This window comes from Aythya marila, assembly GCF_965140915.1.
Source record: "Aythya marila genome assembly, chromosome: 3".
NCBI lineage: Eukaryota > Metazoa > Chordata > Aves > Anseriformes > Anatidae > Aythya > Aythya marila.
This window is the reverse complement of record NC_139044.1, coordinates 13,772,125-14,059,507: the sequence shown is the minus strand read 5'-3', so window position 1 is coordinate 14,059,507 and position 287,383 is coordinate 13,772,125. Positions and strand designations below refer to the sequence as shown.

The following is a 287,383-nucleotide window of genomic DNA, read 5'->3' as shown; positions in this document are numbered from 1 at the left end:
AATATAAGTGACAAGATATCAGAGCTCCCAGACATTAACAACATTCTTGGCCAAGTGGGAAGAATATCTTATTCTAAAGAGAGATATTTACAGCATAACTCACTCCACATGGATTTTGTTCTGGTTCATGTTTGTTTGACGGCATACAATTCCACCTGACTGTGCTGCATCATTTAACAGTTCCTTCTAGACCTGTTGTTCTATAGTTCTTTGACTGTCCAAGGCTCTCCCGAAGTAACACCTCCTACTTCTCAGCTAATATATATATGGTTGTACCTAATACGGTTTCATGAGAAAAAAATCCTGCTTAAATAACTTAATTTTCTTTTATGACAAGGTTACCCATTTAGTTGACCCATTTAGAAGCCAGTAGATGTGATCTTTTTGGATTTCATCAAAGCATTTGAAGCTGTCTCTCACAGTATCATACTGGACAAAATGTCCATCATACAGCTAGACAAGTACATAACGTGAAAGATGAACGACAGGCTGATGGACAGTACTCAAAGGGTTATAGTAAATGGGGTTATATCAGGCTGGCAGCCAGTCACTAGTGGGGTTCCCCAGGGCTCCATTTTAGGGCCAGTTCCCCTCAATGTTTTTATAAATGGTCTGGATGCAGGACTCAAATGCATACTAACTAAGTTTGCAGATGACATTAAATTGGGAGTGGCTGTTAGCTCCCTCAAGGATAGAGAGGCCTTGCAGAGAGATCTTGACAAATTAAAGAGCTGAGCAATCACCAACAATATGATAAGAGCAAGTGCAGATTCACAGAATGGTTGAGGTTGGAAGGGATTGTCCCTTCTCAGTGCTGGTGTGGCCTCACCTCAAGTACTGTGTGCAGTTTGGGGCACTACAATATCAGAAGGACATAAAACTACCAGAGAGTGCCCAAAGGAAGGCAATAGAGATGGTGAAAGATCTAGAGGGGAAGATGTAGAGGAGTGGCTAAGTCCCTTGGTGTGTTCAGCCCACACAGAGCAGGCTGAGGGGAGGCCTCATGGCGGCCTGCAGCTCCCTCACGAGGGGAGCAGAGGGGCAGGTGCTGAGCTCTGCTCTCTGGGGACAGCGACAGGACCCGAGGGAACAGCATGGAGCTGGGACAGGGGAGGGTCAGGCTGGGAGTTAGGGAAAGGTTCTGCACCCAGAGGTGGTCAGGCACTGGGACAGGCTCCCCAGGGAGCCACATCACTGAGCCTGTCACAGTTCCAGAAGCATTTGGACAAAGCTCTGAGATATACAGTTTGATTTTTGGGTGGTTCTGGGTGGAGCCAGGAGTTGGGCTTGATGATTCTTCTGTGTCTCTTTCAACTCAGGATATTCTGTGACTCTAAATATAAAGAAAGTGATTTGCTGACTGTTTGTCTGTGAATTAAATGTCAATACCTGGAGCTTAAGCTGCTATTCAACAGACCAAATTTCATGATAGATTAGAAGAGTGCTCTCTCTGACACCTATCAAATACAAGACACTAGTCACAAATAAAATTTCACTGTATGCCACATGTTTCTACTATCCTTTCATAGAAAGCAAACTGCAAGAAACCAAATTAGACTTTCTAAACTCTTAAGAGGTTACCACCCCTTACCAGAGATGTGGCAACTGGTGATGTGTACAATATTAATTATCTGCAAATATGAAGCTAAAAAGGTTAATTTAAATTCATTATTATTCTAAGACTTCAAATACCACATCATTTTTCCCATCTGTCAATAGGTATTCTTCTAATATTTCAAATATCACACTTACCCCAATCTGCCAATGGGCCGTGCAGGTGCTCCTATGCAGAAATCAGACTATTAAGAACAAAATCCCTCAATTAATTTCACTGACACCTAAAGTAACTTAATTTTCTTTTGAGTTTCTTATATTATGCCTTGTACTATCTTGTTCAGAACTTTATTTTCCTAAATCTTACTGATACAAACAGGATGCAGCCTGTAAACAGTACAGGCCTACTAATGCTACTGAAAATTTTTGCAGTCTTTGCGATGAAAAAGAAATAATCATATATAAAAATTTTCTTTCTTATAGCACTTGCATAAACTGCAAGCAACTGTGGCTGTGTGGCCAGGTGAAATGGAGTTAAATTCAGCTAGAAGCCAGTCATAGGTAGTGTTCAGTACTGGGGCCATTTCTCTTTTGTATCTTCATCAATGATGTGGATGAGGGGATTGAGCGCACCCACAGTAAGTGCAGATGACACCAAATTTGGCACAAGTGTTGATCTGCTTGAGGGTATGAAGGCTCTACAGAAGGATCTGGATAGGCTGGATAGATGGGAAGAGGCCAACTCTATGAAGTTCAGCAAAGCTAAATGTTGGGTACTTCACTTGGAGCACAACAACCCAATGCAGTGCTACAGGCTGAGGGAAGAGTGGCTGGAAAGCTGCCTGGCAGAAAGGGACCTGGAGGTATTGGTGGACAGTCGGCTGAATATGAGCCAGTGGTGGGCTCAGGTGGCCAAGAAGGCCAACAGCATGGAGGTCCTGGAGTGTGTCTAAAGAAGGGCAACGAAGCTGGTGAAGGGTCTAGAGAATAGGTCTTACAAGAAGCAGTTGAGGGAACTGGCATTATTTAGCCTAGAGAAAAGAAGGCTCAGGAGAGACCTTATCTCACTTGACAACTACTTCAAAGAAGGTTGTATCATGGTGGGGATCAGTCTCTTCTCCTAAGTACCAAGTGATAGGACAAGAGGAAATGGCCTCAAGTTGTACCATGGGAGGTTTAGGTTGGATATTAGGAAAAATTTCTTCACTGAAAGCATTGTAGGACATTGGAACAGGCTGCTCAAAGAATCAGTTGAGTCACCATTCCTGGAGGTATTCAAAAGACATATAGATGTGGTGCTTAGGGACATGGTTTAGCAGTAGCCCTGGCAGTACCAGGTAATAGTTGGACTTAATGGTCTTGGAGGTCTTTTCCAACCTAAATGATTTTATGATTCTATGATTCTGTACAGTGTGTGCAGTGAAATATGAAGCAGAGACTCCTCATTTTGAAAACATTAGCCCTCAGGATTATCTTGTATCAATAATTAATGTAATTAATGAGCAGCATACATGCCTGTACTGAGTTTCCATGGAAGATACTACTATGGTATTCATGTGTTGTGTTTTTTTTCTGTTGTGTGCTTCAAGAATAAACATAACCTTTGGGTGGAAAAGAGATATTGCAGTTATAATTTATTTATTACCTGTCTTAAAAAAAGGGAATATTTACAACTCCAACAATGTGAAGTAAACAATTAAGGAGGTGCTGCTGTTTGCTATTACTTTGGGGTGTTGGATAACACATTTCTTGTTGTGAGCAATTACTAGACCCCCCCAGGGAAAGTTTCTGTCCTGGCATACAAAAGTCTCTTCATTTGAAGCAACCATCCAGTTGTGAAGGTAAAAATAAAAAACTGTAAGAAATATAGTTGCCAAATCTAACAGAGCCCCAAGCTTAATTGGGTAATGCTTACCCAGGGGTACAAAACAGCCCAGCCAGCACTGAAGAGCTTTAAACACAAGTAGGAAAGACAATAGGCTCTTTTCTTTACTCTGAAGTGATATGAGAGACAGTATAAATACTGCAGCTGTGGTGTCTGTAAATGTAGGTACTCTCCATGTCTAGACACAAGAGGCATTTATTTTTTCCTTTCAAACACTTCTCTCAGCCTTAATTTCTATCTACCTGCTCTTCTGTTCTTTTCCAATGCTAACTCAAGTCACAAGAGAACAAACACTCAAAATCCCTCCTATTCTAATTAAAGAGGGCTTGTCTCATATTGTTATGGGGAAACCTTCTGCCCCCTCCCAGGAAGCTTGATGGTCTCTATTTTGAGAGATCATCGAACTTGAACAGGACAAATAAGCTTGAGTCATTCTTCCTCCTTCCGTCTCTGCAGTAATTAAAACTGGCAGAAAGAAAGAATGCTAAAGTTTGACTTTCTTCTATTAGGGTCAGCTAATTAAACCATGATATTTTGAAGGTAACTATCACTTTCATATCAGAGGATGTAATTCTTCAAAATATCTTCAGGAGCCAAGGCTTCAAGAAACAATGTTTAAAATTCAGATTTATTTAGAACCCTGAGTCCTAGTGACAAGGAACATGCCTCCAGCTCCAAAGTTATCTGGCATTTGTTTTTTTGACAATGCCAGCCTGAGTGCAAAGTTGCAATTTGCAGCCAGTAAAATAAAAGAAAGCTCATAGGCTGTTCTAAGGGCAAGTTTCCCCCTTTCTAGGGATGTGCAGTCCCCATGCCTGGCAGGGTAGATGATCGGCATCTCACCAAATCCTGCATGGCCCCCACAGAGAGCCTCTCCTCTTCTATCAGACCTGGGAACCCTCTTCTTAAGTCTGTCTTGATGAAAGGCAGTGACCCACTAGAGCTGTTTACAGACAGGGCTCAGTATTATTTTTTTTCTCACAATTTACAAACTAGATTTCAGATACTGCATAAAAGTATTTTTTTGATCAACAGAACTAGGCTGTGTTTACTCAAAACACTCAGGGAAGATCTTTTCCCCAGCAGACAACAGGTACAGCTCCACCGAACTTAATAGAGTTGGACTGGCTGATAGCAGTGAAAACTAACTCAGGATTTGACTGCTTTAACAGATTTCATTTGGACTCTTAATGTCAACACGCTGCACCTCCCCTCAGGCACTCATCTGATATCCTGCATGGCTAATTTATACTAAACATAAAATATGCATGTTTACTGTTGTCTATGGGGCTAAAATATCCAACCTACCAGTGCATACTAATGTCAGGTTCCCCGTACACTCCAGAGTCGTAAGAATATGCTATAAGAGTATACCAGTGAATTGGGAATGCATCTGAAATTTTATAAAAACGTTTACAACAGCTTATTGAGTCTTTAATTGCAGGCACTGATGCGTTTACTCTTCACACAATTGCACAACAATTAAAAGACCTATTTCCACACCTACAAATCCTGAATTTTAATACAATTCTAATTCTGGTAAGAACTCAAATCCCACTGGTGCAAAGCAGGACAAAGTCTTGCATAAGATTTAAGATTATTTTTTTTTCCTGGAGTGAGGAAAATTAGAAGTAAATAAAACCAAAGCTACTGAGCTGCACCTTTCTTTGCCATCATACCAGCAGAATACACTCTAAGCCCTGGGAATTATATTTGCGTCTAAGGCAGAGACGATGTTGAACAAAACAGCCAAGGAGCACTGCTGCCTTGCCAAGAGCTGCAGTATGCTGACTGTTGGGTTCTGTCTATGTGGTTGCTGCAAGGCAGAGACAAACAACCTGCTTCTCCCATTTCCAATTCATCTTGGTTACACTTTGTTTAAAGCAAGTTGGGTTACACATTGCCATCTGAAACAAAATGTACCGGTATCTGTGGGCCGCATTGGCAAGAGAGTAAAATTCAAACTTTTAATTAAGAATATGATTATTTTGCACCAAATTAATTTCCTTAATAATTCACTCTCAACAGAAGCCATAAAAATTCCATCTGAAAAAAAAAAAAAAATTAATTCACAGGTCAGGCTTCAAAATCCTAAGCTTTAAAGTGTGCTTAGCATATCCCAAACAAGATGAGCCACTCCAAAGCACAGCCCTCAGGTTGGATGTCTCAGGAGAAAAACAAGTCTAACACTGCCCAAAGGACCCAGATTTTGCCACTAGCTTTGCAATGGCCCTGAGTGAGTCATCTTAAGGGCAATCTCTGACTCTTTCTCTACTTTGTTGTCTTCTGTCAAATCTCACATAACATTAGTTTGGATCTGACAGTTTTCAAAAGCAGGAGCCATACTGCCTTTGGCTCAATTCCCTGTAATAAAAACATAGGTGAGATGTGACAGAGGGTGTTGTATTTATCCTGGCAATAACTGGAAACTGCTCCATGACTAAAATGTTAAGCCTGGCAAAATGAGGCAGCCAGAATAAAGACTCAGGAAGGATAAAATAAAGAGAGGAAGTTCTGAGCCTGAAAGGAAAGCCTGCAAAGGTTGAACAACATTTAGAAAAACATGACTGCCAGCTCCTGCTGTCTGAGAGCTCAAGGAGCAGCCATGGAGACAGAGAAATGTTGCAGTTTCAAGCTTAACCTATAGAGCCAGAGGTACAGATGTTAATGAGACATGTAGTTTATGATTAAATGAAGAGTGACATCAGTAATCTCATTTGTGCAAAGGAGAACCAGAGAGGAGTTTACCTTATAAAATGGAGCTATCACCAGGTTATGGGAGCTGTTGTGACCATTTTGCTCCTTGCAATATATACTATATGCAATCCAAACACACAATATAAACTTTCTTCCTACCAGGAGAAAAAAAATATTGCATGCAGTGAGGTATATACTCTTAGCTTTTAAGCTACAAAAAATCTTACATGATACCTAGGCTGGGGCAGTGATTTCAACTCACAATTACTAGACCGAAACCTAACAAAGACTCTGCACTGCCAGCTACCTGAACATCTTAGCAAGTCAACAGTATTAAGACGAACTGCTACTGCTGTACCCCACTCTATATTCAAGCCATAACCTTTACAATTTTCACTGTTAAGCAGTCTGGCTAGCAAGTGCACTCAGATCTTGTCAGTATGATCTATATTTATTTTTAAAAAACAAATGTTCTATGATTAATTTCTCTCTCCTAAAATAGCAGGATGATGAAATCTGTGATTTAATTCCTCTGCAGTTACATCTCTGACTACAGTCTAGCATTCAAAATACTCATCAACTATCATGGGTTCTACTGAGCATAGGTCTTTTGCTGCCAAAGATTTCATGTGAAGTTGAATTTTAAGTACCAGAAGTAGATTAGCTTGGCGAATGAAAGTACTATTAAGCATTCAACAACTGTTCTCACACAGCCTGGAACATAAAATGTGAGCTGATGAAACAGCTTGACAGAGAAAGAGAGCATGAACACATCACTCTCGTCACTTTTTTCCAGAGAGCTCTGAGATAGCAAACAAAGAAAATATATCACCCTCCAGACAAAAACAAAGAAAACAGGCTGGATTTAGATTTGGTTCAGAAACTGTGTAGGCTAACAATGCACCACCTCTGTGCAGGAAGAGATGATTCTGGGTGTGATCTGGGGGCTATGGCAGGGGTCCACGCTCACAACAGCTTTTGATCATTTTTCCCTTAAGACTTCACTTATAACTAAAAAGTGAAAATTCTGTAAAGAGATTTTGTTGTTGTCTAAATTCATAAAATTCTCACCTTGCATTAAATGTCCTTCATGTTCAAATCACTGAGACAGTGGTGGATTTTAAGGGTCTAGTATTCAAAAAAAAAAAAATGCATTGAGTCTGTTGTTCAAAAGAAACTCCTTTTGTGTGCATCCAGAACTGCCTCTGTATTTTTACGGAAATAGTACGACCATTAATTGATGCACATATATCTGCATCTAAATACAGATTTGTGGAGGAGCATAACTTCAGCATGTAGATCCACATCCATATCTTGGTCTACAGGAGAATCATCTCTAATGGCACTTTGCTAACCAAAAACCCAAACCGTCTTTTCGAATCATCTTAGTAACACCAGAAAGGCTTCTACATCTGAATAAACACTAGCACTTAAAAATAAGTGCATCATCCCACTATGAATACACAGTGCATTATCATCAAATATTTTTAGATGCATACAAACTTAGCAGATTTATTTTCAGCTGAAAACCATCCATCAAAAATTTTGGAGAAGCCAAAACATTTCCACACTTCAAAAATAGATATATAAATCTTTTCAGTTTTGTCTGTAAGCAACAATTTGTTACAATATATGGGGGATTCTTACTAATGCAGCATAATCCAAAATTAAATCCTGTGTTATTTTCGGCTCCAGGAAACACCTTTTTTTTTTTCCTTCTCAGAACCCAACTGTTCTGCTAAAAGTTTGGATTTTTTTGGTGGACGAAAGGAGCAAGAAAATACTAAAATCTTGCTGTTTTGGTGGATGTGTATTGTTTCTGACATAGGCCACAAACTTTTTGTTCTGTTCAGAAAATTTACAATGACAAGCTTTAATTTCAGCTGAGAAATGTTGACGATGAAGCCCACCTTTTCTATTCAACTTCACAGACAAAAACACTATGCTGACCATTAGAACCAGTCTCTATGTAATCATGGAACCATGAAACCAGTAAAGTTAAAACATGATTTAAAGAAATAGAGCAGATACAAATATGCCCAACAGAAGTGGAAGGCTACAGAGCAGGGATGAGGATAGGCTGGTTGCCAAAGCTAACTTGTAGAAGGAGAGAAGCATAGAGAAAAGTATTATATGATTGTAAAAGATCATCCCGAAGGAGGTGTATACACACAAGCTAAAGAGCATGGCAAAAGCTCTCCATAAGTCCACTAGTGATGCAGTCGCAGTAAAGGGTGAAGAAATTTGATGCCTTAAAGCAAAGCAAAGATTCAAGCCAAGGAGAACACACAAAACATCTTCTGCAATGCTTACAAAGAATGAGGTATTCATTTTTAGTCCATAACAGATTTAAATATCAGCATAAAAGGAAACTTAATGGAACTCCACACAATAGAAATAAATTATGCTCTGAAAGTCTCCATTTATCTGGCTGATTTTAGTTACATATTTCAAATGAAATGAATGATACCTGAAAATCAATTTATCTCTGTTGACTACACCTATAAGCCTAGTTTGTATGGCTTTCACAGATGTCTATACCCTACCCTTTCAATCTGAAAGAAAATAGTGATTGCAAGCAATAGTTTGGGATTACTCCCAAAAAAAAAATCCTTTGAAAGAGACAGAATTGTATTTCTCTACTAACTTTTGGAATTCAAATATTCTTTAACAGAGGATCCTTCAAAATGGAAATAGCACCATGCTGTCTGCATGCAAGGGTCTATTTGTCTACAGTAGATTAAAGCAGTCTACTAGCCATCAACATTTTACATGCAGCTTTTTAAAAAGAATTTACATTAAACATAACTAAAGAGGTCACAAAATAGAACAACACTGCCAAAACATGTTAATATCACCAGCATTTAATTTCTAAGTTGTGTTTATATTCAAAATACTTCCTCTGATTTTGTTCTGAAACTTAGGCTTTCAGAATAAGATTTGTGCATCTTATTCAACCTCACTCCTAAATACTGTTTAATCTTAAAATAATATTATATATATGTATATGTATTTATTTTGACAGGAAATGCACCTAAACTAATAACAATGAATACTGCAAATCTTTCTATTTAAAACAGGTGATGCACTAGCACCAAAAACGCAAATTTCTTCATTCTGCATGGGCAATAAGCAGCATTACTGTTCTCCAAAACACATCTTGAAGGGGTATTAGCTTCTAAACCCACATGTCTGGCTTCTGCCAAGATCAACACTAGCATCATAACCTCATTTGGTCTGCGAAGCTGGTATTTCTCTTCATGAAAACAACAAACCTTGAAACACAAAACCCATACTACAATGGCCAGGATTTAAAATATCAGCAGAGATTATGGTTATTTCTTAGTCCTTCCAACAATTTTTTGAGCCATACATTGCTTCACCCCCCTTAATTTCTGAGATATATCTAATATTGTCTCACATTCATGAAGAACGCAGTAATAACATTAACACAGGAGGCGTGATTAAGTAAAAGAGCAACCTCTGCCTGTACAAGTTCATTTTCAGAATGGATTAATTGATGTTCCTGACATGAACTATTTCTGGTCACCTGTTCAGTGCCTGCTGCCTTGGCAAAAGTCTGCAATAGGATGCCATAGTCTGTTTTAACAACACAGACATGGAATCATATTAGAAGGGTAAAGGAGAAAAGTAGGTATGTGTAATTTTTCTTCTTACAGAGATATGCATTAGAGCAAAAATGAATCATCACAAATCTCATAATTCAAAACCTGCCTGGATGCCATCCTGCACAGCCAACATGCTCTAGGTGATCCTGCTTGGCAGGGTGGTTGGACTAGATCTTCAGAGGTCCCTTCCAACCTCAATGGTTCTGTGATTCTGTGATTTCCAGAGAAGTCAGACATTTAAAAAAAAAAAAACAAAAAAAAAAAAACACAGATACCATGTTATGCTTAAAACTGCATTGCAAAACCATTGGTGTGACAATAATATATAAAATTTTAAATTATGGTACAAATTCTCTGCCACAGGCCTAGTGCCACTGATGTTCCAAGAATAACTTTTGCCTTTCTAGAACTCCCTTACTTGCCTAATTCTACCCCTTCTTACATTTTACTTTTCTATATGAAAAACATACTCATTTATGCTCCTTAAGCTCTCACTTTGATGCCTGAAAAGAGAATAAACAAGCCAAAATAACATGTCAGAAAACACTGGCTACCAAACTACTGTGCAGCAAAAATAAGGCAGATATTTCAAAACATGTTCTCAGTACATAGTCCTTCAGGCAAGATGCAATTTCTCAGTAGCTTTCCTTTAAAAAAAAAAAAAAGTCTAGCACCATTGTCAGAAAGTGAACAAATTCAGGCTATTTGAATTAGCGGGAATAATGTACTCCAAAGGAAAGAAGCCCTCCACAAGAACACTGTAATAGCAGCAACGTTTGGTTTATATTAATATATCTTGTATTAATATAAATATAAGGTATCTTTTTTTGTCTGTGGACCCTAGATGAGCCAGACTAGAGAAGATTACCACAGATAGAACAGTACATTTGTTCACAGGTATTAGCTCCCATGTACAAAACTGTCTCTCAAAGAAACCTTCAGGAGAGAGTAGCACGAAACTTAGGGTATCAGAATTAGAGCCTAAACTCAGATAACAGATCAAAGGACTGAAAAATTAACGATCCATAACTAAACCATAGCTACTGCTCTCAACACCCAGCAGCACGTGTTGTTCTAGCTGTGTATCAACAAACTTAGACTTGAATAAATGGCTTCTAAGCAGGCCTTGGTTAAGGTTATACTCAATTCTGCGAGAGAAAAGGGAGTTTCTACAACTGCAGTCTCAGAATAGTTAAGATTGTTTTGCTGTATAAAAGTGTTTGTGTTGTTTTTTAAATAAATCCTGGAGAAGCTGTTGTTCTTATGTCTGGAAGGAATGTTCTCTGTCTACAACAGGCATGATTTTTTTCATACAAAAAATAAAATAAAATCCCATAATAAGATTCATGTTATAAAATGCACATGAAAGTGATCAGATGAGGAAACAGATTCCCCTGGAATACCATAGTAAGAAATGCACGTTTTGCTCCATAAACATCTGCTTTAGAAATATGCTTGCATCAGCAAAACAATCAGACACCTTTTCCACTACCCCAGCTGTCAGCTGGGATTAGACACAGAAGGATGCTAACTCAATAGGAATTCAAAAGAGCTTAATACCTCCCAGCCAAAATGTGGCATGCTGTGGGGTCTGACCTGAAGCAATAAAAACCTGCCTATGTCTTGGATTTTTGCACGGAAACACACATATCCACCATGAATAACAGATATCTCTGTCTTGCTTCTAAGGCTAAACTCATGCTTTTCATGTATAAAAAATAACAGTGTGTTTCAGCAATGGCTGTTCCAGTGACCTCTGTGAGACTTTTAATCAAATCTAGCACATAGCTGGGGCTTCAGAGATTATTTGATTTCTTCTCTGGAAAGAGTGAAACAGCTCTTGTTTCAATTCATATTTCAATCTCTCAGAACACTGCATAATCAAAAAATGTAAGAGGCCTCAGCAACTTCAAAAAAAAAAAAATTGAACTCAGTAATTAAAATAAAGATTAAAAATATCATGCAATCCTTCTGTGGCCATAGCAATATAAATACACCTCCCGGTTCCATGGCAACACTTCCTTTTCATTATTAAATATATTAATTATCTTGCAGGTTTTAGCATCACTCACTGCAGATGGGTTTCAGGCATCAATCCATCGAGTATACTGCTCCCCTCCTCTTGAGCTCGTCGTATTGAAACACTAGAGGTCAGTCTCCCAAAGAAAACTAATCACTGCTCTGTTCTGAATTCACGAGGAGTTATGGGACCTGGACTTCACCGCATTAAAACTGGCTCTAGAGATCCATCGGTCAGCAGAATGCCAGGTTCTCACAAGAACCTCACAAGAGCATCAGTCTGGGGGAATGTTTTTTTGTTCTTAAGCCAGTCTTCCCTGGGTATGTGGCTGATGGAGACTGAACCAGCTAGGCAAGTAGGAATTCTGCATTATATTTCACAGACACCTGCATGAAGCCCAGAGAGCTCACAAGCACAGAGAGAAAATAAACAAAGGATTCTGCCATATTTTTCCCAGGGCAGAGAATACAGGATTCAGATTCTCCCCCAACATTCCTCTTTATTATTTATTTATTTATTTTGGCTGACTGGCTTCGGTTCACTGGGATTTTAAGAATCTAAAGAGGCTAGCAGCAAAAGAATTGTTTACTTGAGTTAAAAAAAAAAAAAATCTACTACTCCAACATAAAAAGAGAAAAGCTGTGTTTCTTGCACAAAGAGTAGAACTCTTTTGTTTCTTTGCTTGTTTTAATTAATGCTGTTGCATTTACGAGGAGTAAGTCATGAGTGAGCAACCTGAGCACCTCCTAGTGTAAAATGAATTGATTCTATGGACAGAGAGAGCAATGGATGGCATTTACCTCAACTTCAGCACAGCTTTTGACGCTCTCCCCCAAAGCAGCAACACGTTTAAGTTTATACATTGCATTATGCTGGATGCATAGACAGCTACATGGATGGAAAACCAGTGGGGTGGGCAGGCTGAGAGGGCAGGTCTTGGTGGGTCATGCTCTACCTGGAGGTAGCAAGCAGAATACATTCGGGGCCTGTCCTGGCTTCTGTCCTCCTTCACATCTTCATCAATGACCTGAAGGAAGCCACGGAGGCTACTCTCATCAAGCTTGTACATGACACCAAATTGGGGCAGTGCTGGGGGGAGCAGTCTGTCTACTGAAGGGCAAGGCTGCCATTCAGAGGGACCTGAATGGGCCTCCAATAGACCTCAGGTATGAATAAATTGGAACAAGTTCAGCAGAGTGCCACCAAGATAACAGGAGGCTGGAGCACTTGCCCTTTGAGGTTGGACCCAGGACCACCGATGTCCCTTTGAATCTAAATGATCCTGTGACTGTTCATTTCAGGATATCCCATTTAAAAACTTTGTAAAGTCTGTAAAAGTCTGATTGCCAAATCAGGGAATTATTAACTAAGAGATCTCAGTTCCAGTCTATTTCAGACTGAATGATATTACACAAAGGCAAAGACTTATTAGATAATGCTGACCCCATGCCTACCATCCCAGGGTCCAATCACAAACACTTTAAGGTTGCAGAAGCCACTTCACCTTCACAAAACATGCAACAGTAGTTCAAGAATCCACAGAAAAACTACACGCCACATCTGGGCAGGAGACAGGAGTTAAGACCAAGTAACAGATCCAGTAGAAAATGCCTTGGAAATATCAGCATGACATTAAGACAACTAACAGAAGCACACAGCCTGAAAACGGGCCAGAATTCAAAGTGAGAAATCCCTGTTTTGCCAAAAACAGCCATTAAGGTCTCTGATAACTAAGCACAGGATTGCACCTGCCTTGTTGTATCTCTCCTGAGAAGCAGCTCCCTGACAGAGCAGCAGTCAGCGGCAAGGCACAGGCTCAAACGGAAAGGCAAGCCCTGCTGAACCCCAGGATATGGATAAAACCCTCAGGTTTGCTTATTTTGTGCAGTCAAGCAGAATCACTGCCTGCAGCATTTCCTTTGTTTGCTTATCTGCTCACTTTGCTATACTGTTTTTTCATCTATGGCCATTTCACTCTCCCTCCTTCTCTCCCCCATTTGCCTTTTTCATCACTAGTTTCATGCTCAATTAGCTCTCCAGTCTCCTTCCCTTCTCCGTAGGCAGGCATCAGTGCACTCCTTGTTTGGCCATAATCGCCTCCAAATCTCTGTCATCTCCATCTCTTCCAGAGCTAATGACTAGAACAGATCACAAAACAATTCAGATGATATCCCACATTCACCTGTGAGCTGGTGAGACAAAAACCAGGGCTTCCTGACACCAATATTCTAGATCCCATATATCCTCTAGCTGCAAGATAACCATCGTAATGGCTAACCTCTAGTGACTGCTTTCCAGCACAACTTTTTAGTTATATAATTCAATGAAAATAAAGGCAAAAGAGAGCAGAGACAAGGCTAAATGGAACTATTTTCATATGCAACATAAGTATAACAGGATATCAGAGAAAAAGGATGAAGAATGAGTAAACAATGTTTTTACCCCCAAGTGGAAATAAAGATCACCGTGGCTTCTATCCAGAAGTAAAGAAATGTATTGTTGTGCTGGTATCCTCCAGATCTCAATGGAAAACAAAAAACACAAATACACCACAGACACAGTAGCCTACATCAGCTAAAGTACTGGATGTTTTATCACAAACAAACTGTAGTTTTAGGAAAGTCAGAAAATCTTAGTATTTTCCCCCCTTTTTAATACCTTCTTTGCTCATGCTGATAAAGTGCATTTTACAAAAGCTTATTATTTAAACTACGCATTTGGTAACAGAGACATAAAAGCACAACTTCTTTGAGGCTCCCATTCCTGAAATCCTCTGCAAAGCTGGGTCTCACCAATCCTGTCTGACACAAGGGACAAACACCATAAACGTATCTCAGGCTTGGCAAGAAACTGCCTCAATAATCAGGTCTAGCACACACAGTGGGATCATCTGAGAAAGAAGACTAAGAAACAGCTGTAGCAGTAGAAGGAAAACAAGATAAAGACAGACAGGAAAGTGCTACAAAGGACAACGCTTCCTCCCTCCCTGCATAATTTAAGCCGTGTATTTATAAAACATCGTGAAGGTCTAATTATGTTAGCTTGTAATGAACACTTAATTGTAATTAGCCACAGTTTCAAGCTGGAGGGAACAGTTATTTTCATTACTGCTAATTAATGTACAGGATGCTGTGTAAGATTTTTTTTCCTAATTCTAATGAAGTGACCTCACCCACTCCATTGCTTTCCCATCTTTTAATATAGCAGGTTGCAACTCTGCCTTTGCTGCTGCTCATCACAATCCCATTCCATTTATTCTTTTTCTTTCATTATTCCTTTCAGTGTTCTCAAGCTGTGTAATTTCTCTCCGCAAATCCAGCAAGACATTAAAGGAAGTAGAGGCTTTGTTAGCATAGGCATAGTCCCATTAGTTTCAATAGGTTTCTCAGAACAAAATTTAAAAGAACTTTGTTTTGGATACAGCAGATATTTTCCTGAAAATTGTTTGGTTTGGTAGGTTTGGTTGGTTTTTGTTTCCTTTCTGAGGCATGTAAAAGAAAAACAAATGCCCAGTTTTTGGCTGAAACATTTTGATTTTCAAAGTTAATGCTTAAAAATAAAATCTCAACCTCTTCCATATGTGAGGAAAGTGAAATTATGAGGTGAAATTATTCATATAGACTAAAGATAGTTAAGTATTGTAGTTCTTTCCATACATGGTTGTTGTTTGGCACTCAAAAGTACCATCACAAAAATTATTTACTTCATTTTTCCACTACTTTCAGTTTCTTACCTTCAAATTAATACTGATCTGCCATCCAAATTCTGTTAATTATCAACTCTTCTGCTGTCTTCTCCTGACAGTCAAGAACTGGAACTATAGAGTCAGGCTCAGGTTCACGTCTTTGATATTTTCTTGGTAGCATTTCAAAAACATTCTGCTATGCAATCATCCAGCAATTACCTTCTTATTCCTCTTTGTTTTCAGGATTGAGTAGGACCATTTTTAATTCTTGGAAAAGTTTATATGAATTTGGCTACCACATAATTCCCAACAGCTGTATCATTACAGCAGAAAATTATAGTCTTTTACCAAACCTAGCATATTCTGAACATTCAGAAAGCAGACAACCCTACTCAGCACATTTCAAGCTTGGCAATCCTTTCAAAAAAAAAAAATTTGCATTTAAAATTGCACTTTTCTGATTTGTGGCATAATAATAGGCCAATGGGGAAGAGCTTGCGCTCCTCTTGTGTTCTATCTAGATTGCATAAACAGAAAGATTACTTTGTCCAGAGAGTGTTTGTCAGAAATATTAAAATCCACTGAATCAGAACCAGTCACAGCTCACACACATGCTTGGTACCTTTTCAAAGCAAAAAGAATCCAGAATTTAAGCGTATATGCTACAGTCTTACATTTTACTCTATTTAATTCAGTCTATGAAGAAAGGACATCCTTCCTCCCCCCCCCAAAAAAAAAAAGTCAAACCAAAAAAACATAACAGATAAAGCATAAGCCAAACTCTATTGATTAAGAATTAAGATGACTTCAAAGGGGAGGGCATTACCTCTACTTATGTGTTCAGCTGAAGCAGCTGGTACTGCCTATTACTGTTAAATATGGACACCAGAGCAAACAAAACAGACTTCATGGTTAATCCCATGCCTTCCACTGGTCATTGCCACACAGGAGAAAATAATATTGGTCAATGTTCCCAAACACTGTCACTAAATCCAGGCCTTTGAGAATTCCCCCCCCCCCCCAAAAAAAAAAAAACAAACAAACAAACAAACAAAAAAAAAACTCACTAAAGTAAGCCTACAATAAACACCATCATATAATTGATGAACAGGAACAACGATCTCAGACATAATCCTGTAACTGTCTTTGCTATTCCATAACCTATAGATAAATGTTTTTCTATTTCTTCTAGACCTGTTCTTCTATTTGCAGTAAGACCTTTTGCAAATTAGCAAGGCTAACGTGGTTAAATGTGTTGGTGCACTTCTCAACTCAGGACAATGAATCGTTGAATACTGAGCTGTATGGATTGCCTGGGTTACCACTGTGAGGCACTGGGGTCAGAGAAAGCATTCTTCAGGAATGGTTCAGCTCACTCAGGTCAAGTACAGCTTACTGACCTACCCAAGGAGCACATTAGTTTTCACAGTGTAAGACCCACCACTTCACAGATAACCGCATTTCAGGACAGACAAAAAGCCCTTTGTGTGAAAACTTGGTTTATGTTTTTCCCCAGAGATTAAGTGTTATCCCATGTGATAAACACACAATAACCTACATTAATGTAAGACATAAATGCAATTTTACTATCTTGTATTTCTTTCTTACTGTATTTCCTTCCCTGGCTTATGTTTGTTTGGAGTGTTTTTTCAAACCAATTTTCCCACACTGCTGACAGCACTGAATAAAGAAGCTCCAAAGATGCTTGAAAGAGGTATTTGAAATCCTCCATGGCAATATGCAGGTACATTAAAATAGCTCACAGCACTTGGGCTATTACCAGGAGGCATGTTTTAATATGACAGATGCATAGCAGCCTATCTTCTCTGAAAGCACAGAAGGAAAAGAAAGAACACCAAGTTCTGTGAACATTTCACTACATGCCTCATTTATGTAATCCACAAGTTAATGAGAAAAAGAATAAGCAGATTCCCTCGGTGAAGTCCCAAACAGCTAATACGATATGTCCATTCTACCTATAGTTTTTTAATTAAAAGAAAAAAAGAGACTAGTCACTGAAGATGCCATTAGATTTCCCAGCTGTTTCTGAACCATTTTGTGATTTTGTCCTTGACAGCAGGTAAAGGAATAATGCAAACCTTGATGGCCAGCTTATTTCAAGGAAAGAGGCTTTTCCTGCAATGTTTTCACAGGTAATTCAGAAACCAGAATCTCTGAACTAAGGTCTGCAAATCAAGTCACACATAAAAGAAACTGCAATCATAAGCTGCGCTGCTGTAATTCCTGAACTGCAGTGCAACCAGAACTGCAACTCTTTGCCCTCAAAGCAATAACATCAATATGCAGAAACTGATCATGAATAGAAAGTAACTTTACACTTTGAATATCTGCTTGAGTGTTACTATGCTGAAATGCCATGGAATGTACAAAAAACACATTTACCATTGTATTTATTCACTGAGGTGATTAAAAGCTCCATGGTGGAATGGAAAGAGAGACTGACACATGGCCTGGAAAACAACATCTGTCCACTGTGAAACCATACAGGACCCTTCAGCTGCTGGAAGTCTGAAATGAAATCAATTCTGCAGTCCTGGACAGTAGAGTAGCTCTTCAGGAGCTTCTACACCCAGTACAAGTCTGGCCTCTAGCAGATGAGCACCAGGGGAACCTTGCTGTGGTAATTTAATACACTGCTACTCTTCCCCTCAGTGGGAGGGATATATCCAACAGCATCCATGCTCAAGCAGCCAGCATACAAGCCACAGCATCATAGCCTCTGCGCTGGAGACAAAAACAAACAAAACAAAACAAAACAACAAAAAAAAAGATTTGAACAGAAGTGACAGATTTTGAACAATAGTAGCAGCTGAGAACAGATTTATTTCAGTCTCAGTCTGCTGATCTGCATTGGTGGCAGCAACTCTGGCACAAGGAAAACCTAACAAGCAGAGGAGAAATTCATCCTGCTATTGCTGGATTCACAGCATCTGTAAGAGCCTTGAAGGTCTTCTGTGGCTCCCCTGACATACTGTCCTCCAAATTCACTACACACTGCTGTGACTCAATTAGCAATTTAACCCACGAGATTCCAGAGATCTAGCTACAGCATTACTGTGAAGGGCAATAGATCTGCTCTTTGCACTGACTCCAAGCAACAGGAACAAAATTATAATCTTGTTTTACTTTTCCCCTTTATTGTAGCATAGCCCAAAAATAAAGGATAAAGCAGCAATTTTAAATCAGCATCAGAGGGTACATTTGATCACTCAGCATCTGAGGAAGACAAAATGACAGCCAAGATGACAAGAATTCTCCAGCCTGTGCCACTTAGAGCCTTTTTATTATTTTCAGTTCTTCATGTTCATTTCCATGCATTCAAGCAATGCAGAGCTCTGCAGTTGACATGAATCTTAATTATGGATTTTTATTTTTTTTGAACAACACTGATGATATATGCCCATATAATGCACAGGGCTCAGGCACATAAAAGGAAACTGTACATGTCAGACATGTTAAAAAAAGAGGACTAGGGAAAAAAAAAAAAAAACTGTGATTTGCTTAAGAGGTTCTGGAAAGTTTAAGTACTAGCAAGCAGAAGGACCCTATCTGATTGGTGATCTCAAAATCACAGAATTTTGGCCCATATGTTTGTATACATACATATGTATACATATAAATACACAGATTTATGGAGTTAAGAAGTTATTGTTAGTTTTATTTATGTCTTACCAACCTAATTTAAAATTTTCCAGTTATGAATTAGTCCAATTGCAATAGTCCACAATACTGCAGAAAAGCATCGTACAGTTAAAATTGTTACACGCACTAAAAATTCCCTTAGAATTATCTATTATCCATCCCTTTTTACAGCATTACATGTATATTCACCCTTCATGTCCATCTGTTTGATGGCTTCCATTTTCCTCAAATAGAGTAGGAGTAAAGCTGATGACAAGTCTTCAGCATCCCGAGGTCCTCACCAGGAGGAGTTCAATGTTCACAGTGCCATTCCCTTCTTCCTCAAATCCACTAACAGTCATTCTTACATTTGCTTAACAGACCCTGCTTATATCATCTTTCATTCCTTTGTTTCCCAGTTGTTTGGGTTTGTTTGTTCTCAAGCATGTATAAACTAGCTTTACCCAATTGACAAGGCAGCTCTTCTGTAATGATTGCCAACTGACTGGGACTTCTGATATCACCTTGCCTTTTCACTCCACCGCATAATCTATTATTTTGGTTACTTGCTATTACTATAAAATAAAGCTAAACTAAAGCCAAATGATGCAATGATCATTTTAGTTTAAAACAATTACCCCTTGTCCTATCGCTATGTGCTCTTTTAAAAAAGTCTCTTGTCATCTTTCTTATAAGCCCCCTTTAAGTACTGAAAGGCCACAGTGAGGTCTTCCCAGAGCCTTCTCTTCTCCAGTCTAAACAACCCCAGCTCTCTCAGCCTTCTTTCATAGGAGAGGTGTTCCAGCCCTCTGATCATTTTTGTGGCCCTCCTCTGGAACCACTCTTAGAGGTAAATGTCCTTCCTGTGCTGGGTCTGTTTTGCCTGTGAAAATAATTGTTGAGTGATCTCCCTGTCCTTATCTCAACCCTTGAGCCCTTTTCATTGTATTTTCTCTCCCTTTCCCTTTGAGGAGTGGGAGTGAGGAAGCAGTTTTGGTGGAGCTCAGCTGCCCAGCTGGGTAAAACCACCACACTGGGTACTTCACCCAAGACTGCCATGACTTTCCAAACACGATGGAGAGTGGTTTGGTGACTACATCAGAACCCTGGCAACCATCTTATTGAGCCCCACAGACATGTTCAAGTTCCTCAGGTGTTCTCAAACCTGATCTTCTCTCACAGTGGCAGGGACTTCACTCCTCTTTAACATTTAGGGACTAGAGATTGAGAGTTGTAGGGAGGGTGATTACCAGCAAAGACTGAGGAAAAAAAAAAAAAAGAAAAAAAAAGTTGAGATACTCAACTTCCCCATCTGCTGTCACCAGTTCTCCTATCTTGTTTATCAGGAGGAGTACACTGTCTTTAGCTTTCCAGCCAACAAACATACATGTATCTGTAGAATCCCTTGGTGTTATCCTTTGCATCCCTTGCCAAGTTCAAAATCTCACTGAAAATGAAGCTATCAGAAAACTTACTGCAGGTTTACCTTCACTTTTAGCATCTACTCAGAGCAGCCGTAGGCCAGACATGTAACAGGATGAAAGTCTGGGGTAAGGTCATCTTTGTAACCCCATATTTCAGTCACATCCTTAAGTCTTCCCCTACACTGCCATTTCATGCTGATGGGGGAAGACACCAGCAATCCCTGTAAGGAAATAATTCTGCTTACTGCAAAGAATAAGGCTTTTTTTCTGGATCTGGAACAAATTGCTCATAGCACAAGGAATTAATAGCAGCTGGAGAGCAGAAGAGCCAACCTGGCTCCAGCAGTGAGAAGATGCAGTCAGTTCTGTTTAGTGGCACAGCTTGAGAGAGTACACCTTCATGTCCTAATCTTGAAAGCTTTTCTAAAATGATTGGAACTCCCTGCTCACAGACAGTAAGTGGGAAGCAGGGATTTAGATACTGTAAATTTGAGAACTGTGCTTTCAATAAGGATGTAGTGTGCTGTTGAATGAGTGCCCCATTTTGGTATCCCCATACTGCGTTTTTGTCTCCCATCTCTTTTAATTAGGCTGTAAAAGCTTGCTGAAACTTTAGTGCTAAGTGAATCATACTTTCCAAGGGGAACTCAGATTGAAAGATTCCCATTTGCCAGTAGGAAGACTGAGCAAAGCACTACAGATGAGAATGACTGCAACCCAACTTCTCACAGGTAATTTTGAGCCTTGACCAGATTATAAACCCTCCTGTTTTCCACCAGCTGTTCCAGATAATTCTAATGCCATGTTATGGTCACAACCTTTTTTTTTTTTTTTTTTAACATTACTCATCCATAAAACAGCACAAAGGAGAATTTTAAAAATGAATTTAAAAGTGTTCAACACAAAGATCTAAGCATGTGGCTAATTTAACAATGCCCTTCTATGCTCCCCCAATAATACATGACTGAAATCTAACAAAAAAAAAATTACTCTTAATTAAGGAAATGTCCCTTGCCCTTCACCACAGGATTAGGCCAATTCTTCTGTCTCCTCAGGATCTTACAGCAGACTCAAATACAGAGACCTTTTAACTTACTAGGCAGTATAAGATCTAAACCTCTTTCCTAGCAAACGGCCTAAATAATTCTATTCTGTAAGTCATGAAAGCCCAGCAGTCTCTCCTGATCTTGTCTGCCCACAGCTTTATAGCGTTTGATGTTAAGGGAGGTAAAGAGCAAAGAGCACGAATGCCTTCTGCAGCCACTCCAGCCCAGCACCACTCCAGTCCAGCCATTGCAGCCCAGCACTGCTCAGAGACCTGGGGTCTCTGCCCAGACTGGGGAACACGGCTGCTGCTTTGCCTTTTGCAGGTCCAGCTGTCAGCAAAGCTGAGCACCTGTTCCAGAGACAGGACGTTGATGTGACCGGCCACAAAGGCTGCTTCCAACAGCACTTACACACCGGACTCATGTAAAACAGACACAGACAGCCAAGAGCTCTACAGCTGGTAGAAACAGAAGCTCACTAGTGCAGGCACATGCACACATTTCTCCACGTTTACAAGCACACACACGTTCACAAACCCTTCAAGTGGCACAGTCCATTTGTATGCCCAGTAACCCCAGTCAGACCTGAGGCCTGCCTTGCTGTGTATGCACACTCACCCACCCCTCTATCCCATTCTTTGTTCCTCCTACTTCCCCTTTCTCCTGCACACCCACCATGGGTTTGCAGAACTCTACAGCATCTGCATAGTCCCAGGCTGGGACCCCTTGGTTCACAGTCTTATCAGCTGGAAGGTTTATCCTTAACTTTGGAGATAATATCAAATTCAGAGGAGACATTGACTCTGTCAAGGGTAGAGATGCCTTGCAGAGAGATCTTGACAAATAAAGAGAGCTGAGCAATCACCAACAATATGACAAGAGTGAGTACTGGATGCTGCACATGGGATGGGGCAATCCTGAATATACATACAGACTGGGGGAAAATAAAGCTGGAGAGCTGCCCTGTGGAAAGGGACCTGGGGGGTTCAGGTTGGCAGCAAGTTGAAAATGAGCCAGCAGCATGCCCTTGCAGTCAGAAGGGCCATCCATATGCTGGGGTGCATCAGGCACAGCACTGCTAGCCAGTCATGGGAAGGGATTGTCACGCTCTGCTCTGTGCTGCTGTGGCCTCACCTCAAGTACTGCATGCAGGTTTGGGTGCAGCAATGTAAGTGTCCAAAGGAAGGCAACAGAGATGGTAGAAGGTCTAGAGGGGAAGATGTACAAGGAGTGACTGAAGTCACTTGGTTTGTTCAGCCCAGAGAAAAGACTGAGGGGAGGCCTCATGGCGGCCTGCAGCTTCCTGCAGGGTAGTGAAGGAACAGGAGCTGATCTCTGCTCTCTGGTGACAGTGACAGGACCTGAGGGAATGGTATAAAGCTGTGATATGAGAGGTTCAGGTTCAATATTAGGAAGAGGTTCATCATTAGAGGGTGGTCAGGCACTGGAAAAGGCTCCTCAGGGAAGTGGCCATGGAACCAAGTGTGACAGAGTTCAAGAAGCATCTGGACAAAGCTCTCAGACATACAGCTTGATTTTTGCGTGGTCCTGAGTGGAACCAGTAGTTGGATTTGATGATAGGCATTAGGGTCATACAGCAGATCCAAAGGGGAAAAGAGAAGACAACAAGATCAAGGTTTAAGTGTGTTAATACAAGGCATTGAGAACTGTAGGTCTTGTTGAGGATTTTTTTTTTCTTTTTTGGACAGTGAAGGATTTAAAAAGAACACCAAAACAAATACAAATCTTGCTCTGGGACAATCTAGATCCCATCTGGTTCTAAAAAAAAAAAAAAAAATGAGGATCAAGCCTGTGTCATATCCCGGCTCCTCCAGAAAGATACTAAATACTAAATAAAAATACTTCTAGAAACATCAGTCTTCACCACCAAACTAAACTAAGACATCCTGTAACAAGAGAGTTAGTGGCAGGCGCATGATCACCCTGCAAAAACATGTTGGTTGAGAAGGGAAGTCCTGAGGAAAAAAATCTGTTCAAAATGTGATCCTTGCAGGTATTATCAGCTAAGACAGGACGGAACTCAAGTTAATTATTAGAATCAAGTCTGCACTGATATACCATGCTTGAACCCAGTTGGCCATTGTAGTCCTGCTGAGACGGTCTGCTCAGACCTTACTCTTCAGGACAGTCCAGCATCATAGAGACAGAAGCACTGGGTCAGCAGCGGTGTGGAGCTGCATTGCCTTTGAGAGAGCAGAAGGAGCCACACTGGGCCCTCTGGCCTGTATGGAAGTTGCTTGTAAATATTGTGGAGTATCCTGAGGTTGTACAGTTTTCTCCACCACCTGCACCAATCCTTATCAAGAAGGAGTGCAACAGACACACCCTTGTCTCTCCCAAATTTTCTTTAGGGCAACTTGTGTTCTGAAAGATGCAAAGAGGGTAACACTACTAACCTCAGCTCAGGCGTGAGCCATTTCTACTCAACTATTCCACTGTCCATTAGATTCAAAGCACGAATAAGATGTCCACCTGCCACGAGTAACTGCACCTTCATCGTGTACCACCACCAATGCATTGGAGGCTCTTATTATCTGCACTTTTCCTTGGGAAAACAACCACATAAGTTCCCCCTCCTCTGCATTAGACAAAATGCCAAGGCACCAGCCCAAACCCCTCAGACTGTTTGAAATAATTTAAAGGACTTGGCCTGCAGTGGATTAGCACAACATGATTGCTGGAGACAGTTGCCACTGAGGGAAGGATGGTTATAAAGAACTAGGGCACAAAAGCCAAAACTACTTTATTCACGCTTCAGAAGAGGCCCTTTGCCTCAAAGCTCTGAAGGGAGAGATGAATTTCACTTCTCATTGAAGTCTGATGTTATGCTTTATTGCAGCTAGAGATCTGTGAGCTATATTTTTATATATATATATATATATATATATATATATAAATGAAGAGTTGGGTGCTGGCTTGAAGTTAATGAAGTTAATTTGTCATAGATCCTGCTTCAAGTAAAAATAACAGGCTGTATCTCATGAAAGACTGGAATAATGGTTGTTCTGGCCCTGGTCAGTGTTTCTAGAGAGAACAGCAAAATTAGTGGTCAAGGAAATGAAATGTACATAGTGATTTATATACAGCCCTGGGTAATCTTAGAGAAATTAGCTCCAGATATTAATTCTGCTCCGTAGGTAAACCATTTGAAACAAATGTCTGACAAAGCCTAATTCTCATATTAATTGAAATTGGCCTGAGTGATAATGTATTTCCAGGGGGTTTAAACCTGGAAAAAAGAACAGAAAGGAGAGATTAATTTATCATGATGCAAAAGGTAGAGGAAAAGGTCTGAAAACTAAAAAAAAATCTCATCATTATGGGTGTGAAAGTGCTTACTGAATGTGTTAAATTAAACACCAGAGCCTGTTGAGGATAGTTTTGCTCTATCAAAGCCAGTGCAATATTCACTGATGCATTCTTACCCCAAACTTGCATTCTGAATGTTCATCCCCTTATTGTTATATGCTACAGAAAGAAGCCATATGTGCATTAAAGACAGAAAATCAAAACAGAGTAAAAATTAGGTGAGGCTCAAATGTTTCTTTGGTTGTGAATGTAACACCGGCAGTATGTGCTAAAATAGGTAAAATAACCATATATGTGTATGTAAAATAAATAAGTATGTGTGGTTTTTTGAATGTTCACTAGTTCATCTATATAATAAAGCAATGCCTAGAGGTGTAAGTAACCAACAAATGCTCTCACTTCCTTTCTTAGTCTAGCAGCACAATAAGAGCAAGGCTGGTAAGAGATCACACTGAGCCTGCAGAGAGATGTTATCTAATATTGACTGCTCAAAGAAACTAAGACCTGAAGGAAGAACATGGATTTTGGCATTTGGAACCTTGACTTTGAGGTAATATGAAACAACTGTGGAATTACGATTTTGCCTCACTGGTGTGTGGAGAAGCCCACTACAGGAAGAAAGAAAGAAAGATGAGATATATAAATGAAATTCATCCTGGTTAAGTTAAAGGACAGTAGAAGCTGATGCAGTTTAATAGGAATGTAAAAGCTATAAGCAAACAGCCTCTGAAAAATAAAACCAATCTCACAGGTAAGATTGAGAGATCTAAAATATTTATTAAAAAAAAAAAAAAAAAAAAAAAAAAAAAAAAAAAAGATGTATGAAAAGAAATAGTGAATCTCAAATTCCAGAGGCTGTTCCAACTAACTGCAGAGGTGTCTTAAGCACTAGTCACCTCAGAGAAAAAATAACAAAAAAGTCAGTCCCCAAAAGAAAGAGCATAACACTGAAGAGGAGCAAAGAGAAAAAAAAAAAAAATACAAAGATTGCATTTCCAGAGATGATGAAAACTAAGAATTGCTAAGACAGACAGGTGATTTGCAGGTGCCTTAAGGAAGTGGCTATATTGTTTTCCCTTCAAGTGGAAGAGTTTGTGAGCAGAATGTAAGTAATCAATGCATGGGCACTGGAAAGAAACCAGAGTGGGAAGAGTTAGCTGAATTAACTCCTTTCCCTTATTTTCCCATCCCAGCTTTTGTCTTTATCCTCATCCAGACGCTCTTCCAAATAATCATCCAAAATAATTTTTGCTAAGATGTGTAAGCATGAAAATCATAAGCATTTTCTACACTCCCCAGCTGTTTAATGAACAAACAGCACCATCCACAGGCTCCAGATAATGGGGGGCAGCTCAGACTGCAAATGCCAATCAAAAGCTATTTCACATTGACTGCACTGACACAGAGAATATGCTGTTGTTGTGCACACCATCTCATTGGTGATTCACTGTTAAATTTTTGCTCAGTTATATAAAAGTTTATATGACCTCTTTACCACATTATTCAAATTTCCAGCACAGGCTCTCTTTCTCCACCAAAAACTAATACATGTACAAGAATGAGTGCAGCTGAAGCAAGGCATGATTTGTTCACTGCCCCTCCATAGGAGCCGCATATCTTCAGCTCCACATGGAGTAGGTTCTGCATCCAGTCATTGCATAAGGGCTGAATTACTACATTTCATAAGCAATGACGATTTCCTGACCCTCACATCTCAGAAGTGCTGCTCTGTAACAACAGGAGTGTCCTCCTAACTCCAGGAGCATCTTGAAAATTATACTCTATTTGAGCCAGAAAAACACACTTAGAGGTTTTAACATTCAGAAGACAGAGGTTCTGACATAAGGACTTAGACCTTGTCTCACAGTCACCTAGGAGAAACTCCTCAGTTCCTCTTTCTGTGCCTTTCTCAAAGTACTCATCATTGTTACTCATCACGCAAAAGACCAGACAAAAATCTTGTATGCCAAGAAACATCACTACTAGTGTCAATGAAGAGTCTGCAGTAAAGAGCCAGTCCCTTCCCCATGGAGCTTATCCTGCACAGTAATCATTAGTCTGCTCTGTAGAAGTCTCTAGGAAGAATTCACATTTCACTTAGTAAGTACCAACCACAGCAAATGGCTGAGAGTAGAAGTAAATGCTATGTGTCCAAAGGAGCTGTTGTGATAGGTGAACAGAAAAATGCAGGTAGGTTCCCAGTGCTGTAGGAAAGATGAGGAAGAGTTACATTGTCATCGTACCCTCTAATTTCAACACCTATCGGCAGTTCTATACTTATTTTTCACTAGTTTGGCTAATAGCAGTGGTGATAAGAAAGAAACACCTGAGCGTAGCCAGGCAACCCTCACCCAGCATTGTCAGTGAGCTTTGCACAAATGCTCAGTACACTTTCATGTTAATTATCACCACTTCTACTAGGGGAAATGAGGGAGGAATAAAAAACAGATTTAAAAATAAAATAAAACTCTGGAACAAGAGAAACTGTGATTTAAGACCTACCAGAGGTCTTAAAGCTACTAGAATTGAGCATATATGTGCAAACACATCTTTCTGTGCTTTAAAATAAAACATCAGATGTGGGAACTGGATAGAGATTTATCACATACCACAATATCCATAACCATACTCATAATTGGATGTCACTAATTAAGGAGTGCTTTTTGAAACAAACACTTCATGACATTCCAAACAGATACGCATAAAGCAGACATAAGGCGTCCAGCTCGCTAGGAACAGACAGTGTGCTCAGCATTCCCAGCTGGTTTTGGAGTCATCAGGTTCGTGGCAGTCCTTTCAAATAAGGACTTGCTAAACAGTATCAGATCTTACTTGAGTGGCAGAGATGCTTATGCAGAGTCTGTCATGCAGCACAGCTCTCCACAGACTGATATCACTGACAGCAGGAGTGCATAGTGACTGTCAAGTGCTCCAGTCACACTGGGAAACAGAAGGTAAAAATTCAGGGGATCACAGTTCCAATGAGCTAAAACAGCCTCTTGTAACAAGTGTTGGCATGCACACCAGAGAACCACTTCCATGCCCTTTTCATCTACTTCATGTCTGTCAATAGGCTGGACAGAACAACACCAGTGGAAAAAGCAGATTTCACAAATGGTTAATTTAAAAAAAAAAAAAAAAAAAAAAAAAAAAAAAAAAAGCAAACCAAATTAAGGGACTGAATAGGAAGACAAAACTTGGTGCTTATTTTACCCAAATTATTACTTTATCACATGCTTCTTCGTTGTTCCTGTCATAACATTACCCACCAGGAAGCAGGTGGCTGAAAGATCAAGCAAGCAACTTGCAAAAAGGAGTCCAGGATAGTCAATGGTAGAGATGTAGCAAGCAGGTGGCAAGGAGGTCCTGAGGCTTTCAGTAAGCCTATTCACAGGAGAGGGCAAAGAATGAAAAAGGCTGGGGAAAGAGGGAGAGAATGGTAGTTCTGAAGTATAAAGTATGAAAAGGGGAAGCATGTTATTTTTTAGAGTTTAAAGGTGGGCTGTAAAATAAAAAGCCATGCATGTTTTTTTAAACAGCCAGAAAGCAAACTTCACTCTACAGAGATCTTAAGGCTGCAGTTCGAATACTCCTATTAACATCTACTCAGCCCATGCATCCAGCATTCTCGTCCTGTTGACACTTCCACAGCTCAAGCCCAATGCTGTGGCCTAATGATATTCCTGCTGCAGGAATATCTCTCACCAGCCATCAGTTTTCTGCTCATCATATTCCCACTGACTATCTCTGCATCTTCTCCTTTCTGCATTGTGGGCCTTGACCGCATGCCCTGCACTGGGTTCTCTCTTTTGAAGCCCTTCATAGATCCTGTTTTGCCACAGATGATCTACATTAATATTTCTTTCCCATTACCCCTCTGGAGAGTCTTACTCATTTTAAAAGATCACCATTTGAAAAGAGTTGAGTTATCTAGCTTACCTCTCCCACAAATGTATCATTGTTGTTGGAAGTATCCCTTTCAATACCCCTAAACCTTTCCTTTCTGTCTTATATCAGCAGATTCTAAAAGCCCTTAAACACTAATTCCCCTTATCCCATACTACAATAGCTGCTGTCTATAAATACACACAATATGACAAAAGAAGCTGTATTGGCACGTATTTATTCATATATTGCTGCAGAACAAACAATGACTGTGGCATCATTTGCAGTGCCAGGGATCTAATTTTTAGGTCAGAAAGACTTCAATTTAGTAGTGTAAGACTCCAGAATATGTGATCATTCTGCAGAATTGCAGCTTCAAACCGTTTCCTGCAGATATGGCAGAATCACTAATATTCAATGTCATTTGCTGAAAGTGTAAGGCAACCGAAGCATGGCCATCTGTAATTATAAAGATTGTCCTGTCAGTAGAAGAAAAACATGATTCATACATCACTATCATCTCACAAAAATTATTCCTCATTCATCCATGAATGAAATGGGAATTTCACCTCAGTGAAAGTCCCCAAATCATAAGCCAGAATGTACCTCCTGTCTTTCCATCATTAAAAAGTACATCTTTCAGGCTGTGCTGCATCCAATTCTTAAAATAAGCTTTTAGCTGTACATTTCAATATTACCATATGACTGTATCATAAGTGAATAACTACCTAATACCTACTTCTCCTGTCTCTGTCTGGAATGGAGCTTTCAGCTCAGTCATACCATGGAAACTTGTGGACTGCAGAATACCAAAGTCTTATTCCAAGCAGATAAGTTGTCTGAATTATGACTAGTAAATCCCTTTCTACAAGGCAAAAGATTATCTTCTAGAAACTTTTTATAACCATTCTCAGTTATCAACATACACAAGCAGACTTTTATGTGCTGTCTCCAAAAGAGCCTTATGCCACAGCCACCAGGGTAATTCTTATTTATCAAGGCACTGGAAAATACCCACACCCCTATAGCTCCTAATTTAAGATACTAACTGGTGTGAGATTTGTTGACACTTTTTCAAGTATGAGATTTTTAGGCAAAGCTTGTGTGGTACATCTCTAGGAAACTAATTATTAAGGTTGAGAGTCTTTTATGTGCAATGAGGTTATCAGCAAAGTAGCTGCACTCCACAGGAATAAGAGCTAAAAAAATATATAAATAAATAAAATTAAAATTTAAAAAAAAAAAAAAGCTTAAGGTCAAAGTCTGGACTATTCAGAGCAGGCACTACTCAACTTGTTACTCTAGATATTTCACCAAAATAAGTGAAATCATTTCCTCTCCAAAAATACCTCATGCTAATGTCCAGGGTTTTAAGCCATCTGGAAGGATGCAGCAACAGATGATACCTCAGTGTTCATGAAATGCTTCCTCCACTGGAGCACCTGGCCACCATCAGCGTGCAAGGAATAGTATTTCTGAGAAAATACAGAAGAGTGAAAAGCTAATATGGGAAAATAGGGATAGACCACTAAAAAGAAGCAGTTGCTAAATGTCTTGTATTTTGCATAAGCACTGGAGGAAATAATAACCAGTGGAAATTACCCAGAAGATATTTAGATATTTCCACAGTGCCTGTGATAGGCATAGATTCCTATTCAGATGTTTCAGATTTTGATAGAATGAACATTGTTTGCCTCTAAGTTTCTGATCTCCTTCAAGTCATTTCCATAGGGTATCAAACCAACAGTTCTACCCATGATCTAAATTTGTTACCCTGTGCTTTTGTGTTGCCCCCTGGAAGCTACCAAAGTGCTCAGGAGTTTCCATCTCTGTCTGCCCCAGTAATTGCAAAAGAAATCTCCGCTTCTCCCCACCTCTGGCACAGATTAAAGCCTGAACATCTGTTCCTGACATCTAACTGTAGCAAGAGACAGAGTTGGTTGAAAACTACTTCTTGCTTTAGTCCTGGATGACAAGCAAGATTTCAGAAGCATATGAGGAGCAGGTGTTCTGTGTACTCTGACACACCAAATACCAGCACATCATCAGCAGAGGGCATTGCAATGGGTAACTACAGTTCAGAGGAGAGGAAGGCCAGGAGAATACAGTGGAGCAAAATAGTTTAAACAAACTTCATATCCTAAATGAATGTCTTGCATCATCTCTGTCTGTTATGAAGTTAATATCTTTTTGTTGTTGCTGTTTAGTTAATATTTTTTAGGGAAAGGAAATGCCTGTTGGGACACTAATAAAAGCAATACAGTCATACTTCTGTATCTAGGGCATTTTCAGACATGCTAGCTCATTTGTTAATGAGCTGATAAGAATTCCTTGTACAGATGCTTTTCCAAATAGACAGCACCTCTGTGTTGAGCTTGGAAAGGCACTGGAACACTTTGCAATGTTAGTTAAAAAAAAAAAAAAAAAGGAGCTTCTGTTTGCTTTTTTAGAAAAACACCTCCATTGGAGTATCATTGTTACCTAAAGGCAATCGTGATTTTGGCTCCATTTTCAGCAACATAAAAGGGAATGTTGCAACAAATGGTTTGGGTATATTAAATCCCTCTTTCTGTCCTGAAGAATTTCAACCAATAATAGTATAATAAAACAGTATAATAGAACAATAAAAAAATAAGCTGATGTGTGCTGTGCAGTGAAGCATAAGAATAGCTCAGGACTCATCAGAATGTGATCTGACCTTCGAGATAACTTTAAAGCATTTCCACCAAGATATGTATTTTCTGTACATCACATTTTAACAGTTCAATGGGAAGATCTCAGATTAAATAGTATGCACTGTGACATAGGCTTCATTGTGCAAGGCACAGAATCCCAAACTAAAAAAGCAGCAATTCTTCAGTGGAGATCATAGCTTTTTGTTCTACTTTCATTGACAGAAATAGAAAATAAAGATGTTGTACTTTTATTACATCTACCAAAAGAATGCAACATCTTTGTGTCAACAGTCATAAAAGTCAGAGACTATCAGGGTTCTTCTACCCTGCAAAAAAATACAACCAGTAGTTTTTTGTTGTTGTTTTTTTTTTTTAAAGAAAAACTCATTTCTGTACAATGACTGACCATCCAAACCTTTTGACTTCTAATTTTCAAGCTTTTCAAAATCACAATTTTTGGTAAAATGACAGTCAGGTTCTGCCTTCTCCAAGATACTGGACTGTGTTTAACTTGTTTTGCTGCTGAACTCTTCAGTACTTTTATGGCATTTCAAAGGAACAATTCTTTACACATAGCTTTATCTTATACCCTGCTTGATGATTCACTAATACTTGCTATTTAACTCCATTTTTAGATCAGTCAGGACTGGATTAAGGCAAAACATTCTCAGATAAAGGTCCTGAGTGTGAAATTGGTGCTGAGAGCATAGTACATGGTCCCTGATAAAAAGCCCTTGTAGTCATTCTGCAAGTATTTTTGTCAGTTTATTCTTAATGGTTTTATGGAAGCTGTTCGCTCTTCTGTTGATTTCATTTTACAAGTTGTGTGTTTCTAATAGGGATCTTCTAGCCTTCTGTGACCCTTTGAAAATCCTTTGTTCTGATACTTTTCCTTAGTGCTAATTCTGGTTTGCTATAGCTCTTTATTGTGGGAATAGCTTATTCTGGAATTAGCACTTCATGTTTATGGCACTGAATGGCACAGTGACACCTATGAGCCAGGGGCATCCTGACCAAATAATATATATTAAGCAAGCACGATAGCAGGAAATAGGAAGCTGAAGATAGAAACACACTATATCAATATTGCATGACCTAACAGAACAGGCTGCACAAGTCAATATTAGTTTGACAAGAGGGAGAAGGAATGGTAGACTGTTCACTCCTCATTAGTAAACTTATACGTGTTAAAATCCAAAACTTTATGATATGGAGGTCTAAGGTTCATCTAGTAAAGTGAGATTACATAGACATGCATGAACACTCATATACAGATATCCCCGGAAATCCATTTTGACTTTAAACATAGATTTGATTTTAAACATAGATTTTTGGCTCAGAGGCTGGTGCCAGCACAGAAACCTTGTTTTTTTTTGACCATGGGGTGCTTTACTTGACACCCAGCCTGATGGCTGCTAGACAGGTCCCTATCTCTAAGGGGAAAAAGGATCCTGGGCCAGGAGCTGACAGGGCTTATTGAGAGGGCTTTAAACTAGGTAAGAAGGGGGATGGGGCTGAAACAAGGATTGTTGGAGCTGTGCCAGGGGGAACAATGGCAACGCCTGGGGATAAGGCAATGGCCCAGCTGAAGTGCATCTACACCAATGCACGCAGCATGGGTAACAAACAGGAGGAGCTGGAAGCCATCGTGCGGCAGGCAGGCTACGACTTGGTTGCCATCACGGAGACGTGGTGGGACCACTCTCATGACTGGAGTGCTGCAATGACTGGCTATAGGCTCTTCAGAAGAGACAGGCAGCACAGAAGGGGTGGTGGTGTGGCTCTCTATATTAGAGTCTTTCGAGGTTGTAGAACTCGAGGCTGGGAATGACAAGGTTGAGTCCCTTTGGGTTAGGATCGGCAGGAAGGCCAACAAGGCTAGCGTCCTGGTCGAGGTCTGTTATAGACCGCCGAACCAGGATGAGGAGACGGATGAGGAGTTCTACAGGCAGCTGACAGAAGTTGCAAAATCGTCGGTGCTTGTTCTCGTGGGGGACTTCAACTTCCCTGACATATCCTGGAAGCACAACACAGCTCAGAGAAAGCAGTCTAGGAGGTTTCTGGAGAGTGTGGAAGATAGCTTCCTGACGCAGCTGGTTAGTGAACCTACCAGGGGTGGCACCCCGCTAGACCTTCTCTTCACAAACAGAGAAGGACTGGTGGAGGATGTGATTGTCGGGAGCTGTCTTGGGCAGAGTGACCACGAAATGGTGGAGTTCACTATTCTTGGTGAGGCCAGGAAGGGGACCAGTAAAACCGCTGTATTGAACTTCCGGAGGGCTGACTTTGAGCTGCTCAGGACACTGGTTGGTGGAGTCCCTTGGGAGGCAGTTCTGAAGGGCAGAGGAGTCCAGGAAGGCTGGGCGCTCTTCAAGAAGGAAATCTTAATGGCACAGGAATGGTCTGTCCCCCCATGCCCAAAGACAAGCTGACGTGGAAGAAGACCAGGGTTGGTCTATTCTCCCACGTGCCTGGTGACAAGACAAGGGGGAATGGGCTAAAGTTGCACCAGGGGAGGTTTAGGATGGATGTTAGGAAGAACTTCTTTACTGAAAAGGTTGTTAGGCATTGGAACAGGCTGCCCAGGGAAGTGGTGGAGTCACCATCCCTGGAGGTCTTTAAAAGACGTTTAGATGTAGAGCTTAGGGGTATGGTTTAGTGGAGGACTGTTAGTATTAGGTCAGAGGTTGGACTCAATGATCTTGAGGTCTCTTCCAACCTAGAAATTCTGTGATTCTGTGATAGATGAAAATAGAAAAATGCTAGCATATATGCATGGCCTCTTGGTACACATGAATCTTACAGTGGAATAGGTACTCCTTTTAAATGCCTCCAGACAACTTGGAATCTGACCCCATATGGAGGTAGAAAGTGGATTTGTTTTAGTTATGAACAGAAATCTCAAGTTTGTCAGCTGCAATATGTTCTTTACCATGGAGAGAAGCATTCTGCTCAGTCCCTATTTTCCTGTCCCCTCATATCTTAGCTGAGCTCTTTTTCTTCAGCTGGTTGGGTAGAGCTTCTCTACAAATCAGTGCCCTTCTAGGATACATATGGAGTTTTTATGAAGAGGGAGAAAGTACAAGAGAAAGAACTATGCTTGGTTAATTTAAAAATATTTGGAAATATGACCTGCAATCTGAGAAGGTGAAAAAATATTTTCTCTCAACCCAATTGCTGACACAGATTTCGAGTCTACGCTGAAAGACAGTCAGCACACTTCCTTTTAAATTACACTAAGTCAGAGTTTTGCTAGGGAGGACACGGTTGTTTTCTCTCTTGCTATCCTAAAGTTCCTCCTCTTCTTCAGTCAGATTTTGGCCAAGCTTTTCTTTGTTTACACAGAACTAATTAGTTTCTTCTTTAAATTGCAGTTTCATGGAGAACTGTCATTGCTTTGTCACTATGGCAAAATGATTTAGAGAAGCACACACAGGTCTTTTGCCAACTGTAGAGAAGCATCTTTTGAAGCCGAGTCATTGTTCATATAGCTCAGGCACACAAAAGCATACTAAAACCTTTTATTTTGATTCCCAGTGCTCTGATGCCAGAAGCACCTGTGAACAGTAGTTGCCATTAACCAACTGTGTCTGATAAGTAGTAGGATAAGAAGCATTTAAAGTTTTGTTTTTTTTTTAATTTGCATTTATGCATAAACCAAGCTGCAGTGGTTACACTGCAATTTTTTGAAGTCATGCCTCATTTGTATGGCACAATAGAAATACATCATTATCCTTTAATATGTATTAGACATAAAGCTCATGTCTAGTCATTCATTTGATAAAATAGAAATTTAACCGCACACATAAGCCAACATCATGAGTAACTATTTTTCTATTATTTCTGACAATCAAAATTTCAAAAGAAGCATTACACTTGGGAAGACTAAAGAATATAGAATCTAAGTGATTCACTCAGCCACAGACTATATAACAGCCAGGCATGGGGGCCAGTTCAAATAAAGTCTAGCCAACGATCCCCACACTGTGTGTTGTCACATGATTTGCAACTCCTGTGCTAAGGGGAAAAAAAAAAAAAAAAAAGGTATTTTAGCTTTACAGCACCACTTAACAAGCTTCTCCTCTGTTGGTACTGTCTGGAAGTATACTGAATCTCTCACTCTCTTTTTTAATAAGTTATTCTTTTTCAACACTTTAACCTTGGAGATAATGTTTACAGAAAGATGGTTGAATTAGAGACATATAAATAAGATGCTTCTGGAAAATAAGAGAACCAAGTCTATGGTCTAGGGTAAGAGTATCTACAGTGGTAGTAAGACATGTCACAGAAGCACTGACCCAAAGATCATGTGCAAAAGGTCTCACTTTCCCATTCCAACCTCAGGGAAGGCCCAGTAGGTAAACGGAGGTTCCCCTCAAAGGAGATTCAAAAAGAAAAAAAAAAAAAAAAAAAAGATCTCTCTAAATAGATTATTTGCTTAGGAGAAATAAACATTTTGACCCTTTTACCAGAGCAATGTACGTGAAGAAAAAGGAAAAAAAAAAAAAAAAACATTTTGATGGAAATTATTAATTAAAAAAATAAAAGCATTTTGTACATATTGTCTAACTTGCTCACTCCAACCACTACACAGCTACCTGCAAATCATCTCATCATTTTCAGCAATGCCACAAAACTAGTATACAGCTATTTAAAAGGCATGGTAGCCAGAGGGCCATTCTAACAAGTTTCTCAGCCAGGACAAACATAGATATGAAATTCCCAGAAGAATTACAAGAAGAAAGATTAACCAAAATCTAGTTCCCTTTCTCTTGACTACGTGGTTTTAAAAAAAAAAAAAAAAAAATTGTTTTGCACTGCCATTGGGAGTCTGGAAAAAATATCTGATTCCTAGTTTTGATACATATTTGCTTCCCCATTCTTTGCTTTCAGTAATTCAGCTTTACAGAAAATGACAACCAAACTTCGAAATACAAAGGGTAAAAATAAAATAAAATAAAATAAAATAAAATAAAATAAAATAAAATAAAATAAAATAAAATAAAATAAAATAAAATAAAATAAAAACCCACCCAGAGCACAACACAACTTCCAAGATACAGTTAGGGAGATTTTATCAATATTTGAGCAAGAACAATTATAGCCACACTCAGAAGAGCTACAAAACTTTTGCCACAGAATTATCTATGCTCCTGAAATGAACTCAAGACGTGTTCACTTGAATCTTTCAAAACAGTGTCAAATATTGTTTCAGAATACATATAGGCACTGCAGTTCCTAAAGTTAAAATAATATTGTTGTGGAAAACACAATAGAAATAACGTACAAAGTATTTAAGTTTCAAAAGAGAATTCTTAATTGATCAAATGGCAACACTTTTGTGCAGTTTCCAAACTTTGAACTGAAGGACACGGGGCTTCAGATCTTACCAGCCTGTATCACACATCTGCAGAGCCTGTTCCTTCACTTACCAACTAAATTAATTTGTTTTAGTAGGACCTGGGGAAGTTTTACTGTCATTAAGCTCCCACACAGGGCAAAGATGCAATCAATTCTGCTTCAGCTCTCAACTTCAATCTGCCACCAAGCACAAAACTTCACAAGTCACACATTCCTTGACTTTGAAATGTAAAGATATTCAATGTCCATCTCATTTTTTGTTTTTCAGATAAATAACTCAAATTTTAGATCTGGGCTTTCAAGTCTAAGCACAGATCAGAAAGTCACCAAGGCATCATCCAAACCTTCCACTTACTGGTACAATTAGACAGTCAAAAATCTGACGAAGGAAAAAAAAAAAAAGTATCTGCTTCTGGGCATCCAAACTGTTCATCCTTGACCACAGGCTAGAATTTACTGACATTCCCATTCCTCAACTAAGATATTTGAAGATATTTTAAGTTTACTTCACTCAAAGCTGAGTTACACTCAGTCAGTGTAACTGCTGGTTAGGTTAAAGCAGCTGGTTTTACCCTGAAAAAGATGAGAGTCAGTAAGATCAGTCGGCTCTCATGGTAGGACCAGGATTAACTAGCAAGAGGTTTCACAATGTCCTCAAAACAATTGCATTTTAAACTATCTTAGGTGCTTGCAAAGATGATTAATTTCTACCCTCAAATCTGGGTTCAAATTAATAGAGCTTAATATGGTTTATCTGACACTGGCAATGGACATGTGTACAGGCACACTGACTCATTATTCCACAGTACCATGGCAAAGTGTACAAGACCTCAGCATTTTTCCAATGAAGTTTAATGCCTAAGTTTAATTAACATACCATGTAATTTAGAAAATGTAAAAGCAAGAGAACAGTTGCAACAGAAGAGAAAGTGGCAGAGGCATAAGCACATCCAAATGAAGTTCCAGGTGGGACAAGAACAGCTTATGAAATTCATGAGGATTGAAAAGGCTTGAATATGCAGGAGTGAAGGCCATAGAGAAAACTAGGAGAAAGATAGCATCTCCCATTAGACAGTGGTAGGAAGTCTTAGAATACCATCAAAGAAAGGAAAGGGGAAGCAGTTGAGAGGGGACCACAAGGACTGCCAGGAGCACAGTAGAAGCCCTCCACAAAATTTGGAATTCTCATTGTCCTGAAAATTCCAGTGTTTTGGCACAAAACAGAGTTTGTGTTCCAAACTGGAGCAACATTGAGAAATATTGATAATTCTCTCTGAATTTCTTCCCCACTTCTTTCCAGAGGAACAAAGAAAACAGATTAAAATTTTATTAAAAAAAAAAAAAAAAAAATCCACATTATCTTCAAACCTGGGTGATTTGTGCTAAATCTTCTCTCACCCCAGAGAAATTAATGTCAACCCAAGTTGCTCCCTGCCATGGACCATAAATCTAGGAGACATGAAAGCCACCATTTGAGCAAAGTATGTAATGCTTTAAGGAATTTTGGAGCTTTGAAGATTATGTTGGGTTCCACAGCTAAGAGGAGCTGCCCTGTATTCCTGTACCTCCACTGAACTGAGAAAGCAGGAATAAGCAAGGAATACTGCAGGAAACACCTTCCTCAAAGCACACACATACAGCAAAAAGGGTAGGATTTTTGCCTCATATAGATGAACCATTGCTGAAAAACAGCCCCCAAAAGTTCCTGGTCTTCTGGCAAGGAAAACAGCCAGCAGTGCCTCCTCTGTAACAGAAGGCTCAGTACGCTCTGGTGTACAACCCACAAATACTAGCAGGGTGCAAAAGACTCTCCTTTCCATTAACAAAAAAAAAAAAAAAAAAAAAAAAAAAAGCAAATCCTTGATGTATCCTTCCATATGCCACCCTGGCCTGCATCACTGAGATGGACTTTCTCAGCCACAGCTGGGGTCTCTGCACTCCTGCCATCAGCAAAGGGAGAACTGGCTTATCAGTGTTAGTGCTGCATGCCCCTTCTCCAGTCTCTGAGAATCACACACACAAAATCAGAGGACTGTAGTCAAAACCTGCCTTCTAAATATACATAAAGACATATCACACTGCTTCCAAATGCAACTGCTACCAATTTACTTAATTCCAGTATGTTACCTTGACATCAGAAAGCTCACGTATACAAGCACAATATTCCAAATGCTTCATTTAGTTTTATTATTTTTATTTTATTTTTTAAGAAAATGTACTTTATTTTGCCTTTGGGGTTCATTTCCTTCCCCCTTCTTCCTGCCTTTTTTCTTCCTTTTTGTTTTGCCACGTTCCTGAATATGCTGGATGAAGGTCACCACCAGTGGTACCATTTTGCATGCAAAGATTCATCTTCCTCCTGTTCGTTATTCATTAACAGCACACAGAGCTATGCCTTTGACTGCTACTTTTTGTGATGTTTTTTGTGTTTTTGTTTTTGTTTTTGTTTTTTAAGCCCTGTTTTGTGAAACAGAGTCTGGAGTGAAAAGGATTCATCAAAGTCATCATTATTCCACATTTATCTGCAGTGAACTATCTTTCTCATCTATTATCCCTTAAATGATCTAAAGCCTCCTATCTGCTGTGCTCCTCTTCATTATCTGCTGTTCCTCTCTCATCCGTTTCTCACCAGCACTGCCTTTGTTCTCTGCCTTTCATTTTTTTGCACCAAATATCAATACTGCTCACAGTGATCTAGAGGTTCACAACGAGAAGTCACACAAATGATTTGCTAAATATGATGCAGATCACAAAAAAGACTTTATGCTCCTTGTTTGGATAGTGTTATTATTCAAACTGAACTCTGCTCTGCAGTGAATGCCCTGACTGCTCCCTTACCTTCCAGTGTTTTTCTCCTGGAGCACTCAGGAAATGGCACTGCTATGCAATAACTAATGACAGAGAAAGATATGACTTTCATGTATTCCTATCTTCATCTCTCTCCTCCCTGTTTAATGCTACACACACTTTACTTTGTGACACTTTTTAATTTAATATGTTGAACAGCATATATACATTGCACTGACATTTATTTCTCTATAGCCCTGACATCATATATTAGCCATGGGTGAATTGCCCTTATCATTCATTTATTAGCCTTTTAGAAGATGCTTCTCTTTGAATTCATAAGCTAGTTGTAGTTTTTATCAGCATTCAGCAAAATTACCACTGTGGTAAAAGGCAAATGACTGAAGTAATCAAGTTTAGTATGCTCACAGCATTCTGCTGTTTCATAGCAAGGACTTCATGCAGTTGATCAGTCATCAGGTAGGCACTAGCTCTCACACACCTAATGGAGCTAACTTGCCTCTGAACATTGCTGGAATGGGAATTTCCAGTCCTCGGGTTGCTAATAAGATTGAAGGATTGCAGTGTTCCCTTCTACGCCTTTTCTGTAAAGCTACACGTGAAATATATGTATGAAATACAGCCCAACCCACCAGAGGAAAAGCATCAAGAATATGTTATAGGAAAGATCGTTCTAGGCAAAATAAAAAGCATATCAGTACCTGTAATACTGGCTTCAGAGACCATGGTTCCCATTCAGTCATAACCAAGACACAAGTATTTGGATTACAGCAAACAGACCTATACTGCAAACCCTTGACTGTTCTCAGGTGGTTTCACACTGATAGACAGCTAAGCTTCTCCACGCCACTTTCTCACCTCCCCTCCTCAACAGTCCAAGGGGAGAAAATATGATGAAAAAAAGCTCAAGGGTTGAGATAAGGACGGGGAGATCACTCAACAATTATCACCACTGGCAGAACAGAATCAGCATAGGGAGATGAATGCAATTCATTGCCTATTGATAACAGACCAGAGCAGTGAGAAAAAAAGCCCAGAGAAGTTGTAGACGCCCCAGCCATGGATCTGTTCAAGACCAAGTCAGATGGTGCCTTAGCCAACCTGATCTAGTGGGTGGCATCCCTGCCTATGGCAGGAGGATTAGAACTAGATGATCTTTAAGGACCCTTCCAACCCAAGCCATTATATGATAAATTAAAAACACCTTCCCCCCATCTACCCTCTTCTATGTCCTGTCCCCAAGAAGCACAGAGGAACAGGGAATGGTGGCTGTGGTCAGGCTCTGACTCTTTGTCTCTGCCGCCCCTTCACGGTCACTCCCTGCCCCTGCTCCACTGGGGTCCCTCCCACGGAATGCCATCATTCCTGAACTGAGCCTGCGGGTGCTGCCCACAGGCAGCAGCTCTTCAAGAACTGCTCCAACATGGTTCCACACCATGGGGTCCATCCCCCAGGAGCAAACTGCTCCAGCACAGGACCCCACGGGTACCAGCTCTCCCCAGAGCCCCTGCTCTTGCATGGGCTCCTCTCCACGGGCTACAGCTCTGCCCAGGGCCTGCTCCATGGGCCACGGCCTCCTCTAGGCCACATCCACCTGCTCCACCGGGGGCTCCATGCCTGGAGTACCTCCTGCCCTCCTTCTACCTTGGGGTCTGCAGGGCTTGTTCTCATTCCTCTCTCCCAGCTGCTGTTCTGCAGCAGTTTGTGTTTTTTTATTTTTTTCTTAAATCTGTTCTCTTGGAGGCCCAACCAACGTCGCTCACTTGTTCAGCTCTGGCCAGCAGTGGGTCCCTTTTGGATCCAGATAGATCTGGCTCTGATCTGACACGGGCAGCTGCACTCTGTTCACAGAGGCCATATCAGCAACTTCCACTGATACCAAAAACCTTGCCATGTAAGCCCGTTACAACTGGTTGCACTATCAGGGAAACAAATAACCACGTATCACTCCCTCTAGATTTTCAGACTAGAGCACTTGCTTTTTTTTTTTTTTTTTTTTTTTTACCTACTCTTATGTGTTTCATTCTCTGTTTTATGACTTTGGAATATTTCTGAAAACAAAACGTCAGTTACATCAGGAGAGTCTTAAAGTCATATAACAAACAAAGGAAATAGTTCTGCTTGAAAAAATTTTCCTGACCATTGGCACTTGGGTAATACCTGCTCATGACTCAAATCAACCAAAAAGGAAGAATTTTGTGTTCATTTTTGCCTTGCACCCAGTCCTTAGGATGTTTGCTAGACAGAGATGAAACACTCCTGCTGGTGCAAACAGCATTTTTCTGTCAGCCTTTTACTTACTGGTTGGACACAGTGACTGCAGTACAACTTCCCTAAAAAATCACAAAGAGCTTAGCTGGGCATCTACCTGCTGTCCTCTTTGATTTTAGAGATTATAGGGAAGGGGGACAGTAAAGAGAAGAACAGAAATGACACTACCGTATACTCACTGCAGAGCTACCTCAGAAAAAGGATGAAAATTACTAGATAGAATCGATCAGCTAACATACCTTACTTAAACTACTCTCACCTTAAAGTTCACCAGGACAAAAATTGAAGACAAGTTTAATGGAAAAAAAAAAATAGAGCATGTGCAGACACCTAGCTAGAAAACCTATTTTATCAGATAACTAAGTGTACGCACATCAATATCTTTAATTATCCAACTGAATCATCACAATGACATTCAAATACTGGGATACAAAGAAAGGAAACCCAAAAGGAAAGATCTAGCTGCATTAGTTACCCTATTTAAGTACTTTCACTATCTAGAAGGGCTTTCACATGGATTCAACTACTTGCACAGAAGTGTCATACTATCTTTTCCTGCCTGATAGTAGAGCTTATGATACTTTTACATCTTTCATTTGACCCTCTGGTCTTGCTGAAAATAGTAGGGGTGCTGTTCTCACCAGTGCCTGCTGAGTAGAGACAAACTGAGTCCCGTTTCTGTACAGGAAGAAAAGCAATAAAACCCAATAAAGCGTACTTCACTGTACATTTGTTCTCAAAATATTCCTGAGTACTGAATCCACCTCACCCATATGTCTACTGCTACCTATTTGCCAGTCAGAAACAACCAGAGGTAAAACTTCTTTCCACGTGTGCACATTTCATGGTACCAGAATGAGACATGCCTTGAAATACCAGCAGCAGAGGAAGCCAAGCACAACATAGGACATCAAGTTCCCTCTGCAAGAGGAAGAAGCCTGAAAACGTTGGACTTGCCAGCACGATTTTCACATACAGAAAGATGGCAGTTTTAAACATTTTGCAGGATTTTGAAAGGCAGGCAACATACGTTGTCATTGACATGCGAGTGAAACCATGTATTGGTTTTCAAAGGATAAGCTTTTGATTGGCATATCTCTTGACAATGGTTATCTAGTTAATATGAAGTCCAGATTTCAGCTGCCACATGGAGCACTAAAAGTTTACAAAATTTGCCCTAATGAATTTACAATGAATCAAAACATCACCATCCTCAACAACAAACTTAAAGCAGCTCATACTTGTCCAAAAAGGTCTCAATAGATGGAAGGGAACTACACTTCTACATGTCTTTTTTGAAAGTCTGGGGGACTGATAAGCAATGAGTGGAAATGAGGTGTGAAAACCAACCATAAACTTGACTACAAGATATATTGTATATATCTTATTAACTTCTATATGTAGAATCCTAGAATGGTTTCGGTTGGAAGAGACCTTCGAGGTCATCCAGTTCCAACTCCCCTGCCATGGAGATGGACACCTTCCACTGGATCAGATTACTCAAAGCCCCATCCAGCCCAGCCTTGAACACCTCCAGGGATGGGGCATCCACAGATTCTCTGGGCAACTTGTGCTAGTGCCTCACCACCCTCCAAGTGAAGAATTTCTTCCTTATATCTAATCTAAATCTACATAACAAAAGATAGAGTCTTATTCCTTAAAGGACCTAACAATTTCTCAGTTAGAGCTGACTTTTCTTGCAGGGAGAAAGTTGCATGGTTCTAGTCATTTTTTGATTTTTTTTTTATTTTTTTTTTTAAGTACTGTTACTAAATGAGAGGGGTTAGCACATATGAGAATATGTTAGATTGGTAAATCTTCCCTGAGAATCTGTCCCAGTTTAAAAGCTACAGCTATAGGTAACATTGGCAGGTAAACTGCTTGAGTTTATCTTCAAGGACAGGAACATTTACCTGTTCAGTTCGTTTATCTCTGTTCAGCTGGTCTTGAGACCAGTCTGGTTCCTCCAAACCTAGCTCTCAATATCCATTCAGAAGATATATAAATACTTATATTAATACATTTTGCACAATTTCCACACTCTTTTCTTAGCCTTGAAAATTTTATGCTATCTTTTTACAGTGCTTCCATGAACATTAAGGGATCTACCTTAACATTTCATACTTGGAGAAACAAACATGACATCAAGTTTTTTACCCCATTTTCACAGAAGAAATCTGCTATGAAAATAGGAAGCAAAAAATCTTTCTTCCCTCTCCTCTTCTTAGGAACAATTTTTTATTATTTTTTATGTTACTGTGAGAGTGCTCAAACACAGGAACACCTTGTCTGGAGAGGTTATAGCATCCACACGGGGAAATACTCAAAACATTACTGGACCCAGACCTGGGCAACCTGTTCAAGCTGACCCTTCCAACCTAAACAATTAAATGATTTTGAGATAGACAAGCACAGATTACTGAGATTTTTAGGGGGTGAGCAGTGAACCAGGCAAATGTTTGTTAGGTGCATTCAAGTTTCTGTATCCCTTTTGTACCTTAAATGCCCTACTCTCTCCCTGTGACATACTGTTTTAATATCTACACCTGGTAACCTGAGACAAATCATAGCAGGTACTGTAAATGAAACTAGTTTGTTTTTCAGTTCAAAGAAAGACTAGGTAAAGCCATGGCTGTTTTTACTTTGATCTGCCTGATAGGATGGAATTTCAAAATATATATATAATCACCTTAAGAAGTTACATCTATTGAAATCACAGCAGCACAGCACTATGGGGCTGTAGGCTCTAGATCTGTAGACTTAACAGCATGAACGCTTCCTGTGCTCAGCTAACATAGTTGCACATCAGAGGTAATAAAGGCTTGCTGACTTTAATACCTTTTGTTCGTCTAAGACTCTGTAAGGAATATTTGAAGGCAATATTTTATCTCAGCATTCATCTCTGACAAGACTTTTTTGGTTTACTGCAGGAATACCTCTATGAGCTTTTTTCACATCAGACATCATATACACATTGTATCATGAGGTAAGGTTTTTGTGAGGACAGACCTCAGTAACACTATTCAGAAACAACAACTTTCTTGATCCCTCTCACTTTTTATAAACTACTTCTTAGGCATTAATCATATCATTTAGACTTCCATTAAGAAATTCCATTAGAAACCAAATGAGATTTAATAAGAGCAAGTGTAGAGTCCTGCACCGGGGAAGGAAAAACACGAAGTATCAGTACAGGCTGGGGGATGACCTGCTGGAGAGGAGCTCTGAGGAGAAGGACCTGGGGGTCCTGGTGGATGACAGGTTGACCATGAGCCAGCACTGTGCCCTTGTGGCCAAGAGGGCCAATGGGATCCTGGCATGCATTAAAAGGAGCGTGGCCAGCAGATCAAGGGAGGTGATCCTCCCCCTCTACTCTGCCGTGGTCAGGCCTCACCTGGAGTACTGTGTCCAGTTCTGGGCTCCCTGGTACAAGAAAGACAGGGATCTCCTGTAAAGAGTCCAGCAGAGGGCCACAAAGATGAAAGGCTGAGAGACCTGGGTCTGTTCAGCCTGGAGAAGAGAAGACTGAGAGGGGATCTCCTCAGTGCATATAAATATCTGAGGGGTGGGGGACAGAAGGACAGAAGGATGTAGCCAACCTCTTCTCAGTGGTTTGTGGGGATAGGACAAGGGGCAATGGCTGCAAGTTAGAGCACAGGAAGTTCTGCACTGACATGCAAAAGAACTTCTTCACAGTGAGGGTGACGGAGCATTGGAACAGGCTGCCTAGGGAAGTTGTGGAGTCTCCTTCTCTGGAGATATTCAAGGCCTGTCCGGATGCCTACCTGGGCAGCCTGCTCTGAGGAACCTGCTTTGGCAGGGGGGTTGGACCCGATGATCTTTCAAGGTCCCTTCCAACCCCTACAGTTCTGTGATTCTGTGATTAAATTAAACATGAAAGAAAGAAGTTAGCACTATATAAATCCACTCTGAAGCTGTTCTTGTCATTCTCCCAATGACAGTTATCTGCCCGCATTTCCTGCTGCATTTATTCTTTTTCACCATCTCAGTTTGATTCTGGTAGGGTAGAGTTAGATTCTAACAGGTCATAGGCAGACAAGCCCAACAGCTGAACAAAGCTTGTGGCAAAAAATAAGGACGGTGGGGTGAGGGATGGGGAAGTTACAAACAAATTCCAGGATTCCATTCAGGGCATGAAAGGAAATAAAAGGGGGGGCGGGGGGGAAGAGGAAAAAAAAGTTTTGTCCAAAAATTTAGTGCTACCCATGAGCCAGAAATGTGCCACTGGGGCAAAGGTGGCCAACAGCATCCTGGGCTGCATCACCAGGAGTGTTGCCAGCAGGTCAAGGGAGGTGATCCTTCCCCTTTACTCAGAACTTGTGAGGACACACCCAAAGCACAGCTCCCCAATTCAAGAGAGACATGGAGCTCCTGGAGAATCCAACATAGGGCTACAAAGATGATGAAGCGACAGGAGCATCTCCCCTAGAACAAAAGGCTAAGAGAGCTGAGACTGTACAGATGGGTGCAGAGAAGGCTTAGGGGGGTTTAGGCAACATACAAAAATGCCTGAAATGAGCATGCAAAGAGGACAGAGAAGTTTTTCTCAATGCTGTTCAATGGATGGACAAGAGGGAATGGGGAAAAGTTAGCATATAAAGCCCATTCAGTTCACAAAAACACTGTACTGTGGGAGTGCTCAAACACTAGCACAGGTTGTCCACAGAGGTTGTAGTGTCCGTTCTTGCAGATATTTAAAACAGAATTAGATACAGCCCTTGGTAATTGATATTGCTGGCCCTGCTTGGGCAGGGGAGGCTGACCAGGTGATCTTGAGATGTACCTTCCATCATAAGCAATTGTATGACACTTGAACGAATGGACTTATTTCGAGATCTTCAACAACATATAACAGTTGGAGAGTCTGAGGCAGCAGATGAAGCAACAACTAGTAGGGGTGGAGGAGGAAGCATTGCCTTTATCCACATCTTATTTTCTTGCAGCAATCACCCATCCTTAGCTATTGGCCACAAGCTCTTTAAGATAACAATATGAACCAGAGCTGGCGATATAAAAACAGATTGTATGGCAAAATGCAACATGGATAGTTATCAACAAGATCAAACCTAATTTTAGTTGCATTTAAATGAAAGAGTAATCCCCTTTGTAAAAGAAAAGGAAGGGGAGAGAAAAATAATAATAATCCTTATCTACCAGGAACCATCCATGGCAATTCATCCCTAGCTTTGTTTTAAATTTACCTGTGCACATAAGGGGTCATTTCAGAGATGAGACAGATTCACAAAGCTAAAAAAAAAAAAAAAGTGATTTTACTGAGTATTTTCATTGTCTGCATCTATGTGCTATCTGGGGAAGGATGAGTTAAATGTCTGCAGCTTAGATTGAGGGAGCAAGAGAAGAAAAGTAGCATTTTATAGCCTGTAATTAATGAGTCACTCAGCTTGAGGACAAACATTTTGAATACTGATTGCAGCAACCATCATTCCTTCACCCATCATTTACATCACCGATAGAGGAGCAGCAGCAAGAGCTCTGTGATCCCCCAAAGCCTGAACTCTTAGGTTTTCAGAGTCAGCTTACAATTACTAGAGACGGGAGAGTATAAAAGGACATAGTCATCACTTATGGGGGGAGGAAAGGATATTAAGGGGTCACCTACTGCACACCTTCTGCCTCAAGCATATTAATTGTTTAGTACAATAGCAAGGTTATCCCAAATGATTACAGTGACCTGCATTAGAGCTGTTCAGATCGGGGCTGACAAAGAAGAACAACAAAGTGCTTAATTCAACAGGAAACAAGTATTTTCACTGATAGCAAGCAGGATTTAGATTTATACAGGTTAATTTTAGGCTTCATCATTTTCCCTGTAATCAGGGCTATGTCTGCTTTTAATTTACATGCAGAATCTGGTGTGTAAAAGGAGTGTACTATGTCACAGGTTCTGAAGAACGCTTATTCTGAACCAGGAGACAAGTATGTATTCTTCTAGCTGTTTATAATTGTTTAGTACCAAGTAACTGTTTTTCCTCAGGGCAATGTTTCACTGCTTTGCCCTCCTCTTTGTCACCTTACAGTAAAAATCTGCTAGTGGGTATATGACAAACAGCTGGTTGTCACTACAGGGGTGTACTGTACTAATCATCTAATGACAAATTATGCCCTTAACATGTAATAGCTAGAACTTCCATACACAAGCTGCGGCATCTCCATAAAGCTGTTGTATGTTTTTCAGAACCACTTCCCTGTAATGAGAAAAATCTCATGCATTAAAACAAAGGCCAACAGCCAAATGTTCTTTAGCACCTGCTTGAAAGAGTTTATTTTACTTTATTTTATTAAGTACCAGATGTTGTGAGAAGACCATAAGCTTGTTTTATTAAGCATAATTTTTAAAGCTTCTCATCATGTCATAGCCCTTCTATACAATCTTGTAAACACTGCTTGTGCCGATTAAAAATGTTGTGTTATTTGCCTGATTTGACCACTTGTCTCTTATCTGAATTTCCCACCTCATTAGGTGAATTTACTGGTTAAAACATGCTGATCTACTCAAGAACAGCAACCATCAAGGATTCAGCATGAAACAGTGATGTCTGGATGAAACATGACCTAAATCTAATACATCTTAACATATATTGATCCTGTTGTTTTTCTGCTTTTAATTAAAAATTGACTTTTTCCAGTCATTTTACATTAGTAACAGATGGGGATGAAGTAAGCAAAAACTTGCTTCTACTACCTAGAAGACCTAATATTGCATCAGTTTAGAGAAATGTGCTTGAAGTAATCCTGCACGTATGCCTGCCAGCAGCCTTCCATAGCACAATAGCACACAAAGTGACAGCATCAGCCACAGGGAGGGAGAGAGAACTGGTTCAATTCAAATTCACAGTAGCCCAAGTGATGGGATTTCTGACAAATCCTGGTATATTCTAAACCCAAAGGAATGCACGTGGAAAACTAATAATAGCAGCAGTATATCTTATATCACAAGTCTCCACTTATATCACAAGTCTCATATTTTACATCTTCCTTAGAGACCAATTGTCAGTGATTTTTTTTTAAGTAGATTTCTAGGCCTCATTGTAGAAGAACGGTTAAAAATTCAAACTAATCACTCATTATGAGACAGCTCTTTGGGGGAAAAAAAAGTAGAATACAAATGCATTGATTTTAAGCTAGTCCTGTGATTTGGGAAAGCCTGATGCTGGCAGTACTGTACTGACATATAGGTAATTTATTTGGTTTCCTTTAGCACACTTTTAATGCAACCAAGCATATGAGGAAGTAATACATTAACTTCTTACATATACATCCTTCATGTCCAAATGTAATATTCTTCTTTGATAGGTAGCATTTTTGGCAACCCAACATTAACCCCAGATTAGAAGCAATAGTACTGAACAGTACTGCCTCCCTCATCTGCATTCAGTGGAGTCAAATCAAGCATGGTATACTTACACAAATTTATTACAGGAATAGCCCATTATGCGTGCACATTACCCATATTGCATAACCTGGCTATGGAAGCCACACCAGATGTTATCTATTCAAATATATTACACAGCGTGGTGCAATTAGAGAAGGGAAATAAATACAGAGTTCAATACTTAAGCCTCCACTTCCAAAGGATCAGCTGGAAGTCAGAAAATCAGCAGGGGAGCTTCAGGTAGACAGAGCCCTCATGTGCACATGCACTCGACCACCAGCACTCAGCCATAGTGCAGCTTGCCAAGACGCAGTATAAAGAGGTCTCATCGGGTCTCATCATGATGAGACATCCATACTTCAAGTGGAAACACTGTTTGGTTGCAGTCCTCAAAAGCAAAAAAGGAGCAATACAAAACAAATATAAACCTATTTGCAATGTTATGGACTCTATACAAGAGTCCAGTTCAGAACCCATGAGATTGTCTTTAATTATGAGGAATGCTCATCTCAGTTCCTACATTACACCTATTTGTGGTTTTTAAGTTGTCCTCTGCATTGATAGTAGATAGAAGCTCATACAAGCTTTTTATTTCAGTTTTAAGAAAGAGACAGATATTAAAACACATAGTATAATCACACTGTGGGTAACAATGGCTGGACTTGATTTTCAGTCTGTGCACGTATCCCTATCTCCCTAATTAAATATATCAGAATTCAAAGAGGCCTATATTTCTGGATTAAAACCATTGGCAGCATTGAAAAACCCTAGGTAGTGCTCTGCTCCAGCTATGCCCACTCAGTACTAATATCATCCATAGTGCCACGATGCCACAGCAATGAATGCAGCATTCAAGGGAGATACAGCACAGCAAGTCTCACCTCAGCCAACTGCATACAAATGTAAGTGCTTCTGGGAGCATCAATAATGTAAGGTAGGCAAAGCACAACTCTTGGCACAGCCTCGTGTGTGCATTAGCTGAGGCAACCAGGACAAACAAAGTTAAATGTGGCTGGATGAGTCGACAGCCTGTGTGGATTCCTGGCACCCTTTTCCATCACCCTCAAGGGCTTCATGAATAAAGATAAGCTAGACAAACACTCTCCATCTATTTCTACCTGCCCCCCACCCTCCATCATCATTGTATGTGCTCACTTAATAAACTTTCTTATCTCTTTTGGTAGCAATGACCTGAAAGATTCAACAAAGCCAAGTCTGAATAATTTAAAAATAACCAAACAAATAGCTGAGAAAAATGATAAGGAAATGTTTAGCTGACAATGTTGGATGAACAAAAACTTATCTTTAGCAGACAATGCAGTCAGGGTATGATGTCAACACAACAAAAATTGCATCAAGTAAACAACAAACAAAAGTTACCTTGACCTTTCTGATCAGCATTCAGTGATTTTAAAAGTCTGCAACTACAAAAGACCAAAAAAAAAAAAAAAAAAAAAAAAAAAAAAGAGGGGAAAAACATTCAAGTTTATTATGGCTTTCTACTATAAAGTTCAGATTTTGAAAACCAATGGATTTAGTATTAGAGTCAATGCAGAGTCCTAAGCTGCTTCTATTCTGGTTTCAGGGCTTGTGAGCAATTTCTGCACACCTCCCACTCTGCAGGGAGACAACATACCACTCTTCATCAGAAAAGGAAAAGATACTATGCTTTTCTACACAGTTGCCTCAAAACATTTGTCTTTGATAGTCTTATTTGCAAAGTTGCTTAGATTTCACAAAGCTTACTAAAATTAATGCAACCTAAAAATATTCAGTGTCACTGAGCACTAAGCAGTGAGCATCTGAGACTCAGCTCAAACTATACAGACCTGCCTCTGTGTCAAAACCAAGTTCTCACCTTGGCTGGCATTAGCAGTCAGAAAAACCTTTGTACCAGGGAGACAGCTATATCAGGAAAAAGGTGATTCCATTTTTTCTTGATAAATACTGTATTCATAACTCTACCATCAGCAAAATCTATTCTTGGTAAGGTTCAAGTCAGACTAGAAACAGGGGCTTTGCAAAAAGCAAATACATCATTCTATAATACTGAATACATACACTTTTGGGATGAAGAAATTCCAGTTTAAAGCATCATGGATGAATATGAAAAGTGTCATCAAGGCTTTTTTCTTGTTTCACAACTCAAATACCCTGATCTTTACTCATTCTGAGCCACCTTTTATAAAAACACTACATACTTTTAACTCACTGAAAGCTCTCAGATGGTTGAAAGAGTCATCAGTTACTGAGAAGTGTCACTTTAGTAGCTTTGAAAACGTGTGGTCCAAACTGGTTCCTGTCTCCAAGACAATTGCATTACAGGTAGGCCGTTTCCTCACTTTGGTTGTTTTCTTTGTACTGGCTGGAGGAGCCACGAGACTGGAAAGGCAGTGCAACTTTCCCTGAAGCACACAAGTCTGTTGAAGCACAATGCTTTCAAATATTTTTATTTACTTCCTGTCCCATCTGACAGACACCGTTTCTTCTCTTTTCACATTGTTTAGGGCTGGGATAGCAGATTTCACTTGTAGGAACCAAGTTTCTTCCAGAACCCAAGGTCTCTGACTACAACCATTCCTTCACCTCTCCGTGTACATCAACCCTGAAGGATATATGCCTGTCCTCCCAAGCTACACACTGAAGGAAACTTGCCCTTTTCTTCCTTGACCAAAGCCAGTTGTGATATTGGCCGACATCCTTCTTATGCCATTGCTGTCACTAGTTCATTAATGCAGTATTGTCATCTGATTCACCTGGGTTGGTACTAAGCAGTGGAAAGCCCCAGTAGAGATGCACTCCTTGCTTCCACTGACAAGGTGCAGATATCCATGGCAGTTTGTGGATTTGAGGGGAAGGGGCATGCAAGGCTGAAGGGTGGGTTTGGCAGATGAGTGAATGGAAACAGTCTATAGTTAAACCTTCTCAACCCCATTCATTGCTCAAAATAGATTTGGCAAAAATCCAGCTATTGAGGTACTGGACAAATAAGGCAGAAAAAGTACATTAAGGAGGTCATCTAGCCTGTCAGAGGAAGAATTAAGCTTTTGGAATGAAGCAAGAACAGCTGTGGAGATCCAAGGTCACTGCAGAGCCAACCTGAGATGAAAACTGTCAATTAGCTGAATCCAGATCCAGGATCACAAGGTATGCAAAGGTAGCACGGTTCCGAGTGAGGAACTTAGAAACCAATTGACTAAACCAGATCAAAGACGTACAGCTGGAGAGACATTACAAGGTGAAAGGAGGATACGTGATTCACAGTGAAACAGACTGCTTGGTTTGTTCTATTCTGGAATGTGCTTCCCCTTTCCAAAGGAGATACTGATTCTTCACTAGAAGAATGTAAGCCCAGTATAAGCCCAGTAGGTTTGCCTCCTTTCCATGGACTTCACAGATGTAGTCAAGGACAGGCCAGGGTTGCTGGACAAGAAATGCTGTATGAACATAAACAGGTACTTTTCTAGTTCATTGGGCTGACCCCTAACAAACATCAGTGCCCATTTTCTGCTTTGTTATTAAGCAAAAGCACAGGAAGACAACTCAGAGATTTTCAGAAGCATCATAACCACTTTTTTTCTGAAAAGCAGATGGGGAATTCCTAGAAAGTGAATATGGGAATTCAGAGAAAACAGATGAGGGTTTCCAAGATGTATAACAAAGTATACTAGATGGCAGTAGGGAATTCATAGCAAGCAGAGCAGGAGGGGAAAAGAACTGCAAAGACAAATGAGATGGGAAAATCCTAGAAAGCAATTTGTAAATCCTAGGAAGAACATCGGAAATTTCTTTAAAGCACTAGGGAACAGCTAGAATGAAAAAAAAAAAAAAAAAAAAAAAAAGAAAATCCTTAAGATCTTAAGATCAAGTAGGATTTCAGGAAGAAATTCCCCCCCCCCCCCCCCCCCCAAAGAAGAGAGGAATATCAAAAAAAAAAAAAAAAAAAAAAAAGGATGGGAAGGACTATTTTGTATGTGGTAAACTCCCAGAAAACAGTAAAGGAGGTATTCATAGAAAGTATTGTGTGCTTCTAATAAATAGGGGGATTCAATAAATCCTTTACGAGGGTATTCCTATGAAATGTATGTGCCACAAAAAGTGGTGACCCCTAGGAAGGGAACTGGAAGATTCCTAGAAAACATTTGGGAAGCAACTGCAAAAAAATCCTAGGATCCTAGTGGAAAATTCTCAAAAGCAAAATAGGTGTCTCCTAGAAAAGTAATCAAGTGAGTTCATAGAAACCATGGAACATTCCTAGAAAGCAAGAGAGGTGGGATCTTAGAAACTGAACAGGCAAGTCCTAAAAAGTCTTTGCAGTTCCTACAGACAAATCATAGGAGTCCTAGAAAGCATGCAGTATTTCTACAAAGGATTTCTAGGAAGCAAAAAGGAACACATTTCTTCAAATTGTGAAAAATTCCTTGGCATTAGAAGCGGTAGGATTCTAGAGAACAAGAGAAGAGTCCTATAAAGTATTGAACAGTGAGTCCAAAAATAAACAACCTTTGCATACAAACAGAACATACCATCAAAAAACAAAGTTCCTAGAAAGCAAACAGGAAAACAAGTCACAGGTAGCAGATTTTGGAACTAGGTATTTACGATCCCTTCCGACTCAAACTATTCTATGATTTTAACTTCAGAATACATTTTACCTTCACCAACAATGTTTTCCTGAACAGTTTTATGGTCTTATCTCCAGAAAATGCCAGTCTTCCTGTGAACACTGGGGAAATTAAAAGAGAACAGATTTGTATAGGAAGGTCAGAATGTATACACTGAGGGTTGCCCGTGTTATTTTATAAGTCTTATCTCTATGCCTGTAAGGGATTACTCAGCAGCCTTATATGTTAACCTGTGGGGTGATTTCTGTTAAGAACTTTATCTATCTATTAATCTGTACACTTTATGTAAACTACAGCTCCAAGCTGAAACAAAACAAAGTAGTTACCCACCACTTTTAGTGTTAAATGAAAAACACATGAGAAAAGCAAGCTTTCACTGTCTGTGGGGACTCGGTTAATCAAGTTTTTAGTTCCTTAAGCCAGAAGGTATACTTCTCATGGAAGGTAACATCCCTAGTCACCAAAACCACTCAAGACACAAGGTTTCTGTGCTGGATTCAGTAGGCTGACCCACATGCTACTGACATTACCTAGAGTTTTGCTATGAAACCTTCAAGGGAGCTGGATTAAAGCGTCCGGTTTTGTTTCATTGCTTGCCTCTGCCTCTTTTTACATTCTGACTGGCTCCTTTCCAAAGCAATGAACTCCTCTGAGCATGGATTTGACTCACCTATCTTCCCCCTCCCACACTTCTGTTTTATTTAAGGAATTTCTTCCACACTTTATATTCAAAGGAGGCTACGTGCAAGGACCATATGCTTATTCATCACCATATCCCATCAATCTTTACAGACATGACAGACTGACAAGGCAAAACCTGCATTTCTGAATACTACCTGAATGCTTCTGCCTCAGATGGCATATGGGGAATAGGATACAGCAGGAGGACATCAGGAATGGAAACGAAAAAAATGCCTTTTTCACTTTCATCTTAGATTTGCAGCACAGAAAAGCAAATAAGAATGTTAACAAGGGTAATTTCAGATGGGATTTAGCAAGTAGATATGGTATCACAGCATAGGATCACTTTACTATCTCAGTCTCAGAAATCTAGGAAGCAAGTCTTAAGATGAGGTTAGTGCTAGTGAATATGAAACAACAGAAACAGTCTACCTCAGGCAGGACAGACCTGACAGGAATCCTGAGCAAGCCACATTAACTGCTAGGTGCAGTATGTTACTCCACATTGGAGCAGCATTTCAAAAGACAGCAATAGCTGCAAAAAAGCTAACTAAGAAGTCGTGCCATTTATAGCACTGAATCTCTGAAAATCCTAAAATGAAGTGAAAACAAAAAGAGTGGGCAAAAGGATAAAGTCTTGTGTGGTAGCACTGGATATTAAAGATCATCTTGAACAAGTAGTGTTCCCAGCCCTACTGCTGCTCCTCCCCACACTGAAGCTCAGCAAGCAATGCCTTCTTGCCCATCTTCCACCTCATCCAGGCAAGGTTACCAAAACACAGAGGACCCCAGTCCCTCCTGGGTTGGTATTTTATCTGGGAACTTCTCTGTATGTTGTCTTACACATGGTCTTTTGATTTATACCTTGCTCAGGGGCTGGGTGCTAATGAGGTGAAATAAAACTGTTGTTAAGCTAATACCTTGATGCAGAGGTGGAGCACTTGTGGAGGTGGTCCTTGCTGTAGGCAATAGGAGAGCATATCCAAGGAATAAGGGCTCAGCAACCACATAATCCCAATCCTATTCAACTGTCAAGATGTACATGTAGCATACGTATATATCAATCCCAAGGCACAGAGGGACCTGCCCAATACTAGCACAGTCCTACTTCAAAGGAAACAGAGGTGTTCATATCAAAGGACATACAACATCACCCTGTCTCAAATTTAAACTCCAGATTGGCCCCTAATCCAACCCACATTCTCCATTTCTGCTTTCACCCATCCCCATTTCTAAAAAGTTTGTATTAGGGGTTGAATTCAGATGCCACTTGAAAAACATTTGCCTAAAAGCAGCTACCCAGAAACAAGCTCAAGTTCCACTTCGAGACATCAAAACAAATCCATAAACTACTGTCTCTCCAGGAAGTGGAACTTTTAAATAATTTCATTGGGTGTTTTGATGTTTTTGTTGCTGCTGCTGTTTCATGGTTTTGTTGTGCTGTGCCTGTTTTGTAGTGTTTTTTGTTTGCTTTTTGTTTTGCTGCTGCTGCTGCTTTTGGTTAGACCCTGCTGTTACTGCCTCCTCTTGAGCAGAATCTCCTCACAAGAGCAAGTTAATGCTTCATGATACAATTCCTCTTAGGTATAGCCACTTTGTTAAATTAACACCTCAGTCCTTACCCTCATGGTCTCTGGGGAACCTACACCCTGAAAAAATTGGTGGGCTGGAAGCTCTTGGTGGTTCACTCCTGAGCTCTCAGCAGCATTCATTACCTTCTGGAAAAGTGGTGTAAGAAAGCCAGGAAAGAGAAGGAGGGGTCAAAGGAAACATCACAGCCTTGCAAGCTTTAGTATTTTAAATCAAAAACCATCTCTAACCAACTTCCCCCAGAATCAGATACTGACATCCAATGAGAGTTTCTTCCTGGAAGAAAACTTACAACCTTTCTTCTTTCCTCCCCTCCAAAATGGTAACAAAGAATGCTCTGTATAAAAGATAGCAGTAGCAAACAATTTAAAGGAAAGTCATATAAAATATTCAACTTGAAAGTAACTTCAGATCTCTTCCCTTTCAACTATTTTTTTTTGATGGAGGCAAAAAATATCTGTTTTCCTTCAGCCACATTCCCATAATCATTCTGACATTTACACCTTATGGGGGGCACAATCAATTTCAAAGAGGGAAGGGAAGATAATTCTAAGGTAGCGAAGGCATGAGCAGGGTGATGAGAAGTTCTACCAGTATATAGGAACAGCAAGAGCTCTGAAGAAACAGATCTTCACTCTAACTACGCTAAATTCAAAATTAAAAAAAAAAAAAAAAAAATACACCAAAAAGTTTTCAGAGTCAACACCCCCTGTAGTCTTAATGTGGGTGCCATTCCTTTCTAACCAAGCAAACAGAGCTACCTGGGCAGTAGTCAGCACACATAGGTATTGGTGCTAGGAAGTGCTGACAGGTTCAGATTCATCTTAACTGACAACAAGAAAACCAAATTTTGTTTTCTCCAAGTTAAACCTTTAATCCTAGTTAAAGATTCAGTGATATCACATAGCTTAAATGAGAGCTGTCTTAATCTTGTTTAATAACTGGCATAACTGCACAACATGAGCAATAAATTGAGTATAGCATGACAGCACATGACATGAAGTGGGCATGTCTTCATGCTTTTGACAGACTTCATGCTGATATCTGGTTGGAGTGGTCGTGCTCATCCACGCCAGTCTGTTTAGGAGAACTCAGAGTTAAAGGAACTTCCAGCATTTAGAGTGAGAATTTCCACTGAAATACAGTCATATCCACAAATAAAACCAATCTATGCCTGGCTAAGTAAGGCCTGTAACAACAAAATTGATGTTATCTTTTAGTAACAATCACAGGAATCACAGGTCCTATGCTAATTAAATTACAATATTGTCACCACTGAGGCAAGTACAGAAGAAATGTCATGAGAAAGTGCTCATATTTAAAATACACAGCCAAATGTATAAATGAAGAGATCTGATTAAATTGTTCACTGAGCTGCAATGTCACTAGCTCACTTTAACGCGAACACCTAAACTGTGGTGGTTAATCAGTTTGTCGTTAGAGGTACCTGAAAGGGTTTCAGGTAAGCCTCTCTAAAGAGGATGCCTCTCCTGCCCCACTGCCTTGGCAGCTCTCTAAGTCCACCAGCAGGTTTTCCAAGTTCTTAGTTAAAGACCTTTTCCAAGGCACCAAGGGATAACAGGAAAGGGAGGTAGTGTTGGGAATCAAGTCTGTTCACTCACACTAATTTGTGAGAGTAAGGGAGAGTGTAGGACTTCTTCCACCTTCTAAGGTGGGAGACAATCACAAGAAACAGACCTCCCAGACACCAATTGGGCTAACCAGCTACAGGCACCACTTCCAAGAAGGATGAACCTTGCAGCTGATAAGACTGTGAATCAAGGGGCCCTGCACTGGGAGGGGGCAGAAACTGGAAACCAACAGAAAATGCTACCAGCTGAACCTGCAGCAGCCATGTTCCCCAGCCTGGGCAGAGACCCTGGGTCCCTGGGACAGGTTCCATCAGTCCTGGGCTGGAGACAGCTACAATTGCATTGCTTTTCACTCTCCTTAACATTTTTTACTTTAAGGCATTCTATACAATACTGCCGAAGTCTTGACGCAATAAAGCAGTCATTTAGGCAAAGATAAAATAAATCTGTTGTAAAAAAAAAAAAAATAGAAGAGAATCAGGCAAGAAGATTTTTATTCTCATCAGGATATCCACAGTTTATCTTAAAAGCCTCCATTAACACAACAGAAAATAATCTCTTCGGTCAGCATTCATCTTTAGGCATTGTGCACTTTTCATTAAAGAAGGTTTCTGCAGCTTTTGTTTACTTCTTCACTCACTCTAATAAATTACTTTCTGACAGCCTGAGCTTGACTGCCTATTCTGTTTATTTGTGTAGCCTCTCCACCTTGAAGATATGGCTGATGTATTCTCTTTCGGAATAGTCAATACCAAATACCTTCAGTGCTACTCTGTGAGAGGTGCTGATTATATTCCACTTTTAATTTCAAAGCAGATACCACAAATGGCTACATAATTCTGAAGTGGTGTTTCAAGCTAGTAAACAACTGGTGTATTGAAATGTTTACACTATATCATGCTTTTTTTTCCTCACAGATAAACTAGTGGTGCAGAATACACTACTGAAATTATAATTGGCTTAATAGTTATCAAGGCAAAGCAAAATCATACAGTTGTGCTGCAGACTGCCAGATCAGTACAGTATCACTTACCAAACAGGGTACAGATGAGCATGTAACTGTCCTTTGTCAAATTAGGTGATTTGACAAAATGGAAAGACTGCACACTTCAGCAGTTAACAAGTTGATCTGTAACCATCCAGGAAGACTCACGCCATTGCAAATGGTACAGTGATTAAACATCATCTTAACTTCAGAAAATATCTTACCTCTGTGGGTGTCCCCTCTCCACAGCTGAGTTTTAAAGAACACAACAGAAATAGTTGTCTACAATAGATAATCTATCACCCAATATCTCCTCTGCAGTAGCTAACAGATTTGAGTTTTATCAAACAGGAGATAAGGCCTTGTTTATAAGAGAAGAATCAAGTCCTATAATGCTCATATAAACTCAAAGCAAGTGTACTGAAAACTACATAAGATTATTACATGTAGCAGAGAGAAATGGGTTTTTATCTGGGAAAAAAAAATCCCATGATTTATTTATTTTTTTCAGTAAAATAGTCATTGAACTCCACTTCTACTTCAGCAAGAGCAGAAATACAGGAATATTCTCATAAAAGAGATCATCTTTCCAACAGTAAACAAGAGAAACCTGCACATGATTTCTCATGGCTATTACAGAAAGTGGATTATGAGTTATGATGCTGGTTTCTGCAGCTATAGAATTAATGTCTTAAAGGAAAAAAAAATCAGCTGCCATGTTTCTTCAAAGCCACAAACCATTCATAAAGCATTCATCCTTAAGTATGTTATAGGTACAAATTTCAAAAAGAATAAACCAAATAACTATGAACCAAAAAGACAAGCTATTAGCAAGTTGAATATCTCAAACGAACTTGATAGATCAAAAGATACAAGAACTATTTTAAGAAAGTAATTAGCTCTAGCACATCACCTTGAACAGATCTCTACAAAAAAATTACAGCAAGAGATGCTGAAAATTGAAAATTATCATATGGTAATTTATCACTGGTAAGTCATCCTGAAAGAAATGCAGTTCCCCTTGAATAAGAACCCTGTCAGCTTCAGACAAAGATCCACAGCTTTTCAGTTGTATGCGGTCATGGACAATGGTGGCAAGGACACAAGCAGCAGGATGAAAACAGGCAGCCGTCTCAAAGTTTGTAGGCTACCTGAGCTCTGAGGGGTTCACGGTGCCCAACTCTTCAGGTGGATATATCACTATAGTTTCAATTCTTGAGAACTTTCTAAGTCAGGAAATGAGAAACTTGAGAAAAAACAGGAAAATGTTTAAATTTGTTTTTCCTTCTACAACTACACCTAAAACTAAAAGGTAGATTTAGGAAAACAAAATGAGTTAGCAGAAAGCAATGAGTAACTGACATTGTCTGCTTTTTCCAACAATTGTTCTTTGAAAACATCAGATATAGTCAATGAATTGAATATTGAATATATTCAATATTGAAACAGAATAGTAGTTTTAAGAGTCAAGAGCCACTCCAAAGACCCTTAAAATACAACTGCTGCTCAAATGCAATAAAGCAAATTGAATACCAATGACCATCTAATAGATGCAGGCTTCCAGGTTAGCCTAGGAGTGGTCTACTCGTTTTTATGCTTAAAAGACAAAACACACTGCAGGGGGAGGAATCTGAGAACAAATGCTTTCAAAGTGTAAATATGGAGAAACAAAGATGACCAGATTATTTTTTTTCCTAGTAATGTGTGACAAATTATAGCCCATGAAACAAACTTATTTTCAGGGAAAAAAGCCTTCTGTCCCTGCCATACAGAACAGTATGCTCTGTCCCTAAGAACTTAGTAAAGCTGACATGGAACAGAGAGTAAAACATCCTGAAGTGCTACTCCTTACTTTATTACATTCTAACTGTAAGACAGTATACTGAACATGAAGATGTACAAACAGTAAGTACATTATTAAGTATCTATTTAAGAGGTTCCCCCCGTTGATCTCCACCTAAGCTATACCACAGGTGCATTGCAGCCATCCCCATGCCTGAGCAGGTGCCCTATTGATCTGTGCTCCGTCCTGCAGGGTGTTTCTCCACTCACCCTCAGGCTTGCCTCTTCAGAGACCTCCATCATGATCTGGGCTCTTGGCTGAACCTGGTGGTCACCACCAGGCCTGCCCTGCTTTCTTTGCAGGCTCCCAGGTCACCTTTCCTTGTGGAAGGGCTGTTCCCCAGCACAAGGCACTGCTGAGACACTGAAAAATAATCTTTCCCTGCTTACGCTGGGGTTTGGGAAGCTGTGGCTGAACAGACCACTCCCCACAGTGACCAAAACCAAAGTAGCTTCAATATTCTAACTGCAGCCCTGCCAGCATCCTACTCCATACATTAGCTACGGAAAGAAACTGAAGAAGCAAACAGCTTGTTCCAACAGAAGAGCATCCTCCTTTTGTGTGGAGATAGTGAGAAGGAGTGAGATGACAACATCTCTATTTCCCCAGATTAGGCAGAATCGGGTCCTAAGTCTGCTAAAATCAAATAACTAAATGCATGCTCCACAGATAAGCCTATTACACCCTTCCACAGCAGCTGACAGAGTTAACCTCAGTCTGAAATCACCTTTAGAACCTTGATACAGCAGTGACATCAGTGGACAGGCTATCACAAGCTTTGTAATAGCAGGAGTGTTGGATATGAAGGGAGGGCATTTCTAAGTTAAATAGGTTTGCAGTAAGCCATTACTGCCCAACTGCAAATGTACAGTGCCTCTGGCATCACTTAAAATTCCCTTCCCTGCAGCTCTTCCAGGCTCTATTCTTGTATATCAGTACTTCTTCCCTCCCATATTCATTTCCTAGTGCAGATGAAGGTCAGGAGGAGAGCAATTCTAACCAGAAGTTCAGAGTTCACCTTGTTACAGATATAAGGCACTGGACCCAAAGGACAGCATCCACTTTCCACTTGGAATATGCATCAGACCCCAAAAAAAAACAAAACAGATTGTAATCTACTCCTTTCTGAACACATTTTACTCATCATAAAGTCTATTTCAAGCAACACTGTATGTCACCTGTCAGGGTGAACACAGCTGAGTCTTCCCAGATTTCAAATTCAAATTGATTCACATTTGCTAAACAGAAAGATTATAAATGTAGTTGCATTTTTTAGTCATTCTCCAACCAAAATGCAACACATGACCACCTCAGGGAACTGGAGCTAATCAAGCTGTCAGACTGCCTCTAAGGCACAGGTATCCACATAAACCCATGCAGAACTTCACACAGCAGCAGCCTACCAAGGACGGACAAGTAAGTAATCCCTATATCTCCCTGCCTCTCATCTAACCATCCACCTTCTGCCCACCTCTTCCATGATTGTGGCAGCTCTTTGGTCCATCACTGTCTACGAGTCATTTCCTCTCCTTATAAATACTCAAGCAGAGGGAGAGCTGTGAGGGGCTCTTGGTGGGAAGGGAGACAGAAGGCGTAGCTGGTTTTGGCAGAAAAACCCTTCCAACAGAGCCTGCACCAGCTGGCAGAGGTGCTGCTCTTCAGGCACCCCACATCTCCTGCCAGGGTTTACCCTTGCTTAGCACCTAGCACACACCAAGCTAACCTGAGGCTTCCTGCTGAGCTCAACCAGCTCATACTTACTAATTCCTATCCCCGTAAGCCTCCAAAGAGAACAGGCCAAGTGACTCATCATAAGAAACAGCCCAAAGCAATTCACTACCAGAATATTAGAGTAATACTGTTTTAGAGTAATACTGTTAAAAAAAAAAATGCATGTTTGAAGACCAACCTAAACAAGCTGAAGCACTATAGCCCAGCATCACAGCCTTTAAGGACTTTATTTTCCACAGAAGGCCTTGTACCTTGAAGTGATCAGTGAAAGTCGACATAGCCCTAGCAGGCATTTGTTTTAATTTCCCAGTGAAGACTTATTATTTAATTTACAGACTACAGCTAAGGTTCCCAGATGAAAGAAAAACCTATCTCCACCTGCTCTACAATGCCCTGAAGGTGCCAGTTGTTCACTTGAAATGTGCACCTCGTAACCAGACAATCCTAGCAGCCTAGGTGCACACTCCACATGCCATAGATCTCCAAGGGAGGCATCACACTGAAGGCAGACAATGCGTTTAGAAGTGACATTCCTGTCAGCTGCTATTGTGAATATTTCTTAGAAATTCATGCCATTTATTTAACTGTTCTTCTGCGACAGGTAGAGATAAAAGCAGCTCAAATATTGATCCACCTGGGACAGATGTGTCATCTTATTCAACACCATCACAAGCCTCTGCTAGATGGGATGGAGTTTAAAAACCTTTTTACAGGAGGGTGTCCAGGAAGAAGCTGCATTCCCTGCTACCTGTAGGAGTCATAAAAGAAGAAAGCCAGGAAAGTGAAGAGCTTGGCAGAGCCTGCTTGCATGCATGGGGCTGCAATGCTGTTTGAAACCAGTATCTCAATACAGTGCACTTACAAGCTGGTTTGGTCTGAGAAGCTGACACCTCTCCCAGCACACAGTACACAGGCACTGGGACCAGTGAAATTATCAAAAGGTGTTCTCCAAAATCAGCCAAATGACTGCTTCTTATTGCTTGTTCTCAGTATTTAGTTCACATATCCTGGCTTTTAAGAAGTTTCCCAGGAGCCCCAGCCTATTCTGCAAGAATAGCATACATGTGCTCACCACACATGGCACTTTCCAGCACCTCTGTTAAACCAGTCTGGAATTTGGTTTGCTCTGCTATGGTGCTTCAACATCTAGCTTAAACCAAAATCTGGACATCATCTATACTCCTGACAGACTCCCAACACTATTCTCATCTTGTGACTCTAATCCTTCACCATCCATTTCACAGCTTTTCCACACCAGTCCCCAAAGACCAGTTAAACAAAGCATAAAGAAACAAGACCCACTATCTTCACAAGCTGTTTCTATGCAACCCCCCACAGCTCTGCCCTACTTGGTCTCTCACTTCCATCTTGTTTGGCCTAAACCCCTCACCCTGGAGGCCACTACATCCTACCTCCAGTCACACTCCGGAACCTTTAGCCATCTCCCACCTTTTGGCCTCAGCTGGTACTGAGCAATTGTTTGACCAGAACAAAGGGTGTCTCACCCAAGTAACAGCTGTCACAAGCCAGACCTCCACCTTGCCCCCATCAATTTATCTAAAATTCTGTACACCTGCAATTTCAGATCATGCTTCTCCTTTTGTAAGGCCTCCTTCAAACTCACAGGAAGAATCCCACAAAAATATTGGTAGCAGTGAAACAAGAAGTATGATGTTAGTACACAAGAAGTAAACAAAGAATCACAGAAGTGTGCTGTGCTGTTCTACATACTCCACACTATCTGAAAAACTACCTTCTTCTGTCAGGTCACCACAAGGGGAAAGACTGGTATCTCTAATACAATCCATGTATAAATGAGATACAGAACAGTCTGTCCCTTGAGATCATTTCAAACCTTACATTTAGATCTCTAACAACCACCAACTTCCCAGTCATTCACATCAGCATGGCCTCCCTCCCCTACCCCCATCTTCCTCTCCCAAAAAAAGTCTTGAGGGTTCAGAGCCCTCAAGATTTGACTATCTAATCCTGAAAAATACCTGAATTGCTCTAAGTAGTCCATGTTTTTGAGGACATTAAAACATCAAAATAGCTATAAAGTTTCTGAGTACAGTTTCCCCACCATTTTCCTCAGACAAATACACTTGTTTTGAAAGCCCAATTCACAGTAGTTTCACTTAGCTTTCAATAGGGACAATAAAGGAAAGACTGAGGTATATCAAGAGCAGTATATGTACATCTTTACAGCACAATTTTTATGCTAAAGATACCTTTAGTTAATCTATTTCTCTGCAAAGAAACTTGATTTATTGCCTGACTTCCTTTAAGAAGAAATTGTAATTGTCAGTATTATACAAATGACAAACTGAGTCACTAATCAGAGCTCACATAAGAAAGCATAAAACAGCAGTTAGAAGCCCAGGTTAAGGTTAAAGAAAACTTGTAATTAAATAAATTACAAATTTCACACATGACAGACAGGCAGTTAGCTCCATTTTGGGAGGTTGATAGTATCAGCCATATATGTAGACAAACCATACTAAATTAATTAAAATACAGAGCTATCATTATCTATGCTATTAACAAGAACAGATTTAGAAATGAAGCTTGAGTCAGAGTGAGTGTGAAATTCAGGACATTTCCACCTCCATATTTGTTTCTACATAATCTGATTTACAAATTAAGGAGTGGCTTAAAAGACAAAGTGTAGGTCTGCTGTGTACATGCTATGATATGAAGCAATAAGATTACATAGTACCACAAGCAGTTTTGCTCCCCTCACTCCCATTTAAAGAGTATGCATATGCATATATAATTTGCTGTTAAGTTTCCAGAAAGAATGCAAAGAAAATCAAGTTTTCCCTTGGAAGATGTTCCAAGAATACCTGACTCCGTACTTTAAGGACATTACAACTGAGGAGAAAAAAAAAAAAAAAAAAAAAAAACATTCTAAACAAAAAAAAAGAAAGGCAAATATCACCAAGTGCATTCAGCAGTTCTGCAGCTTCAGAAGTTTCCATGGAGAGTTTGAGATAATAGGAAACATGGTGGGTAATGTGGGAGAAGCAAAGCAGAGCAAGCCTAACCCACAAAGCATGGAGATAGGCAACCCCCACGTGCAGGTTGAAATAAGTAAATCTACAAGGAAAAAAAGACTTCATTCAAGTAAAATTGACAGTATCTAGCATCTCGATCCCATTATATGGTTAAAAATCTAGTAAGGGCAATCTTCAGCCCAATGCTTCTCCTGGAAAGACTATGGATCAAATGATTAACATGGGTATCTTAAAAGCAGCATTGTTGGAGCTTCAGAGTTAAAATAAAAAGGACTTCTCAAATGCATTTCAGCCTGACTGAAGTACTAGAAGTTGGATAGTGCACTGTTTCACATTTCAATCAGAAGAGCTAGAGGTAATTTTTAAGAAAAAAACATTCAGATCCAGGGGTGCCATAAGTAACAAGGCAGTCATATAACATGCAGAGTCTTGACCAAGCAATGTAGCCTTTAAAAATGAGAATTAAAGAAGCTATTCCACCATCCATGTCTTCCTCAAAGCTGGGTTTCAAAAGGAACATGGCACACCTGCAGCCATGCATACCATAGAAATACAGCTGTGGCATCTGACTGACAGTCCACAGCAAGGAGTATCACATCCACTGTGTGCTCTTCCCCTCATTAGCCAGCATGAGGTATCAGATGTGTTACCAGCTTCATGGTTCAGTGCAGCAAATGCCTAACCACCTCAGCACATGCTATGACTCATCCCCTCTGCTGAGGTTCAGAAAACCTCAGAATTATTTTGGTAGCTATTTAGTACATCACTCGACAGCTACATAGTTAAGCAACTGTTTTTGTTGTCTCAAGAAAAAGAGCTGTCAGGGTGAGATCTGTCCTGTTGTTTAACTGACTCCAACCTTTTCCTGTTTGGGGATTCTTATTTATGCCTTTACAGGGGTTTCAAATCCCACATAGGCACTGTCAGCACTGAGCATGAAGGCATATCAATCATCAGAAAAGTGTGTTCCAAGATCTCAGCATGGTGCTAGGCATCTCAGGATGTCCTGGTTTGTGAAAGTCTGCCATTACACCTCTCACATATGAAAAAAAACACTTATAGTGCTATGCACCAAGAAACCAGAGTTCCAGCTGCTGTGTCAACAACATCACTCATTAAGAGGAAACTGATGGTTATTTTTAATATAATTGCATCCTGGAAGAGACAGTGCCTTTGGAGTCTCATCACTGGATGTTGACACAGCCTAAAGCAAGAACAGTAAGAGCCACTGGGATTTGCCTGATCATCCTGATAGAGGGAATAAGCAAAGAAATGACTGCCTAAAATGGTAGAAATTAGTACTTGCTAATTACGGTAGATAAATGTTTGTTGATTCCTTACATGTCATCAACTGCTAATAGTGGAGGATTTAGTGACTATACCTCTTCCTTTTGAGCTGATTTATTCTCTTTGCAAGCTGAGCATTGAAACAGTACATAGAAAAATTTATTTATATCTTTCACATACACAACACTTAAAGAGAAATAAACTATACATAGAGTCATTCAGTGGAATGGTTCTATGGCACTGCATAGCAGGCCTCCTTTTTGCCCCATTGCAAATCAGTCCAAAATGAGTTTGGCCAAAGAGAAGAAGCAGTAGACAAAAAAAAAAAAAATGGGACTAGCTGAAAGGGACAAGGAAAAGCAAGCTATGAAATCAGTAGATGAAAGAAGTCATTGTCAAGGATGGTGGGCTGAAAGGAAATATTTTATTTCAACCAAAAGTTGCTAAGTATTTCCCAGGCAATTTCTTGCAGAACCAAGAAGGAAAAAAAAAAAAAAAAGAAAAAAAAAAAGAAAAAAAAAAAAACTTTCCAAAATTATTTGGAAGAAAAATGAATGCTCTTTTCTATAGAGAAGTCAGATGAGAAGTCATATAGACTGAAGGACCAGATAGTTGAGTATTGTCATATCCTTCTTCCTCTGATCCACTGGTGTTCATGTACACACACTCCACAAAATAAAGTTGTTGATGCATCTTTACAGACGCAACAATAGAGAAATACCCTTGATAACTTTTGACAGAGTAGAACATTAAATGTAAATAATTCTGAAAGGAGTTCTGTTTTTATTTGTCATTAGAGTTGATTATCCCTTTTACTGTTGATGAGCTCTACCTTGATCATTACTGAAAGCTTCATGAACACCTGGACAAAGCAAAGCTTTAGAATCCAAACAGGGAAGCATTTTGACTTTCCAGGTACATTGCAGTCTGCCTTTCACATCAAAGGCAATGCCAAAGAAAGCATGAAGATGCATAAAAGAAGAGAACATACCAAGAGATGATGAAGGTCAGTCATTTTTTCCATAATACCGTTTCCTTCATCTTTTTACAAACTCAACATATACAGTTTACTTCCTGTGCATGGAAGGGGAAAAAAAGATGGAGAGGAAATTAAACAAACTGTATTTCTCTATTATCTCCTTTCTGACCTGAAATTAATAATCTAAGTCATATTCATAGGTGGCTTGTCAAGATTTTCTTGCTGGACAGATGACTCCAATAAGTTTTGCATTGTCAGGAATATTTATTGGATATTAAATGCTACTCCTGACTCTCGGTAGTCTCTCTAAGGACCACCACTAGGATATTTGCTTCCAGGAAAATGGAGGCTTACAGCAAAATAGTGGCACAGGGTTCTTATTATCTATGAGGGGAAATACCACAAGCACATATCCAAGTAAGGGTCCACTGTGATGTGCATGGACACTTCAACTTTTCAAAAGTCGAAAGACAAGAACCTTATTTCTTACATCATTACTAAGGATCATGTTTTGCACACTTTGATTCTGTCCTTCAGGTTTCTAATATTAGCTGTTCCTTCAACCAATTATCCTTCCATTCATTAACTCACTGCACCATTTCTTCCCTTCTCATTCCAACCACAGATCCACTCCTATCTTCTGAATCATCCTCTTGAAAATCTGGGCCCTGGCTGAGAAAAACAGTTGTTAGCAATCACATCACCAAACAGACATACAACTGCTTCGTGCCCAGTCTGTAAGGCCCATAACTGGCTTCTTCTTTCTTCTCTGGGGCAGTGCATGTGCCTCACTTACCTTTTAAGAGCTCTCTTTAAATTATAACCCTAATTACAGTGGTCCCATGGAACAAATAGCATCTTTTAGAAGAAAGAAACCACTATCACATGCATATTTACTTATCTCCTTCAGCAGAAAGTCTAACCCAATGGATTCTTAACATCTTAGGAACCTCTCCTGTAACACTCTTCTGACTCTATGAAGAAATAGGTCAGGCAATAATATGACACTCAAAATTACTCAGATTATTTCAATCTATTATCATTGTCTACCTTAAACCTGAGTCAGAGATCAAGTCAAAAATATACTCTATCCTGTAGCCCAGAATATCTTGAAAGTATTAGAGAGGTACTGTTTAAGTAAACAGTATGAAAATTGATCAAATACAGACAGAGTAGGCACCAAAATAAAGCACATATTAACCTGTGTAAATAGTTCTTTTGTCAAAATAACTTCTACAAATTTACACTAGTCTACATGGTGTTTATCCAAGAGTCCAAAATATCTCCCAAGTTACCACAGTATTCTACACTTTCCAAATTAATTTAAATTAGAGCATGTACAACTGTCAATCCATTGGGCATTACCATTTCCAAACAAAATCCTCCTTTACTAGGGAGATATTGCTGGGTTCTTGGGGAATGCTTGCTCTGCATGTCAAGCGTGGATGAGATCACTGAATCTGAGTACCACGTGTGGATACTTATTCCCTGCATCCTGAAACCCCCAGCAGAACCACACTGCTGAGAGTTTCAGCACAACATCAGCTACTTAAGGCTAGTCTATTTTACAGTATACTCTTCCTTGGGTCATTGCTGCTTCTACAAATTTACTCTGCTCCCCTGCTTTTGCAGCATACATTGTCCCTCTGACAGCAAAGCTTGGTGCTTATTTCCTGCTTCATAAATTGCCAATGCCCCTGTAAAGTTTTTTAGGATGTTAAAGCTCAGCAGGTATTTATTGGAGAGCTAAAAATAAGCAGTAACCTGTCTTCAAGTAACTATGCAGGAGGACAGCAAGAAGCAACAGTATGTGTTGATGGAAGTGGCTGACAAACCAAAAAGAAAAATAGCAATAAACTGCAAGTCATTCATCTGAGAATTGACCAAAACCTCTCATGTCAAGTGTTCATGGCAACATAATCCCCAAATTCCTTCTTTTCCTTTTCTTTGAGTTTTCTTGCTATACCTTCCTTGCAGAACCAGCTGTATAAGCACTAGCCTTTGAACTCAGTCTGCAGACTGTTAACACAGCAATTAGTTTAAGCCCCAGGAGAGGCAGGTGAAAACCAGTAATTATTTGTAGGAGGGATTACACTGCACTAGTGATAACCAAACTGGCTTTGTTCCTTCCTTGCTATTACATTGTTCTTTGTAATATAGGTGACCCAAGTAATTACATATTCTATCAGACTCCACAAAGGAGGCACCATTGCTCTGGTTCAAATAATGCATGCAGAATAACCTAGAATTGCTAACTGAAGCTTGCAATTGCAAACAATAAATCAAAGAGCAAGAATCAGTACAAAAACCCCCACTGTAATTACAAACCAAATGAATATTTCTGCACTGATCACACCCCTTCTCTTTCCACCTGACCTCAAAAACTATTTTCTGTCCTACCCATACCCCTAGATTCAGTGTTCCCCTATATTTCACTCAGAATACTATTTCACCCACCTTCATGCTGGGTCTGGCCCCAGCACTGACATTGTTGATGCTGTGCCAGCCAGGGTGTTCAGTGGCTTCAGTCAGCAGCTGACCCAGGGGAGGTGGGTGAGGCAGTTCCTGAGAGCTGGCCAGCAAGACCTGCTCATCCTCTGTTCTCAAAGAAAGGCTATTCAGCTCATTTTAAAAGGAGTTATCTTTTCTTAAATGAAATAAAAAAAATCAGTCACAAATAATCAACCGAAAACATTTCTCTACATGTACACATATAAATACACACAATGTAAGTCAGTGCCAAAGCCCCAAGCGCACAGGCCTTTAATCATCCCAAACAACCTCACCCAGCAGGAGATCCACAACCAAACCTTTGCCCATGGGTACAGAAACTGTGGTTAAGCTCACTCTCCGGAAACTTAGTCTATTTGCAGAAGAAAACACCCCCAGATTTCACAGCTGCTACAGGGATTATACACCTGCTCCAGAAATCTTAGCTCAACACTTTTAAATACTCAAGACGATTTACCTGCACTTGAACCGTAAGCTTAACTTTAAAATGTAACTTCAGTCCATAGCAAAGATAGGAAGTACCTTTTGTCTCCAACAGGATGTAAATAGATGCCTGACCAGCATGAGGGCATCCACTACATTACCATTCTGCTCTGCTAGGAAATATGTACATAAGAACAAAAACAGCAATATCTATGGCCATGTCTCATAGTCAATGACAGACCTAGTCCCACCTGGATTTAATTTTCTATGTGGTGTGAACATAAACAAAGCTTAAAATGAGAACTGGAAGGCTGGTGATATTTGCATAGGCACTAGTTCAGTCTTAGTTGGGTTGCTGCAATTTTGATGGCAAAGCTAATTATGATAGGCAGGATTAAAAGGCAAAAGTGGATTGACCTTGCATTGTAGGCAACACTACATCTGCTTTCCCCAGAAACTACAAGGGGGTAGCACAGCTTTAAATATAAGCCTTACCACCCATTTTCCAGCTATGCCCTATCCCTACTTCTCAGACCAGAATCAGTTCTTAGCCCCCAGTTTCAAAACATTCCCTTTCAAAGAGAATACTAAGTATTAAGGCTTTTTTATTTTTAATATAGAAGTTACTACAACAACAGACAAGTTTAATTCAGATTATTTGGGTTACAAATAAGACATTTCACAGTGAGGGCAATTATCCACTGGGAAAAGCTTATCTCAAGAAACAGTCCAAATTAAGGCCAGCACCAGAAAGCTGCATGCTTTCTGAATGACACGTTTTAGCTAAATTAAATTACTGAGTTCCAGATGCAACAGGGAGAAACTGATGGAAGTGAAGAGTAAATGAGGTGATCAACAGTTACATTTAAACAAAACCCATTCCTCCGTTGCAAAACTAAGACGTAGCATCTGTAGCACTGAAAGCAGAAGTTACATTAAAGTATCACAGATGATTGTAACAAACAAGCACCACAGAACTTACATAAAGAAGATTAGATTATTAAATTAGCACAGACAAAAGGTTTACTGCTACATTACTATTGCCCCTGGAAACACGAAACATGAGCAAAAATTCAGAGACTACAGTTTGCCCATCAGATATTAGACATCATTGCTAACCACAAACAAATCCTGTGCCCATCCCACTTTTTCAGGGGTCCTAAACAAAATGAAAGAAGCTTGGAGAAAAAGAAGGTTCAGACCAAATGATTCATGAGGTTAGATTAAATTGTTGAAGCAGTTTTCAAATTGCTGTCTGCTACCCCATTACTCACTAAAAATCGAAGATTTACTATGATATCTTTTCATCCCATCCAATACAGATGCAAAGATGCCCCATGACAGCCAGGCCAGAGAATGACTCCTCGGAGATGCTGTCACACCAGCCTTTCAGGGAAAGTTTTCTTCCTTGCTTCATTCCTTGCTGTTCTGGGGTTTGGGTTTTATTTGTTTGTTTCATCCTTCCCCACGCACCCACAAATTTCCCTCTTTCAAACTTTGCCTAGCTGACCCAGATTTTCTCTTCACTCTGGCTGGGAAAGCCCATGATCAGAGGGTCTCGTGGAGCCTGGCCAGAGCACCAGCTGGGCTGGCCTTTCTCCCGCAGTCAGGGTATGGCAAAGCATCAACGCCTAAGACAGAAACTGCACTTTCTGCCTTTGGCTTATCCTTTCACTCTTTCACCTGTTTCTTCATTTGGCTCTTAAAAGAAAAAAAGGATCTTAAGTAGACAGCTTATGTTCAGCCTACTTTTTTACTTTTTCTTCTGAACTCCTTCACAAACAAAGGTTTCCCATAACAATCTCTAATACCAGAACTTCAAAAACCTGTCAAACATTTCCCCTCTTATCCCCTATAAAAGTTCTCAAGAGCTATGGGGTTATTGGAAATTCTGCAAAGCATTACTTAATACTTCTGCTTCCAAGCACTTGAATTTGTTTTTCCCTTTTTTTTTTAAGCAACTAATAAAAAGACTAACAAGTATTTTCATGTGGGCAGAAGCCATGGGGCCAGGCAAACATACACACTCACTGTACCTTACTGTCACACAATGACACGTCTGCACCCAGCCACAATTGCTGCAGACTTCAAACTCCTCCCAGGCACTGAGAGTTAGACACTGACATGCACCTACCCAATTCTTGAAGCAGCTCATCTACATAATTGCTCCCTAACAGGCCAGTCATTTACTAGTGTTCCTCTATTTTAGCCTCAGGTTACTAATAAAATAAATAAATAAATAAATAAAACACTTAAGTTTTAAAGTCTTTGAAAGATACTTAGTAGAGCTAAGCGAAGTTAAACATACAGGAATAACTGTCCATGATCAGAAGCACACTATTCTGTCACTCAACTCTTAATGTCTTTTCATTAAGCATTGTACTAAGTGTGAATATCAACAACAAATGCATTTTTCAGCTTGTTTTGTTTTTTAAAACAAAAGCCAGTTTGATGTTGCTTAAAGTTCACAGCTCACACAGCACCTAAGTCATTCAGTGATCAAAACTCTTCCTTTTCCCCAAAAAAAAAAAAAAGTCTCAGCCAGTCAGTATGAATTTCAGACTCAAAGTGCAAACAGCTGATTTCTCAAGCAACTGAGAAAGCTGGATCTACTCTGAAGAGGTCAAGAGCACTTTCAAACCCATCCAAGAGAGGGACATCAAAAGAGCTTTGGAGCAGAAATAAAAACATGGTTATTTTGAACACACTAATAAAAAAAAACACATCTGAGCTTTAAGGTAGCAACTTCAGCACCTAATTTAAAACCTATTTCAGAGGCCTGAGTTTCAGCAAGTTATTGCTGGCCACCCCCTGGAAATCCAGATCTCTCCAAAGCATGCTCCTACTACCTTAGGACTTCATCAAACCAATGAAAGTCCCTCCTGCAAGACCTTGACATAAACAGCAAAGCCTTTTGCATCTATCTCCCCAGGCTACACATCAACTTGGCATTGCATACTAGGAGATGAAACCACATTTTACATTCATAGCCCTGTTTCTAAAAATTACACTACGAATGATCTCAAATGCACATTGCAAGTCCTTTCAGAGAATGATGTAGAAGTGATCCATCAGCTATGTGCCTGTACTAAAGCAAAAGCTTTTGTGTTTTAGGCTTATACAGCTTGTGACATTGGAAAAGGGAGCTCTGACAGCATCGTGTTACTAATTTGCTGTCACTGGCAGTGAGTCAGCACTGCTCCAAAACATACATTGCACTGTCACCTATGGCAGACTTGCAGCTGGAGATTGCTGTACTCAGTCTGCAAGCCCACCTATACATAGAACATTTTTTTCTTCCTTTTATAGAGGAACATAAGTCTTTTAGACTTTTTCATGTAAATATTATCACAACCAATTCATTTATTACCTGCAACAGATGCTGCACCTGACAAAACCAAACCTGTATTTTCAATGGAGGGGCAAAGCTCACAGAAAACACATTTATTTTTAAGTTTGCAGCTTGTAGATGTGAAAAGCCTTTTAAAACAAATCAACTTTTGTACAATAGTCTATAAAGTTGGTGTGATCTAAGGAGAGGAAGAGAGCTGCAAGACAAAGCAGATGGCAGGTGTAGAGGAATAACACTCCCAGGACTCCAAGAGAAAACGAAAGGATCATCTTCAGAGGATGCTTATATCTCCATCCTCGACCGCCAACAGGGGCAACAACCAGAAGCAACTTGATATGGAGGGGAGTATAGAAGAAGCTGCCTCTTAAGTCCATTACACTAAGCGTGGATATTTTAAAAAGCTTTCAAGTTTCATTAACCCTCCAACTTCCAGGGACTGGAACAGGGACTGGTAGGGAGCTGCCTCTACAACTCCCATCGGCATTTCTTTTTCACTATTCAATATTGGACTGAAAGCACCACCTAGCGTTTGCAGCATCTCAGCTGGTTTCTAAACGGATTGCAAATGTGTGATCTCTGGGGACAGAGGCACAGGCAGCACAAACAATTCCAGAGCAAAAGGAAGTGTTCAAGGTCCAGCTCTCTGTTGTAACTGAAGTTACTTACTACACTGCAAGACTCCCATCATTTGCACAGAGTGTAGCTTTCCTATTCCAAAAATCAAAGCAGTGAAATTCAGATCCCAGGGAGTACACAGTCAGACTCCATGTGTTTAATTAATGATAGATTCAAAGGTTGCCCCCAAGCTACAAAGCAAGAATTTTAGCACTATTGTATACTATAACTTTAATAATCTAATTAAAACTGTTTGGAGCTCAGCAGAAATAAACGAAAGTGATTAGAGAATATAAGACTCTTCTTATCTTGTTATGTAAGCTTACATACTTCTGTGCTTTATTTTCAAAGAAAAGTTATAAATACTATAGCTTTCTGGTAAGGGCTGCACCTATTATATGTTTTTTTAGCCTATATGGAGCTCAATCCTACTCAAAAAAAAAATGTAGAAGTACATAATTTTAGAAATCACTTTCAAGTTGCTTCTGATTTACTGACAACAGCTAATGTTCTTGCCATGAAATATTCTTCAACCTGAATATGGAATTAAAAAAAGGTTTAAGTAGGTGATATGTTACATACCTAAGCAGCAACCACAAGCTGGTTCAGTCACTTCATCTTATTGTGAAACATATATCCTTGTCTAACTTTATGTCATTGCCATTTAGCTGTGGAAATGCACTGAACCATACTAGAGCTCTACTTCTTTAAAACCCATAGCTTTCTTGACCTCCCATTGTCATTGTTTTCCTGCAAAGGAATGTCAAAATGGCATCTCTGACATTTCAAAGTGACAACTAGCAGTCTAAGTACATCCCCTAGAGGGAAAAAAAAAAAAATCAATAACAAAAAAGACATTTGCTTACAGTGAATTCTCAGAGCTGGGCTGAGCAGACGCATTATCATGATTAGAATCAGAGCTCGCGCTTCCACATTTTGGCTTCCAAGCAGCAATAGAGGGATCCCCATAAGATTATTTGGTAAAAAGGAAAGAAGGGGTGGGAAGAGGAACTATAAAAGTCCACCTAGGAAGTGTATCTATTTCTTATTTTAAATATTACTTTCAGGTTTTCCACTTAAGACTGGAATGCATTTGCCATAAAAGTGAGCTATCAAAAGCCAGCTAGATAGATGAAAAGTGCAGGAAGGAAAGCATTTCTGCACCAAAACTTCCCAGATGCTAAAAACATACAGAACTCATCAGGTCAAACCCAAAATAATTTCCCACATCCTGATGCCTCATTTCAATAGGACACACAGTATTGATAACAAGGAAATATGTTAAGCATGAGAATGAGTTTCTCCTGCACAGCAGAACTGATTGAAGTTCTTGAAGGAGAGGAACAGCTTTCAGTCTACTACTTAGATACAGTGGGCAACATAGTTTTACTTTGTGTCATATCAGTGATTTCTTGGCTTACAAAAAAAATCAGTGTAAGGTTGATTTCTACAGCAATCCACACATGTTAAAGTGAAATGAATGTAATGGATTTCATAGTGAGAACAGAGCACAGCACCACAGAACCATACGTAACCCCATGTAAGGCCCACATGAAAAGACACTGTTAAACAGAGCACTTGAGCAGTCCTCATTTTAAAGAGAATAGATATACAATTCCATAACTATTTGGGAAAGTCACCCACCTCCTCTCAGCTGATAAGAGACTTTTTTTTGAGTTGACAAGCTGACAGCGAGTGGAGGCAGTGGGAACCAGCGTTCACCTTGAATACTTGGATAAGAACCTGTTCTGCACTTCCCCTGACACAAATGAGGGACAAGTCCACTGAAAACAAACAGAAGCAAGAAAATATGAGGGAAGATGACTTTGTTTCCAGTTAATTTCAAAAGCGTTGTGTGTGCCAGGCCCACTGCACAGATTCATTTCACCCCACTAGAGCTCTGGAGGGTGGAGGTGTTGAGATATTGCAGTTCTTATAGTTTGCTTTTTCATAATAGAACATCACGCCTCAGCTCTCCTCCTGAATCTCCATCTAGGATTGCATCAACAAACAGAGGTTTACAGAAAGATCTCAAGATCTGACTATAGAGACACCTGGGAGCAATGCAAATGCCATACTAACAGCATGCTTCTTTCAAATGGGCCTTAGGCATGAAAGCTGCAATATTCACAAAATTTTTCATACAATCTACAGCAGAAAAACACCAGTTCCCACTGAGACAATCTGTAAGAACATACAATTGAAAAAGTAGCTCTTCTCTGGAGGCCTTGAATGAGTTGGGTCGATCACAGGATCTCTATTTACTTTTTGACAGAGATCCAGGTTAATAACCCCAGGAACATTTCACGCAGCAGTTAATACCTGAGGATGATAGTGTTGAATCATGATGAGAAAGGCACCATAACGGTTGGTTTTCTAGAAAGTTAGAAAACAATAACAGTCCAAAGAAATAAGTCTTAAAATATACCAGGTATATCTGCGTCCTTTCCTAGGATTAGATCAAGATGAGGTATGAAATTATGAAGCCCGTCTCCAGGATCTCTGTCCTTTCTGCATCTCCAGTCAAAAAATTCCCCTTCTAATTTAACTGTCTGGTATTTGCAAGATTACAAAGGGAGCACTGGCAAGCTTATTTAGCAATGACATTTCACAGGTGAAGAGATTTGCAGAAATGCTGACTCCTTGCTTGAGTTTATCTTTCCCTCCTCAGTATAAATAGCAGCCTCACGTCAGCACACTGACTGTATCTACTTGGACATACCTTTAATTCAGGTTGAGCTCTCAATCAAGCACTATGAATTTGTTTCCAAGCTTTATATTTTATATTGCATAAATCCTATCAGGTGGCAGGTACTGAATACTCTCGTGTTATAGATGCCCCTTCCTTTCCACTCACATCTTCATCACTATAAGCTGCTGACAAGGACTTATCTTTTAGAAGTTGAAAACGTAAAACAAAAATAGAGAAAGAATTTTAGAGCTAAAAGGTCCCTACAGGAGGGTTAAAAAAATTTTTTTTTTTGAATTTGTTCCACTGATTTACTTTCTGAAACACAGATCCAATCATGCTTCCGTAGTCACACTCATTGGCTGTGCTTGCCCTGGGCTCCTGGCCAACAGTGGAAAGCAGCATTTGCCCACGGGAAGCAGAGCATCACTAGCACTCTGCCTTAGTGATTTCCACACAAACACAGCATAGATCAGGGATATTCCTGCTCAGGAACTTCCATCCTGGCTACATTTTACACGCACAGGGAGCTCCATGGAGCACAGCTCTACATGCTCAACGTTGTGTTCATAGTCAGGTAGAGCAGATACAGTGGAATAAAACTTTCAGAGATCAAGGGATTGCCCTGTGTGTTCACCAGGCATTTTAAGTGTCTTCAAGTTCAGGACCAGCCTAGACTATCATGTAGACATAACCATTGACACTTTTTATAAATAGCATGTCATAAAAGGATGTTTAAGCAGCTTAGGCTATTGTTTTCTTTTGCAGGCTTTTTCCCCAGAAATCAAACTCACTGGGTGTTACAACCAGGAGCAACTTCCCCTTGTGGTCAGTAGTGGCAAATCCGTGTTAATTTCCTAATTCCAACAATATTTTGTATGTTGCTTGGCCAAAGATCTTCAAGCCAAACAATGCCTGTGCTGGTCCAACACTGGAATCCAAGTCTGCAATAGCTATGAGACTATGCTTTCTTAAAGTAATGGATACATTCTTGGATGCATTAGAAGTTATTCATCTGTGTCATTAAATCCATGCTATTACTGTTCTAAGCTTATTTTTATATGCTAAGAAACAATTCTACACCAATAATGGAAGCTATCAACAAGAGAAAAAAATCACATAACATAAGGGTGAAAAACAGTTATTTGCAAAGCATTATAAGTTACAGGGACAGACTGTTTTTGTATTGTTAGCTTTTATAGTTACTTTTTATATGCATCTTTTTCAGCTCATTTTTAAAATGCACATATTCTCTGACAAATGTTTGACTTCATACTCAAAGAAATGACCAGCGTAGATGTTTCCTTTTTTCAGACCAATAGTATAGGCTTGAAAATGATGCAATATTTAGATTTTATAAGTTATTAATCCTAAACATGGCTCTAAAACCTAAGTTAACATTGGTTGAATATGCATTAGCTGAGATATAGAAGAACTAGAATGGATTGCATCTTTTGATTCCACTAGAGTCTTGTAAAAGGAACAAACTATATTACAGAAATAAAACTGGCAGAGAAAAACACCATGACAAAATGAAAACATGGTGTTACATTTTTATCTCCCCAAAACATTTCCCTATAATTATTTTCTAAAGAGGTTTAAGGTTAAGGAAGTGCCTGGTTTTAAAATAATTGATGCTAAATTTGCAGTGAGTTATAAATTGGCCATTCACAAGGAAGTCATCCCTCCAGATAAATTATGTAGTAAGTCCCAGGAAGTGCTTGGGAATTCACATCACTAGTAGCAGATGACATATGGCAACCCTCAGAGAAGCCAAAATTCCTTACACTGTAATGGCCAACAAGCCTGGCTTGAAACTTAGGATCATAAGTGGCATTCATATCGCAGAAGAACTTTTTGCAGCCAGCCATAAGCAGTTTGTGCAGAAATCTGGATCAGAATCTCTGTAGTAAAAATGGAGAACTTTAACATTTTTACTCTCTTCAGATGTTGGCTCAGAACCTGAAGAGTCAGTAAGATCAAACAAGGTTGATATGTTCCCAAATTGCATTAATTTCCCTTCTCTCATTCTCCTCATTCCTGTCCCATTCCTCAGCATCACCTTCCTATAGTAACCTCCAAATCCTTCTTCACATAGACTTCACCGCATACTAACTGTTAAAACATCAACTTAAAATAACAAGTAACATAACAACTGTTGGCAGGAGATAGAGGGGGCACAATAGTCCCAGTTCTCAGCAGTGAAACAAATTATTCCCCACTCCTAACAGGAACAAAAACACTAAGGTCAAGATAGGACAAGCCATGATATAACTAACTCCAGGCTGCTGAGGAGAAAGACTGTTATATATATCCTACAGCTCAGAAATCACTGCTTCCAAAAGGAAGCAGTAGAAATTGATGTAAATCAGGTCTTCTGAGTTCTTCAGCATGAAAAACATCCTCAAAAAAAGGCAGATGGAGGGGTCACTATCAAGCTTTGAATAGCAGTCAGCTATGAAAAGGAGAGCTAACTTCCTCAGTAATAAAAAACATGAGGAGATATTATTCAATTTTCAGTTGCACAGATAAGGTGGCTGTGGAAAGAAGTTGGAAAAACCTTTAAGATAGTGATTAGATGATGAAACCACTAACCTTTACCCCAACTTGGGATCGGGTCCCTTGTTTAGGGAGAACAAAGAAGAAAGGTACATTGCCACAAATTAGTTTCAGTATTGGATATCCAAATCCAACAGATCTATCAATCACCTTCTAGGATTTTTCTTCAGTGAAAGATATTACAGGATTCAAGGTTGTACCAGAAAGGCTCTTAAGCATCTGCACCACTATGGAGATGTGAAGGACCCATCTGATTCCAACAGAAGCAAAGCTGAAATAGTCATAGGTCCTTCTGCTCTCTCAATATCTACCTCTTCTCATGGGTAACAGACAAAAGCAACAGCTCAAGAAAAAGACTGCATAACAAGACATTCGAGACTGCATAACTGGTTGTAGAATCCTATGTCAGGGATTTCCAAATCCCAACTTCTACAAGCATACATTAACACATTTGAGTAATTTTATTTGTGCAGTCACTCATTACTGTATTGTATGTATAAATACTTCTCTGAGAAAAGACTGGCCAGAAGAGTTACTCCACAGCAACCCCCTGTTGACATTTTATTCCAATATAGACTTTCTCTATACAGAACTGGCCTGGGTCAGCCCACCCTATGACAGTCAGCATCCTGTCACTTGTGAGGTTTTAACTATTTACTGGGTTGGAAACCATATGGGCAGAAACCATAGCCTCTTAGGTCTGGTTTATAAATTGCCTTGCACAAAAAAGAACCCCAAATCAGGTTATATTATAATGCAGCTAGCAGCAGCCACATGAAATTTTAATCCAAGGAAGCCAAATCTTATATTTTAAAAGTTAGTCCCCAAACAAATAATCATGAAACGAGTTTTGATGATGACACAGTTACTCAATAGCTCAAGCTGCAAGTGGAGTAAAAACATCAGCACATTTTGGAAGTTATTTTAAATACAGCATAATTCAACTGTATAAGATGGTAGGCTAGTCATAAATGTGTCTGTTTGGATTTATTGTGGTATGCCTAACAATGCCAAATGCACAACAGCAGGGAAACAACTGTTAAACACAAAGTAAAGCACAAGTGAAGGCAGAACATCCACCACTGACTTGAAGAAACTAAGCCAATTAAAATTATGCTGATTTTCACAGGAATAGTCTGATGTGATGGAACCCACAGAACACCTAAAATGGAAATATTAATAACAAGTATTTTATGGTATTGTTAGAATGAGTGTTGCAATTTAAAGCATCTATAAATAGTGCAGAGGTAAGTAATGCAAATCTAACTCAAGGCAGGAAAGGGAATCTGTCATGTAGAAAACAGGTTTTCCACAACAACTTGAACTGGATTGTTTTTAGTCAAAGTGTTATTTGATATAAATGTGTATGGAATAGTAGCTGGAGGTGGTTTATTGAGACTAAACCTATATCCACATTTTAAGAGATGGTTCAGTGCTAAGGAAACTTCCAGGGTGAAATGTGGCAGATATGCAAGGAGTCTGTTCCATGATAGTTCCCTTGGCAACACAAACTTCAACCTTAGGTATTGGCAACACCAGGGGAGCCTGGTGTTATGACTCTAGAGAAATAGCACTGAGGGTGGACAGGAGTGAAGACACCATGGCCAGGCTATGTGGGAACGGGGAACCCAATGGTACTATGGACCTGACAAGACTGCATGGCCAGCCCTGAGACAACCTGATAACAAAATCACATCCTCTGGGTGAGTGTTGCTCATTATAATCCAAGGTGCAACCACTGCTCACTGAGCATGCACTCTGAATTCCTCTGAGCCTATTCCCTTAAAACAAAATTGAGAAAATTTTATACCAATTGTAACAAAAGTACATATGACTAGAGTCACTCAAGCTCCACCTTAAAACAAGAAAATAGTATAAAATTGCTCAAGAGAGGGAAAATGTTAGGGAAGATACCATCTCAGACAAGCCAGAAAGGCATTGCTGACATCAGGGATCAGTCAACAGGCCATACCTCTCTTCCCTCATAGGGGCATCTACTAGGTGAGATCCAAACCCTCAGATATACCAAGTGCTTCCCTGGGAAACCTGGCATTCTCTCTATAGAGACATTTCATAAAGTAATGTATACATAGTTGGTTGTTTTAGTTATATTCTTGGTACTTGCACGTGCTTTGCAGACAGTGTATTACAGAAGCATGTAGCACACTTTGCACCTCCTCTGGGCAGTACCCTTGTAAGCTAAAACTAAAATGCTTAAATAACACAATATCAGAATACCATCATCACATCACTTCAATCTCTGCCTTATTTCTGGAAAAGATTTAATAAAATAGAACCCATCTTCCCATGAAAAGGCATATAGCAGAGATATGTAGCATGTTAGTCCCATACTTGAAAAGAATTAACATCAGTATGTGACTGCCAAAACCCTACAAGAGAATAATGTTTATCCTGCTTCACTCATAAGAGTTGAGGTGTTAGAGTTCAGAAGGAAAAAATTCACGTAACACATATCCTCCCCCTGAAGCCACCATCTCTTTCTTCCTTCGTGCTCTTTGAGTATGTGCTACAGTTCCAGAACGAGATGGTGGCAGAAACTCACAGGTAACAAGTGACTGTAACACCAGATAAACTTGCCTAGATGCTCTGAAAACTTTTGAGGCTCCCAGGTCTATTGTTTGAGACAGTGCAGAGAAGCTCCCTAGTTAACAAGAAATCCAGTAATGTTCCTCCTGGTCCTCTCTGAGCAATCCCAACTTGCAATTTTCATTTAGATTTTTAATAGAACAAACAGTATAACAGCATGTTCCATAATATGAAACAAAGCTTTGTATAGACTACCTCTATCAAAAGGCTTTAGTTCTAAATCCAGAACAAATAAAATGAAGTAAACAGAATTGCTTTAACCTCCTACATCTAACACGCAATAATTTTATTTGGAAGTGACTTAAATGAAGATATAGATAGAAAACGTAATAGAAAAAAAAAAAAAAAAAAAAAAAACCTCGCAAGGGGGAAAATTAAAAACAAATGTTTAAGCTCAACTCTTTCCTTTTGTTATAAAACAGTTCTTTTTCCAATCAACTGCACTTATCACCTAATCTACAAAAGATATCATGCACAGATTTTTCATGTTTGTTTGAAAAGATGCACTGGGTGCCAATTTAAAAACAACGGCTTTTTCTTCACTAGCAATATAGAGCTCCTAAATAGCAGTTAGGAATGTTCCTAGAGTCCGGATGCAGGAATATTTACACCCACCCCAGCTTGATATCCAGGTTCTGTGGTCATAATTTCAGAAGAACCAAGGAAGAAGGCAGGTTACAGAGACAGACACCATATGGCCCTGGACTGTAGTCATCATTCCCTGGGATGGTCGTGATGACTAGAGAGCCCGTGGAGCTGGGATGGGTCATTTTGTAGCTGGGGACTTTGGTGACTTGAGACAGTCAACCACAACATGGTTCCAGGCCATTCGGAGCTGGGGCATGCCATCTGAGGCAGGCAGCTTCACAGACACCCTGCTTATCTGCAGCCAGGCTAATCCTCCAGCCCCATTTCAAGAAAGCGCCGCCCCACCATTCTCTTCCCTAGTCTCTACGTTTTCTTTCTGCTACCAGTTTCCAAACTACTTCTTTAAGCCTTCATACAGGTACAGATGTCCTAGGAGTACATTTTGGTGACTCAAACATGAGGCTGCTGTACAGTGTTCCAAAGATCAGGAAAAATGTGTGTTTTTTTCCATGCTGAAAACTCCTTAATATGACAATGACATTATCTGTCTCCCATTAACCTTTAGAAAGAGTGATGTCCTTGTTTCTACATTCTTTATGTTTCAACAGAAGGCCTTCTTTTCCCCTCTCTCATACTTAAATGCACACTGATAGATTTAACTGGTGGGTTTATTTACTCAGCAGGCAGCCTATACAGCCGAGATTGTTTGCCAAACAGCACTTCCAAACTCTTCCCCTTTACTGTAACAGTCAACCACTTGGAGATGCATAACAGGCTACAAAACATTAATGGAATTGAATTTCACATTAGCAGAAACCAAGGGAGAGGGAAAACAAGCAACAACTTTGAAGGTCAGTGCTTTCCACCTTCCAAACTGTGCAATAGTAATAACATATCCTAGGCTGCAGAAACATGCTACTGCTAGGAGAAGAGGAGGAAAAAACCCGCAGCATGCTGTAATTAGAGAAGAAAAATGCTCCTCAGAAGAAATACCCAACTGGCACCAGAGGGGACTGTGGGTGTAAAACTCATAAGCGTTTGAACACCATCTGCCAAGATATTAAAAATGCAATTTCAGGCTCAAAGAGAAGCATAGCAATTTCAAGAACCTGCCAAGCACAAGGGTTCTGGAATCCTAGCTCCAAGAGGCCAGGAAGAAAGGAGTTACAAGATGAGAAACATGCTTCTTACTATGTATGGCTGATCACCGCTGTAAATGTATACAGTTCTGGAAAGAATAAAAAAGCTAGCATGAACAAGTAGGCATATTCTTCTGAGAATCAGTAAAATAGCTGGGTTTTAAGTACTTACTGACAGAAGTTATTTAGTGCGCACTCTTTTTCATTATAGAGTCATTATACAGTAAATATCTCAGTCCAGAAATGCGCCCTAGCATTTATTCATGGCTGCTGCTGGCCTCCCTCTCATAAAGAAATTTTCCTCAGGGGCATCTATGCATTGCACTGCACAAACGGTCAGTGCTCTGCAGCACAAGCTTTCCTGATTTATATGCATTTAAAATTCAGACAGCAAGCACTGGGATCCAGGAAGCAAAAGTGGCCTTGATACAGCTTTCTGTTCCTTTCAGTTCCTATTATCAAGGATTTAGAAAATATCTGGTTAGAGTTATCTTGTAAGCACTCAAGTCACAATAAAATGTAAGCTCTACAACCATTTTCAGAAACAGTTTACTTCTGAAAGACACAAGCCAGAAAAACAACAGGATGTCTCACTAGCGCTGAGGCTACTCTGAACTGGAGGTTAGCTACAAAGCAGTTTCTGAAGCAATCACAGCTAAGCAAAAATAAACTCAAAGCAAACTGTTCCAAAGCAGCAGCAAAATGCCCCCAGGAGTGTGTTTTGAGCCCTGCCAGTCTTCTGCCTATGCCACAGGACCGGCCTCTTGGACAGACAGCCTGCAATGGAGGAGGAAGTGATGGCTCAAGGTAAGTTCTCCCTGTTCCCATCTATGCTAGGGCACATTGCAGCATCCACATCCCCAGATTGCATGCTTCAATCCTTTAATGCTACTAGACATAGTGAGCACAACCCATACAGTTTCTGTACTTCAGTCAAATTGGTAGAGTCATCACATTCAGCATGTTACAAACAGGGTTAAATCACATGCAGAATAATACAAAACAATATACTGTAAGGCCTAGTCCTAGTGCAAAACCACACCTCAGAATAATTCCTTCTGTCAGAACGATTTTCAGCTTGGTAATTAGTGTGTTCTGCATCTCCCTTAAGACATTTTATTTCAACACTATTTGGACCTCTGGAAGTAGTGTTTTATCTTTGGAGACAAGCAATATCTGTTACAGCTGTGAAAACATTAAGGTCACATTTTAAAAACTAAGACCTGTAGCAAAAAGGAAGAATTTTAGATGGCCTATTAAATATACTATATTTAGAAATGGTCCATTAATGGTAACTGAATTTAATGCATTTTTAATTAATATATGAGCAAATGACCTATAGTGACAAAAGTTAGCATGGCCCTGTATGATATACAGGACATATTTTGACTTGATAGCAAGCAGCTTTTTTTGTTCCATGCATCACATATGAAAACATCTGCAAAAGAGTGTATCTTCATTCTGTGACCATCCCAAATACCTCATTTTGGGGGAAAACTTTCTTTAATAGAAGCAGCTAAGAAAATAAATGTCATCCCTCATACTAGTATTTCAGCCACAAAAGGACTGTGTTATTTTAGTCAACTCCTTGACTCTCACTATGTCTCTTAATTAATCAATCACTAATTCATGAAACCTAAATAATTGATTCAGCAAATGGTAGCAGCACCCTCACAGAGGAGAGAGCAATGCAATCAGCTCATCTGCTGATCCCCTCGCCTGGTGAACCTATTCTCCATCACTCTGTGGTCAGTATCCTGAGAAATACCTCTGTGATACTTGAAAATGAATTGGGTGCCAGGTTTCTTACTGAGATAAGTATTTGAGTCAAAAACTGTAGAAAGGTACACAGCAAGACTGACTTTTCTGACAACAGCCACTCCATGGCCTCCTATTGTGCTAGCAGGCCATGAAAGCAGGAAGATGGGTTCAAGACCATGGCCTTGTGCACAGTACACCCCATATCTCTTGTGCTCACATTCATCATGACCTTCATTTCTTAAGGCAGAGAACTGCATGGTTCAAAAAAATAGACCCCCTACTCAAGTGTTATTTGAACCTCTGAAAAGCATCTTGCTAAGCATAGTGTAAGGAAGCTCAAGTTTCTCCATTTGCCATGTGAACTTTCATAACAACAGCTGCCCTGAATGGCACCAGTTTAAAAAAAAAAAAAGTGTCATAAGGACAATACATGAATGGTGCCAGAGAGCTACTGCTCTCAGCCTGTCAAAGCTCAGGGAATATCCTGAGCTCTCCTCAGTTACACAGGCACTTGAAATCTGTAAATGCTATCTCTTTACTTGATTAGTCATAACTACTTTAATGTTATTGCAGACAAGTGTGCATGTGGAGGCATTTGAACAGATTGGGACTTACGGAATTGAGCTAGCAAGAGATGCTGCAAGGAGCTGAAATTTTGGATTGCTCCATGCTTTTCAACAACATTATTTCTCTATGGTCCTGTCCACAACACTTGAAAGCACCACATCTCTTCAACTAATTCTTCAAAAGAAAATTAAATCCCAGAAGAACTGTAAATTTTCACTGTACATTTGGAGCTCTGCATTTATATGGCTTAGAAGCACTCTTTCCCAGAGGCTCAGTTACTAGTGGGGAGTTGCGACCCCTAACTTTTAGGTACTATGAGATCTACTGGAATCCAGAACCCCAGCTGATATATCAAACTCCATATCCACAGCACATGGAGAGTTGGTTGTCTGTGTCCACAAAAATCTGGCAGATAAGTAAACCTTGGCTGGTAATTGAGACAGAAAAGAGAGGCACGTGCAATTGGAAGACATAACAGAAGAGGCATAATTAAGGATTTACCTCTGGATGAAAAAGAAGCAGCCATCCCTGTTTGGAACCCACAGCCAGGAAACCCTTACTTAAAGGAGGCCACCACCTGCATCTACCTGAAATGCAAGAGTGATGTTTTCCTTCTTTGCCTGAGGTGACCATCTTCAGTGACCTACTGGAGATGACCCACTGGAGTGAACATCTCCAGTAGGCTGCAGAGCACTGCAGCATTGCAGCTTCCCTTGCCATTCCCCTGGGATTTGGATCACTTTTGTAACATACTGAAATAATTGTAGGAACTCTTCCCTAAACCTTCCTTTCCCTCTCCTGAGGCACAGGCCTCCCACCCAATTTCTGCCTACCCAAGCACAAAGAAACTGTGCTGTGCTCATGTACGCCTGTAGCAAACAAAAGGACCCCCAGAAAAACTCTAAACTGAATAACATCTGTAATCAAAGTGCCCATACAAACACTAGTCTTGATTTAATGAAATATTGATGCCTGTATAATTGACTGTGCACAGCACATCTGCAGACGCAAACTGTTTCAATTCTTAATCGATCTCACAACTTGGCACACTGGTAACTAGCTGGTTTATCCCATTGGAAATCCAGAATACAGATCATTATTTCAAATAAGGGCTGATGATCCTGCTGCAGGGTAGCAGGCATCAGAGCATGTCACGATCTGCCTGCCTATAGTACCTTCCTACAATTTATTATTTTTAAGCTAAATGGGATATTTTCTCCCCATTTTCTTACATTTCTTTCAGTCACAATCTAACATATCAGCAATTGAACTGTCCAGCTTCTTCCACACTGGTGAGCACCCTCCTCACACAAGGAGCCAGACCTTGCTGCGCTCGTTGTGGGTGAGAGACACCAAACAGCAGTTCCTCCTGCTTCAGGAGGAGCACCACTCTGATACCCAGCATTTACAGTCTTCACCAGAGAGAATAGGAGATCCTACCTGTTCCCTCACCTGTTAATCAAAGCACACTGGTGGTGGACTTGAGTGGTGGCTTTCCGTTCTCTAGGGAATGCTTGAAGGGTTCTGCTATACAGCAACTCTCCTGCTTTTTGGACCAATTGGTACTTAAACATCCTATAGAAATTGCTCCTCTCAACAAGAGAGAGTACAAGAAGCATATTTCAGGGCCCTTAACAGCCAGATTGACTTAGAAGCGGAAAATGTATACTTAGAGTCCTCCAGCAGAAAGGAAATTAAGTCTTAGGACTGCCTTTGCTGGCTGAAGGCTCTGCCTGCTGTGGACTGCAGTGAAGTGGGCAGGCAGGAGGTGAGTTTCTAGATTACACACATTAACACCCAGAAACAGCATACGCTGTATTATCAACCACTTATAAAATAAAACTAACTCTTCTCATGTGGAGAAAATAGCAGGAACAAGCAATGGACCAAAGTGAAAAATGCCACTAATTATAAAGTATTCTCAGCCAAGGCAGTAGAACTACCCAGATGAAGGGAATTAATATTAAATTCCTAGAGGCTGTAATAGGCAATGCTTGCACATGAGCCTTGTTGCCAGATACATGAGGTAAAAGGGCCAACATTGGGAGTAAAGTATTTATTAATGCTAAAAAATACTCTGTGTACATCTACTATAGGCATCAGCATACACCTGATCTGTCAACTTCTGTACCACTTCAAGGATCAGACCTTGAGGCTATTGTCTCTGCCCTGTAAATATGCAGACTGAAAGACTTCCAGACTTGCTAACATATGCAGAAGTAATTGCTTCAGAGACCCTAGATAACGCAAAAAAATAACATGCCAATTTAATGTCTGCTTCTCTTGTTTACGAGCCAAATTACATCTGCCTATCCTGGATACATAGAAGATTTTTAATAAGGTTTTGCCAGGTAGAACTATGCTTCCGGTAGGTAAAGATTCACAACACGAGCTCTCTAAAACAGAACACTGACAAAAACCACCCATAAAACAAAATATACCATGAGCACAGAGGCAATACAACTTTCATGCAAGTAGGCTTTAGTATCTCCACATTTCCCTATTAGGTCTTCTAATTTCTCATTATGTTTGGGGGTTGGGATTTTTGTTTTTTGTAAACATTCTTGAATTTTGTATGGTATGGATTTAACACATCAAGAAATTAATCTGGTTAATTCATGAATATTCTTCATGAATCTACTTTGTGAATCCTTTGCAAGTAGCAAAGGTTTTTTTTTATCCCCATAAAATCTACAAAACTAGTCCAGCTTTATGGTGGGGTGGCTTCTGTATATGGAGACTAAGAAGAGTATTTATTGTATACTAAACTCAAATTGATTTCAAGTCTTGGAATAAAACTTTGTTGCACGCACTTGCTCAGTTATCTCCTCTCAAATCATAAGCAGAATGTATTTTTGTCCCTGACTTACTTATCTACTTATCTACTTCCAAGAGCACTACTAACATGGGGAGAAAAAAAATCTTTAATATATGACCCAGTTAAATCACTTTCCTGCTCTTCTACTTTGGGTGTATCCACACTACATGCAAAGCATACTGGCTTCTTACAGCCTTAGTGCTGATCCATGTCCTGCAGTTAAGTCATTAGTTGCCAAAACATTGCCAACACATAGCAGAACCTGGGATATCACCTTCCTCCTGTAAGAAGTGCTTATATTGTTTCTATTATTCAATGTCAACTCATAAGAGGCAATGACTACATTTCACCACTAAGTTCTAATTTGTAGGTTTTAAGTATACATTTTACATGCAGCAGGGCACTTCCTACAACAGCTTAAAACCAATTCTTTCTTTAAGCGTCTCATACTCCGCACAAGCACAGAGCAGTCATCAGGAGAATCCAGCACAGGAGGGCATCTGTGACCCCCGCAATTCACCTGGAATTATCCTAAAATTGACAGCTGGGCCCAGCTTCAAAGAGGTCGCACAGCCTTCATCTGAAGCATCACCCAAATACATGTATATCCGTGCTGTCTCCCTAGCCAATAGGCAACAGTGAACAATCATCTTTTATCCTCATTAGGTCATACTTGCCTAATATCACAGCCAGACTATTTCTTATTCTCCTTTTCCCCCACATCATCTATCACCTTCACACAGTAGCAATAGGCTATTTTAATAGCCAGCTTCTCTACAGGCACAGGTCCACTTTCTTTTGGTCACAGCGAAAGCCAAACCTCCCACATACGAGGTCTCCTCTCCCACTAAGCAGCTGCCAATATAGCTTTTCTGTTTTTCCTTTTGAAAAAGGATAGCCCATCTGCTTAAACAAAGACTACGAAGAGTCATCCTCTGAAGCTGAGGCAATTGGAAAGGAAAGGAAAGAAAAGGCAGAAAGGAAAAATATGATCACTGGAAGAAAGTGATGTGAGATGTAAGATCTGCTTTTGATTCAATGATTCTCCCTCACAAGTGTTGGCACCCAGGTGGAGTCAGACAAAATTAGTGTTTTCCTGGGCATGTTACTGGCCTTTTGTTCTTCTTGTCCTGCCTAGCTCTGGGACTTGGTAGGCATCAGGCATCCACCCTGCATGCTCTCTTTGGATCACAGGTGTCTTGAAATGTGTCATCAATATCTCTATCCTTGTTGCGTGTTGCTGCCCACATATTTCATTGTCATGACCAAAAAAAAAAAAAAAAAAAATCAGTTAATGGAAACAAATGCTTCATAGCCTAGCTACTTTACCAGCTAGAAGAATTTTAAGTTAGTGAAAAGGCTTACAGGTCTTGAAATGGACTACAGCAATTGTGTTTGGATTGACCAAATCATCTTTTTTTTTTTTTAAACAGCCTTAGTCCTATCACGTAACTGAAAATCAAATTTTAAGCAAGACTAAAATCTAAAGCCCTTTCTGCTATATTAAAAATTTTTCTAATAAAAATTTAAGAGCAAATGTGCAGAATAACATTTTACATGGAAAAATAAGCATTTGAACTTAAAACAGCTATTGCAGGGGAGCTCTGGAAATGCAAAGTTCAGATCAAATGAACTTACATCAATGAGCCATTATACATGCTAATGCTTTGTATAAGCACACACCCTCACCGTGGTGTTAACAGAATTTCTTACATTTCCACAGCCTAATGTTCCCTGTGAACCATACTCTTTCCTTCTTCAATTAAGCACTGAGAAACTGAGTATGATTTTGTATATACACATATTGTATGTATAAGGCACCTAACCTCAAATATTTCTTTGAAAAAATAGAACACCAAAAATGGATTGAAATGGGAAAATCCAACTGGGAAGATTAGGTCAATTTAGCCTTCAAAAGCATTTTCATCTTGGACTCTCATAATACAATTCTATAGTGGAGGTGCATTTGTTATCTAAGCAGAAAAACATTTCTCCTCCCAGTCAGAAAAATTTGATACAAAAGAAACTTAACATCGCTCTCCAGAAAGAAACTGAAAAGATGTTCCCCGACCTTGTGTTCATTTTAGTACCTATCTACTGATCTGAGAGATAAGATACAGCAGGGAGGCACAGCTACAAGATTTTCAGTTCTTTCTACTGCCATAACCGTATTTTAAGCCTATATGAACAGATTACTTATTTTCATGTGAGGTCATTCCTCCTGATTGTCAAAGATATTAGGCTAATGTTTTTCAGCATTCACATAATGGGAAATAGTTTTGATCTCCAGCCTTCCCTGTGATTTCACCTATGCTGTAAGAAAGCAATAACGGCACAGATAGAAGGCAGTAAGTGATTTCTTACAATAGGATGGGATACCAGCAAGCTAATGCCTTATATTCTTTATTCATTACAGATACTGAGTTGTTTCAGGAGAAGGATTCAGTTAGTCACAAAAATAAGCAGTAAGTGACAGTAGGGCATTAAGCCATTGAAACAGAATTTCCAGTCGGGTAGGAAAATAATCATTAATAGTGATAAATATGCTATTAGAAAGGCCACACCAGACCCTATAGGAAGAACTGACTAGGAAGGTCTAGACACAAACAGGCAGATGTATAAAATAAAAACAAGTCAGATGATACACTGACACTGCCCATATGGATAATCCAATGCAACAACTTCTGCATCCATTACCAACATCTACCTTATCAGCAATTCCAGGCAATTCACTGAATTATGCTAGCTCATCTCTGTAGAATGGTTTCAGTTCTAAATAATGTTTTAAAATGAATTTTAAAAAGCAGTTTAATGTGTTTAGTATCTGTCTGTTTTGTGTTTTTTTTTTTTGTTTTGTTTTGGCTGTTGTTTTGTTTTTCAAACTGAACCCCTACTGTTCTTTTCCTAATTAAATCAGACTGCAAAGAACAGCAAACACTTGCAATGCAGCACCTAACACAAAGGCTCCAGAACACCCACAGCCCCCTGATAAGCAGCTGGCAGCTGGTCTGAGGGACTGGGCAGGCTCACAGCCTCTCCCTCACAGCATGAGCAGATGCTCTGGAAGCTCTCCCATGGGATGAGAGGCTGTGCACACAGCCCCTCTGCTGCAAAGCCATCAGTGATCAAATGAGTTTCAGACAGGCTGCTGTTAGACCTATGGCAAGGGAAAAGATAAGACTGTGAAACAAGAAATGTTTCATGTTTCTCTGTTACATAGGACAATGCAAAGCAGGGGAGACCATGCATGGGCCATGGTCATCATATGACAAGTCATCCAAATAAGAGCTAAAGGAATGGGAGCTGCATTCAGTCCCATTTGCCAACACCCAGCCTTTCCTAGGCTCAGCCTCAAACCTCAGGCCTGTGGTCTCAGAGAACAGCTGGGCAACTATTTTAAACTACCACATACAACACATTTATTGAAAACTAAAGCATGCAAGAGAGAAAAGTCCAGAGACTTTTTGGTAGGTATGGTGGTATGGCATCAGAAGGATGCAACTGCAATGCTAGTAAGGATGAATATTTCAGGGAGGAGCACTCTGCTGCACATCAAACACATGCAGCATTTTATCTGTTCCACGTGAAACACTCATGCAGTGAGCAGGAAGACAACGCATATGACAGATGCTTTTAATACTGCTCTCCAGATAGCAGCATTACACTGAACACACACTGCTCCACTCAATCAGGGTGGAAAATGCAAGCTTTACTCCAAATAGCAATATACACTCAAGAGACTGTTCTTGCTATACTCATTTGGCTGATGGAAAACAGGATGTGTTAGGTGACCTAAAAGTAGTACAAGAGATAAAAAATGAAAAGTACTATTACAACAGTTAAGTCTCCAAACTACAAAGCAGGCATTTGCCCTTTCTCAAGACCTTGACAGCCAAATACTTGAATCACCAGTTTTCAATAAGCCAACATAAAGGCATATTTCATGACAATTCAGAAAAATCCTGGATTACAGTGCTCCTTACTGGAGCTCAGGGGACTGGGGCAGCCCTACATCGAGCACAAATACGGCTCTGAGGGCCGTGAGAAACGCTGTGGGTGACTGGAAGATGCCAGCTCCAGCTAGCTGGTGGGAAAGCCTGGTGTCTCCAGGGATTATATGCCTGTGTGTTCCTGCTCACAAACAAGGCCAGATTAATTTCAGACCAATTCCTATTTACTATTATCTTGGAGATCCCGACTCAGCTGCATTAGTGGTTCTCATGGCACAGCTGCAGGACAACTGCAGATTAGTTTGGCACATTAAAAACCGGAATTTTCACAGCACACACGGCAACAGCTGTCCGAGCTATGCACTGAGACTTATTGCTAAGCCTATTTTCCCCTCTCTTCACATACTAAGCATGCTGTTATTTCGAGCACGTGTTCTAGAGAATATACCTATGGGACCAAAACCACAGAATCAGTTCTTTCATGTTTATTATGCAGCACTAATAGAAGTAAAGCATCCCTACTTGTTATTTAGCTGCACAAACTCGCTGATCCCTTTTCCACTGAGGGCTCAGTTAAATATTTTCCAAAATCCAATACACAGTGGAAAGGGGTTCCTGAAGCCTCTGGGTTTCACGAGCAGCAACCAGGAGAGCAAAAGAGAGCATCTCTATGTTGAGAGCCAAGTCAAGATGCTCTGGGGAGCGAGGGACCAGCTGCCTGTGGATGGCAGCAGCGCAGGCAGGCACCGTGGTACCGATGTCGGCATCGCCCAGCACCCTGCCTCCTCCCTGCAGCTCTCGGTTTGGGGTTTTCCAGCGTGAGAAGAGCTCCCCCAGGCTGCCAGCCCTCCCCGGCCAATACGTCTGGCAGCACAGCAGGGCAGGAATTGCTACCAGCCCTTGTAGCTCCCCTTTGGTACACGTACAGAGAAGGCTCAGGGATTTAATTCCTCTTTACCTACATCAGGTTGCTTTAAACCTGCCAGGCGCCTGCTGCTCCTCCCAGCCCTATTTTCCTTCTCTTTCTGCCTTTTTGGAGCTTGCCTGTTCAGTTTCCCAGCTCCAGTTTCCTGCCACTCCCTCCCCCCTTCACCCTTTTTCCTCATTGCATTTGTCTTGTTTTCCCCAAGAGAAAAGAATGAGCCATCCAGACATGAAAATCTATGTATATTGGATTAAATAAATACTAGGATGTGTTTGGCTCTGTATACATCCTCTTCACATACATCCCGAGCCCTCCTGCCCCTTTAATATGGTATCCTAGGCAACCTGCATTTTTGTGTTAGGGATGGAACCACCCTTTTTTTCCCTATATAAAAAAAATTAACCTTCGCACATCATCTAAGAATTTCAGAAAGCACATAACCTGATTATGCCTAAACTCCATGAATTATTCATTTGTCTGCAAGTAAAATGGTTCAGATTTAATTATGTTTGAGGGGTTTCTTGTGTAGAATTAAGCACTGAAACCCTCATTTGTCTACCTAGCAGTTTTAAGCACAACTTATGCTGGGCTTTAAATACACATATGCATGCACGACATTAGTTCAAAACACGTGCAAAGGGAAACCAAAAATACACAACTACCTCCATACGTACAAGAGACCTATCTACTCACAAGCTGCTCTTATCTTAAATTCAGAGAAACCTTATCTCCATGATTTTAAAGCAAAAGCAACAATAAATTAATAATACCAAGTTATCTCAAATATGGCCATGGGTCATATGAAACATTTATACACTCCATACGATCGATTTCTGAAGCAGCTACAGGCCAATGTTAGCTATTGAAAAGTGTGCAATCACAAAGTAACAGCCTCTCATCGTGTTTGGCATGCCTTAAATTAACAGCAAAGGTGAGACTTCAATTGTAATCAATGTTAGTCATCTGTGTGAGTACTTTACAGAACACTTTTACTCTGAAACAGATGAAGAGTGCCTTACAAGAGCTGTAATAACAACACAGATGCTTCCACCATTTCAAAAGGAACTCATTGCCAATATTTAAGATGCACCCTGCCTGTTCACCCCTCGTCGTGATTATTTGTTTTATGGGCAGACTCACCCCTATACTGGTCATGTTTACTGGTGGACTTGGTAGTGTTAGGTTAATGGTTGGACTTGATCTTAAGGGTCTTTTCCAATGATTCTTGAGTGATTCTCGGATTCTCATTTCACATGTGTAGCTTTGATTTCAGTGTAGATGTTGTCAAATGAAACTATAAGCCTATCACAGCTAAGCAATCCCATTATTTCTCTGCATTGAGGGTTTTTTCTACTTTTCATTATTAATTTTCACTTGAAGCTGCTGATATAAGCCAAAATAATTCACCAACAGTGAGCACTCTGGCATACAGACTAGTTGAGAGGGGATTACTGGTTAAACTTAAGAGACAGCCAGAGACTTCCAAACTTGGTTTTGAAAGCGACCACATCACCAGCTGCCAGCTGAGCCACAGCAACTGCCTCGTGTCCAGCCCTTTGGAGCACTGCCTGGGCACTGGGAAGCTCAGTTTGAAGAGCAGGAATGACTGGTCCACAACTGCTCCTGCTGCTTGATGGACAGCCAGCATGTGCATCAGCACAGGACAACAGCTTATGCATCAACACAGTACAGCAGTTGAGGAGAAACCAGGATGAAGAGAATATTTCGGCTTAACGGCTTCCACTGGTCCAAGAGTTGGCCCATGGACAGCCCAGAAGCAGCATTTCGCTGGCCATGGTCAAGCAACCAACGGCCACAGCCACCACGTCCCTCACCCCTGCAGCCAGTAACGTGTGAAACCTGCAGGTAAAGTTGCACTGCCTCAGTTTTCCCACCTAAAAAAAACACATTCCACTTCCACATATAGTATTCCAGGTTACACTGAGCAAAGGCTTATTTAAGAGGCTGGTGTTCTTACTTGCAGCTTAGGGGGAGGTTTTGTTGTTGTTTTTTTTTTTAATGGAGTTAAGTATCACTCGTACATACAAAACTCTCCCTAGATGTCTGACTTTTCAAAGGGATACAAAAGGGATTTGGAGTGAGCTGAAGCACCAGCTTCTCCTGAACATCACGTCTTTAAAGCCTGCAGCTGTCTTATTGCCGAAGTACAACTGCACTTGATAAAATTCATTTGACTGAGGAAAAAAAAAAGCACCACTATGTTTAACAACAAAGAATAAATCTTCATGGACCTCCACATAAAACAGTTAAATGCATCCAAACGCAGCAAAAATGGTAGGTCTCAGCTGAAGGATGCTCCATGCCCTTCAGGTGGTGGCAGCTGCAGGGACAGCCCAACAGCTGTTTGTGTGCTCGCGCTGCAAACACAGCATGGTCGCTATCCCCCGGTGGTTTTGAGCTGAACTGATATTTTATAAAAACAGAAGTTTAAAAACCCTAGGCTGCCCAACATGTAATGAATGATTAATATTTCATTACACACACCCTCTGCATTGCTACTGGGGAAAGCGAGCAAGTGACATGAATTGGTATTGGGTAAGGGTCAATACTGCAAAATGCAGATCTGGACTTTGAAACCCCTGAAGACTGTGGGGATGGGATTCTGCATCTAATAACTATACATAGCAAAGACTTCTTTCTTATTTGTATGCCTAGGCCAGAAGGAAACATTACTTACAAACCCAGAAGCCTAAATCTACCCCACTAGATTTCAAATCAGAGGCCTCATTTCAGGACCGAGTGCCAGAGATACTGATTCATTTCCACAGCACTGAGTCTTCCTTGACAAATCTTGCTTGTGATTCACCGCGAAAGCAAAAATAAACAAGCAGCCCTTTATTTTCCACAATTACTTTCCTTGCCATTTGGAGAAGAGGAGGTCACAGCAGCACGCGCAAGGTATTTCATCCAAAGCACGGCATGCTTTAGTGACACCAGCCTGAATCTTTGCCTTCACTTGGGATAAAGCTTGGTTTACACCGCAGCTGGCATCTTATAAAGGAGAGAGACAAACTGTTCAGCCTTCACTGCCCAAAGCTTCACACAGGGTGCAGGCACTCAGACGAGTCGCCCCATTGGCTTCAGTTACTATTCAGCAGTTGGAGCACCAGCATCCCACTAAAGCATCTTCATTTTCAGCTGCTGAGCAGCCATGCGTGTTCAGAGCCAATGGCTCTGAAAATGAGTGCATAATTCTGCCTTCAGGAGGCCAGCAATGGGCATCTGAATGTGACTGTCATAGCTACTGTGAATAGGCACAAATAAGTTACCCTGGTTTTATTCCAGCGTAGGATGCATATTTTAAATAAATGTGGTTGCAAAACTAGAAGAGACCCTGAAAATTGCTTCCTTTCTCCTAACACCTTACTGCACAAATAAAGCTCACAGGCAATGTAAATTCAAGTCTATCCTTATGTTCTTCCCTACAGAATGCCTTCTTAGTGTTTGTTTTCCATTGCAGGGAAATTAGATGGCTAACATTTTAATACTTTAATATATATTGACATTTCTGTTTTGTGAAATATTAATGAGTCCTTAATGCATTCTTACACAGCTGCTATAGGCCTCCAGAATGCCTGCTTTTTTCAGAACTGCTGTACTGCACAAATTTAGGTTTTCTGTTGCTTTTCTAAATGCTTCCTTTTCTGAAATAAACTCCCATCCTAAGCATAGATAAAATGTCTATGTGGATGATTGTCTTCACATAACTAGACCCTCACAGAGGAGTCTACTTGGGAGCTTATGGCTTCCTTCCAACCCAGCACAAACTGGAGAGTGCTGTATCAGGTCTCTGTGGAGATTTCTTTTGACTCTGGATCGTAAGACACAAGCTTAAAGAGTTACAACTCTAGTCTCCAAGTAGAACGATTATAACTTGAGACCTACCAAATTTACCATGTTTTCTAACAAGCAACAGCCCATGTGCTACAATTCATCCTGATACAGCACTGAGCTATGAAAACCATACTCACCAAGTTAGGTGTGTGTGTCAATCTGCTCGAGGGTAGGAAGGCTCTGCAGGAGGATCTGGATAGGCTGCACCGATGGGCTGAGGTCAACTGCATGAAGTTCAACAAGGCCAAGTGCCGGGTCCTGCACCTGGGGCGCAATAACCCCAAGCAGAGCTACAGGCTGGGAGAGGAATGGTTGGAGAGCTGCCAGGCAGAGAAGGACCTGGGAGTGATGGTGGATAGTCAGCTGAATATGAGCCAGCAGTGTGCTCAGGTGGCCAAGAAGGCCAACGGCATCCTGGCTTGTATCAGAAGCAGTGTGGCCAGCAGGGCTAGGGAAGTGATCGTCCCCCTGTACTCAGCTCTGGTGAGGCCGCACCTCAAGTACTGTGTTCAGTTTTGGGCCCCTCGCTACAAGAAGGACATCGAGGTGCTCGAGCAAGTCCAGAGAAGGGCGACGAAGCTGGTGAGGGGCCTGGAGAACAAGTCCTATGAGGAGCAGCTGAGGGAGCTGGGCTTGTTCAGCCTGGAGAAGAGGAGGCTCAGGGGCGACCTTATCGCTCTCTATAGGTACCTCAAGGGAGGCTGTAGTGAGGTGGGGGTTGGCCTGTTCTCCCACGTGCCTGGTGACAGGACGAGGGGGAAAGGGCTAAAGTTGCGCCAGGGGAGGTTTAGGTTGGATGTTAGGAAGGACTTCTTCACTGAAAGGGTTGTTAGGCATTGGAACAGGCTGCCCAGGGAAGTGGTGGAGTCACCATCCCTGGAAGTCTTTAAAAGACGTTTAGATGTAGAGCTTAGGGATATGGTTTAGTGGGGGCTGTTAGTGTTAGGTCAGAGGTTGGACTCAATGATCTTGAGGTCTCTTCCAACCTAGAAATTCTGTGATTCTGTGATCTGGAGCCATTCCACACACACCTTAAAGCCACCTTTAAACACTTTCAAGGGACTTTCTCTCCCAGACTCAAGTAATCTTGCATAAAAGAAAGATAACTCCTGAACCCAACAAATTTTACAAGCCCATGTATGTACACTTGCAGACAGCTTATCTGTTGCAAGTCAGCAAAACTCATGCTTCAGGAAGCCTCTCCTCAGCACAATTTCCATGTGGAGGACCGGGAGACTTGCCCTACCTGCTGGTGGATGCAATTACCAGGCCTACTGCTTGCAGGTGGCTGTAGGGCTATATTTATGCTCTTTTCACTGATGACTGATACGAGAAAGATGGCAGAGACCTAGTTGTGGTTAATATGTGAAAGCTGTGAGATAGCATCGTTATCTTCATAGGGGATGGGAAAGCTGCAGTAACTTATATGTGGCACAGAAGTGTAAAAAACAGCTGTAAGCTTTAAGAAGTCAGGGACACCTTCTGGTATGACTGCTCTGGGGCCAGAGGTCTGCTTACTTACTCCAGAGGACTAATAGCAACTGAGGTTTCTCAGCTGGCTTCTTCTAGCAAGAGTGACCCTGTAAGATAAGCTAAAATAGAGACATTTCTTGGATTTTCAAAAGGAAAGTTTTCTTCTGCCAGCAGCTATCATATTCCCTCAAAGCCTTCTTGTTCTAAAGCGGTGTGCATGTGGATTGCACCTGCCCTCGCCTCAAGCACTGAGTTCTAAAGCTCGCCCCTTTTGTTCTTAGCAAACCAAGAAGCAGAAAATTTCGGGGCATTTTCACAGAGGAATTCCAAGTCTGCTTCCTTTGCAGATTTGGACTGAAGCAGTGCAAAGTCCCAGATTTTACCCCAGAGCATCATTGGTTTGCTGCCAACCACATTGCAATGTAGCACCTCAAACATCTTCACACCATGCAGGTCCCCCAGTCTGCAATGCATGCCATCTCTTCCTGCAGTGTTTATCGGCCAGGCAGACAGTATTCCTTTGTAAAGGACACTCTCTTTTTGTCTTTCTTTACCTATTACTATGATCTGTACAGCACAGAGCACATAGGACAGTCCTGCAGGTTCCATGTCTGCTGGCAAAGAGATACTTTCCTGGTTTTAAAGCAGGGGAGCCCTACCCTGTGGGCGTGCAGGACTTTGGAAAGTCTAATGATTCATTGATGTCACCTGGAAATGGACTCAAAAATACAAAATAGAAGGTTCTGACCTGGGTGATTTGTTCAAGATCATGCAGTCAGAGATGAGGCAAGAACTAGTAAAGACTCTCCTCTCTGAAAGCACTCCTGATTTAATGAAATTGCAAGTATTTGAAAGCAGTGACCTGAGCTCAGAGTAGCAAATTATGTCTACAAAGGTGCCTTTATGAGCCCATCCAGCTCCCATAGAAATCAATAGGACCCTGTCCATATTTAGCTCAGGCCCTAGAAGACAAATTACTCCTCTCGCTATGTAGGAGTGATCCTTCACACCAGAGCTGTCAGAGCAGAGAAGGAGCAGGCAGGGAAAAATTATTTCCCCATCAGAAATGTTCCAAGGCAAAAAGCTTCAAGACACTCTCTGTGTCTACACAGGCACAGTGTGGCTGCCCTCTATTTTCCAAAAGTTTGGTGTAGGTGTGTATGCTGCATGTTAACAGTTTTCACCCCGATTCATAAAAAGTGCATCTTTCCTCCTTCACTGAAAATAAGAAAGGTCAAGAAAGAGAGGCAGAAAAATATTACTCTGACATTTAAGAAGAAAAAGAAAATTAGTAGGAACTCAAAGCCATTTTAGATTTCACGGATCAGAACGAGGCATAAAGGCTGGGACAGAGAAAGTGATGCACAGCCATTCTCCTTAGCCTTTTGCCCTCTTGTCTGAGAAGGTGCTAATTTTTTTCTTCAAACACTGTTAGTCTGTCTACGTCAGTAAGTATCAACGCTGAGCTCCTCACTGTTTCTAGAATTACAGAGCTCATTAAAGTTACCTAGAGTTAATGCTGCCGATCTTTAATCCTCTCTGCTCTATTTCATAATCACAATTGTACGAAAGCCATTTAAGCTGTGAATTTACTTTCATTGTATTCCCCTGTAGACAGGGCTTGCCTATCATAGAGAAACCTGGAATGAACTCTGAGATTGTATTATGAGTGGCAAAACCTTCCTGGATGTTAACAGTACCAGGATTTCACTCAAATCCTTTAGAAGGCACCTTCCTGAATGGCAAACTCTCAGCAGAGTTGAGTAGATTTCTTGACCTAGTCTCTGCCTATGCATTTTTCTCCTTTGAAAATTCACATCGTCTCACCTATTGCAGTTTGGGCACCATAGATAAGGTCACTGTCGACCTGTCTCTTCGGAGAGTATTTTATTGTCACTTGTTGGGACTGGTGATAGTGTTGGACACTGGTCTGTGCTTTCTTTCTTGTAGCTAAAGGCTGTATGTTTCAGTCCCATCTTCTGTCCCCTGAAATCTTTCACCTTTGACCCCACTATCTCTTTGCAGAAGCTAAACAGGAGCACTGCAAAGCTGCCTGAAGAGGCTCCAACACAGCTTTAGAGGAGAGTTTTAGCAGCCTCCCCTCTCCCTCGTTGTGGCCATTCATACAGGCACTGCAGCAGCTGCTGTAACAGTAAGGGACAAAGCCTATGGCCTTCACTTGTAGGGCAGCCAGCTATGAAGGAGGCAGGTTATCACCAGGGGGCTTCCTTGCTTTGTTTTTGGGTCATCTGGGGGTGGAGGAAAGAATCCGGTGGAGTTTCCAGAGATGAAACAAGACCTGGCTACCAGAAGGACTGGTAGCTAGGGCACACACAGAAAAGTCCCTGCCCTTTAATGACACCCCAACCAAATGGGCTCAGAGAAATTTTGTACCATGACACTTTAACAGCTAACAAGCCACATCACATTTATTACTGGTTTTGTAACAGCACTTCCATTAGTTTTAAATGCTCTGCTGGCTGTCAGAGGACTTTCCTTTCTGCACAACTACCATTTCTGCTGATAGAGCTGCCCAGGTTTGACACGATCAATACTGCCTGAAACAAGACACTGGAGACAGCAAACAAGAAAAAGGCAAAGGCTGTACCTCATTCAGAAGCTCAGTCCATCCTCAGATTGTCTCTGCCACACTGCCTCTTTCCCATCTGCACTGGAGAGGCAGGCAGAGCCCCACCACAGCTTCCCCTGGGCCAACTTCAGAGCGGAGCCCACAGCCTTGCCCCACTCACCTGTGATGCTGGACATCCACATCAATGTGATGTATCACACCATGAGCACATAGAAGTGTAGAAATACAGGTAAAAGTGTCCAGGGGATTGTAGGGCCAGTCTCTGCATCAATTGCCTTTGGTGGAAGGGTTTACAAATAATCCTGACTCCCACTCGGGGTCTTTGTGTTTCCATGACCTGGAAAGTTCAAGCTATTGAGATGGAAGGTGTCAAGTGCCCGTGAACTTACTGTCAGTGTCAAGTGGTGATTCCTTTTTCCAACCCTGAAATTTCTGCTGATACATTTATACATTCACAGGTTGTAGCATGAGACAACACCTTTAAGATTATTTTTTTCAGGCACAGAAATCCTACTGACACCAGAGCTTCTGTAACATCAAAAACCTATATACAATATACTTTGAAGGTTAAAATTATTCCCATATGGCTTCCTCCGCTCTTCCAATCTCTCCACGTCTTCCCAAACCTGAAGCCCAAGCTCTTGTTAAAGTAAAGCTGCAGTCAGTGCAGTTCCTCCCCAGGGTAAAATCGCCTGGTAATATGACTGCTCTGCGGTCCCAAGGCTTCTGGTAGTTTGAGATGCAAATCATCTTTTGCAGCAAGGCAGCTGAAGTCTGAGAGAACAAAAACTTGGGATGCTCAGGAGGATTAATAACAATCTCAGGTAGAGTTGTTCTAAGGGAAATCAATAGAAACGGTTTTTGATTTTGTTAGCTCCCTAAAGTTGACATTATTCCTTGCAACATTTGGCTTGGCATTTTGTTCACACCTGCTGCCAACTCCTGCATACATTATTTATATATTCTGAATTGTCTACAGTAGGATCTCCTGTACAGGTTCCCTTGTTTCAGCCTGTATGGCCCTTGAGGCTTTTCTACTTTAGGGGAAGAAACCACAGAAAGATATACAAGATTCAAGCCACAGGCATCTGGAGGAGGAGAGCTGATCTCCTCAAATTGAATGGAGAGAGAAGCCTGTCTTTCTGCTAAGAAACTGCAGATGACTTTGGTAGAGCCTAACCTTTCCTGATATCTTGAATACCTGAGCCTGCCATCTTACTCTCTCCCTTCCTTCACCCACTGAGTATTTCTAACACATCTGTACGGGTGTCATTCTCTCAGGATTTTCATAAGAAGTCAGAATTAATTCTGTCATTATTCATATGGGCAACCAACAGTGTTGAAATCTTTAGACCCACATCACAGACCTACCCAGTCCTTCCTTCCACGTTGTGTCTGAACAAGTCCAGAGAAGGGCTGTGAAGACTATTAGGGAATGGGAACATCTCTCATATTAGGAGAGGCTGGGAGAGCTGGGCCTGCTTAGCTTGGGGAAGACTAAGAGGGGATCTTATCCAGCTCTCTCCCAAACAGAACATGCTCTGTGCAGGTAGCTCTTCAGGAAATTAGTCTCCTAAAACTTGGGCAGCCTCTGCTTTATATGCATCAACTGCACTGTTTTAAAGGCAAATATTTCACTTTTTACATTCCTGGGCAGCTTCTTGCCCAGAGTAGAAAATTGTCCACCTCTGACAAAAAAAAAAAAAAAAAAAAAAAAAATCTCCCTTCCCAGAGCAAGGGATCCCTGACACCAGGGATGTGACACAAACTTTCAACCATGGCAAAATCTTGCTTTATTCAGAGTGATTACCATGACTGAAACAGAAACTCAACTAAGCAATTTCCATTTAGCAAAACTCCAACAAGCCAACAAATAGGTTAGACAAACACTAACTTTTATGCTGTCTTTGACACTAATTAACCAGAGGTAAGTGGCTCGCTGTTTCCCCTGTTGAGACAAACTGCTTTCCAGCATTCAAGTCCTAGGACTGAGAAGGTCATCCCAGCACCAGGGAGGGAGGCACATCTCTGTCCCTGTACAGTGAAAGAATGCACAATTATCCCCCTTTTTAAGGTGTGTTTGAATACCTTGAAAGGGACATTGCTGTGAACAAGTAGTTGATGTGTGTTATGTCTCTACAATGAGTATACTCTCATGTATATGAGTATAATCTCATGAGTATACACATGCTAGTTAGCAGGAATATATGGAAGAATATATATCAACAGCAAATGAGAGCAGCTTACTTCTGCCCTGACATTGTTAAATGTGTAAAAAAGATATCTGGGGATTTTCTTCAATACAGTCCTACAAAGTGCAGTTCAATTTATTCAGCTTGTTGAAAAGAAGGTTGAGAGGTGATTGAATCATCGTGTATAGGTAATTACACACAGAAACAGTATCTGATAGCAAGGGACTTCTTAATCTCACAAAGAGCTAGAAAAACCATGTGGCTGGAATCCAAACAAAGCTGGAGCAATTCAACCTTGAAATAAAACTACTCCTGCCATTAACAGAGTAATGGTAATTAGGAGCAGGAGAAGCTTAAAAAGAGAAGCTTTACACTCATTCATTATAGATATTATGACAAGATTAAATGTTTCTCCAACAGATCAGCATTTTATTCAGATTCTGGGACACATTTTACTGGCTGTATATGCAGAGTCCATCTGCAATATCACAGCAGCCCTGCCTTGTCTTGAAATTCCCTTCCTGCATAGTCACCTTCTTTGTTGTGTTCTAAATACATTTATAATATTTGCAATAGTACCGCTAAGATAACTACTACAACTGCCATAACTACCACATTTTGGAGCATCAGATAGCCTACAGAATTTAGAAACAATATATCTTCCTATTCTCCTCCCACTAATTGTCCATTGATGAGGCATATTATTTTCCTTGGTTTTCTATCATCTTGCTTACAAAAAAAAGGGGGGGGATTGGACAGGTTGTCAATAAAGACACGACACACCTGGAATGACTGATCAGAACCACAGAGCAGCACAAAGAATGCTCTTAAGTATGCAGTTGGCATACATCCCTCATGCATGCAGCCAAAACTCATACCAGCTTTGAGTAACTAGGAGGAAATTTCCAAAAGAAATTTCCCTCGTTTATCAGACACCACAAGTAGATAGAAAACATATGGTCAAACAGGTCAAGAGGATAAAACAAGCCATTAACAACCTGCTAGTGATATTTCACCTGAGTTTATGCATCTAGTAGTCAAGCATCTCTTTAACTGGAAAGGAACACCACAAACAGGTCTGTCCTAAGCTGAGATGTCTCTCTCTTTGCCAGCTGCTAGGGACAGTCACCAGCAACTGGCTTGAACAGAATGTGCAGCTTCTAAAGACAGGTTGGCTGGACAGGGTTCAGAGCAGCTCTATTTTTAGTTAAAAATATTGAGATCATAAAGTGAAAACTACTGTAAAATGAAAATATAATTGGTCTGACAGGAGCTCTCCGATACATTTTTTTCTCTGACATTGTTTATTTATCAAGTGTTGCTAGCACAATGAAAAATTGTTGATATCAGTGACTGCAAAATGAATATTATGTACTAGTAAAGAAAATATGCAGTTTGCTCCAGCATAGTACATAAGCAAATATTTGAACATACAAAATTCACAAGATAATCAGATTTTATGCTGCAATTTATACAGAAGCAAGGACGTCATTGTTTCCATAATTCTTTTGTGTGTGTGTGTGTGAAGAAAGCATAAACTTTGAAACGCTCTGCCCAGCAAATGGGAGTAGAAAACTGTGAAGCTATAAAAAACTGTGAAGCTACCTCCTAAATTCATCTATGTAACAAGTAAAACATAAAATGCTTTAATAAACCTAGCAAAATTCATAGTTAGTTATTGTTTTAGGACAGCCTTTGAAATGAATAAATTTATCTCAGAAAACTTTCATAACACAGTCATTATGGAATTCCCAGTAAGTGATTAGTCACAAACATCTCCCAAATCCTGCCTGCTAACACCATCACATAATTTGATATTCCATATTCAAATCAAGTGTTTACTCTTGAACAAAAGGGAGACATATCTAACAGACTGTGGACATGGCACTAAAGAGATTGGTTTAGTGATGGGACTCAGTATGTCAGAACTTGATGATGTTCAGGGTCTTTTCCAACCTAGATCATTCTATGATTCTTTGCAGATTTGGTTTCCAGTCCTGCTTCGAGGCAGCATGCATATGGCTGAATGGTATGGAGCTGTCTGGAAGAGTAAAGTCTGTAAAACATTCTCCTTACTGCACTTCTGAAATTCTTGGTCTGCTATCCCATCCTTCCCCATCTTACAAAGATATGCACAAACCACAGCTATCATGATGAGGACATCATGAGGGTAAAACAGACTTTTTTATATGAGGATAACAAAATTCCCGCAGATGTTCTTTTTATAGCTAGTATTTGCAATATACTGCAAATCACATTAAAATTAACTAGCAAAATTATCATTCAGGATGAAAAGGACATTTGAAATTGTGACTTAATGTGAGGTGCAAGGTATAATTCCATTTCTCCAGTTCAATCTCCAGATGCAATTCACAGAGGCTGCATTTGAAACCATAGCTTTGTATGTCAAGTGCAAAACAATTTAACTGTTAACTTAGACACTGATATGAGCACCATACATTACCTATAGTAAATAACTATACACCCAATTCACACTCTTTTTCCTTAAAAAAAATGCTTTCAAAAATAGAAAATGTTTGCAGACTTAGAACACTACAACAGCACATGAAAGAACTTGCTGTGAACTCCAGGTATGGTATAAAACTGCAGCATGAGAAGATGTTACTACAAAAAATATATTTACAGTAGCTTTTCTCCAGTGTCTGCTAATTGCTGTAATGACATCTGGAGCCCCAGAGTCAAGCCAGTGGCAGTATCATTGCCAGGCACCAGCTGGAGGGGCTGATGGAAGACGTGGCTCCTGGAGACAAGCTGTGAATGACTGTTCCCAAGCAAACTGGCCACCCTGTAGATGCGCACTCTCTAGGACTGATGGCATCGCAAGATAACAAACATAAGGAAGAAAGGTTGAAAAAAGGCAAAAACAAAAAAAAAATCAGTAAGTAGAAACACAGGATTATACTGTTAACCTGTTTTTGCCTGATTATGACAGATCCCAAAGAAACAAAACATTTTGTCCTTAATTAGAAAGTTTCGTCCAACCAGCCTAAAAGAACTACCTGCCCAGGGAGAGTGAAGCCCATGCACCATTACCAGAAAGCAAAAGAAAGTCTAGAAAGAAGTCAAACAACAACATGCCACCTTTTTAGGTAGCATGGGGGAAAGACACTTTTAGAACAAGTATTAAATAATACCCTGAGTCATCCATTATTGTTCAATTTATTTCAACTTAACTTCTCTTGATGTATGGACTGACTCCTAGTTATGTTTTTGTACAGAGCATATATGAATCATAAGCTTACTTGCTTCAAAGTGAAATGAGAATCCATTCATTGGAAACATTTTCTTCCAATCATGACATAAAATGACAAATGCTTTCCTCACATCTACCATGTTGTTACATAATTGGACAAAGGACACACAGTAATAAAATAGTAAAAGAGACACTAACAGACTGCAAAGGTGCATTCACTCCAAAACAAATCTCGTGAAGACAGAGTAGTAGCGTATCCTAATACAAGCTTGAAATTCTTGTCTCAAACATGGCTAGAGAGCACAAAATTCCAGTGCCTGGCAGCACAAATTGCAAACTTTCACTGTACTGAATCCTCTAAAAGGCTTTATCTTCTACCACCTTCACATTTGACTTCTTTACAGAAAAGTCTTGGTTCTCACTATCTTCTGTGAGGCCTCTCATTAGAGACAAATGCTGCTGGCCTCCATTCCTAATTACGAAGAAGCCTTCTTCATGCCCTTCTGCCAGCACAGCACGATAAAATTATGCCTTCAATAACCTGGTGGTTCAAGCCAAATCAGAAATGTGATCCCAACCCCTTTTCCAGTTAAAACATGAACACATTTAAAGGCATACATATCTAAGGAATTATATCAAGTCCTTTCATGGAGGTACCTTGTGATGTCACAGTCAAGCCTCATAACTTTTAGAAAGTTGATTTGAATTTGACCGCAGGAAGAAAAAAGGCTAGTTTGAAAAGGGAGGCTTGCTTGAAACCTGCCTGCAAAGGAGATTTCTGTTTCTTTAGATGGGATAAATGCGATGCAATAACAAAGAACATAGACTGAACTCAAGTTGAAGTGGGCTGAAAAGCATGAAAGGAATCAACATCAGGCTTTCTGCCAACACCTTTCAATAGCTAAGAGAAGAAGGGGAGCAAAAGAACCAGCAAAAGGTGTCTGAGCTACATCTCTGGAAAAGAGAACATAGATTTGAGAAAAGTTTGAGTAGGAAGAAAAGCAACTAGAGGAGAAGGCCTCCTGTAGAATAAAAGCAGCTTCTGCCTTCTTGGCTAACTGACAAAGAGGTAAGTTATGGAATAAAAGGTTAATTTAATTAACAAAATACTCAGGTGCAGACGTTACATCATGTCTGTTGGCTGACAGGAAAATAAAAACAATTTCTGATCAGAGTTTAGCATAACCTTTTCACTATTAAAAGGTGGTATTTCATTTTCTTATTTGTCTACTTAGCAACTGACGATCACACACTGTATCTTTGCTGTCCGCTCCCTGAAATGCATGGCCTGTGGTTACGTGATTTCCATAAGTAATTGTGTGACCTTTATTTCAGGAACAGGAGTGCAGCAGAGCAACAAGAGCTTTTATAAAATACAATGTGCATATGTTTGAGAACTTTAACTGGAAAACAAAATTGTATGTATGTCCCCAATTCCAGATAGGATCAGCCTGAAGTCCTTTCCAGCTCAGACCAGACCCAGTGGTTCATGGTCTGAACTTTTGGGTAGACCTGTGTGGTGTCAAGAGTTGGACTTGATGATCCTTAAGGGTCCCTTCCAACTCAGGATATTCTATGATTCTATGATTCAGTCTATTCCCATCCACTGCCATGGGCAGGGACACCTCCCACCAGACCAGGTTGCTCAAAGCCCCATCCAGCCTGGCCTTGAACACCTCCAGGGATGGGGCAACCATAGCTTCTCTGGGCAGCCTGTTCAAGTGCCTCACTGCCCTCTGAGTGAAGAATTTCTTCTTTATATCTAATGTAAATCTACCCTCTTTTAGTTTAAAGCCAGTACCACTCGTCCTGTCACTACACTCCCTGACAAAGAGTCCCTCCCCAGCTTTCCTGTAGGCTTCCTTTAGGTACTGGAAGGTCTGGAGACTGTAAGGTCTCCCCAGAGCCTTCTCCAGGCTGAACAACCACAACCTGGTTCAACCTCTCCTTCAGCCTGTCTTCACAGGAGAGGTGCTCCAGCTCTCTGACCATACATGATTCCTGTAGGAGTGCGCTAGTCTCACAATGCAAGCCATTTCCACCATAAACGCTCATCAAAGACCCAAATCAATTATTTAGCAATTCTCCAAAAATAATGAATAAAACATTGATCTAAAACTAAGAAATATATGATTCCTAAAATACTTCTCTAGACATGACAAATAACTTGCACATCTGAAAAAAAAAATCGAGCAGATGGTATGAGTCAAGAACAAACTAGCTGTCTTTAATATATATTCTATTCAAAATGGCATCTGTGGTTTCCTCTATATGTTTTTGTCATGCTCAAGCCTGACATTGCATATTCCTGGGAACCAGTTAATGCCAACGGCCATTCCCGTGCCTCCAAGCACTTCTAGAACTGCTTCTCCATTTAGATTATCCCAAAGGAATGTGAAATTTTAACTACAACCATTTCTGCCTTACTTATGAAAAAGAAACCTAGTTCAGTTTACTTACTTTTTATGGTTCAGGTTGGAGAGGCACCTGATGTGATCAGATTGACCAATCAATCAATCGAACAATCAGACAGATGTTCCCAAATTTTGTCTCTGTAAATCCACATACCTCACCCAGGACTTTGAAATTCTTATTATGTAAAAGAAACTGTGGTTATAGGGGCTGCAATGCCTCCCAAGAAAACAAAAAGACAAATTCTTCTGATATCCAGACTGAATTTATCACCAATGTTGATGAATCTCATGGTATTTATTACATGTTACATAACATTTGATATATATATTTTTAAATGATCGCTCTTGAGATGTAATCATATGAGAATAATATTTGCCATTCCTAGAATCAGAGGAAATAAAAATATAAACTTTAAATATTCAAATTATAAAGCAAAAATACTAATTTATTCCTTTGTTTTCAAATCATAATTTTCATTTAATTTCCTGACCAACAGGGAAAAACAGTGTAGAAGAGGCACTTTGAGCTAATATTCACATCTTCTAAAGACCTGGAACTAACATGTTGATGGGTCCTGTTTTCCAAAATATTTCCGGATTTATAAGTGTTACAGGAACCATGGAGAGTGTTTATCTGCAAACAACACTGTACTGAGAACAACAGCGATCGATATGTAACAGCTTTGTTCTCTGTGGAACAGCAACAATCTATTCTTATCTGCCGTCGTCATTCAACTGGTACAGACTTTAGAACAATCTGTTTTTTTAATGAAAAAACTTTAACATTCAACAAAGCTTGGTGGCATTGTCATTGCAAACAAAACCCAACACATAAAATAAAACTGGTCTGAATTCAGTAAGAACATATTTTTCTGCTATGGAAGCCATAGCACAATTAATGCAGCTGGTCAGGAGCTTACAGTCACGCTCCCAGAAGCTAAGGCATGGTCCATTTCATAGACCAAGACCTCTTGTAATGTGTAATTGAATACAATATAACATATAGGAACTACACAACGTCTGCTGCACATTTGATGTAATGTAATAACTACAGATAAGTATTGGTTACTTTCCTGTGTTGAACGAGGAGATTAATGTTGGAAGTCCCAGTGGCAAGTCCCAGTGGGTAAGTCATACGACTTATCAATAAAGTACAGAAGTCTCAGCAGTAAATGCAGGATAATGATACTTCTATCACACTGTAAATCCAAAGCTAGGGATTTTAGCACATTCTCACCAATAAAAATACTGCTTCTTATGGTGGTATCCAAAAAGCAATGAAGTCTATGCACTTTGATACTTTCGATGCTGTTTTCAATCAAAGGCAGTAGCTTTCCAAATGTAAATCTTAGCTTCAACCTGCCACATTAATGAACTGCATTCAACATCATTCAGTACTACCATAAAGTAATTCCATTTAGTCACATATGCAATCAAAAACATGAGTAATATTTTTAAAAGTGATGTTTGCTTTCCTTATTTCAATCATTATTCATGTGTTCTACAATACTTTTTATGCTGCAAAATGGAAGTCCTGCTATGAATTGCAGAAGAAATCAGTTTCTTGGGAAAGTCTTCCACTGCATACTTGCTATTTAGTATCATACAGCTTATTTGAAGAGTGCTGTATACACATCAAGTGACTAAAAACACAGACCTTTTAGATGTAAAAGTGGAAAAGAATCTGGAGGTTGCACTGAAACTTTTCAATTCATCAACCTTTAAGTGCACTGCAGTTCAGAAGTTACACCAGATATGAAGAGGTTTGCTCTTTTTCTTTTACTGTAGGAATACATCAGCCACTTCTTAAAAAAAAAAAAAAAAAAAAAAAAAAAAAAAAAGTCAAGAAGAAAATTAACTATTTCTTCCAAGGACAATTTATTAGCTGCAAGAAATCGGTATCATCTCGGTATCATCTTGAAGCAAAACCTTTTTTTCAACACTGCAGGGGTTCAAAGAAAAAGCTTAAACATTTTTTTTAAATAATGTTTTTTATTATGTCATCTTTTACTTCCATACTTCTCTGAGTAACATTCAGGGTGAAGGACAGAGAAAGTCCCATATGAAGCACAGCACAGTATACACATGAAAGAAAGTGATGTTTTCTATTAAAAAAATGAGAGTTCATTCCCAGGCATCCTGATGGAGAAACAACAACAACAACAAAGGTACTGTTGATCCTATAGTAACTTCCTTCCTTGAATTGCAACACAAAGATTTATTTATTATCTCTATGAACAATGTTAAAACATTCATAGAAGAAAAGGCAAACTTAACAATTCATAATGCCACTGAGAAATGCCTTAAATAGCTAGTGCAAATTCAGAAACCACATAAATGAAGTATTTTACCATTACTTACTTTCAGAGCTTGATTTTCCCCTTTCCAAAATGGCAATCAACATTCCATTTTAACCTGGGATGATGGCTTGCTCTAAAACCCTAGCTGTGCTGTGTTTTTCTGGGGAAGTACTCCAGTGCCAGCAAGCCACAAGCAACACCTCCTTACTATTGATATCGACTCAATTCACCAAATGAGCAATTGCAGAAGACCTTGCCTCTGTTGTCTTACAGAGGGCAAGCATCTGCACCACATCTGGCTGGTTGGGATGACCTGTGGTAGCTCCACACACCCCTGCTGAAACAGACGTACCAGGTAGCTCCAGAGGAGCCAGGATAGGAATGTCAGTGCCCCTCCACAGTTAACAAACAATGCAGGATCTGAGCTGGTTGGTTGCAGAGCTATTTGGCTGCACATGGCTCCTTATACCTCATTAGAGGACCTGTATCTCCCAGGAGTCCCTGTCTGTCCCTTTTCATAGAATCATAGAATGATCTAGGCTGGAAAACACCTTCAAGACCATCAAGCCCAACCATCAACCTGACCTACCAAGTTCCACCTCTAAACCATGTCTGGTAGTGCCACATCCACACATCTCTTAAATACCTTCAGGGATGGGGACTCCAACACTTCCCTGGGCAGCCTGTCCCAGTGCTTGAACACTTTCTTGCATGGTAGGGGCTGGCTGTGAAGTGGACAGAAAAGGCTGCTACAGCCTGACATAAGTACACAGAGATGCAGATGTCCTTGCTAAAGCAGTGTCCAGGCTGACCATGAGCAGCTCAGTCTCTGCAACAAGCAGAAGAGCAGCAGCTGCTCTTCTAGTGCAGCAGGGTCAGTGTGTCAGGAGCCTAATTAGGCAGAAGTGTAAATTCAGTATGCCAGCGACACACATCAGCTGGAGGTGTGAACACCAGTTCTTGAACTTGTCAGCACAAACCCTTCATTTTTAATTTCCTATGCTCAGCCATGTGACAAGCTTATCTCAATGCAAGTGCTTAGTACTTTTCAAGTGGGAAAGGCTGTATCTCAGCACAGCAGCTGGCCTGCCTATCCTGATTGCTGTTGGCTGAAAGAATAAAAATGTGAAAACTCCTGACTCTTTTTTCCTTTCTCCTCTCTTAAGGTCTGGTTACTGGAGACTGTGCATTCACTGTGCAATGTAGCTGCTTGTCTGCTATAATTTCAGTTAGACAACCAAGGACAGTTCCCAAAAGCCTGGGCAACACCAGCTGCCCACCACATCCTTGCTTTGTGTGGAAAGTGTTCCTTAAAAAAATGTTAACTGCAGACTCCTTCTCGTGGCTATTATATACTGAGTTAAGTAACTCACAAACAAAGAAACATGAATATATGTGACAATTCTTTTAAATGCAGAGTTTCAAATAGCTAAGGAAACTTAGCTAAAGAAAGAATGCTAAATAAATTTCCCCAAGTAAAACCCTTTTTCACTCAAAAAATATGCTAATTAGCATTTAAAATAATATCCCAAAGAAAGTCATCTTTAATAACATTAACTCAATGTAGTGCCTTTCAAAGAAGATATTTTTTATTTTTTTTGAAATGAATCTGAAACTCAGCCATTCATCCCCCAGTTATTCAATAACAATGTATAAGTCATATTGCTAAGTCCATATGTTAAAGCTGCTTCCTTGGAGGGTGAACATGGCAAGCACCACTCTATACAGGTTATTGAATTTTTTTGGCTGACCACATTTTGACTATAGGAGTGACAATGAGCTGTAAATATTTATTATGATAATTTGTGTGGTTTGTGGTTTAATTACTGGCAAGTGCTAACACAGAAGGATAGACACCTCATTGGAAATACAAATCAAATTTTAAAACTAATAAACAAAGCCAGTGGGATATTGCCTCAAAAATGTAATCAAATTATCTTCCCTTCAGTCTTCCAGAAGGATGAACAAGTCATTTTAGGAAGGTGCAGTACAAATTTATGCTCATTGCCCACACTTTGTTTTCCACACACAGCAGAAACCTGGCTGACTACACCCAGTTCCTGGGGTGCACCCCTGACAGCTTCCACCTCCACATGCCTATACAGCCAGGCAGGATATGTCACCACATCCCAGGTCCTCACCCCATCACAGATCTGGGAATTGCACTTGCAGAATGTATAGGTGTACACACCAGTATAGACATGTTTATGATGATGTGGATATATAACCCATACTAAAGATACCTCCCTCAAACAAGCTAACTATGAATTAAACACTGTGATGAGTGAAATGCGTTCAAATATATATATTTTTTTTTCTAGAAAGGTGTGGTGGTTTTACCCAACTGGGCAAACCACCACAACCACTCCTCTCCATGGGCTGCAGCTCCAGCCCGGGGCCTGTTCCTGCAGGGGCTCTCCATGGGACACAGCCCCCTCCAGACCACATCCACCTGCTCCACCAGAGGCTCCTCCACGGGCTGCAGCGTGGAGATCTGCTCCATGTGGGATCCATGGGCTGCAGGGGGACAGCCTGCTCCACCAGGGGCCTCTCCACAGGCTGCAGGGGAACTGCCTCTGTGTGCCTGGAGCACCTCCTGCCCTCCTGCTGCACTGACCTTGGGGGCTGCATAGCTGGTTCTCACTCCTTGCTCCCCCAGCTGCTGTTGCCCAGAAGGACTTTTATCCCTTTCTTAAATCGGCTCTCACAGAGGTCCAACCAATGCCACTCAAAGGTTCAACTCCGGCCAGCAGCAGGTCCCTTCTGGATCCAGATGGAGCTGGCACTGATCTGACAAGGCAGCTGCTGGGATCTTCTCACAGAGGCCACTCCCGCAGCCCCACTGCTACTAAAGCCTTGCTATGTAAACCCAGTAAATAAATAAATAAATAAATAATAACTGCTATTTCTGCTCCCCAGTTTCTGGACATGCAATTGCTATTGATAATTTGACCCGCTGATGCCATTGTGCATTAGCATATTGCATTTAGGACCCCTGATGTTCTGGAGAGTGGTGCTCATAGAGGGGTTCCCCAGATGTATGCTTACCAAAGGGTCTGCTGGAAGCCACTGATATCTCCTTATTGTGGCCTAGAAGGTTTCACTTCACAGCTGGAGGCAGTCTGTCCCAGTTCTTGAGCTCCAGAATGACATCAAGGGCATTCTCATTCAGGGGATCAATCCTACATAACAAAACACTCCCATAAAATGTCATTGTTTTATACAATACTTTTACAATATTAATGGGAACAATACCTAGAATTCTTTCCTAACAAATCTCTGACAATCTACACCCTAAGCACTGAAAGATATCCAAGACAATTCTAAAGTAATTTTGACAGAATAACCCTTACTAATGCAATTCTATCTTTCTGTTACTTTTTAGAAATAAATTAGACTGCAGAAGAACATATCTGTTAGCAAATATATATACCTCAGTAACAAGCAACACTCTCCTGTACAGCAGCTTGTTATTCCGTTTCCATCTAGGCTTTAACAAGGTCTCTCGTTACCAGGATGTTATAAGCATTTCCATCACATTTGGCAAAAAAGAAGTCAGACCCAGCATATTTAGGTATTTGCTTCATTTTTTAAAAAATACAGAATTCATAAGTGTTTCAAACTCACCTTCCACCAGAGATTGCATTTATGCATATTCAGAAATCAGCATGACTTAACATTTCAAATCTTAACAATGTACAAAGAACTTTCAATGAAATTTTAACTGGGTAAGTCGGTAAACACAGCAGGTACCAGCAACTGTTACAGCACTACCTATGATAAAAAGCCAAGTAATTTCACAGAATATATTCCTAGCTAGATGTATACCTTCCTGATTTTCCATCTAAGTGGAAAACTAAATGCTCTAAGTGCACAACAATACCAGATGAAAAAAAATTAATAACTTGCTGTTTTCAAGAGACTCACGTCAAAGGTTATTTTATGCATTTTCTAAGTGTTATTATTATTTCTTTTTAGAACATTAAAGGACTTCATGTTTGACTGCAACCAGCAGAAAATAATTTCTTATACAATTACTGAAAACCATGAAGGGTAAAGAGCTGATTGCCTAACTTTATTTAAGCAAATGGTTATTTTGCTTTGCCACTGGTAAGAGGCACTTAGATTAACCTATCATGCAACTGCTTTGCACAGCAAGCCAGAGACAGTTAATCAACCATGTGCATAAATGTCATTTACTGTCTGCTATTCTCCTGTCATTTTCCAGGATCGTATAACTAATATTATAGTTGAGCTTGCAGAAACATCAGTTTTCTAGATTATGTGATAAGCACTATTTTAAAAATACATATTTTTAAATGAGGCAAGCAATTTCTATAAAAGCATTTATGTATTACAAAAATATTAAAATATTAAAATATCAAAATATTAAAAAGCATGATATATTATGTATTTGGAAAGTCAGATATGTATGTTTGTCACCAGATAGCAATAGTGTAGCATGTCCACCCTTTCAATCACATTTAGTTTTCTGTATGAAAATACAATTACAGAATCACAGATGTACCAAGCTGCAAACATGCTTCTCTAAGTACTGCTTAGAAAGGCATGAATGTTGATGAATGACAGCAATTCTCTAAATGAAAAACAATAAAACTATAAAAGCCATAACATTGAACTTTTTCAACATTTTTAAATGTGACTTTTAGATTAAAAAAATAGTTTTATTGAAAATCATTTTGACATCTTACCAGTATCTGAAATACATCTCAATATTTAAAATTAATTAAATCTAAAAATTCTGCTCCTTTCCTAGAGTTAAGTAATAAGTGAAATGAGCTCATACACATCAACTTATTTTGGTAAAAGCTCACAAATGTGGAAGTAAAATCTAAGCATGTTTTCAAGGATAAGCTAATAACAATAATAACAATAATAATAATAATTCATAATTTTAAATACAGGTTTAATTCCATAATATCTAATTAAATATTAGAAATAACTGCTAAGTTATATCTACATGCAAAAAAATGCCAAAATCAGAGTGATATTTTGGTCTTATTCTTTCATTGACACAATCTCTAACTGTATCCATTTGCTCCCTCCTAACTGTGGCACAGTTTCATTTTCCTTTCATTTCCTACCTCTTCTGACCTCTTTTTTGGCATTTGAAATTCTCCTTCTCACATTTACTCAGATGAATTTGGGGGCTAATATATGTTCAGTGTAAGAATGGAAAAGGATGCCTTTCTATGGGATAGTGGTAAAAATCTCAGCTTTCTTCCTAAAAAAAAAAAAAAAGGAGCGGCTGAGGGAGCTGAGCTTGTTCAGGGCTGAGGAGCGGCTGAGGGAGCTGGGCTTGTTCAGCCTGGAGAAAAGGAGGCTCAGGGGTGACCTTATTGCTATCTACAGATACCTTAAAGGAGGCTGTAGCAAGGTGGGGGTTGGCCTGTTCTCCCACGTGCCTGGTGACAGGACAAGGGGGAATGGGCTAAAGTTGCACCAGGGGAGTTTTAGGTTAGATGTTAGGAAGAACTTCTTTACTGAAAGGGTTAGACACTGGAACAGGCTGCCCAGGGAAGTGGTGGAGTCACCATCCCTGGAAGTCTTTAAAAGATGTTTAGATGTAGAGCTTAGGGATATGGTTTAGTGGGGATTGTTAGCGTTAGGTCAGAGGTTGGACTCAATGATCTTGAGGTCTCTTCCAACCTAGAAATTCTGTGATTCTGTGGGAAAAAAAAAAAAAAAAAAAAAAAAAAAAAAAAAAAAGTGAAAGAAATTTATTTTAATGAATCTAGCTGTTATCCATGAAGTTTTTATTCCAAATTTTCTATAACCCTCACTAACTCTGATTGTGGTAACTAATGATTGTGCACATGTTATACAAGACTTGCACCAGCTTTGGAGAGTAGCATACAACATTTTAAAAAAAGAAATAGGGAATTATCTGCTTACCAGAACCCACACAGTAAGTGCGCTGGATTAGCCACCTGATTGCAAATACAGCAGCTGCTCTTCCTGCTGTTTGTGTGCTTCAGCTCATAGCTTGTGTGCTCTGGCAACTGGTCTGCAGTAGGCAGGGAGCGGCCCAGCTTCAAGAAGCCTCAAAATAAACTATTCAGGGTACAGGCAATATCCTATATTAATCCATAGCAGGGTGATCACATATTTCATAAGTGTATTAATTAAATTTTAAAAAATAGAAACAGCACACAAGGCACAGCACATCTTGTTAGTGTATCACAGAAAGCATCTGCCATTCCATTTCTGCTGATTACCTCTAATAAAACAATTTTCTTTTACCAATGATCTTCCCAAACGGAAAAACCCACCAGGTCCATCCAGAGTGCAGATATTTCTAAGTATCAGCTTAAAATGTAAAACTAGTTTTGAAGACTCCAAACCTTACAGAAAATGTCATGCCCACTAGTTTAGGTTTTACCTTGAAACTGCCATATTAGATATGAACATACTGAACTTCGGAATTAGGGACTAGCCTCATATCAGGAACATTTTAGGACATACATTCAGCTGTATTCGTTGGAGGATCTGCAACTCATTGAGCTTTCATCAGCATTTTAAAATGCTACTTTTAAATAATAATAAAATATTTATATATTTACTGAAAAATATTTTACAGGATGTAGTGGAAGTGGCAGGATCCAAGCATTCAAGAGCTGTCAAGAAGGAGCTCATGATGTTAAGTCCTATTTCTGTCTACCCTCAACGTTACAACCAGAGCTACAGACTTCAATCTGTATGTGAGGACATACATATTCACAAGGCCACTGAATCTGCAGTCCATTTCAGCTCACCCAGTAACTCATTCCTTTGTGCACAGGAAAAAAATAGAAAGATATTGTCAAAATAATTTGCTTTCCCCCGCCCACATTGAAGCTAGCAGTAAATCTTATTTCAACATTTCATTATTGAACGTTCATTATTCTGAATATTTTTATAACATGATTAAATTCTGACCAACAGTTTGGGTGTTCTTTTTTAGTTAACAATTTCCCTACATTTCACTTCCTTGAAGTGATCTGCAAGCTACCTGCCTCATTGTATGATCTACAGTACATTTTTAGTACAGTCATCATCTATCTCTTTCCTAAGTTATTGTATCATACACCGAGAGTAGGACACAATATGATGACCAAGGATATTTTAAGACATTTCCTAGATGTTTGCAATGAAAATCGGAACAAATAAACCCCAGGCACCACTTCACTGCAAACCTTATACATAATTTATAGGAGACTGGGTAAAGCACACTGGCTAGTATCCTGGTGTGTGATTTCACATGCGCAGTGCAGGATCTGGATGAGCTCCTGCCTCAAGCAATCTACTTGATCTGCAGCCCAACCACAGACACTCTGGGCTGTGATAGGTACCATTAGGTAAAAAAACTTCATTTAATAAATAAAAAAAAAAGTGTCCTTTCTGTGTCCTTGAAATAAACGCTTTTAGTTGAAGCAGGGTAAAATCAAGCAAAATATCACTGCAGTCTCTTTCCCTGTAGGAGAACTGCAGAACTGTCAAGTTATTTTATTAGGTCTGGTACCATCCCCAGACCAATGCTACATATGTGTTAGTGTTTTTAAAAGTACTTCCTAAGCCAACTGCAAGAAGATGCTATCCTATTAATTACTGCTATTTAATTCTCAAGAAATTTAAGTGAAATGTGATCACTTTGCAGCCATATTTATTTATAAGTACTTTATGTCTCATTTAACATTTGAGTTTAACACATACTCAAGATGGATATCAGCAAAATAAATTCAAAGGCAAACAAAAACTTCAGCAAAGATTATCCCTGTCACATTCAACAGCTTTTATCAGGGAAAAGAAGTATATCACCTTCAGAAAACTATTTTTTAAAAGAATAGGCTTTTCTTGAGAAATTACAAGGCAATTTCTCAAATAACCTCCCTACATCTTGTATATTCAAGCCTCACTTGACTAAGAAGTCATGTCATCTACAGACAAAAATCTTCTGGAATGTAATAACAGCTAAAATGTTGTTTAATTTGATTTTTCTTCCTGATAGGAAATAAAAGAAATCAGAGTTGGTCACAATTGGAAGACAAGGCAAAATGAGACACTCAGATCAGGAATTACAAATACAAGCCAGACCCTTGAGTTACTTTTTTTTTTTTTTTTTTTTTTTGGGGGGTGGGGAGGGAGGAGGCGGGGGGGGGTCAATTGGACAATTTGTTAATTTTTTTTTTTTATGTTTTTTAATGGGGATGAACTAAATTCACTGCTATCAAACATTCATGATCTATTGTGTTAGGATTTGAGTTATTTAAAAAAAAAAAAAAAGATTTTAAAGGCTTTATGAAGTTCTTTTCCTTAACGAAGCACCAGCCTCTGGTGCTACTTCACATTGTAATCCTGAGAATTGTCTATAAAGGGTGAACAAACTTGAACTCTTTCAAAAGGTAAAATGAAAGACAGCAACTAGGCAAAGTAAAAAAAAAAAAAAAAAATCAGATGCATTTTCTACCACATAAAAATTCTCACTGTCTCTGGTATTCTCTCTGGCTTAAAATACTCTCAGGTGCATGGACACTCAGGGGAAGTGGCTGGTTCACCAGAGGGCCATGCTGCCATCCAGAGCGACCTAGACAGGCTGGAGACGTAGCCTGACAGGAATCCCATGATGTCCAACAAGGAGAAGTGCAGAGTCCTGCACCTGGGAGCAATGACCCCAGTTGGTATTAAATTGAAAGCATGGTATGCTCGGGGCCACCCAGCTGTAAAGCATCTCTGCAGAAAATGACCTGGGGGTCCTAATGGTAACCAAGGTGAACAGGAGTCAGCAACGTGCCCTTGCTACTAAGATTACTGGTATTCTTGGCTGCATTAAGCAAAGAATCACCAGCAGATCAAGAGAGGTGGTCCTTCCCCTTTACTCAGCACTGGTGAGGCCACATCCGGATTGTTCTGTCTACTTCTCGCCACCCCAGAACAAGAAAGGCCTAGACGTACTGGAAAGAGTCCAGCAGAAGGCCACTAAGATGATCAAGGGCTTAGAGCACCTCTCCTATGAGGAGAAGCTGAGATAGTTGGGACTGTTTAACTGTAGTACCCAGTGCCAGGACAAGAGGCAATGGGCATAAACAGGAACACTGGAGGTTCCCCCTGAACGTCAAAAAGTACTCGTGTGCTGTGCAGGTGACTGAGCACTGGCCCAGGTTCCCCAAAGACTGTAGAATCTCCCTCCTTGGAGACCTTCAGAAGACACCTGGACGTGGTCCTGGGCAACCTGCTCTAGGTGACCTTGCTTGAGCAGTGGGATGGATCAGATGGCCTCCAGAGGTCCCTTCCCACCCTAACCATTCTGTGATCCTGCAATTCAAAGTTCCCATGAAAATCTGTAAGGACATTGACACTATAGCTGCAGATTAGAAAAATTAGAAACTCCTAAGTGGCTGAGATTTGATCCTACATCTTGACCTGAGCTGTGTCAATATTTAACCCTTTGAATAATATTTTATGCATTAAATTTGTTTGGTAGGAGGGCAAGGAGACTTAAGAGATAGCAATATATTTTAAAATAATAATAATAATACCTAAATTAATTCCTGAAAAGTTAGGAATGAGAATCTGCATTATTAAAGGAAAAGTCAGTGATTAATGACATGAAGGCGGCTCACTGACCTACCATATGTATACATGCACATTGAAAAGTACGTTTTTTATATTTGATTGTTTTTCTTCTGTAATTATAAGTGTTGTATGATAAAGCAACCACTATTTAATTTACTGTTTTATACTAGGTCTGTGTACATCAAGTCATGTAAAAGATGACAAGGGTCATGATCTAAAAGAATTTATCATTCAATTTCAAGTGCTCATTAGATTTGTTGTGCTGAAATAATACTCTTCTTCCATGGCGAGGTGATCTTGTTCCAAAACTAATGAAACAAGAGAGAGATGAATGTATGTGGGAGGAAAACTTTAGTTATAAAAGTATGTACAAGACTTTTGTTCCTTTGTTTTCATGCCCAACACAGGCACGAGGAGAAAGTAAATTTGTATTTTGCAATAAGTTGTACTTTCTGAAAAGGATCTAGCTAATTAAGAGTCTGTTTGATTCAATTACAGCAAAAAGTCAAGTTCCCAGAAGACAGAGATGGGTTGATAAAGGTTTTTGAAAACAAAAAAAAACTAGACAGCAATTATGTTCTACAAGATTCCTCTTCAAAGAGCTGAGCTTCTCCGAGGAGATTTCCACAAGGTTGTTTCACTCTTGCATGTGACCCAAACCCCACAGGTCTTCAGGTGTTAAAGGTGCAACTCTGATATCTAAAGAGTTGAGGAAGGAGGACAGAAAAACTCTGCACATCAGGAAAAAGAAAATAGAAAACAAAATGTTAAATAAAGGCCAATGGAGTTATGAATAATTTCAAAATGTAAGATGCATACTTAGTATTTTTCTAAAACCATACACGTGAGTGAATGACCTGCAGCCAAAGGTTAGGCACTTCTGAGCATCTGGACTGGAACTTTCTTTAGGCAACATTTCCAAACATCCTTCATTACCGCCATTAGGATACAGGGGGGTGCACTTTGTCTTCCACTTTGTCACAGATCCTTTCCCATACACTGTAAATGCTTGGTACTATGGAACAATTACATTTTAATTTTCTCATCATTTCTCATAGTCTTTACAGCTTAAGAACAAAATCCCACCTATTTGTCGCACTACTGAATTTGCTTAAAAGAATTTATCATTCAGTAATATGATCATAATGAACAGTGTGCTTTGGCACAGCTTTGTGCCAATGACTAGCTGGGTAAATCACATTGCTACGTACAGACTCAAGAGCTGCTAAAACGTTGTGTTCCATTATTTTAAGTATGCAAGGAATAAATGCACTCTAATTAGAACCAGAGACAGAGATGTCATATTATCCTGCAATCCTTTTCACAGCAATACTGAGTGCCCATAGCATGTATTTAGATCCAGACTTCTGTGAAGTTTGGAGGTGAAGTGAGCATACAAACTGCAGACAAAATGAACGTTTCCTTCTGTTCAACAGCACTTACTGAGATACAGAAGCAGAATAATCATCCTGTTTCATAATTCACACCTCTCCACACCCTCCATAGTTTGCAGAGATTAGCAAACAAATGCAGGTTCCTTTGATACAAGGATTTATTGACGCTGCACAGAGATTGCAGGCTTGTTGTAAAAGCTACCAAGGCAGTATTTGACTTAAAGAGGGTTCTAGTGCTGACAGCTGTGCAACCCAATCTTTCATTCTTGAAAAGCTGAAGAAAATCCAGCTCTCCCTATATCTGCTATGATCTGACCTCCTCATCAGTTGGGGAAGAGCCCTCCACCCGGCACAGCTTCAGTGACAGTTCATCTCTTTTTGGTAATGGTTAAGATCAAGCATCTGATAGTCATTTTGCAGTTAGTGGCCTGCCTTCAATACATTTGTGCTCTCAGTCATGTGCAAATGAAGGTGTTCCCCAGAGGTACTTCTCTGCAATGACCTGCTGCTCCAGGAATTTCTTTCTGCTCTTGAGTTTCTGCTGCAAAACTACTTAGTTCATAGGGACTGGGCAAATCTATAAGTACATTTCTGGAAGGATTAAAGGAACCGCTTTGTGGGTTTGCCTTTTTAGCTGGCTCAGCTAATTCGTTATTTGCATATGATTACTTCTGCTTCTTCATGGTCATGATTGTAATTCCAATTAAGAGCCATTCAAGTCTCATATGAAGCATAGGTTATTGTTATTTATACTCTAAAATGAAAAAGTCATATGCCCGTTAAGTGAATCGATGTCTGACTCAGCACTGTGGAAATCCCTATGAACTCATTATGAGATGGATCAAACTCAGATTAGAGGCTGAATTCAGAATAGTCATTCACTTTTCTGGGACTGCTACCGGATATTGAAAATATGAAAAGGATTGAAAGATCTGAACGCCAGGCAGCATGATAACTCTCTTCTTTCTTTAAAAGCAGGGTATTCTCTTTGCTACCCACACATGGCACAGCCAGCCCTCACAGCAGGCCACAGCAGAGGTTTCTCCTTTGCTTGGCAGATGATGTTTGCACATGACAAACAGCCAGTACATTACATGATGGATCATTACCCAACACAAAATAAACAAGTGACTGTTAATTAGTGCTTAGGGACTTCACAGGGTGACTTGACCATTTAACGGGTTTTCCATAGCATTAAGAAAACATCTACTAACTTGCTGTTGTTTAAACTGCCATGCTTCAGCATATCACAGCCAGCAACCTTCTCAAATTCTACATGTGAGGATTATAGCAACAAGTTTTCTGTTTTCCTGAATAGGAAAGAATTCACTTATTTTTGAAAAATACTATTTTAAAGAAAATTTGGGGGTCTATAGCTTCTTCATACTAACACAATGGTTCCATGAGGACACATCATATTGGTCACCCTGTTTTTAAGTTAATCACAAAAATACTAAAAATTGCAGTGCAACAAAAAGTCACAATCCTTAGATTGCAGTTATTTATGCTGCACTACTTATATTGTGCTAAAATAACATACTACAGAAGGAAAATCACTTTCTCCATATGAAGGATACTGCCTTTATTCAATATGCTGCCTTTATTCAATCTTGCTAAGCTGACAGATTGTTAGGTTCATATAGCTACCAATTACTAGCAATATACTGTACACTAATAAAAATGTGTAAGAAGTGGAACTATAAATCATGTTCACTGCTCCTTACTATCTCCAATCCTGCCTAAATGTTACATGTGATTTTCTATTCCCACTGTAAAAGAAGATAATGCTCTCATGGGACCAGGGGAACATCAGTTCAATTCTTTGAAAGATCAGCACAAAAGGAGATAACTTATTTTAGAGATATTCCCCCATGGGTATCAACTGACCAGTTAATATGATTTCTCTGGTTAGGCTAAGGCATCCTCAGGTTTAATAGTGGTACACAGAGTTTTGGTTGAAAAGAATAATTGCACTTAACAAGTTTTATATTTCTATGTGAATGAAACTATTGCTGTCACTGTAGGACTCTACATTCACTGAACAATATCCTATTACATGAGCAATGTCATCAAAACCAAACTACTTTGCTAGAGCTACTAAGGATGTTTAACAATACCCTGAAATTTGGTCTTTGATCTCATAGGTTTGATTTCCTATTCATGCTATTACTTAAGGGAAAAAGCATAAAATTACCGAAACATATTAATGGCTTCCCATATCTGTTTGCAACTAAAGTTAAATTGAAAATATTGGAATTAACAATGTCCAAAAATAGTACTAAAAGAGTATCTGATGACAATTCAATGCAATTTTAAAAACATAAGCTAAATTACTCATGACCATTACCAGGGGATAGAAGCTTTCTTAAATTCTCCATCTTTCCATGCTGTGCAGTGACAAACAAAGATGTAATTCAAAATCATCCTCACATCCCTTGTTTACTTTTTTCCCCAGGAGGCTTTTTATTTTCTCAGTGTATCCCGAAAATGAATATTTTTGCTCTTAAAAAACACTGGGAAACAGACACGATCTATGCCAAACTGAAGTCAGAAATGTGTAATATATTTGATTCTCTAAATATAAGATGAAAAATTAACGGTGGAACAAATTAGCCAAATTTAATTCACTTTTTCACATTTTCTCTTTTACCCAATAAATAGAAATGGGAATTAAATTAGTTTATTAGAACCATTAAGCTCGCATTTTTCTGTTCTGGAAATAGGCCATATATCTCACTTAGAAGCGGATATCAAACAGAACTCTTTCTCAAAAAGATCTCATAACAGATTCACTTCCCAAATATAATAAATGAACTCCTAAGTACATGCAATATTTATAATACTTATTGCTTCCTAATAGCTCACATAGTTTTGGATACACTCTTGTAGTGCATTTCAAGCTCATTAGCATTTAGACTGCCTTTTGGTTCTTAGGATAGGTTAGGAAAAATTGCCTGATAACAATGCAAACTGTATATAAATTACCACTCAGAATGCAGCAGTACATGGGAAAGATCTGATAGACTTGCAGGTTGCCTGTAATTTAGGAATTTCATCCTCACCAAGGATGGTGTCCATTAATAGGGGAGCAGGCACTTCACAATGCCTGCATGTCCTTATTCAGCAGCTTCAAACACAACAGTAAAGAAAAAAATGTTCTTCTTAAGGAGATATAATTAAAGGGTTCAGCGAACAACTCCATGGTTTTGTTGCTACATTCGTGCCAAAATAATCACACTTCTGCATTTACCTTCCCTTCTTAAACACAAAACTGATTTCTCCTAACTGATCAATCAGCACCGATTACCATGATGTTTGTAGTCTAGTCAGTAAATCAAACACACACACGTACTGCCTTCTATTGTGTTTCATGAAAAAGAAATTATTTGCAGCACTACTTAGAGGCAGACAAAAATTTTCAAATATGGAATGGAATTTTTCAGTGAACGGACAAAAGACAAGTACCTTCCCCTTTCTCCAGGAGGCACAGCAATAGAAATCACAGTCAAGTAAACTTAATAGAATCTATTTTCTAACTTTCAGAGTCATGGCACTTTGTTTTAAAAACACTCATTAACCCCAACACAACATGCATGTATGGAAGTTACCACAAATAAAACGAGGTGATCCCTTGTGCAAAATAATCAGAATTACTGCTAAACTTCACATTCAATGATAGAGTTTCAGAATTATTTGAAAGAATGCTATCTCTATGTGTTCAAAGAAAAAAAAATATTATTTAATATCTTATTAATCTTCTTATTTGGAATTTCATCAGACCATTGTAAAAAGTACATTGAAACTGTAGGAACTTTCTTGGCTATTTCTATCCAGCTGAGTCTCAGGACTTGAATGTAGTGTTCTGGATGCGTACTCAAGTAAAAATTCAAATAGCCAATTTCCTCATGTCTGTCAGGCCTGACACAGATCTAGCCAATGCAACCTGAAGATAACATGGGATTTTACTTCTGATTTAATTTGTAGGCGGGGAGCACAGGGTCAGTCCTGTTACCACTACAAATGATTCCTCATCCACCTTCATATTAAAGAGGATGTGTAAAATGCAACTATTTCTGCTTATCGAAGCAAACAGAGATATAAATAAATATATTAAAAACCTACTAACTGTTTAATCCCCAAAAAGACATCGATAGAAGAAGAGGAGACCCATCTCTCGTTAGACCTATGACTGATTCATCCTGTCAGACACTGCATCACACCTCCAAAAGGTGATGGTTAAATGTGTCTGCATGATACAAATTTAAGATATGTCTGTTGGCAAATAAGGCTTCAAAAACCTCATGCAGCTTTTCAGGAAACCTGAAAGCAGAAGGCAATGGGCATTGTAATAGCCTCACATTGGATGTCACAGACTTACCCTGGTAAATTATAGAATTATGATTAGGTTGGAAAAGACCTCTAAAATTATCTAGTCCAGACTTTAACCTAGTACGTACCAGATTATCCCTGCCTGGGAGCAACAGGTGCATATACATAGGACCAGCAAGATCTGCTGGAAGGGAAAAGGCTGGCAACTCTCAAACCAAACACAAGGAAAAATGTTGTGTACAGCCACGTTGTCTCGAAGATATCTTGCATTCAGTAACCCATGCCAATGCGACAAAGGCGCAGCATGTTTCCAGAATACAAAGTGCAGTTGCTCTTCTCACCAGCATCTCCATATTTCCCCATTAGAAGCATCATTTACAGCTTATTTTATCTGATCTTCTGCCGACCCACAGTCATGAAGTAAATCTCCATTTTGGCTGGATGCTGGTGATGCAAGAAACCTGGACTAAATGAATTGGATGACCAGAAGATCTGGAAGTATCACTATCATATGAATAATACCATGAACCAAGAGGCCTTTTCACCTTCCTCAGAACCTCCCCTGTTTTACACAGGAAACAATAACAAGAACATATACAGGACATTAGGGATAAAAGAGCAGGTTATGTCCATTCTTCCTCATTCCTCTGGCATCTTTGAGGAGTCACCAGTCCACAAACAGATTTTGGCCTCCAGAAGAAGTATATATGTCCAAGGTAAGGCTGGGACTTAATATAAAATAGATTTTACTAGCAGAGCATAGATGGGACAGAGAGTGAACTTCAGAAATCAAATACTGCTCTTCAGAGAGACACAATTACTGGTGACTGACTGATGAAAATTATTGCATCGGGTTAAATGAACGTTCTAGCAAGTCACAAAAAGTGTCGATGCCCCAAATTCTTGTTACATATACACTTAGAGATTAACAGATGGTCACCCTACAGACCCCACTTCAGAGCTCTTCAGACCATGGGTCGATATATTTTATGTTTTATTTACAGCAGCTATTCTGGGAACACCATTACAGTGCATTTAATTCATCTCCTATGGCATTTACACAAGGCAGTGCTGGGCATTCTGCCATTTGTCTAGAAACTCTACATTAAATTCATACACAAGGCATCACTTACTCCACTTGGTTCCCTCCAAAAAAAAAAAAAAAAAAAAAACTCTCAGATCCCATCCAAGCTTCCAGCTGCTTTCTTTTCCAATTTACTCCACACTACCCCACTGGGGCATCAAAATGGTTCACAACTGTACAAGTAAGCAGCTTTTCTTCCTTTCTTGTGATTTTTATGTTATTCTTAAATCCTTTAGAACATTTCTGAAGGCAACACAAAAAACACTTCACAAGCTATGCTAGAAATTGCATGTATGTAGAAGCCCCCATCGGATGGGCTCATCTTTCAGCATGGAAATATGATAGATGCAGCACGACAGAGGGAGGGGAAGGATTGTGTAGAAGGAAGGGATACTGGAAAATAAGACAAAATGTATTCAAAATCATTAAATGCATCCAGGCATTTCCCTAAGGGGCTACAAGCATAAAATAAAAAAGGAATCCAATGTATTCTGGGTTTCTCTTTACAGATAGAAGTATTTCAAATAGACAACACTCAAAAAAATATGTTGTCTGTTCTCATCTCTGTCTTTTCCAGCATAGGTCAGAGGAAAATCCACAGTGGTACTTGCAGCAGTAGCAGCACCACTCCCCCTGGCCTTAGGTCCTGCTTACCCTTAAATTTTTCTAGGATAAATATGAATATCTATGGGTAAATAAACGTGAAACCACACGAACACCATAGTTTAAACGCCAAAGCAGACAACAGCAAACAGGTTTAGAAGTTGAAATCAAGAGGTGAGTCCCAGTTTCTGGGCTAATTTTGAATCCTTTCTCCTAAACCATGTTCAGCATAATCAGCTGCAATTTTCATCTCTGTATTTTTACTCCTGCAATAATGCACCCTTCAGTATTTACTGCCATGCTGCTCTTCAAGACAGTTTTCTTATCAGCATACCACTCCATCTCCATGAGTTTCTCAATGACAGCTTCTCTTAGACAGAGGACATTAGTCCAGAGATAAATACTGCAATCATTTTTCTTTATGGATTTTATAACAATAACACACCATATTTCACCACAATTATCTGTAGGAACATTCTGGTTAGCACAATATAGCTTAAACAAGGAAACATTATAGAAAAATGTGCAATTCCTTACACCATCTATAATATCTCTAATCAGGTTTCATAGTAGATCAATGTGGATTTCAAGTTCTCCAAAATGGGTGGGAAATATAAATTTATTCATAACATCTTAGTTAGACCTGTTAAAAATCTGTGTTCATTAAACAGGAAATAAAAGTGTATTTCTTACCTCCTTCTTACCCCTGAGACACAGAGGCAGTTTTGCAGCAGGCAGATCACTACTTGACAATTACAGGTGAATCCATGGACGACGTTCCAACAAATTCCCCCAAATTTAAACTTTTTTATTGACATTCTCTTTAACAAATAACAAAGAACCCACTGTTTCAGCTTCCCTCCCCTTTCTTGGAGTCCTCATTTCTTTACCTTCTTCTTACCACACCCCATCCACATTAACCTAATGAGACTCATGAGGTGTTAAAAAAAAAAAAAAAAATCACACCAGTTTCCATTTATTACCATTAATAGTAGCGTGGGTGATGTTCAAAGCACAGAGGCAAGGCTATCCAAACACAGAATCAAGGAGGATCAGCCTATCTATATACACACATACAATGTGCACGCACAGACACTAGGGTAGGACAGAGGCTCTACCAGGTCCCACTGAGGTTCCCCCAGCCTAATGAAGAAGGGAAAGGCCAAGCAAGAATAAAATGACCCTTTACCAAACCACTGTTCTGTTCTTCCTCCTTCTCTGATTTTGATACAAATCCCATGTTTGAATCCCTCCCAACCTTCCCACCCAAGTTTCTACCCAAAAGAAACTACCCAAAGGGATAGTTTCTTCCTATGCCTTTGTAGCAGCTCTTCTAAGTAAAAAGAAATTATGCTTATGGTGTAAAAATGGTATAAATTAGCACATCAGAAAATATGTCAGCAGATTCGCTTTTTTTTTTTTTTTTTCTCAGATTGATTTTTTGAGAACTTTTATCAACTTTTTTGAAATTTTCCATACTGGCTGGGAGTTTGTTGGCTGGGCTTCTCGAGGTTGTTCGCAATACTGCTGAAAACACGCCAAAGAATTTCGAATTTCACCCAACTGATTGCTCCTTTGGCCTGCTCCAAGAAAAACAAAACCCAAAGTTGTAAGACCATGGCAGGGATTCTAAAAACCTACCAGAAAACACAGCAATCAACCCTCCATAGAGCTGCTGGGAAAATTCCATTTTACTATCCTTTTGAAATATTATCTTGAAATGATAACTTAAAAAATGTTAAAAATATGTTTTAGAATTAACAACAAACATGTTTTCTCTTTGCATTTTTATCATGTATCTCCCCAACCCAAATAAAACAACAACAACAAAGAACTTAATGAAAAACTATTTACAGCTATCACAGGCTTTTTATTTCTCTGCATATACAAGTACAAATCCATTGTACAATGAAGAGCGTCCTGGCTAAGGCATCTCGAACAAACTCTCCAGCAATAATGAAATGTACGTCTGCAACCTAATTTAAACCACAAAGTATCTGCATATGCAGAGATAAGATATATAAAGCATATTACCTAGAGCAAAGGCAACCTTCCACCGTAAAGAAAACTTTTATCTGAGCAGTTTTATTCCGTTTTTATTTAGAAGACAAGCTATCTTCGTAGGCAGATAATTTTTCACTAAACAGTAGTTACGGTATTTGTAAGCACTACATTTATCCCAGGAAAAAAAACATCTCCTACCTTTAAACCTCACCTCTAAATCAGTGTTATACATGTCGACAGTGCCAAAATCACCGCTGTCTGTATTGGCAAACATTTTAAACAAAAGACATCCAAGGTTTTAAGTTTTTATTGTCATTATTTTGTACAAAGCAATAAAGCTAAAAGGAAATGTGAAAAAAAAAAAAAAAAAAAAAATTTCCTGTTTGCATTTCAGGGGTGAGAGATGGATACCTGCAGTGCGAGAGAAGCGGTGCAAGCAAAGGCTAGCCCTCAACATTCCTCTTCCAGAAATATCATCTGTGCTGTAGCCTCTGAGTGCAAGATGCTCATGTGCTTTCTTTCCCAAATACAAGTCAAGGGAGCAGAGCTTTACATCAACACCTCAGAAGCCCTACTTCATTTCCAGCTCCCAGTTTCCATAACCATAACAGAGAAAATGCTGGCACCAGCAAAGCTGCAGTGTAAGTAGCAGGGAGGTTTAGCAGCAGAGTTCCCAGCAGGGTTGCTACCTCCAAAGCAGAGCTGCCAGCTCCTGAATCCCACCTGTGTTTTCCTTACCAGCCTGAGGATTTTGCACAAATGTAATACTGATCGTATCTGTAAATATGCAAAAATGCGTATATCCTACAGTGCGTGAACAGAGCAGCCATCTACAGAAGGACACAGATTGCACTTGTCGACAAACACACAAATTCTAAAGGAAATAACTATCCCAATTAACGTTTAAATAATTATTTACCTGTAAAGAAGGATGATTTAATAGAAATCACCTTAATCCACTGCAGTGATTTTGTATTTCTTAGGTTTTACTGACACCTGGTGGCAGAAAGGAAAATAGCCTTAAAATGATAAACGTCCACTTTCCTGCTATGTGATCCCTTAACCTCTGAGCGATGATTTGGCATTTCTGTTACAGTAAGACAATATGCTCAAAGCTTTAGAAGGATTGCCATGGAAGTCTTTTGCAGGTTTAACCTTGAAACATGCACGTATACCATAGGAACTGTTTGCCCCCAAATACTTCAGTCTGGCGTACACCTGTGTTAATGCAAATTGATTAAGAAGATTTATATTACCACCACATAGCCATAAGCTTTTTGGCCATCCATATAAAATGAATGAGCACACCCAGTTCTTAATGTGAAACAGGTGTTTGCTTTCCTGCCTCAGCTGGCAGTGGTTAGTGCCCCCCAGGTAACCTAAACACAAGAGGAAAGAACTAAATAGGCACAGGGAGCAAAGGGCTCTCTTAAAAAAAGTGTAGATCTCTTCTTACTTCACAGCTGAGCCACTAGCCCTGTACACAAACATTACAACATATGCATTGTATCAACAGGATTACTGTTTTGTCAAAGTGCTCAATGGAACAGCTCTCTAAAACATTGTTTCTGAAGCCAAATTCCCAAAGGAAAAAAAAAAAAAAAAAAAAAAGAACTGTTGACATTAAGTGTTTAAATCCTTATTAAAGCAGAGGTGCCCCTTAAATTTAATTATAATGGGAAAAAAATATACATATAGCAGTAGTTATTTTTAAAAGGATCTTCTTGGTACACAAGTGCTTTTGGTAAAAATCAAGTATTCATCATATTCAATAAATACTTTACAGGAATATTTTCAGTATATTTTTGTATGAGCCTCAACACTACAACCCTAACCATGTATCAGGCATGTGCAGCTCTGTAGTCTCATTAAGACTCCAGCTCTATAACGGTTTATGAAGACCACTCGTATTTTTCACAAAACCTGTTTTAAATACCATTGTCACATTTATTTATTTTTTTCCTTTGTATCTTACATTTTCCCATTTTAAAATCCTCTTGGCCGTGCAACCCCAGGACTGTTCCCTGGGCCAGTCTGGCCTCCTCCGCTTACACATGGCATTAAATACCATTACCAAGTGTTCCTTTAATGAAGATTTCCCCACGAGATTTCTACCTGCCATAAACTATTTTAAGCAAGTCATTTATTTCGTTTTCTTAAAAAAAAAAAAAAAAATGTGAATGGACTTGCAAATAAAGTTAAGACAGCAGCCACGGTGCTGACTGAGTATGGATGGGAGTAAAACACTAAACCCAAATAATCAGATCATTTGTATTCTGAAGGTTCCATACAGCAGGTTTTAAGTATTCTAATTATGCAACCAAAAACCATAAAAATGGTTAAAATAAGCAACTGTAATTGCTAAAAAACACAGCTGATGCAAAACTAGAGAAATCATTGTGGTAAATTTGGATCTCCTGTTGCAACAGCATATAAAAATTAACAGCCTGAGATGCTGTTTGTTAAAGAAAACAAGTGGTGCGGTTGGAAAAGTTGCTGTCATTCTCTACAGGTCTTGCTCTGGTTACCCCCATGACACACCACAGCCAGCATAACAAACGCTGTTATAGTTTAATATCATCCGCAGGCTGTCTGAAGCATATCAGCATAAAACTGAATATCCAATTCCTTGCCAATCAGCACAGTGCTGCCAGAACACAAGCAAGGCAAACACTTCTCCTAGCTGCTGGTTGCTCTTTTCTTTTTTTTTTTTTTTTATTAACGTTAAAAAACCTCGGAATACTCAATTATTTTTTTCCATTAGCAGGTTAATGGGAATACATGCAGAGCATACAGAAATGAGAGATCAAAAGCCTTCAAATGTTTAGAAGTGGAAGCTTGAGAGAAAGCCTTAGCAAGAGAGCAGGAGACTAAAATTAAAAATAAAAAGAAAACAAAAAAAAAAAAGCATAAAATAAAAATAAAGTATGAAATAGAAAATAAAATAATAAAATAAAATAAAATAAAATAAAATAAAATAAAATAAAATAAAATAAAATAAAATAAAATAAAATAAAATAAAATAAAATGAATATTTTTGGAAGCACTAGCTTATAGGAATATCCTGTAGCTACCTGGGCACAGCCGACCAGCATCATGGGGCAGAGAAGTGGCTGGAGGAGGTGGGGGGGTCTCGTGGCCACCCCTAGGGTGCAGGACAGGAGCACGTCCCCTCCCAAGGGGCTGCGGGGAACAGCCCAGCCTGTATGAGAGGCCCATGGTGCACACAAGGAAGCTCTGTCTCTGCTCTATCTGTAGCCCTGGGACTGCTGAAAGAATTACAGATCTGTTTTAATTGCCAGCCCCTGAATTAATCAGAGCACTTTTGTCAGCACCGCTATCCAGACTTGTTTTCGGCACGCTGTTGAAGCATGGTTTAGAAGGACTCACACTCCCCTAGCTCTGCGGTGTGTCAATATGATGGTGCCTTTCAGAGAAGTGCAATAAATGATGCTGAGACTGAAACCTGTCATCACAGAACCACCGAAATGGAACAGAGAGAGTTAGAGCCAAGGTTTTCAAATGAGATTTCTCTGAGAACCAGCAAATCTGTAAATCAAAACATTTTATTTCAGTGTCCATGCTACCTTCCAAAACTGGAAACTGTGAGCTTGATCAATTAGCCTTTATTTCCACAGTTAGGAGATTTTTGAGCATTTACGTCTATAGCTGTATGTTATATTGCCTTTAATTCAATTGTATTGACACACCGAATCAAAATAATCCAAACATATTTTCAAATACCTTTGGCCCATCCTAGGAGCATCCCTTAGTCACATTGCCCCATCCTTAAAATCCTACTTTTTAAAGCAACATAATCCATCAGTACCCGAATTGAGGCATTTGCAAAATGCCTTTTGAAACTGGTTTTTACTGCAGTAATGATTATCTTTTCTGGATGCAGCAATCAATGAAAATTAACAAAAGATTGTCAAAGGTCTCCTAGCAGAATTTCTGGTTACCAAGGAGATTTCATTGGGGATCTTCTGCTGAGAATATAAGGATGAAAGAAACACAAGACCTACAGTAGACAGTACAAGCCAGTGTTTCCATACAGGATGATTTTCAGGCACTCCCTTGTTAGCTGGTATTTTAAAAGAGAAGTTAGATAAAATATTTGTATTTGGATTCATATCATGTCCCAGACACCTGCTGGGAATTTCAATTTTTCAGTTTCAATTCATAAATCCAATGCAACTTTCTTGCAGGCTCGTCTTATCCACAAACGCTACCAAGTGTTTGCAGAAATGCTACTGAGAATATCTTCTGTAATTTTATGAGTGTGTTTGTTGTACGGGCAGAATTGCTTGTTAAAATATGACCACGTGGTAGCTGCACAGAGACTACAAATACGTTGAACTCTAAATAACCAAAGCCACAACAAAACAAGAGCCTAATGAGGTTCCTGTGCCTGAGGACAACAGCACTGACCCTCACTTGTCATGTATATGATTTTCACAGCACTCTAATGTTCCCCAGGCATTTCACCTACGAGGATGACTTTTGCCTGAGCTCACAAGGCAGAGCAAGGCAGAGAGCAGCGCCAGCACAGGCAGAAGCAGGAAGGCAGCTCTAAGATTCAGTCAGCATCCTTGAAGTGTTATCAGCAAGGCAAACAGCCACAGGTCATTTGGTTTTGGGGGCACTCCCCAAAATAACCACCCCGCAGGTTCTGCTGCACAACTTTAACGTGAGGGTGGTCAGTGTGCAGCTGGAGATCAGACACTGAAGGGTCTCTGAAGGAGAAGCCACTTTATTATAGCTATAAAAATTGTCCACGGCCCTCTTTGAGGATCATCTTCTGGCTCTAGCCCATAAATCACAAAGAAGTGAGCTCTGGCAAACACCTCTGCTCTGTGAATCTGGACAGGAAAATGGAGAAAAGACTGTAAGGCTAAATCTGCAATTTATTCACAAATTCTGTCCCTTAGCATTATTATTAAATAAATGTGCTTTTTTGTTAAATAAGGTCATTTTCAGCAATTAAGGGAAGAAAAAAGAAAAGAAAAGAAAGAAAAGAAAAGAAAAGAAAAGAAAAGAAAAGAAAAGAAAAGAAAAGAAAAGAAAAGAAAAGAAAAGAAAAGAAAAGAAAAGAAAAGAAAAGAAAAGAAAAGAAAAGAAAAGAAAAGAAAAGAAAAGAAAAGAAAAGAAAAAAACTACCATTCCTTCTAAGATCCTCACCTATTTCACAGCCAACAAAAGCCCACCGGGGCACTAGCAGCCAACCAAGCCTAAAAAAAACACCATGCAGAGGAACAGATACAGGAGTTAGAGTCCTTGGGTTTTGCTTCTATAGCTCGCTATAAGCAACAAAAGTCATGGGTAAGATTACTGAGTTTCTAAGCTGTGTAACTGCCCTTCCAAACCAGCCTTTTCCCAGTTTTGCTGTCAGCAGAATAGGGAATAAATTTTTGTTAAATGGCACTTTTAACAGAGCTTGGCATGTTGGGTTTGCACTGAAACCCTGAAACAAGTCACAGTACGTGAAAACACATCAGGCACAGGGCGACAGGAACCATCCCCACATGGGGACATCTCCATCCCCACAGACCACAACCACATCTCAAGTTTATCCTCACATCTCCCACATGAGACAGGACAACTACTGATTGGAGAGGCACAGAAAGTCCACATAATCTGGTCACTCAGGGAAAGTGTGGTTGGGCTGGGAGCCAAGCAGCACGTGCACTCATCTTTGGCCAACAGCCATTGTTTTACCTCTGCTTAAATACAGCCGAAGCTTGCCTCCCCTGGGAATTATTTATGCTTTTTCTTTTCAGTATTTATCATTCTTTTTTTAGCTTGGCTTCTACCTCTCAGGATGCAAGGAGACTGTAGGACTTTCTTCATGCCTTTGTCTTCTTAAGAACAGATTGCAAAGCAGAAGGCAAGATTTCAAAGATGCTGGAGCAAGCAGGAAACTTAAGTTGGATGACACAGGTCTGACACGACTGCTGATGAACCAGCCCTCAACACCTGTGAGGTGGGCATTCTTCTATCTTCCCAACTGAAGGTGCTCTTTGCAGCCAAGTAAGCACTAATGTGCCAACAGCCTAGCGGGCTCCAGTCCCAGGAGAGTGCACCCTGAAGGGACAAGACCCAGCACTTGCACCTGGAGATGAAGAAGTCCTGCTTGTGGCAAGGCTGTGGCTTCAGGCAAGCCAAGTTTCAGATAATAGCCAGACGAAAAATTATGTACATCCTTTAAGGCAACAGTAAATCTAACATTTTAATCTACCCAGGCTACTCAACACTCCTTTGCGTGGCTTGCAGAACCTTGAGGTTTGTGCATTTTAAAAAGCCATGTCAGAGTGGTTGCACACTGTGCAGCAATATCAATACAATACATGTCTGGATGAAGAACAACTATCACCAGTGATTTGCCCTTAAAATCACGCAAAGCTTTGATGGTGGCCATGGCAGTGGCTAGTGAAGACCATAGGACTAAGGCAAGCCAGAATACACTTCATAAAAGGTACTGCAATCTCTGAAAGAAGTCAAATGCAACTGCTTGCCCTCTTTCATCTCCCCTGCCTCAGCCTGCCTGAATCTCCCATGGCTTTAACAACCAGAGGAGAGCAGTTCTGCAGCCTGCTGCTTCCTGACTCCTTCCCAAACCTGTCTGACATCAATGTCAACACGATGCAGTACGCGGAGCAGTTGCTGATGCACTTTGATGACCACCACAAAGTATCGAAAGGAATTACTGTGTTGGAAAGGGTAGATATTTCAGGGCAGAAACCTGACTTCTAAGTTTCCAAAGGAGAGGCGGATGAGTTACATTGGGAGGTGTTTCTCGGCTGTCACTTTTGCTCTGTGTCACCCTCATTGTCACGCACATGGCTATGGATGTGGCTATGCAACAAACACCAACAGGCACTCAGCTAGCATCATTTGTTTAATAAAGTCTTTTCTGGTTTTAAAAAAGTTTACAAGACAGATGTGTTTCACATGATAAACAACTAGTGGCTGATCTTTCCTTTTAGTAACTTAACCCATGCAGAAAGACTAGACTGCCTAACTTGGTGTTACAGAGCAGTTGGACAATATACCAAAATACACACAGACCTACAGGCTGCCATGGAAACAGGTAGCACATGACATCAGAGAATGAGAATCAAAGTACAAGCTTGCTTGGATAACTTTCAGAATTCAAGTGTAAGTTTAAGGAAAAACCCTGATTTATTTTTGAAATGGAATTTATGTACTGACAGTGAATGTTCTGCTACAATCTGCCTACAGTCATCCTTTATTCAGCAGTCATGTGAAAACACATACACAAAAATGTTACAAGTCCTTTTTACTACTGATACTACACATTAACAACTGAATCTGATAGCATTGCTTTGGTTGTTTCGATACAGAATGATATAGGTTTCTATTGTCTTGGTTCTGTTTTTCCATTTTCCATTCCTATCCAAAGTCCTCGAAGAGTGGTGCTGAGGTGAATGTCTGTTAGGTCTCTCCTCAAGATTCCAGTGTAGCTTTTGTATGAGATACTCTGGAAGGCAAACAAACAGAAACGTTACTGTAGGTAGAGTAGAAAAGTATAGGGTTCCTTCAACTCACATGGACAGAAGTATCTTGACTTCCTGTCACGGCATGAAATTTAATACTAGGTTGCAACATTTTAGAAATATTCAGCAACCTAGATTTTCAAATGCTGTCAGAAAGGTCAGGCTGATTAAAGCACTCACAAGGCATGCAAACTCCTGCCCTCTAAAATGCTCTTGTATCAACACATAACCCAGAAACTGTGGGGGAAAGCTTGTGTTCCTGTAGCATGGCAGTAAGGACAACAGTTGTTGAAAAACTGTACGTTCTCATTTTAGTTTCTAAGACAACATCCTCCTTCCCAATGTGCCTACTCATCACCAATATTAAAACAAGAGGATACACTGAGGGGAGGGGAGGGGAACTGTAGCTTCCAGTTCTAGTCTGCCTCCAACTTCCAAAATCTTTCCCACTTCCATTGCTAGGGATGATTTTGAGACAGGCAGAGAAACATGACCGTGTATCTCTCAGCACTGAAGAGCACAAAGCAGGATTCTCAGTTAAGTCACTGCTGTGCTCTAAGACCAACCTTTTGGAACTTCAGTCTCAGCCTGAAAACAGTCGTGGCTGGGCCAGATTCAAGACACACAACTCCAGCCAAACACACAACTAGGGAGAGGTTTTCACCCACTTCTCCATTCTGGCATTCTGCTCTGCCAGCTGCAGATCAAAAAGCTTACCCACCAGCAAGATTACCAGAATTTCACCTTTCAACACTTCGAATATAACTCTCTGTAGACTCCAGGTACTGCTTCAGTGAAGTACCCAGGGTTAGAGACTGCCAAGCAGGAAGACAGAACTTTACAGGAGTGTAAAAGCCATACCTGAGGCCTGCTTTGGAGGAGCTAAGGCTCTCTTTCCGAAGACACGTCTCCTTCTGCTCCACTGCTTGCGCTGGGGTCATCCTTGTTACGGGGGGCATTTCTTTCTCTACTTGATTCAGAGGGTACCTTGGTTCTGGTCTTTTCTTTTCTTTGCTGTTGCTTTTCAAGTTTTGTCAGCTATTTACAAAGCAAGGAAAGTGAGAAAACACTTTATGGAATAAAGTCATTTCAGAAGACAGTATTTCTAAAAAATTGTAAATGTGAGCATTTGTAGCACACTGGTAACTTAGATTCATAATAGCTATACACATATCATTGAGAAACAAAAGAAAAAAAAGGCTTAGATTTTCAGGTATTTGGAGAAGACAGTGAATTATCATACACTAACATGATTATAACCCTGAGTGCAAATGAGAACTGTGCATACTCAAAGGACTATCCTCTGCTTTTCCTCTGAGTTCCTTTCCTGCTCAACGCGATCTGCCAACGTAGAAAAGGATAAAACACAAGGACCAGAAGGGGTGGCTGGATTCCACCAACCTCCTGTTCTGCTTTGGGTCTTAAGTAGCAGTGTCACAGTCTGCAGGTTTCTAACAAGTTCAGGCATCCATTCATACAACACACTTATTTCTACCAGGAAAAAAAAAAAAAAAAGATAGAAGAGAGAGATGAACTTTAGCATCACATAGGACATAGAATAACCATTTCAAATCATCTTGGACAAAGCCTTCAGCTAACACCACCTTGCCACCTCTCCACAGAGATATTATCAATGCTTCTAGAAAAGACAAACTAAGCTGCACTTAGCTGTCACTGTTACACCTCTTTCCCATTTTTCAGAAGCAGGTTGCAGTAAGTTTTGGGGATGCTACAAACTGATAGTTACTTAAATCACTATGGACACTGCGTGCAGTCCATCAGCTTGGTCAATTTCTGTAATTTTCTGATTTTCTCAAGTGATGATTCACCCAGGATAAAGCATACTACTCATAAGTTGTCACTTAATGGCCAGCAGATCTTTTCTGAGGTGAAATCTTCAAGAATCGAGTAAGCGAGATTAAGTGTGTTGATTATGAATTAGACAGGCTTGTGGAAGATGCATGTGAAGATGTAAATCTGCAAGCCACTATGAGCTTTGAGGGCAGAATGCAGAGTCTGAGTGCACAGCATCCCCTTGTACCTCATGGCACATACACACCATCCTTACATACCTGTACACATGGGCTACACGGCTGAAACAGAATACATGTATTCTTTGATATTTTTTTTTTTCCACAACTAAAACTAGTTTACTTTCACTGTGCGAAATGGCAGAGTGCAATGCATCTATTTAGCATGATCCAGTCCTTGTCACATGCAGATATGGAACAAGCACCCAGGGCATGATACAGACAATATTCTAACTCACGTGTCTGATAGATGCACATTACTATTCTGCCAACAAGCCTACATAAACAGCACGTGAATGTTAAAAGTGACTGAGAAAGCGAGTGCATCTGCAAGAAGAGAAACAAATGTTTGAGAGCCCTTACTATTAAAGGTGCTAAGCATTGATTAACAGTACTTGCATGATGTCTATGCAGTTGGTTTTTATTTATACAAATGGCACTGGGCTCATTCTGCTGCTGAAACCAGGTTTGGGGTTTCAGAGACCTTCAGAGAACAAAAATGTATTGAAGTGGGAAGGCACGGTACATTAGCTGCAGGCTGCAGAAAGCACAGTTTCTAGGTTGCAAAATATTTATTTGTTCACCTTTAAACATCTACATCATTTATCATTGATGTGTGTACATCATTCCTCCCTGGCCTTCAACCTAACAGTTGGTAACTACAAAGTACATGCAACGCAAAGCCAAACCAGGCAAACCTGTTGCAACAAACCAGTAACCTAAACAGCTGCTGCAGCTGGTACCCTTTTCTTTTTTTCATCCTGGCTCTCAGCAGTGACCCTTTCTCAGCAATAATGGTGCAGAAAAAGTGTCTGGGTAGCACATAGTTTTGTAATGTAACTCAATGAAACAGGAAAATCCACTCCTCTCTAACTAGTGTTCTCTTTCTCATTACTTGAAAGAAAAAAAAAAAAAAAAAAAAAGCCTAAATCACATAGACACAATAGTTTAAATTGAATTACCTTTTCCTTTGAGGAGCTAACCCAATAAAGCCAACCCCAGATTTCCCAAACGTGGGAAATAGTGGTGTGTTCACACTGTGAACCTTGCATTATGGAATACAGGATCCACGTAAATAAGATATATTTGTTCATATATAATTTACACGGAGGCAGAAATGGCTCGATATATACTAGCATGCCATATTAGCATTTCAAACGTGCTTATACTGGCCAGTTTCCAAGGTGGTCTTGAGGGCAAGTAGCATGCTAAGACTTCTGAAGTATACATAGTTATATATCTTGGGCTTATAAATTTATTTATGTACATTTAGTCTTGAGTACAAAGGGATCAAATTCTCTTTTGAAATCTCCGTAGTATTCATATTCTACAGTAAAAAGTAAGCAACAATTTCGAAAGTTATGACATACATTTATCACGAAGGACCTCATAAATTACCACTGGTTCTGTAGCTAATTAGTTTGAGAATGGTGTAGTGGAGAAGCACTGATGGCAAACAGAATAACCAGAGAAAAATCCAGATCCATCTTCACACCTAGCTCTGTAGCATGCCCAAGACTGTAAGCATGACAACCTAACTAAACCTCTTCCTCACATCTTTAATAGATGAGGAAGAAACAACACCAGGAATAACCCTGAATTTATAGAACAATGCCCATGTTGGCATGATCTGACAGCAGTACTCACCCAGCTCAAAGAAAAATGACAAGTTCATTTATATGAGGGGAGAGGATAATTTTAATCATATGTCTTATTATAAATAAAAATTAATAATTTATTGTAAATTATAACAAGTTAAAGTTTGTAAATGAACTGTTTCATCCATCTAAAACTCAAGTAACACTGAAATAAATAAAGATTTGTGTGTACCTATGGCCATACACACACATGCTCTCCAGTCTGTGCATGTACCGTGATCAGTCTATAAGCCAAAGTTTGGGCACAGAGATGAAATACGTATTTCTCTGTACTCACAAAATAGACTGATTTTCATTATGCAGGCAATAAAAGAATTACACATCTCTTAAGTTTTTCATGTCCTTGCTTATAAAGCGCTTGGTTGATTGAAAAGGACATTACAGAAGCATGCTCTGCCACAAAAGACCTGCCTGCAAGCTGAAAAAAAAATCATGACGGCTCATTTTTTAGTATTACAGCAAGTGACTCTTCAGATACACAATTCCAGCTCAATGAAACGTATCATTAATGCCTTTCATGTAAGTACAGAGTGTGTTGACAGTTATCATCTCATCTTTAGACCTATCATGAGCTGTTTGTGTCTACTGTACCACGATGCTTGCTGGCTAGCTGCGGAGATGGTGCACCTGTATGGGAAGCACCTAACTCCACTCTACATCTAAAACCCTAAACTCATGCTGAGACCTCTTGGAAGGCTCCTCAGCATTCAAAGTGTGGCCCTCTTAGAGCAGACGCAGCACTGTCTTGTAGCAAAAGCACTGTGTCTGCTGGTGATGCAAAGCTGAGCGGTCAGCAGCGTGAGAAGGCTGAGGAGGAGGCAGACAGCTGGAGCCAAGCACACCACAGCCAAACCCTGTCGACCCCACCAGCACACAAAGAAGGAAGAGAGGCCAGTAACGCAGAAGAATGGAAGCTTAAAATGGCAAGGACCAGTAGGAGGAAGAGACTTCCCCCAGGCCTGAGGTGCCCTGGCAGAACTGCTCCACTGCTCTGCACGCTGAAGATGAAGGACAGGTCACGCCAGAGATGGCAGGGCTGACTAAACCAGCCCAATCTGCTCCCTGAGTAACTACCAGTGTGACGGGTGATAGTAGTGGGTGACCCTCTTCTGAGAGGTACAGGGAGAAGCCTGCTCTTCTAGGGTCGGATGGGGCCTGTCTGTCTGAGGAGAGAAGAAGCATCTTTAATTACAGGCAAAGAGAGCTTTAAACTACAGCTGCTGGGCACAGGGAATGCTGGTCAGCATCAGCAGTGGCTGCTCAGAGAAAAGAAAAGGAGCCGAGGTCAGTGAGAGCACGTTAAGAGCAGTAGTCAGCTTCCTTAGGGCCCAACTTAAATACCTCTTCACAAACAAGAAAGGGGAGCTAGAATTTTAGCCCTGTCTCAGGGCTACGATACCACAGGCCTCAGTGAGGTGTGTGAGGTGAGCTGAGATGGGTGGCTACAGGCATTGAGGAGGGACAGGCAGGGAAGGAGAGAAGGGGAGGCAGGCCTCTACATGAGGAAGGGTCTTGATGGCGTGGAGCTTAGTTATGGCGATGGAAGGGTTGAGCACCTTTCAGTAAGGGAAATAATGTGGTAGGAGCACGTTATAGACGACCTCATCAGGATGAAGAAGCAGACAAAATATTCTATAATAATTTAATTCTACAGTAATTTCATGATAAATTATTGAAAGTCGCTTGGTGAGCACTGCTGCCAGCTCCTTCAGTTGCATCAGGGAAGGTTTAGATTGGATATCGGGAAGAATTTCTTCAGGGAAATTGGGCAGGCACTGGAACAGGCTGCACAGGGAGGTAGTGGAGTCACCACCCCTGGGGATATTTAAGAGACACGTGGATGTGGCACTTAGGGACATGGTTTAGCGTTGGAGTGTGTAGGGTTAGGTTGATGGTTGGACTTTATGATCAAAAGGGTCTCTGCTGACCTAAGCAATTCTGTGACCTGTGTGTAGTGCGGTTATGTCTGCACAAGCACTGAAACATTCACATTTATAACACAAGACCAGACGTCCTCTGCATTGAGCTATGAACATACCACAGACAAAAATATGGGCACAGGATTAGAATCAGGACCCCTCAAGCCCTTAAGACAGCCTTACGTACAGACAAAACAGGAGTAACAAAGCCTGAAAAATCACGCAAAATAATTTCAGATGTAAACCTGCAAATGCTGATCATTTTATCTAAAGCCACAGTACCCTGGCATGACTTCCATGTTACGACTTTGGCAAGAATCACAACCCACAAACAGATCAGTTGTTCAGAAACTACTAGCCAGCAGTCAAAATCTGTGCTTCGCCTCCCTGGGGAATCAGTATCTGGTCTGAGCCTGCTGCTGAATTTCCTAAGCATGGAAGAAGTCAGAAAGATCTTGAAATATCTCAAGTGTCCAAGACCATCTTCCTCATGACAATACACAAAAATACAAGTCTTCAGTCCACAGAAACTAACTTTTCTTATCTGCCGTTGCAATACAGATATTCTACACTGCTGGGACACTGCTGATAAACAAGACATTTTGAACCATGTGGACACTGCTTCCTTCCTAACAGATTGTCTGAAATACAGAGTAACAGTTTTGGAAAAAGGTCAGAATTTACATTTGGCTTGACAGCTTCTTTGGCACATCCTTGCTTGATGCAATTTAATAGTACATCACAGGCATGAAAAAAAAAATGAAAATTAAGTAATTATAGTGGAAAGCTGGGCTGCTCTTTGAAACGTTTCACTATTCAGAAATGTCTGCCATTCCATCAGCTGTAATACTATCATACATTACTTTTGAAACCAATTTGCTGTAGGATGAACATGTGAACTAGCACAAGAAGTCCCCCACTTGAAAATGCTAATAATTCTCTGGGTTGTTTGTTTTGCTCAAGTTAATTTCCCACATCCTAAATCTCCTCTCTGTCAGTCTTGCTTGAACAAACAAATACATCCAGCATTCCTGATTTTCTGTGATCAATGTGTACACAGAGATTGATTTCTGCTCTCCAGACAGCTTTTCCTTTATTTACCCATCAATAACACCAGGAAAAAGTGAATGACACCATTGGCAGAATTGTTCTGTTAGCAGTCTGCCAGAAAATCAGTGGCAGTACTCATGTTTCTGGAACCACAAGATGATTTGCAAATGTATGCTTTAAATTTCAGTAGTTGTGTCCAAGCTGCTACGATTTCAAACCTCAAAGTAAAAAATTAAGAGAAGGAGAGGGGAGGGATTACAACAACTTTAAGGACAGGCTACATTTCCAAAAGAGACAAATCCTTCAAACTATCATAGGGTCACTACAAATAAAGCAGTTTAGTACTAATGTCACTAAGCGATGATAGCACTGAGGTAAAATGGTTATCAGAGTCCTTCTGCAAAAATAAAGCCACTGAAAGGCTGTGGCACAAAGACTGTCTCACAGCCTGCTAAGAAGGCAGCAGATCATCTAATATTTTCCTTTTCCTTTCCACGTATCTGTACCTTAGTCTTATGATCAAAGCATTATCAGCTTTTTTTTCCTTAAGAAGAGGACAGGATCCTTTAGGCCTATGAGCAGCTCACGCATGGCACTGCATACTTCATTTTGTTCCTAAAAGAAATGTAAGCAGCATACAATCAAGTTACAGTATCTGTAACTTCAGCCTGAGGCAAGAAAAGTGGTACCTGCTGTTCATAAGTTATCCTGGTGTAACTGTCCTCCCAGGGGCTTGGAAAAATTCCCTAGCAGAGCAGTTTATCCCTGCGTGGGGATACCCCCACTTGTTCTCCTCCCCATTTTTTATCACCAGTGATAAAGTGATAACAAGCTGAGCTCTCTTTGGTTCATTTTTCTCACCAAAACTTCTGGTATAAGAAAATGAACTCTTAGATTTCGTGTTTGTTTAATAAGTAAGCTCAGCATAACTGGAAGAAGGCAAATATCAAAGAGGCAACACAACATCTAGGAAAAACGTCAGCTAACAGAGTTCAGAAGAGGACTGTACTTTATTTCTCATATGGTGCATATGTCAATGTGGGAAGGAAATAAAACTAGATTAAAAAGAAAAATCAGGGAAAATCCATTCCTCCTGCAGATGGAGGTCATCACCATACAGCCATTTACCATAGATTAGGATCACAAAATATTCGACACCAGCTGCATAAGTACAATGGTACTGATCACACAATACTAAAACAATCTCCATCCTTCCCCAAAACAAAAACACAAGCTGAAGCAATACCCTCTTGGGGGAACCAAAACACCTTCACACTTGCGGTTTGTTTTTGTCCACTTGTGTCCATGTCACTTCCCCTAACACTTCTTCCCACTTTTTTCCCATTTGGCTGCTTCTACTAGCTACAAAATCCTTTGAAACAAGCCACGTTATCTCTTTAGCTTTCCCCAACATAGGATATAAAAATACAAAGCACTCTGGGCATTGCTAACCTAAACTCAGCAATGATCACAACAAACTTAACTGAGATAGCACAGACATCTTTTGTCTTGGTGCCTACCTCGGCAATTATCCAAATGGATGCATGCAAATTCAAAAAGGGATTACCCAAAAATTGCTTCATAGGTTAAGGTTGGAAACTGCAGTGCCTGTGTTTTGTACTAGATCATTAAGAAAAATCCTTTTGTTTCCTGCATCGTAACTGCAAGAAATACCCAATCTACCCTCGCTGCAAGACTTTTCAGGAACACTTGATCTACCCTCACAGACGATGTAGGAAATGTAGAACAGTTCAAACGGGAGATCAAGGCACACCATTGCTCTGCCATCCACATTTCTACAAGTTATATTTTCCCAGCAAATCAGCAGCAGCTCCATTCCTCCGCAGGAGGAATCTGCTAGCCCTTAATCCAAAGACAGAGCTGCTGCTGCTCCTAATTACGTATGGCCTGGGCTGTGAACTCTGTGCTACAGCTGTGAGAGTACAGACAGGCAGAGAACAGGTGTGTGTAGCTCTTTTAGGGGCTAAAACATCACAAAAGGATGCAGAGCAGAATTTGAAGATAAAAAAAAAAAAAACTCCAAAACAATATACCCTAGCTATTTAAGGCAACAAAAATAAACAGCTGCATGCTGTTAGCAGCTTGTTAGCTTGTACAATTTTAATTCCAATGCTTTCTCTTCTCAAATGCTTTAGCCATACATGCCACATCAGTAGGATTGGTCCACCTGCTGCTAATCACATATGGTCTCATCACCAGTCTGAAGAATTGAATGATTTTACTGCAACTGATCCTTTGCTCAGCATTGCAGTACAGATCGCTGATAGAGACCTTCTGCCATTTAAATAGAAAGACTAAACTGAATCTCAAAAGTTCAGATGAAAAGTAGGCAAATGTGGAATAATCCCAGAGCAGAATCAGATGGGTTTTGTTATCTTGGTACAGACGACATTCCTCTCTTCATACACACAAATAAACAACAGCAAACAGGAAGAAAAACATCTGTGACCACAGGAAACAAGATAATTGGGATGGATTTAAACTGCAGAAGTGTTACAAAGACTTAGCCTAAGATTCAAGCTGTAAAGCCTTGTAAAAGATTACCCCATTAAGCACTGGCATCTCCATCCCTGGAGGTTTTTCAGAATCCAATAGGCAAAGCCCTGACACTTGCTCTGGCTGGCCTGGCTGTTGTGCAGGGTGACAGAACTGCTTACCTCCAGCTAACAACAGCATACACATACTGGTAAAACTTCTTCCTTGCCCAAACACTGAGGGAGTTGGAGAAGGTGACCTACACAGGTCCCTTCCAACCTCAACTTCTCCATAATTCTGTAATTAGGGGAATTGTATATGAGAAGCTGAATAGTCAGAAATATCAAATAGCAAAATGCCAATTAAGCTGTTACATTAGCACTAGGATAACTTGATTCTGTTCTGTCTGATGTTCTCTACTCAGTGCCTACTTTCGTCCTTAAGATAGCTCAAGGTAAAGTATTTGTCAGTATAGCACTGCTTTCATCAGTTACTGTTATGAATACCTTTAATTAAGAAAATTAATAGGTTTGAGATATGCAAACGGAGTTTATCTAGAAGATATTACTTCAGCTTTTAGCTAGTCTGTTTGTGCAACATGACGCTCAAAGACACAGTGAGCAAGCAAAGGAAGTGCTTTAAATCACCATGTTGATTGCTCTTGTGTACCCTCTCCTGGTGCCTGTGAGTTGGGTTGGTTTTGTTATTTATTTTCTTGATGTAATTTTTTTCAGTTGACAACCTCTTTCAATAGTAAGAATTCATAATTTTAAGGAGAAACTACAGTATAAGAGACGATGCTTTAGACTGTCCCATGTTCTTTTCCCATTGGGCTCCAAATGCCTTATGTATGGTGGTTTTTTTTGAGCTATGTAGAATTCCCAGGAGACGCATAATTCCCTGTATTTTCCAACCTCTGTTAGAACGAAAGAGGGAAAAACAGAACAGCGTGCATGAACACACAAACTCTGAAGAAAGAGCTCTGCTGCCACAGAGTGCCTTACATGCCAGTATTCCCAAGTACACATAAAGGCAGATGTATGAATTCACAGAGGAGGCACAGCCCCGTACATCTGCCCTTTCCAGGCTCGTTTACCTGTTTAGGGTCGACAGCGGCAGCCGGGGACTCCAGCTCTATTGTTACAGGACCGTCATTCTGGATGTGTACCTGCATGTAGGCACCAAACTTGCCGTCTGAAAAGGATAGAGACAGAAGTACTGAAAGGGTAACATGTACCAAAATCTTTCCCAAATGTGCTACTTAAATAAGCGATAAGTAAATAAAGGACAGCCAATTAAGGAACTGCAGAAAGTTACTAAGAAAAAAGTCTACATGCATTCAGCTTTGTGCTCTGATATTCAGAGACAACAAACATACAGCAAAGTACAGAGATGTCCACAAAACAGAACAAGTCCACAGATAATCACACTTCAGGTGAGGCAGGACACTTCTCGTAGGCAGAAGATAAAATTGTAAAGGATGTAACAGTTAAGTCTAGGGATCCAGTCCAGCTAATAAGCTGAAGTTTTTAAGAAATCTTAAATATGGGCAAAGGGTTAAAAAAAAAAAAAAAAAAAAAAAAAAAAAAAAAAAACTATTCTGAAGCACTACTTTGGGACATCAGTTTGCAGGGCAATCCCAATCTGATACAGTAATTTCTATGCTCCTGTCTCCAACCTAGGCCATTCTTTGTAGGAGTTTGGTAAATAGCTTTTGAAATTTATTTTTTTTTTAAAGAATACTTTTTAAATAGCTCTCTGTAACCGTATCCTCCCTCTCCCGTACTTTGCTCATGAAAAAGGACAGCCATTCACATTTCCCATGCACACTTGGACCTAAAACAAGCAAACAAAATCCTCCCCAGCACCTTTCTTCAAGGCTGAGAAAGTGGTAGAGAAGCCATCACATTTACCAGAACCCTCACAGCACTCCCAGGTCACAGCACTTTCTACCTTAATTGTCTCTGCCTCAGAACTGCATTTGAGGGACATCTTTGTAACAGCTCTCTCCCGTTCTCCTCACACTTAAACTTCCAGTCTTTTGACCCAAGGAGAATTCACCTCAGGTCAAGGTGAAGCACTGCTCAGAGAGTTTAAGATTAAGAGCTAATGGAAACAGTACTTAAAAGCAGAAAACGCTGCCCTCCTCTGTGGCCTCTCTTCCAGATCTTCCTCTCAGTGCCTTGCAAACACCACAGTATGAAAGGCAGAGCAGGCTTCAGTCGTGGCAATCTCATTCTCTTAAGCAATTTAAAAAGCCATCCAAATGAGAATTTCTTCACATACTCCAAAATTATTGCACTCATTCCAAAATGTCTTGTGGGCCACCACTCGCCTCCATCTTCAAACTACTGATTGCAAACTATATATTACAAAGTTGATCTTGTTCCTAGAAGCAGCTGCCACCCCTCCTTACCAAAAAGTGATGTGTCCTGTAGTTTCAGGAACTACAGACCCTGTGCAGCGTGTGCCTTCCTTGTAGGATGCTTCTGGCCTTTTGTGCTGGCAGCTTCTTTATACAACAAAACTAAAAGGTTCTAGCGGTGCACCAGTTAGCCTGGCTCTTTTCAAAAAGTGGCCTCACTGTAATACAGTTCTTATTCTCTACAGCTTGGGGGTCTGGTCTTGCCTGAAAGAACAAGAGAAAGCTAAAAACTAAATTCACTTCTTCCATCAATACCCAATTCATCATTCATCATTCTACAGCAGTATCTCCCCCAGTGCTGGCTGCCGGTGTCAAAAACTTGCTCCTGCCTTCTTTCCCTCGTCCCAACGTCAGCAGTAGTTTCAGTATCAGGCACTTCACACAGGCTTTCTGAGAGGGCATTTATCATTTTTGTGTTTTGGTTTCCTGAAAGTTGAGACACAAGCCTGACTCCTCCTAAAACAGCCAACATGTGTGGTAGTGCTCCATTTTGCATTCACCTCAGAGCGCAACTCTGTGGTACTTGGGCTGAAAGGCTGCAAAGGAGCTGAGCTGATTGTTGTGCCCTTTCATGCAATTTCTGAAACTCTGATGGAGACAAATCCCTCTTCTGCACAGGACTGCAAAGAAACTGAGGATTTGATCTCTTCCATCTCTGTCCCAAGGCAAAATGAAGCCTCTCTGGACCGATTTCATATTTCCGTCAGAAAGAAAGGAGCTGAAAGAATCCACCCTCCTACCATGTCACTTGTTATCCTGGTAACTTTGGGTAAATTTATCCCACACGTGGTCCTGTAATGTCCATGGGAAACACTAGCAACTTACCCCTGAATACTATTTCTTTTCCTGCTTTTTATACCACAATGCTCTTCAAAGTAGTAAGCAATTTTAAGACTTCTTAACTGATCGAGTCAGCTCCTTGCAGCCTCCTCTGCAATAAAACAGGATTCTATAAATGACAAGTTTATTCTGCTGGCCACCCATCTCTTCAAATTCCTTTGCCCTTAGACTCTGGCACACGCCTTCTTCAGAGGCAAAGAGGATTTTTATCATCTGAGCTGCGAAAGACAAGACAAACCTACGATGTAAAGACTTGAAAATGAAACATAATACACTTTCAGAATATTTTTTGGACGTATCTCCAGCCTCATGATCTAGAAATTTCACACTGATTTTATTCAGAAGTTACTTCTAAGCTTGTCTATTTGGAAAGTTATTCCTAATTAACCCCATGTGAGTAACCTTGCTCCAGATAAGCGCACTTTATTCCAGAGTGGCAACGCTCACAAAGGGAATTGATCCAACAGAATAATTCTGCTTTCATCCTGCACCAGACCTTAATCTGAACTAAACTACTTGTTGTGGAAAAGTCCTCCCACATTGCCTCAGATCTTGCTATTAAGGCAGGGAGATGTTTCACGCTCTTTGCCACACTAATCCTCACTGCCTCAGAAGATTAATCCACGTTCAGGACAGAGAGGGAAGGTCTGACCCGCAAGAAGAAGCCTTGTGTAGGCCTAGTTTTCGGATACTAGCTTGTGCAGAGCCCTCAGACCTGCATTCACCAGCTCTGTTCCTCACAGTGAATTGAGGTATTTAGGAATTAATTAAGAATTAATTCCACAACAAGAAGTGTCAAATCAAGAGTAGCACTGATTTCTGATGCACCCTTCTCTCCTTTCAAGATACCGTTTGTCAAATGTTCCCCTTGGTGTGAGAGGAAAGTTTGCACTTCTCTTTGGGGACCACTGGTCACTCTTAGCTCCCAGTTGGCAAGTTCCAGATAAACCACAGGCCAGATGGAGGAGTTGCCTGCCCCAGCATGTGTAGTACCTGAACTTCTGACAGCCAGATGAGACTAGGGAAACAACAGCAGGAGCAGAAAACACAAGGCTCTTAAGCAATACAGCAACACATTCAGGAGCCTTTGACTCAGGTACACAAATACCCTTTTAAATAATGAATTGATTCTTCTAAAAGGCATTAAGCGTATTTGCAAGATCAAAGGGAAAGCCACCTGCACCAACCCAGAGAATCAAACTCTTATCTCCTGGTGACTACAACTGCATGTGTGTGGAAGTGTATGTGGAGGGGAAATATCCGAGGCCACATTTTGGAGACAGCAGGCAGAGCCTCACGCTGATAAACTAAGCCTATTTTAATAGCCCCTCAGCTCATGCATCAGCGCTCCTTCCCAGGGCACCCCCATTACCCTTTGTAACCTAGTGGCACGCAGGACAGACACCAGGCTCTGTTTTTGTTATGTTTTTGGTTTTGTTACAACTTTTTCAGTGCAGAATTCAGTACATTTGCATGTCGCACTAAATCACAGCCCAGGCATCACAATTGCAAAAATCTCTATTTACTCCCGAGCAGTCCTGCTCGCATGTGGCCAGCCAGCGTGCAAAGGCTCCATCTTTTAACCCACCTCAGCTCAGGGGAATTGTAAACTCCGCTGCTGCAACTGCATGGCTTAGCCTGCTATTCCAGAAACTGCCAGGCTACAGAAACCTTGCGCCCACAAATCGATAAAGAAATGAATAGCAGACAAACAAAAAACACTGGCAAAGCAATTGGCACAACAGAAACTTCAATTGTAAGAGACTAACAGGCTTGAATGCAGCCCAGTGCAGGCTGGAACAAAACAGAAATAAAGCAAAATGGTAAATTAACAGGTGGTTCCAGTGCTGAAAGCAGTTTCAAACGCATGTGTTATCTGACACAGTAGCACAGGCAGCCACTCTGGCATTTCCAAATCTATGTTTTCAGCATGAAAAAAAAGAACAGAAGCGAAGGCTGGCTTTGAAGAAAACATTGGCAATCGAGTGCCAAGATATGAGCACTCAACAGCAGTGGCTATTCATTTCAGGAGTACAACTTATTGACTGAAAAGAGAATGTTAAAAAGTTGCTGTCAGAATACACAAAATGCTTGAGAAACAGAGCATTTTCCAAATCCAAAGATGTTAAAGATAAAGATGTTGATACGTAAAGATGTTGATATGATCAATCTTTACGGACCTTGTTAAGTGAAAGAAGCAAGCCCATACCTGCTTTTACTTTACCTAGACAAAGGGGCCCAACTTAATCAAATCTTACCAGAGCAAATTTTATTCCCATTGGCTTCCCAGGAAGTTCTGTTATCAGTTTCAGAGGCACAGGAATGGGTCCTAACTTAATCACAATTCAACAAAAGATAAAAATTCAAAAAGCACACGCTCTGAATTCATTAGACGAGAAGTTTTTTGTTATGGACCAAAAGGAATGCATGGAAGGGGTGTAAGAAGTGCACTCCTTATCACCAGCAAAGGGTGACTGGAAGAATATATCAAGCTATTGGAAAGTTGACATAAGACAAGCATTTTATGCACATGTTTCACTGCACCTCCTTGGAAAACACTTCTTAGTAACGGTACCTTATCTTTCATCCACAGTCAACACTGAGGTTAACCTCTAAACCTTCCCCCAGCTATTTTTCTGCCTTTTTTCCCCTTTTCCCTCATAAGGAAAGTAAGGCTGACCATATCATGATCTCAATTTTTCCGCTTCAGTCTATTAATAACCTCCATTTTTAAAAAAAAAAAAAAAAAGTCCTTCTACACTCATCTTCTGGACAACCATATCAAAAACTCAAGTCTAAATCTGCAAATGGATGGAAAGCAAACAGAAAAGATTAAAGGTGGATAAAGCACAAATGCAAAGGGAAGCCAGGCATTTTCTGGTAAAGAGAAAACTGTTGCATAAATGGCATATAGATGAGGAAAGAGAGTCTACATCAAACGCTGTTTTCAAGCAGCACATTACACCTCCCACTGTCTTCATTATCACTTACCAGAACGCAAAAATAAAGTGACAGATTGAGATGCACTGCCCATCACACGCCGGCAATGCCTTCCAGCCTGGCCAACCACCTACCCCTCAGAAGAAATGCTTGCCCTGGGTGAGTCTGGCACCAGGACATCCAGCCTTTGAGCAACCCCAGAGCTCGTTCTCATGGCTGCAGCCTCCCTGGGTTATGTGGTCAGTCACTGCTCACGCTGTACATCTGACAACAACACAGGAACATCTAAACATCAAACTGTTCCAGAGGAACACCAAGAAATGGCTTGGCTAGAGGAAAGCTGGACTGATCACCCCATCAGGCTGCTTGTAAATGCACTGTAAAACTGCTCATCTATCGCTGCATAAAGACAGCTGCTTTGCAACACAGACACTCACAGAATAAGGTAACAATCACAGAAGAACACACAAATGAGGTCTACTGGTCGCATCAAGGACCTTACCAACCTTTCACCCTTACCTTTAATAAGCTCTGGTTTGTAGGCTTTTCTTAGCTGCTCTAGGAAGTTGTTATAAAAACTCTCCGCCTGCTCTGTGGGCATTGCCATGTGGTAGTCAGGTTTGTTTCCTTTCAGGATGCACTGGAGAGTAAACTGGCTCACACACAACACTTCGTACTGTTTATCCATCACACTCTTGGACCAGTGTTTCCCACTTTCATCTTCAAACACTCGCAAGTTTAAGATCTTTCGAACCCTAGAAGGAGAAAAAGATTTACAAAATTTCTAAATTGTCCCATGCAGGATCAACGAGTACAAGTAATACGTACCACACAGGAAGAGATAAAGGGGATGGCAGATGCACATTCATTCTGCCTCCACATAACAGATCCCTTTGTCCTTTCCTTCCTGAACCACAGAAATATCCTCACATTAGGTAGAGCCGTAACAAAGAAAGTCTTGCACACAGACATAATATTATCTGACCATTAATTAACATCTTCCGTCTTTTTGTAGAGAACGAGATCAGGACAGAACGACTGCACATCCATCACAGGGTGACATGAAGATGGGATAATAAGGCAGAAAGCCTATTCTTTACTATCTGATTTTACGAGTCACAACGTTATTTAACAAGTAGAGCTTTGGCAATTTATTCCTCCTACTGCACTGGGAAATCACACTCATTATGAAATGAGATCATCCTGAACTATGGTTGTTACCAAACATGATTCACACACACTCCTCCAGCTTGGTCTCCCACTAGCATGCATACCAAACCAGATGCCACAAGCCCTGTAAGGAAAGCACTTTTCCATCAGGACCAAAAGAAAAGCTGGGAACAGTGCAGAAATAGAGGGAGCAGCAAAGTGGTGACCGGGATTTGTCATTTAGATTTGCATTAGGGCTGATGTTTGGAGGTGGGGGCCAGAAAAGACTGGTTTGAATGCTCAAAGAGGACAAGGACAAGGGGCCTTTCACAAATGAATCCTAAAAAGCAGCAGGCAGATGTACAACCCAATCAATGGCTGGACTTTGATTACAAGAGTGCACGCATGCTACTCTCCAGTCTTTAGTTTCTTCTTTTAGCTTCTCCACACCTGCAGCATCTGCCAAGTAAAGCACATCAAGTGCAAAGTATTTCAATTGCAGCCATCAGCCAGACATTTTACCTGCACAAGAGGTGAGGCAGGTAGCATAAAGTAAAGGTGAAACTTTATTATGGGCTAGCTTCAGGCTTTGCCACCACTAAGGCACAGTCCCAGAAAAATATCCCTGCCAATTTGTGCACGTCAAAGGCAAACAGAAACAGCTTCTGAATGAAGCACAGTTAGAAGCTTTGAAAGGCCTGGCACATAGGTTTAAATTATCATCACAGCTGTGTTTTAATGAAAAAGGTATTTGCTGTTTCATCTACAGGATTACAAAAGTTTCCTTTAATAGCACTTGAAGAGCCTGGTTAAGCTGATTTCTTGTTATTTGTTCTTTTCAGATGCCGGCTTCCTGCCTTTTCTGCGTCAGCCATCCAAACATCCTGGCGTTGCGAGCACGGTCGTTGGTGATCACCCACTTGCAATATTCAAAAGCATCTGTCATTCACCAAGGCAGGAATGAGAAAAAACAATATATTAAATGCCACACACCGAAGAGACAAACAGAAAGGCAAGACACTGGAGCATGTCTTGATTAAAGTGCCTTCAGCTTTTCTGCCATTTTCCATGAATTTCCTAAGACCTTCCGACCTTCAGTTTGCACCCTCACATTGTACTTTCTCTTCCTTATCTGCTAAGCATTGTTCTCACCTTCACTTACATTCTCCACTCTTCACTGTCTTCCCTCTTCTTGAATTATCTGTTTCTTCTTTGTCTTTATATAAACTGAGATCAGCCCCAGAACAATAAAAAGCCTGAAGGAGACAGAATAATCGCCTGGAGAACTCTCTCTTGTGTTTGGTGGCTGAATTGAAATATTTTGCGGCCATGGAAGGGATGGCAGAGACAGGCCTCCAGGCTGCCAAAATTGATTCATCTTTACAGAAAAATAACTGATGGGATTTTCCAGTCTTTTGGAATAAGAGAATTTGTCATGCACAAACTAAGAGTTTGAGGTTTCTGATATATACCATGCTTGAAGGATGGAGTCCTCTAGGGTAAAACTCTTAAAAGTAAAAAGGTCAGACATTCAAATAAGGGAGATAAGGAAAAAAAAAAAAGAAAATGTTGATTCTTCCTCTTCTTTACAAAAAAAAAAAAAAAAAAAAAACATAGGAATTGAAAAACTTATTTTCTCAATGGGACATAAAAAGAAAATGCCAACTAAAAAAAACTGCATTCCAGGTAAAATCTGAAGAGGAACTAACACTGGCAAAGCTGTGTTTCCCAACAGGAGTGCCTCATTTCCTTGACTAGCAGCATAGGCGTTACTGATTCAGAGTCACGAATTTACAAATAAAAGAGTACAAGGCAAAAGGAAATACATGACTTACATGTGCTCCAGTTCTCTTTGTGTGTCTTCCAATGAAATACCCAGCAGCACACAGAGGCCTCGTCCTATTGAACTTATTTGCTCACCACCCACTAGGGAAGAGGTTAAAAAAGAGAAAAAAGATTAAATGCATTATCTCATTTTGTGACACAGGTAAGTATTAACTTCAGGTGTACAACCACCACGGGAAACACGAGTCTAAACTTTTCTTATCTGTCTTAATTTTGCTAGAGAGTAAGGCACTGGGACGGGTTGCCCTGGGAAGTGGTGGCATCACCGTCCCTGGAGGTGTTCAAGGAAAGGCTGGACGTGGTGCTTAGGGACATGGTTTAGTGGGTGACATTGGTGGTAGGGGGATGGTTGGACCAGGTCTTTTCCAACCTTAATGATTCTGTGCTATATACGGATAATTCTTCACTGTGAGGGTAGTGAGGCACTGGCACAGGTTGCCCAGAGAAGTTGTGGATGCCCCATCCCTGGAGGTGTTCAAGGCTGGGCTGGATGGCGTTTGGGCAACCTGATGTGGTGGGTAGCATCGCTGTGTGTGGCAGGGGGCTTGGAACATGCTGATCTTTGATGTCCCTTCCAGTAAGGTATCACAGAAGTCCTGCAAATGCAGGGTCTCAGCAGTGAGGCACCTGCTCACCACACTCACTTCACCATTTAGGAACACCGCACACAGCCCACAACCGGCTCAGCAGCGCTACCGAGAGGCACCAGGACTCCCCTCAAACGCAAAAATCCCCCCCAGTGACTTATATCCGCGAATTCACCCCATTTCCCCACGGCTCCCCACACAGCCTGAAGGCTGAGCGAGGTGTGGAAGGGGAGACACGGAGGGGGGGGAGAGAGAGAGGAGGAGGAGGCGGGGGCGGGCGGAGCGTGGCGGGGGCGGGCGGAGCGCCTCCTCCTCTGCCCCCCGCTCCGTGTCCCGCTGTCGGTCCCGGTGTCGCCCACTGACCTGTGACACTGGCCTGTGCCACCCGCTGGACGATGGCCTTCATGGTGGCGCAGCGGAGGCCCGGATCGGGGAGGCTGCGGCGGCGGCGGCGGAGCTGGGCAGGGGAGGCCCGGGGGGGGGCTGGCAGCGTCCCCTGGCGGGGCGGAGGTGCTGCGGCAGCCCTGGAGGGGCGCCGAGGGTGGTGCCGATAGGGAAGACCCCGAAGGGAAGCCCCCAAACCCTGGGTTTTACGGTTTTAGGCGAGGAAGCTGCTGGGAGGTAGCAGCAGCCTTCCGTAGGAACTCCCTCTGTGGGAATACGGTGTCCGTAGGTGCCCAGGAAACTTCTTCTTGAAAGCTTCTTGAGGAGGTGGTAGGTGTAGGAACAGGGGAGCCAGTAGTTAAAGTGTGTCTGTAAGTTGGAGGCAATGCGGTATAAAAGCCCCTGGGGAATTTGGGGTGGGGCAGCTGTGTGTATAAACGCCCCCTACAAGACGGGCTGGAGGGCTGGGAAGCAGCTTTCTATACACCAAGGTGGCATCTGCAGTCTGTGGGGAGGCTGTGTAAAGATCAGCAGCAAACAGGCATCCTCCTAGAAAAGGCCAAAGGGAAAGGGGGAAGCCTCTGTAGAAACAGGGAGGTGTCTGCAAGGGCAGGGGCAGTCCCCACAGAAAGGAAGGTCTGCATATGCAGGGGATGCGGTCAGCTTCCTTCAGATGGGAGGCAGCATACAGGAGAAGCCCCCAAAAAAAGGAGGCTATGTCCACAAGGACATGGGGGCAACCTTATAGAAACAAAAGTTACAGTCACAACAGTGGGAGGCAGCATGTGTAAGGATTAGGGATACCCATATATGAACAAGAGCCTGGCAGAGGCAACCTCCTTTAAAGGGACCCAGAAGCTCTAAGAGGAGGGGAAACCCCTATAGAAATGAAAGTTAGCAAACTCAGAGAAAGAGGTAATGAGTATAGGGACTGAGGGCAGCTGCACACAGGGTCAAATCACAAGACTTGGTCCCTGTACCTGAACACAGTGCCCACAAAGACCTGCGAGGGGACAGCAGGTCTCTTGTATAGGGGTGCTGTTTGCTATAGGAAGCAGTACTCCTGGAGCCATGTTACACAATACAAAGCTTGCTTGGTCTTTCAGAACATTTTTCATGCTTGTAACAGAACAAGCACCACCACTGAGCTGGGAAATCTCCACAAAAAGCTGCAGCGGGTACATGGTCAGACTACAGGGCACAGGACACCAGGCAGCACACAGGCTCATTAACACACCACTCTTAGATGACTTATTCATGTTTAATAACTTGAACACAAGTGCAAATATAGCATTGATCTAAGCAGGCGAGAAGGTTACAAGTTTTGCAAAGTGATTTCAGTGATGGAGCTGCTGTTTCAACAAAACAAGAGAGTTTTTGACCGACGGTGCGATGCCAAGCTCCAAGACGACTTTCTCAGACAAGGCAGCTCTCCCCCGGCAGCACAGAGTTCAGTTTTCCAGACTACTCACTTTTCAGAAGGAGGGCTGTCAGTAGGGTCAAAAAAAGATTTCACACGCCTGAGCAGCCGAGTAGCAGGAGGCACAAAGTCCTTGTTATACGTTGTTACCGTTGTGATTTTTATCCCTATAGGCGTATCTGTAACGACTACTTCCCGAGAATCCGAGTCTTCTACTGGAGGATGATTTTCATTCTCTAAGGCATAAAAGAAAAACAAAAAAAAAGTTTAGTACTGTAGTGTTTCACTGCTGTGAACATTTCAGTCCTGTTATTTCCCACCAGCAGCCTGCTGAGGAGGACTTAGCTCGGGGGGGGTCACAGCGAGCCAGCAGCACCCCCGGACCCCCCCCTGCTTCACCCCCCGGGGCCGGGGTCTACATCCAGCTCCCCCAGCCCCTCAGGCGAGCCCTCCCGGCCCCGTACCGTCCCCGGCCCCGTCGCTGCGGTAGCTGTAGTGCACCATGCCGCCCAGCGCCGTCCAGCCGCCCAGCGAGTAGATCAGGGCCCAGCGGGCGTTCCACACGGCCGCCCGCGCCGCCATTATCCCCTCACGCCCCCTGAGGGGCGGGACATGGCGGCGGCGCCGCCATTACGCGGCCGGGCCCGCCCCGCCCTCCGACCCTCCCTCACAGCTTCCCCAAGAAAGCGCTCAGGCAATCAGCGGCTGAAATTAGTTTTAATATTTCCTACTGCTTTTTCTTTCTTATTTTTTTTTCGGAAGTGGAAAGGAGGCAGGCCAAGCCAATCCAATAACACATTTGGTGCCGTGACTCGGATACGGGTTAACTTGGCCCGGGATCCAAGCTCAGGGGAGGCGCCCCCATCTTCGGATGGCCCCCGGGTGGACGACACCCCGTCCAAGTCCTGTACCCTGAATCAGGCAAGCAGGCAAAAGAACGCTGCAGTACCCCATATTTTTTGTGCACAAAGATCCAAACGAAGGCTCAGGACTGAAATAAGTGTGGTAAGTGGTTCCGCTCGGCCGGGGTGGGATTCCCAAAATGTGCCTGAATGAGACGCTCCTGAGGGGCGAAGTGAGTGTGGACAGCAAGCCTTCAGACCCCATGGGGGACCCTAAGGCAGGATTGCCCGATATACCACCAGATAGTCCCTTGGGGGTAATGATTGCCCACTGGGAGGATTGGCCGTCCAGACGAGGTAAAAGTAGAGAAAAGGTGGTACGTTACTGTATGCAGGTGTGGGGTGGGAAACGGATAAGAGGAGACCACCTCATACTTAGTCCCAAAGTGGTCCAGTAATGTGTATTGGGATTTATGAAATTGCTAAGAAGACTGTGGGAGAATGCTTAACATGCCAAAAGGTTAATAAATAACAAGTTAGAGAAAGAATACCTGGAGGGCGGGGGCTAGCTAAGAGACCATTTGAAAAGATACAAGGTGATTTTACAGAACTTCCCAAGGTTGGGAAGTGTAAATAACAAACCATTTAGCGAACATCATAGGAAGGATGAGACCCCCACCGAGTGGCTTGAAAGACTACCCTGCCACTCCTGTGAGGCAAGCTCTGTTAAAAACTCAGTTTGTGGCAGCACCAAGAAGTGGAGCTCCTCGTGGACTCCGGGGCAGAAAGATCTACTGTCCAGACAGTGCCCCGGGGATGCTTACCTTCCCCGGAGAAGTTACAGGTAATAGGAGTGAAAGGAGAACCTTTTAAGATCCTAGTAATAAAGGGAGTAGAAATAGAGGCCCCCTCTTGAATCGGAATAGGATCCTTTTTATTAGTGCCTGAAGCAGAATATAATTAATTAGGAAATAGCGGTTAAATTATGCACCCTCGCTGTGGAGGACGAGGCAAAAATCAATCCTGAGGTGCGGTACACTCCTGAGTCGGTAGGGAAATTAGACATCACCCCTTCTGAAGTTACCATTAGGAATCCTGAGATCCCCATAAGGGTAAAACAGTAAGAGGAATTACCGAATGGGGAGAAATTATTCATAGATGGATCATCAAGGGTAATAAATGGGAAACCAAAATCAGGTTACGCCATAATAGATGGGAACACCTCGGAGGTAAAAGAATCTGGTCCTTTGGACCCAACCTGGTTGGCCCAGGCATGTGAGTTATATGCAGTATTAAGGGCTTTACAGCTGCTGAAAGGAAAGCTGGGGACTGTGTTTACTGACTCTGGATATGCATTGGAGTGGTTCACACCTTTGGGAAAATCTGGGAAGAACAAGGGTTAATAAATTCTCAGGGGAAGGGTCTGATACACGAGGCTCTGATAAAATAAACCCTGAAGGCCTTGAGAGGACCTAAACAGATTGCGGTTGTACATGTGAAAGGTCACCAAAGAGGTACCTCTATTCAGATCAGGGGAAATAGCTTAGCTGATGAGGAAGCAAAATGGGCCGCATTACTGGTAATAAAAGAAGCAGAACAGGTCAGAGAAACAGCAGGAGGTAGCAAGAGCTTTACTGCCCAAGAGGCAGAAAAACTGCAACAAATGGGAATTGTTGAAAAAGAAGGAAGGTGGGCACTCCCTGATGGCAGGGAAATTATTCCTAAAGGCATGGAGAATAATGAAAGAATTCCACAGGCAGACCCACTGGGGAGTACAGGCACTTGTGGCTGAGAACACAACCTCGGACCCATACTGTGATCTCCCCTTTTGAAATGTTGTATGGGATGCCTTATGATTTAGAAATATCAGTTGAACACCCAAAAGTTAAAAGAGCATACCATCGAGCTCATGAAGCGAAGACGGGAGCTAATAAAGAAGGGATTAGTAGTACAGAGGCCACCCTTAGATATGGCAATACACGAGATTAAGCCAGGGGACAGGGTAATGATTAAAGCTTGGGGAGAATCCTCCCTGACCCCTCGTTGGAAAGGATCCTTTCTCGTTTTATTCACCACAGACACCACAGTTCGAACGGTTGAACGAGGATGGACGCGTGCTAGTAGGATAAAGGGACCCGTCTAAGAATCTCACTGGGAGACGGTTAGAAACCCCGACAATCTGAAGATCACTTTCTGGAGAAAAACTGATAGGTGAAACTATCTTCTGTGCCGATTTTTGCATTGGTTTTTGGGCCGATTTCTGTATTTGTTATCCTTCTGTTTGTAAAGAAAAGTGGAGGGTTCATTGCTCCTACGGGTATCTTCCTAGAGGTGATTGTGACAGGTACTGTGTGTGGGGGTGGCAACCGGGAAAATCATAAAGGAATCCAGAGTGGTGTTATAAGTCCTGAGAAGCATCGCTTCTGTGTTAGCAAGCTCTGCCCAATGAAGGCAGAAAACCCTTCAAGTGGCCTGTAGAAGGACAGTGGCCAGGATAAGGTGTGGAGCTAGGGGAGTGAAGCCTATTAATTAAGGTGGGCTGGCTAATGATGAAGGAGGTTCCCCTGAAGACTACGGCTGCTGCCAAGAAGATGGTACACCCTGTTGCTCTAAGCAAACGAGGAGGCAGAGACGTAATGCTGTGGGGATCGAGGTTGGTGAACCACCTCCGAAATCAGCCCACGAGGCCCCTTGGAATGCCAGTTCCAAGCCAGGTTACCCCAGTACCTCCCCAACACCTCCCACCTTCTACAGGAAGCAATAAGGGTAAAAGACAAAGCGCCCACCAAGAACTCTGGGATACCCGTAGTAAAGGTAGGACCCCTCCATTTTTCTCGGGCTTAACTTGGTTTGTATGGGTAATGGGATTCCTGATAATCTGGCTGGATGTAGCAAAGGGAGAAGAGAGCCCCCACCAGCTCTATAAGTGGAGTTTAATTAGGTGGGATGACCAAACTATCATTAAGCAAGTGACTACGGCAGGTGCACCAAGTTTCCTCACATCTCTTTGTCAACTAGCACCCATAAGTCCGTGTCTGAACCAAAAGGGTTTTTACTTCTGCCCCAGCTCGAACCCAGGAAGGGGATATTGCGACTATCCCAACTCCTACTATTGTGCTTATTGGGGCTGTGAAACAATTGCTTCGGATTGGAGTCCAGGAGCAGGGCAGGATCAGTTCCTAACTGTAGGATACGGACCCTACGGGTGTACACCTCCAAGCCGAGACTGGAGCGGAGGGATTCGGATGCCCTATGGAAATTGCGAACAACTCTATGTAAATGTAACGAACCCAACCGACCCTGCCTGGCTCACAGGGCAAACATGGGGGGTGCGATATTGGGAACCTGGGGCTGATAGAGGAGGTTTAATATTTATAAAAAAGGAAAAAGTAAAGAATCCCCCTCAGGAAGTTGGTCCCAATAAAGTCCTCGAAGGACCCGAGATAAAGATACCACCTCTCCCAGTTGCGACAAGCACAGTAACCCTGGTTATGGATAACACCATACCACCTCCTACAGGTGTAGCTGAGGAAAACCCTCTCTGGAAAGCAATGCAAGCTACTCATGATACCCTGAATGAAACTAGCGAGCACTGACACCTCACCCTCCTAGTGCTCTTGGGGAGAGAGGAAAACCAGGATAACCATGCAACACCTCTCTGGGACAGGAGTTTGCAAAGTACCGAAATCTAAGCAAATGCTTTGTAGCTCCCTCCAACCCCCTGTCAACGAAACTAACAAAAAGTGGGTCATTCCTCAGGAGGGAGCTCGATGGATATGTTCTAAAACAGGGCTTAACCCGTGTGTATCCCCTGAAGTGTTTAATGCCTCTCAAGAATACTGCATGCAAGTCACTATTATTCCACGGATATTATACCATCCAGAAGGGGTGGTTTATGATTATGGGGACACTGAAACGCATCACATCATAAAAAGGGAACCTATAACGGTGGTTACAATAGCCACGTTATTGGGCATCGGGGCGGTGGAGGCAGGAACTGGAATAACCTCCCATCCAACAGCAACAAGGGTTTAGTTCCTTAAGAGCAGCAGTAGACGAAGACTTGGAACGAACAGAAAAGTCGGTAACAGCATTGGAAAAGTCTCTAACTTCATTATCGGAGGTAGTGTTACAGAACAGGACAGGGATGGATATCCTTTTCCTACAGCAAGGGAGACTCTGCAGCATTCGGGAAGGGCTAGGAAAGCGTAGAAGAGAAGCTCAACAAGGATGGTATGAGTCTTGGTTTAGAAGTTCTCCCTGGTTAACTACCTTGCTATCGCCAATAGCTGGACTGTTGGTACTGTTAATGCTTATTTTAACCTTTGGACCCTGTATACTGAATAAGGTCATTGGATTAGTAAAGAATAGATTGGAGGCAGCACCCCTAATGTTGATATTTAAACAATATGAACACCAAGAGGATGACGAGGTTGTTAATAGAGAAACTCCCATCCTCTCCCTAGCCTGAGAAACCATTACCTGGTTTGATGAACAAAATAATAAAAACCAGAAGGGGGGATTGTAATATATATTGCATGATGAATTTGTCAATCAAACTGATGGGGTTCATCTTACAAAATGGTTCAACCATTGCAACTTTGTATAGCCAGAAAAGTCCCCAACCCCAATATCCTGTTAAATAAAAGGCAGTAACTTGAATGTCCAACTAAGGAAAAGACGATCCTTGGCACATACTGCGCGTGCTCCAACCAGCAAGGCCACAATCCACAACGCAGAGGAAGACTACGACCTTCATCCCCACGACCACCAGAGGGGCTCGTGACAATCCCCTAGCAACAGGATGAGCAGTCGCAGAGGATACCAGGAACCAGGATGTGCCACGTAAACCCAGAACTACTAGCCTAGAAAACGGGGACTCTGGCAAGGGTGAGCAGAGACTCCCCGGTCACCCAGCGCTGTTTTATCTGCTTGATCACTTGCTTGAATAAATTCTGTTTTGCTGAACCATAATTCAGATTGGCTCTTCTGATTCATCACCGCCACGTATAACAACCCAGTTTTATTTTTCGTTATTGCAGGTTGCTAAAATACACCGTTTAAAAGCAAAGAATGTTACAACATAAGGTAAAGACTGCTAAGGGCTACTTCAGCTCTAATTACAGTATGAAAGATGTGGAGTGAACAACAGAGACAAAAAGGAATACAAATAAATTAATATCTAAAAGGGCAAAGTACAAAACTCTCCCCCCATATTTATTTCATTCAGTATTTAAAAACCGTATTCTAAAAGAGAAGGAAATGTAAATAGATTGTTCCACTTTTGTCATCACCATGATCCACGTAACTCTTCTGTTCTCGCTTCTCTGTTCGATCCAAGTCATGATGCACTGGACACTGCCAGCTTCTTCAGGTGGTCCATGAACACCTGGAGGCTAACATCATCTGTCAGGATTGGAGCTCCTGATTCCTGCAAACAAATTAAAAAAATAATGAGTCTCAAATAGCACCAGGGACTAACTGAAACCAAATCAGAAGTCAGCAGTCTACTAACACTGATCACCTATTAAATCAATCACCTTTTCCTTATAAAGGGCAGACCTACTCAAAAGACACCACTCTTTGACAACTGCACTGACAACATCCTTCCATGCCGTCTGCACCTACAGCAAAAAAGCCTCTTCTTTCTAAAGCAATAGGAAGTTTCCTGCCCAAAGCTCTACACATACAAGAATATAAATACCTGTTATTTGCAGAAAAATTAGGTATGTATCCGTATACTAGTTACTTCTTACAAAACAATACACTGTTTCCTAAGCACAAAATGCCGAAAACAGGGGGGATGGGTTCCACCAAAGAACAGAAGCAGGAGTTTTGCCATCTACACTTGAAAATTCTATTCTGAATATCTTGTCATGTAGCGCTCCCACCAGTACCAACTATCAATAACTATGGACCCAAATAATCATGTTGAATGAAAATTTAACCTTACTAGACAAATCTAGTAAGTCAGTTGTGTCTTCTACATGGTACACCTATAACAATCTCAGCCAGTAATTCCATCATAAATCCTTTGGTGCATAGAAGTGACCTTGCTGCTTTGTGCTGCAAAGCACTGTAAAGTTTTCAAATCCAACCACAGATGTCTTGCAAAAAGCTGTTAGGTGAGAGCAGGACAAACATAGCCAGTTTGTGGCCAAATAGCATGTGATGAAGCAGGACTGCCACTATGCAGACAAATACGTAGATGTACATTTTACAGCATTTCTAAACATAAGCAGCTCTTCCATTGCTTACCTGGCCCCATGCATAGAGGTTATTGTGGGTCTGAGAAGGGTTCACTTTAGACAAGAGGAACCGGGCCTATTAAAACAAAACATGGGAAAACTGTTTTTACAGAAGGGCAGCCTTGTCAGCTTTCATAAGACTTACCACCTTAGATACATGAATAGCGATTTTCCTCTGCTTTTACAAGCAAGATGATAGTTTAACTTAAACAGGTTTGAAGTTCAGAAATAGCCCTACTCCAAAGACAATTTTACTGAACTTAAAACTTGGGGCATCTTCCTGTTGTCTGAAAAAGAAAACTGCAAGTTCTGCTAATTGCATTATCTACTGAGTAACAGCAGGGAAGGGAGTTTACCACCAGGTGGTGGCAGCTCCCTATGGGCGCCTCCATTTCGAAAGCAAGGATGTCACCTTGAAGGTCTGCCCAAGGGACATAGCTCTGCTGCAGCAAGCGGTGCCTGCTTGGCAGGGCAGCTCTGGTTCCACGTGACACAGCCACGTCACCAGAAGCGTCCCGTGCAAGTCCCCATCTGCATTGCAGAAAAGAGGTCAATGGAGAACCAAGGTAACACTCACAATATCAGAAATTAACACCAAAATTTAGTTTTGGAGTATGGATTCCTGCCTCTTCACCCCTACAAACAACCCAGCCACAGAGAAGCACTGAACTACTGCAGTTCTGGAAAGAACAAAAATAGGAACTATTTTATATCCTCATCTAGCATCCAAGAATAAAAGAACAGATGTTCAATCATTCAGTGTGACTTATGGTCATGGCAAACTAACCGCACTCCCTGTCTTGAGTAAGCTTAGATACGTAGCCAAGTCATTTATTTCCCACCTCTTTTTGGGGGAATAATCCCCCCACCTTCCATTCTCAGATTTCAAAAGCATACATCGAGAGTGACTGGCTTATTAAAAGACAAAAGTGGCTCATGAGAAAATATACAAGCTCTATACTTTTAAAAGCTAAAGTACCACTGTACTTAACTTACAAAACCACTCCTTTTGTAAAGCAGGAAAAGACAGGTATTTGCTTTATTCAACAAAAAGAGTTCCTGAATAAACCTCCTTACCTGACTGCCCCCATGCTCAGTGTGGATGTAACGTGGCATTGGGAATCTAGTCTGCAAGATTTCCTGGGCATCATCCAGCGGGGCTTGCAGTAGGTGCTTGAAGTTTTCATATTCAGGCATGTCTTGGTAACCAGCTTTCTGCCACTGTGCAATAGTCTATTGACAGGGAGGAAGATAAAAAGTGGTAGAGATGTCTACAAGCCTCCCCTTTGTAACTGGGGCTTCTTCAGGCAGAAGATCACACATACTTCCTCTTACAGAATACGAGACAAACAAGCTTTCACTGTTCTGTCAATAATATTGTTTAGTTTCTGTTTGTTCCTTAATTTAAGAAAAGGCACTCAACACAAAACTGGGTAGCAGTCTGTGCAATACAAGAACAATTTGTTCAAAGAAAACTGCAAGCCATTATGTGTCAGCCTGCATTGACATAAAAGTACCAAGAAGCTATAAAATCACTGACATTTGGAATTTGACTTGGTCTTAAATAAAGCAACCACGGTACTACACTATTTTCAAGTGACACTGGTAACTGACAATTGCTCCACACATAGGCAGATCACACACCTCACTCTTCCTTTGTCTAATTTTACCCAGCTGCTGAGTGCGTTACTTCAGAACATTTAAGATATGTAGACACCAGTTAAGGTGACTTTGGGAGATTTATTGTTGTTGACTCCACCATTCTACTGCTCATTTCACTTGCATATCCCTGCTCTCTTCTCAGAGAGAACAAACACTACGTGAAGGAATGTTGGGAGCCAATAATGGAGCTGCTGCAAGCTATCATACCAAAATTTAAGCATTCTAACAACAGTCATTAAATATCAATAGCTCAGTTCAAAAATGAAGGGAAGAGTTAAGACACCTCCTCCAATAAAAAAATAACTAATAGGAATGTTTGACCATAAGCCAAGATGAGTTCATTTAAATTCTAAATTTGATTTCATGTTTAGGTAGAAGAAACTGCATGTGGACTACTCACCAAGCAGGACCAAAAGGATATGAGGGGGGTTAAAAAGATACCAAATAAAAGTGGTATTTCCAGAGAAAGAAGAGGAAAGAAAGCCAGCTTCAAGGCTTTGGATATTGACCTAAATCTGAAGGTTCAGAAGGAGCCTGCACCTAAGTGCTTGTATCAGTGATGATGGAAGGAATGCAGGAGCAGACCTCAAGAGCATCCAATATTTACAAGCAGGAACTGCCAAAATTCATAACTGACTTCTTTCAGAGTAGCAGTATTTAAGTGTCAAAACCCAAGAACCAACTGTGTCACGTATCTGATGAAAAACACTGCAGCTCCCTCTGCCCTGCTGAGTTTCATCCTTCTCTGGCCTTTTCCAGGCATGGCAAGAAAAGTTCACCTGCATTACCAAGCTAACATGACAGCTGTTGCTCACTGCAGAACACATCCATAGCTACTCCAGTAGGGTTTTTGTGCCTTACAACTGGCAACGTGTGTATGACATCGTTATGCTAGCATAGGCTTTGCAAGCAGTTTGTTTTGTACTAACAGTCACATCGTTTGCCTGCATGGCAGGAGGAAGAGTGCAAACAGAGAGCAAGAATGCATTTCACCATACCTCACCAAGGTAAATAACTATCTGGAAGAAGGTATCCATCAGTAGGATTCTGTCAGGAAGAATACTGCTGCTGTCCAAAAGCACCGGCTGCAGAAAACAAAGAAGGTCAGTCACTACTTCACCCTCAGAACTGTATTAACCTTCACAGTTGGGGGGTAACAATTTGCTCAGCCACGTATGTACAGAGGAGACTGCCGAGGGCTGCTCAGCCCATGAGAATGCCTTGCAGAGCACCATCAGCCTCCTGGGGCATCACTGAATGGAGCAGCAGGTCCTCAGCTACTGTACGAAATGTGTGTGAAAGCAATTTCTATGGCTATCAAATTTAGTTTGAAGTGATCTTAAGCAAAAGTTTCAAAAAAAAAAATATACATGGACTCTGGCAAATACTGCCAAGAACGTTTTAAAGTGTTACTCCAGCAGCTTCTGCGTTGCTTTCCTGCCACACTCCACTCAAGGTAGCTGTCAGGGTTTGTCCAGCAGTTTAACAGTACTGCATAAACAGCTGAAAACAAGCAGCTGGTGAGAGATTATGACCTGCAAGGGCTGAGGCTTGCTGACTTACACAGTGGAGGAGGCAGCCTTTGCAGAGAAACAGAATTGCTACTGAGAGCTTCAAGATTCGCCAGGTGTTTGGTTTTTGGTGGTTTTTCTTTGCTGTGTATATGTGTGCGTTTTAAAAGCCTACTGAAAGTATGATTTACATACTGAAAGAAAGCCTATTGAAAATATAATGTATACTTCACATCATCCCAAGTCATCTTCTAGCAATAACCTTGATTTAAAAAAAACACACAGTGGCCTTTTTGACAAACTATCGTTATTCTGACTGAGTGCTCATTGTTTTGGTTTGATCCACCTCTTTCTGTTAAACACAGGCTTACCTCAGGAGGTCCATGGAAAGAATAAGCATAAAGGATGGGCTGGATCATAATGAGAGACTGGGTCAAATCTTGCCTAGCAAAGTGGTGGCGGTAATAAGAAGATTCATCTGGACTGTTATTGAAGACCTGCAGGAATGGGGAGCGTCGCAAATGGAACATGAACTGCAACAGGAAGATGAGTAAGAAGAGCAGTGTCAGTAAGGTTATGCTGAAAGCTCTGTACTTGGAAATTTGTATAGGTGAACAACAAATTCTTTGGAAAAAATCTCCCAGTGAAATCCTCACTACCAGTCATTTGCAGCACTGAACTACAGGACCAGCCCAGCAAAGTCAAAAAGCATCTGTTCCTTCCCCTGGGAATCTGAGGCACGGCACTAGATGCTTTATCACTCTCCCTCACCCTTGCACATTTTTCCCAGAGCTCCAAGAAGATAAATTCTTACCTGAGGATACAAAGAAAATGATTCTGACAATCTGAAGGAGTTGGGATCATCTTTGTTGTACTGTCCAAATTTCTGACACTGTAGGAAGCAAAATGCATACTTTGGTTATATCCCTCTCCCACACACACACACCCCTCAGTACTAACTTTTTTTGAAAGTTTTTTTTTTTTTTTTTAATGTTTTTAAACAGAGCAACCAAGTCATGAATGCAACAAGAAGTAAAATAAGAACAGACTTTAAATTTGCTGTATATGTCAGTGACTTCTGTATCTAACTGGAAGGAGAACGACGACTCACTAAGAAAAATCTAGAGTTTTGAATCTAGATCCAAAGTTATCTGAGAATTAAAGAAATGGTGCTTCTAGTACCATCCATTTTTCCATTGGATCAGGGATACTACATCATACTTAAGCTTTGTACACTACGAAACACTTCTGCATCAACTCTGCTTCCTTCTAGAGCAGAGGCAGACTGGAATTTCACTAACTGCTTCACTGAAAACAGGAAGCATTTTCATTAAATTTCTTTATCAATTTAGAACTTCTTTATCAATGATGACTCCACAATCATTTCAGCATGTGGCACGCCCATGTGTGTTTCAGTGCTCAAATTCCTATTTGACACTGGCTGTTTTTTTCCAGTTTTTGATGTGCCATAACTGTCAGTATCAAATCTGCACACATGTTCAGACAATCCTGGAACAGATTTGGTTTAAGTAATTCCAGCCTGTGAAATCTGAAGACAGAGACAGAACGAGGACACAGGACAATGCCATTAGCTGGGAAGTGACAACTCCTCTCTAGTTGATACTGGTGAGAACCCATCTGAAGGCTGCGTCCAGTCTGAGACTTCCCAGTGCAAGACGTAAGAGGACGTTCTGAAGTGAGCCTAGCAGATGCCACCAAACTGGTCAGGGGCTGGAGCACCCAATGCAGGAACAGAGGCTGAAGCAGCTGAGTTTGTTCAGCCTAGTGAAGAGTGGGACCTGGGGTCATACTGTGCTGTCTGCTGATACCTAGTGGGTAGCTGGAGAAATGGAAATTCTGACTGCATATAATGCAAAAGTAGTAAGTCACAGTAACTGTGATCAAACGTTGGAACGGGCTGTCAAGAAGCAAGACAACTTCCATCCTTGGAGATCTTCAGAACTGACCTGAACAGGACCCAGAGCAACCTGCTGTAATACAAAGCTAGCCCTGCTTGAACAGGGTGCTGAGACCTCCAGAGGTCCCTTCCCACCTGCACCATCACGGTTCCACTATCACTTCTTTCATCTCAGGTTTGGCCCTTTCAGGACAATGAGATGCTTACCTACCCCACCACAAATTTACTGATCATATCATCTTCCAAGTATCACTACAACTACGGGACTGTGATCAGAGCACAATGAAACAACACAACCTGGAAAAAGAAAGGTGTTTTCATTCCAATAGACCCTTTTTATTTGAATTAAGACTGCACCCAACTGCAGCCTACTGGTCTTACCAGTCTGATCAGCTGCCTGTCCAGCCACCGCAGGACATCAGGCCCCTCCTCAGATTCAGCTCTGTACACTCCTAGCCGTGCCATCAGCACAGCAGCTGCTTCCTGGTCAAACGCAGCTTCTATGTGCTGGAGTTGACTCTGTGCATCTGCCCAGCTGAAGGATTAGTAAAGGGTTAGTGCGTTCATTGTCAGCAAAACCCAAACCAGATTTATCCCCCCCATGCCAAATACTCCGTGGCCAATGCATGCAATAAAAGGCTAAAACAATTCCAGCACAGTCTGTGCTGAAGTTTCTGCCATTCTGCCAAAGAACTGGCACAAGATACTCACTTTCTGGCTATGGTGGTGACACGAATGCGTTTCTGTGTACTGGAGTGTTGATACTGAGTGACGAACTGCACTGCCCCTCGGCCTCCCTGAGGAATCGGTGCATTGTGCTGCAAATGAAATAAGGTAAGCCTTCAATACAGGCTGGCTTTGACTTAGCTCTGTACACTACAGGGACAACTCCAGGGCATCAACTGAATAATCATAGAGTAAATTCAAGCTTGAGATGGACAAGAGAAGAGAAAAACATCTGCTTGTGAGCCATCTCATATTACAACTCAGAGGATCAATTCTCCAAGAATTTGAAAGCAATTGTCCTTTTATTCTCCAGAGCACCTAACAGCAAAAAGACTATTTCTTCTTTGCGAATGAATGCCATCAGAAGAAGACAAGAAGAAACAATGCAGTTCTTGTACAAGAATTTGTACAATAAAAACGTCATGCAATTTATGCATATGGAAACAACCTCTAAGAAAATTACTTTGGCACTTTACAGCCATCCATCGAAAACACAAGCAATGCCATTTTGTTTCCTGGCCCTGTTACAACTACTCAGCTTGTAAAAATGAAGACCAAAAAGAGAAAAGCAAGGGCTGACCTGATTTACCACTTCAAAGTAAATGGCCAGAGTTGTGCTGGGATCCAAACTACAAATCTTCCATTGAGATGTTCCTCCAATTCCAAGTTCCTGCACAGAATTGAAAAGAGAAAAGCCTTTTTGTCTGTGGCAGTGGGTAAGGCAAGCCGTTAAATTCCAACCAGAGCTACAAGTCATGGCAGTCCTTCTGCATTTCTTATCTTCCGGGTATGGATTAAGTTACGGAAGGGCATGCAGTTACAAAAAGATTTTATAGGGCAAGAACTTAATCTAGGAAAAAATGCCTTTTCCTTTCCAAATCACTCTTCTTGAATCTCAAGATTCAAGATACACTCTCACATGCTAGCTGACCTCTAGGTCTAGCCAGAAATTTTGCACTGTTTCCTACTTCAGTATAGGTGTGGGTTTTTTTTGTTTGTTTGTTTTCTTACCAGATTGGAAACTTACATTTTCAGAAACACACGGTCCTTTAGCATTCAAGGATACACATGGTCCAATAGCTCCTGCAATTTTCAGCTCCCTAGATGTCTAGAACAAGGTCAAAAAAGTTTTCGAAAAGAAAGTTAGTAGAACAGAACATATAGAGACTGAATCAGCTGCTCAGCTTTGATCAGAAATTTAATATATATGGCTACCAGGGAAAGCACCTTTGAGTACCTTCCCAGGTCACCTACTGCTACAGCTGGTGAACATAGGAGAATCTACATGGCCACATTTTAACAGTGGAGACATATCCATAGTCACCATGAGAGAGTATGAAATGTTGCTTGCTGAGTGAGGAAAAGCAGAATTCAGAATTTTACTTTTAAGAAAGAGGAAAAAATTAATAAACTTTCAAACATAAAACCCTCCACTCAATCCGTTATAGTACTTTTTGCAAAGCAGGCACTACAGCTGACCTCAAACAAGTAGAAAATTCTACCACAGAGATATTTAACCAGCTTTTCCAATCAACAGCACTTGCATTTTCCAATTAATGTCAGCCAATTTAACTGGACTCTCACCTTCACTTCCAAACTTGCACCAAAAGCCATCCGAAAGTCCCCATTGAACCCTTTGTTAAACACGCGCTGGAAGGTCTGCTTGAAGAGAGAAGTGTTGAAGGAGTCTCCCATCACCATGTGTCCTCTAAGAGGAAAACAAAAACAAAACAAAAAAAAAGAAATTGAAACAATTGGAAAACAGAAGTAAACCACAAAGGATACACCCCCCCAACTCTCATGCATGAAAACATGGGCAGAAACTGTTTTAAAAGCATGCATTTGCATAGGTAGAATTCACATTAGAGAACACAGATTAATAAATGCCTCCAAAGCCAGACAAGCTAATGCTCTTTTCCAGCTTGCTTTCTCAATTTATTTCTTGCCATCCTTTCATCTGCCTTAAAAATGCTCAGGGGTTACAAACATCTCAACCCAAAGAGAGCTTTGCTCAGCCTACTTCCCCTGAGAAAGCAAAATGAGCTGTTAAGCAGAGAAAATCTTGCCCACACAAAGAAAGCTTCTGCCCTCCGTGCCTGAAGCTCTGCTCTTCTGATGGTGCCTCAGTCATGCATGCACCACAACGCACGGGATCTACATCCCATCAATTCTGTGAAGGACGCTTGTTACCTCCCAAGGCATTTGAAGGAGGCAGAAGGCGTTTGCAAAAGACATGTTGCACCATGCTTTAGAATACCTTTCTCAAAAGCAGGACATCAAGTTTTCTACCAGCAGTGTTAATTCATGTGCTACTGTGAGACTTCAGAAATGTGGACTGGGATCAGGGAAACTTTGCCATATAACTCCTGGCAAATTCAAACCACAGTTTAGAATAAAATGACAAAAATCTCTCCCTTTTGTCTTGCAAACTAGCTGCTTTCTGAACCATTCTCCCCCTCCAAAAAATGCAGGTGCCACCTTTGTGTTTCCTGCCGTGAACATACCCCGTGAGGTTTGCACAACATTTCATCTCCAGCAGTCCGGTCTGATCCAGGGCACAGGCGTAGATGTCGATGCAGTGCCCGTTGGCTGCAGTGCGGTTGGCCAGAGTCTCATAGTGCTGGGGAGAAAAGACAACACCACAGTTTTAGGACGCTGCATCAGGCAATGTCTCTTCTGCTCTCCAGCCGAGGCCAACACATTGAGGTACAAAGCACAAATGAAACCAATAGCAGGAGTGTAAAGGTAAACGGCTGTCTGCCTGAGCACACTTCTCCTTCCTAGGGTGTCTCCCTTGGATAAGCTTGAATTGCAAGTCACAGGTACAGAGAAGACATGAACTGCTACCCTCATCCACACACAGGCTCTTTATCTGTGATAACATACAAGAAATTCAAAGGTTTCTAGCTGATAGTAAAGAGGGCACGTATGATACTGCTTCCTCTAAGCTGCCAGGCACATCTCGCGCCTGAAATTTTGACTGTTCTTTCATATGTCAAGAGACAAAGCAACCTTTGAGGAAGCTACCAGATCTTGGGAGTACAGGCTTTATTTTATCCTCCTCCCTGAAGGAGATTCAAAGATCTCCACCCACCACGAGCTAGGAAGTAGCACTGAAATACTTCTCTGGGAAGGCACAAGTCCAGGCTGCAGAAGTAACTAACAGCAAGTCTCTTTCACCGTTCCCTTGACCTTAATACAAAGAAAAACTCGTACATTTCATGGACACATACAAACATACGTATGTTGTATATGTAACAGACATACCATTCCCATATCAAGAAAATGGGATGTTTGTTCCCTGAAGAAGGATATTGGACAGCTGTCTACATGGGCTTATGTCACGTCCCAACACTCACAACACCATTTTTGTCTTTACACACACACTGTGCCATGCAACAAGCCTAAGCTGCTGCCAGTGGCTTTGCCCCCAGCTGACACCAGCACCTACTTTGGTGGCCTTCTTCATGAACCTTGCGTTGTCCTTCTCGATGTCATGCCACGAACGAATGGGTGTCTTCAGTTCATCTCCCACCACCATGCCCGGTCCCTGCGTTGGAGGCCCACCTGTAAATAGCATTATTCTGGCCCCTGTGTTTGGAAACGTGCCCTAAAATAAAAATAAGGCCTTACATTAGCGAGCAGGGAGAGTAAAAGGGTGTTTAAAACAGACAACACTTTATTTAGAGGAGCATCTGCTTGCTCTTCTGCAATATCATTAGGAACTGATCGCTGTTACAGGCAGCCTTGACAAACAGCAATGCATTTCCTGTCAGGCACCCTCTGGTTTAGGCTCAAGCTACATCAAGCGTCACAACAGGAAGCAGGCAGTTTCTGTTCTTTCTACATATATCTCAGATGACCCTCAGATAAGCCCAGTACATGCAATCGACTCCACGTGGCCATATGCACAAGGATCGGACACCTTTAAACACCTGCGTTTTCTGTAATGTAATTTACATTTAATGTAAATTCCCAGCCCACTCTGCACCAGCTGGCGCTAACTCTTGTCAAATGCCAGTAGAGACGAAACGCATCGCTGTGTCCCAATGTAAAGGGGCCACAAACCAAGCTGGACTGGGACCTGCACGTGTCTCAGCAAAGACAGCTCATCTCAAAGAAACAGCAGCAGCAAGAGTACCTCTAACAAGCCAACAGCAATCGAAAGAGCTACTCCAGTGGAACGTAAAGGCCTCTTTCCCTGGGTCACTGGCCACGGGTCCCTTTGCAGTTCTCCCAAGAGATCTGTTAAATTCATGTCAATCTTATGAACTGGTTGCAGAAACCTGAAAAAAAAATAAAATAAAATGAAATGTTTTCCTGCTTACAAATCCCTTCAGTTTAAGAGAAGAAAAGTGCCTCTGTTCCTTGCACACTTAAATTGCACTGAGACAGAGTTATCAGAAGCAAAAAGTCATGTGGCACACTCCTACATGTACAAACTTTCCAAGATAACAGGCCTGGGCAAAATAACAGAACTGACCAAAGCAAGTCATCGGGAACCAATGAGAAAGCAAAAAACACACAAAGCATAGGAAAGGGACTTCACTGGTGATTTTGTATACCAAAACACATTGAAAATGAGGAACTGAGGAAGAAAACACCACGTTCAACAAAGGCAAATACAGCTTCATTGTTCACGGTCACTGCCTGCCAGCCAATCATTTTTTGGACTTGATTGGGCAACGAACAGAAGGTGACATGTAGACGTGTTACTCAAACAAGGTCCCTGTTGGCTGGTGAACCAAAAGACCTTGCTCTAAACACATACAACCCCTAAGCAATAAATATGGGTTCCAAAGACTGCTACCTTATATTTTTCAAGTAGCAATCCAGCCCAAATGGCAATTACATTCTTGCAACTGCAAAACCAAGATACTACAGGAGCCTAAAACATAGCTCTAGTAAATCCCATCCACACATATCCCATGATGGAGGGAAATAACTGTGACAAGACAACACCATTTAAGTTATCTTACAAAAAAATCCTCTTAGGAAACCTAGGTTTAGAAGTGTGATCCCAAAGGGTCATAAAACATCTTCCCTGATCTTCTGCTGTGTTGTTGTAGCACTTACCTGCTTGAAATAGCAGGTTGCTCCTGAGTCTGAAGAGGTCTTCCTTGTTGAATGGGGACAGCTGGCCTTGAAAGCCCAAGCATATCCTACAGAACAGAAGAAAAAAGGTTTAGGAAATTAGGAAATCATCAATAGATCAATCATGCAAGATATAAACATTCTATCTTGGACAAGCTTCTAAACATTCACAATGACAAAAAGACATAGGAGGCACTGGGAAGGTAATGACATAACAAATAATAAAGAGCACTGAACCTTCTTTCCTCCCTCAGAGCTTGAAAGACAGCAGTGGTGTCAACAGAGCTAAGAGGAACAAGCCACTGGCCTGACAGATGGCAGGACATACCTGTATTTGCTTAGCCGTCAGGTCTTTCGTGCCCCTAAACACGTAGCTCTTGGAAATCCCTTCACAGCTCAGTTCGTGAACCTGGACCATTCTGCCAAAAGTGATAAGCCCCACCAGAGCATCAGCAGGCAGCAGACTCAGGGACATCTGGAGGGACTCCTTCAGCGCCTGCAAGTCCTCCTCTTCCAAGCACGTGTCAACAACATACAGGAAGATCAACGGTGTCTGTGGACCTCGCTGGTGTGGAAAGAGATGGGTTTACTACGCATGTACACATGCTAGGTGACACTTCTTATCATGACTCCAGTCAAAAGAATAAAATGAGCCCTATCTTAAGCATCTTACGTAAGTCATACTTATTTCCATTACCTTAATTAAAACAAATACATACAACAGATATCACCAACAAGACAGTTCTGGGGGCTGCAAACTTGCCTATGACTCGCTTACCTGCACAATGTATTCAATTGTTGAAAACTGAGGCATAAGCTCTGCTGGTTGATTGACTTCAGATATGCCTGCATACGCTGGAGGGAACTGAAAAACAGAACCAAAAATTAGGACAAGGAATTTGCAGGGCAGAAATGTAGGGCCCTCCTCTGCAGTACAGAGGCTGCCCTGCTTGTGATGGGGTTGTTCAATCCTATTTACTACCACCACGCCAATCTGATTAATTCATGACAAGAGCCCGGCTTTCCTAATATTGCTGCTTTCCTAAGCACAGATATTGGTGGCAAGCAGTAGAGACAGCTACTCACTCACCCCACTCTAAGTGAAAGAGTGAAAGGCAGGACTAAAGCAGTAGCCATGTGTTAGCAAAAAAACGTTTAACCATGCAACGTTTTCTAATGGCAAAAGCCTTCCCAAACCTACTAAGTTTCATACTTGGCAAGAACAGTAAATGTCAAGTGCAAAAAGAACCACACTGGAAACACATGTGAAAAAAGAGCTAAACAGCTCGCTCTTTTGTGTGCCCTCCATGCTGGTAAAATCGACAAAAATGTTGAAAACAGGCAAAATGTCACATAAAACAGGATCATTAACAAGTACTCTGGCCTGGGTTCATTAAGGGAAAAAGGCCAAGGGATGAAATCTAGAGAGGTGGAATTTCTGCTCTTTTTAACATCCTTTGCCAGGGGAGGCCATCAATAAAACACTCAATGAAAACATAAGAAGGCTGAGGCTGTTTTCAACATACCTGATTTCTCTGAAAACAGAAGTTACAAGCCCAGAGCTTGGCCCGATAGTCAACCTGGCTGCAGGGAAAAGGCAAGGCATTAGTACAACTGCAGGAACAACCTTACAGCCCAGTTTCACAGTTATCTACAGTGCTTCATGGCACTGAGGAAGAAACAAAACAACAGATGCTACAGCTTGAATGACAGGGTTGTAGCGATTCAGACTCTTGTTCTAATGTCAGAAAGGCTGTTAGCTCAGCCAGCCTGGCTGCTTCCAGGCTTGTCAGCATGAGGGACCACCAACAGCTCTCTGAAGCTTCAGCTTTGGTAGACAAAAGTTTATGTCTTATTATTCTTTCACTACGCTTGGGCCTATCTCAGTGATCCCGTTGTTTGTATAGCTGCAGCACACAAGTGCTCCAGTCACAGAGCAGCAGGAGCCACCCACCCACATCCTGTATAAACGCAGAACAAACTGCACCGAGGAGTTTACTCTCCTCAGCCCAATACATACAATAACTGCTAGTGCAGTAAAGCCTGACCATATTCTTATTTCATGGCTTTGATCTCTTCCTACTTCCTCTAACTAGTTTCCTTCCTTTTTCCTCAGCCTGATGCTACGCTCCACGTAAGCATAATCACCATGTGATTTTGGGACAAAGATTTCATCTTAAATTCTTAGGAAAACCGCAAAGATAACCTAGATGCTCGTATTGGAGACAACCCACGACTAATAGGATGTGTATAAAACCAGGAAACTAAATGAACGCCGTGGCCCAGAGGACAACGTCAATATAACCAGCATTTTCGTTTGTTCATTTCATCATTTACCACAAAGTTCTCTGGGATGGTAACAGGATTGGTTGTTTTCATGTTACCTTCAGCTTAACAGCCCTCCTGAAGACAATCCTCTCTCTTCAGGTTCTGGCATTTAACACACCCAGCGTGCTTTTACCAGACTCACTACAACTACACGAAGAACGCTGACAAGCGCCAGGCTGAGGAAAAGGAGGAATGAGGCAGATGAGGATAACGCCTCTCTCCCAGCATCCCCAGCCGAGCGCCACGTACCAGAGCGGGTTGAGCACCGCTTTGCAGGTGGGCCTGCTGCACAGCACCGGCTCGTACTGCAGCGGCGGCAGGTCGGGGCGCTCCTTCAGCGGGGTGAGGAGGCAGGCGAGGGGCACCACCATGCGCGTGGCCTCCAGCCGGCTGGAGGGCCAGACGTTCCAGCTGAAGCGCACGCCGTCGCGCTCCTCATTCTGCTGGATGAACTCCAGGTAGGTCGCCATGGGGCTGCAGCAGCTCTGGAAGGAACGAAGCAAGTTGACTAAAAACTCACCAAAACCAGCAAAGAAACACGAAAATCCCACAGTCGATGCCCAAACGTGAGGTGGGCGCTGTTGCGAGGCCGTGAGGAGGCTGTGGAGCCCCCTCCTCGCCGCCCACCCGCCCTGCCCTCACCTCACCTCAGCGCTCCCGGCCGCTGACGCCCGGTCCCGGCAGGCCCCGCTCCGCCGGTAAGGCCAGCTCAGCGGGACGCCGCCTGCCCGCACACAAGATGGCGGCGCCGGCACGCCCCGCCGGCATCTTGCTTAAGGGCACCCGCCCGTCGCACAGCGTTCCGAAAGGGGTGACCACAACAAACGTGGCGGCGGCGGCGTCGGGAGGCCATCTTGGCTAAGGGTAGAGGGCGAATGGAGGGAAATGGGTGCCCTTAGTAAATATGGGGGAGGCGGCGTCCGCTCCCTCACGGGCACTGCTGGGCTGGCTGGGGGGCGGAGGAGGAAGGGGCTGGCTGAGGGGATGACGAAAATTCCCCGTAGCAGCGCACTCCTAGGCGTGGCGTTACACTTGGGTGCTTTTTTTTTTTTTTCTTCCTGTTTTCTGGCCCCTCTGCCAGCGTTAGGTTCACTAAAGCACTTAGCAAGTACCGCGAGCTGGCGCACGGAGCAGAATCCCAAAGCCCCGTGTTCATACACAGGCTGCCACCAAAAATCCCAGCTACAATTTTCCCACTCTGTTTACCTGGAGCAATCAGCCAGCTCAAAAATAGAGGGATGGCGGGGTATAAGCCTCCATCTGTTCCATGTTTAACAACCCCAAGGAGAACACTTCGAACTCGGCTTCCTCCCATCCCCACCCAACAGACCTCCACAGCAGCACCGAGTACAATAATTAACAGCTGGACTTGATGACCTGAGGGGTCTTTTCCAAGCTAAACGATTCTAATCAACTTTTTGAGGGAGCAAGTGAACCTTTTCAGCAGAAACAGACCATCCGTGGCATGCCTTGTGGGACATACACGTTTGTCCCCAGGCTCAGCACAGCCGCACCCCTCGCCACTCATCACCCTGACAGATGTTTCCAGCTACAAAAGCAAAAAGCAAAGGGTCTGTGTGGTGTGGAAGGTGCTCCTGCGCGTTAAGGTGTCTACACCCTGTTTCAAAGCATGAAATGTCTGGAATCAATAGGAGACCCTGCTGTCCCCACTCAGTGTGGTTTTCTCCCCAGTACCTGCTCTGCCCGTGGAGGCAAAACAGCAAGCCAGCATTTAAAACTTTTTTCTTTTTCGTCTCAGGGCAGCCATACCAGGAGGAGACAGCAGATGGCACTCGAACAGCACCAGAGGAACAACCACCACTCCACCTCCTGCAAAGGTGAGATGTGTAAGCAAATTAATTAAAAAAAAAAAGAAAAAAAAAATCCAAACAGCCAATCAGCCACAATTTGCTTTAAGCTTGTCATTGTTTTAAACTTTGGACTGTGAAGGCTGGGCACGTTAAACAGTACCTGGCAGCTGTACTTTCTCTCAGTTCACAGTACAGCCTGGCACTGTAGTTAATGTTTCTCTTGGAAACAAAAGCAATCCTGCACTTCATCTCACATTAAAATGGCATTTGGGTGTGACCTCCAACTTGCCTCAGGACTGCTGCTTACCGCTGGGCAAGCTGCACACCATAGGGCTCATAGGAACGGGACTGAGCTCTCCAACACAAGAGGTTGAGCATCATCAGATGAACAACCATCGTGCATAACACCTCCAGCAGCAGCGAGACGTATCAGCAGAGTACGCCTGCTACGTGTGCTCTCTTGTTATGAGGCTAACATAAAGAAAGGAGCAGCTTGTGCTTCCTTCCCAGGGCAAGATGTTTTGGTGGTGATGTGTTTTGGTGTTCAGTACTACAGCTAGTATAACGTCCTTAAAACATTACATTTCATATCACATTTTAGTGGGGATAGCTTTGCCGGGTAGGAGGAAAAAAAAATGAAGGAAGCCAGGGAGGAAAAAAGAATATTAATGTTACCTTTTGGTATTTATTCTCTTTTTAAACAGGCTGATAGGTCAGACGGGTTCATGAAGATCCTGGGTGACAAAGATCATTCTTCTTATTTAGACAGATCAGAGATTCCTATTCTACAGGTAGGAAAGTGAAATTGCTTTACTTTTCTATATAGGCATATTTTTTCCAAATTTGACAAGTCTTCTAACAACCGCAATGCTAAGAAGGTTCAAGGACCACAAAGATAAGGTCACCTAAACCAGATAAACCCAGTATAAATGAGCCAGAATTTAAAGGGCTTAATAGACCAACTCTCCACTTCCTAAATCTGTTCACTGACAACAAACTCTCTGTCCTTTTTCTTATTGCCAGTGAATATGGTCACACCACAAAGTGACACACTTGCATGATAAGGATGTGTCGTTTCCCTGAAAGCTGTCTTCTAGCTGAAGCAGAGCACAAACAATTTGTGTTATCTCTGCAGCAGCAGGATGCAGACCCTGTTGTGTTAAGTCATCTTTGAGAGCAGGAAGACAAAGGCAATCCCAGCCCCAAACCTCAAACTACCTTTGGCCACATAAAGGATGTCTGAAGCATCCTTTATGCTAAGTCATTTATGTTAAGACTCCTTTCAGTGAAGCATTTTTCTCAGGCTTCAGTGCGCTGAGGGGTTAAAGGCAGCAGAGAAAGAACAAATATAGTAATTTCACCCCCACACCTCTTTTTTGACAACACTTCTGCCTCTGTGGAGAGGTGCATCCCTGTCACATCAAGCAAGAGACAACACTACGACAAAAGAGACAGTCGTGGGCACTCACACTAGCTAACACCATAGTCATTCCCCAGATGTGCCAGTTTGTCATCCTAGCTGTCTGCTCCAGTCTAAGACATCATGCCTGGCTGCCTCTGTATATATACATTCCCTTTATGGGACAGCAAATACATTTATTTTTTTATTCCTTGCACAGAACCTACCAGCATTAGCCTTCTGCCCACAGTCCATGTTATAAGCAAAGGTGCTTGACCATTGCCCTCCCAACAAAGCGTCCAGGAGGGCTTATATTCAGATGGAGTTCTGAAAACAGCTAGATGCAGCAGGTCCACTGTTGTGCTCAACCCCACTAATCATTTGCCAGCACTGTGAGGCTAACACAAAGGTACTGGGTGGTTGTGTAGACATCCAGCAAGGCTAAGCCATAGGAAACAAGTTGTACTGGGACCAGGCTCTCCACAATGTTTACTTGTGTACAGTGCCCTGCCCACAAGTACTTCATCCCAGCCCTCTGGTTATTCTGGATGGCAGAGAGCTGGCTGTACCATATACGCACAGTATTATAACTCCTGAAAAAGATGACTTCTCAAGATGTTGCTTGATTACAGATTAAGGAAGAGGTGATGTAACTAGTTAGCATAACAGTTGGTACAAAAGTCTATTTACTTCCAAAGCAGGATTTGAACCATACTTCCAAAGAGTGTCACGCCTCTGATACTGCCAGATATCCATAGAGAGCTGTGTCTAGTTTCCTCAAAGAACACATCCGTGTTCCAGCATGCCTTGGGCCACTATCAAGGGCAATAGGCTTATTACAACACAATTTATAAGTTATTGCCAATTCATCAGTCCAGAGACGCACGGAGGAGCCAGGGAGGCTGTGCTTACAAGAAACACAAATTGGCTCCACATCACAGGAAGAGAAGCTCATGTTTTTTGATGATGTGCCAGTATCGTGCCTCTCTCAGATCACAAACCAAGGCCAGGGGCCATATTTATGTACAAACAGCTGTCACTGGCATCTTTGGCAACCCTGAGGGCGTTCAGACAGTCTATAAAAGTTTTCCCTGTACCTGTAGTATCAGGTCAGAGGAACTGTTTCTCTTCTGGAAAACACATCTTTACAGAATACTTAAAATCAAAATCTCAGCTGATGTGTGTATATAATGCAGCTGCCAGAACACAGCAACACAGATTAGATGATCCTCTAGCCATCAGATGAAGGAATAAATAAAGATACATCACCAGATAATGACAGCAGTGGAGATAACGACGCACAAAAATACGTAAGACAAATCAAACAGCGTTTTAATGATAAATTAGCAGGTAAGAAAGATGGTGAAGAATCAATGAGTTCTATTTAACATATTTAAGATTTTTCCCACATTAGATTTTTAGCTTCCAATTAGATGGTAGCTATCATGGGGAAAAAAAAGCGTCAGCTTTAGGACTTAAGCTCCCATCAGCAGCATTAGTCGGAATGCAAAGTTTGGGATCTCATTCTTGGCAACACTCACCAGCAAGTTTTTCTGATCAGCTGATGACTTATTTTCTCTCATTTTAAGTAAATGTCAGCAGAGTACTCAACACAGTCCTTGAAAGTGACACATCACCACCCGGTTCTATGACATTTTTCAAGTCACACACATTTTTGTACAAGAATGGATCTGTTTTCACTTCAGCCTTGATCTTCAGTCCTGGTTTGAATTTCAGTCCTCTCACAGGACACACAATTGATGTGTTGCTGCTTCATGTTTACTTGAAAAACAAGGAACTTGAAGGTGTTCACAAATTTGGAAGTCCACTTCTAAAAAAGCAAGCTGCTTTGTCACCTTGGCTATATGGAATGAATCCAGTTTACAGTTTTTCTTGCACCTTAATACTCCAGCCACTCTGTCATATAAATACAGTTCGATGGAGAAATCTCACCACCTTCATGGCAATCATCAAAAACCTGGGAAAGAAAGCCCTGTGTCAGTGGAGTAATTGTGTACATCAAGCATGACTGAACTAGAAATAGCATGGTCTTGTGTTTTCTGCTCCTCTCCCTGTAGAAAAACAGTAGTCTACCGCAGGACAAAGTATAGGAAGTCCAATACCAGTTCTGAGGAAGAATAATGTGAGCATAGCAAAGCAGAACAGACCCCACTGTAGTAAATGATGCAAACAGACATGCCTGGCAAGTTTCACCCACGTATCAGTTCAGGATCCATTTAGAAAAGACCAAAAGCTAAACAGAAGTTAGCTTATTAAGATATAAATAGGTGGAAAAAAAAAATTCAGGATCAGATAAGAAGTTATATTTTGGAACAGGCTGGACTTGAAAGCACCCTGTTACATACAGTAAGGGAAAGAGACAGCATGTAAGTAGGAAACATCCTGGTATAAACTCAAGGCTGCCCCTTACATTAAGATGCTAAATGATACTCATGAGCATAGCTGGCTTAGAAATCCACAAGGAGCACTCACAGGCGTAACCCTGATTTACACTGGCTGACCATTTAAAAGGTTTTACCCAAAATTTGCATGCACCCACATATTCACATACGGAATTTGTTACTTACCGGGCAGAGTCCGCAGGGTGTCCTGACTAACCCAGTAGGTTGCAGGAGAGGACTGACAGCTCTGTACAACTTCATCTGTCCATCCACGCTGCCTACCGTCCCTTCCTTTGCAGCAATAATTGTCATCTCCACTTTTCCATCATATATTAGTGTATTTAAAATGGTTTCAATGTCTTCCATTGACAATTCTACCTAAGAAACAATTAGTAAAATAAATACAATAAAGACGTGCCAGTAAGTCCTGCAAGGAGAAAATGAGAGTAAATTCCGTAAGAACTCCAAATCGTTGTTCAAATCCTTGGAGTTCTAACCTAGCCCAGATGAAGACACAGTTCTTACTGGGCACTTTATGGGGTTGTGCAGATACAAAAAGAAAAGCAAACAGGTGTCCTTCCTCCTAGGCACCTTTGAATTACACTAGCCTTGATTGGCTAAAAAAGATTTTCCTATGCGCCTCAAGTATCTGCATCAGCCTAGCATGGAACATTTCTAGTCTTACAGCAAAACAACTGTGGAAGAAGTCAGAAGTAATGAAGGTATGTCTGTTGATGGTGACCATTAATGGCATTGTTGTTTTATCCTTCTTTCCCCCTAAAATTGCTTGAAGCACATAGGCAAACTTGGAAGAAATTATAAAGTTTACCCCAGGTGAGAATGTTAAATGAAAACTGATTCCAGTTGCCATCTGCAAGGATTCGAACACTAACATTTATATATCTTTGAAAACCCACATGTACAAACTATCCTGGAATCCCATACAGCACCACTGACACTCCTTGAAAAGCAACAGTGCAGCAAAACCCACCTCCATTTCAGTAACTGCAGAGCACTAAGGCACTTATCAGCCCCTTGCCAGATTTGCAGGACCTAACTCCTGTACCTAGCCATGTACTGAGAACTTTGAGAGAAGTAATACAAATCTGTTCTGACCTTACTGATGCCCAGTTCACAGATGTACTTCCACACCTCATGGGATGATGCAAATGAGCTGTTCCTCTGTATCATGGGGTTCTGTTTGCTCTCTCGAGCTGCTTCTGCCTGAGGGAAAAAAACAAAGACGAATTCTCATCAGTACTCATTGACAACAGCTTCCTTCACAGTCCAGTTTCAGGCAGACTGAAAAATAAAAGTTAGTTTGCAAACCATTTCTGGGACTTCTTTTTTTTATTTAAAGTTATGTCCTCAAGATTGATATATGTGAGATAATGCAGTGCACATCCAAATGTAAGTTTCATGTCAGTTAGCGTAAAATTGCAGGGTAATTTAGATTGATATGAAGGAATATCAGCATCTGGTGTTTTGTTGACACAAAAGTTTCTGCTGTACCTATCACATTGTTTATTTATTTAACAGATAAATGCTGCAATCTGCCTAGGACTTGTTTACTGGAGAACATGATTCTATGGTTAAGACTAAAGAAAATTGTCTTCCAGGCACAGCTGCCTGTCTAGAGCCTTTAGTCTCTCTGAAATGAGCAGCCCTGAAGGGAAAAAAAAAAAAATGCTGTTTTGTTTGGTCCTGTGTCCTTTGCTGCCTAGCTTGTCATTGGAGTTTGAAGGTAGGTTTCACTCCCTCTGAAGGGTGCAACAATATGCATTGTTAAAATGCAGTATCATCACACTTGCTGTGACAAACAAAAATCCAGCACAGATTTGCTGATCCAGTTAAAACAATGGGTAACACAGAAGACACAATGGAAAACTTAAGCCTTGTCCATCACTGGTTTTAGAAATAAAAGAATTACTTGCACAATATAAATGGACGATTGGTTTAGCAGTGGCACTCACCTTACTCTGTAGAAATTTAAAACATTGTTGATTTAACACCTCCACAAATTCAGACTCGAAGTCTTGGTCACTGTACCAGGCCCCACCAGTCACTGAGCGGTCAGGCTGCAGGTTATACAGCATGTACACCTTCTTTTTGGATGCCTGTTAGAGAAAAGTACACAGCTCTTAACCGCTAAGAAAAGAAGATTTAACAAAGTATCTACAGAAGAAATGGTTTACTGCACCTAAAATCTAGGGCACAGAACTGGCTCAAGCTCTCATTAATGTGTTTGACCCTTAGGTAACATGGACATAAAGAAAAGATTCATACGTTTAGACTCCTCATCATTTTATAATATACTGTTAGAAGAGACAATCCCACTAACAATGCACACACAGTTCAAACATCATAAAGATGATCTCCGAATTTAATTTTTAACCTAATTCCCCTCCACTGGCAAAGGAGGGCAGAAGAAGAGTATCTTTACAGGAACTTATGTATTTATTACTTAATTAGATTATTAATCAGTTTGTTAGTGGTATGCTGAATATTTAGCAAACATTATGGCCTCTTACATCTGGCACACCTCAAACATTCATTCTAAAGGTGGAGAGTCCAGCATCAGTGCATAGTCAGTGACCAAGCTGGTGCCAGAACAAAGCTTCTCTGCACCCAGTCCCCTGTTCAAACATGGAGCTAACATCTGAAATGGTTAAAAAGTCACAAACTACTCACTGCTACAGATTTAACTGCTTTAATTAGTTTCTTGCTTTCCAGGTTTTTCAGTATCTTGTTGATCTCTGTTAAAGGCAGATTACTTTTGTATCTGATGTCCCTGCTCCAAATACCTGTTTAAAAACAGAGAAATGAACAGAAATTAATTACAAGAAACAGCCACTTGTTTCTGCAAGTACTCACAAACCAAAAATCACAACACAGCATTGCTTGACTTGCTTGCCAGCCATAGGATGTATTTCTGATTCCTATGACTCCCAGAAAAAATTAAAGGAAGAGTTAGAAGAGGATGAACAAAAATCAACTGACAAAACAAAACACACATGGCAGCACCACCAAATTGTCCTTTTGCCCTTTATTCCTCCTCTGAGAGCTCTTAAATGCAGACCCCATTTGACTGGTAACATGAATAGATCAAGTAAACATTCTTGCATTTTTTAGATAACTACTATTTCCTACAACATCAACATAAAATACAGCCAGTTCTACCTGCCATCTCTAAAACAGAGTGTGCAAAGACTTCTAAGAAAGCACAGTTACTAGTAGTAGTTTCTGCTGGCAGTACAGCTGTTAAACCCCATACAGATGGCAAGTTTTACTTTAAGTAGTGAGTGTTCTGCACAGATTCCTCAGTTCGAGTCCCATAAATAAGTCATAATTCATAATCTGAAAGAGGCCCCAAAAAGCCAACTAGGAGAGGTTGTTATTTTAATAGAGAAATGTGTCTTTCTTTGCTTTTGAAGGGGAATATTAGCTACAGACTCGTTAAGGGCACTCTAGATTTTATATTTGTATTGTCTGGACAAGCACTTAAAAGTTTGGACAGGAACAGTTTCATAAACAGAGCTAGTACCATTTACGGTTATGATTTATTTGAACTACCTTTGTTGCCTGCATCTTCTATAATTTGGTAAACCAGCTTCTCTTGATTGTCGGAGCCTTTCATTTTACTGTAAAGTAGAACAGACAGCCGGATTTTTAAAAGGCCCAAAGTCTGAAAGTTTTAACCTGAAAACAAATACAATAATAAAAAAAAAAAACACGATGCACAAAGAAGAAAATCTGCACAATAAACCAGCCATTGGCAAATATAATATATGACACTAAACCTCTCCGGATCAATCCAAGTTTGCCAGTGAGAAGCCACAGTAAAGAGAAAAGAGCCTAATTTGAAAAGAAACGTGAGTAAGCCAGAGTTACTCAACTTGTCATAACAATGGGGAATTGAAAGCCACGTACTAACACAACTGTGGAAGGTCAAACAGTCACAGAACAGAGCATAATTTGAATAATCTGTTTCTGGAAGGAATGTCTACAAAGGGATAGTAGAGTGCTACCACCTCTAAAACAGAACTTTTCACTCGGCTGAGAAAACCTGAATGCATTGGAAAGAGAGGTTGAGATGCCTGTGTTGAGAATAATTTTGAAGGATCTTTCTTTCTAAAATTAAGTCTGGCACCTCTTACTCACATAGTCATCACAAAACATGGTTTGAAGGTACTTTTTAATAAATCAACTAACGAGCATGAACAGCAGATCAAGTGGTCTCCTGGAACCTCTATAAATGTGAGCACTGCTCAACCAACATGAGCCATGAGGAAGACCACAGAACCACAGCTGCAGGTGGTATGGTCAAACTTAAGCTGGATTTCACCTGAGCATAAACATCTGCTTGCACAGATCACTTTGACAGCTCAGGAACTCCACTAGCACATCACAGGGGGAGTTCCATGATAGCCTCTGTTCAGTACAAACCACTAAAACAGTTTCCAGGTTCATCTCAGGGGAGTTAAATACTTGTTTTAGGAAGGTACACTTAAGTTCTGTAACATTCCTGTTACAGAATCTACGTTAAATTGTTTGGTGGCTTCTCAGCAATGAGGCACAAGCGTCAGAATTGTGTTCAAATATTTATTCAACAAGTGTGAGGCTTACCTTGCATTTTGAGACTCTTTAATTCTATACAGGAGACCTGCATTGCTTCTGAGAAGGTCCAGTTGCCCCTAGGAGAAACAGACACAGCATGTATACTTTCCTTCAAACAGCTTGTTTCAGAATTTGGCAAAAATTCTTCTTAACTTATAAATGAAAAAAATAAATAAAGACTTCTGAATAAAAAAAAAAAAAAAAAAAAAAAGAGGAAGTTTAACATTTCTATCTGCTGGACACAATGATACTGTTAAGGCTCTTTTTCCCTATGAGTATCCATTTATCATTAGCTATCAGAAAAAAATAAAAATAAAAAAAGAGATACAGTTCCAGCCTCTTCCCACAATATCTGTGTACATGCTGTTCTTTCTCCTAAATTTTACTGTTGTACAAGGAGCACCAAGTTCTTGTATACATTTCTCTTGCTTCCCAACAAAATAATCGCATGGCCATCCAGAAAAAAAGTTAGTGCTCTACTGAACACGGGTTTCAAACAGTTCTAATTTCCAGTAGCAAAGGTTGTTTTCTTTTTTGTTTGGTTGTGTTGTTTTGTTTTTTGCTTAAGTATTGATCACTAGAAAACCGACAGCCAGGACTGAGAATTACTAGCATCTCATACACAAAAGACTTGTCCTGCTATGCCTTAGCCAGGCAAATTCCTATTTCCTGTGTTTTTAGAAAGAGACAATTAGACAAGTTGAAGGACATGCATATAACATCATTAGTTAACATTTGCTCTTCTGTTGCTATTTGATCCCTTCCCCACAGTTACAGTCTTGTTTCTTACAGATTTGGATTATATAATTGAATGGAGCTCTCACTTCAGGACGATCCCTCTCAATGCTTTTCTACAGAAGAAATACTTGCAGCTTGTCTCCCAGATGCTTATTAAGGCCTAGCTCTCACCGCAGCTCTTTTCCCTACCATAAGGCACTTACTAGATCTCCCCCTGCATCCTACTCCCCAGGACATGTATTTTAAACAAGTTTTAGAGACTTAGCTGTCTTTGAAGCCTCACTCTGAAATCTGGACAACCAATTCAAAAACTATTGAACAAAAAAGCTCACAGCCAATGTCCTGATACACATATTGATAAATAGGAAAAACAAAATGAGGTAGGTTAGGTTACTTCCAGCACCAGGCCTTGTTATCACTGTGACTAACCCCACAGTAACTTTCTGTTACAGAACAGAACCAGTAAATTTTGAGGTATGTTTAATTGGTTATGGGGACCCTAAGTGGTTACGGCAACCAAAAAGAAACTGTGCTAACCATAAAATGACAGCAAACGCCACTGACTCCAATCAGCCCCGTTTTGGCAGGCTGCCACCACGCAGCCCGTCCGTACGAGTGGCGCCGGGTGCCTGGAGTACCGGGGGAGCTCTGCAGGACCTACCATGGAGAGCAGCCTGTTGATGGCCATGGCTCGCTGCTGGGCTTCCATGTGGGGCATGTCATTCTGGATCACCTGGTCGGTGATGCCGTGAGGGAACTGGTGGCACAGCTCGATTATCCTGCGGCAGGGAGGAGAGCGAGGTTAAAAAACCCTATCCTGCCACATCCGAAAGGCTGGGGGCGGGGATGGAGGGGCGAGAAGAGCGGAGCTCACCCACCGGCTCTCGATATCCACCGGGTCGGGCGCCTCCGGCTTCACCCGCACCTCCGCCATGGCGCCGCCGCGGCGCGCAGCGATGGCGTCGGAGCCGGGCGGGGAGCGAGGGGCGGGACGGGGCGGTTGCTAGGCCGGGATGGTGGCGTCTGTGGTAACATGGGGGGGATCGAGTGGCGAGGGCAGGGATCGAGTGGGGTGGGCAGGGGTCGGTCGGAGTGAGCAGGGGCTGTCTGCGTGCTGAGGGGTGGGCAAGCCTCTGCTCCGGGACCCAGTGTGAGGGGATGGAGCGGGGCTGTGTGGTGCGAGGAAGGGACATGGGGGCCTGGTGAGGCTGAGGCTGCCTCCTGTGACCTGTGCTGTCCCCCTGGTGGGCTCCCACCATACTGACCGGGGACCCTGTGCTTCTGCCCTAGGTGTGCGCCAAGAGCTGGTGAGGCTTTGAGGAGAGCTGGTCACAGCCCCCGATGTCAGGTAGAGGTCTGATCTGCACGCCCTGAGGTGACTTTGCCACAGGGTGCATGCAGCACAAGAGAGCTTTGGCTGAGATAATGACATCATACGTAAATTATGATAAATTAAGTTTGGCATGTGCTTTATAGGTATATTTTCAATGCATACCACAAATGAGATAAGCTTAAGGAATAGCTGTCTCTAGCCCTCTTCAGGACATCTTCTTGCATTGCCCTGACACCCATTCAGGTGGCCACAACAAAACAGGTAGCTTGTTCTTCCTGCAGAGAAAATGACACCATATATTTAATGATTAGGGTCAGGATACTGCACTGTTCCCTCTTAGCATGTATCACTGACGTATGATGCTAAAGCTTTTTCTCTTGAATACTTGGAAGTCAGACATGAGCAAGGAAAGCTGAAGTGAAATAAAGGCAACAGAACTCGTCTCAAGCTTTGTTCGAGGAGAAAATGTCAAAAGTGTGATGATGGTTAGGATCTTATTCTTTTTCAATGTGAAAAATATATAAATATTCATGAGTGAGCAGTTTAAAGTATCCAGTGTTCTCTCTCCTAAAAGAAACAAATGAAGATGAGGAATTACATTAAAAGACCACATTTTTTAATGCATTCTTCTGTCAAGAAAAAATATTGTCAGCCTTTTTGTTTTTCTGTTTTAAAGATCACTGGTGAGAAAAATGACAGCGGGCTCTGTCTCAGTTCCTCAGGTCATACCACTTCGAATCCCTCTTCCAGGGAAGGCTAAACATGAAATAGATACAAATACTCTCGTAGAAATAAAATCAGGTACGAATAATAGCTTTGACTCTATGTAAAACATTTTCTTATGTGACCATTTGAAACTTTTTTTTATCATACGTTTATGAATAACCACTTCCCTGAGTAACTTATAAAATTAACTGTGTTTTGATACACCAAATACACTTGCACTTGATTTTATTAATTCAAACAATGTCATTGACATGGGGGTTATTCCTCTATGTTAGCGGTCTTAATTGCTTTCAAGATCAAGCTCTTTAAGTTGTTGCATTTTGCTGTGACTGCAAAAATAGCACTTGAAAGTAGCCTGTGCTAGGCTCACCCTAAAGGACTTCCTTACAATTCCACATTTCATCATAGGAGAAAATATATTTTTTTGTTTTTAGAACGGATGAGTTTTTGCAATGTTTCCCTACAAAACCATTGTACAGCTACTTTAAGAAGAGAAATACTGCTTACAATTGAAATTGTATTCATTTAGTAACCAATTTTTCATGGGAGAAACAATTTTGGTCATGAACCAATTTTTCATGGGAGAAACAATTTTGGTCATGAACTTTCAGTCATTTATACAACTGCTTTATTCTGTTTATGGGAGAAAAATCAAGCACGGTAGAGAGGATTTCCAGAGGCGTGGAGTTTGTTTTTATTACAGCTTTCACACAGTTTAGCTAATTACTCTCTCTGTCTTTCAGATACACCTGAGGTCTCCATTTATTATACATTAGATGGAAGTAAACCAGAACCCAATAAGAAACTTGGCTATGGAGAGCATAACACTTTTAAGTATAGAAGTCCTATCATACTACCAGTTGGGAAAATCATGGTCAAGGCACTTGCAGTTACAAAGTAAGTATCCTGGTTTCTTTTACTTTTATTTTGTCAGGGGATTGATATCCCAGCAGTGGCTTAGAGCCATATTGTTTAAACTACCCTGTATTTGGAAAATGAGAGACAACTCTTTCCCCAACCAGCTTGCAGCCTAAGTGATCTTTATGGGTGCACTGTCTTCACTTTCTCATAACACTTTTTATTCAATGTTTATGGGGATGGATTATCCAGAATCTTTATATTCTGTGACATGGATGTAGGCCAATGATCCATAGAGGCTGTGGGTGAGAGATTAATAAAATACATTGTACTCAGAGTTCATCTGTCAACATGATCAAAATGCCAGAGGGACTACTGTGGTATTTTCTGCCATCAGAAGTCATCCAGCGATTCAACAGATTTAAAAAAGCTGGTCTTCCCAGGAATTTGCATAGTCGCTAAGGAAGGAGCACAGAATGGCAGACCCCACAGCTCAAGAAAAATGTTGCATGCACAAGAGTAAAAATGCAACATTCCAGAGATTTTGCTACACAGACACTGACTTTCTCCTAACTTCATGCCTAGAGACAGGAAATACATGCATTCTCTGTTGTATTTTTATCCTGTTTTTCAAAGGGGACAGAAATACCCAGTCCAGTTGGGAATCTGGACTTGCTGTTCTCCTCTATTAGCACCTACAGGTAGCCTGTTCTTATATCTGCACTGGAATATTACAACATTATATTCCTTGTGCAGGGACATGCAAAAGGTAGGCCTCGATGTATTTTCTTGTATCACTACCTGGATTAACACTTGTTTCCAGTATGTTTTCGTTAAGACATTTTCAGGTGGGAAAAATAGATGCTCTAGAATGACAGTAAATCCTAAATGAATGGTTTGGACATTTACAAGCCTTTTAACATTACTGCTGTAATTTAAGAAATGCTTGAGAAATACAGTTGTTACATCAAATGAATAGTGTGCTACCTGGTGCTTGGCTGGGAAAATGAATATGGTATTATGAATGGAAGAAAAGTCTGGCTGTCCTCTATTTTCTGCAATTCTGGCAAACAGTAATTACCTCAGAAAGCAGACACAGCAGTATCAGGAGTTTTACAGGTAAAAGATTTTGAGGGATTAAAATACTAATACATTTTATTGATAACTTGTTGTGCTCACTTTTAACTTTAAATAAAAAAGAACCATGTTCACCAATTACTTACTTTTTGCTGCACATGGCTTCATGACATGTATATAGCTTTGTGAACATTGATTTTCAGGGACTGCAGGGAGAGTACTGTTGTAACAAAGGTGTTTCTGGTAGAGTACAAGCAACCAAACATCTTTTCTGTTGAAGACAATGACAAGAATTTCCTAAAAGCTGTCACCACACAGGCAAGTTTTAACAATTGTAACCCCTTGTCTGAATTTAAAGAGTTGTATGTATGAGATTACTTAAAGATTAAATCTTGATAACCTATACTTTTTATATACTTAATTTTCCCTGTTTGTCCATCTTTGCTGCCTCAGTCCTTTTTGTAATACTAAAAGTTCAAGGCAACATATTTTCTTTTTTTTCCACTGGTCTTTCTTGACCAATTCATTTTTAAAATGCATTTATAATTTAAGCTTTTCAAAGTCTTGCACTGAAATAAGAACCTTAACCTTTAAAAATGTACCTATAACTTTAAAATCCTAACAAACACCTATAGAAAAAAAGGATTAGAGCAAATATATATGTATATATTGCTTGGAATTCAATTGGAATTACTTTTTAGGAGAGAGAAGATGGATTGTTTACTACAAAGTCAAAGAAAAATGGAATGAACAGGGAAATCAAACCTGCCTGGAGTGAAGCACCCCAAGATTTTCAAGGTGTGGTGTTACTTCATAAAGCTGAAATATACTTCTCTCTTAGCTGAAAGTAGACAGGGTAAGGTTTTCATCTTATATCATTATTAAAATACAGGTCGTTTCAAAACCACCTCAAAAGACTAAACATCTTTTGGGAATTCCAATTTCCAGTTCTTAGCACTGCAAACAGAGAACAAAAATTGCCTTTACACATATCAAATTGCCTCTTAAAAACATTTTAAAAAAGGTTGTTCAGTTTGAGCAACATAACAAAGCCCCCGTTTGTGCCAGAAAATGCTGTTAAATTGATTGGATTGCAAATCCTTTACAGTTTTTTTTTTTTTTTTTTTTTTTTTTTTTTTTTACTGATATTTGAGTGTTGCCAGCAGTAAGATTCCAAAATAAATACACAAAGCAAAAATGAAAGCTTGACCCAGATTTCCTGTATAAGGGCTTTTATCCCATGGTCACAGGAATGGGAGTGTTTAAGAATAGGGAATCACATTAATGTTTACGAATTAATTTACTCTTATAAGATGGATTTTTTGACAATGTAGGAAGGAAGAAAAGCCTAAACAGAGAAAAATATAAAAGTATGCTCTTTTAGAGAGGAATGAGGTTTCTTCTAGTTTAACTTCCTGTAATTCCATGGAGTTTGTTTTAACCCAAAATATGGATTTGAAAATAATTTTGGAATAATGACTAGAAATATGCTTGCCTATTGGGACATAAAACTTGAGAGCATATAATGTTCATGTTAACATATATCTTAACTCCATGAAGTGAATGACAGTGGAATAACAGGTTTGTAATTTTAGACTTGGAAACAGAAAAAAAGACTTATCGCAAGTCCCTGCAAGGACCACAGCTCCTGAACTGCCATTTGGAAACAACAGGATGCAGAGAGGAATCCATCTCAGCACTACCAACAGAGTCATTACAGGCAAGCAGAGGGGTGTTGAATTAAAACATAACAGTCTATCAAAATAACTGAGCTCTAAAAAATGCAAAGATTTGAAAATTTGTGATCGTTTTCATATAATCTCTCAGAAGCAAATACTTTGGACTGTGCTGTATGGCACTACTTTGAATGTATAGGTAATGACACGCTGGAATAGGGATGCCCGAAGCAGTACAGAGTTACCAATAAAGACAAAATGAGGCAAGGCAAATTAGCAATGCCTGCATTCCTACTAATCCTCTTCTAATACATTACTGAATCTGCAATTAGCAATATATAAAACTTAAGATCTAGTAATGCTCACTTGGAAGTAAATATTTTTTTGAAGAAGAATTAGAAGAAAAGGATGTGGGTCCTTAAAACAGCTAATGGGGGAATCAAGATGCAGTAGATGCTCTTTAATGCACTGCATTTCAGTGCACTTTAACTCAAATAACATGTCTTTAGCTGAATCTGTTAGATGCAATTGTGTGTATCTTCTATGCATTTTGCAAACATTAGCTAATTAATGCTAAAGAATTGCCTTTTTTTCAGTTTGCTACTTCTTCTGTGGTGACTAGCCGAAAAAGCTTAGCAAGCACACAGGTGGCAAGGATCCAGAGGGAGACGAATTTCCTCAGGTAAGTGACTTCTGCTTTTAACATCTTTGTCCTTGGAAGGTAACAGAGCAATTGCTACTAGCAACCAAGTTGATAATACTATGAGACTCTATTAAAAATTAGGAAAGACAAAGCAGATACTGGCTTATAGCAGCAGAATATGATCTAGTTTAGTGCTTTGAAAATTCTCTCTCATATATAACTTTATTTTCATATCAGTGTTTAATGTTATAAACTTTCTTACCATCCTTTTAAAAATTCCTAACGCTTGTACGATCACAGGAAAAGCTGTCTTTTCAAATTAGAAAAAATACCAAAATATGCTCAGGTAGTTTGCTCTTATTCTCAGATGTGCACACTGTTCCGCACCTCGCTTGTCTGACCCCTTGGCTCACTTCTGCCAGGAATGTGGATCTCCTATCCCACCTGTGCCAGTACGTCAGTTCCCGCCCCCTGAAGGAGCACAGGTCAGCAAAAATCATAACACAACAAATCCTCTTCATAGGACCAACCTTCCTCAGCAAACTACATATTCATTATTTAGTCACAGTTTCTTTTAGGGAGTTCTGCTTGTTTTGTTTTAATTTGTTTTGTAACTTCAGCAGTGGGTCCAAAGTAATTCTTAAATGATGGGCAAAACTAACCATGGATTGCTTCAAGTGCTATATATTTTAATAAGGATAACATCAAAAAGGTAAATTGTGTTTTATTCACTTCTGTTGGGAAACATCACCAAATTCAGCTTCCTCTTCGTCCCGCAACAACAACCACTACATCTTCAGGATCTGCATGTGCATCTTATTCCAGTGCTGAATAGTGAAGTTAGTGACTAGTGCTTGTGTCATAGCTGTAGAAGATCCATCTAGTTTGCCTGAAGATTTTAACAGCGGTATGCATGCATATGCAAGAGCACCCTGAGTTTTTACAGTGATGCCTGTCTTCCGTGATCTCTTCTCATGAAATAGTAACCCTATCTAACACGTCAAAGGTGATTTTTTTTTTCTGTATCCTCAAAAAGATGTCTTGTCTGGGACAATGCTGTAGTCTCAAGTGATGACTGAAAATATTCAGCACCTCTTTAGATGAGGTTCATAGTTAGAAGGATTTGAAATACCTACACACATATTATGGTAGCATTTAAATCTACTGAAAAATAATTTAACACCTTTCTGGCACACGATAGTCATCACTAAAGCATTCTCTTTCTGGTTGTCTTTGTGATTTCTCAATAGCCTTTGACCTCTATATCAATATTATTTTCCTGTCAATTGCTGTGTTTACAGTGACTGCTGCTGATGTAGACTTTAATAAGCAAAATATTGAAAATCTCACGATAACCATAATGATCTCATGATAAACTTAATGATCTCATCACAGTCCTTAATAAGGTATAATGTGTCTTTTCTTTCAGATGGCACCATGTCTTGAATGCAGACATCTCGTGCCAATGAATACACCCACCTGCATTGTATGTGAGTCACCAATAGCTCCACAGCTGCAGCCCCAAACCAACATCTGCTTGAAGGTAATTGACGAAGCAATCTGAAACTAATGTATAAAAAGGTCTGGAGTTACTGATGACAGATCTCCCAAGTGACCTGTACCATAGCTTAAACAAAACTGGCACCAAGATACACAAATTTGTGATGACTAGGCAATATGGCTTAACTAAAACCTAACTCCACAGCACAGACTTGAAGGATCTCTTCTATCTGCAGAGCTGAATAACCACAGTACTTTCTGTGATCGAGTCCTCTTCTTATTATTGTTGCTAACAGTTTTCAAATACCATGTGAAACATATTCTTTTTCTATTTAAAAGGGCAAAGTACTTTGTCAGGCATGCGGCACAGGAAATCCTCTTCACCATAAATATTGTGTGACTTGTGAAAGCAAACTGCCTGAAGCACAGATGGTAAGGCTTCTTGCATCAATTGCAGTTGGGTTACCCAAGTCAAAACATAAAGTTATTTTCTTTTGAAAAATGAATTACTATCCCTTTGTGCCTTTTTACAAAAGCAGAGAATCCCTCCCACACGCCATGTTCCAGACCAGTACTCTCACTGATGTGCCATCACAAATACCAAGCTAAATATTACAAATAAACCCTATACCTCCAAATTTCTCCTTTGGAAGTCAGGATTGCAAAGCTCAGAATGCACTTAAAAAAATAGGGACTCTTTGGGAGTCTTGCTGATATCCAAATAATTAGTTGCAATACAGAACTCGAGTAGATACATCCAAAAGATCATTCTCACTCATCTTGATTACTTTATGAAAACAAAATAATCTTTTACCTTATTTTTGTTAACTCAGTTTGCTGCTGCCCCTATGCACATACAGCTACTGTGCTTGTATTTGTCAGTGATTCTGCACTGAGGGGAGAAACACAATAAATGTTCCCCGTAAAATTACTGTCTGTTTCAACTCCCAGTTTAGCTTACTTATTGGATTCCTTGCTAAAAAGAGGTCTTATATAAAAAGCTTAAGATATATTTCACTTAGGCCACATTTCAGCCAGTGAATTTCAAAGTGAATTTCAGATGAAATCTATCCTTGTTTAAAGAAGATAATCATGTATTTAACTGCTTCACTGAATGCAGATGTGAATGTGTAACCACATAAAGTTAGGCATATGACTTTAATGGCGAGCTCTGTAGAAGCTAAGAGAAATTTCACTGCTCACTGAATTACTATTAATAGCGATCACAAATGTTACTAGTTATAGTGATTAATTAGTAATTAGTGATGACCAATAACAAGTCCTGAATAATTGATCATTAGTAATGAAACTGGTTACTATTAATTATTATTAATGACCATTAAGTACTATTAATGGTTATAAAATAATTTAGACTAATAACATGCTTGGACTTATATCCCTGTTAGACTCCTGAGGCAAAACCTAACAAAACATTTTAAGACTTGTTTGTCCTAGCTAGGATCAACCTCCAAGTTTCAGCTGCAAAATCTGTTTTCTTTTGTATACCCATATAAGTTAATTGTAGTGGGAAAACTAGGTAATATATAACTTGTACGAGGTAAAAGGGTACAAAAATATTTATGTAGCAAATATCAAACTGGGAAAAAAAAAAACTTGTTTTCTGAACACACTCTTCCCACCATACCACAACAAAGACTTTAAAAGGTAATAAGAAAAATAGCAGTTGTGTTTTGGATTTGAAAATATAAGTTTGCCAGCAGAGCATCCTCCCTGTTTATTTCAAGTGTACTTACACATGGGGCCATATTAATAAAGTACTCAATATAAATTAAGGACACAACTGATAAGGAAATAAATTTTTTGCACTTATTCCTACTAAAACAATCAAACAAACAAATTAATGCCACATTTTACAGTGCTTTTGAAATGTTGCAAGTTAGATCAAAATCAGTCTGTTGCTTATTCTACATTGAAATAATTCTTTTAGACTGCACATTATTTTATCAAAGTTGCTTAATTTTCTATTTTGCCTTAGTTAGCTACTGAACTTTTCTTTATAAGAAGTAGTTTCTGCCTGATGTTTGTTTTGTTTTACTAGCACGTGCTTCAAAGAGATACCCCCCCACCTTATAGCAGCCAGCAAGGGAAGACAATTTCCTGCTCAAAATGCAATCGTGTTAACCAGTGTGATGCTCGTTTCTGTGACTGGTGTGGAGCCAAGGTACATGCTGTTGGTGTTTGCGTTGACAAATCTGGTTTTACTCATCTATGAGCTGAAACACTTTCAATCTTCACAAAACTCTTATCAGTTAGTACATAGTTTATTATTATCAAAATACTTGCTTAAAGCACATAGGATAATATAAAGAAACATTAAATGCTCAGGTTAATTAAAAACTTCTTGACCCTACTTTTGTCAATGACTTAGGGTTTTAGAGATGTAAATAAATTGCTGTGGGGCCAACGAGCATTACCTCATTGCATCAGATAAGATGCAATAGCTGTGTACTCCACCAAAGTAGCTTATCCATCAAAGGCTAAAGCATAGGCTAACCTAACTCAAGCTTTCCCACAACTACGCTGGGCCATGATCATCTGTACAGGGAATTACCAGAGATAAGATGATAAATGTGGTTCTTTTGGCTGAAGACCTCATTAACTTCAGTAAAGACAAGTGTTTTATCAACTGATTCTCTGTTGAGTTTTGCATGGTACAACCAACGTGAACATTTTCTTTGGACATGTATTTTGTTTGTAGTGTTTCAAGGTAACATCACACTGGTGGAGAATAACATTTTTTTTTTTAACGTGAGCTGAGTCTACATAAAATTTTAAGCACTCCCCTGCATGCATGCACAATTATTGCTATCTATACTGTTCCAGGAAAGCTCAAAAGCTTAAACTGGAAGAATTTCAGTCAATATTTGGTATTAGAGCACCACACTAGTAATGACAGGGTTTTGACAAAGAACATAAATGTTTTTGGAAGTATACATTAAAAATAATATACCAAAATAGTAAATCTGTCTGGAAAAAAATGTTTGCCTCCTTAACACAGTGCTGAGATCACTAAAGATTCACTGTCTTGCATCTGCCGGTGTGTTAACAGTCTGGTACCCTAGTTACTATTCTAATCACTTTAGGTATTCTTATTTTGCTTCCTTTTAATTTGTGTCATTGTTTTTATCTCTCCTGAACTGCTCATCGTATGTTTCTGTAGTAACAAGTATTTCATTAAACTTTCCAGCCTGATCCTCCTCCGTGCTACTTTTCTTGTTTCAAGTGTGGTACAGACAACCGTCCATATGCTCGGTTCTGTGCGTTTTGTGGTGTTTACATAGAGCCTCCATCAAGGGTGAGCTCCCAGAATGGAGTTCTCATGGATGCTGGGGACTCGCTGAGGTTTTCTGAGGTAAGACACACAGTATTACAAAGCCAGGCTTGAACACAGCTAAAGGATAGGCCAGTCCACTACTGGTATAAATCAACACAGCTTCTTTTTTAAGATGTTTCTGTGAGAATTCTGAACCAAAACCAAGCATATGTTTATTCTGAGAGCCATTTTCTGCAAAAATGTAGCCTTAGCCAAAGGCTTTAAAAGCCTCATTCTAAATATCAAAGTGGGAAACTAGCCGTTTTTCAAAAGTTTTCATTCTGTAAGTATTTTATCTTACTACTCATGAATTACTGTGTCCTACTAATACAAAGTAATCCTTCATGCATTGAAAACTGTGTTTTAAGAAGAGACCATAACACTTAGCAAGGACAGCTAAGCGGCCTGATTCTTCTGACAGTCATGAAGAGTTTTGCTTTCTTGAATATTTGTGATAAATCACATCATCGTTACTGATTGGTAATGATAATCAGTAATGGTTAATGATTCTCCCTTGTAGCTTTGTCATTCTTTACAATTTTATACTGTTTTAGTTTATTTTTGCGTGTAAGCCATTTAATTATATCTACTTATTTTACTTACACTTTTTCTTCCCCTCCACACTCTCCCACAGACTAAACCACTTCAAGCTCAAGTTGCCTGGCAGTCTCTTCCTATTTCCTTGTCCAAATCAAGGGTAGATCTAAAAGAAACAGAAGATAAAGGAACCCAAACCATTGGACTTTTTTACCCATCTAGCAAACTGTTGGAAAAGAAGGAACTTGAGCTGATTTTACACAAAGAAAAGCTGGAGAAAATGAGTGATCGTAAGCCTCTCCTGACAGCCATCAGTCCTGGAAAAGGTTAGAAAGAGTTTGATTTTATGTAATCATAAAGGAAAATTCTTACTCAAAACAAAGGTGTGAAATATGACTGTTTTTCTTCGTAAGATTATAGTCTATGGAATGTGCCATCAGCAGGTCATTAACTTCTTTACAAATCTGTCTTTTCAACTGGAAACGCAGTGCCTTAGAAATTAGATCACCGATCTCCAATAATAGCTAAAAGAAAGCCTGTCAACAATCATCAAAGTTGTGGCTAACGAGTCCTGTACACTTTTCCTAGCTTGCTAGTAGTTTGATTTTTTTCAGATCCCACAAGATCAGGGGCATGCGTGTCCTATATTTGAATTGGAAACCACTAAACAACCCCTATTCCATGCCAAAAGTTAAGTTCGGTTAGTACTGCAATAGAGCCTGCTGGGAGTATTATTTAACAAAACTCTGATGTGCTGGGGGTTGTAGCACTTGAAAAATACGATGAGACACGTCTACGTGAAAAATCTGTTTGGAATGCTGTTGTGAAATAAATGATATAAGTCTTGGAAGCAACACAAACTAAAACAGAGAAACGGATTCTTAACGGCATTACAAGAAATAAGGGTTGGTAGAAATTTTGAGAGCTCTTGTAGTCCCCTTTTTCCGTCCCCCTAAGGTATCTGTCTCACTGCAGAGACCGTCCATGCGGGGACTACTGTATCACTACTGCAGACTGCTTTGTTTTGCAGTTGCTGGTTTGGTCAGCAGGAGTTCTTTGTGGAATCAGTTGACTGCTGTCAACCCCTCAGGCCGTTATCAGAGTTATTTATCTCTTGGGTGCTAATGAATGTTAGAATTTCCTGTTTTGACTCTGTATATAAATATGAACGTGATGCACTTTTGCTTTTTAAATTATTACTAGAGAAATTTTTTTTCCTACTCGCTTGCTCTGAAATGTGGCATGTTCTCTTGGAGACATGACTGTAGGAAATAAAACATTTGACTCAACTCAACATGTGAGAGAGCTTAATCTATTCAGAGATCATAAAGGACTGGCCTACAATAATACTGAAAAAAAAAAAATAGTAACACTAAACATTCATGTGTCTCTGTCAGAAGTCCAGCTCTTGACTTGTAAGAGAACTCCTTTTACTAGGAAAGGTTGGGAATAAATTCTGTTTTTGTCCTACACCAGACTTGTTAATTTTTTTCCAGTTAGAAACATCAACTTTGTTGAAGGTGCACTGTGTAATGTGTTCTCCTTCAGACACTGCCAAGGCCTGGGAAATATATTTCATTCTATAAATCAATAAATGTCTGCTACAGTCAAGTATTTCCTGCTGCTCTATTTCCTTGATGCTAAGCTGTCTAAAGGGCTTGACACTACATATATCAACAAGACCATATGCTATCACACCAAGAAATCTTGTTTATATAGGCCAGATAGGTCTGTTTTTCTTGAATTCAAATAGTATCAGACATTTGATATTAAAGTTATTAAATGCAAGTGATTTAATAAGCAATTTGTTGTTGCTGTCCTTGACCATATCAGCCATTAACTAACCTTCTCTTTTGTGAGGATCAAAAATAAACTGTTAGGACAGGGTGAAATAACAGCAGTACCAAAATACGAATCCTCTGACGTGTACTATATTTCTTTCTTTTTGCTGTATTTTCATTCTGTTCTGGAGCTAAGTCATCTACCAGGTAAACTTTACAAAGATACCTCCCCTTTTCCACTCTAACAATCTGTAAATCAGTGTGATCTAAGTGTAAACAACAGCATGAATTGAAGTATTCTATCAACACTGCCCAAAAGCCTTTTAGATGTAATAAAAAGTCAAAAGAGCAAGAATATGTTCCTGGCCATCTGGATTTTTTTTTTAATGAAAGGAAGCTGAGGACCTAGGCTAGTCATCAACCAGTTTATTGCAAATAATACTGACATCCCTGGAGGGATCACTCATAAGGTAGTACCATAGCTTAGATTTTTAATTAGTATTTTCAACTTGTATTCAACTTGTTTTTACAATTTATGTTGCTTTGTGGGTCAACCATCCTTCTTTTTTATATTCCTTAAAGCTGCCTGACAACTAAGACTTGTGCTTTTAGTTTGTCATAATTTCTACCAGCTCTGACTTAGAAAGAGTCCTCCAAGCACAGAAGTCCTTGTGCACTTGTGTTTTCTCTTGTAAATGTCAGAAAGCAGCGCTTCTGACTTGGCTTCTTTTCACTGTTATGAGCTTCACTTACCGTGAGGGGACAGGTAAGGTCAGAGCAACTTCACTGTGTAAGCTAAACAAGATTACCTTGCCTACCCAATTTATTTACAACAAAATAAATCATATGCTGTACTTCCCATAAGTGTGCTCAAAAATAGATTTATCCTGATAACAACCATTTAAGAATGAGACCAAGACCTTTTCTTTCTTTCTCTAATGAAAACAGAAAGCTGCTGTGAAAGTAGTTGTATGATAGATGCAAAAACTCTGAATGGCTTAAGCTGAGTTTTGAATACAGGACGTATGCAACAAGTGTTTCATGCCCTGTACCAGCATAACAGCGTGGTAACTCTTTCAAAGAGATTCTGACAGGCAAAAGAGCAGGAATGCTGAAGCTTTTAACACGCTCTCCCATATAAAATTGAAATGTATGCAGTGAAAATCTGCTATTTTTTTAAATCATTTAATCAAATGAGCAGAAGAAATGTTAACCACAATCTCAAGGATTTTTTTGTCCTGCTTAACTCTCTCTGATCAGGTTACTGGAGAAAGCAGCTGGATCATGTCTGTGCTCACCTTAGAAGCTACGCCCAGAACAACCTTGAATTCAGAGCACTGATTGGAGAACCTCGAATGGGAAAGGTAGGAAGGGCCTTGTGAGTAATATCTTCCCGTGAAGTGTCATGAGAAGAACATTTTGGCTGCTAGATAAACACTAGAAAAATACATACCTATGTTTTCTTTAGACCTAAACTTGTTTATATGTGGGGATGTTTGTTTTTGTTGTTCCATTTCTTTCTTAGTCTTTCACTGAAGATTTTTTTCTGCTTTCTTTTTAATATGGCAGTTTCTTTTCTTCTCTCACCTCACAGCTGTAAGAGAAGTGATAGAAGCCAGAAAGCTCTTGCTCAGCTGCTTTTACAGAATCCTGCAGCAGGCAATCAAGAAAAAGAAGAGCCAACTGACATCTGTGTAGTTGGTCAGTTAAATAAACCCTGCTAGAAATTGGATTTAGATGATATGCTTGCCCCAACTTAGAGCTAGATTACACCAGCAGATAGCAGCAATTCTCTTTGGTTATATAGCCTACTTCTAATGTAAACTATACCAGTAGTGGAAGAGTGTATTCCTTCCATACTGGAGACCTGGTCTTCAGTGCACCAACCTGCATTAAAATGATTTAAAGGGTGATAGCAACCAAAGGTGGCAACTGGAGACCCTGTCTAAACAGTCCTAGAAGACAGGGCTGGAATGACTGAGAGATCATTTGGTCCCTGTCCTGAGAGAGGAACAGCTCTGCCTAAACGGTTCCTGACAGATGTTTGTCTTGAAGCTTTTAAAATTCACCAACAATGGAGATTTCACAATTGCCCCAGGCAGTCCATTTCTGCGCTCAATTATCCTTTGCAGTTCAGCTGAAGCACTGTATTGCTTTCTTTGGCAGCCCTGCTGGATTAAGGAGTTGCTTCCCCCCCTCGCTGCTTCCTGGTGATGCCAGCACAACTGCCTGTGCCAATGGTCTGTCTACTGGGATCAATGAACTGACCAAGGCTAAAAATAGTTGGAAAAAAGGAAAGAAAGGAAAAAAAAAGGTGCATCAGCGCTAGAGGAAAAAAAAAAAAAAAAAAAAAAAAAAAGCTGAAAGTAGGATGCAGGCAGAAGTAGGGTTGGCAATTCCTTAAGCTGGCATAGATACTGGGAAGCTCTTTCTTGGTGACTGACCTGAATCTCCCGTTACAGTTTAAACTCACTACATCTTATCCTGACCTGAGAGATACAGCATATCAATCAAAAAAAAGTTATTGTAGCACATAGAAACAACTCTAGAAAAGCTAATGAATACTAAGGATGACAAATGTAATTGGTATTTGGTCACATTATTTTTTTGGGAGGCTTAACAGCAGATATTTTGCATCCAAATTACATCTGAGACCTCTTTAGTACACCAGTGTTCAGAAACTAATGCAAATATAAACATAAAAGATATCTGCTTGGTATAGATGGTACAGGACATGAGGTGTACGTCCACTGCAACTCATTTCCTTTGCCAGAGAATTCGGGATATGCCTGAATCACCTAGAACTGGCTACTCCTGCTGCTTTTCTGGCCTTTTGTCATTCTATTGTCTTGAAATCACTGCCTACAAAAGTAACAGAAGCGCTTCAAAGTAGATGCCAACTCTCTGGGTTCAATGCCTTGTTATCAGTTATCATACAGATTAGAGATAAAATCAACCTTATCTCAGGATTCCCAACCTGCTGCAATATAACATTGTCTGCTTCATTTCAATTCTGTATAATCCCCTGTCCATTTGTTTATATAGCTTGAAGAGCACTCTTGTCAGCACTACACTTTTAAAGATATAGAAAGTTACTTATGTTTTAGTACAGCTTGTACCTCCACGGGCTGGTACAACTAAAGCAGCAGCCACTTCTTCTGGCGTGGGGAATCTTAAGGACCACACAGCCTTTCACACAACTGCAAAATTTGGGTGGAAAAATGACTGCACTTTCATTAAACATAGCATTACCACATCTTTTATGTTAATTTGGCAATTCCATCATTCTGATGTTCCCCGCTAATCAAAACACCACCTGTCCCTTCCTCAGTTAAAGTACAGGTGCCATTTCAGAAACAGGCAAAGGCCACTGTCCGTGTGTGATTTTGTGCATTGGCTCCACAATAAACATCAGCATCCCATCACTGTGACTTATTCCTAAAAATTATGTGTGTCCTTTTTGTAAGAGATACTAACAGTTGCTCGGTTGCTCTTTCCCTACAGATTACTTCTGCTGCCATCTGTGAGAACGACTATCAAGTCACTGTTACCTTAAATTATGCTCTTGCTAGTAACAAGGTCAGTCTGGGGGATGCGGCCGGTTGTAAGGCAGCTGGTCTAAAGCTGTTGCTAGAGCAGTCAGGGTAACACTGATACATTTTCAATTCAGGTCTAAACAAGAAATTCTTTTGTTTGCAAGGTGTTAACTCATCACTTCAGAGAAAAGAATCTTTTTCTTTTCTTTTGGAGCTGGTTGAACAGGTATCTTTATATGATTAAGCCAGACTTCATGGTTGTGTTGCTATCATCTTGCTTTTCGTTAGTTTTCTAGTAATATTGACATTCTTCTTTCTATTGATGTTTAGTCATTCTAGCACCCCTTAGCTCCTGATCTTAGAACCTCCTTTTCTTCAGTCCACATATTGTGCTCTTAAGAAACAAGCTTAGTAATTTTTAATAGTTTGGAGATACCATTTACCAAATCTCCTGTTAACAGTATTCAAACACTTAAATTCCCACCTACGGAATCACCACGTTCCAAAAAACCACCCACATATTCATTTCCAGCTTTTCAAAGATGTAAATCTGCCATTTCAAAGATCCAAAATTAAGACTGTATCTGTTGTGTAGCATCTTAAAAAGCTTACCTTGCCAAATGGTGCCTGAAAAGGCGTATCACATCATTTCACAAGTGAGGAATTAATCAGATTTCTCAGCTGGCAGTGGCACTTCCACTTGGATGAGAATCGAAGCTTTTTTCAGTGAGGTTGTATCAGTTTCTAAAAAATCAAAACAAACTAACACGTAGTTTAGGAAAAAACAGTACATTATGTTGTGTCAAAACAGAGTTTAATTACAGATAATCATGTTTTATGCTAATTTGAGACTGATTTAAAGCCTATATAATTTTTTATTGTTTTGTGCTACTGAGTTTATAACAGCATTGCATGATAGTCTGATCAACTTCCTGCATTTTGATCATCCTACAGGATATTCATACCAGTAAACCAGTGAAATTCAATAATCATTACCTAAATAGCGTAACAGAAGACAGAGATGATCTGGATGGCAGCCAGACTAGTTTTGGTGAGATTCTTTTTCTGTCTTTATGATATAACAAATACAGTAGTCAAGAACAGGGAACTAGTGCTTACAGACTGGGACAGGCACATTAATAAATTGGCACATTCTGCACCTTCCTAAGTTGAAGTCTCAAAATGTGTTTGAGTTGCGATTTCAGCAACGTACAGACTGGCAAAAGTTCATGGGTATGATTCATCTCTAGAGGACAGCTGGAGAGGTCACTAAACTGCAGCCACTGCTCAGTGCAGTGTTTTTATTCTAGCGATAAACATGCTCTGCATATTCTTTTCCAATACAAGCCATAAGCACCAATATCATCTATGTTTGAGCTATGCCAGGGACTTTAACATTGGTATATTTTGTAAAGATAAGAAATGCTGAAATACATCAACTCTAGTTTTCAGAGATGCTTACTATGCATTTCCCATTGATGTCAGTAGCTGCTCAGCCTTTAAGGCAACTCATATGGCACTTTGGTTTCCATTGCATAAATTATTTGTAAATTCAGCATTAGAAAGCAGAAATGCTTCGGGTGTCAGCTGACATTTCAGTTCATGTACATATTGAGGTCACTTTGTGCTTCTACTGTGAGACTTTGCAAACAGCAGTCGGAGCTGGTTTTCCAGACTGCCAGTGATGTGCTTCCAGGCTCCAGTAGCACTAACTCACAGGGTCCCCACATGCTTCACAATTTATCAGCCCTCCTGTGCAGCGGTAGATTGCGTGTCTTAAAAATAATGGACATGCATATCTATTCAAGGTCCTCTAGTCTTGTTCTTAAATATCTGAGAACTAAACAGCATTGAAAAAATTGTGAGGTTTTTGGTCAAAACAATTCATGAATCCAAGTCAAGCCTGTTGAATAGCTGCAGCTAGTTAAAAGACTCAAACCCCCAGAACTCTACATTTCATTGAATCTTAACTTCCAAATAGCAAGTTTCTAAGTCTGCTTGAGTGCAAACCTTTTGTTAAAACCAGTCTGATCTGCAACAAATATTTCATCACTTTCTCTTGTAGAAAGTTTATAAATATTGCCTTCATTTCAGCACAAAATAAAATATTTTTGGATAAATTATTTCCAGATTTTTTTTCCCCCCGAGTTCTTGTTAGGATACTGACTTTGAATTGTTTGCTTGTTTCCCTTTCTGGTAGGCAAAGAAGATCACGATCTTTCACATTCAAGAGGCAAAATAAAGAGAACAAAGTCAAGAACACTTACAGAAAAACAAGATAAGCTCCCTGTAAATATCTTCTGCTGGTACAGAAAAATAAAAGAAATAGATATAGAGCAGCACTAATATGAAGGAGGGCATCCAAGGATAAAAATAGAAAGCTTTTAACACTAACAAGGGAAGGGGGAGGGGGGGGACAGACAAAAGTCCAACTTAATATAAAACCTGAAAAACTGATGGCTGACACTTATTACAAAACTGGAAATAGACAAGCTTTGTTCCTACCAAAAGCTTAATTAGATTGCTCCCCTCGTTTTTTGATCCATTCTGTTTTAACGACACAGCACCAGGTCTAAGCTGTCGCAGACTGATTTTGTTACAAGTTTCTCTAAGAAGCAGCACCAGAAGGAGGCATTGCCATCTTCCCTTGACACCTGGCTCTGATGCCACAGGACATAACCTTAGCTGTGTCATAGCTGCCATTTGCACAGTCTGGCTGAACAAAACCCATACAGCAAGCTTTTATTTAGGTCAGCTCTGTTTTTCATCAAGCTGAGATGCCAGCACAACTACGGGATACCTTAATGCAAGAAGCAAGCTTTATTTCCAGTAGAGACCAAACATCCTGGAAGCATTGCTGAATTAACGTTGTCAGTAATGGCAGAGAATGTTTGAGAGGTGCAATGTGCTGTTATCTAGGTTTGGATCACTTCGCTAACTCAACGGGTGGGAGACACAGAGCTTTGCGATGGGGTCCAGAGAAAAATGCTTGGCCAAGCTATTGGGCTTTTGAAAGGGGAAAGGAAGGAGGTAGAAGGATGGGAAAAAGAAAAAAAAAAGATTTCTGGTTTTAAGATTTGGTTAACTAACTTCTGCAAGGCAAGTATGTTAATTTTCTAAATAAAACACTTCCACTGGTTCTGGAAGCCTCAGACATAGGTGTATCGATGTAAAGCTGATAATTTGCAGATTCAAGACTTGAGGTATTAGCCTGGGTTATCCAACATTTGCTCAGAACCCAAAATTCCCACAGAAGGGTCGTGGGTAATACTGAAGCTCAGCTATATGGCATTGTTCCCTCAGCTGCATTCATACTGTTGTGTGCATTTCCAACCTTTAGTCAAATGCAAAAAGAGTCCACTTGTCTTTTCCCCGCATGAAATCTTAATGGCTGTTTTCTGTGTTTCCACAGCCAGAGTCCAGACAACTGCTGGAAGAACTGGGTCCCCATGGGAAAGGAAGAACCACTTTGATAGAACGGTTGCTCAGAGAAGTAAGTTACTGCTTCACCTTACAGCTCTTTGACCACTTACTGCAATTAACATCAGCCTGGCACACAACTTCAACCTCACGCTTCGGGGGCAACATCCAAGCAGTACAGCAATCTTTAGGTTGAAAGAGCATTTTAAATGAGGAAAAAATACTTTACAGTTATTTTATTGTCCCAGTTTCTGTTTTGCAGGTGTTTAGGGCATCCTCCTCTGGGTTTGGCAAGGCCACACAGAAAGAAAAAAAGATATATGAATGGTGTAGTTTAGGGTAAAGCCTTTTGTATAGCAAAGCAAAGCACAACCTCTACGTTTTGGCTGTGCAGTAAGAAACAGCTTACCTTCCCTCTCCTGCGCATCCCAGGGCGCTGACCCAAACTGCACTGGCGATGACGACCGACCGGCTCTGACAGTGGCTGTCCTAAACAGGCACGCGGAAGCGATCCCTCTTCTCGTGAAGAAAGGTGCTCACGTTGACCAGCAGTCAGGACTGTAAGTGAGCAGTGACTGTACCTCGGGTCTTTTGAAGTTTTACCAAAAAGGTGTTATTTCAGTTAAAAATGCTATTCTATTCAATTCCTTTTCCCATTAACTTAATTCACACACCAAAGCCTATGAAAGAGATCACTGTGACTACTTCTCTATCTTCCTACTCATTTTCTATACCATTCCTTTATGTACCCGGATGGTTTCCTTAGGTATAAGAACACTGCTGATTCCTCCCATGCAGGCACAACAACACCGCCCTCCACGAGGCCGTTCTGCTTGGATTAGAGGGAGAGGAGTGCATCCAAGCCCTGCTACGGTAAGTGTGCAGCTGGGCACCCGCCCACAGCCCACCTGCACGGATCTGAAGGACCAGAGCCTTCCCCAGCCTCAGCACCCTTATTGCAGCTCTGTCCTTGCAGGAAGAGGCATCCAGGAATCTGCAGCGACTCCACATCAACATTTACCTAGAAGCAACTTTACTAACTCCAGTAACTTGAAATGAATCTAAGTAGCTTAACACAATCTGTTCTTTATTTACAGCTGCAATGCAAGCATAAAAAAGAAGAATACAAAAGGGCAATCAGCATATGATTTGGCTGTTACAGATGGAAATAATGAAGTGATTTCATTGTTCGCAAGTAAGCTTGGAGAGGGAATGTTGGATGAACTTACGAAACCCAGGAGCATTGCTCTCATCAGCGTTTGATTGTGACGGCCTTCTCTCCAAAATGGAGCTTGATGTTCTTTGAGGTTGGGAGAGCTTAAACCCACACATCCAGTTCCGTCTACTGACTTTGCTGAACCATGCGATCAACTCTGACCCTCTAACAGCTGCTTATTTCGTACAACATTCTGCCACTCTTTCCAAGCAGTTCAGAGCACAATTCTTCACTACCTGTACTCTGTTCAGTGAGGTTTCTTTTCATTTCCAAGCATGCACAAGGAGAACGTTCAACCTTATCTTCCAAGGCATTAAAACATTTTAAGGCCACATGGTGAATACTGACGGTTTGACACTTGAGCAACAGCACTACAAACTGTACTTTGATGGGGTTATTTTCCATTTTGAAGTTAAAACTGCATTCAGTGTAGCTCACTGTAATAAAGGTCAATATTTTTTTTTCCTCCAGAGAATTAAGTAGAATTACTTTGCTGTTTTGCCTTCCACTTTTAACTATAAACGCATCACCATGAGGCAGCAGACAGCTAAAACCAGAGGTTTACAAGGACACTAAGCACACTATGATTTGGTACATTGCTAGACATCATTAGCCAACACAATCCTAAATCCCTGAAGGAGTTTTTTTAAAGTCCTTCCCCTTTTTTGTTTTAAAAGTTACCCATACTCATTGGTACATTCAATAAAAGAAATGGAAGCGTCTGCCAACTCTTGCAAGAAACACAAGTTTTTGCAGCAAGGCTACCAGTACCCTCCAAAATAGGAACAACTAGGTTTACAAAAGAAATTAAGAACAAACAAAAACACAAGCTTTTAAACACTCCTAAATTAAACTAACTGGAAGAATAGGGGAATCCCTGCAGAAGAATATTATCTATGCAGTGCATCAGATCCCAGGTACTTCCTGGACAGACTCAAGTGAGAGAAGGAGCATCCAGAGTTGTTACACTTCTCACAGGTGTGGCCGTTACAAAAGTGGTCCCAGGAAACAGTTGTTCGGTGGACGTGGCAGTGTCACAGTCCGTACACAAGACGGACGGCAGAGGCTGGTGCAGCCTAGGAGGCCAGCTTCTCTATTTCACGACGCACAGACTTGGCAGTGTCTTCAACCTCGGTCACCTTCTGCGAAATTTGTTTTTTCTGCAAAAAAAACAATAAAAGTCACTGCCTGCCGCTGCTTCGAGCGTCAGTTAGGTTTCAGGGAGGGAGCGGGGCTGTGTCTCTGGTGTGGCAAAGGCTGAGAACCAGAGCAGGACAAGCTATCTGAGCCAAAAGGAACCTAGAAGCACCAAGCTAGTTTGGCAGCGGTGCAATAGGGAAGCAGGAGGCCAGGTAAACAGCCCTGAGACAAGACACTGAACCACTTCCAGCCTCAGAGGGCATGGCAAATGTTTACGTACAATCGCATTCTTCATCCGCTCCTTGTCCAGCTTCAGGAACTCCTGCAGCGTCAGGCTGACGGGATCCTTCTGAAGGGCGACAAACGCGCAGCCGGCAGAGTGCTTCTTGTGCTCCTCCCTACAACACAACAGCGGGAACCCACCCGGGGGCTGCCAGCACCGCTCACACCCCCCCCAGCTCCCTCCCTCCCTCCCCACCGGGGCAGCGGCCCCGCTCCTCACAGCGGGTCGTCGTCGGGCTCCCAGCCCTCCAGCTCCTTGAGGCAGAAGAAGCACTGCGCCACGTCGGGGCCGTTCTCGCTGGGGCAGTGCACGAAGCCGGCCGCCGCCATCTGCGGGCAGGGGGAGAAGGAGAAAAGGAGAAAAGGAGAAAAGGAGAAAAGGAGAAAAGGAGAAAAGGAGAAAAGGAGAAAAGGAGAAAAGGAGAAAAGGAGAAAAGGAGAAAAGGAGAAAAGGAGAAAAGGAGAAAAGGAGAAAAGGAGAAAAGGAGAAAAGGAGAAAAGGAGAAAAGGGGGGGGGGGGTGATCAGCGGGAGCCGCTGCCAGCCGCCGCCCCTCGCCCCCCCGCCGCCGCCGGGCTCACCCTGTCGGGCGTGCAGGCGCAGCCCTCGGTGAAGGGCCAGTTGCGGAAGGTGGCGACGCGGGTGGGGACGAGGTAGAGGCGCCAGGCTTCGGGCAGCGCCTCCGCCGCCATGGGCGCCACAGCCGCCATGGTTCAAATGGCGGCGGTTGGCGAGCGGGGCAAGGCGGGAGCCGGCGGGCCGCGGGGCAGGCCGGGAGTTGTAGTCCTGGCCTTGGGGGGGACGGCGCCGCCATGTTGGGGGGGGAGCGCCACTCCACCTCGGGAAGGAGAATTCGCGTTCAAAGGAAACTGCAAAGCGTCAGTTTTACCACATTGCTGTCTCACAACAATCCCCATACCCTGCCAGCCACTGTAGATAAAAAGTAATAAAAAGCTAACTACAACAGATAGCCTCCTGGTTGTGAAGCATCAAGCACACGCAAGCACCTCCAAAGGTGTGGGCTTTGCCACCCTTTTAGGAAAGGGTCAAGTTCCACCTTTATTCTCTAATAAAAATGTATTTGGCTAAATCAGGTCACGTTTGGCAGCTGCGATCATCGCTACAGTCACTGCGCGGCTCAAGGAAGCGCAGAGTAGTTGTGCCATTACACGGGGTGGGCGCTGGTTTGCTAACCCCAGCTAAAGGAACCTCATGCTGGTCTCTGAGGCACAAGGAGGAGGGAAGTGCACGGTTTGGTTCATTCACACTAATTAGGAAGGTCTTCTTGGGTCCCGGCCCTTTGTCTTTGCCCAATCCATCAGTAACATGACCTTTGAGACAGCTGTACTTGCACCCTTTTCTCACCAAAGCCATTAGGATCAACAGGGAAGGATTTCATGGTGAACAAGTCAAAGCCACGTCAGATTTTCACCAAAGATCAATATCCCAGAGCACATAAAATAACAAAGGAATCAAAACTTAAGCCTATAGTCAGTCCCACAAATGTGAAATATAATAGATACAGCAGTTAACTGGCTGATTTTCCAAGAAATAGGGGCAAATTAGCATGGGACAAGCCCTCTCCACATAAATCCTAGTGGACCTGCAAGGCCACAGAGCAATTTCTTGTTTCTGCAGATCAGCCATTTGCTCCCCGACCCTTGTAACCTTTACTGAAGCATCCTCTCTTGGCCATACATGAGTTTTCTAAATTTCAATGAAAAAAGATGATGGAACGACAGTTTAACAAACAGTACAACTACGGGGAGGCTTTTTCAAGGGAAGGGCTTTAATTCCATTCATAAAGACAATTTTTCTCCTTTCCAAGTACAGCTAACTCGTAACATCAGTTAACATCAAAAATTTTCACGTAGTCATAAAGCAGGCTGAAATGCGCATGGATGTTAGGGCACGCAGCTCTTGGGTGGGCTCTGTTTTCCTCCCACTAACTCCTGGCTACACAAAAACGTACACGTCCACCTTCCTGCTGATACCGAAATGAAGAGCTGATGCGAAAGGAACGGGACAGTGGGTATGGTTCATGTTTGGAAAGCGCTGACTGGCCTTCAGTCAGGCAGCAGAGCCACCTGCCAACTTGCTGCTCTTCTGCAGTAAAAAACAGGGAGAGAGAAAAGCTGCTAAACTGTGCAAACAATTTTTTTCCTTAAATTCTTGGCTTTTTTTTTTCTCTCTCCACTTTACTTTTTTTTTTGCTCTCTCACATTACTGTGAAATCACCGCCTAGATGCTTCCAAGAACTGGCACTGGCTCACCTCTGCCCTCTGCCCCCTCCCAGCTGCACACAGGTTGCTCCTACAAACTCGAGCCTGCGTTTCAAACCTCGCCTCCGTCTTTTGTTCTGTCTATGGCAGGAGGAGGTGGGTGCAGCCTGCGAGGCTGGCTCTGTGGTTAGAGGTGTGCCCAAAGGGCTGATCTGCAGCACCAACAACTGGCAGAGAGGCTGCAGGATTTCAGAGAGCTGATTTGGCAGCTGTTGTGTCCTCCTTCACCTAGCTGCGAGCCTACTTGACATCTTGTTCCTGAACACAAAACACTGCGCACCACAAGAACTTCACATTGAGCACAGGGGCAATGGGGGGGGAAGGAAGGCCGCAGGGAAGGGACAGAACAAAGATATCTCCTCTGAGCCCTTCACTCGGGATGACGTGAGTTCACACACACTTCATTATTCCTAAAACATGGTTCCAGTACTGCTGTTCTGGCCCGTGTAGAGCTTTCCTAAAGTCAGCATCCAGATATATGCACCAATATTGCATTCCCCTTCATGAATTCAAGACACCGTTCCTAACAGAGCAATCAAATCACAGAAACACTGCAGATGATTTAAGTTTAGATGTTCATTTTCCATAAACGAAAACAGAAACAAAAACGCCTGCAACTTTGGATAGGTTTCAAAATTTGAAATCCGTGGAGCCCCTCTGAAATGAACAGGGTTTTTTTTTTTTGTTGTTTTTTATTTTAAATCAGTGGGGCTCTCTCTCCAAAGTGACAGTGTCAGAAAAGCTCCCCATAAGAATGTCAGTCTTCCAGTGGCTTCAGCATGTCCCAGTTGGCATTTCCAGGCCTCTCCCTTGGAGAGCATGAATCAATCCCCTTGGACTGCATTTTCAGCACACAATCCAGCACTGCTGATGTTAGAAGTCCTAGGGAAAAAGGCATAGGTGTGTTCCAGCTCTCACGTGACAGCCAACATCCTCTGCTGAAGGCCATGCTCGACAGGCTGGGCTTCCCGCACATCCTCCCCAGCAGCTCGGGCAGATCAGCGCCGCAGTCTGAGGAAGAACGCGTGCTTGCACTCCTTGCTGTCCAAGGGATAATACTTGTCATAAAAATCCAAAATGTATTCTTCAGTCTTAAATCCAAATTTTTGGTAGAGCAGCATAGCAGGGTTGCTTGCAGAGACGTGAAGGGTTACGTCTTTGCCCATGCAGGTCTGCCAAGGGAGGAAAAGGAAAAAAAAAAAAGAGGTATCACAGCAAGAGAATGAGAAAGCCTCTGGGGGAATGCGGAGGTGAAGAGATTCATCAGGTCTGGTATTTAAGTTACTGAGGAAACGTGAGAAAATCGCAGGTCTCAACACAGAAGTTACCACACGTAGCACCAGCTGAAACGTGAAGGGAGGCCAGCTACTGTTCCTCAGAGCCTCTGTTTCTGAGAAATGGGGACCCCCTGACAATAAAAGCAAGGCTTTGGATTATAATTTCTCAGCTTTCCATTGTCAAAGTCTAAGCAATTGTTCATTATAAATAATCCCAGCATACAGCACTAATCCCAAATACTTAATAACAACGGCCTGAAGACAAAACATGCCAAAGGATCAGGCGCTGTGCTCCTCCCCATCAGCAAACAGAGCTGAACTCTCTGGGACCGTGCTGCAGCACCACACCACCTCTGGGCTGTCACACTGGAATTCCTCTGCATCCCACCCAGCTCCTCTCCCATCCTTCAGGGCACAGCACTCGCCTCCCGAAAAGGCAAGGGAGTTCAGACAGCAAATGGCATCGCTGAAGTTCCCGTAAAGATCCGAGATTATAGGGGCAGCTTTATCTTTGATAAAACTATAATATAAAAATAAAGTATTGTTTTCTTGCTTTCATCTAGTGCTTTAGTAGCATTCTCTGTATACTGCATGTATGGTAACTCTAAGTGGCAATATTAACACCCTTTAGGAAATCTACGTGGCAGATCACTTGAAGGGAAAAGGTCTCACAGGGATTTAAAAAAAAAAAAAAAAAAGTGAAATAATGAGGAGCCATTTTGGGGAAAAGGAGGTTGGAATTCATCTTATTAAGAAGATGCAGTTTGGTCCTCATCACTTCCATCAAAACATTCTTTGTTAAATTACGCTGTCCCCAAGAATTCACCCCCAACCTAAGCACACTGATCTTTATCTTCAGCAGAGAGACGGAGTTACCCTTCATCCAAAGGATATTAAGGAGGCCTCAGCTACAGAGAGCAGACCCCCGGTATCAGCCCAGGTAGGCTGCGAAGCAGCACACACAGCCTGGCAGTAGAGGGAGAGAAGGGCACTGTCACCACTTCTACATGAGTGACTACCATCTACCACTGACATATGCAGCAGTGGAAAAATAAATCTAACACGAGCCGGATGTACAACGGTGATCTCTCACTGCTAGCAAGTCTCATCAGCCTCAGACCTGCCTGGCTGTTCTCCACGTGTTCCTGAAAGCAGGAACAGGTTAATTGGTGTCATAGGTGCTACAAAAAGCTGTGGTGATTCCCCACAGCTGACTTGCAAACACATCCTGGTCCTGCCGGAGAGACAGGAGTACGGCGGCTGCATCCCTGCAAACGCTGGCTCATCTCTGGGCCTGTTGTTTGTAGGTGTTGACATCTCACATCAGCCCACTGCAGTTGAGGGCAATCTACTCAAACACTTCACACAGAGAGGCTCAGGAAATGCAAGAGGTGAATGTAAAATAGATTGCTCTGCATGTTGGCACAGGCTAGTAACCAGTGAGAGGTGGGCACTGCAGAAAGCTGTGTTGGTAGAAGAATTACCCTCAGGTGGCCAAGAGGAGTTGCTCTTGGTGGGAACTTTTTCTAAGGTACAGATCACTGTTCCCAAGGACCTGCCAGCACTCCCTATCTCTCTTTATCCAAATGAGTACAAGTAAAAACAGTTCCAATGGAGAGTTGTTGCTAGTACAGCTCATCTCAACTAAAACAAGTTGGGGAATCTTTCACACCAGCAGCTCTGCCAGGAGAGCTCAGGGAGTGCTAAAGTGGGTCCTGAGGAGGCACAGTTGGGCTCTGGAAAAGGACATCTGTCTGCATCCTTACTCAGATTTGTGCAATTTAATCCAAGGAAGTAAATGGAATTAAGGCCACCTGAAAAACAGCATCCATTCAGTGGTTTAATGAAGTTTAACTACTTTAACACTACCCCTTTAGTTAGCTCAGAATAATGTTCCCAAGTGTCCCTGTGCAACCAAGCCCAGTACAAGCCAGTCTGAACAAATCTGAATGAGGCTGCAAACACTTCAACTCTGCTGCATTTGAACCAGTGCATTTTAGAAGTGGACGAGAATGATTAAGATCAGTAAGAGATTTCAGGCAACTGCATCGGTCCCAGAATAAGCTTCCAGGTGTAGATAAGGAAAGCTACCATATATTCTAACCGAACTATTATCACTGTTACCAATTTGTTCCCTTCAAACCCCAAATTTACATTATTACTATTATGTGAACTATTGACTATTGGAGAATGCAAAATTAATCCCGAGACAAAGTCCATAGCATCTCACTAATTCTGAGGGCCTGACCAGTGCCGTTACTCTTCTAAACACGTTTCAGTTTCTGCTTTTGAAGCAATCCTCCCAAAAACATCCACATGGGCTGCTGACAGTGGACAATTTGTGCTGCTGTATGAGTAAAGAAAGGGCAAGGAGAAAGAGACCGAAGGGAGGAACACAACACTACCTCCTCTCCAACACATGCATGTGTGCACACAGGGAAGGAGGGGGAGCTAGTAATTCGGCAGAGACATGGGATTTTTTCATTACCTGAATAAGATGATAAATCATGAAGGTTGCAATTCCAGCTCTCCTCCACTCAGGGTGAACAAACAGAAAAGAGATGTAAGCTTCATTGTATTTCACATCTGGCACCATGAAGCCAAAGGCAATAATAACTTTTTTGTAAAGGACAACAACACTGAAGTCTGGGTACTGTAGGCATTCTGACAAATCAATTCCTACAAAGAAAGAGATAACAGTTGAAAGCACTGCAAACCAAGCAGAAAGCAGACCACGCTGTGTATACTTCCATGGAAATTCAGATTATGAAGCCCTTTCGTAAACACTTGATTTCTTCCTTTTGCCTTATTTCAAAGCTCTGTGACTGACAGATGCTTCAACCAAGCCCTTAGACAAAAATGAGACTTCTGGCACTGATGTCAATAGGTGCACACATTAGCATAGCACGCACAACGGGGAAAAGACTCCTTTACTCGTGGAGAAGAGACATTAAAGCCAACTTCCTTCCAAATGACCTACAGATAAAACCCAAACCAAAAAAAAAAAAACGAATGGTTTATAGATATATATATATACACACATATATACATATATATATATATGTGTGTGTGTGTGTGTGTGTGTCACTGTATCAGCAGCCAGCTAATCTCTCCTTAGTTTGTATGCTGAGCCATATCAGCAGACTGTTAAGCCTCCAGTTGTAGACATGCATATGGGTAAAGTCACTTGCATGTGCAAATGTTTGCTGGATTGGGTCCCAGTAAGTTTGTGCCCCTTGCCTGGGGCTCTAAGGGCTACGGAACCACTGGAGGGAAAGGGCCAGGCCAGCAGCAGGCTGGCACGCACCATCACCGCTCCACTCTGCAAACGCTGAAGGATCTGCCCGCAGACAAGCACGGGGGCAATGCAGTGTATCAGCTACTCCATCCTCTTCCTCCTGCAAACTCTCTCCGGGTGCAGCAGACCTGAAATGGGGTTTCAGCTTTTTCAGTGTTACCTGCCGAGAGTTCTCGTCTTTTTCTCTCCCTGGCCTTGACCTCCTCCTGCTTCCTCCGTTGCCTGTACTGAGCTGTTTTGTGAGCTACACTGTGAACCCGGCCACAGCTTTCAACGCTATCAAAACATTTGCTTTTAGCACGCAAATTCTCTAATCTGGGGTCTGAAACAGCCTCTCTGCCAGCGGTGCTTCTATGAGTCAGAGGCTGGAGAGAAACACCTGAAGTCAGTGACTTCTGAGCGGGATTTGTTACCCTGCCTAACCACGCTGCTCTTGCAGCCCAAGAACATCTACGCAGCATGTTAGGGCCAAGCAGCTTAGCTCACAGCACCGAAGCCTGCTTGGTAATTTGGCTGTGTAGCCAGGCCCTAAGCGAAGTGCAACACACGGCAGTCACGCCATAAATGCTAGTTTCAGCCTCAAACTGGCGATCACAGATATATTTGGAACGTGGGGTAAGAAAACAGCAGAGTATGTTTTCCAGCAACGTTTATCACTCTTGATGAGATGCAAGACCTCATAAAGCGCTAGGCAGAGAGAAGCGGGTGAATTATTTTCTTGCTCGAGAGTGAGCAGGGTGGGGTAAGACGTGGGAGGAATTGATTGGCAATAGGGAGCAGCGTTAATTATCTCAAGGCTGCAATTGACTGTGAAGTGCCTTACAGCGTGTCTGTACAGGAGCACTACATTGCCCTGAGCGCTCTGGCATCGTTGATGAAGCGGTGCCGTCCCCTCAGCACGCAGCTATTCCTGCAGGAAGGTGCTTAGCTCAGTAGGGTTCGCCACTTGTTTGCTCAGGAGATGTTTCCCGTTAGGACACGAAGGCTCCAGATACCGTGAGAGGAATCTCGCTTCGTGTCAGCTCATTTGCGGTTACTACCTGCGAGCTCGTTTCTGCCGTGAGAGGAACAAGAAAAGCTCTGACAGGAAGGATTTGGGGAGGTGCAATAACTAAAGCCTGGACTCACAGCACCTTGTGAAGTGCCCAAGAACTCAGCCAACAAGACAGCATCACTACTAGGACGCAACTGGGTGTGCATCCCACCCCAACACCACTCCAGCAATTACACCAGCCCACCGTGAAGCTAAAAACCCTTTGTGTCCACACAGACATCACGTTTTATCTCCTGAAGTATCACATCCTCATTTCTCTCTCCTAATAAAACAGACCAAGGTACAATAATCCTATTATCCCAGCCCCAGAAAATTTACACCATGGAAGAAATTTTGATTCCTGTTTGGAGGCTGCTGGGAGTGTCAGCTCTCTGATTTAACGATGCACAGCCCATAGGAGGGTGGAACACACCCACGCTCCTTATGTTAAATAAAACAGGGTGAGTCCTGAAGAACTTAATGAAGGTGCAAAGCAACTTGGCCAGAACTTCAAATGCATTATCAGAAGAGGAGAGTGTATGACAAAGGGGTTCAGCCTCTGTCAGGATTGCAGAGTGTCTCACGAGCTCCAAAACAGCTTGTGAAGGGAAGACATGCCAAGCTATCTACCCCCGGATTGTACAATTTGGACAGTAAGTGGCACAAATAGCTCTGATCCTGACTGCAGCTTACGAGCACTGCTGAACTACAAACAACGTTGAATCACTATCTGCAAATCAAAACGTAAAGTAAACAGTTACTTGGAATAAAGGTGTGGACTGTTTACACGGGGCTTTCTAAATTAGTCTGCAGTGCTGACTGCTGATCAGAAGCTGATCCAGGCATTAGATGAACATTACAATTCTTATTTCATAAGAATTTGAGACAACAGTCACATAAGTGTGGCCCCAATCCCACCCCGTAAAGGGCAGCCACTGTCCCAGGGATCTTACAATTAAAGAGATGGTTCATAAAAATCAATACCATACACTGGTCCCATACACTGCCAATACTGAGGCTTGAAGAAATAAAGAACACCATAGCGAAGCTTACAGTCATTAGCAATTCCCAGATTTCACTCCAATGAGCATTAGATCTCTGGCATAAAGCAGTTTGTGTACATCAAGCCCCCACCCCAAGCTGGATTCTGCTGGATGTTTGATTTTAGTAACTGCCTATTTCTATTGGCATCGATGGTGTTACCCAAAACGACCTCTTTCTTTAAGTGCTGTGCTAATTAGGGCCTAATTGCCCAGTTCTAAATGATCTCAGAAAACAAAAGACACCAAACTCATGTCTCCATCTCAACTACATTCCTATGACATCAGATAATGGTTTTCTAAGAACTGAGCCAGACACCAACTGAAGACACATTTGGCCAAAGATTTTTTTTTTTTTTCTGAACAAAACCACTTCCTTCTTAGAAAACCCAGCACAGAAGGAATCTTACCAGGCCAGAAGAATTCGTGGCACATGGAGTTTATAGTGGGGATGTGATTAGGGCGAACGTAGCAGTAATCAACAGGTGCTTCTGGCTCAGCCTTCCAGTGAGGATTATTCCTGTGTGGATACGCCCGGATTTCTGCCAGCAGCCTGAGTTTTGGGGGCTTTGTCTCATAGTCACGCCTGCCAGTTAACATGGAAAGCAAACACAGAAGGTGAGTGAGCAAAAATAAACGCTACTGCAGCTGAACGGGCACTGCCCATGAAATATTTTCTGACATGCTCAACTTGGAACAAAAGAAGTCTTCCATTCATGTGGGAAAACAGCACCCAGCTCAGCAAAAACAGCCTCATGCCAGAGGCCGGAACACTTCCTGGATCCACAGCACATTCAGCCAGCCTGTCTGAACAGCAGGACCAAGGGTGTTACAGACTTCCCCTAAAAGCAGGTGCACCTTGCATTCAGTGACTATGGTGACTCCTCTGCCCTGTTGTCTCTTCAAGATTCTCCTCCCTGCTGCAAGGATCACTGCCCAAAAGAAAAGCGTCCCCTCCCACAAAGATACTTCAATCACTGCCCAAGAAATGTGGGCTGCCAGTTCCCATGCCAAGAGCAAGTTCAACCTCTGCCCATCCGTACCTGATATAAGGTTTCAGGACACGGGACGTGTAAGGGCTGACAATGCTGTGGTCCGTCAGCAGGTCTTCTGAGCCTACCAATCGGTACAGAAACTTCGTTGTCTGCTGTCGATATCCCTTCATGGCAGGCAGCATCGTCTGTACAAAAAAAAAATCCAGAACACATCAGGAAAAGTAGTCAATGACTTAACACAAGGGAAGCACATCAACAGAGAAAGAATAAGGGCCTTTCTCTGTAACAGCGTGATCTGAACCCACAGGATGACAGTCCTACCTCAGAGGACTCTGCAGTGCACTCTCAGGTTCAGCACCCAATGCTATGAGCTGCACATACTGCTCAGCAAAGCACTGCAGGCAACTCCTCTCCCACATGGCATGAAAGAGCAGTTAGGCACTTCCAGGCCTCCGCCATCAGCGTTTGTGCAGGGGTGGAATACAAATACATAAACATTTGTGGTGCTTATACTGATAGAAAGTTGTACTGCTTGAACACTGCGTGAGAAGAAAGGGGCTGGTGAGATAATTAGTGGGGACAGAGCCCCAAGTCAAAACGAGCCTTGTTCACATAATTCTTTTCATGTTCATGGTACCCCACAGTGGTGCTGTTCTCTGCAGCAAGAGCTCTAAAATAACCAGTGTCAAAAACCCACTTAAATTTGATGACACTCACCTGGTATCTGTCCAAGATCCTGAAGTCCTGACTAGTAGTTCTGTATGTCGCTTGCCCTTCCGGGGACCTGGAAACTCCTCCTTCTTTGGCTCCATAAATCCCATCAACCAAGAGCAGGGCAGCATTCACGACCTGGTCCAGGTCAAAGAGTGGCAGCCCTCTTTCCCTCTTGGCCTGCCTCACTATCAGCTTGCGCCTCAGTCTCCGGGCCTCTGGGGTCATGCTCATGGCATTGGGGCAGGCTTCCAACCTCTTCAGCAGCAGCTTTTCCTCATAAATACTAACAGAGGTATGCTTGGGAGCTCGGGGTTTAGCATCTTTCTCCACCTGTGGTTTCCTCTTGTCTCGCCCCCTCACCTGCAGCGATGCGTTTGACTCTTCAGGATCCTCACTGTCACCTTCCATCCTTTCCATTTTTTCCTCTTCACTCTCCACCTCTTGCTTGATCTGCTCAGCTGTCTTCACTTTTTTCCTGCCTGCTATCACAGTGCCAGCACCAGCAGCCCCACTGGGAGGGGGAACGTACTCTATTCCTGGGTCTATGACTCCATCCCCTTCCATCTCCTCATCATCTGTTCAACAGATCAAAAAAATCCAGGAAAAAAAAACATAAACAATGTCCCATTTCAAAGGGGGTTCCTGAAAGACTTTTCTGCTAAGGAGAACTAATGTGGATTTACCCAACACGCTTTATTTTCTATTTACTTTTGGGCCTCCAGAGTTTGGACAGAGAATGTGTTAAGGGGTCCTATTTCAGGACACAGAATCAATCCTTTTCCTAAGGTCTCCTGCCTTTGGCATCCAAAAAACACTGCATCCTGGGCTGTGAGCTCATGCTCTTTGATAAACATTAAATTGTTGAAAATTCCTGAAGATTGGGGATCAAATGATCAAGCTCTGTCTTTAGCTAGCATACCCTGGAGAAGTTCAATTTAAAATCAGGGAACAACAACGAGGTAGTACAAAAGGACGGCATTTGACCCTCTGCAGAGCATGTCCAACAAGAACTGCTTTACTCTCTGTTTTCTTAATTAGAACAAGGTCTGACCCCTTGAAGAACTACCAGCATTTAGCCTTGCGTTTCTGCTTTGCAACCTGACCAAAATTTATGATCTGTTAATTAGGATGATGTTGCTAGGTGAAATCTTCCACCCATTGGGTATTCAGGATGCCTCAGAAGACAATGGTGGTTCCTTCTGGTCTCAGAAATTGTGACTACAACTGTGAAAACCTATTTAAGACTTCAATGCAACCAAGACCAACAGAATTTAACCAGTTACTTTCCATCTTATCTTGAAAATATCCTGCAGCTCATTGGAAGTTTCTTTTTTAATTAGATGTTTTCCTTGATAACTACGTGTGGCTTATTATTAAACCAAAACCATAGCATCTCTTACCATGAAACAGAGCCTGTGGCGGCATGACGTCTGGGATGAGATCTGCTTCGGAGAGAAGGCTAGGAGTAGCTGAATGCGAGGCTGGAGTGCCGGGAGCAGAGAAGTCCAGAGATGGGGAAGGAGAAGGGCTTGTCAGAGGCGTGCGATCTGAAGAGCTCAAGGAGGAGAAGTCAATCACCTCGCCTTTCTCAAGGACGATATCGGGACGGCGGCCTCGGCTGCTGAATTTAACAGGAGTGGAGGAGGTGCTGCGGTCCAGGAAGCCAGCCGCCTCCTTCTGGGCTCGCCGAATATCCTTGGCTTCCTGAGTGCGAGATCTCTTCTCTTTCAGCTCCATGGCTGATTCCACCGGATTGCGGCTCACTCGTTTCCTGAGGCCTTCCACGGTAATGATGGGATCCAGAGGTGGCTTTGAAGCTGCTAAAGAAGTAGCTTGCTTATTCTAACAGACACCGAGCTCCTGCAGTCACTGTATACGTGCTTATGGTCATAAGGACAGATTGGCTAGAAATTTTAGAAGATGTATTCTCAAAATACACAAGAAATTCATTCCAAGGCATGCAGCATAAAGTTAATGCACTGCTAGAGCCTCACTTAAACCCCAATTCTGCTCCTCTGCACAGAAGGGAATTTGCATCCAATGTGGACAAAAGAAAGAAAAAAAAAAACATTCCCCGGGGTAAAGAGGAACAGAAGAACAACATATTTCAGCTGCAAAAAAATGCACAAATCTCAAAAGCCTTACAATCAGTTAGCACAATGCAAAAAGGCACTGAAATGAAATATAAAAGGCTGCTCATTCTACAGTGCACGCAACATAGTCCTCTTAAATCAGCCATTCCTGCAGAGCAAAACTAAGACAAAAAATCCTGCCCTGTAACTATCCATGCACATGAATGCGTCGTTTTAAGTAAACTTTTGTCATGCCTTCCAGCTCTGGCCCAGCTAGGAACCTACACACCATTTGGGCAAGAGTTACCTTTTGCCTTTAGTGCAGATGCAGACAGCTTCTCTCCTTCAGGCTTCATTGTTGGGGGTTTATTATGAACCAGTTTCCACCACCCTGGTTCTCCAAATTCCTGGGCCCCTGAGCGGAAGAACAAGGGGCTTCCCACTGAGAGACAGCCAGCAACTGTGCTCCACCATGTCGAGGTCTTTTTCCTACAGTGGGAGACACGAAAAAAAGCGTTAGGTCCCCACTCACCAGCTACACCTTCATCCTGAAGCCTCAAGGAGGTCACAACACGCTCAGCCTACAAAGGACACTGCCACTAGCACCCCAGTCGTTCAAACACTCCGGTTCCTACCTTAGCTAACCATAGCCCTCTGAAATCAATCACTTATCTACAGCAAAACGTGAACAGGATCCTAGTGATAGCCGTGTTGACCTGACATTACAGGGACGTGTTCCCTTACTGAAGACAGCAAACAGGACTCTGGGTACACAGGATGGGAGAGGTAAGGGAAAGGCAGTAATAAAGGTTTCACTTCACGTAAAAGGAAAGAGAAACTTAAACTTAGACATCTGCTTTGGCGACTTTGAGATTTCAACACATTCAGCAAAGCCAGCTCCCAAAGCTGTGGGACAGAATCCTGAAGGCTGAATTCACAGGGGGCACTGGGATTCAATGGCTCTGCTCTCCATAGCTGCAGCTGTGCCAGGCACTGCAGAGAAGGAGAGCCAGGGCCGGAGAAATCACTGAGGACAACTGAGCTGCAGAAATTTCAGGGAACAGAGGAAAGCCTATGCCTGTCCCACAGACATAAAAGCATGAGCTCTATTCAAGACCTGTCTTGGAGTTTTCTGTCATAAAACCTCTCCTGTAGCACAGCAAAGAGGATCCCCATTAATCAGCATACCTGCATCAGCCCTCACTGAACTGCTTTTGAATCGCATTTTTGGCCACTTGGAGGCATGGAGCTGCATTTAAGCCCTTCACTTCACAAGGCAGTGTGCTACAGTGGGCATCTGAGCACTTTCTGGTCTTCTAAGAACTTATCATGGGGCTAATGTAAACATCATTTAGGAAAAAAAGTACGAAGAAATATTTAAAAATGGCTCGTGGCCAGTAACTGAGATACTCCCTTGAACATGGGAGAATCAGGTTCATGGTATAGAGTCTCAAACCATATTTACACCGGCTCTCAGGATTCCTTCTTGCCTTTGCACACTCCCACTGGCCAACATTTCAGCACTTGGGCTACGCAACTTAGTCATGTCCCTCAAACACGGGGGATTAACATGAAGCACCCCAGATCAGGGCTTGGAGCATCTAGATAAGATGCTGCTTAACATGCCAAGGATGTAAAGCGTAGCAGTTCTTGAACTGGGACACAGATTGGTCAGCTGTCCCTGCTCCACCAGCAGCTAGTGCAGGCAAGGCAGCGATCACTTCATCTGAATCTGATCAGAGCCAGGCAGGTCTCAAAAGACAGCAGGCTCAGCAGACATCACTGAATTAAACTGGATTCTTGTCCAGTTTTAATTCATTTTGCTCAGCAAACAGAACCTTGGGGAAACATCATGCCTTTACCTGTTTCCTAACAAGAAAGTCCAGTGTTTCTCAATGAAAGCACAAATGTCTTCTTTCCACCTGAAGTACCCTTGCCGGCCGGTTCCTTCCAGGGACAAATTGTACATTGCCAGCATAACGACCTGGAACAGAAAGAGGTGGATACCAGTGCATCTTTTCTGCTTCAGCTGGTGAGCTGTCACCCAGCCACGTGATGTCATACGCACCCAAATCTCTGCTGTCTCGTAAATTTCTTATTTTTGCAACATCTGAAGCAATTTCTGCAATCCGTCTTTGTCCTGCTTTCATGGTGCCCTTTCTAATTTTCCTATTGTTAGATGCACGTTCTGCTGGTTTTCAGAGATTTCTCCATCCCAGGGGAATAAAAGCCGCCTAACTAGGCAGGTTTACGACGAGGCAAACTTTTGCACTGGGCAGTATAAATGAATTATATCACAACTGGAATCTGAACGTAGGGTGGAAGTATGAAAAAAGTCTTTCAAAAAGAAAAAAAATCTGTGACAAGTAATCCCATCACCTTATCCATCAGAAATATTGTCACCGCAGTCTTTCTAGATACTTGCTGCTGCATTTCAAATTGAACAGAGGTTAAACTAGGTAAAGCTACTTGGCATTTACTATTTAGTCTTGGTATGGAGGAATTAAGTTTGTCATTTCATTAAATGATACTTTTACAGATCTTCTACACGCTTCATAACCAAATTCAGTCTGACCTACTACAGGACAGGTTTGAAAAATAACACTCCTCTTTTTAAATAAACCCCAGGTGACCAGCGGTTAAATATATTTAATGAATGCATTTGAATACAACTAAAATCATAAAGCTAGGCTGCGATCATCTTTAACAATCCCACAGCCTTGACAGGACACCACTTCTAATGGGGACATATTATTCACTGCCACATAGGTTTGAAGTCTTGTTTTTGTTGTTGGGGGATGTTTTGTTTGTTTGCTATTTTTAATCAGAGGTGGTCTCCTAGCAGTGGGCAGCTGCTTTTGAAAATACATCACTGAAGACACCAAAATGAAGAAATTATGAAGAAAATAGACAAAACGAAGAAATAGATAGCCTTAATGTCCCCTATACTCTATTTCTGGCTCACAAGCCCTCTTAGTGTACTATTTCTCTAGAATTTTGTATTAATAAAGGCAGGTGGGACAGTACTTCAGAACTTTAAATATATATATATGTGTGTGTATATATATGTGTATATATATCTTTACAACTGGCCATAAGGATCTGTTGAGGTCACATAGCCTGAAAAAAATTCAGAAATCACCGTCCACATTTTTCCTGCTTCAGACAGATCAATTTTTCCACTTCCTTCAATCTGTTGTACTCAGAAGTAGCAGCTCTGGCTGCTGGAGGCCTAGGGAGACCTTCTTTTTCACCAGTTTAGATCCTGTCTTTCTCTTCCCCATGCCACTCTCCTTCCACTCCACTGCACAGAACTGAGCGTAACGCTAGCAGCCCTTGCTTCCCAGGTCTGTAATCTGCTGAAACTCCACCACTCTGCCAACCACAGACAGCTCCTCTAACCTTTCCCAGCCCTGTGCAAGGAAACCACCAGAAAGCACAGCAGAAGTTGCAACTAATGTTTTAACTGAACTGTTATGAGGCAGTGCACTGCTACTGTCCCAAAGGACAAAAAGATACCTTGCCCACACTACCCAGTGTTTGGCATCTGGAAGCACTTCAGGCAGCAGTTCCTGCTTGACCAAATCCACTTTCTGCAGAAGTGCTCAGCACTGCCTGCCCCTCTTCTAACTAAACCAGCCCCGTACTCGGAACAAGATATTGTGCATCGATCTACCCATGCAGCGGTTACTGCATAATGCAGAGTATTTTGATGGCTCGGGTGTGCAAGTGACTGAAACAGCAGAATTCTGCAAGGACTACTGCTAGCAAGCAGGCAGCCAAGCCAGAGCTCTGCGTTCAAGGAGCTGGCAAGCTCTCTGTTTGTGTGTTGCCACCTCACAAGTTTTACATTTGTTCGTATATATAAAAAAAACTCTTCATGCCTCGCAGCCAAATTAAAATTTGCTTCTCCAAACTTGCCCGAAGCCATGAAATTCATGAGCAACATGAATGAGGAAAAAGAAAAAAAAAAAAAAGAAAAATGAGGAATGTGGTTTGTGTGATTATATTTCAATTTACTTGCCAAATGCTCAAGTTCTAATCTGCAGGCAATCCCTAGCTAATTAATTTCTGAAGTTCATGTATACGGTTCTTTGTCATCTATACCCAGTCCTCCTTTTCTAGGTAGTACATACACAACAAACAACAATTTTAGAAAGCCCTGTGGTTATTCTCCTGGCACAAACATTCGACTTACTTGTTGCCACGTTAATCTCAGCCGTTCAAATTGCTCCTTCCCATCTTCTGAGCAATCCGAGCAAGTAAATCTGAAAAAGTTGTCTCCTTTGAGGTAGCTGAGCTGTTCTCTCAGTTGACCTAAAATTAATAGGCAAAAGATCAGATTTTTGGTCCTTTCATAGGAAAAATAATTTCCTACATCAGGCAAGGAAGTATTTTTTCCTGGAGTCCAGAGACCAACACTCCTTGGGAACTGTCTGGAAGTCACTGTGATGTAACATATGGATCAATTTTACAGTTGCAGCAGTCAGCAGGGACCAAGTGAAAACCACAGGCATTAAAAAGGGGCATCTGAACACATGGACAAAGCCAAAGCATTTCCTCACTTCCTCTGCATTTTTCACTCCTTGCTTCCCCAGAATAATCTACACACTGCAATAAATAACTGTTTCTCCACTCTACTTTAAAAAACAGCTGACTTGCTAACCTTCAATATAAGTTGAACAAAAGTGATCTACTGCGATAGAGACACCTATAAAACCCCACGCATCCAAAGCTAAAGGCTCAAATTCTGTTTCTGCAGCAGAGCACGGGGAAAAAAAAATCAAGTGAATCAGGACTTCTAAACTCAACATTCATTAAAGAAATATGAAAAAAAGAAATCACAGGACAGGGGAACAGTTAAGTCTATATATAATATTTCCAAATTTCACATACGAAAGGTCTTTCTCCAAACTCATTCCATCTCCTTTATTATATCACTACAGCAGATCAAGCACTTGCAATGTATGGCTGCGCTGCTTTTGTAGTCAGTTGCAGAATCCAACTACAAAAGTTGCACCAATGTTTGTTGGAGAAAGCCAAACCAACCGATTTGGTAGTTTAACAGAATGTTTAGATGGCAACTCAGCGTGGCAAGGGATTATTTGCCTGAGCTCACTGGCAACTTTCACAAGCATCAATTGATAGATGTATAACTGAACAATTAGCAAAGAGAATAGCATTTTCTTTTTCCAGCTTGTTTACTTTACCCATTTGTATCTAGTTACTGTTGCTCTGTGACTGGCTTTCTCTGCTCTTTGAATTTGTTCCACAGCAACTAGAAAGAGGAACATCTTTGTAAAATTATACAGATGGAATGTTAAATCGAGTGCTCTCAGGTGGGATACCTCATGCTACCTTTACTACCTTTAACTCTGATCTCTCTTTTTTTTTTTTAATTAATACATTTCAAGTTAATGTGTCCCATTACCTGCACAGCATCTTAATGGTGCTATGCTGGCTCCACTCACTAACAGCAAGGTGCTCACTAACCATGCCTTGAGAGGAGATTTCTACACTAGGCTCCTGGCAAGCTCTAGGATGGCAATAAGGGCAGCTCCAATACAGCTGCGAGGCAGATGCCAACTGAAGAGCTCGGTATTTCTAAACGCAGAAGTAATAATAAGCACACACAAAAGCAGATAATAAAACCAATGCTTAGCAATTTCTAGGTTTTGCATCTAATAACAGATCCAACAATGTAGAATCAGAAAGGGAAGCCAAGTCTATTACTTAGCTAACAGAATGTATCATATGTCAAGGAGCAAGAGCAAAAAGATCGAGTGATGTAGCTTGCTCCAAGTGCCTCCCAAAGCCAGCTGCTAAGGGCTGGACATGCTTCTGTCAAAGCTGCACTAAATTCACATTCTGGACACATTTCTGTGAAAGATGAATTAAATTCACATTATCAGGAAATCATCAGGGCTGAGATTTAGCCACAAACTCGGAAAAGGAAAAAAGTAGCACTACCTACAAAGTCCTACTCCTCCCAAACCTCTGCAGGAAGTGTTATCTTTACCTGAGAGGAGTGAAAGGCCAAGACCCTTGGCCAAAGTCCCTTAGCAAGCCAGTGCCTGACACACAGGAAGGTGTGCACGTTCCTGAAATCATCCCCTTGGTTGGTTACCAGTTAGAGCAAACAGTCCCATTTCTTGCAGGGAATGGCAGTCTCAGACACCTGCCTGGCTCTTGGGTCAGCGTGCCCACATGGTAAATCACAACCCTAGCAGTGTCAACTACATACAGGGAGGGCAACAAGAGACAGCAACACCAGCCTCCTTACTTGCTGGAATCCACTTCTGGCACTTCTCGCAGTAGTAGGACATCTCCTCCATCCAGGACGCGTCGCCCTCGTCGCTGTTCAGCGAGTCTCCGCTCTGGTCATGGGATAAATCCACCGAGGCCTGGTCTTCAGACTCCACAATCAGGAGGGTTTCTCCTTCCACCTCACCCTCTTCCAGGCCCTCTGAGGTCGATGTCCTTGTGGCTTCATCGTCGTGGCGGCTCAGCAGCCCACTCATGTGGACGTTATTAGCCATCCCTCACCGCCTAAAGCAGGACGGTGTTTGTGCTACAAGGAGCCCACCATCCCCACATTTACAAGCCCCTCCACGCTGGAGGTACCAGCCAGGTGTCCGCAAGTAATACTGCTGGAAGAAATATTTTGGGTATGCTCTATGGCTTTTGGAAAAGGAATATAATGTATCTGAAAGAAAGCCTTTCAGGAATGTCTGTTTACTGAAATGCAAGTAGTTAGACACAAATCATCTCCAAACGCCTTTAGTCAAACCTCGAATGCCTCAGGTCCTGCCTAGGACTGCTGGGAGCTCTTCTCTATGAGCATCTTGTCTCTCTCTTCTTTAAGCTGCTTTGTCAAAGCAATCTGCTCTTCCAACAGGCGAATATTCTCCTTCTTCTGATGTTGTCGCTCCAGATCTCTGAGAACTCCTCTGTGCAGCCTCTGAAAGCACAAAGGGACAGGGTTCATTACAGCCTGTTTGGTTGAGAGTGACCAACCCCACCCCAGCTCCAGTCCCTCCCGCAGAAGCGCTTGCCTTGCCCTGCTGCCTCTGCAAACCTTAGTCCTCTGCCACCTCCTGCAGCCACACCACTTAAAACTAAAACTACAGGAGGTGGCACCTGGTGTTGATGGTGTTGCACCAAACCCACTTTGTTTGTACTCGCTTCAGATGGATGCATTTTCTGAGCAGGAGAGACATTGGGCAAAGAAATGCTTTGCACCAGTAGCTCCCATGCTGCGCAGGATGCACACAACCTGTAACAGCCTTGTACCTCTGCTTGGAGAGAATTTGGTGGCAAACTGATAATAATTTTAAGAAAAAATGCAGTTTGTCTTCACCTGCTTCTTTCTGCTTATGTCTTATTCTTTATAAAACAAACAAACCAAAAAAGGCTGGTAAACTCTTGCTGCAAGGAAGGTAAAAGTCCCACAGCCTGTCTATGCCAAGCTCTTGAAAAACGATGGCACTTCATTCAAAAGCTATACAAACCCTTTACCAAAAATGTTTGCTATAAATAAATTGTGCAACACAGACTGGTGGTTTGCACATAGATGGGTAGGCCACCAAAGGAATGTAAAAAACCCTAAGAAAATCCTATGTAGTCTTTGTTTCCTCCTTATACTTGCCTGTGTCTGCTACCTGGAAGGCTTTCTTACTCAGCTAATGAAATGCTCGACCCTCATGTCTCACCAGGTGAACGCAGAATGCGCGAAACCAAAACTAGTGACGGGGACTGGGATGGGGAAAAGGAGGGGAGGGACTATCCGGGAACCAGCTCTTCGGACTGCAGCTCTACACGCCTGGGAGCAGGCAAGGCAGCAGAGAGATATAAAAGGAGGGATGGTGAGACTAAGGCACGGAATGGAGATGCCAAGACTGACAGTGGCTCTGGGAGGAAAGGAGACCACAGTGAGGGTTTAACTGGTTGGGCACCTTGCGCAGGGGACAGCAGCTGGGCCTGGTTCTGCAGAGGAACACAAAGCGACCTCGGTGGGCTCCGGGTGCAGGCACCCAGCCACTCCTGCAGCACTTCGGAGGCTGTGCGAGGCGTCCTTCTCAGCTGGGCTGGGGCTCCCGGGGCAGGCAGGCGTTTTTACATGTTCAGACATTTACTAGGTGTCAAAGCAATAGTCAGAAGCTTGTCAGAAAATATTATGCGCGAGGGCAGAATATCCACGTTACTTATTTCCGTTGCGTTACCTAAAGAACTGGGTTCCTTAAACCAGAAGCCATTATAACCGGACTTGAAAATTCAGAATTATAAAACGAAAATCTCAGGTTTCATTTATAAAAATACAAGCTTTGAGCCTTAGGTTTTCTGAGTAGCATTTCACATCAAGTTTTAACTGATTGCTGGTAACATAAAACCGAGCATTTTGGCTTTGCTTCTGCAGCAGCAGCATCTCGAAGAATGCTCCTATCCCTGCAAGTACATAATCTGCATCACCTTCAGCTGCTGGGGAGATCTCTTCTAACTCTAGAGGCTGTGCTAACCCATCCCCAAATATACAGCTCAGGCACCTCTGAACTCCTCTGTCAGATGTACATTTTGGGAGAAGAGGTTTTTTTTGGGAGGGAAGACAGACCCAGGCATGCTGCCCAGTGCAAGATGTGGGAGCTTGCCTGTAGCCATGCAATTCTTTTTCCCTTCCTGGCCTTCAGAGGCTGTGCCCTCACCTGGGTATTTGGATGGATAGAAAACAATAGGTTACTTTTTTTTTTTTTTTTTTTTTTTTGTGGCAAGGGACAACATTTTAATTCACATATTCAAAAAAAAAAATTTTGCCCCCCAAAAAGGTTTTCCACTGACCAACTGGATCCTTTGGCCCTTTCATCTCTAGGAAACTCAGCAAAACTGCCTATCTGCAGGCAGCAAAACATTGCCTACCCACAGGAACGGCTGCTTCTAGTTATGGGAAAATGTATTAAAACAGACCCATGGGGAGAAAATTGCCCATTGTTGTCAATAAATTAAGCAGCATTTGGTAGAGGTAGCATTTACCCAGACAGAAATGGCCTCAGGTGTAACAACCAAAGCTATTTAACAGTATTTTGCAAATGAAACAACAAGAGGAACACGCAAAGAGCTGCAAGTCCCCATTTACTTCCTGATATCGTTAGAAATATATGAATCAACCAGAGGGCATCACCCATATCAGCTCATTTGTGGATGACGCTCTTTTTATTAAAGACATTGTATATGCTGGAGGAATGCAGGTTACAGAACCGTTTACCCATGATTTGAGTTCGGATGCAGTCCCTACACACCAGGGCACCGCACTCAGGATGAGCAGGCGCTCAGCGTTTGGTTTCTTGTGACTTGTTTAGCCTGTTGCCCACGGCATTGTGTACTTCGTGATAAGCAGATCCTGCTTGGATGGTAGAGCGACTTATTTCCTTGAGGACTTCTCTATGCCTGTTACCTCTTTATCACAGAATCACAGAAACATCTAAGTTGGAAAAGACCTCCAAGATCACCGAGTCCAACCTCTGACCTAACACTGACCAGTCCTCCACTAAACCATATCCCTAAGCTCTATATCTAAACGTCTTTTAAAGACTTCCAGGGATGGTGACTCCACCACTTCCCTGGGCAGCCTGTTCCAATGTCTAACAACCCTTTCGGTAAAGAATTTCTTCCCAATTTCCAACCTAAAGCACCTCTTTCCTTCTCAGATCAGTCTCATCTTCCAAGATCCCTTGTTCTTAAGTGCTGACAGAGACAATATCTCTAGGATAAAATGTAATCTTGTCATTACGGATGGCACAGCAACAGGCACCTGAGCTGCGGTGTGGATTGGCAGCTTGAACTGTGAGGTTTGTAGCTCCTGACTACTTCAGACCTTTAGTAAAAGACATTTAACATAAGATTTTGTGGTGTGTGTTTGGTGTGATTTAAAACATCTACGTTTAAACCAGATGCGTGCCCTCATCCTGGCACTTGCTGGGCTCACTGGCAGAGTTAAAACCAGCTTTTTGCCCACGTTTCCACCACGTGCAGCTTGTCCCTTCTGAACATATTGCCCTGGGTCGCCTTTGCCCGCCCCCCGCCCACCACCACACCTGACACGGGGCCGCGGGGCTCCCCCCGCCCACCACCCGCCCGCCTCCCCACAGGGCGCACACTGCGCGCCGCGGCCTGAGGCACCGGGGGGGGGAGACCGAGGGGGCGTGGCCACAGGTGAGGGGCGTGGCCAAGAGAGACGGAGCCACGCCCCCTTTCAGCCTGCAGGTGAGGGGCGGGGGCCGAGCCATGTGGGCGAGGCCACGGGTCCATGTGGGCGTGGCCTGTTCAGAGGGGGGCGTGGCCTGTTCAGAGGGGGCGTGGCCCGCTCGGCGGGGGCGTGGCTTGTCTCCCCCCCTCCCTCCCCCGCCCCCCCCCGTCCCGGCGGCCCCGCTCACCTCCTGCTCCCGCCGCTGCTGGACGTGCACGGCCGCCACGGTGGCGGCGGAGAGGAGCGCGGTGACGGCCAGCACCGCCCGGGAGCTCCTCGACATCGCCGCCGCCGTTCCCGCAGCCGGGCCGTTGCCGGGCCGGGCCGGGCGCGCGAGCGGCCGTTGGCGGCCGTTGGAGGGGGGTGGGGGTGGATGGGGGAGGCGCGGCCAGGCTGAGCGCCGAGCGCGTCGAGCTAGGCATGAGCAATCGAGCGCCGAGCGGCGGGGAAGGGATGGATCTTGATGCGGGGGGGGGTGTCGCAAAATGGCGGCCGCCCCCTCCTGCCCGTCGGGGCTTCTGGTGTGAAAAGCAAATAAAAGTTTTTTTTTTTTTTCTGAGCCCGAGAAGGTTGTGTTTTATTTTTTGCTGTTATGGCACGCGGAGCTCCTTGCCTCGCACACAGAGCCGTGCGGAGGGCTTCAGGCGCCGTGTTTCAGGGCGCTTTTCCCCTATAGCACACGAAAATCCCTGTGGCTGCTGTGGAGCTGGCAAGAGGCTGGCTCCCAAACAGCGAGGAGCGTGTGAGCAGTCACCATCTGCTGTGTAACACCACAAATCTGCAAACACAGATACAGGGCAGCAACATCACAGGCTCACCTAGGCTGGAAGAGACCTCCGAGATCACCCAGTCCAACCCCTGCCCTAACACTGACCAGTTCTCCACTAAACCGTATCACTGAGCTCCACATCTAAACATCTTTTAAAGCCCTCCAGGGATGGAGACCCAACCACTGCCCTGGGCAGCCCATCCCAATGCCCAACAACCCTCTCAGTATAAGGTGACACTTGGGAATTTCCCAAGCAAAGGGATGTCCAGCAGGGAGGTGGGATACCCCATGAGCTCTGTAAATCCTGAAGGAGGTCAGAGAACAACCGCTCACCCTTCCCCACACTACCATGGTAGCCAGGTAGGTGGATATGGACAGCGAGCTTAACCAAAAAGGACATTTTTCCACGATGTATGAGCAAATTGTGGAAGCCAGCCCCATGTGCTGCAGAAGCTGAGCTTATCTACAGATTCAGAAAGGATCCGGGCAAATCTGTGGACAACCATTGCTGTCGAGATGTTGCTTTCAGCTCATGAATTCTGTAAACCACAAGTGAACCGTCAGGTGGAAGGTTTATTGTGAAAGGCGTAGTCTTATCGCTGACTTCTTTCCTGTTTTGTTTTGTTTTTTTTTTTGTTTTTTGTTTTTTGTTTTTTGTTTTTTGTTTTTTGTTTTCCAGGCATTTGCTGCTGCTCTCCGTCAGGCAGGACTGTGGGCACAAAGATTTTCAACTTCGGCAGCTACCACAGTCCCTAGCTGTAAAACAGGCTCAGATACGTCCAGGTAGAGCTTGGCAGTGCTGCACTGCAGTCAGCTTCTGGGACGTGAATGGGACCCTCTGCTGCACGGAGGCAGCCATGTCATGTCCCCAGCCCAGCCCTGAGCAGAGGAGGCAAACCAGATGTGTGAAGCCAGCCCTTCCTCGTTATAATCTTCTTCATCTGTCTGCTGAACAAATGTGATTAAAATGAAAGGCGAAATTAATGGGAATGATAACATTTCAATTTAGTATAATAGTTTTGCTCACATCAGTGTGTTTACTGTTATTAAGACTTATGCATAAAGTGCTTGTAGCGCAGCCAACGCCACTGGAGTGCCAAGAACTGGGTCGAGCCAGCTGCACGGCGGATGTGAGCCAGCGTGTAGTGCCCTGGGCACCGTGGAAGGGCTCACCCCAGCTGGGAGCCGAGTGCCTCTGCCCGAGCCTGGCATTAATCACTCGAGGGGCTAAAACCCCAGACGGGGAATATTCAGGATGTGGTTTCACAGGGGAGCTCTGGCTTAAGGTGTTCTCGTGTTCTCTTTCCATCCCTCCCGAGGACCAGGGATTGCCACCGGGCTCGCCTTCCCCAGGTTCACTCTGCTGTCCTGCTCTCCTCTTCTGGTGGCTCTCCTTCTGTGCTCGGGGAAGGCTCGCTGATGAGGTGACCTAGTGGAAAACCCAGCTGTGGGCCAGGCTGGCAACTAGGTCTGGCAACTGCGTGGAAAAGCCCACTTTCCTTGTCCCGCAGGAGTGTTTTCCAGCCGGATCGTGCAGCCTGGCAGCATGCACACAGCCAGGGCGTGCTGCAGAGACAGAATGGGGGTGGCGCGGGAGGGAGGCAGGGGTGCCCGACGGTGATACCACAGGCGAAAGCAATGGCAATTAACAGAAGGGGGGAAAAAAAAAAAAAAGAAGAAAGAAAAAAAAAAGGAGATTTCAGAGTTCCCTGCAACAAATGCAATCTTAACAACTCAGCCCTTCGCAGAGATGTCTCAAAGGGCTTGTGGGGCCGATGGAGCGTGTGTGACTGGCAAGCTGCTGGTGGCTTCCTGCAGGGAGTCAAGCCACATCGCTGATGTGCTTGAGCAGGGAGCGAAGCAGAGGCTGAGCCAGTGCCGAGGGAAGCGTGGTTTAGGAGGGCCTATGTATTTATTTTCTGGCCCTACTGGCTCCTCTCCACATGAGGTTTCCTCAAATAAACGCGGTGGTTGCTGAAGGAAGGTTCCCGGGGTGTTGTGTCCATGCCCGTCTTCGGCGTTGTGTTTCCTGTGTCTCCGCTCCTCCTTTGCTAGCCTGGGCACAGCGGCACGCGTCAGCGCGCGGGCAGGGATTGCTGATCCGTCAGCAGAGAGTTTGCTCACATGCAGCGGGCACGGCGAAAAGCTAAAGGCCATTTCCCCCCTGGGCAAACAGCTCAGATCTCGACGGTTATCTTGGATAACGCGTCAGAAGCCAGTGCTTGGGGGGCATTTCTATCCCGGTTTCCTAAGAAAACGAGGCTTGTGCAATCCCCGGGCCTCATTTGCCCCCTCCCTTCCCCTCTTACACAGGCGTCTGCCAGTCTCCCTAATGAGGCTGAGACGCCGTTTCGGTGTCGGGAAGGCTTCCCCGCCGATCTGCAGCCCCATCCCACAGGCGTGGAGGCGCGTGAAGGCGTGGTGGCAGCACCGCGAGGGAAAGGGGGCGGCAGCGGCAGCACAGCCCTCGCCTCGCCACCAGGGACCCCACACAACGGGGCACTCGCTCGTGGCTTGCCCGAGCAGGCCAGCAGTCACCGTAAATCCCAGGGAAAGCCCTGTGAAATACGGCAGGGGCAGATGTAGAGCCTCGGGGATGGAGCTGAGCCAGCAGCAGAGGGGAGCGCGCCGTCCTGCTGCCGTTAGCGTCGCCTTTCCTATTATAGCAGCACTGATAACAGGGGCGAAATGATCACCAGCGTGTCGTGGGCTCTTTTTTTTCTCACCGTGATAGCGTTTCCCTTCTGAGAAATGTAATTATCTCCCCCCCACCCACCCCCCAGCGCCAACAGATGTGATTGCAGCAACGTGGACGTTGTTCGGGTGCAGCCTACCTGGGCGGGCAGGACGTTTTTCTGCGGAATCCGCAGGGTAGGGGGTGCTGCATTGTGAGCACGAGAAGATGAGGAAAAAAAAAAAAGGGGCAAAAAAAAAGGTAAATGTGTTAAAGGTTTCACGTCCTCACTCTGTAATTAAGAGGCAGAGCAGCCCAGGGCTTCTGTGTGTGCAGGCTCAAGAATAAATTGGAATGAATGGAAAAAGAAAAACCCATGAGGGCGGCAGAAAGCGAGGGCGCCCCAACCTCCCCCTGCCCTGGCAGGGCGCCGTGTCAAACAGTTACTTCTCATCTCGGTTTGCCTTTGCTCTTCCTCCTTCCCAGGGGAGGGCGGACGCCCCAGAGGAAGCCGGTGCGAGCGTGCCGAGGGTTTTACAGCCGGCGATGGCTGGTTACAGGTTAGCCAGCGAGCCCCGCTGCGCCCCTGCTCCAGGAAAACCAAGCCGTGGGCTCGGCTGCTGTCACCCCGCTGCTCCACATCACCCCGCCTTCCCCACAGCACAGCTTCCCTGCTTTTTCCACACCTCCCATGTTTTTGGGGAGTTTTGGGGTGCCAGAGCGGGTGCCGGGCTGAGGAGCTTCCCCTGGGCCCCCCCCTTGGTGCAGGGACAGGCGGGTGAAACACCGGTCGAGGCCAAAGTCTAGCGGCACGGTGGCAAGAGGAGGATGTGGAAACAACACTTGATAATTATATTGGTGGCAATTTCACAGACCCTTGTCCGCAGACAGGCAGCGCTGCTGGGAGCTCGGGGTGGGCAGGGACGCTCCGAAGGTGTGTGGAGTTTTTTTTTTTTTTTTTTTTTTTCTCCCCCTTCTGGTAAACATTGTAAAAGGCATTGGTGATAAAAACCGTTGTGCAAAAAAAAAAAAAAAAAAAAAAAAAAGAACCGTTGGCAGAGTAATCCTGAAAGCAATCACCCCGCAGCCTGCATGACAAAGGTGGCTCTGCTGGAAAAAGCCGAGCTGCTGCTCCCGGGGAAGGTCCCGTCCCTGTCCCAGTCCCAGTTCCAGTCCCCATCCCAGTCCTCATCCCCAGAAACCCCCAGTTCTGCGGGCTCCCCAAGGACAGGGAGGATTTATCTGTGGATAAAAAGGATTTGGGGTTATCCTCTGCCCCAGCGAGGTTAAACCCAAGCCTCTGGCCGGGGCAGTGGCCTGGCTCGGCTGCCCCTCTTCCCCCGGTGGCAAAGGGGCTTTACGGGGCAATTTGGGGTCTCTCTGGGGTCGGTGCAGGGTGAGGGTGCCCCCGAGGGGCAGATCTGTCTCCAAGTCACTCGTCCCCCCTCAAACCCAGCCGGAGACGGAGGGGTCACGGCCGTGCAGGAGCAGAGGGAGCAAAAGTCCAGATTTGGCCTCCGTCTGCCTGGCTGGGAGCGGCAGCCGGGAGCTCCCAGGGCGATTTTCCAGGCAGCGGGTGCCTGCGCTCATGGGTAACTGGCTCTGGGCATGTTTGGACAGACGCTGTGCTGCGGCAGCGCGCTGGGTCCCCGCGGGGAGCACCGGGAAAGCTCCATCTGCAACCGAGTTAACTGCTCCGAGCATCCCCCGGCCCAGCTCGGGGCAGTTATTTCTTCCTCCAGCTCATCCCTGTCTCTCTGCGCCCTTATAAGCGCTCCCTGGAAACCTGCAGGGGTGGCAGGGAGGGCACCCCGCTGCTCCCCGAGGTGCCCTCCCACCCGCCTGAGAGGGTAAAGAAGTGCCCCATATGCATACAATGGGTTTTATGGCCGCCGGTCATCCCGCAGGAATGAGGAAGTCTCCCCCCGAGCCCCAGAGGTGCCATACGGGGATTTTCTCCCCCGGGGAGGTCTGGGTTGAGGGGGGGATGCTGGAGCTTGCCGCAGAGGCTCAGGCGCGCCCGTTAGCCCCCGAGCAGCGCCTTATCGGTGCGTGCCAGCTGCAGGAAGCGGGGATTGGAAGCCCGTCCTGAGAGCACGCTCGGTATTTTTAGGAACCCAGCTAGAGGGCTGACGGGGTCAGACCCCAGCCTTCTCCCACCAGCCAATGCCATACTTCTCAGGGAGAGCTTTCCCAAGCCGGGTGACCGACTGTAGGCAAAATGTGGCTTTTTTGGGGTGTCACCCCACAGGATCACGCACCGGCCAAGCCGTGACACGGGGATGCAGAAATACGGGGGTGAGGGGAGCTGAGCAGGACGTGCTGAGCAAGCATCTCCCCACAGAAGGGAGTCAGCAGAACCCATCGGGGATGAAAGCAGCGGGAGAGGGTGAGCAGGTGCTGCTGATCCCCTTGGTGGCTGGGTGCTGCTGAGGTGTCCCCTGAGGAAACGTCCGAGACCACGGCACCACCGGGTCACCTCGGGAGCCAGGGGGGCTCTGCCTCGTGTGGATGTTACTTTGGGAGGTTGACACTGGTCCCTAATAAAGCTGGTGGTGGCTTTCTGAGCACAGCGGGAACGTTAACGAGGAGCAGCTTTCCCAAATCTCCTCAGCCCCTGACTTGCAGGTGGGCTTTCGGTACCGGTGCCTGCCGCATCCAGCCCAGCGGCAGCACCGCACCTCGCCGGGGCGCCGCTGGGTGCCCCAGGGAGCGGAGCCGCGGCGAGTGGGCGGCCGGGGAGACAGCGCCAAGCCGGGAGGGGAGCGGGAAGGAAGCGGAGGTATCGGTGGAGAAAGACAGGGAGACGCTGGGAGTGGCAGGGGATGTGGGAGGCCGGGAGCCGGGAGCCCGGTGAGTCAGCGCGGTGGGGTGCTTTGAAAGCGGGCAGGGAAGCACACGCAGCCCCAGCCCGGGGAGGTGTTTTCACCCCCATGCCGGTGCCTGCTGCGTCCCGCTTGCCCTGGCTGCTCCCTGGGCTCCCTCCTCTGCGTGGCACAGGAGAGAGGCCCCGTCCGGCTGGGCCGTCCCCAGGGGGATGCTGTAGGACCGCGAGCTTTTCGTCCCAGGATGGAGAGCAGCTTCTCCCATCCAGCTCCCCGTCCTGCTGCACAGGGTGCACGTGGAGCCCTCGAGGTGCCAAGCCAGGTGCTCTCTCAAAATGCCAGGTGGAATTTGGACATCCAGCCCCATCCCTGACTCTCCCAAAATCCCTCTGGGAGAAGCAGGGGGGAGCCAGACACAGGGAGCAGCTGGCAACATGGGGCAGCCCGGGTCACACTGCAGCACCCGGGAGATGAAGGACATGAAGTTTTCCACTTTCTCCACTTTATTTCTTTATTATATCCACCAGGCCGATGCTGGCAGTGAAAGGGAGCCCTCCAGGCAGGAGCGGTGCCCCATGTCAGTCCGTCCCCATGTCAAGGGTTTGCCTGGGATGGAGGGGGTTGTGATTGCGACAGCATCGCGTGGCTGATGCATTGTTTGATCCCATCTCTCTCCCTTCTCACTCCCAAATGATTTGAGTCAAATGAAACACATTTTAGTAGTCAAATATGTAAGGGTGGGTCCCATTGTGCTTTGACCCTACAGGGCGTTTTGTACGTTTAATTTGATTTACACCCAAAATGTTAATTTAACATACTGGATTTTCTTCCACACCCAAGCAAGGCTGAAAATGAAACAAGATCCTACAGAAAGGTTTGTGTGCCATTATCTCGTTAGCGTTGCTATTTATTAAGTAACGAGGGTGCTGGGGCTGTGCACATAGCGTTTCTGCAGCGTTTCAGTGGGGAAGGACACCGGGAGATGCGTGATTAAATAACAGCTAGGAATGGTGTTTTTAGGCAAAGAAGTGTTTGCCTTCTGCTTCCCAACAGGCTTAGAGGTGTCTGAAGCACTGAGTGGTGCAGGAGTGATGCTTGCCCTCTTGCTCCTTCCCTCAGCATCCAGGAGCCAGATGGGGATGCTCCCTGCCCCTTTCCCCCATGTCCCCAAAGCTCTGTGGTCAGTTTGGGGCAGAAATGCTGCACACAGAGCAGAGTGGGCTAAGCCCAAGCAACACCAAGGTATGGTCAGTCCCCTGCTGGCTTAAGGAGAAGGCAGCCCACCACCAGGTGCTCCGTCTGATCCAGGTGGTGTCTCCTCGTGCCACCTCTCCATCCTGCTCCTCTCACCCTGTCGGAGGCTGCAGGACCTCCTCTCCTCCCTGTGCCATCAGCGCTGGGCACACGGCAGCCCTGACCGCTTGTTAGGGCTCCAGAGCTGATAGTAATAATAATAATAATAATAATAATAATAATAATAATAATAATAATAATAATAATAATAATAATAATAATAATAATAATAATAATAAACAACCAAGTTCCTGATTCAGCCATGCATGTAAGCGCACGTCCGACTTGGAGAACCCAATTAAAGTGGAGAGCGAGCCCCGGTACCTCGCTGAGTGGGAACCTCAAAGCAGGGTCTGAAGAAGCCAGGAACACTCCTGAAGGAGTCACAGCAAGCTCTTCATTCAGGAGTGTCGTGATTAATGACGTTTGCTGCCTCCGTTGGCTTAAAAGGCAAGGAGTGGTTGAAATAAAAGAAACCTCAAGTTGAAAGCGTTGCAAAAAAAAAAAAAATCAATTAAAAGCCGTGTAGTTGTATCTTGACCTGGAGCAAAATCGCAGACATAACAGAGGAATTACATAGCCTTAAAGAGGAAGGCAGAAAGGGGAGGTTTATGTGCGGTATCCCCCCGAAGGCACGCTCAGGTTGCTTCTCCCCCAGTGCCCGCGGGTGCTGCGGTGCCCCCAGCAGCAGCAGGGGGGTCCCTGCCAAAATGTGGCTAGCCAGGAACCCCAGGGGTTGGGATGCTCAGCCCTGAGACCTTCCCGGGCCATGGGGCACCACGGGACAAACGCTGCAGGTCCTGGCCCCGGGGTCTGGATGGACACATGGGAACCTGCCACATTTGAGGGCACGTCCCTTCCAAAAAACCCCAACTCCATCCCCTGACACCAAACAGCGAGCCCCCTGTCGTCTCCCCATGCTCTTTGGGAGGAAAATGGCAATTTTGGGGGGGAGCGATGCCGTCCGCAAGGCCTCCCCATGCAGGAGGCAGCTCTCCACACACAGCCCCAGCAACCCGTGAGGATGTGCCCGGGGAGGAAGGCTTGGAAACAGCGGGCAGAGGGCAGGAGCAAGCACCCCTGGGTGTTGGTAAATGTTCAAGGACACGCCGTGCGCGGGCTCCGTGGCGCTTGGGAGGCTCCTCAGCAGAGTTTTGTGGGTTTTCTTCTGTTTCTCGTGCTTCCTTCCCCCCACCCGTCCTCTTTTCTTTTGTTTCATTTCCACTTCGGGAAGAGGGGGGAGAGGACAAGAGGCAAATAAAAAAAAAAAAAAAAAAAAAAAGAGGGGGGAGGAGGATAGAGAGAAAAAACCGAGGCCTTGACACGTTTCTCATTTGAAACGAACTACAATAAAATAAAGAAATAAAGCCTTTTTTAAGTTTTTATTTTTTCCTCCTTCCCAGAAGAAAAGCTTGTCATTAAGAAAAATAAAATAATAATAATAACACCAACAACTTTCCCTGCCCGCTGCCGTCCCCGGGGGCCAAGGCCCGGCCGCTCACCCCCAGGGGCAGCACCCATGGGTGGGGGGCACCCCACAGCGAGGGGGGGGCTGCGGAGATGAGGCAGCAACAGCGTGCGTTTTTTTTTTTTTTTTTTTTTCTTTTCTTTTTTTTTCTTAATTTTCAGCCGTGAAAATTCTTTTGCAAACATTCATGCCTTAGGAAGGGCTGGAACAAAGCTCGGCCGCTCCAACCGGTCGGACAGGTAGGCAGACTTGTTGACACCGTTATGTTTGCAGCACGCATGCTCCTTCCCAAGTTTCCTGGTGCATTTTTCTATTCCACCTTATGAAACTTTCCCCCCTCCACCACCACCTCCTCCTCCTCTCTCTCTCCCCTCACTTTTTTTTTTTTTTTTTTTTTTTTTTTTCCTCTCTCTCTCTCTCTCTCTCTCTTTTCTTTTCGCACCCTCCCCTTCTCCCCTCCCCGCTCCGGGCGGCAGCGCAGCGCCCGCTCCCCGCCGGGGTGGCGGCCACCGGCGGGGGGGGACAAGCTCCGTGCCCAGCCGTGCCCAGCCGTGCCCAGCCGTGCCCCCTGCCCTCGCCATGCCCAGAGCCTTCCTGGTCAAGCGGCGGAGCCCGCAGCCGGCCGTGCGGAGCTGGGCTGGGCTGCCCGACGAGGAGCGAGCCGACACCTACATCCCAGGTGAGGCAGCGCCCGGCCCCATTGTGTCCCCCCCCCGGGGAAGGGGAAGCGACCCCCGAGCACCGCTGCCCCCCCTGGGGAAAAAAGGGGGCGGTGGGGAAAGGGGAGCCCTGAGCTTCACAGCCCGTTCCCCCAGGGAGGGGTTTGGGAGCCCCCCGTCTTGGGTGGGAGGCGTGGGGTGGTGTGTGTGGGGCAAAATGGGGTTGGGGGTCCTCCCGGCTTGCCCCCGTCCCGCTGCTTCCTCCTCCTCCTCCTCTTCCTCCTCGCCTGCCCTTGCCCGGGGTATAACGGGCAGGCAGGCGGCGGAGCGGAGCTGGCTTGTTTGAACTTTGGGACCGTCCGTGTTTGAGTTTCCGATTGCGGAGCGAGCCGGGGAACCTGCCCCGGGGCCCGCCCGCAGGTTAAACAGCCCCTGCCCACGGCACGGCCCTGGGGGGCCCCATCCCGCTGCCCCCCAATCTCCCCTCACGCCGCCTCCGCTCCCCGTTCCTCATCCCGCTCCGCTTCTCGCTCTCCCTCTTCTCCCCATCCCCACCCTCGGCCCCGCTGCAGGCGGTGTCGGCTGCGTCCTTCTGGGCTACGAAGACAGCTGCAGCCTGGAGAGCAGCGGCAGCAGCGGGACGAGGGACGCCGAGCCCAGCGACCCCCCGACGCCACAGCCGGCCCCCGCCGACCTGGGCACGGCCGGGGGGATGCTGCTGGACCTGGCCGTGAAGCGCCCCGTGGTCAGGTCAAAAATCAAGGTAACTGGCATGGGCGTCCCCCCTTGTGGTGACCCCACATTGAGGCGGGGTGGTGGGGGGCACCCGGCACCGAGCTCAGCTCTGTTCATGTGAGGTGCTGGCACCCAGCCTGCAAACCAGGCTGGACGCCCCCCAGGAGCAGGATGGTGGCGTTGGGGCAAGCCTGGCGAGCGGCGTACCGTAATCTTCCAGCGCCCTTTGCCTTCCCTTAGCCCTGCCCGGGGCCGTGCCGCCCCTGACCTGCTTGGCTGCGAACCCAGGAGGAAGCACCAGCACGAGGAGTCGTGCCCCATGGGACGGGGGTGGGTCTGGCCCTCTGCATGGGGCCTCCTCCAGAGCCCTTCTCCCCGGTGGTGGCCCAGCGGCCACCCCCTCGTGGAGGCTTCCCGGCAGCCCCGTGCCCTCTTGGCTTATCAGGGCAGCGCCTGGGAGAGGTCCTCTTGGCACCTCGCTGGGTCTTGGTGCTTATCTCAACCTGGGAAGCCCACGGGCAGGAGCTGTGGCAGGCCGGGTCCCCTAGGCAGGGCGGTGCTTTCACCCCAAAGGATGTGAGGGGAAATGGGGAGTGGGCTCCTCATGGCACTCAGACCCCAAACTCCTGCCCGGTGTGGTGGGATGTGAAGCACAGGACCATGGCCATCTGTGAGCACGCCGGCTGCCCCTTGAGGTGGAGTCACACCCCCAGGCCACCCCTGTGCTGGGAAGGAGGAGATGCCTTTAGCCATGGCTAGTTAGCACCTCGTTAAACCCTGGCTGCTACTCTGCTGGATGGAGCTGTAAATGTTCCCGCTGTCTGTGGGGATTACAGGGTTTCAGCCAAGATTTATCAATCTTGTGATGAACATTACATTTTTCCTCTCCTTACATGCAGCCGTGGTGAGGTGGAGCCCTACCTGTTGCCCAACGTGCTTCTCCCTCTGCTGCCCCTCTAGTTTCACATCCTGATGTCTCACAGCTAGCTTTTTTTTTTTTTTGGCTTTTCCAAACCATTTCAGGTAACGTTACTTCATGAGTAAGTGAAGGAGGAGGAGCAAGAAAAATAACTGGCTCTTCAGGAAGAAGAACCCCCAAACCTATTCCTCTTTTCATGCTTTGCTGCTGTTTGAGCTGAGCCCACTGCTTACAATTTACTTTGTGCTGTTAGCAAAAATTAAATCGAAATCCACAGAGAGGACCTGTGTAGTTAACCTCGTTCCTGCAGAGCTGGGCTTTCTACAAATGCCACAGAAACTTGCCAAAAGCACCCCGAGTGCTGAGGCCGTGTGCGTGGTGCCGCTGCTCTGCTTGCTTTCACCTGGCTCGAGTGGCCAGCAGCGAGCGCGTCGGCTGCCCCGAGAATAATTAAAATAATAGTGAAGTGTTTGCATATCCCAGACATTAAACTTTCGTTGTAAGGAATGCTCTTCCCAGGAGCTGAATCATCAATGTCTCCCTTAGTCAAGTTAGGTCATGGAGTTGGCGCAATATTTTTGGTGTTAGAACTGGGAATGAGGAGATTAACCCATAATGACACTCTCAAGCTAATTAACCAGCAACGGGGACCGATGGGAGGAGATTAGTGCCATTGTTTTAGTCTCCACTGAGTCAGCACAACCTCGCTTCAGTTTATCTCTCCAAATTTACCTGCGCAGCCAGAAACACCATTAACTTTTTTTTTTTTTTGGTGAAAAACCTCCAGCAGAAACCGGTGATATTTGCAGGGAGGGGCATCCCCGGGGAAGATGTGGCTGGCTGCGGGAGCATCTCTGAAGGGGAGGCTGCAGGGCACCCTGGCATCTCCCACAGCCCTGAGTTGAGAATTGACATCAGCTTCCCCTCCCGATGCTCCTCCTGCGCTCCGAGGGGCTTTTTTTGGGTCTGCTGCTCAGTCTCCTTCAGCTGGGGAGGGATTAAAGCTGTACACAGCCATGCTGAACTTCCCCATCCCCTGCAAAGCCCCTGTGCAGACCCAGCTCCTTTTTTTTAACCTCGCTGAGCCAGGCACGGGCAGCATCACCGCTGCTCCTTGAGGCAGGCAGGGGGAGAAGCGCGAGGAGCGGAGGTGCTGCCGGCAGGGCTCGTGGCCAAAGCAGGCGTCCTGGATGCGGCTAGATGAGGGTCCCTGCTGCTGGGGGGCTCGTGGCACAGCCCGGGAGGGGGTCAGCAGGTGGTGGAGAGGGGGCTGCTCCCTAGGCACGAGGTCTTTTTTTTTTTCTTGTGGTCTTTGCCATGTCGATACAACTCACCTGGTCCCGTTCCCTTCCCCAGTTCACCACGGGCACCTGTAACGATGCCACGGTGCACTCCTGCGAGCTGTGTGGCAAGGGCTTCCGCCTGCAGCGCATGCTCAACCGCCACATCAAGTGCCACAGCCAGGTGAAGAGACACTTGTGCACCTTCTGCGGGAAAGGCTTCAACGACACCTTTGATCTGAAAAGGCACGTCCGGACCCACACTGGTGAGCTTGCTGCGCCCGGGGGCTCCGGGCTGCTTGGCTGGGGGGTGGGAGAAAGGGGTGAGATGGGACAGGAGGGTGAGCATCCATGGGGAAAATGCAAAGCCCAGGTAAGCCAAAATTAGCAAAAAAATACATAGCGGCGATGTGGTGGAGGAAAGGGAACGGTGTGAGCCCATCTCCCAGCACGCCTGTGTCCCGCCAGCCCCAGCCACGCGCTGGGTGAAAACGCTTTGCCCTCTAGAGGAAACGAGCAGCAGTTTCTCCTGCCGTGGTGCGAGCCGGCCCTGCGGGCTGGGCTGTGGAAAGGGGCTGTGGTGTGATTTTGGCGCTGTCTGGAGAAAGCAGAGCGTGGCTCACGCTGCGCCTCCGGCTTTTGGGAAGCCAGGCGATGCGTCTGCGGGCAGCCCGCAAGCAGCGCTGCACCATCCCGTGCCTGCGTGCTGAACTCGTCTTAACTCAGGCAGGAGTTTATGAGGCTGGTTTTCACCCTGCGACGATTTAAAAATCAGGTCTGTGAGGGTCTGTCCTCATTCTGAATGAGCTTGGGTCAAAGCAAAGCGTTTCAGACACTGGAAGAAGGGTGCTCACCCCATGCTCTGTGCACAGAAGCGCTCGTGCAAACCTGGAGCAGGGGGAAAGCTGCTTTTTTTTCCCTTTTTTTTCCCCTTAAAGTGGAAGTGGTGGTTTAAAACGCCCTTCAAGTCCATCCTCACCAAGCAGGACGCTTGCTGGCAAGCCAGGCTGGCTGTGCTCAGCAGGCTTTTAATTTGCACTGCAGGGCACCCGGACGATGCCGCCACGTCTCCTGGGCGCGCTCCACCTTTCCGCATTTGCTGTTGCCTGCAGGACCTGCTGGTTGCTTGGGGTTGCTCTGCACTGCCCTTTCCCTTTGCTTATGGGATGAGGCAGAATGAAGCAGGTGCACTGCTAGCGGCGCAGCAAGAGCCACAGTTGTGATTTTTTTTACCCCCAATTGCTGTTGAGGGAAGCTGGGCGATGTTTGAATACTGGTGCTGCAAGTGGTAGCGTGGGCTTCTTTCTGGCGCAGCAGGTGCTGGTCGACACCTGCTTCACTGAATTTCAGTGTCCCGGTGGGAATTGTTTGCAACTGGACTTTGCAACAGCAGGGTAGTGTCACAGGGTGGGAAAGGCGAGCCTGCCAGCCCAGATTCACAGCATAAGCAGAGTTAAAGGTTAAAAAGTAACTGATATAAGCAGTTAAAGGAAATTTAGAAATGAAGAGGCACAGCTCCTGGTCAACTGACAGAGGTCTAGACCCGTGCAGATGCTGAGAGGGGTGACTCGACTCAGCATCAAGGTGCTTCTTATTGCAACTCCTAATTAGCTGGGATTTCTGGTAGATTACAGCAAGCGAGTTGTGAACTTAACACAATTTCCTTACAAAGTTAAAACCGCCCATATGAACACCTCTGCTTTACACTTCACCCTTTTTTGCCTGCCTGTTACTCACCCTAGGTCTGATCTTCCTCTGACTGAAGAGGGTTTGGGGTAACATTCTGTCAGTTTTAAGGCTGGTCTTTGCTGGAAAACTTACTGAGCTACTCCATAATAAGTCAAATCACAACAGTGTTTGGGTTTTTCTAGTGTTGGTAAACCCTACAGTATTTTCCCTTCAAGTGCTGGTGGGTTGTTGTTAAATCAGCGCTGACTGGTGATAAAATGGATGCTCTACTGCTCGGTCTCTTTTATAATGAAACTGTTCAGGCATTCAAATCACAAGCCAGCCCCTTCTTCCTTTCTCCAGAGCACGCAGACGTCTTTCTTTCATCTTAATGCACTTCTTTCCTAGAACCTGAGCCTGTAAGCTCAATAATTAAAACTCTATCCTGTGAAAACAGCCTTGCTTGTTTGAAGTGCTGCGATCGCTGAGTGCTCGTGTTTGGCAGCCGTCCACTGAAGTGTTATTAAGCTTTGCTCACTAGAAGAGAAAAATTAACAACTTACCAAGATATAAGATTTCGTTCATTACCAGTGCCAAGATGAAGGGTTAGCTGGAACCGGCAGCTTTACCTAATCACAGGGCTAAAATTCTCAGTCAGATATTTTAAGGAGTAGGTTACACCAGAGTGGATAACGGTTTCTTCTGTGGCACCAAAGTGCTGATGGGCACCTGTTGGCTTCAGCATCTGCCTGAGCCTTACCAAAACATTTCTGTGTTCCCCAATGTATCAAATGGTTCCTGAAGATTTTAGCCTGAAAGTAAAATGTCTTATTTAGAGTTTCCTGGACTAGCAGCTACCTACTGCTAGGAATTTGCTCAGTATTTAGTTAAACAGAGCCTTCTCTTAGCTGATTCCTCACTTGGCTGTAATAAACGTAAACCAGAAGAGTAATCGCTGTCTTTTCATGTTGTAGGAATTCGTCCTTACAAATGTGAGGTCTGCAACAAAGCATTCACCCAGCGGTGTTCCCTGGAATCCCACCTGAAGAAGATTCACGGGGTGCAGCAGCAATATGCCTACAAACAGAGGCGAGATAAACTTTACGTCTGCGAGGATTGCGGCTACACCGGCCCCACGCAGGAGGACCTGTACCTGCACGTCAGTAGCGTTCACCCTGGCAGTGCTTTCCTGAAAAAGACCTCAAAAAAACTGGCGGCAGTCTTGCAAAACAAACTGAGCCCTGTCCTGCAGAGGAACTCCAAAGACGACGACAAGGACGAATAACGCGGTGGATTACAGTAGGCTGCAGGAGTGAAGTTTACATGTAGGACTATGCTTATATTATTATTTTTTTAAAAAAAACAATTTTGGAAGAAATCCCTGACAGAAAGGGGATGCTTTTGTTAACGGGATTCTATTGATACTGGCAGAACCTCAACTTGAAAGAAATATTGCCATACGTGATGCAAACATCGGACTTCTGTCTGGTCAAAAAACCGAAAGACTGGAAGGGGCGGTCACCTCACCTACTCGACGGAGCCTTTACTGAACAGGCATTTACAGGCATTCAGGTGACCTGCTTTGTTTCAGCTCTGCTACACATCCGCATGGCTGCTGACCACTACGTTCGCCGTTCCCCAGCGCGTTTCTTACAGACGACAACAGTTACCTCCTGTAAAAATTGCCTGTGAGAGGTTTGGGTGAGAGGGGCCGTGTAAGAGCAGCTACACGTACACTGTTCTCATGTGCACAAGTAATTAAAATGGGCTTACAACCAGGAACACACTGTATCGGTACCTAAGTGTAAATGTGCAAATAACCTTTACTCTGACCCCCCGTGCAGTAAACTAATGATTTCCAGAACCTTGATCCAAGGTGAGCTGAAACTTTATTTAAAAGGACGCAGAACATTTTCCCCTCTTAAACTTTCTCTTCTAGCAAGTAACATTCCAGGGCAGCCTTACAGTCACGTTCTAGGTACTTTAAGCTGTGAACTCCTTTTACCATATTTAGATTTAAGTGTGTAACCTTAACTCTGGCTGTCCTGGACTTGTTACTCACGCTTTGGGGATTATTACCACATCCTCTTAACATACATCAGTACCAAGCCAGAAACTCAAAGAAAACACTTTAATGACTTGAAGATTTCTATTATCTGTCATGTTGAAATGCATTTTTGTCTGTATTTTATGGTGTGCATGTGTGTTGTTTGTTTTTTTTTTTTAATTATTTTTAAAAACCAGGTGCCTTTAGTTACTACAACAGAGCTGTGCAATGCAGTTAAGAGCACAGCTTAGGCTGTCTGCCTCACGAGATCAATGCAAAACTATACGCGTGTATCTGGCCCCTAATGTGTAATCAGTCAGTTTAGAAGGCTCCTGGTGAGACTGATGCTACGAGGGAAGAAGGTGGTGATGATGATAGGGGACTGATATGATGTCTTTGATGTTTTCAGCCTGCCCTTATATTCCTGCTCTGGCTCCTGTTGAGCCAGGACAACCGCGCTATAGGGACCATCAAGTGCAAATTCAGGGACTAAAAAAAAAGAAGTAGAGGTGCCATAACTGTTGTTGCTGAAACTGCGTGACACTTTAAACCTCTTCAGAAGTTGCTGCAGCCCTTCCTGGGCATTTGGGTGTCTTACGTTAGGAAAGTCAGGGTGGGGTGGAACTTCCTCAGCAATCACAGGTTATGCTGGTCCAAGCACATGTTATTCGTCTGTCTCATGTCTTAATGGACACGGCTGCTAAACAGGTTTTAATTAACTTAAATGCATCATAATTAATGGTGTTCATTTTTAAATACCCCCAAAGTCATTTGTGTTTCAAAATAAAGCTGTACTTTTGGGGAAGATCATGCCACATTCTGTGTACGTTGAAAGAAAAGCTGAACTATAACAGACCTGAAATAGAGTCATGGCCAGGACCAGAATAATCACTGGTACCAAAATGGTAAGATTCTGAGAATCAAACAAAACAGAACAAAAAACCTCTCAAGATGCCTTGGTCTTGTACAGACATCTGCTTGAGTTCTTGCAGGGAAGAGCTTTTAGGGTTTCTAAAGATACAAGTATTTTATTCAGCACAACTGTGGGTGCTTGGGACCTTGAAAATGATGATAATAAAGTGATACTACTGTGTAAAGAACAAACTCGTAATCTGTGTAACAGGGAAGTTTGCAGAATACTTCAATAAATAGCAAGTCCACGGAAGAAAAAGCATCTGAGGAAGAAAAACATCTAAAGCTTATGCACTGATCCTCAGTTCTTCTGAACCAGTGCCCCTGCAACTGAGTGGTGTCGGTGGAGGGTTGTAGAACACGGTGCTTCTGATTTCCCTCCAGTATGCCAAACTATGTCTCTGCTGAAAGAACCAGACACACTGAGGTGGGTCCTCTAAGTGGCTTCAAAGCAAGCACTCAGGGCAGCAGAACAAAGTCGTACGCAACAGCAAACAGCAGGATCGAAACCGCTCCGGCTGGAGAGCAAAGCTCCAACGAGGCTGACACCATAGCTGCAATCACTGCCCCCAGCACCTGACTGTTTGCTGCAGATGACAGATACTCCCTGGAGCAGGTGCCTTGGGCACGTCAATTTGACAGTCAGACAAGTCAGTTTAAACTGGTGACAAAGTGGGTTTCAGTTTGCATGGGACTGGCAATGGCTCGTTACGGGACAAAACCGGCAGCAGCTTCTTCAGAACTGTTTGAGAGCTCCCACAGGGATGCCTGAGGCTGCCGGGCTTCCAGAAGTGCTAGACACAAGTAACTTGTACCAATACTCTCTCTGAAGACTGCCAGCTCCTCCTGGCTCTGCTGTTACAGACTCCAAGACTTAAGGATAGTTTTACGATCTGGCATTGTCTGAGGAAAGCTGCCAGCTTCAATGGCAGAAGGCTTTTGTTATACAAACGATCACAGGTGAAGCCAAGAGGTGCCTGTGCTGCCCAGGCTCCAGCCTTGTCCTTTTAGCAGCGGGCAGGATGAGGATGAAAACTGACACGGCCCAGAGACACCCAATGGCTGTAGGTATGATGGAGGATGCAGTCCCACCTCAGTGCTGCCCACTCCCTTGATTTACCCAATCCCAATTGACGCGTAAAGTCCAGAACATTTGATCACCTCCTGCTTCTGCCCAAAGCAACTCTTCTCTTCTTTATGCCCGCCTTTATACCTACAGAGCCACCCCACACAGAAAATCAGCTGTGTTCAGCGACACTGGCCTACCCACTTGCTAAAATGCTGTGATGTGGGGATGTACTTGCCAAACAGGTACAACATCTGAGCACGCACGCAGCTTTGTAGTCATCAGCCATCTCTGAACCTAGCTTCTGTCTCTGCGTTTGTCTCTTTAGTTAGAAATGTAATTAAGCACACTGTCACCAGACCAGTGTTTGAATAAGCAAGCACCAGTACAACTAAAGGTTTACTGCACAGCTTTCCACAGTGCAGTACTCTAGAGGAGCTGATGACTAAACTCTACGGAGGCTCAGGTTTCTTCAGCAGCAAGCCTGCCCACTGCTTTTTTAGATATGGTTCTGGCTGATTTTCTTGAAGTTTAGGGGTTGGGCTTATTTTTATGTGCAATCTTCAGTGGAATTATGAAAACTCATACCTACAATTCAGAGAAAGTGGATGAAGAAAAAGCTTTCCAGGCATGCAACGCACAAAGCGTTATCCCCTGACATCACCAAGGCTCATTCCATGTCTATAAACTTAATTTTATGAAACAGGCTTCAAAGTAACACTTCTGTTTCAGGATATTTATTCACAAACTTACTTGAAAACAAATAAACAAGACCAATTAAAAAAAAACAAACAACCAAACAAAAAAAAAAAAACCAGCTCTTTGTTCCTCAGAAGGCTCAGCTTCAAAGTCACAAGTCTGTGACTGTTATAAGGAAATGTACTTGTGCTGGCAAACGCTACAACCTGACACTGCAGACAGGTCCTTATGGGAAGGCTCCTTGTCCCCTCAGACCCACAGCAAAGTCAGAAGAGCCCTAGACAGTCACAGACCCGGCCTGCAGAGCCCACTGTAAGGTCACAACCTAGGGCACAAAGCCCGTTTCCACTTTCATATTTATTTTATGTGGACTACACAACCTGTTAAGAAACCTGCAGGAGGATTTACCAGCAGCAGTCAACCTTCCCACCTTCCAGAACACTTGCTGGAAATTTTTAAGTGTACCAGTTACAATTCTGCCCCCCTGTTCCTCAGCCACTTCTGTTACACAATCAACTTTTACTCAGTATTTTAAACAAGTACTTATGAGTTTGGTTGTAATTCACAGTGTAGTTTTTCCAACTGTTGCTGTAACAAAAAATACAAATAGTAACAGACCTGTTAATGGCTATCTTTGAAATGGGCAAGAACTAAGCTGTCTGAAACCCAGTCTACTATGTTCATTCGTTGTTTACATTTCTCTCAGCTCAGACAACACAGATGTTTTGCTTTCATTTACCCATTCCATTTTCAGAGTCTCAGCTCTGCAACAGCTTTTTCTCAAAAATGAGAAAAGGATAATTCAACTGACTGAAGTCTCCTACAACTTAGGCAAATATGCATTCCCCATTTGCATTTTTCTTTCCTTTTTTTTTTTTTTTCCTAAGGGGAAAAATGGTAATAAGAAATTAGCTCAAGTTACTAGAAAAAGAATATTTCTTACAGTATAAAAAAAAAAGATTAAAAAAAAAGGATGTGTGCCTTGGATCTGTGCTCAGACCACTTGCCTCAGACCACTATAGCTTAGTTTGGGTCAGTTTCTGTCCATGTATTCCTCGAGGCGCAGAAGCCACTTATTCCAGTACTGTGAGCACAGGTCTGGACCCATGAAGTGCGGATGTGCGGGGCAACCGTTCTTATAGGCAACCACTATGAGTCCACAACTGACCTGCAATTAAAACCAGGAGGTTGTTAGAAAGGGAACATTAATGTGCAACTTCAGCCAGCAGTTTTAGAGACCAAACCTGACTGTAAAACGTCAGCTTACACATACACATCACAGAATCAAAGAATAGCTGGGGTGGGAAGAGACCTCTGCAGGCCAGCTGGTCCAACCCTCTGCTCGAGCAGGGACACCCAGAGCAGGGTGCCCAGGACCATGTCCAGGTGGTTTTGAAGATCCCCAAGGAGGGAGATTCCACAACCTCTGGGCAACCTGTGTCAGTGCTCGGATACCTGCACAGTAACAAAGTGCTCCTTCATACCTTAAATCAGAAATATTTAGTTTATAAGAAATATCTTAAGAAATGAGGAACAAAACCCATCAATAATTCACCATAAGATACTTGGAAACTGACATTCAAACGTTGAGAGTCCAGAGCTCTGACTGACCTCGGTGAGAACTGAAGGGCTCAAACTCTGAATATCAATTTTTAGGGTCCACTTACACTTTCCAGATGCTGGTAAAATTCCCAGTGACTGATGAGGCTTTGCCTGGGGTCATATGATCAGCCTGACGCCATTCTCCAGCACCAGTCTGAGCGCGAACGCTTACCTAGGCCTGTTCTGAAATATTTAGTGCCTGACAAACAGCTCTAATCCAAACCCCGAGCAGCCAACAGGGGGGAAGTGGTGGAGTCAGAAGGCTGATGGCGGAATCCTTGCATTACTGCCTGTAGCGCATTCTAAGGATCATGTTTATGAAGCACTTCTGATCAGGAAACTGATCTCTGTAATATCCTAGAAAGTCCTTTGCAGAACCCATGCATTACCCTGCTCTCTTCTGCTTTACATTTTCCCCCCTTCAAGGCTTTGCATTGAAATAACAAACCTTCAGGCCAAGCAGGCCTGGCTAGATTGCCTGTGGAGTCTTTGAAGCAACTCCTGATGTGAGCAATGTGCTCCCATCCCATTTCCCTGTTTGCACGGTCTTCTGCTTCACTTCCTCTCTCTCCTCCTGCTTCCTACTCCCCACACAAACCAAAAACATACGAACAAAGCACTGGGGACTGGCCAAATGTCAAGTAACTGGGATTTTACCTGACCTCCTGGGACACGGAGCATCCATCCCTGAACAGGGATTCCCTTAAAACCAGGGACAAGATGTTACTGACAAGCCATGGCAGCAGGATAAGCAAGAATTATTTTACAGTACAGTTTTATGTCAGCTAAACCTGATCTAAGCCCGGGCTGCTTTGTTACAAATCCTACCAACACCCTAATCATGGCCAGCAGGTGCTGGAGGCAGTAAGTGGGGAGAAATGAAAGGAACAGGGGCGCTGCTGCTTGTCTCGGCAGGTAGCAGGCCTGCTGACCTGGAAGTCGTAATTGGCATCGTGATTGATGGCCCCAACATACGCTGCAACCTGCAGTGGGTTGTCAAAAGTATTCTTCAGAGACGGCTTCAGTTTCTCTGATGTCTTCCAGTCAATCACACACAACTGGCCCCTGCATAAGACAACAAGAAAGGACAATATTTTAGCTTAAATTCAGTCACAACAGGAAATCAGACACAGCACAGCAAAGACAGATGTAACACTCAGCCCATTTCAACCCTGTTGCTCGTCATCACTTCCAGTCTAAGGAAGTCTCCCCCATGCTGGCAGCTTAGATACCAAAATTCTTTTCCAGCTTCCCCTCAACAGCTCACCAAGGCAGCTGCTCCAGCCTCCCACGTGCCACAGAGCACCAATTTTCGGGTCTCTCAGAGAACCAGGACCTCACCGATACTTAGCCACGCAGTCTACCAGGCCCAGATACTGAAGAGTTTCGTGCTGAACTGCGCTTTCCAGAACTCTGACTTCACTGATGTCTTTTAAGACGTGTTGCACGCTTGATAAGTAGCCAGAAATAGCAGCGTCTTCTCCCTGCTCCTTAGTTGCCGACTCTTCAGGTAAAAACATAGATTCCAAAGCTGCGTGGAAGAGCTCTCCTTGGAGGAAAAGATCTAAGAAAGATGCAACATTTTAGACACTGCTCATGATATGTGATGGACTTGTATATTAGACATTACACAACAAACCCTTAAATCAGACGGTTTTTGTACTGAAAACTTAAGAATGTGGGGAGGAGAAGGGAATGAGATAGAAAAATAACTTTAGTCAACAGTGAAATTCTCTCTTTTATATTAATGCTTACTCTTTTTTTTTTTTTGTCTCTAATTCTGCAGAAACAAAAGATGAGCTTTAATTTACTGATTATTAAAAGGCATTATTTTACTGTATACTAAAAACGTGAATTTCTGTGAACGAAAAAAATAGCAGCCAGAAGCCTGGAATGAATTTGCTTCTCCTGCTGTACAGGTCCATTTGAATTGAATAAATCTGAAATGGGTGGGCATAGCTCTTAGGAGTAAAGGCTTATCTCAGAAACAATTCAAAGATAATTTTAAACAGTCATATATGGTTGTGTCATTTCATTGTACTAAGCTTATTCAGTCAAGTACTTAATAAGTCAAAAAGAGTATAAACATAGGATATTGAGTTTTCCAAAGCATAATTGTTTGTGTAAGGAGCACCAGGGTATTTATCAATCTTGCTGCAAGTTTCTACCTATTGTCTCCCCAAATCTTCTTCAGTCCCACAGCTTGGGGGAGGTATCTTATGAAATGAAAACCTCTAAAACCTCCGAACTTCACCGGAGGGGCTGGCTGTATTCTATATTCTGAATGGTTACTGAAGAACTTCAGCATATTTGGCACCAGGTGTTTTTTAAACACTCCAGATGATACAATTTCAGCATGCTCATTCCCACCTGTTACAAAGTGCCTTTGGATCTGCAGGCAGGCTCAATAAAATCCACTGGAAAATATCTATTTGTAAACAGATACTAGCACATAGGGAAACTGTGGAGAAGCAGGTAGGACAGAACAAAGGGTGTCTACAGTCTAATTCCAGTTTCCCCACTCGATTCTGAATCAGTTTTAGTAGCCCTAGAACAAAAATTAGAGCTTATATTCATCAAGGACAGGTGCCCTCATCGTATGCTCTTGTCCCCTGAAATGGAAACAAGGAATTTTCAAAGCACTCCACTTCTAGAGCTGGATAATGCAGCTCTGGTAATGTGTCCCAGACAATTATCCAAACCCTTGCTCCTGCTTTGTCATCATGTGATGAGACTTACTTTTAGTATACTCTGCAAAGCCATCCTTCCCAAGTTCCTGTATCATTTTCTGCTTCCACCTTTCTAGGTAAAAGGCTTGCTGCGGAGGCATGGTCTGTTGAAGGATACGGGTAACGCTGGGTATTTTTGTTTTCTGCAAAGCAATTTTCATGGGCAGGTTGGAGTTGCTGTCAAGAAGCGGAGTCCTCTTGTTGGGGTTTATGAGAGGAATCCAGTTCTTGGGAGTTTTTGTTTCAGCTTCATCTGGAGGTGCGTGTTTAAGTGGCTGTCCATATAACAAACCGTCTTCTTCAAGTATTGTCTCTGGTGTTTGGGCACTGGCTTTGTAAGATGTAACAGAGAAGACCAAGCTTTTGTATTTTTCTTGATCAACTTGCTCATAACCGTTCACTTTTTTCTTCTTGCTGTAAAGACAAGCGGAGGTAGCCAGACACATGTATGGGAACTGCTTTTTGCAATGCCGTAGTTGAAAAACCATTTCCAGTCTCTTGGGTTTCCTGCACAGTAGCTGTAGGAAATTCATTCTGACAAGAAGCATTTCTGAGTAGTTACAGTTCTCTTCCTTCTGTTAGGAGCAGTCTGCAGGATACCAGAATCTGCCCCTGTAGAAAAATAAATCAGTCACTTTCAGAGTCATAAAACACCACCAACCATTTGTCCTTAGCCACATAAAGAACTACTACGGTCATAAAGTGCCTTCATACACTTCATACCACCAAAATTTAGATAAACAATACAATAACAAAAACCTGTAAGTAAGGAAAGAGGAAACGATCCTGAAAAGAACCAGTGATGGCTGGCAAAATCTGAAACAGCAAACACAAAGATGCTGCAAGTAGCAAAAACTGCAGAAGATGCTCTTACAGCAACAGTATCAGAACTGACATGAAAGGAAACACACAAACTGATCGGTAACAAACCACCCCCAAAAGTGGCAGAGGGAAATAAGAAACAAACAAACAAAAGATCCTGTGTAGAAGAGAATGAAGCAAACCCATTGATGTGAGATAGTAAATTTGATTAATTTTTTTCAGTGCATGCTGAAATTGGGAGGCTTTAGACTGGGAAAGCCGAAGAGAAACCAGACACATTGCAAGTACCTTCAGACGCAAATAAATCTTTTAAAGACCAGAGTAAAGTATAAAAGTGTTTTTCAAAAGAAGTTTCAACCACGGTTACGTTCTAAGACACTTAGGAAGCTTTAAGAGAAAACCTGGAGATCATAGTTCTTGTTCATGGCAAAGCTTTCAAAACTATATTATAGCTTCAATGTTAAGTCCCATGGAAGTCTACGAACATGGCTAGAACAAACATGTGAACTGTGGCATTTAAATCAACACTAAATAATTGCAGAATTAAGGCCTTTGCTCCTACTGAAAGTTATCTGCTGACCACCACAAAGTTTCCTTCCATCCACCCTCTGCAAAAAAATACAGACAACACACGTAGCCAACCAACATCAGCATTTTGCTTTGGACAATACTTGTAACAGTACTCTTTTTTTCTTTTCCCCCCACACTCCTTACACAGCACTGCCCAAGATGTAGGCAGCACAGAAGACAAATACGTGCTAGGAGGAGTTATTTTGCATGGACAGATCCTGAACTCACGCAGAACCGCAGGGACACCAGAGTGTGGGTGCAGGCATCTGTCACACAGAGCAACTTGCGAAGCAGGGCGATACCAGCTGCAGCTGTTTAGATCAAGGAACCTTGTAACAAAAGGGGGAGACCTTGGACTCTGGTTCCATAAATATTGTTCTTCGCTTGTGAAGGACAAAACCTGCCAGCTGCAGAAGTTTAATCAGCAGTAGGCAGATACACCGCATTTTTTCTTTACCGGCTTTACACTTTTCACACTGACTTTGTCAAGTTTGGGCACATAATAACCGATCTAACAAAAAGCATTCATAAAACATCAATGGTGAAAACACATAGCGTGCAACCTCTGCAGAATTAACGTGTTGAAAGCAGGCAATTTCAACCATTTTATTGCCAGGAAAGCATGCAAGTTTTGCCAAAAAACAGAGCAACCTGTTTTAGGCAGGTTACACAACAGTGAGAAATTGGATTGTCCACCTTCCGTAACTTCTGCCCTGCTTTGTTTCATGGATGTCTGAGGGAGCTTTACAATGTTGAGTGAAATATAACCAAATTCTCTATTACCTCTCATTTTCATTCAATGTCAAGGAACTGTTTTGCTAGAAATTTGTAAGAGCTTAAGAAGATACTTTTAATGAAGTACCCATCTGTGTGAATTCTTCAGTCCTTCTTAGGTTTTTAGCCAGTGAATTTTGTACGGCCTCATTTTTACTACTAATCATTCTAATGCATTTCTTTTTAAGAAGCTCTCTGTGTTTTGCTTTTTAACTATCAGAAAGTAGCTCACTTCTGCAAAGCTGCTATGCCAAAATTTGCAACAACTCATTCTTCTTAAGAAGAAGATCACATTTTTAATGGATTTTTGATCTTGGAATTGGTTACCTGTCAGAATCTGCCACTTGCTGAAAAAGAAGTAATGAACTATGTTAGCACGTTACATCAGGTTTCACTTTGCTGCAGGTGGTAACAAGAAATAGTAAAACCTGCAGAAGAATACCTAAAGGTCAGACCTGAATACCAGAAGCAATTTTTTTTTTAAGGTATTTTTTCCATCATAAATAGCAGGGTGCAAAAATTAATCTCTTCTCTTCCTGAGGTTTGCCCCTAAACTGAGTTACTGAAGCTGTAGTGTGAACTAAATAGGAGGAAAAACACAACCCTTACTCAAATGCAGTAGTGTCTGAGCTTGCAGTTTCTCAGGCCGTTGTTTAATGGCCATTACAGTCTTACCCAAGTGCATTAATCAGAACAGAATACACACTGGGTCATTGACTGGGTATTTGTTAAGCTAGCCAGAGCACAAAAGAAATAGTTTATGCTGGCTTTGTGTCAGTGGCAGTAGGCAAGATGATACCTGATCAAGCATTAAGCTCAGTTGTAGTAATCTAACCCTCAATAATTTTTAAGGAGTAACCTTATACCAGAGCGGTGCTGTAAATCAGGGGGCCACGAGAATGCTCAGTATTACAAGCACTCGAGCTAATTTACTGTAACACTCATGCAGTGTCTCAGTAGTATCTAGTATGTATTTTAAACGTACAGCCTGTTTTGCTCTGGAGTACTATGTCTGGAAACATTTGTGCACACTACGAAGCGAACAGCAGAGAAAGGAAAAGTTTGTCTGCTGCTGTGCTGTTCCACAAAGATGTTCTAGGACCGCTCAGAAATAAAGCACGCTTGTACTTAACCTACTAAAGAATCACATGCGTTGTTTGGTTAATCACAGTGACATTTCTGTACAAAGAACTTACATTTACAAGAAAGCAACGGGTCTGGGGCGGCCTGGATCTGCTCTCACACAGACAGAGCAGAACTTGATGGGTATTTCTCTCAGGGGAAGCGTCTCCCTTCTCTCTCAAACCGTTGGCGCTGGTACAATTGTTTCAAGTACTGCACGATGAGCCAGACTGCAGACTCGAACCGAAATAAAATAACCTGAAAAAAAAAAACACGAAAAGGAGAACTTTTCTTAACTGCCCCAAGCCAGTCGACTCTGCAGCTCCAACATGAGCGGCACCAACATAACGGAGGAGGTTTTCCCAGGATACAAACGAGTAGAAACTGAAAGGATCGCTTCAGTGTTCACGGCCATAAGGCACTGCTGCAGCCAGGGCTTCAGGCAGCACCCAGCACGGCTTTTTCTTCTCTCACCGATCGAGCAAACAGGAGCACAAGCTCATTTCAGAGACACTAGGAAAGGGCACTGCTAAACGTGCTTACAGACCTGCTACCCTACGTGCCTAATTTGAGTACATCGAACGCAATTACAAAAGTATAATTTTAAACTAGTATCACAGGCTTTTGCCTGATAAGAAGCAGCGTTACTAGTTGATGTAGAGGCAACAACAACTTATTTATTTATTTTTTCGCCAGAAAAGCAACAGTAAGCCACGTTTTTCATCAGAACAACCGCTTCCCCTTTATTTTTCATTGTATCTTCATAACGTGAGGCTCCGAGAGCCCTGCAACCCCCGGGACCCCGCACAGTTGCTCACTCCCCGTCTCTCTCCATCCACCTCGCCACCCGTTGCCCTGCCGCAGGTGACCAACACCCAGCCCTCAGTCTGGAAACCAGGAGCGTGGGGAGAAAAAGGCGCTTCCCCATTAAAAAAATAAAGGTAATAAGGCTCAGCTCAGCAGCCCAGCCTCCATCACAAGCCCGTACCGGAGAGAAAGGAGCCCCCCGGCAGGCAGCAGCCCCTCTGCACTGCCTCAAATCCCCTCACAGAGCCGCCCCCCAACACAGACCCCCCCCCCCCCCACCGGGGCGCCCCCTCAGGGGGCGCCGGTACCTCAGGGCCGCGCTGCCCGCTCGTCAACACACGTGCGGCAGCGACACCGCACACACCGCGCATGCGCCGGCGCCCCGCTGCCTCTCGGGATTTGTAGTTTTGCACCCCCCTCACCGTATGCGCGGGGAGCTCGGCGTTAAAGCCCATAAGAACCTTTGAAATGGGATTTTTCTCCTTCGTTAAGTTTAGATCCTTTTAATTTCGAAGGTTCCCAAACCGTTTAAAAGCGAAGGGAAAAAAGAGAGGAAAGCGCCGCCATCTTGGATGAAGGCGAAGCGGCGCCCTGCCCTCACCCAAGATGGCCGCTGCCCCGCGGGGGCCGCCGGGAGGGAGGGGGGCGGTGGCGGTGATGGCGGCGTGAGGCGGCTCCGCCCCGGGCTATAAGAGGCGCGGCGGGGCGGGGGGCGGGCGGCTGCCGGCGACATGGCCCTGCTGCGGGAGGACGCGCAGAGCAAGGTGAGGGCTGCCCGGCTGCTGCCCGAGGGGTGCCGAGGCTCGGAGGGGCAGCGGGGAGCCGCCTGGCTCGGTGTTACTCCCGGGCTGGGTGTGCCGGGGGGCGGCTGGTGCTGGGGGCGTGGGGGCTGCCTCCTCCTCCGAGCTTCCCCCAGCCCTGTGGGGGTGTCTCGGGAGGAGCGGAGCGGGGTTGGGCGTTTCGTGTTGTGTGGGTGCCCCGCTTTGGGTTGCGAATGAGTCAGGGCTTCCCCCTCCTGATCCGCCTGGAAGTTGGTTATTGGTGAAATAGCCGCGCTCGCACCTTTTTCTGCTCCGCGTTGAACTTAGCAACGAGTCAAACATCTCTGGCTTGATAATAGTGAACCAAAAAGCCTCTAACGTGAGGATAGCGAGCCAAAAAGCCTCTCTGTGGGTTGTGTCTGCGGGTGGGGAGGCGAAATGCCCGCTGTCGTGCAGCACCTGGTGCCTTTAGTCCTGTGCCTTCCTCCCTCTTTCCTATGGGGGAAGGGGGAGGCGGCTGCCGAGGGTCCGGGAGCTTTAACCCCGGCAGAAAGCGGGCAAAAATTAACCAGGTTGGAGAGGCAGGGGGGCTGCCGTGGGGTCTGGGCGGCTGGGAGGGGGGACAGGAGCGCTGCGATCTTCTCCGTTCCTGTTTGCTCAAGGAAGCGGCAGCGCGGAGCTGGTGTGTGGCCCCCAGATAAAAACCGGGCTGCCTGCGGAGGAAGCTTCGCGAGGTGTTAACCTTGAGTGGGAAGCGCTGGGAGGTGTCAACTGTGAGCTGACCCTCAGCTGGGCAGGCTGGAGAGGGCCGGGAGACGTGGGAAAAGGGAGGGAGGGAGGGGAGGATAAGGGGGGACTGGACGCGCGGTGGGAAAGGCAGCGTGTGGGGAGGGAAGGGCGCCTGAGAAAGTGAAGTAGAGGGATTGCCCTGCTTCTGTGCACATACCGGTGTTTCCTAATGTCGCTGTATTGATTGCTGAAGTGCAGGCTTGAGCTTTCTGAATACTTAACCAGATCAAAATGGTGACACTGGGTATTGTAGCAGCTCTTCCAAAAATAAAAATAAAAATAAAAATGAAATGTGATGTTGTGGCCAGTGTCTGTCTGTTATCACTTCCTAACAGCAGTTCTCAGTGCCAGGCAACTTCTTCTGGGTGCTCTGGGATGAGTGAGGCCTCTCAGCTCTTGCTTCTGCTCCACAAGGGAACTGCTGCATGGGAGCAAAAAAAAAAAAGCTCATTCCAAGATAAACTGCTAGCAAGGTGAATCCTACCGGACAGGATAATGTACTACCCAGGATATAAACCTCTATAAAGCTGGCCCAGCAGCCTGGACTAATGGTGAAATTTCAGATCCAAGAGAGCTGGAGAATGCATGGTGGGGCTGTGTCGCACAGTCCCTTCTGCCAGCCCTGGCCTTGCTGCAGGAGGCCACTAACACATCCCTGTAAGTGCTGAACACGGCTTAGGGGCTTGCTTCTGTTGCACAGTTTTTGTAGCTGGGCATATGTCGTGTTACAGATGAAATATGGGCTGGAAGGGCTGTGCTGTGCAGGAAGATTGCTGCGGCAGGGCGGATTTGGGCTGTGCTGCCAACGCTGCTGCTTGGCTCCTCGAGAGCTGTGGGACGGCAGGGAGGGGTGGGGGTGTCCTGGGTGCTGCTGTCTGGAGTAAGGGGAACTAGAGGCTTTCTCTTGGAATATGGGATCCTTGAATGCTGCCAGCCCTGTCCCACTGTAGGTGTGTGACCGCTTACTTTCTGCAGAGTGAAGCTGAGATCCCTGTGGCAGAGCGGAGTGCTCGGGCCTGCTCGTTGCACCATCACTCACAACAGGTACTGTGGCCGTAGAACTTGCCTCCCGCTCACTTGGCAGGCACCACGCGTGGTGAGGAACGGCATCTCAGTGCGGCTAAACCAAGCTGCTGTTTGTGTTACAACCAAGACTAAGAAGGCATAATGAAACCAGTGCATCCCTGCAGTTCTGCCGTCCAAAATCACCAAACTGGGGTCTGCTGTAACATCAATAGTGATGCGAGGAGTGCGTGTGAGAAGGCTGGTTCAGTTTTCCTGGTGCTTTGTAATCTCTTCTACTTCAGGACTGTTTCAACTAAATATCAGAGAACTAACAGCAGGTCTATCATGAAGGCTCCAAAATCAAAGCTTTTCATCTCCTGTACTAGCTCCTTGCTGCTCTAGGAATGCAGGGTACTTTCAGGCATACTTTTACTGCCTTGATTAAGGGGAAACTTCAGTTCCTTGTGCTGAATGACTGAAATGTAATTCTAGCAACTAATGCCTCTGAAATGTGCTGTCCGGATACTCTGAAAGGCTGCTGGTTAGCTTCTGAGTGTTGAAACGAGGCACTCTGGAGCTGAAAGGTCTGTATGAACTTACAGAAAGCATCACTATCTTCTAGTGCTCTCTGGAGAGCACTTACACTGGTTTAATTAGACTGTTCTCTAAAAACTAATGGATGCTGGGTCAGATGTAATTACTGCTGACGTCTTATTTGTGGCTGCTTGAGTGGCAGCAGGGAGGCGAGCAGTGAAAGGGTGCTTGGTTAGAAGGTAGCTGATAATACATAGAAAGAATAAGAAATAAGTTCTTTGCTCCTTCTGGGAGCCCAGTTTTGTTGGAAACCCCTGGATTAATTGGGTTTTGAGGATGAATAGGGGTTCTTACGTCACTAGTGGCTGGATGCTGTGTCACAGCTGCTTGCACTGGCAGATTCTGTTCTTAGAATGGAGAAATGACGTGGCCATCTAAAGAAACTTGTTCAAGTTGAAGCCTGAGGAGCTGATGGTCAGTGCTGGATTGTGTTTAGGTGGTCTGACTTCTTTTTTTTTTACCGTCTTTAAGCAATGGAAACAAACAGCTGTTGTAAAACTCTGCCTGGGTTGGCCGGAGTAGTGCTGTCCCTGCTGTCTCTTCTCTTGGGCTTCTCAAGGAGGTGATTATCATAGTTCAACAACATCTGGGTTGTCGTGGAGCTGGAAGCCATTGATATGATGGTCCTGTTCTGTAGAGCTCCGTGTGATGTCCTGCTCTAATTCTGGGTCAGGTTAAGCAGGAGTCACAGTGGACAGCCTGAACAGGGAAGAGTTTTTCCCCTGAATCCTCAAGAAAGCCAAAGGATCCCCATACAAGTCACTAAAGAGGCATGAGCCCAGAACTTGAAAGTGTCAGAGCAGCTGTGACAGCTGCTGTGGGTGTTGCAAACCAGAAGCCTCCGGAGCCTTTCTGAGGAAGGGAAACGAGAGGTGAAAGTGGGGGCATGGTGTGGGGCTTGGGGAACTGCTCGGGTTTCTAACCCAATCTGCGGGGCTGCCATCCCTGCTGTGTGTGAGGCACGCTGTCACCTCTGCTGAGCTCTGGGTACGGCTGAATTTGGGGAGCTCAGCTGGGGTGGCTCCCTGGGAAGGCCTCGGGCAGGAACCAGCCTGGGGCCTGCAGATGAAAGGAGGCTTTGAGCCTCCGTGTGACCGTGAGCGAGTTGTTTCTCATTCCTGCGTGTGGGGTGGGCGTAGAAGGAATGGGGTAAAGCATCCTGGAGGATGAGCTGCTGGTGTGGAGCATCTGCTCGGGGTGCTCGCTGGGTGAACGCCTCGTGGAGCTGGGACCAGGAGGGGGCTTCTTGCTCCCAGTGTGCTGGAGAAATGCTGCCCCAGCGCTTCCTGCCGGGCAGCAAAGCCCTCTGCCCCGAGGTAGGGCAGTGTGAATGCTCTCTTTGTAGTGTGGGCCTTTCTGCCATGGTTGTGTAATCCGAAAGGTCCCTGGCCTGCAGTGACCTTTGCAGGGATGGAGTAGGCCAGTGGTTTTTTGCTCCTCAGCTTCACGTTACTGAAGGGCCTGAGGCTGAGACTCCTTAGGGGCAGAGTTGATGATCCCGTGCTCTTTTCCAAAAGTGATATGCTTGATGTTTCAGCCTGCAGTGGTCTATAAGCATAAACTGGGCCTCATGTGTTCACAGCAGATGTAATGGCACACACTGCTTTGACCTGAGGAAGAACTACCACCCTGTGTCCATACATCCCCACCTCCTGTGCAGGCAGCTACTCGGCACAGAGGGGTGTGAGGACAGCATCTCACCACGGGTTACTTTCTCTGCAGCACTTAAGAAGAAAGCTCGCAACTTCGGGACTGGATGATTTGTGTAATCCTTCCCGTAGTTTAGCTGAGGGGAAGCAGTTTCCTTTGGCTTATCGTGCTTTTCCCGGACTCAGCAGTTTGTATTGTTAGCTCTGCTGATCCTGTTTGGACAGTGAAGATAAGTAAGCAGGATGCAAAACACCGAGTGGAAGGGGCTGCAGCTCATACTCCTGCTGTGGTGTAGCAGGACGTGCTCTGGAAGCTCAGCGCCCTCCTGAACCCCAGCGAGCAGCTGGGATGCCGCAGGTAGGAATCTTCTTACCGTGGCTGGGGTATCCCTCGCTCAGGCGTGAGAAGCTGAGGATTACAGGAACCACTGGTGACAGCCAGAGCCAGCCAGAAACAGGCTGGGTGGAGGCAAAAGCTGCCCTGGGGAGGTCCCTTCTGACCACAACCATCCCGTGAGAGGCTCAGCAGCCCGATGTCTGCGTGCTCTGCAGGCTGGCAGCGAGGCTTCTTGCCTGCTGCTCTGGCTTGCAGGTCCCAGATGGCCAGACCTGGGGGAGGGAGCCTCCGAAGCTTTTTGGAAGTGACACCTCACCTTAAAAAGGGCAGCCTCTCAACAGCTCTTCCGCGGCTTTACAGGAGCTTAAAGCGGCATCCGAACCATCTGTAACGCGAGGGGGTTGCTCAGATGCTGGCTGGGCTGCTGTCAAGTGCTTGTGGGCTCGGTGCTGGCAGGTGGTACTTGCAGGCGCCTGCCTGCTGGCATGCTGTGGTGTGGCAAAACAGCATCGGTCCCATCCCAGCTCTCTGCCTTTCCTCATAATTCATTCTAAATCCTCCCTAAAGGACAGCCCTGGGGTTTGGCCCAGCTCTGACAGCTGCTCCTCAGCACGCTTCCCCTGTTGTGATCCCTGGCAGTTCCTCTCTTGAGCAGAAAATAAGAGTGGTGTGTTAGTGCTGAAGGAAGAGCCTCTGGAAAGACGAGTCCCGTGGCAGAGGAAGGCACCGTATAATGGTAGGCCGGGCTTCTTGAAGAAATAAGTGCCCTCCTGCTAAGGAAGGTGCTGGCCTCAATCACTGGAGGTAAATCTGGTCTCTGTCGAAGCTGGTGTGCTCTGGGGCCTCCTGCAGACGGTGTACTTGCAGCCCATCCTCACAGCGTGCTCTGAAACCTCTTCCAGGCTGCTCTGAGTAGAAGCAAATAGCATTAAAATGTTGCCAGGCCCAAAGCTCTGTCTAGGGAAGATAAGACCTGAATTTAGCAGGGGGAAAGAGGCTCGTGGCTGCAAGCATAAATAGCTTTTGTAGAGCCAAGTTCAGGTATCGTTGTATCTAGTTCTTATTCTAGCTTGTTGAAGCTTTTTCTTTTAAAGTGTGCATTCTAGCAGCAATTAATAACGTGATGCCAGGTATTTTGAGAGTAAGATTATGCAGATGTGGTGTTAGTGCCCCGGTGTTCTTGGGGTTTGGTCCTCTTTTTGGCAAGCAGTTGGACCTGAGGCTCATCTGGGACTCACAGGCACCCAGCCTGTGGCTTGCACTTCACAACAGATAAAATCACTTAATTCTTCTCGTGCCAGACTACAGCAGCTGCCTGATGTAAGGGTGAGGAAACAGATCACAAGACTAGGCTATTAAGCCTGGGATAACGAAGAGAATATTATTAGGGTTGTTACTCTCTTCAAAATGACATAGTATAGGCTTTGGCTTGTTATGCTCCAAGTAAAGAAGCTGGAGAAGTGCTGGAAGGAGGATGCTTCTTCCTAGAAATATTCCACAAATACCTCTGGTGTGATCTCCAACAATTGGTTCTGCAGACTTTAAGCTGCAAGCCTTTAAGCCTTTTTTTCCTTTCATGTGTTTGGAAGGGAAGGCTTGTTGCAGTGATGTGCAGGCTGTGTCAAGGCTGTCATATTCCTGTGTGTACTGCTCCTGGAGGCAGCAGTCCAGTGCAACATGGTTCGTGTTGGCAATGATGAGTCTGGCTTTGTTAAATCTGCTTGATGCTTAACCAGGGCGTTTTCTGTGAAATCTGTTACAGCTGAGGTCTGTGTCTGTAGACCTGAATGTTGATCCTTCTCTCCAAATTGACATACCGGATGCCCTGAGTGAAAAGGACAGAGTGAAGTTCACGGTACATACTAAGGTAAGAAGATCATGGGGTACGAAGTGGACTCTGTAAATATGCTGCAAATGCTGTTTGTAACACATATAGCTGCAAGGATGGGCTTGGCCATGGGGAAAATCTCATTAGATGGAGTTTTTTCACTTAAAGGTGGCCTGAGGCTAAAAAGGCGGAAACTTTAAGTTTCCTAAAACTTGAATGCTCTGTTTAGAGACAAGGTAACTGATACGCTAGGTTGGCTTTCCCAAGAAACTAGCCTGAGATCAGAAGGCTGGGGGGTGGGGGAGCCAGTCACTGTGGAACTTCACAAAATAAACTGTGTTAATGCTGTTCTGCAGCAGCGCCTGTTCTTTAAATAGTGTCCTTAGTAGTAAGACTCACTGAGTGCCAGCTCAGCTAAAAGAGTAGGCGAGGCTCTTAGTAGGCAAAATAGCTTCCTTTGGAAGTCGACAGAACTGTTTCTAAAAGCACTAATTTACAAAACAGTAGGCCTTCTATATCTTCTCTTCCAGACTACGCTGCCAGCTTTTCAAAGCTCTGAGTTTTCAGTTACAAGGCAGCACGAAGACTTTGTGTGGCTGCACGATACGCTCACTGAAACTGAGGAATATGCCGGCCTCATTGTAAGTACTTCCTGAAAATGCACTTCTAAACAAAATGCTACGGTGATTTCATATGGAAACTAGTAAAGACACGAAGTTTGCTTTACCATTGTTGTGAGTGTTTCATGACTCGGGTAGTCCCTATGGTATCTGCCTGTTGATGACACTGGGTTGCTCTATTAAATAGTCTCTTTTGTCGGGATTATTCAGCTGCCACAGGAGCCTCTGGCTAGTGGGTGGAGAGTAGAGGCTATTCCTCTTATATTCCTTTTGGAAGGGCTGGTTGGTTTCAGGGGTAGCACAGAGCGGGGAAGGGCAATCAAGGACCTAGACGCCAACATTCCTATAGGCTTCCTGGGTCCAGAACCTTCCTGGCTTGGTATGACCATGTGAAAGAGCCTCTCTGCAGAAGGCTAGAAGTAATTTTGGGTAACTTATGATTGCTACCATCTATCACTAACCAATTCCTTGCCTAGATACCTCCCGCACCTTCAAAGCCGGACTTTGATGGTCCCAGAGAGAAGATGCAGAAACTAGGAGAAGGGGAAGTGTCTATGACAAAAGAGGAGTTTGCCAAAATGAAGCAAGAACTGGAAGCGTAAGTAGAACTGAGTCTACTACTGAAGGCTGAATGTAAATAATTCTCGTGGGAGAGCAACTTATTTGTTGGTAGCTGGTGTTGAGTGTCTCTGTTTTGAAGAGAGTCTGCTGCTGCTGCCTGATATTCTGTAAAAACCACTGGAACTGGGGAGTTGTCCAAAGCTTTGCTCAAACTGGAAAACTTCCTCAATTGAAAGATTGAAAATGGCTTCTCTCTCTATAGAGAAGCTCTGTCACTACTTCAGAAATGCACTGAATATTTTTCCTGGAAAAACATAATGCAATTCCTTGCCCAATTAAATGGGTAGTACAGAAGGGATCTGTTTTTTTTTCCTTTCAGTGAATACCTTGCTGTCTTCAAGAAGACTGTATCATCACATGAGATCTTCCTTCAGCGGATTTCTTCTCACCCTGTGCTCAGCAAAGATCACAATTTTCATGTTTTCCTGGAGTATGACCAGGATGTAAGTCACTCTTTCCATGTAAGGCAAGGTGTTACAGGTGCTATCCCCCTTCTGGGCAGTTAGAATGAATGTAAATCAGCACACAGTGTCAGCAAGCAGATATTGCCTGTACTTCTGTGAGATGACTAAAAGGTGAAGACCTGTCTTTAGGCCTTCTGCCATAAATCTCATAGCATTGCTTAATCCTACTCAAGTTGGTTAGGAAGCCAATTTGATGTGTCCTTGGATCTTAGGAACAAACATGGTTCAGGTGTGCCTTTGTTATGTGTGCCTCATGGTCCTTAAAATGGAAGTGTATTGAAGTTAATATCACATGTTTTGTTGCCTCAGTATCAGTGGTGGATGCTGGTCCAGGAAATGTAAGGAGAAACCAAACTTCCTGGGAATGGGAAAAATCTCTGGCACAGAACAGTTGAACTTCTAGTAAAGCCATTTGTTACATGAACAATCCATTGTACAGCTTATAGGAGTGGTCTTGGAGAGCTTGCAAATCAGGCTGCTTTATCATATGCTAGATAGAAATTAGATTACTACTCTGCTAATGTTTAAAATAGTCACTTTTTCCTCCCATGGATGACTTTGAAGCTGTCTTGGTCTCTCTGTTCTAGCTGAGTGTTCGAAGGAAAAACACAAAAGAGATGTTTGGTGGCTTTCTAAAAAGTGTGGTAAAGAGTGCTGATGAAGTTCTCTTCTCTGGAGTCAAGGTAAGGTAGCTGGTTTTCCTCCTGGTCACCTTACTCTTGATTGCTTCTTGCTTCCTTCTTCAGGGAAGTTGGTTATCTGCTTTGGGCTTGGTGTGTGAGGCTTGGAGCTGCTATGCTAACTTTAGACAGCAGTATGGAGTAGCCTATATTCTGACTACTTTATTTGAAAAATAAAAGGACATTGAGGCTATAGACTGTTTAAAAATTCAAGTATATTTCAAGTATCTGATGCACAAGAGTTGCCTGAACATGTGATACTGGTGGGGAGGAAGGAATTATACCTTCAGCAAATATATTTTTGGCTACTTCAGGGTCTGAATAAACATGATTTACATGTTTTTGCTTGTACTAGTTAAGATCAAATACAAAAGACTCCTGTAAGTGGTCCAGCTTCAGCTTTTCTACCCTGTTGCCATGGCAGTTCTTCCTAATAGACTTGCTGTCTGAAAGGCAATGTCATAAAACATTACAGTACGTATGTTTTGTATAGGTGTGAAACAGGCTTGTGAACTGTTTAGTGTTCATCTACCATGCAGTGGCAGGCCTGGGAAACAAAATTCCAACAGCTAGTAGCCTTAAGGGCTCTCTGATAACTTACTGGTTACTTCAGACAGCCTGCAGCACTGAATAGTTGAGTGTCAAATCCATCTTCACTTCACTGTGAAGAAGGAACTGAACAAATGGTTTGGAAATCCTCAGTTTTTTTTTTTTTGTGAACTCTGCTTTTCAATAGTGAGTGACAAGCATAATCTTCAGGTGACTAAAGTTCTTTGTTTGGACCCTTCCCTAAAAAGGGAAGAGCCTGTGTTCTGTGGTGAAGTAACTGACTTAACAGGTTATACTCTCTTTCAGGAAGTAGATGACTTTTTTGAGCAAGAGAAGACTTTTCTTGTAAACTACTACAACAGAATCAAGGATGCATGTGCAAAAGCAGATAAGATGACAAGATCTCATAAAAGTGAATCTTTTCAAAGACCTTTCTAAAGACCTGCAGTCTTGCTGAGTGATTTTTGTAGCCTGAAAGCCTTGTCTTGTTCTTGCAGATGTTGCAGATGACTATATTTATACTTCAGCTTGCTTGAACAGCCTGGCATTAGAAGAACCTACAGTTATCAAAAAGTAAGCAACACTAACTATTCATAAACATTCTGAGTCCAGGTATTTTATGTTTTCAGAAAATCAAGGGGAGTGAGTCATAGCTGGATTGGGTTTCTTGAACTGCATGCAAGTGGCGTTGAAACTCTTTCCTTTTATGTTCCTGGTGTGACATTTCTAAAACTATCAATTGCATTGGACTCTCAGATTAGCTGATCTCTTGCCAGTTGTGCAGTAGAGCTGAATTGTACTGCTCAAAGCTCCTTCTAAATAGCTAAATAGAAGTCTCCCTGAATGTTGTTCAGGTCACAAACTTCTGGAGAACATAGGAGAAGTTAAGGGGTTATGCACCTGTGTTCTAATGTGCTGTATAAGCTCTATAGCTTATACTAAGCCTGTATTATCTTCTGGACCTCAGAGGTTCCAAAATAGTTTTTTTTTTTTTCCAACTTCTGGAAACCTGGTCATTTTAAGAGGTAAATACTCTTTAATAACTTTGCTATCAATTCAATGTAACCTTGTTAATGCTGTTAACAGCTGAATAAACAAAACGATTCATCAGTCTTGGGGAGTAGCAGTGGGGAAATTCTGTACAATATCTTCATACTGCTTATTGTTGCTATTCTTAATGGTGTCCAGCTGCTTATCTCTACTGGTCTGTTAGGCTGGAATCCAGCACCTCTGGCATTAAACCTTTTGTCTAGGACTGTGCCTAGACCTTCTTTCAAAGCTCTTGTCTGGATATGTGTGTAGGAACAAACTCTAGCCTTCACCTTTTTGGTTTCATGGTAATTGATTCTGGCATTTTATGCACTAAGATATCTAACGTTTACTTGCTATTTTCTTCTTCCCCGAGGTATCTCTTGAAAGTTGCTGAGCTCTTTGAGAAACTCAGGGTAAGAGAAGTCTTGGAAAAATGAGATCTGTAAATGTGGGTCATGCTGTGTCCTGTTACATACAAACTATATAATCTCTTCTGCAGAAAGTGGAGAGTAGAGTTTCTTCAGATGAAGACTTAAAGCTCTCTGAACTGTTGAGATACTACATGCTCAATATAGAAGCTGCTAAGGTGAGAAATGTTTTTGTTTTATTTTTAAGCTTAGTTTTATTATGGAAATTGTGATCCACTCTTATTTGTGCTTGAAGAAGATGGGAAGGTGGACCCTTGTCTTGCTTAAGCAATTTGGTACAGCTGGATGACAGCAGGATATAGAAGCCATGCATTGGCTAGCTGCGGTCCAGTCCCTTACTGCACTAAGGGTGCAGATCTCTGACCAGTTTCTCTTGGCATGTAGAGGAAAAGAACTCATTGGATTCCTGCAAGTTAGAGCCAGCTGAGTTTGCAGTAGTGTTCTGGCACATCCATTGCGTAAGTTCTCATGACACATACTGATGACTACAGCACTTGGGATTTACTGAACGGTTTCTAATTAGTCCTTGTATGTGGACACATGATAACGTGAAAGCAACTGGAGTTAGGAATTCTATCAGTCCTGCCTGGTAGACTGATGTGACTGCAAAACACTTGCCAGTAACAAATATTTGGTTTGGCAAGGGTGTGAATATGCTGAGGAATGGTACCTGGTATACTCTGACAGGCCTCTCCCTCCAGTGCCATCTCCAGTGTCACATACCCTGGGGCATTCAGTACAGGCTCTGTGTGTGTGATGTACTGCTCCAAGTATTAAGTCTATTCTGCTGCTAGATTAGAAAGGAGTTGGCACTGAGACCTGTGCTGCTGCTCATGTCTAGGTTAGTACAGTGCTTCAGTCAAATTGCCAATTCTCCAGGGAATGAAATGCACTGTATGCCTTGCTGGAAGCAGACTGAGGGAATTCAAAAAGTGCTATTACTACTTTGTGGGAAGGCCCACCTTACAGAAGGATGAAGCTACTTTCAGGGAAGAAGTGGTGACTACAATAGCCCTCAAGCTTCCTTGATTTAAGGCACAAGTGACTGTCCTGAACATGTGTACTGGTGAAAGGCTTTTCTTGCTGTGCTAAGAATACAGCAGGTTATAACAGCTTCTTAGAGAAAGCATAATCTGGTGCTGAAAGAAGTGATATCTCCTGCTAAAGGATTTGTAACTGCAGTTTGGGCAATAGTCTTCTTAAGGCTTTGCATTATTTCTGTCTACTTCCAGGATCTTCTGTACAGACGTACAAGGGCTCTTGTCAATTACGAAAATTCGAACAAAGCTCTAGACAAAGCCAGGCTAAAGAGCAAGGACGTCAGGCTGGCGGAGGAACATCAGCAGGACTGTTGTCAGAAGTTTGAAAAGATTTCAGAATCTGCAAAACAAGGTAAAACAGGCTTTGCTGTATTTCTCCTGAAGGGAGACTCTAATGCGGCCCAGGTCTCCATCTGATCTTCAGCAACCAAAGTCTCCTGAAGGCTGTCCTGAAGCAAGTGGTCCGTACATACCAGGGACGGTGTAAATGCCTGTGAAGGTTGATGGAACTCAATCTTTTGAAGAATGATTGCCTGAAGCTGGTCAATGTCAGTACTAAACCAATCTCAAGTATAAGCCCCCACTTGCTTTGTATTTTGAACTCGTCAGCCTGCATCTGAGTATAACAACTCAGACTCCTGATTTTCCCAAATAGAACTGTGCAAGTAGGTTTTTCAGCTGTACTGGGACAGAGCAGTGCCTGATACCAAGTCTCACGCTGCTTTTTAGTGGATGTCTTTGGCCAATGTAAAATAGAGGAGACGTACCTTTATGGTACACACTGCTGCTCCCTTCCTATTCCCAGTTTTTAAATGCTCCGGTTTCTCTCAGAACTTGCATGGCCTACTCCTGTTTAATTCCTGTTGTCTTCCTATAAAACCTTCCTGTCTTATCAGAGAAATAACCATCTTGTCTAGTAAGACAGTGTTGTGCGATGGAATGCATCTTCTGGCTAGAAATGAGACTAAACCCTTCAATCTCTTTGTGGTCAAATGCTGTAACTAGAGCTGTATACTATGAAACAAAGGGCATTACTGAAACTTTAGTCACTACTCTGTACATCTGTCTTACCTGTGTTTATTCTTTCTTCCCTACAGAATTGATGAGCTTCAAACAGAAGAGAATAGCAGCCTTCCGCAAAAACCTAATTGAAATGGCAGAACTGGAAATAAAACATGCAAAGGTGTGTTCTTTGGAATTTGACATATGTAGCTTGAAGAAAGTGACTAATGTTTAACTTAAAGGACTTGCTGGGTTTTCTTTAAGGCTAGGAAGTGTAAAATGGAATAGGCAGGTGCTCTGGCTGAGATCTGAAGGGGGGGAAAAGAAAGGAATTGAAGACTTGTGCATACAATGAACAAGTGCTGGCAGTCTTATCTGTCTCATACAGTCCGTTTTCAGCCTGTCACTCCTAGGACATTGGCCTATTGTGCTGTAAGTAAGAAGTCTGTTTTGCAGGTAGTAGGCAGTATCTCCCTTATCTACAGGCATCACAGGAAGTTGCTTCATCTTATGGAATTTCCTCACTGAATTCAGGAGGGGGTCAGCTACTGTCTGTATTCAAGTGCTGTGAGCATGTTTTGCAGCCTGTGAGCTAGCTGTCAACCCTTCTTACCTAGCTTATTGGTGAAGGGAGACACTGGCTTGTGGGTCTGTCATGAGGCTTCTGCCAAGGTGTGCTGAGCCTGCTTGAAGTAGGATGAGGAGACCACACTATTGCCAGCTTAATCTAGGAAAGTGTATGCTGGTTGCTCTCTATGCTAAGTTAGCAGAACCTACAAAGTGGGAAGCCTCAGGAAGAGGTAACCCCAGCCTCTCTGAGCAAGGAGAATTTAACTTCCTACTTCCTGATTGCCCTGAACTTCATCACAGGTAGCTACTTCAGTGCTGTGCTTGAATGTGACACAAAAAAGGCTCAGTTTGGCCCACTTGAGTTTACTGCTTTCCTAGTCTCCTGCTCCTCTCTTCCTTCCCACAAAGTCACAGTTGCAGGCCTGCAGGGAGGGGCAGATTGCAGACTGATCTGTTTGATACATTGCCTGACTACTTGTTCCTGCAATATAATCTCTTAGCACTGTGACAATCTGCAAAATCCTGCGATGGACCTACTATTTTGAAAGCTCCTTCATTGTGGAAGGCAGGATTTAAACAATCAGTCATACTCATCTGAAACTAATTCTCTTCCTTTCCAGAACAATGTGTCTCTCCTGCAAAGCTGTATTGACTTGTTCAAGAACTAAGGCGCCTTACTCTGAAAATGTGAAGAAAAAAAAAGCATCAGTTGCACTCAATGGCCAAGGGGAACTTATTGGCTTAATTTCATTAGCTTAAAATAAATATTGTCACTGAGATTATGACTAATACCTAAATATATTGATAGTGATGCATTGAGTTGGTATAAATGAGAGTTGAAATGCGTATGAATTGTCTGGATGTAGCTAACATCCTGTTGGCTGATAACTCAAAATGAGTCAAATGTGAGAAATCAATTTGATGTCGACTGACTCTTTAGCAGAAAATGTTTTCTGAGAAGAACTTTTTGTTTCAGCATCATAAAGTGATCTGTCATCATAGCCCTGATATATTTGAAACTTGCAAGTGGGAATGGCTTGTGTAGTAATTTTATAAAGTAAATATCTTAACATTCCACTTCCCAGACAGATTTCTACTACAGTATATTTTGAATTTCTATAAACACATTCAGTATTTGTACACTTGGATGATACAGCAAATAAAGATGTCTGATAAAAACAAGCTGTTGTGCTATGGCAGGACTGTCACTTTACATCCCACACAAACAGGCTTCAAGTGCAGAATTACCAATTACCCCATTACTCATCACCTGGAGCTCTTCACTGGGAGCACTAGAGATTATATACAGTTGACTTGGTAGGAGTGCTTTCAGAAGGAGTGTTGACATGAAATGTGGGGACTTCAGGTCACGCTGCTGTTTGAGTAGCTCTCAAACTTCTAATTCCTCTATGCTATATGCCAAGAAAACTAAGCCTTTCTAGAACAGAACAGTGTCTAGATGGCTTGGATTCCTTCAGGCTATGTTATAGCAGTTCATACTTATCCATCTTGATACCTCCTGTTGGCAAGGGCTGTCCTTCCAGGAGTTTTGAGGTCCTCTGTGTAAGCTCACCCTCTCTTTGGCTGGCCATGCTAAGCTTACATTGCCATAGTTTAGGCAACTTGGCCTATAAATTCCAAGGGCACCTTGCTACATTTTGGCTGTCACGTGGCATACGTGGAAATGGGTCAGCAAGCCATGCCCTTCCTGAGGCAGCTTTCTGTGGAGTGAACAGAATACCTGAGCATTTTATTAATTATGTCTAAAATGCCTAAGATTTCTTATGTCTAACTTTCCCCTTGTGCACAAAGTAGGCTGTGTAGCTGTGCTCTGAGCAGGCTGCCTGAAGCAGCTTCAGTAAGAGAAGCTCTGAGAAGGGGCTGCTCAGCAGCAGTATCTATAATAATTGTTCAGTAGTTTACTTTTCCATAACCTATTGCTTTATTTATTTGGAACCCCCCATGGAAACCGTGCAGCTCTTGGTAGCCACAACATCCTGCAGTGGTCTAGATGAGAAATACCTGAACTCTGTCACCTTTTCACTTCTTTGACAGGAACAGTTTCAGCTTATGGTTCATGAGATTTCTGGCATTTGTGTTCAACCCTTACCCAAATAGCTCACTTACAGCAGCAGTTACAAAAGCGTGCTGCTTGTGGACGTCTGGCCCTTTATAGGTAGAGTTGGTAGGTACCATTGCACAGGCACTACACTGCATATGACAAGGATAAGCCACTTGTCCTGGTTAATTATTCCTCCTAAGCTGGACAGTTCATGCTGACAAAGCTTTGACTTTTTCTAAAACTGTACACAGCCTTTTGCACTCACTTTGGCTGCTTCAGTCAGAGGGCAGGCTGGAGATGCTGGGCTTTGTTGGTATGCCAGCTGTGCCACAATGAACTTCTAGTCTGCTGTGGCTCACAGAAGCTGTGGTTGCTTCTTTCCCTTCTATAACCAGTGCACATGTGATAGGGCAAGTAGTATCCCCTTCCTTACCATGCTTGGCAGTAACATGCTGTTTCTATGGTGGATCTTCCTGAAACTAGCTGCAGTAGTTGGGTCATCTTTGTAAATTGAAGTCAGTAGCAAGGAGCGTATGGGTTGTATCAGTATTTATGCTGAATCTGAAGAATATACAATACTGATGTTGTAGTTAGTTAAATCACAACCCCAGGAATTCAGCTACGCAGTAGCCTTTGTCAATGTCGCTGTTGCTTTAAAGGCAGCTGCTTTGTGTTAGCTATGCCAGTAGAGTGCATCACAATCAGCTTCAGCGTCTGAAGCAAGTTGACTAGGAAAATACTGCTCACAGCACGGATCATGTTCCTGGAGGCCAGTGGGTGGCAGCCTGGGACAGCTGCTGGTAACCACTAGCACCACGTTTGCTTTCAGTCTGAGCTGTGGTGAAATACTGGAAAGATGCTGCGTACCCTGGTTCCTTACCTGATGGCTAGACTGATGTTGGTATTTGAGAAATTGTCTGCATATGTGAACAGTCTTGACTGCTTACTGTACTCTTACCCCTCACAGCTGTAAAGCAGTTTACGTTTACAGCCTCATCGCTCTGCTCTAGGAGTTGTGCTTCTTCGCCGAAGCCCAGCCGCAAGCTTCACCATTGTCGTGGTTATTGTGGTACGTGGCTTTTTGTGTAAAGTCAGAGGGAATGCTAACGTTTGATGAAGTTTACTCAGGCTTGTTAAACATCCAGCTCTGATTTTGACAGAGGCAGTCACTGCTATTGCCTGGAGGTAGGAGATAGCACAGAGAAACTGCCCTCTGAGGGAGGGTGCTTCTGCTGGCGTGCAGCTTCTGGGCTACACAGGGTGTTGTAGGATACAGTGCTCCCTTCCACGCATGGTAAGTTTGGAGTCTGGCTTTTCCTTTTTTTTTTTTTTTTTTTTTTTTTTTAAACCCAGAAGATAGCTGGATGCAGAAGGCCATGGTCTTGGTACGGTGAGTTCGCAGTGGGTGAGACATTAAAATGAGAGCATTTGGGGGATGGGTGAAATAAGTGTCAATTGTACCCAGGGTGTAGGCAGCATCTGGGCATTGGAAAACTGCAGGTGGGAACCAACCTGGTCAAGTGTGATAAGCTGATAAATGTGTCCTGTTGCAGGCGATTGCTATTTCAAGCGGTGCAAGAAACAAGGAATTCAATAAAACAGCATTCTGTAGCCACAGAAAGGGTACGATTAAGGGTCAAGTGTGCTAAGAAAAAGAGCTGTTTTAGTTTGATTTATGCAAATACTAATGATTCTAGGGAGACACATCACATGCTAAAGGTGGTGAACCACAAAGAGAACAGTTCCCGTGCCTTTGGGATACAGAAAGCCCAGAGAAGCTGTGAGCATGGATTGTCTGTGCTAAGTTATTGCCCGTTTTGTGATGCTCACAGTGGTCCTGCAGCTGTGACTAGCTTCACGAGCCTGAGAAACTCTGTAAAACACCCTGGTCCTGGCTGGAGGGAGAAATTCAGCTGCAGTCTGAGTTGTCCTGGGACGATTACTGATGTTTTAATTAGGTTTATCACCACTAGTGGTTGTTTTTTTTTTTTTTTTTTTTTTTAATGTGCTCCTGATTTTTTTCAGTTTCTCTCCTCTCTGCTCTATTCTGTTTCTTCTTGATTCTGTGCACTTCAGGGGTGCTCTGCTCTGATATGAGGCCCTGTCCTCCAGCAGCTTTGTAGCTTTGTGCTACGCTTCTGATAGCAGCAAATGTGAATTTCTCTACATGTGGAACTGGGAAGATTCTCCTGGTAGGTATTAATTGCCTCTGGCACCTGCAGCCTCTCTTAAAAGACAGGGAGGAACAGCTTGCTTGCTTGTGCTGTGAAGCAGAGAGCTCTGCAGAGGTCCCATTCTGGAGCGTAGCTTTCAGTGCTCTCTTGCTATCCCAGCACTTGCTGCTGCGTCTGAGCGAGCAGCTCGGAGTTATTTCAGCTCGTGCACTTGAGAAACACCTGCGTCACCACTTGGTTACAGTGGAATAGCTGAACTGGCTTTGAAACGTGTCCATTTGCAGCTCACTAGTCACCGGGGAATGAACACCAGCTCTGGTGATCCGTTTTAATCCCTCAGGTCATTGCCTGGTCCTGGCATTAGACCTGCAGCCCCCTGCTTTCTGGAAACGTGCTTTATCTGCTATCAAACACCGCCCAGTGGCTGAGCTCCGGCGTGGGCTCAGCCTTGCTTTCTGTTTACTTTTTATATTACGAAGCTGATGAGAAGGCCCAGCTGAGATCAGAGTCCATCTCAGCTGGGTTTTCGTGCTTGTGTGCTAAAAATAACCCCTGCTGGGACAGCCTTATAATGTGAACAGACTGGCCAGAACAGGACCCCTTTTGCAGGGGAGGGGATTCACGTAGAGCGTGGAAAAGGTGACTTGCCTGTCATCCCACAGGGAATGTGCAGCAGAGGCAGAAATTTAACTTGGATCTAAAATCCCGGTCCGGGGGCTCCCACTGCCTCGATCTGCTGCTGCTGGAAGCGGCCAAAGGAGTTTGTGATTTCAGCCTGGCTGTCCCTTGGCTGCGCTTTACTGCTCTTCTGGGGAAACGTGGTGGCTGCTGGTGTGGCTGCCCCGTGTCCAGCCCAAACGCAGTGAAATGTGTCAGCTTAAGTGGCTTTTAGTGCTCTGTTCTGTGGGTCTGTTTTACTTGGCAGCGGCGTTGCAAGGTCACTTTTTGCAGGGAGGGCAGTGGAGTCCCAGGCACTTGGAAATGCATTGCAAGTACATGTACTTTGCTGCTGATACCTCAGCTCCTTGTCAGCACTGAAAGGCAGAGCGCAGCGGCCAGGTTGTGTGTGCTTACTGCTTATAACACCTTAACTTCTTTTGGGTAAGGCTATAGGATTGTCCCTATCGGTTAAAGGGATTTTAATTCATTTTCTGTTCCTTTTATTTAGCGTTGCTTTGCTGTTCCTTACCAACTTCCCTAAGCCTGTTCTTTATGAAACGTGCCTCTGAGAGTCGGACTCACTGGTATAAAAGATGAGTGAAAAGTATTTTAAGGTTCCTTTTTGATGCTAGTCTACTGCTTGCTTTGAAACCAATTTACCACTTCACTGTGTCTGTTTTAGCTTGGATCGGGTTTGTTCTGACCAAAACCACCCAGGCCTCTCTCACAGGTTTAGTCTGCACCTGTGGCTCAGCCCAAAAACTTACCTCAGGCTTGGCTTCATTTAGTCAGAGGCTCCCAGCTCTTTCCTAAGTACTCCTCCTTGAAGGTCTTGCTCAAAAAAAAAAGCCTGTCTTTAGGCATAAGAGGTTAATGAGCGAGTTAGCAGAGCTACGCTAGTAAAGTTGTCTAATTGAATATGGACAGTGAAAGATGTAGTTTCATCACGAGCTTGCTGCCACTGAAAGGGGATGGCCTCGCTTCCCCTCCTGTTTTGTTCCTATTGCTTCCCTTGGGCTGGTCCTGATGTTCGTGTGGCTGCGTGCCAAGCTGATGTAACTCACTAAAATGGCATGAGATGGGCCAAAATGGAGGTGGGCCAAACCAAAGACGGGCCCGTCGCCAGCTCAGTGTACTGAGCCTGTGTTCCTGGAGCAGAGCAACACGCAGGCAGGCCGGGAGGGGATGTGAAGGGGAGACTTTGCAGGGAAGGCTTAGCTCAGCTCAGCTTTGAAACTGTTGGACCAGTGCTTCCTTTTCGGGAGGGAGTAACAATCCTTATTTCTAAACCTGCAGGGGGAAAATGTGGGTCACGTAACCCCAAGGCTGTCTGCATGATGGGGACTGACTCTGAACTGAGAATCGTGCCTTGTTAGCAAAGCCTTTGGAAGGTGATTAGTCAGCTAGCTGGGAGGTGATGGTGCCTTCTTTGGAAAGCTTAGTTTCTGAAGTACTAGTAGGGACTGAGATCAGTTTCTGAAGTCCTGGTAGGGGTTGGGAATAGCTTCCCATTTGGGGGCAGTTGCAACACTGGAGATTTGCCCCATTCACGAGTGGATGTGGGAAACGCCAGCGAGCTGAAGCTCGGAGCGAACAGGCAGTGCCACTTTAAAATTTCTCATTCTGCTGTGGAGATTATTGGCACGGCCTCCTTCAGTAAATGCAAGGTTGTTGCCATGGAGGACAGGAAATCCCTCGTCTGCACAGAGAAGGAAAACATTGGAAACTGTCCTACTGTAAAGCACAGCTGCCTCTGTGCGGGGAGAGGGGTGCTTGCTAGCACGGGGTGTTTTCCAAAGGTCTCGGTTTTGTCTGCAGAGCTCTGCACGTTTGCTCCGTCGTAGTGCGCTTCATGTGTGTTTGAAGAGGTGATGGACAAAGGAAGTGGGAGCAGCTGGTTAGGACTAGTCCTAAGTGCCCTGATTAATGTGAGAAGCAGAAGGGATTTTCTCTTGGGAGTAAGATATTTAGCAAATTTACACGATTTGCCTCTTTAAATCCACAGTTACTCTTATTCCTTTTTTCCTCTACTGTTTGCAGAGGAAGGTCTCTGCATTTTCTTCCACTGGGTGCTTCCACTGCAGGCTCTGCGAGAGGACCCGGTTCCTGCAGGAGCTGAGACCAGATAAACCCATGGGGACTGATTAGCTTAATTGAGCCATCGCTGTTAACTTCAAGTTTCGTAAAGGTTGGGGTACTTGGGTGCTGCCAGGTGCAACCACAATACCTGTGGCCAATATTTGTCTGTCTTTCCCACCGTCAGCCTCAGAGGCCAGACCAGCAGATTACCACTGAAGCACACCAGTGGTTACTGATAATCTGCAGAGGGGCCACTGGATCAGGAGTTTCCCTGCCTTCAGAAACAGGTTTGTCTGTTCAGGTCTGGTTCTGTCCCATTGCTGTCCTGTCTGTCCACACTGTTGTAGTCCTGGGTTGTGGTAGGTGCTGAACAGAAGCAGGTAGAGAAAATCCTGCCTGACGCCTGGAGCTTTAAGCTCTGCTTGGCAATGTTTTCTGGGCCAAATTTTTATGCTGACACTCACAAAGCTGAACTTGCTGTTGCGAGGCTCCAGAGGATACTCCTGCATTGTATCCTTGTGGTGTTATACGAGGTGTCCTGGCTGGAGAGGAAAGGCAGCTTGTGCTTTTCAGCTCCTCAGTACACACCAGTCAGTGTTGACTTGTAACATGGTATGTTTAAATGAGTCGTGTGCTTCCTAATGCTGTATGCTGTTGAATCAGCTGCAGTGCCTCTGGGTTATGTCTCGGGGGTTGCTCATAGGGATGGTGTGGGTGAAGCCAAGCACCTTTGACAAGCAACGTGATGGGAACAGCATCAAAAACTCAGCAGGGCTCTGGTGGAGGGGTGAAACTCCCAGATCTTCCCTAAAGCGACTCCAGGATTTCCCTGGCAGTTGTTCCCGGACTTGCCACAGCCCAGCTTTTTTGCAGTGCAGGATGATGCAATCCTAGTTCAAACAAGCCTCTTGTACAGTTTCTTCTCATATTGGGAGAGGAGGCTGGAGTGTCTTCTGATGTAACCTGGCATCACGTTGACTTGCACGGATGCAAGGCTGATTTACACCGATAGGGCTCCATGGCCATGTTTGTCTGGCTCCGAACATGGTTCCTTTTGACGTCTGTCTGGAGTCAGTATGCAGTGACCTGATACACATCTTCCTTTTATGACTGACCACAAAGCACCACCACCTCCTTTCTATACCAGCCCTCCCTAGGTATATTTGCACAAGTCACGTCTCACCCTCTGTGCTGCTTTATTTTCCCATTGATAACTGACAGTGTGTTTGTATGTCTTCACCTTGACGCGGTTCCTCTGCCCAGATGGGAGACCAGGCTTTTTAGGCTGAGCTCAGGCCTGTGTATTTGCATCTATCTACTGCAGAAAGTTTCTTGCAACCCTGGGATGGCCTTCTAGGTCTGGGCTGGCACCATTTGGCCCGCTGGTGCAGGTCCTGGCTCAGTTTCTTTAAGGCTGTCTGATCCTTGTGGGATTTCGGCCCTATCCCCTGTGAAACATGCAAGGTGACTCAGAAGCTGGTCACTGACACTGACAAGATGACATGAAAAAACCTTGCCTGTCCCTTGTGTGTGCCAAGAGAAACAAAACGTAGGAATTCGAGGCAGCAAATGAAGACGGTGACGGTGTTATCTTCAGTTTGGCTGTCAGCGACAACTGTTCTGGCAACTGTGTGCTGCATGGAGTCTGTCTGTTATTTTCTGGAGGGACCAGGCCATCCTTTGATCAGAATAAGGAGGCAAAGGACCATGGATCTGGGGATAATCAATGAATTGTATGTCACATTAGACTTCAGGACAGCGTCTCCTCTTCCCATAGCAAAGCTTGGCAAAAGCGCAGTCAGCATTAGCACAAAGTGTTACGTGGGGCCTGGATGCTGCAAGTGGCTCAAATTTGGGGTGAGGGGAAGAAGGAAAATGCAGTGTTTATTTGCTGTCCTTGGAACTGCGCATGTAACATTTGCCTGCTTGAGTGAAATTGCAAGCTGGGGGATCTATTCTGAAGGAAGAAAGATGACGCTTGGCTGAAAAACTTTCCTGAGGCAGGGTAATTTAGTCTACAGAAACTGGTTAATCATAGGAGCTATGTGGTGTGCGAGTATGCAAACCCTGAACCACCACAGCTCCCTCAGTGCACACAACAACCAGGTGGAGGTACAATGAAAACAGGGAGTTCTCTGTGGGAGACAAGCATCCCTGTGTCTCAGTGGGGAAATCTTTGTAAATAAACCACCTGGCTGTGTTTGGTTACAGAGGAGCTAAAAAAGGAGCAAGGACGCTGAGGAGATGGACGC

The 287,383-nt window shown here is 42.7% G+C and overlaps 12 protein-coding genes across 17 annotated transcripts; 4 read left to right on the top strand and 8 right to left on the bottom strand.

Moving 5' to 3' along the window:
- Positions 1-138,070: 138,070 nt before the first annotated feature.
- DTD1 (D-aminoacyl-tRNA deacylase 1) lies at positions 138,071-158,355 on the bottom strand. Its single transcript, XM_082755668.1, has 6 exons — positions 158,005-158,355; positions 157,045-157,135; positions 154,580-154,815; positions 148,952-149,049; positions 139,564-139,740; positions 138,071-138,686 (listed from the first exon to the last, which is right to left on the bottom strand). The coding sequence occupies exons 1-5, from the start codon at positions 158,045-158,047 to the stop codon at positions 139,585-139,587; spliced, it is 624 nt and encodes a 207-aa protein (XP_082611794.1). The 5' UTR covers positions 158,048-158,355; the 3' UTR covers positions 138,071-138,686; positions 139,564-139,584.
- An 893-nt stretch (positions 158,356-159,248) lies between these two features.
- On the bottom strand, positions 159,249-160,037 carry SMIM26 (small integral membrane protein 26). The gene is made up of 2 exons (XM_082758066.1): positions 159,910-160,037; positions 159,249-159,681 (listed from the first exon to the last, which is right to left on the bottom strand). The coding sequence occupies exons 1-2, from the start codon at positions 160,025-160,027 to the stop codon at positions 159,494-159,496; spliced, it is 306 nt and encodes a 101-aa protein (XP_082614192.1). The 5' UTR covers positions 160,028-160,037; the 3' UTR covers positions 159,249-159,493.
- A 70-nt stretch (positions 160,038-160,107) lies between these two features.
- Positions 160,108-165,261, top strand: LOC309875966 (uncharacterized protein). The gene is made up of 2 exons (XM_082755779.1): positions 160,108-160,450; positions 162,366-165,261. Exon 2 carries the CDS (start codon positions 162,834-162,836, stop codon positions 163,881-163,883), a length of 1,050 nt encoding a protein of 349 aa, XP_082611905.1. The 5' UTR covers positions 160,108-160,450; positions 162,366-162,833; the 3' UTR covers positions 163,884-165,261.
- Positions 165,262-165,314: 53 nt separating this feature from the next.
- SEC23B (SEC23 homolog B, COPII coat complex component) lies at positions 165,315-180,556 on the bottom strand. Its single transcript, XM_082755778.1, has 20 exons — positions 180,422-180,556; positions 180,024-180,259; positions 178,973-179,030; positions 178,225-178,311; positions 177,775-178,011; positions 177,429-177,514; positions 176,494-176,638; positions 175,804-175,962; positions 174,857-174,972; positions 173,937-174,060; positions 173,380-173,460; positions 172,933-173,022; positions 172,338-172,444; positions 172,008-172,161; positions 170,523-170,600; positions 170,080-170,241; positions 169,196-169,282; positions 167,613-167,768; positions 166,546-166,611; positions 165,315-165,718 (listed from the first exon to the last, which is right to left on the bottom strand). The coding sequence occupies exons 2-20, from the start codon at positions 180,242-180,244 to the stop codon at positions 165,629-165,631; spliced, it is 2,304 nt and encodes a 767-aa protein (XP_082611904.1). The 5' UTR covers positions 180,245-180,259; positions 180,422-180,556; the 3' UTR covers positions 165,315-165,628.
- Positions 180,557-183,009: 2,453 nt separating this feature from the next.
- On the bottom strand, positions 183,010-208,585 carry POLR3F (RNA polymerase III subunit F). 4 transcript variants are annotated; one of them, XM_082757465.1, is made up of 12 exons: positions 208,355-208,585; positions 198,534-198,620; positions 194,882-195,006; positions 192,237-192,349; positions 191,403-191,520; positions 190,013-190,080; positions 188,960-189,027; positions 188,078-188,190; positions 187,360-187,503; positions 186,503-186,610; positions 185,573-185,764; positions 183,010-184,962 (listed from the first exon to the last, which is right to left on the bottom strand). In XM_082757465.1, the coding sequence occupies exons 4-12, from the start codon at positions 192,311-192,313 to the stop codon at positions 184,885-184,887; spliced, it is 966 nt and encodes a 321-aa protein (XP_082613591.1). In that variant the 5' UTR covers positions 192,314-192,349; positions 194,882-195,006; positions 198,534-198,620; positions 208,355-208,585; the 3' UTR covers positions 183,010-184,884. The 4 variants fall into 4 exon arrangements, with proteins under 4 accessions (XP_082613591.1, XP_082613590.1, XP_082613592.1 ...); XM_082757464.1 differs by lacking the exon at positions 194,882-195,006; XM_082757466.1 differs by lacking the exons at positions 192,237-192,349; positions 194,882-195,006; positions 198,534-198,620; positions 208,355-208,585 and adding an exon at positions 191,620-191,681.
- Positions 192,767-212,477, top strand: DZANK1 (double zinc ribbon and ankyrin repeat domains 1; the record flags this gene model as incomplete). The annotated part of the gene is made up of 20 exons (XM_082757463.1): positions 192,767-192,875; positions 193,577-193,697; positions 194,939-195,053; positions 195,437-195,533; positions 196,331-196,455; positions 197,008-197,093; positions 197,422-197,539; positions 198,484-198,597; positions 198,894-198,986; positions 200,614-200,736; positions 201,763-201,927; positions 202,523-202,751; positions 205,467-205,570; positions 207,711-207,785; positions 208,697-208,793; positions 209,943-210,031; positions 211,155-211,235; positions 211,595-211,722; positions 211,961-212,035; positions 212,260-212,477. 20 exons carry the CDS (start codon positions 192,767-192,769, stop codon positions 212,423-212,425), a joined length of 2,310 nt encoding a protein of 769 aa, XP_082613589.1. The 3' UTR covers positions 212,426-212,477.
- Positions 212,478-212,480: 3 nt separating this feature from the next.
- On the bottom strand, positions 212,481-214,526 carry BIRC5 (baculoviral IAP repeat containing 5). Its single transcript, XM_082757469.1, has 4 exons — positions 214,381-214,526; positions 214,021-214,130; positions 213,799-213,916; positions 212,481-213,538 (listed from the first exon to the last, which is right to left on the bottom strand). The coding sequence occupies exons 1-4, from the start codon at positions 214,507-214,509 to the stop codon at positions 213,455-213,457; spliced, it is 441 nt and encodes a 146-aa protein (XP_082613595.1). The 5' UTR covers positions 214,510-214,526; the 3' UTR covers positions 212,481-213,454.
- Positions 214,527-216,753: 2,227 nt separating this feature from the next.
- On the bottom strand, positions 216,754-233,057 carry KAT14 (lysine acetyltransferase 14). Of its 2 annotated transcripts, none has more exons than XM_082756749.1 (10): positions 232,794-233,057; positions 230,709-230,827; positions 228,373-228,494; positions 226,818-226,999; positions 225,839-226,258; positions 224,442-225,013; positions 223,773-223,909; positions 223,140-223,315; positions 219,847-220,037; positions 216,754-217,253 (listed from the first exon to the last, which is right to left on the bottom strand). In XM_082756749.1, exons 1-10 carry the CDS (start codon positions 233,047-233,049, stop codon positions 217,080-217,082), a joined length of 2,349 nt encoding a protein of 782 aa, XP_082612875.1. In that variant the 5' UTR covers positions 233,050-233,057; the 3' UTR covers positions 216,754-217,079. The 2 variants fall into 2 exon arrangements, with proteins under 2 accessions (XP_082612875.1, XP_082612876.1); XM_082756750.1 differs by having other exon boundaries at positions 225,839-226,255.
- A 264-nt stretch (positions 233,058-233,321) lies between these two features.
- PET117 (PET117 cytochrome c oxidase chaperone) lies at positions 233,322-237,121 on the bottom strand (the record flags this gene model as incomplete). The annotated part of the gene is made up of 2 exons (XM_082756751.1): positions 236,935-237,121; positions 233,322-233,471 (listed from the first exon to the last, which is right to left on the bottom strand). Exons 1-2 carry the CDS (start codon positions 237,028-237,030, stop codon positions 233,322-233,324), a joined length of 246 nt encoding a protein of 81 aa, XP_082612877.1. The 5' UTR covers positions 237,031-237,121.
- Positions 237,122-246,219: 9,098 nt separating this feature from the next.
- On the top strand, positions 246,220-252,590 carry OVOL2 (ovo like zinc finger 2). Its single transcript, XM_082755691.1, has 4 exons — positions 246,220-246,455; positions 247,008-247,198; positions 249,446-249,635; positions 252,012-252,590. Exons 1-4 carry the CDS (start codon positions 246,356-246,358, stop codon positions 252,320-252,322), a joined length of 792 nt encoding a protein of 263 aa, XP_082611817.1. The 5' UTR covers positions 246,220-246,355; the 3' UTR covers positions 252,323-252,590.
- Positions 252,591-256,784: 4,194 nt separating this feature from the next.
- MGME1 (mitochondrial genome maintenance exonuclease 1) lies at positions 256,785-264,618 on the bottom strand. Its single transcript, XM_082755476.1, has 6 exons — positions 264,496-264,618; positions 263,455-263,638; positions 260,103-260,704; positions 258,705-258,927; positions 258,296-258,428; positions 256,785-256,929 (listed from the first exon to the last, which is right to left on the bottom strand). The coding sequence occupies exons 3-6, from the start codon at positions 260,638-260,640 to the stop codon at positions 256,795-256,797; spliced, it is 1,029 nt and encodes a 342-aa protein (XP_082611602.1). The 5' UTR covers positions 260,641-260,704; positions 263,455-263,638; positions 264,496-264,618; the 3' UTR covers positions 256,785-256,794.
- Positions 264,619-264,857: 239 nt separating this feature from the next.
- On the top strand, positions 264,858-279,330 carry SNX5 (sorting nexin 5). Of its 2 annotated transcripts, none has more exons than XM_082758180.1 (13): positions 264,858-264,951; positions 271,085-271,189; positions 271,681-271,791; positions 272,247-272,368; positions 272,711-272,834; positions 273,443-273,538; positions 274,391-274,496; positions 274,582-274,657; positions 275,490-275,529; positions 275,616-275,702; positions 276,777-276,936; positions 277,682-277,767; positions 278,777-279,330. In XM_082758180.1, the coding sequence occupies exons 1-13, from the start codon at positions 264,919-264,921 to the stop codon at positions 278,822-278,824; spliced, it is 1,194 nt and encodes a 397-aa protein (XP_082614306.1). In that variant the 5' UTR covers positions 264,858-264,918; the 3' UTR covers positions 278,825-279,330. The 2 variants fall into 2 exon arrangements, with proteins under 2 accessions (XP_082614306.1, XP_082614307.1); XM_082758181.1 differs by lacking the exon at positions 264,858-264,951 and adding an exon at positions 269,319-269,343.
- Positions 279,331-287,383: the final 8,053 nt, after the last annotated feature.

Coding starts and splice junctions, on each gene's coding strand:
- MGME1 (XM_082755476.1), bottom strand. CDS start 260,640: ATGCTTCTTGTCAGAATGAATTTCCTACAGCTACTGTGCAGGAAACCC. Junction 258,928..260,102: donor CTTTGCAGAGTATACTAAAA/GTAAGTCTCATC, acceptor CATCTTTCTTAG/ATCTTTTCCTCCAAGGAGAG. Junction 258,429..258,704: donor GACTGCGTGGCTAAGTATCG/GTGAGGTCCTGG, acceptor TGTCTTATGCAG/GGGCCAGTTGTGTGTGATTG.
- LOC309875966 (XM_082755779.1), top strand. CDS start 162,834: ATGATGAAGGAGGTTCCCCTGAAGACTACGGCTGCTGCCAAGAAGATG.
- POLR3F (XM_082757465.1), bottom strand. CDS start 192,313: ATGGGTGTCAGGGCAATGCAAGAAGATGTCCTGAAGAGGGCTAGAGAC. Junction 189,028..190,012: donor AAAGAGTCTCAAAATGCAAG/GTAAGCCTCACA, acceptor TCTACTTTACAG/TAAAATGAAAGGCTCCGACA. Junction 185,765..186,502: donor GTGAACTGGGCATCAGTAAG/GTCAGAACAGAT, acceptor ATTGTTTCTTAG/GTAGAATTGTCAATGGAAGA.
- SNX5 (XM_082758180.1), top strand. CDS start 264,919: ATGGCCCTGCTGCGGGAGGACGCGCAGAGCAAG. Junction 264,952..271,084: donor GGGAGGACGCGCAGAGCAAG/GTGAGGGCTGCC, acceptor AATCTGTTACAG/CTGAGGTCTGTGTCTGTAGA. Junction 276,937..277,681: donor TTCAGAATCTGCAAAACAAG/GTAAAACAGGCT, acceptor TCTTCCCTACAG/AATTGATGAGCTTCAAACAG.
- SEC23B (XM_082755778.1), bottom strand. CDS start 180,244: ATGGCGACCTACCTGGAGTTCATCCAGCAGAATGAGGAGCGCGACGGC. Junction 178,012..178,224: donor CAATTGAATACATTGTGCAG/GTAAGCGAGTCA, acceptor TTTCCACACCAG/CGAGGTCCACAGACACCGTT. Junction 173,461..173,936: donor GTGCAAGTTTGGAAGTGAAG/GTGAGAGTCCAG, acceptor ACCTTGTTCTAG/ACATCTAGGGAGCTGAAAAT.
- KAT14 (XM_082756749.1), bottom strand. CDS start 233,049: ATGGCTAATAACGTCCACATGAGTGGGCTGCTGAGCCGCCACGACGAT. Junction 227,000..228,372: donor ACTTTCTTGTTAGGAAACAG/GTAAAGGCATGA, acceptor CTCCCACTGTAG/GAAAAAGACCTCGACATGGT. Junction 217,254..219,846: donor TGATTTATCATCTTATTCAG/GTAATGAAAAAA, acceptor CTCCCTTGGCAG/ACCTGCATGGGCAAAGACGT.
- DTD1 (XM_082755668.1), bottom strand. CDS start 158,047: ATGAAGGCCATCGTCCAGCGGGTGGCACAGGCCAGTGTCACAG. Junction 149,050..154,579: donor CAAACCAGAGCTTATTAAAG/GTAAGGGTGAAA, acceptor TATCCTTTTCAG/ACGGCAAGTTTGGTGCCTAC. Junction 139,741..148,951: donor CCGCTGTCGACCCTAAACAG/GTAAACGAGCCT, acceptor CTTTGTAAATAG/CTGACAAAACTTGAAAAGCA.
- BIRC5 (XM_082757469.1), bottom strand. CDS start 214,509: ATGGCGGCTGTGGCGCCCATGGCGGCGGAGGCGCTGCCCGAAGCCTGG. Junction 214,131..214,380: donor GCGCCTGCACGCCCGACAGG/GTGAGCCCGGCG, acceptor CCCTGCCCGCAG/ATGGCGGCGGCCGGCTTCGT. Junction 213,917..214,020: donor GAGCCCGACGACGACCCGCT/GTGAGGAGCGGG, acceptor GTTGTGTTGTAG/GGAGGAGCACAAGAAGCACT.
- OVOL2 (XM_082755691.1), top strand. CDS start 246,356: ATGCCCAGAGCCTTCCTGGTCAAGCGGCGGAGCCCGCAGCCGGCCGTG. Junction 246,456..247,007: donor AGCCGACACCTACATCCCAG/GTGAGGCAGCGC, acceptor GCCCCGCTGCAG/GCGGTGTCGGCTGCGTCCTT. Junction 247,199..249,445: donor TGGTCAGGTCAAAAATCAAG/GTAACTGGCATG, acceptor TCCCTTCCCCAG/TTCACCACGGGCACCTGTAA.
- SMIM26 (XM_082758066.1), bottom strand. CDS start 160,027: ATGGCGGCGCGGGCGGCCGTGTGGAACGCCCGCTGGGCCCTGATCTAC. Junction 159,682..159,909: donor CAGCGACGGGGCCGGGGACG/GTACGGGGCCGG, acceptor TTTATGCCTTAG/AGAATGAAAATCATCCTCCA.